The sequence below is a fragment of the Protomyctophum bolini genome (assembly GCF_963924005.1).
Source record: "Protomyctophum bolini genome assembly, chromosome: 16".
NCBI classification, from domain to species: domain Eukaryota; kingdom Metazoa; phylum Chordata; class Actinopteri; order Myctophiformes; family Myctophidae; genus Protomyctophum; species Protomyctophum bolini.
In genome coordinates this window covers 28644385-28932742 of record NC_137877.1, presented here as the reverse complement: position 1 = coordinate 28932742, position 288358 = coordinate 28644385, and the positions used below count along the sequence as shown (strand labels likewise).

Genomic DNA, 288358 nt, shown 5'->3' with positions numbered 1-288358 from the left:
CTTTAAATATTATCTTGAAGTACACAGAAATAAAATATACTTTTACATAACATTTTTATGGGAAATTTACAACAATTCTTGAGTGTACAACATGGCATTTAATAAAATGCCTTATAATAAAATCACAGCCCAAGAAGGTTGACATGAAGGCGCAATATAATTCAAGCTATTATAAATAATTATGTGAGCATCCACACTAATTTATGATGAGTTCTGTAATCATTGGCATTACTCCAAGAAGCTAAATGTGGAATAAAATCATCTTAACCACTTTATTCCTGGCGTCACTCCCTATTTCGGCCATGTCATTATAGGCAGAAATAGTCTTAGAACTTCACACAACAGATCATATGGTGACTATGAGCTTGTATATCAGCTATTTTTGCTATTCTATATGGCCAACAAGTATAAGTGATTAAACATCCCCAAAGGTAAACAAAAGAAGAAGAAGAAAAAAATACAGGGCATTTGGAAGTCATACGGCGGTTAGTTTTGCAAGTGGGTAAAACATAACAACAGAGAATTTCTTTTCTCTTGCTAATGTCCAGGAGAAGAAGACAAAATGCTTGCAGCTTTCCGGAGGATTTGTATTATTAAACACTCCGATAATCTTCATTTTGACAATACTGATTGACATCTGTTACTGTGAGGATATGAAGCTAGCAGATAAAAGAAAAGCTCAGGAGACTCTGAATTCAGTTTCTATAGAAGGTCCATTATTGACTCATGTATGCTCTAATGAATGTCTGATAGACATAAAGCAGTATCAAATAGACAGTTTCCGTAGAAGGTGAATTTGATGTTGCCCCTGCTTCACAAAAACAGTGTTCACATTGAATTTAAGATTGTTGCAAAAAATATTACCCATTTATAATTTATAAAAAGGGACAATTTCTAGTCCACACGTTGATTGTGTATGATGCACTCTTTGTCTGTTACATCTCAAATAAATGATCAGTTACTTTGTTTTAGACAAATTGAAGTCCAAGGAGTTGTTATCACCCCAGGAAATAAAGTCAGTGAGAGCAACATGATGCAACGGTCAAGCAGGTCAAGGACCGGAGGTCATCTCAAGCCCCTTAGGACCAGGAAGGTCATCTCAAGCCCCTTAGGACCAGGAAGGCACGCAGGAGATATCAGCCTTCAGGGCAGCCTGTCAGACATACAAGCCCCAACCCCTTGCATCCAGCAGCCCAACCCAGCAGTCAATTGAGGTGGCAGTCGGCGCTCCCACAACATGATTTACGATTCTGTGCCTATCGCTGAGTAGGCTCAAGCAAACTTCGCAACGTTCGGCACGGCGACTCGCTCACTTAAGCTCCGTCGCAGTCTAAAACTATACTTTATCGGTAAATAAAATTATCCGCAGTTGGGCGGAAAATAGTGTCATGGGAGGAAAGCCACTGAGGCCGGTCATGAGATGGGGTATTCGGTCTGTATTAGAATGTGACAACGCCCAACTCCTGTAAAACAAAAGATGTGTGTGTGTGTGTGTGTGTGTGTGTGTGTGTGTGTGTGTGTGTGTGTGTGTGTGTGTGTGTGTGTGTGTGCATGCGTGCACTGCTGCGTGAGCTCTAGCAGGATTAACTTGTCATTATGGAAGTGTCTTGAATTGTGACAGAGCAAGTTAATTAACATTAAGTCATTAGCTAACATTGTCATGTATGTTTTGCTAGATGTGAAAATCTAAATTAGGCTATTCATATTATGACCGTCTTGATTGGTATAAGCAACAATTTACTATGACCTCTCATGTATTATTGATTACTTAAGGGCTAATAAGCATAGACAAATCAAAAAGCCCAATACACTTCTAAACAGTGAGGGCTATTTAACAGGATGTACTTGAACCAATCAATTGTTTGGACAGAACAAATTCTTAAGAAAACAAACCAGACACCTCAAGGGTATAGCTCCAGTAATAGATACACAAAAAGGAAATCTTTGAACAAACAAATATATAACCACCAAGCAAGGTCATGCAGCAGAGCAAACCTCCCTCTCATCCGTTTGTAGCCTCATGCTAACTAGTCAGAGATCATCAAATTTGGTAAGGAAAGGTTTGTTGTTTTTACCAGCTGCTGTGTAAGCACAGCTGGTCAATGTTCTCTCTGCGTGCTTTCACGCCCACTTGCTGTAGTTAAGACCTATGTTTCTCATTGGCTGTACTGACAACCTATCGTCCTGATTGGTTGCCTCGTCTCTAGGCAACCACATGCACACTTTTTGCCTCTAGCCGACCTCTCAGCCATGGGATATAAGGCAGTAGCTGGTAAACAATTCTATTAATTGACATACATAAAACAAATTAGTCTAACTCTAAGGTCATGAATATGGGTTCCATTTAATAACTATGTGATATTTTTGTACTGCATGTTAGTCCCTATCCTATCCTACAGTATATCACCTCAAATGGTTTGTCATACCTTAGCAGGCCATATTCTTAAGCAATTTAGACCAGATGCAATATTTGTGTGGAGGGTGAAAGTGCAATAGACCACAGTGTACCATACAGCAAATGAGGGGGGGGGGGGGGGATTTCAGGAAAGGATTATGCTAAATGCAACACAGGGTAAAAAGCATGACCTTATGACCTGCTCTTCATCTTAGCCCTAATTCCAAATCTTATATGGCATCAACGGATTTGCTCGGCCTATGGCACTAACCCTTCACAGAATACAATTCCCTTGCAAACACTAGTGTAGACCTAATATTGCTATAGCCTACAACAAATCTCTGTGTGTGATTTTAAAATGCACGCACACACACACACACACACACACACACACACACACACACACACACACGCGCGCGCGCGCACACGCACATATGTCCTGAAGATTCACTCAATGCACAAGGAAACGTTCCCGGTGTGTAGATGTTGTACCAAGTAACAATAATTATGAAAGCAGGCTACCTCTAGATTATGAGTAACAAGGGGTGAATCAAAATTAATATGCTGGGTTACACATGCTTGCTCACATACAGATTATTTTTATTTGATGATTTAGTGAATACATTTTAAAGTGTCTCCTCTTAGGCTTTACCCTGTAAAAACAGAGAAAACAAAAGGAATGGCACTTTAAGTAAGTGAAAAGTTACTTGAGTTCTACTGAGCAGATGATCACATTTGACACAATTTCTGAATTTACCCTAGGGAATCACAGACAGTGAACAGTGTCATAGTCATTGTGTTGTAGTTTGACCCTTATGTTTTATCCATGTATACATGCTTACAATAATGTCATGACTGCTACGGGGGGGGGGGGGGGGGGGTTACTGAACGGATGGGAGCAGGGCTCTTGGGAACATATATACTGTATATATATGTGTATATATATATATATATGTGTACATATATATGTACATATATCATGTAAGGTATAAACACACATAATGGCAGAAAACAATGAGAACAATGTTGTTCGCATTGGATACAAAGCTCCACTGATGTGCCTCATCACCTTCATGTACTGCAGCCTGTTTGCTCTGTCTTTGGCCAGTCTTCTTGAAGGTCATAATTTCATTTTATATTCCTCCTCTTGCCAAATTTGCCGTGGCTGGTTCACTTCTGTCATAACCTCAAATGTGTAATTCCTCCCCCAGGACCAAAAACTCCACCTACCATTAACGGTGTATTATTTCTAAGGGTTTACAGAAAGAGAGGGCTTTGAGACTCAACTCGTCATTCAATATTAGAGTATTAGAAACAGAGCCCATTTTCAATAGTAATAAACTGTTACTCACATCATGTCCACAGAGCTTTTCCCATCATAAAGACATGAATTTCTTTATCTACAGCGGTAGCCAATACTAGCCATCCTGGAAACCACCCATTCTACATATTTTGCATTACTACAGGACTATATCAGCTACTGCTAACTATTCATTTTGAGTTGTATAGGCTTACAAGAGGCAAGGGATGAATTGTATTGCTAAACCTTTTCAATCACTGGTTCAAATTAAAAATACACAAATTCAATAAAAATGCAAACAATTTGCTGCACAGTAAGCCTTGCCGAGCCATGAGGCCCATAGGGATTTCTGTAGCGTGAGGCAGCTTGATGTACAAGTACAACACCAGGACATGATGTACAAGTACACATCCTGGACATGATGTACACACAGCCCCTGGACATGACGCTATATGTCGCAGGGACTTACCCCAATACAACCCTTGATGCTGAGTGCCAAGCAGGGAGGCACTGGGTCCCATTTTTCAGAGTCTTTGTTATGACTCGGCCGGGGATCGAACCCCAACATCCCAAGCCCCCAGTAAGGCTATCCAAGTATCCAACGTTGAAGCTGCTACTACCTACTGGTGAAAAGAGGAACTGCAGCACTTTCATGGAGGTGGACGGACGTTCATGGCTTAACTTCACTCAGGCCTGGGCCGTGGCTCAGCGGTCCAGGCACCTTGGCTGGTAGTCCGCGGTCTCGACTCCCGACTCCCGCATGTCACTCCCCCATCTCTCTCCCCATTACCTGTCAGCCTACTGTCTATCCCTCTATAAAAAATATAAAATAAAGGCCGCAAAACAAAAGGGAAAAAAAGAAAGAAAAAAAGAACTCGAGTGGATGCTCACTCGAGCCATTGAGTTATAATTGGACTTCCGGCAGTCTTCCAGGTGCTTCAAAAGCGTCCAAGCGATTCCCAAGCAGTTTCTGACATGAAGCCCCGCCCTCCGTCGCGCTCTGATTGGTCTGTGGAACACTGTCATGGCGGCCTGCTTGGCGCTCACATAACAAGCCTTTCTGCGATTAAATAGCAGTTTAATTAAGTTTTAATATACTTTTAGACTAACGTTTAAACATGTAATTATATAATATGTTGTTTAAAAAAAACATCACGTCTTTTAATACACGCGGAGACGGAGCAGCGTGATGTGTGTGTGTGTGTGTGTGTGTGAGTCTGTGTGTGAGTCTGTGTGTGACAGAGATTACACTGTATAAGTCTATAGGCCTACTACACTAATGTTAGGCTATTTATTGTTACTTTAATTGCAGCACCAACAGCAAATGATGATAATCATACAAATATAAAAGGCATGTAATAAATAAGACATGATTAATGTTATTTTTATTTCCCATAAAGTATGAGTATTTATACGGTTTTATAAATACACTATTAGTCTGGGGTGAAACCATGGGTGAAGATGGGGTCTATTGTTATTTGCCATAAAGTACGAGTATTTATAAGTTATTATATAATATAATTATACACTGTTATGTTAGATTAGATATGTTAGTCTGGGGTGAAACATGGTCTAACCATTTAGCCTAACGCTCTCTATCCTTTTATTACTCTATGCAACATCCCAGTCTCAGGGCTGACACTCTAACCACAAGGCCACTGAGCTGCTACAACAGTGCTACATTAAAAAAGGTGGGTCTGTTATGATGCTTAGCCCAAAGGCCTTTACAGGCCTTTTGATGTGGATGTACTCGTGACACAGAACAACAATTAAAACATGTACTGTATAAAAATAAAAATAAAAATAATGGAAGGGCCTTGAATCTTATTTCTTACAACTTTCACACCAATACAGTCATGGCCAACTGCTAGTTTGAGTTCTTTAGCTTATTGGTCAAAGGACACATCCAGAGAAACATTATTATAGAAGCAATGTAGTACGCTGTTCTGCACACATGTAGCTGAAGATATTCCAACACCAGTCTCTTGATGGGCATAGTTCAAGCAACCATTACAATTACATTACAGTTTAAAATCTTAAAGTGTTGTAACTGACATCGTTTTGTTAAAATAAGTGTTAAACAGCTCTATATTCCCCCATAGCAACCATATATTGTTATATCCAATCAGGACAGTGAAAGTGAAAGTAATGAAACAAAACAATTAGCAGATAAAATTGGAAGTGGAACACTGGAAATTGAAGCTATCATTTTTGTGGGGTTCTCTCTCCTGAATGAATACAATTGATAACCTGACAGGAAAATATATGTTCTTTTTACTAAACTGCTGGAGAGATGGTGAGATCCCTGTTAATGTACACCCTTGCCTTTAGTCTATAGAGTCTATAGCAATGATTACTATCAGCATTAATAGCTTTAAGTTAACAAAACAAACAAACAAAAAACTAATTCACTGAAATATCACTTACACCACCAAATGAGCGTATTACCGTAGTCAAGAACAACCACAACAACAATAACCCTACATAACACTGAAACAGTACAAACAACTATATGCATGCAACTAAACTCTGCAACTAAGGGCCCCACAGATCAATAATAGCTGATCAATGGCCGATGATGACAAGAGGAAGCGTTGTACTCACGGCTGACAGAGCTTGACCAGGTCATGGTCTGTGGTCGCCGGCGGCAGGCCTCGGATGTAGAGGTTGGTTTTGCTGAGCTGCTCCCAGCCTGCAGTGCTACTGCTGCTGCTGCTGTTGTTGGTACTACTGTTGGGACTGGGGCTGGGCGGAGCCATGGGGTGTTGTGAGGAGGGGGCAACAGGTGGCTGGAGGAGAAGGGAGGGAAACGTACAAAATGGTGTTACGTGTGCGACTGTGCGTAGTTCAAAGTCAAAACAACATGCTTTCCGTGAACCGTCCATAATCGTGCAAACAGGCATAGACAAAACGGTGCCAGATGAATGAATCCCACTCACACATTATAGGCTATATGCTGCTGTTCTTTTTTAGACATGACCTTTATTTCATTTTGTTAAGCAAATATCAGCAAATAAGACAGCTAACCGTTCTGCTCTTGAATTTCTCATAAAAGTTTAAATCCAATGCAGCACAAACCATCAGCCTAAGAAGATTGTTGTGTGGTTATACTGGCTAGCATACGGTATATCTCCCAGTCACTCTGACTCATGTCAAAAAAAGAAGGGGAAAAAAGGACTGTCCAGATACTCAATCATTTGTGTCAAGTTGGTGTCTGTTCAGCCCAAGGATTAATGTTTCACAGTGTAGTGACACATATCTGCAGAGCAATCTCCTTCACACCATAGCAGTCAGCACAATCACGGTCCACGGGGGCCTGTAGCTCTGACACCACTGTGACACCGAAAGCCAGCGTGTGTGAAAGGAACTGTTCCCAGCAGCCCCTGGGTGACTCTGAGCCAGATAGGTCAACATAAACAATCATATCCCCTAGCATGCCATTACGCTGCTTGACCTAAGCAGTAAGCACCTATTTTAGAATATAGCTTTGCAGAGATGCAAAGCAAAACACATATGCTGCCAAAACGGCTATCACATGATGCAACTTTGTTTCAGTTCATCATCTTCATATGGACATTGCTGACAATACTGTTCTGATCCCGTCCCTGTAAGAAACGACCGTCAGAGGTTGCGCAATGTTGCCATGTCCTGGTCAGCTTTCCCCCTTGCAGAGCTCTTCCTCTTCTCCAATGTCAGACACTGATTAACCCCCCCCCCCCCCCACACACACACACACACACACACACACACACAGGCAGGCACACACGCACGCACGCACACACACACACACACACACACACACACACACACACACACACACACACACACACACACTGGAATCTCGAGTAAGGAAGCTGATGGAATCCCAAGCATGAGGTGGTGACAGGATTGAGCAATCCCAGTCTGGACTGGAGCCGAAGCAGATCTTCTTTGACCGACCAACTGCCTCACATGCCTTCACCAAGGAAACTGTCTTGACCTGCAGTGTCCCTGGGATCAGCCTCTCTTCCTTCCGCCTCGTGTGTACATTTTAAATGCAAAACTACCACTGTGTTTTCAGTGTACTTATGGTTGTCTACAATAAAGCAACTTGCCTCAATTGCAGTTTACGTGTAGAAGTCTTGGACTTCCAGGCTAGTGTTGGACATTTTTGAATAGCCGATCTGCTAAACTCTATAAAACAGGATTTTTTTGTATTATTATTATTTGTAACTTATTTGTAAGTAAGTATACTAATAACTTACTTACTTACCATCCTCATAAGTTTCTCTTCCAGATAGTTACTTATTTAGTTTTTAGGAAACGGAAGGAACAGACCCTGAAGATAACACAGAACCCAGCACCAAGTATCCTATGGCAATTAATCCCACCCTTCTTGAATGTTGGGTTTAAGTTTCGATGAAGAAGAAGATATATTCCAAAACTAGTTCTTTAATCTTTAACACCGATGATTAAAACAAGGCTTGTATCCTAGTTCTGCCATGTTTTACTTGAACAGTCAAATTAACAAATGAAACAACAACAATCCACAACAATCTAGGTCAAATATGCAAACAAACACAATCATACAATAAAATGTTGAACCGGACAGTTGGAGATCTGTTGTATCTCAATACAAGACACAGTCATAAGCAACTTTTATGAATGGGTGAACATGCGAAAATTCCTGTCCTGTAATCAAGATAAGAAGGCTGTCTGCCCTCTCATCTTGATTACAGGACAGGAATTCCCGAACTGTCTACCTTTCTACTAGGAATTGGGAAAAGCTTCTGTTTCAACTTTGAAAAGCCATGTTCATGTCGGGTTCAGCAATGTGACGCATTTGAATGTACTAATCGAGGTAGTCGTCAAAGACTAAGCCATAAATTACCAAATACTTTTTTCATTCAGCAACAGGTATGACTTATTATTGTAAGTTTTTGTTCAGTAACCAAGAGAGGTATCAGGTATGCCATTGGCCGGGCCTATTAGGCCCTATATGGTATATTTTACTAGTATAATTACTACTAATTACAAAGGATGCACACACACACACACACACACACACACACACCCACACAGGGTGATGATCATCCCATGGGAGGGCAGCAGGATGTGTGCCACTACGACCTCCAGCTATAGGTTGACAAAGACAATCTTTAGAGAAGAATGCCAGCACCATGCCATGCAAAGTCTTCGCTAAATGTCAGCGTAAACTCCCCGTTCTGATGGCCTCTGCAGTGCATCGGTTTTCATACATCTGCCTGACTATGTGAGACACTGGGATGGGGACAAGAAGGCATCTTATCAGCTAGGCCCAGACCAGCGGTTTCTGTCATATCCGAGCTGGAAATACACAAGGCTTCCAGTAACTGGCCTCGCCCATGGAGAGCTTACCACGAGCTAAAAGTGTGTGCTGTTAGTATGACAGCGCAAGCATGACTCCAACATGGTCATTAAACACTTTAGGCTGAAGGGAATTAAAAAATATATATCAATATGTAACTAGGGCAAAATGAATGCATGAAGGAACCATTTTAAACTGTTTATTTGTGCACAGGCAAACAGAATACAGTATAGTTATACATACCACCAGGCATATATCTTTGCTCTGGTCCATAGCTTTAAATCTATGGCCCATAGTGGACCAGAGCTATCTTTCTCCCAAGAAAGAACATTATGAAAACACTATCTTACATAGGCCTACATAGTACATACACAGACATTACACTTATATAGAATAGAAGTTTATAGAAATCTACAGTGGTGCAGGCAAGAGTATAGCATGAACAAAAAAGCATTAATATTGTTAAGAAAGTTCTCTGAAGCTGCTGTTTGAAATGACATTTTCTGGGCAAATTAATTTGATATGTAACCCATAATAGTTACAGATCAAATATAACTATAGTTAACTACTGTATAGTTACAGCAAAGATACTAGCCTTGGGTCAAGACTGTTATATATGATATGTGATATGTGATTTTGACATGACATTTGTATATCAAGTAAAAGTCAAACTCGATAAAATACATAGATATCATAGATACGTAGATACCATCCAAGGTTATCAGAATGCAATAGGCTAGGTTTTGTTTTTCTAACATCAATCAACATTTAATTGGTCTGGGTTTACATTAGCAATTCACCAAAAACACCAAAGTAAATCTAACTCATATACGGTCATACAACTCTGCCTATATTTATCCGAAACATAGACGTGTAATTTAATCGACATTAAGGTTATCTCTCTCGCCTAGGCTATACAAAATATCTTACATTGAAGTCCTACGACATTGTCTTTAAAAAAAACATTTAATAACACGTAAAGAAAGCGATATAACCTGTTCGGGAGGTTATATTCATGGGTAAGTTTTTACAGATGAAGGTGACAGGCAGCAAGCTCTCTCAGACCTGTTTTGCGACTTCCCCAAGTCAGCTTTAGTGGGTATGTTGGACTTTGTAAATACAAGGTTATTTACCTGTTTGCGATACGGAGTCCTCAGGGGGTTGCCAGTATTAGCAAAAATCATCCTCGGTCCGATAGTAAAGATCGTTTTTTTCTTGTTACCTTGTTTCCCCCTAGCCTATAGTTAATTATTTCTAACTATTAACATATACAATTGACCACATAAATATCCGCCTTATTCGACTAAAACACACGCAAACAGAATTATATGCATAACTGTAGCATATTCAACTGGTAACTTACTACACGGTAATGTAAATCTCCGTGAATAGTACCAACTTCAATTGCCCAACCCCGTTTGTTTGACTAGGTTCATTGATTTGCAGTCAGTCCTACGCAGAACAGCCCCTGCTACGGTGGGAGAAACCATTTTGCCATCCGGTACAGGGATTCTCTTTTTTGTCCGTCGGAATAAAATACATTCAATTGCTTATATTTTTTCTATTCTAACAATATGTAATGGGGTCAACTTCACGTTAAAAGTAAATACCGATACTTGCGACTGCTTTCATTAAGCACGCTATCTAAATGATACAATCTTGTTACTAATGTTTCACCTTTCCTTAGCGTTAGTACAGTCGAGAATGCATACTTAACATTCCACAGTGCGGCCGGCCATCAGTGTGATATTTTGACCAGTTTAGTGTCAATCTGTTTTAAGTTCTTTACAAAAACGAAAGATTACACAAATGTAACTCCATATTGGATCACCTAGCTGTTTATATTGTTCACCGTATTCAACAAGACTAGCACCTCTATGATTCCGTTAAATGCCAGGATACCTGTTTATTACACAGGTTTACAGCTTTTTAAATATTGTCCCGTAGCCCTTTGTCGCCTGCCCTTTGATCAAGCAAATTGATTGTGTAACAAAAATGTTGCTTGTTCAAAATTATTCATTCATCATTAAACAAACTCAAAATAGCCTATGTACATTAATGGGAAATGTACAGATGTACATTTTACATCAATATTTACAAAATAGTAAATACAAATGTAAAACTTAATAAAAAATCAGATATCCTTGTATCAACCAATTCATACAAAAATAATCTCCAAACAGCCAATTTGGGATTTTATTAAATCCCAAATCCCTTTTGTTTCAATATATAGGCTTAATGTAGGCATTATTTTTCTAAGCTTGATTGAAAGAGGTGGCTTCCATGGTAGCAGGAACACCATAATAAGTCTACAACAGTATCTCTAAATGTGAGTGATAGGGGGGAGCTCTTTATTGAAGCTGGTATAGTGACTAGAGAATATACAGGGGTCAGGCTAAGCTATAAATCAAAAGCAATTCACCCACTGCTGTCAACTGCTGATTGGAAAACCAACACTGGTGGTGGAGAATGTGAATTAATGGTGACCTTCAGAAAGGCACGAGCACCACACAACCTCTTTCATTCTGCCTTTATAGTCTTTCGAACCAGATCAACCCACACATAACTCCACCTTCTCCTGATTTAAGTTTGGACAGAGGTTATCTTTGTCTTGTATTAATGCCAGCTGTATGACAAAAAATGAATGCCCACTTGCTGCCAGGGTAAATAGGTTTGTTTCTTCAATTATCAATCTATCACAACGTGAATCAAACATTGCCTTGTGTAAGACCAGTGTGCTCTGTCGGCCGGGAATTATTCAAGCTACAAGTGTATGAAAAGACATCCACCAATGCCCAGGTAGGCCTGCATACCAGTAGTAAGGATATGACAGGCCTACGCTAAATACAGATAACCTTGTGCTAATGCCCTAAAAGCACCCTGCAGTTTATCTAAGCACGACTAAACTTGGAGAGAAAGAAATGGGTAGAAAGCCAAAAAGATGTAACAATAATGAAACCTTGTTTGTTTGAGGCATGTGGGGACTACAGCACAGCTGTGCTTTTAACCAGGATGAAGTACCCACTCCTGTTGTTGCTCAATTAAAACGTCAATTAATTCCATAACTTAAATATACTAGAATTTCGCCCGCCTTCGGCGGGCTCATCCCAGTGTCGTTGCAGCGCAATATGGGAAGAAGGAAATTGCAGGAGTTGACAGACTCCACTTCATGTTTCAGCTGTGTTTTTAAACTCAGTAGTGTGCCCTGCACACAGCACACACTCGCAATTGCAGCTGGAGGGCGACGCGACACACACACACGCCCACACACACACACACACACACACACACACACACACACACACACACACACAGAGCGATGTGTGGATAAATCAGAGATTTGGGAAATGTGTTCTGAATGGGCCTGAATATATGTGTGTAGTGTCCTTTTGTGCACTTAAACCTCTCCAGCTGATCCAAAATGCCGCAGCTCGCTTGGTCTTCAACCAGCCAAAATTCTCACATGTCTCCCCCCTGCTCCGTTCCCTCCACTGGCTCCCGGTCGCTGCCCGCACAGAATACAAAACTCTGATGCTGGCATTCAAAGCAACCAAAGGTATGGCTCCCCCATATCTTGCAAGTATGATCGAACCCTACAAACCCTCCCGCTCACTCAGATCAGCCAACGCAGGGAAGCTGGAAGTACCCTCACTAAAAACGCCGGGACAACACTCCACACGTCCCAAACTCTTCTCCCTTCTGGCTCCAAAACTGTGGAATGCACTTCCCATTGCAGTCAGAACTGCAGCATCACTCCCAATCTTCCGCCGTAGTCTGAAAACCCACCTTTTCAGACTCCATCATGGCCCATAGCACTTAGCCCACCCCCTTAGATAGCAATTCTGTAGACTTAGATAGCATTTGATACAGTCTTATAGCATGTTATGTAGACAGCATAAGTGCATTGTATGTGCTATTGTCATAGCACGTCATAGTACATATGTATAGCATAGTAGTATAGATGTATAGCTTATATGTATAGTTTCATTATAGATATTCCACTGTTACTTTCTTAGCTTACGCATGTTTCATGATAAATGTTTTTATGTGATGTATACCCATGCTTTTTTGTTCTTGCTTAATGTAAGTCGCTCTGGATTAAGAGCGTCTGCTAAATGCCTAAATTGTAAATTGTAAATTGTAGGCTGCAACAATGATTTCATAAAGTGTAGTTTAGTTTTGAACAGGCAACTAATGTAGTGATAGATTAATTGAATGGGCCTGAATAGATAGATAGATAGATTTCTTTATTTTTGTGTCATGCACCAAAGGCGCCCAGCCCACATGGGCTAATTGGGCTTACAGGACACACCATATCATTGCATTGAATATTGCATTGTGTACAATAAACAGATATGTTTTGTTGATATTCCCTTTTTTGTTTTTACACAAACAAAACATTCTGCCTTATTTCCCACGCCCTGCATAAAAAGTCTGCCAAAGCGCACACTCGCAATTGCAGCTGGAGGGCGACGCGACACACACACACACACACACACACACACACACACACACACACACACACACACAGAGAGCGATGTGTGGATAAATGACTGAGATTTGGGAAATGCGCACGCAAGCATGCACAGAATGCACGGCGTGACAGGATTATATAGGTCACCCGTTTTGGTGTGACACACACGGCTTCCACATTTAGCTTCATACTGGTTGAAAGTGTCCTTCCAAAAATATTTTTTTTGCTCGAAATTCTTATTCACAATGACATTGAGTTGTGGTGTTGTTTTTAGGGTAATTGTTGCATAAGCGCTATTTCGCACTGGAGTCCCGTGAGGCGGGCCATCTCACTCCCCTCCCCTGTGTCTGAAGCAGCTAGCATGGAAGCTATATGGAACCTTTCCCTCCGAGTGCACACAACCATGCCGTTGTCCACGCGTCCATCCGATAGCTTTTAATGTAAATGTCCCATCCACTGAGCAAAAGCGATATAAGCGCCTTATTCATTAATTCGATTCATTTGGGTGTGGGGCTGTGCAGTGCTGTGGGCTTTAAATTGTGACGGAGGCGAGCTGCTGCTGCTGTTCGACTTCGAGTCGCTGTCTATGGAGCAGTATAGAGTAGGCGTGGCGCAGCATTAGAAGGGCGCAGCAAATACGACATTGAGGGGTAGAAACCATCCCGGTCGCGTGGTTGATCTAACGCGTGTGTCACTGTGAAGGACTGGCCCCATTAAGTGAACGTAGTTGGCGTAGTAGACGCCAACATGACGATTCTGACGTAGGCTGTAGAGGTTGAGCAAGAATAGCGTGTTTGAGAAAAGTAATATTTAAACAGTAAATAAGACATTTTTGGCGAATGCAATGTAGTCTATATGTTTTCTGGGAGTGTGGCGAATTTATTTAGCATATAGAGATGTCTGGTAAAAGTGTGGTTTGGTCGGAGAAAGCTGTTGGATAAACGGCCATGTGCTTATGTACCCCTGTCTATTAGGGTAGCAGGATGGGCCTGAATAGATAGATAGATAGATTTCTTTATTTTTGTGTCATGCACCAAAGGCGCCCAGCCCACATGGGCTTACAGGACACACCATATCATTGCATTCAATATTGCATTGTGTACAATAAACAGATATGTTTTGTTGATATTCCCTTTTTTTTTTACACAAACAAAAGATTCTGCCTTATTTCCCAGGCCCTGCATAAAAAGTCTAAACTCAGTAGTGTGCCCTGCACATGTAGTAACGGATGGGTTATAAATTATTATAATACTGTACTGCACTCCTTAGTATTGCACTGTACTGTAATGTTGTCCTCTGTACTGTACTTTACTGTACGTCTTTACTGTACTGTACTGTACTGTTGTTAGTGTTGTTATTGTTGTTTTTCTTATAATGATTATTATTATTATTGTTATTATTATTACATGCATTATTGTTCTGATGTGAGCTTGTTTGTAAATGAGTGAGTTTACAAAGAAGTTTATTGTTATTATTATTATTATTATGATTATTATTATTAGTATTGTTATTGTGATTATTACATGGATTATTGTTGTGATGTGAGCTTGTGGCTGACTGACTATCTAGAAAATGAAAACATGGCACTTCATTTAAAATAGGTTACAGACCCCTGTTATATGCGCTTGTTTTGGGATTATTTTTATAGACCTATTTACTTGTTTCTATGAGACATGGCAACAGCAGCGAAAGGCATCCACGTCTTTCTCTTGTGAAATGCTGAGATTAGAAACGACCATAATTATTTCATTTCTCAACCTTAAAAAATAAATAAAGACATCTCCATAATCCTTGGGAAGTGTGTGTAGCAAAAGTAGTCGGCATTGTCATGGTTGAAAGTATTCATGCAACACTGACGCTGTAAGCTGTGTGATGCTAACGCGCTAACACCGTTAGCATGGTCTGTGTTGGTGAAAGGGAAAAGGATAGATATGAAACTACTGGCCAAAATAAATGTCATAAAAAACACAACACCTAAAATCGGAATGTGATGGTGACCTATTGAGCACAAACAGACAATCATGATTTGCTTGCTGGACCTATAATTAATTTATGTGCATTACATTTCCACCTCGCACATCCTGCTATCCTGCTACCCTAATAGACAGGGGTGCATGAGCACCTGGCCGTTCATTCGTGCTCTATCTCCGACCAAGCCACACTTCCACCACACATCTCTCTATGCAAAATAAAACCTGCACACTCCCACAAAAGACATAGACTACATTGCATTCGCCAAAAATGTCTTCTTTACTGTTTAAATATTACTTTTCTGAAACACGCTATTCTTGCTCAACCTCAACAGCCTACGTCAGAATCGTCATGTTGGCGTCTACTACGCCAACTACGTTCACTTAATGGGGCCAGTCCTTCACAGTGACACACGCGTTACATCAACCACGCGACCGGGATGGTTTCTACCTCTCAATGTCGTGCCTACTCTACACTGCCATCCCAAGTCCCCTCCCCCTTTCACTGCTCCTGTGTGTGACCTGTGAACTACTCTCTGACTGCACTGTGGCTTGATTTATATGTGCGAGGTGGAAATGTAATGCACATAAATTAATTATAGGTCCAGCAAGCAAATCATGATTGTCTGTTTGTGCTCAATAGGTCACCATCACATTCCGATTTTAGGTGTTGTGTTTTTTATGACATTTATTTTGGCCAGTAGTTTCATATCTATCCTTTTCCCTTTCACCAACACAGACCATGCTAACGGTGTTAGCGCGTTAGCATCACACAGCTTACAGCGTCAGTGTTGCATGAATACTTTCAACCATGACAATGCCGACTACTTTTGCTACACACACTTCCCAAGGATTATGGAGATGTCTTTATTTATTTTTTAAGGTTGAGAAATGAAATAATTATGGTCGTTTCTAATCTCAGCATTTCACAAGAGAAAGACGTGGATGCCTTTCGCTGCTGTTGCCATGTCTCATAGAAACAAGTAAATAGGTCTATAAAAATAATCCCAAAACAAGCGCATATAACAGGGGTCTGTAACCTATTTTAAATGAAGTGCCATGTTTTCATTTTCTAGATAGTCAGTCAGCCACAAGCTCACATCACAACAATAATCCATGTAATAATCACAATAACAATACTAATAATAATAATCATAATAATAATAATAATAACAATAAACTTCTTTGTAAACTCACTCATTTACAAACAAGCTCACATCAGAACAATAATGTTGGCCAGTAGTTTCATATCTATCCTTTTCCCTTTCACCAACACAGACCATGCTAACGGTGTTAGCGCGTTAGCATCACACAGCTTACAGCGTCAGTGTTGCATGAATACTTTCAACCATGACAATGCCGACTACTTTTGCTACACACACTTCCCAAGGATTATGGAGATGTCTTTATTTATTTTTTAAGGTTGAGAAATGAAATAATTATGGTCGTTTCTAATCTCAGCATTTCACAAGAGAAAGACGTGGATGCCTTTCGCTGCTGTTGCCATGTCTCATAGAAACAAGTAAATAGGTCTATAAAAATAATCCCAAAACAAGCGCATATAACAGGGGTCTGTAACCTATTTTAAATGAAGTGCCATGTTTTCATTTTCTAGATAGTCAGTCAGCCACAAGCTCACATCACAACAATAATCCATGTAATAATCACAATAACAATACTAATAATAATAATCATAATAATAATAATAATAACAATAAACTTCTTTGTAAACTCACTCATTTACAAACAAGCTCACATCAGAACAATAATGCATGTAATAATAATAATAATAATCATTATAAGAAAAACAACAATAACAACACTAACAACAGTACAGTACAGTACAGTAAAGACGTACAGTAAAGTACAGTACAGAGGACAACATTACAGTACAGTGCAATACTAAGGAGTGCAGTACAGTATCCTGCTACCCTAATAGACAGGGGTACATGAGCACATGGCCGTTTATCCAACAGCTTTCTCCGACCGAACCACACTTTCACCACACATCTCTATATGCAAAATAAAACCTGCACACTCCCAGAAAACATATAGACTACATTGCATTCGCCACAAATGTCTTATTTACTGTTTAAATATTACTTTTGTCAAACACGCTATTATTGCTCAACCTCACCAGCCTACGTCAAAATCGTCATGTTGGCGTCTACTACGCCAACTACGTTCACTTAATGGGGCCAGTCTTTCACAGTGACACACATGTTACATGAACCACGCGCCCGGAATGGTTTCTACCCCTCAATGTCGTATTTGCTGCGCCCTTCTAATGCTGCGCCACGCCTACTCTACACTCACTGCTTGCAGCAGCAGCACTCGCCACTCGCTGGGAGCAGGGTCTGCAGGCGCCCGTGTGTGTGCGTGCGTGCATGTGTGTGTGTGTGTGTGTGTGTGTGTGTGTGTGTGTGTGTGTGAATGAATAAGGCGCTTATATCGCTTTTGCTCAGTGGATGGGACATTTACATTAAAAGCTATCGGATGGACGCGTGGATAACGGCATGGTTGTCTGCACTCGGAGGGAAATGTTACATATAGCTTCCATGCTAGCTGCTTCAGACACAGGGGAGGGGAGTGAGATTGCCCGCCTCACGGGACTCCAGTGCGAAATAGCGCTTATGCAACAATTACCCTAAAAAAACACCTCAACTCAATGTCATTGTGAATAACAATTTCGAGCGAAAAAATAATTTTTGGAAGGACACTTTCACCCAGTATGAAGCGAAATGTGGAAGCCGTGTGTGTCACACCAAAACGGGTGACCTATAGATTCCTGTAACGCCGTGCATTCTGTGCTTGCGTGCGCATTTCCCAAATCTCAGTGATTTATCCACACATCGCTCTGTCTGTGTGTGTGTAAGTAGTAAAGTAAATTTTATTTATAAAGCACTTTTCAAAACAACAGTTACAAAGTGCTGTACAACAAGGTAAAAACAAACAATCAATTAAAAGCGACAAATCATGTGTGTGTGTGTGTGTGTGTGTGTGTGTGTGTGTGTGTGTGTATCACTACATTAGTTGCCTGTTCAAAACTAAACTACACTTTATGAAATCATTGTTGCAGCCTACACACATATATTCAGGCCCATTCAGAACACATTTCCCAAATCTCTGATTTATCCACACATCGCTCTGTGTGTGTGTGTGTGTGTGTGTGTGGGCGTGTGTGTGTGTCGCGTCGCCCTCCAGCTGCAATAGAGCGCCGCAGTCCCCGCCCCCTTTCAGAAAGCGAGTGGCCCAGGAAGTGAAAGCCCCATGCATTCTGCCATCGGCACTTTTAATATAATTTATTTAAAGACGGTTACGCCGCGGACAAAGCCAATTCGGATCGTGACGAATCATAATAATAATAATAATATCTCAAACTTATATAGCGCTTTTCTGAGTACCCAAAGACGCTTTACATGGGGGGGCTTTACAGAGGTAACAACAAATTAAAAACAACTTTAATAGAAAGAAAAGGAAAAATAACACTAAAAGCTAAAGAACATTAAAAGACAGTGAAAAGGGTTAGCTAGGGAAGGCAATTTTGAAGAGGTGGGTTTTGAGGGTGGATTTGAAGGTTTGAAGGGTGGGGGCATCTCTGAGTGCCTTAGGGAGGGCATTCCACAGGGTTGGGGCAGCAAAGGCGAAAGCTCTGTCCCCCCACGTACGGAGTTTGGTTTTGGGGACATCGAGGAGGTTTGCATCACCAGACCTGAGGGAGCGAGAGGGGGCATGGCGTTTGAGGAGGTCACAGAGGTAAGGGGGAGCCAGGTTATTTAGAGCTTTGTAGGTGGTCAGGAGTGTTTTGAAGTGGATTCTTTGTTTAACCGGTAGCCAGTGAAGGTCACGGAGGACAGGTGTAATATGGTCTCTGGAACGGGTACTGGTGAGCAGGCGGGCAGCTGAATTCTGGACATATTGCAGTTTATTGAGGACTTTGGAGGTGGTGCCGTAGAGGATACTGTTGCAATAATCAAGGCGGGATGAGATGAAAGCATGGATGAGTGTTTCGGCTGCGGAAAATGACAGAGAGGGTCGGAGACGGGCAATGTTCTTGAGGTGAAAGAAGGCGGTTTTGGTGACTTGGTTAACATGGGGGAGGAATGAAAGGGTGGGGTCAAAAATGATACCAAGGTTGCGGATGCGGGTGGAGGGTGTAACAGTGGATCCATCAATGTTGAGTGAAAAACCTTGGGTGGAATCATGACAATGAACACAATATTTTGGGCCGATCAAATAATTTATAAGACGAAAAATAAAACAATAGTGTTGTCTCCTGACTTTCTTTTCTTCTTTCTAATGATTTGATCGTCCCAAAATATTGTGTTCATTGTCATGATTCGTCACGATCCGAATTGGCTTTGTCCGCGGCGTAACCGTCTTTAAATAAATTATATTAAAAGTGCCGATGGCAGAATGCATGGGGCTTTCACTTCCTGGGCCACTCGCTTTTCTGAAAGGGGGCGGGGACTGCGGCGCTCTATTGCAGGGCACACTACTGAGTTTAAAAACACAGCTGAAACATGAAGTGGACTCTGTCAACTCCGGCAATTTCCTTCTTCCCATATTGCGCTGCAACGACACTGGGATGAGCCCGCCGAAGGCGGGCGAAATTCTAGTATAAATCAAGCCACAGTGCAGTCAGAGAGTAGTTCACAGGTCACACACAGGAGCAGTGAAAGGGGGAGGGGACTTGGGATGGCAGTGTAGAGTAGGCACGACATTGAGAGGTAGAAACCATCCCGGTCGCGTGGTTGATGTAACGCGTGTGTCACTGTGAAGGACTGGCCCCATTAAGTGAACGTAGTTGGCGTAGTAGACGCCAACATGACGATTCTGACGTAGGCTGTTGAGGTTGAGCAAGAATAGCGTGTTTCAGAAAAGTAATATTTAAACAGTAAATAAGACATTTTTGGCGAATGCAATGTAGTCTATGTCTTTTGTGGGAGTGTGCAGGTTTTATTTTGCATAGAGAGATGTGTGGTGGAAGTGTGGCTTGGTCGGAGATAGAGCACGAATGAACGGCCAGGTGCTCATGCACCCCTTTCTATTAGGGTAGCAGGATGTCTGAAAGTGTCATCATGTGCATCGCAGTCTCAGAAGACCATAGACATGCATCTTGTGCCGGGAGTTAGGTCTTGGCGCAGTTTCTGCTGTGGCTGAGAAGAGTAAGACCAATATGTGAGAGGCAGACTCGGCCGCAGATGACATGACACACATGTAGGCCGGTCCTGGGATAGTTGATGGTGTGGCGGTGTCCAGTTATTTTTGCTTCATCTTTGTCCTCTTTGCTTCATGGTGTGTTGAGCCAGGGTGGTTTCATAATGTGAACAGCCCGCTGTGGAGTGCCTACTGCCACTGAAGGCGGTCCTGTGCTGCATCTTCCCACGTCACAGGGCTGATGTTAAATGTCTTGAGGTCTTGTTTACAGACATCCTTGTAGAGTAGCTGCATGGGGACGGACAATCTGTCTCTTGCCAGATGATAGTTCCGCATATAGAGGATGTCCTTGGGATGCGACCATCATCCATCCGCTGGACATGGCCCAGCCAGCAAAGACGTCGCTGCCTCAGGAGAGAGTACTGCGAAGATGTGCTCACTCCAGGACTGCTGTATTGGTGATCATATTCCTCCAGGTGATGCATACGCCTATAGGCAGGAAAGGTAGAAGCTGTTTAGCCGCCGCAGGTTTCACTATACCGACCATACAGGAGTGTGCTGATGACACAAGCTCTGTACACCTGTACCTTTGTGTGGACAGTGAAGCTTGCTATTGTCCCACACTCTCTCTGTGAGCTTCCCAAAAGTAGAGGCAGCTTTTCCGAAGCGGCCACTGAGTTCAGCATAGAATAGAGTACGGAAGTCTTAATGTCAAACTCACGCCCCCCGGTCACAGAAGTGTTTTTCCCATTCCAAATCCCCGTCTGTGTTGGGAGAAAATGTAACAAATTCTGAAGTAACATTAAAAATTACAGTAGGAAATCACATGCTTCACTTCACCAACCTGCACATCGGGAGAAATTAGGGGTTCAGTGTCTTGCTCAAGGACACTTCAACTCTGGGGGAGCCCGGGTTCGAATTGACAACATTACCAGGTTGGTTACCAATCTCGACACTCGGACAGTGGATCTGACTGAAACCATGATTTATACTTCATCGTATGGGAGTGTCACTCACAACACAATGCATCTTGATGCGACATGTGAGCTTGTAGATTGGCTCTTTCCAGCGAGTGATACCGTCGTATGACACACACACCATTGCTCATTGCTCACCCATCCCTATGCCGTGACATTGTCACCACAGCAAACAAATGCAGATAGGTAGACAGTGTCTGATTCTGAATACACAAATATAATCTGAGCACTTGCAAATTGCAATGTAGACAGTCAGTCCTAAAAAAACAAAATAAATATATCAGATTTGCCGGCCTGCAGCCTGAACAAAGACGTAGAGAGCAGAGTAGACCATCGACCAGTTAATTCTCTCTTTGTCCTTGAGGTATAATGGAACAGCAAAAAATGGGTATGGGTATCTACCTTAGCAAGCCCATGGTGCATTATATATAAACTTTACACAGGCTCGTGGCCCACAAGGTAAGACAGTACATCACAATACGAAAAAAAAATAAAAAAAATACGACATATACATATAAAAATACAGTACATTTACCCAGCCCCACAGGTTACTACTCTAGACCAGTGATGGTAGAAGTGTACCTTACAGAACTACGGCCTGGGTCTGTCAACTATACCAATGAGTCCATTCAGTGAGCGATCCAGCCTGCTCATGAATTTAAATGTCAAGTTCCTCAACAGATGAAAAGTAGTGAGTCCCAATGAACAGAAAAGCCCACTGGCTCTAGTGCTCCTTGGTTTTTTTAACAGGATACGAAGACAGTCATTATAGGCTACTTGCAGTTTGCGTAAGCTCTCCTTCTTGTACTTTACCCACAGTGGAGCTGTGTAGAGAGGGGTGCAATAAGCTCTAAAGAGGTTTACCTTAACATCCGTAGTACAATGGTGAAATTTACGGACCAACATGTTTGGCTTGTACATAAAGCATTCTCCTCTGTCTAAACATGTCCTCGTCATCCTCTAAGGTATCTGTTATGGTATGCCCAAGATATTTTGTAATCTTGGACACACCCATAATTTGACCAGACAGATGAAAGGCAGGAAACTTAAGTTCCATATCTTCTTTAGTTCTACATATGAGTATCATGCTCTTCTTATATGTTCTCTTGTATGTTATATGTTCTCAACATGCTGAACAGTTTGTGAAAAAGAACATCTAACATTTCTACAATTGCAAACAGGGAAATGTTGACATCAGCCAGAAACCAATACTTTACCACAAAAATGCTACGTTAACATAGTGAAATTCCAATTGTGTGCCCACTACAAAATCAACAACCTAGTGTCCTTATTTTGAACTTCCCCTACAGCCTACACTGCTGTTTTGCAGCATTTTAAAGATTGGCACAATGAAAATCCATAGGGGTGATATGTGATATGCTAATTGGTGTCATCCTAAATGACTCCAAAGGTCACCACAAGAGCATGTAGAGAGGTACAAGTTAGGCCACCACGTGAAGTCAATAGGTCACCAGAGGGAAGAGAGGTCTGATTCAGCACTCTATACTCAGGTCACTGTGTGTTAAAAGGGACCAGGGCAGACAGAGGGGTAACAGAACCAAACCCTTTTAAACAATAAAACCAAACCCTTTTAAAGGAAAAGCTGTCATCACTGATCACTGCAGTCTTGATATTAATAAGCCGTAATCTTCTTTGATTTGATAAACCATTCACAAACACCATGTAATCAAAGTGTTTCTCTGGATACAATCATATCTGGAGAAACACAGGTTCTGTGTTTTGAACATACGGTATCATACACATGACCCATAATGTATCACTTACTGAAACTGCAAGTGAACATCACGGGTATGGTATGTTTTATGGACTGATAAAGCATTAATATATTGCATCGCTATATGTGTTGACATAGAGTCTGCTGAGCTAACAAAAAGGCTAGTGAACACCCATCCTCTGCAGGATATACAGGTATACAGGTAAATGTGCATAGACATACTGAGAGCCACATACACACAAACACATGTGTGCAGTCTGTGCACAACCAAACATAGAATCTGTATTCTGTATGATAATTAATTACTAAATTACACTAAGAGATGAGAGCCACATACACAACACATGTGCAGTCTGTGTGTGCACACATAGCCAGGGCATTTCCAAAGGATATAAATCTTGTTTCTGATCAAGGTGATTTTACAGTGCTGTCAGTTCCAATATCTCTTACAAATTAAATCAGTCCATCACTCAATCCCTACCAGCATCTCCAAGATAAAGCTTTATCAAAGCAAATAAAATCTCAGAATGACTTCAGAGTCATTATAAACGAAGACTGTAATGCACAGAGCGAGACAGATATTCCCTGCTCAACACAACAATCCTCTCCAGCGTGGGACAGAGGATCTTCAGCAGCTCCAGGAAGCTTTTAGAAGCACGCAGCTCAGTGTTTACCTTCCTGCCATGATGGAAGGTGTGTGTCGGGGGTGGTGTGGGGGTGGAGGTTCAAAATACCTCTGTGACACACTGGTAGAGCATTTTCGTCAACTCACAAGCATTAGAACAGCGGCCTAGCCACAAAAGAAGAGCCACGGGTGCCTATGTGTATGCGTCACACAGGAAGGAAGGCCTCAAATTTACCATTCTGCCTTTAATCGAGGTGTGTACAGTACAACCGCTCAGCTCAGCTATGCATGACTAGTGGTCCAAACATGACTGTAGTAGCATGAGTCATATAGCTTGCTCTGATCAACAGTATTTTTCTGAATGAATGATTTCTGAATGAATTAATGAATTAATACGTGGCTTACATCTTTGAAGCGACTGGGGCAGAGTGGCTTAAAGTGTAACAGAAGACATGTATTTATTGTATTTATGTGATAGAAGACCGCATTCTACCCATCTGTCCCATGCTCTCACTTCTATCATGAAATACAAACAAGACTCTGCTCTTGTGATAGGTAATCTATAACTTCACTAGTATTAGGGGGTTTTGGGTATCAAACAAACACTGTAGATTTGCTGTCAGTTGCATGTTGGTTAAGGTTATACAGATCATACAGGTTGTGTTTGATTAATTTCATGATTTATAGTATATTCATCATATAAAATAAAATAATTGTTAATGACATGCATATACACTCAACTGCCCTGAAATTCTGTTGCATTCATATTTCAGATCTACATCCCTGGAAAATAAATTTAAAATACATGGTTATTGTACAGTCAGTCATGGCATATTCTCCCAACGTAACAAAAATAAGTGGTGAGCGCTTTCATGAAACATTCACGAAGGAGGAAATCGATCATCATTGGAGCCGCCTGATGTTAGAGATGTTTATCTGTAGATCTCATAAATAAGTTATTGCCTCATGACAAAATGAGCCAAGTGCGTTGGTGAGAACTGGAAATGTAATTTCATTCAACCGCAACAACATTCATATCCCCCAATAAAAGCAATTTAAGAAATAATATAGCCTTCTTTAAGAAATTATATTAAAAAGCATCATAGATCATCCTGACACATTTAAATTAATTATTTATGCGTATCTTTTTGGGAACTGATTTGATTTCACATACAGAAGACTGCAGACTAGTACTATGAATGCATTCAAATTGCTCAGACACCTTCACACAAATTAAGGCTGTTTGATCGCTTCCTCTATTGTAAAAGGAAACACTTGACATTGACTATTAGTGGCATTGAAGGTATTATTGTGAAGCTGGACCCTCATTTTGCCCGCATCAAAAGTCCTAAGAATGAGAATCATATGAGCACAAAGGGAGTTCTTTTAAGCCTGCCATGGACATAGAGAGCAGCACCACGGTGCTGTTTCATTGTGTACATTCCGCTGCCAGGCAACTCTCCAAACTTTATTGTAAACATTGTATAGGGCTTTTCAGCCTCAGCATAATGCCATTGTCCACAAGCTCGCTCACCATGTAAGTCCCATGGGAGTTAATACATTTACCTTGTCAATGATTAAAGGCTAATGTTGACAGGGAATCAAGCCAAGCAAAATATAACCATCACACATATCTCTAAATTGCACAGTTAGAGCTCAACAATCACTTCTGTTTCTGATATGGAATTGTGACCAAAGTAATTATCCTTAAAATGTAAGGCCTTTATACACAGTCTTTAAATGTTAACCACTTTAAATTCCCTAAAATCCAAAATGTAAGTTACTGTACGCTATTTTACATTCACATGTCTGTCATGTAAGGTAAAATAAGATATATATACTCAAAATAGGATTGATTTGTATGACCACTTGGCATAATGGGGATAATCATGAGCATTGAGTGATCCCAGTATGAGATGAACGCCACACAATGTGCCATCACATCACTTTTCCCAGTCTCTTTAAGAAGTGTTCTCTTCAGGTTTGAAAGCTACTTTTGTGTCAAAGCTATGCCACACACATCTAAGTCAAATGAATGACCTTGTCCCCGTATATTACATCCTCTTTAGTGGTCCATGAATGAATAGGTCCATTCTGCACATTAATTGACTACTGTTCAACTATAGTCTATTTTTGTGGCTCAACATCCACTATGCTGTGTAGACTATATGTTTTAATAATTTGATCAAATATATCAACATTACTTTGCTGTTGGTTGTTAGTACCAACCTAGGAACTTAATAGGCAGCCATGTTGATAAAACTTTCATGAGCTTTAGTAATGCAGACTGTTCTCGACTGCAGACTGCAGAACATAGGATCTGCTTTATGTTAGCTGATATGCCTGTAGGTCAGGGACTTTCCTCCAAACCTCATATTCCCATATCTGTTTCATTTTCTCACACTGGTGCTTTGTATTATAATATAGTGTAGATATAAAAGCCTTTGGTAAACCCCAAACTGAAGTGCATCAGCATAGCACACCATTAATCTGAAAATGTGCGCATGACTAGGCTATACTAAAATATAGGGACAAACGAGCGTACTTTTATTTACAATGTGAACTGTCTGAGGGCAATTCTGCAAGATTTCGTCAAAAGGTAAAACACAATTCGCTCTTGTACGTCAGCTCTCACAAACCGTAAACGCCAATCGCATGCTGAGGCAATTAAAAACATTGAGTTTAATAGTTTAGCTTTAGTTTGAAATAGAAGACGAGACACTCAGACAAGGCATAGCATTGTTCCTATAGTAGACAACACGATTAGCTTCATTATTATCTGGCAGTGGCATGGCATCCAGCAGGCATATTGTTCCAGTTCCAATCCGAACTCGAGACAGCGAATGCTACAGTACGAGTACCGTAGCCGAATACACACACACACACACACACACACACACACACACACACACACACAATCTAGCGGAGTAACCAGCCTACCTTCGTCTGCAGGTATTGAGGATAGTAGTAAGAGCACTGGGGGTACATCTGTTGATTCCACACTTTTCCCATGAAGATAGAAATGTGTTAACCTCTGGTGGGTATTAGTAGCTACTTAAATATTTCCAGCGATTACGTTTTTCAGTGTTGATTTCTGTGTCTTGGTGGAGTGTGGAGGTGGACCTCACCTAGCTCTTACTGCGGATATGCCTCTTTGAGTCTTTTCCAAGGGGATTCTTAATTTCTGCGTGGAGTGGACACATGACTTGTTTTAATTGTTGTATTTGTTTTGATGCTTACAAGTTTGAAATCATATCTGCGTTGAGAGGGAGAACTGGATTTCCCCCCCCCGACACGACCGTTTATAATAGCCTATTTAATAGTAGCCTAAACATGTTTTGCGTATATCATATAGTCTACCTGTTGCTTTGTTTGTTAGTTCAATATTTTTAGTATATTTATATTATTATTGATGTTTCAACATATAACCCAAGACAGCAGTTTATCGAGTCTCCAAACAAAGATTTCTAATAATACTCCCCGTTTGTTGTGAGCCTGTGACATGAATTAAAGGAACATGGAGAACTTCCTCTCTCAGAAACAGGAAACTCTCATACACCCAGCCAGGAAGGTCATTTTTGTTCATTTATTTTCTGCATTTATTTCAAAAACATCTGTAGTTAGTACTTAGTTATGCCCATGCAGTTCCCTAACCTAGTTGCAGTGTGTAGGCTAAATATGCTATGCATAACTTATTACATGATAAATAACATAGACATTTTCCATTAAAATGCATCATAAATGAGGACTTTCATTCACCTACCCTATTACAGCCTATATTTCGACCCTATACTATAATGTATGCATAATACAAATGTGAAGAGTATGCTACATTAATACGTTTTACTTTTCAGACACAACAGTATGGGTTCCCAAAGTGGGGTCCGGGGACCCCTAGGGGTACTTGAGGGAGTTCCAGGGGGTACCTAGCTCGAGATAGTTAGGAACCAAATGGACCCTTATGGTTATAACTCAGAGAGTGTACACGCTCAGAGTTAAATTAACAGTGGTTTTACAATATAAATTGGGGTACCAGAGATAGAAATGCCATTAAATCGGGGGTCCGTAGCTTAAATGCATGTAAAACTGGGGGTCCTTGAAATTAAACTGGTTGAGAATCACTGCTAGAGCCGTAAAAACTTCTCTTATGGGGGGTCCCTGGCATGTTTTTTCAAATGGGGGGTCTGTGGGATAATTAGTGTCAATTTGGGGGTCCTTGACATGGAAAAGTTTGGGAACTTGGTCCCCTGGTATAGGCTACACTAACAACAGTCAGGGCACACATGTGGAAAATTGGAAATCTCACTTAATTGAATATCACAATAATGGAAACAAGCTGTCTGTTAACTGTCTGTTAAGTATTTAATCAATAAAAAAACAAAACTACAATACCCCGTAGCAATGGTCACACATACCATACATTGAATTCTTGAGTGGAGAAATATTCTGGACTGCAAATGTGTTTCTAGTTCTACATTATTCCTCTCTTGACCACATCTTCCTCAAAGCCTACCTCTAAATGTCTGGGACCCCCCTGCGGCCAGAGCCTCAAACTAAAACAACAGTATTAAGTGCAGCTCTCCCCTCCATTACTGATTGAAACCAAACCACTAGCAATCTAGCATAGTACACTGTGGTGGAGGTTGATTTCCTGATGGCAGGCAGCCATATTTCATGCCTTGTTCATAAACAATGAAGTCCAAGTGTTTCATTTAACTCTGAAATTGTAAAAATATAAATGACACCTCTGACTTGTACTGTGCTTCTCCTCAAATGCACCCATAGAACAACAAGAATCGAGAGAGAGATGAAGAACACATTCTATACATTGTCGAATGAATGTTGTTGAGAATGATGTATAAGGGACCAGGAAATTGCATTATCAAACTTATAACTCATTTCAAACTTGGTTTCATTTCATTTACCCCAGGGTTTCTTGCTCTCATTCTCCTCAGCCACTCTTTCTTTGGGTTCCTGGAATCTGATCTGTGAGTCCCCCCCCCCCCCCTGCATTCCTCTTCTTCTCCTCCTCCGGGCATGCCAGAATCCTTAGCTCTGCCTTCTGTCTGATCTCACATTTCTGCAGACCTACAGCAGATTGTTTATTTTGCTGGACATGAGAGAAACATGGGAGGTGGGGGGCATTCAATGGACCAAGATTTACGGCTGAGCTCAAGCCAGGCTCCACTATGATATGCTTCCAGCCAGGACAGGAAGTTGACTGGCCTGTCACCAGACCACTGACAAACCGTAAGGAAGCACAATGATAAGCTGGTGTGTGCAGTAAATGCTAAAAGCCATTGCAATAGTTCAGCTGGTGTTGGAATGAATGAATGAACGAACGAACGAACGAAAGAATGAACGAACGAACGAATAAAATGTTCCATGCAAAATTACCTTGGACTCCAGGAGCGAGATTGGAGCACTGGCAAAAATAGCTGTTTGCTAAAGGGGTTTGATTACCCCACATTCAAGAGGAATGCCATCCTAGCAATACCCTGATATATGTCTTGATATACAAAGGGCAAAAATCAACCCCATCTGACCTCCTGGCCTCAGATGTCCTCTCCAAGCTGAGCTGACAGATGCTGGTAAAGAGTGGAACTGCTCCCCAGAGAACCTTTCCTGCTGAGATTTATGGGGTCTCTCTAGTCTAGTGACTATAGTCTATAGTCTACATCATTCTATCCATTTGGTCTCTCTAGTCTACATCATTCTATCCCTTTGTAAGTGTTGAGATCAGGAAAGAAAGAAAAGGCTCACATTTTTAAAGACCCTTCTATATATGAAAGCATATGGTCTGATCACTTTTATGATCCATATCGTGCAGATCCAGGCTATTGTAAGTGGCAACATAGAACAAAATTACTGATGATAATAATAGATGTTAAGGTAACAAAGTCCTGTTTTACTTTTAATTTATTTAAAATGTTTGTTATCAATATAACAAATTAAATGTCATTTTAATGTAGTGGTCTTGTATGTTTAAGTGTTGTTATTCTCACACTGCAAGAGACGGAAATTATGTTAATAGCAATGTCGAAATGTAAGCTTTTATTACAGGTGTTTCTCTAGTTGTGGAATCAATTACAGTATGTGTTATTGTGAGTCATAGAGGTCCATAGATGGTAGAAAAGGGGGATTTGAATTAGGTAGATTAAATTAGATTAGATTAGATGCCTTTATTATCCACAATGGAATAAATACACCACAATGAAACTTAAATTCTATAAAAGGTAAGCTAATTCTTTAAAAGAAACCAATGTCCTCTCTTCACTTGTGGAATCCCATAATGTGTTTGTGCATGATCTTGCGTGTGTGTGTGTGTGTGTGTGTGTGTGTGTGTGTGTGTGTGTGTGTGTGTGTGTGTGTGTGTGTGTGTGTGTGTGTGTGTGTGTGTGTGTGTGTGTGTGTGTGTGTGTGCGTGCGTGCGCGTGTGTGTGCCGCGTGCGTGTGTGTGTATAGGGGAAGCGAGTCTGAAAAGGTGGGTTTTGAGTGTGGTTTTAAACGTGGCGACGGTGAGGGCAGCTTTGATGTGAGCTGGAAGTGAGTTCCAGGGTGGGGGCAGTAACTGAGAAAGCCCTGTCACCACAGGTTTGTTTCTTTGCCTTGGGGATATTAAGTTAGCATAAGCATCACCTGACGGAGCGGGAGGGGGCATTGCATTTGAGTGGACAATCAAATTCCTGTAGTATACAGACAGTTGCAGACACAACATACAACTTCATCAGCGTGCTCTTTGTTTACTACAGCTTAATGGCTTAACCATCATACATCAAGCTGGTCAACAAATTCATGACTAGTCCAAGACTCCTCATCTTGGACTATAGTGACTAGTCCTCATCAACCGCCCCCAAACTGTCAAACTGGGCAAGCACACATCCTTCACCCTCACCCTGAGCACCGAGCACAGCAGTCTTCTGTGCAGTCTTCCTTTACGCAGTCTTCACACATGACTCAAACACTATTGTTAAGTTTGCAACGGCCAATGGTCTTAAATCAGACAAGGATGAAGCCGCATACAGGGAGGAGGCTCAGAACCTGACAACGTGGCGCACCAACAAAAACCTGGTCCCGGGACAGAAACAGACATTCATGACAGAATCAGTATCAGCTTTATTGTTTACAGAAGTGAAAAAATATCATATTAACATATTTACACAAAATACCTGAGATAAGATATAAAGGTGCGCGAGCATAGCAGCAGATGTATGATCAGACAGACAGACAAAAAACGCTATTGACAATGAAGGATGTTTAATGTTTGGCTTTAGTTCAATGTTTGTTTTAAAAACGCCATTGACAATGAAGGGAAAATGTACGTCATCTTGTCCCTAAATATGAACATTAAATGCCATTAAAAAGAGAATTTAATGTTGTTTTGTCACAGTTTGTTTTACATCACCATTACCTAATCAACATGAGTTAGACTTTAATATATTAGCGCCCCTCACTTCACACAGGTGTGATTTTTTACATGGGAAGAACTACAAGACAAAGTTGACCTCAGCCTGTCATAAATCATAAGGTCAAAGTGAACCAGACGTCCTTAGAACTTAAGATCTTAAGGCCTCTTGTCCCCTTCCTTTGAGAAACTTCCACAGCTTTTATCTGAATTGGGGATGTTTGAGACAATCTGGATGTTTAGGTCACCCCCAGCAGGGGAAGAGGTGGATGCTGGAATGTCTGTGAGGGTCATGGATGACAACCTCTGTGGGCACTGGGCACGACTCTCAGAAGAAGACTCCCTACTCCCTAGGGTCTGAGGAGCCAGACCACGGGAGCCCCACTGTTCCAGACCAGCAACACAATGACCTTCCTGACCACTAACAAAAGACTGAGACTGGAGACAGAAAATCAGCAATGGCTTATTTAGTTATCTTGCTTTGAGCTCTCTCTTTGTTTAGTGTGCTAGAGACAACTACCGGTATACAGATTTAGGGTTTGAGACAGCATGCTTCTAGGTCTTGTATCAGAGTTAAAATATAAACCTCGTCCCAGTGCAATATATTTTATCTTATCTTACCCTATAACTCAGTTCAGCTTAAGAAAAAACATGGTAAAAAGAGGGGAAAAAAGTGGGATGGGGATGGGATCCAGTACCATCATCTGTTTGAAAGAAAGGAAATGAATGTGTCAGTCAGGAGTTCCACCATCTCCCCCTTCTGGCCATGCAAAGGCAGCAAGAACAAATTTAAGGTACAGGCAGAGAATAATGCAAGGTATTTATAGGGAGGACAGTGTAGAGATGTAAGAACTGTTACATATAAGAACTGGGGTGTGAATGTGAGGGGCAGCATTCTTGAAGACTCATGCTCATGACTCAAGACTCATGTTGTATTGTTAACAGCAAAATCATTCAAGAAGGCAATAAGCAAATCTACTTTGAGTACCAACGCATAAGCACTCAAACAGACCTACAGGATTCGAATTCGGGCCTCCCGCATGAAAGCCTAACATCTTAACCACTAGACTAGACCAACAGGATATCCCTCTGGACCAGGGGAGATATTAGACTTTTGAGATCATCAGGCAGAGGCTCTGAGCCACTGCTACACTCCCCTCCCTTTTGACCTCCTCCCACTGGGAAACCTGATCAGGGTCACGGCACCAATGTAACACCCAGGATTCGAACTCGGGGCTCCCGCGTAAAAGTCCAATCTCTTAACCACTAGACCATGTGGTCTAAATGACATCATTCTATTGTTAACAGCAGAATCATTCAGTGTTTGTGATGACAATTATTTGGGTCCTGGTCCATTATTCATTATTACAGTGTATTTGCTGTTCATGTTTTTTGAGTGGTGCAACCACTCCAAGCAAAACTCAGTTCACACGGGTGTGATTTTTTATGGCTGGTTTCAGTTCTATTTGGCATGACCCTCTACCATACTGTAAAGTTGCAAAAGCATATGACGCTGCATGTATGTATTAGGGACAAAAGAAGAATTTTCACAAAACTGCAATTTTCATTGGCTCATAAAACCTTCATTCTTTCACTTAAAAAAACATACTATACTTTCCCATGTCCGTATAGGTGCGTATTCGTGCATTTTGATCAAATATCCTGGGAGGAGATGCATTTTAATTGATTTTCATATCATTCAAAATGGCGGGTGATCTAGAGGTCAGAGGTCAAAAGTAAGAGCAACAACACTTGTTCGGCATGAGGAGACGCATATGTGTGTCAAGGTTTCATTGCTGACGGCCAAACGGTTCATGAGCTATTCGTGGTCAAAGTTTGCATTTTCAATATAGCGCCACCCTTTGGCCAATGGTTGTGGGCTTCTCATCCTCACCGTTTGGCATGGCCCTCTACCATATCTCCAAATTTCGCGAAAACCGACTGCACGGTTCAGCCAGAACTGCTATTTTTGGCGGAAGAAGAAAAACTACAAAAACAATGAAGGACCAAGTCCTTTCAGGACTGCTTGGTCCTTTAATTAAATTAATTTAATTGACTTGCAGAAGAATGTAAACAGGATACTCACTGAGGAAGTTGCTTAGCTGCCATCTATTGGTCATCCATGTAGCCTAATGCATTTATAATTGATTTTTATTAGAATAATTATTCTTCAGCAATACGTTCATAAAATGGCACAGTTCTACTGTAGTAGAACACCATGATGTCATGCATTCATACATATTCATTCAGCATAAGTAGGCTACCTATATTTCTGAAAGCAGGTTGTACAATTTGGCACAAAGCATCATTTCTGGTATACCTTACACATACTACTACCTAAAGCTGCAATGCAGTGTAGTAGAATAGATGAATGCTGGTGCAATATGCATGTATAACAGGCAGGCTACTTTATCCTTTTGATTTAATAAAGTAGGATAAAACGACAAATATGCATAAAGATTAGGCTATAATATAAACTAATTATATTTGCCTTATTGATTATTTCTTTGCATGGGTATCTATACGTTGTTTTTTTTTTATAACTGCAATAACAAGCGAGCCTACAAAAGATATATCAGCACATCACCTCTAAAAAGGCCAGTTGCAGATCATGATGGCCCTTCATAGTTCTTTCTTCAGTTATTCTTCAGATGGTCATTATGGGAGATTGCAACTAAGAGGAAATATAGCAAGTAAAGATGTTTTGCAGATTAAACATAGATTAGGCCTAGTATTCATCTGTAACGTCAACTGCATAAGGGAGGCATATAATATGGCCCAGCCCCATATAGTATCTAGCAAGACAGTGCACTGCAAGATGATAAGATCTATCAAAACCGTGGCTTGCTGATCTCCCAGTGCCAGACCAGACTGCCAGTCCTGAAGAATAGGAAATGTAATTATTGAATACAGGGGGAAATGTCAATCATTTGAATATTCAATATTGCACAAGCAGAAGTGCAGCACAACCTAAGTCTAAAATATTGGAATTTGGAACTTGTTAATACTACAGACGTGTAGGCAGAAAGAAGAACCCTCAGCCACCCAATGCGAACTCTCAATCTAAAAGCTGATTGGTCAGATCGCATAAGGCGGAAGTCTACAGAACGGGGGGATTCCCCGAGGGAAGTTCCCAAACTCAACAGGACTGTAAAATGTACATTTGTACGAAACACACCATATCCTCCCCTGTGTTTCGTAACTTTGTTGGCAGTTTGAAGAATGAGAAGATGTCGTGCTATCAAGCAATATTTTGACGTTATTCGAATGAAGGTAAGGAGATACTCGCTTTGTATTGTTATAGAAGTATGCTCTTGAATGGGCTACCGTCACCTTTTTTAGTGTTCACACTTAAAAAAAATGACACGGAACTGTATCGAGTCGTTTTGGGTAAGTACTAGAAATGTGGGCATATACGTGGTTCGGTACATTGTTGAAAATAAACTTTTGCAGCCCATGTATAGCCTAAGTAGACTAGTCTACTGTCTAGCTACGGTTGTTGCAACATGGTGGCGCTGGCGCACTTGCATTGGCGTGTCTGAATCAGGTCTGAATAGCCTACCTGTGACAGCAATCCAACTGTACAGTAGTGAGTTGGGATGAAGCAATTATTCACGAACAACAGCAATGTATGTTTGTCATGTTTTGCCAACGTAGCACCTGAATATTCACATCAGTGTCCTGTCCTCCACAGCCGCTCCAAAGCACCTTTGAGAATACAGTGGCCCTTTTTCCACCGGTTGGTTCCCAATGGGAACCGGTTCAGTTCTTTTTGGTTTTTAGTCCATGAGCCAGAGCTCCAAAATTGAAACGTTAATTATGAATTGAGCAAAACCATACCTATATTAGATTGTTATCACCATGAAACTTCCCCAGTTGATTTATTGTATTACAAATTTTTACATTTTTAAATATGCAAATGAGGCATTATGTAGGGAAATCAAAAATATGAAAAAGCTACTACTGTGGAAGGGTTATCATGTATTAATTTACTTGTATTGATCATATAAACAATTTAATATAGGGTATAGTTTGCCCACCAGTCCATGAGCTCTGGCTCATGGACTAAAAAACAAAAAGAACTGAACCGGTTCTCATTGGGAACCAACCGGTGGAAAAGGGGTCAGTGTGACAAGTTTCCCATTTGGAACCTCTCCCTCTGTTCGGAACTGTACAGAGGAGGGAGAGGTTCCGATTGGAGCTACCATTCTCAAAGCTTAAAAATATATAGGTTAGACCACTTGAAATTAAATATATAGAATCACCTACATTGTTGTTACTTCTAAATGGACACACACTGTCAAACTTGTTTTTGTTGCTCCAGTCCACCTGTTACACCAGAGTGCAATAAGTTGTCTGTACAATAAGCCCCCCAAGAAAACGTGTATGGAACTTCACTTGCATTGTATTGTTTGGTTTTAAACCACTACTCTTGCTGTAACCTAATTGCCCTTCTGGGACATTAATAAAGACCTTGAACCTTGAACCTTGAACTTGAATGTTGCATCTAAAAACTCAGAATTACAGAGTCAATCACAATTTTGAACAAATACTATACTGTATATACAGTATTTAATTCTGCAATAACAATAATGCACAAGTAAAAATAACAGTTATTCAGCAGGCAGTAGAGAAGGTTAATTGAAGCCCTACAGTAACAAGTCAACTAAATATTTGAATGTCTGTATCACATACATGGTAGGCCTATATAAACGAAACAAAATAACAAAAATATTTTGAATTATAAAATAAGGAAAAACAACACTTATGTCATATAGTACAAAATCATAATATTAATATATATTTATTGCCAAGCCCTCCTTGAGGTAGTAACACTGGTAATAACACTGTTTTGTTTTGTCGTGTCACACGTACAGGGCTCATGTCTGCTGCATCAGTAATGATTGTGGAACACAAGGCATGGAGAGGAACATGGGTGATCAGCTCAATAAAGCTTTTGAAGCTTATCGCCAGGCCTCCATTGAGAAAGACAATGCCAAAAAGGAACTACAGCAAGTGGTAAAACAAATACATATTTGTATATATGTGTAGGCCTATATTAATTACATTAACACTGTGTTCCTTACTTCCTCCACAAAGCATTGTATCACAATGCATGTGTGTGAGCTTGTAGATTGATTGATTGATTCAATCAACGAAAGTACAGGTCAATACAAAGGATAAATATGAAAGGATAAAACCAGAAAAAGCACTAAGACTTGTTTACATCAGGGTCCTCCATTTTCAAATGTACAAATGTACTGTAGGCTACACTTCTATGCAAAAAAAGCAATCATCACATATATATACAGCTATTTTCAAAGCAACCAGACTCCAACCAGTAGAAATAGAGCCCCAGTTGCTCATTTCCCAATTTCATTGTTTTTGTCATCATCAGTCATATTTTCAGGAAATGTGTTTTTTTATGAACAGCAACAAACATAATCATTACCTGCCAGTGCCAGGGAATTATTATGTAAAATAAATATGACATTTGTACTTCCTGTTCCTAGACCTGGTAGCTATGGCCATGCTTAGATCCTGTAGTGTTTACACTGTGCATGAAATGTTACTGAAGTCTAATCTTTACAGACTGAATATTATGAGCGATACACTCAATTGCTTCAGAGGCAGATAGAGGAACAACAGGAGATGATTTCAAATCTTAAAACTCGTTTGATGTCGGCAACAAAGCAGCATTCAGGTTAGTGATACAGATGAACTGTTTCACAAAGTGAAATTGTCTGAATATGAATTTAGCTCTGAGGGTATAAACTGTCGGTGTACTGTACATATTGATCCATAATAGTGAGTGCATCCTGTCCTGACATAATATTCTTAAATGCAGTACATTGTGGGTTCTGGGTGATAAATGTTTATAGCATGTGTTGTCTTGGGACCTTATGTGATTGTTGGTTAATTTACACTCTCCTTGAATTCAAAGGAGAAATGAAATGTGAACCAGCTTCAAGAAAACGGGAAGAAGAGACTTTGTTCCCTTCCAACCATCTGCTTGATTGCCCTGCCCCTTTTAGGAAAGTACTGGTATGTTTAACTTTGTAGTATAATTATTAATTAGTGATGCACAAATATAATCTGTAGTGTAGTAGCATATCGAAATCGGCCATATTGGCCATAAAAATGCCATATTGGTATCGGATCGGTCTAAAATTAATCCAGATTATTTTCACAGATATTGATAATATGACGGTCACAATAATAATGTGACTGTCAATGGCTCTGTCGCTTTTGTTTCGTGTATTTCTAATGTTTGAAGGCAGCACAATCCGTGTAATATCGGAATCGGTCAGTATCGGTATTGGCAAATAATCGGATATTGGTCATAATTTCAAATTCTGATACCTTCTGCAACTGCTTGCATAGTGCATACATACATACATGCTTGTTCACGTACACACATGCACATTAAAGGAGAATTCCATACTAAAAGGCTTTCTTACCTTTCTTTGTAGTTGTTACGTCCCCATCAAAGAGGTCCAGGTGTTATTTTGTGCAAAAGCTCCTTATTGGCTATTTCCCCTACCATAAGCCCTAAATGAATTGCATTAAATTGAATGGGATGTATGGGGTGTTGTGCTAATTCGCTTATTTCCATCGAAATAAGTAGTAAAGTGTGCCGCTTGGGTTATTATTTACATTATGAAGAGAGGAAAAATTAATTTTGAGCTTTTGAAATAAGCAAATTAGCACAACACCCCATACATCCCATTCAATTCAATGCAATTCATTGACCATGGCTTATGGTAGGGGAAATGGCCAATAAGGAGCTTTTGCACAAAATAACACCTGGACCTCTTTGATGGGGACGTAACAACTACAAAGAAAGGTAAGAAAGCCTTTTAGTATGGAATTCTCCTTTAATTACCAAAATGTGATGTCCCACAAATAATTGTATCCTTGCCGACCGTGCAGCTATTCCTATGTTTAACAAAAACAGTACATTATTGAACACAGTAGCTATACTGCACTTTTTTCAGACATCATTCCTGCTTTATTTTTGATTAATCGCTGTTTAAGGTTGCATTATTAAAGGACCATACCAATCTAATTAAGACTTCTAGGCATTAGCAGAGATTTGGGCACATACGTGCAGTGTATATTTTTGAGGGGCGCTAGCCCCTGCTATATTCAGCTATTAGTGTAGATCTTCGTCTTACACAAACATTAAATTCCCATTGACAATGAATGGATAATTTACGTCATGTGGACAAGCAAATCGACATGTTACGCCATGATGATGTACGATGATAAGAGCGCTCCTCACTTCACAGTTCACACGGGTGTGCTTTTTGTAGATCACCGCATACATTTTTAAACATCATTCAATAGTCATCTATGTTGAAACATTGTAGACAAACACTCAAGACTTTAAAGTTGCTAGGTATGGGTAATTCAAAATTACTAAACTATCTGTTTATTTTATCTAAAATTATTGTATTACAGTCATTGATGTATCAATCCGCCTGAAATTGTTCCCTGCATTTTGATCTTGACATGTAGCTTGAATGATACAGTGAGTTACATTGACAAACATTTTCTGGTGCATTCTGTAACATTAGACCAAAATGCAACAACAAAAAAAGTATTTTTTTGTAAACTATGTTGCAGATGTTGACAATGGACAATGACATTTATTGACATTGGTACGGTTCTTTAACTTAAAAGTCTCTCAGATGCTTCAAAGTCAAACCTGCTCCTCCTTGTGTCTCTGATCTTAAACCTTATTCACAGTTGTCAAAGATTCAGTGCTGCATGTCACAAGGATCAATGTGTTTTTTTTCTTATTATTTTCTCACATTTGGCAGCAAAGCTCGACCACTATTAGATGATTATTTTATCATAATATTATATTATTTTAATGTATTACAACTATGGAAGAAAATGTTATATGGGTGCCCAGCCGCAATTATGAAATATTATAATGCTTGACCTTATAAGTAATTACAATATGCTTTATAATGTGTTATGAGTTCTTATAACTACAGTTATACTGTGATTATAATGCCTTATAAGTATATTTATAATGCATTTTAGACATGGGATGCATTGCAAGTGTTACAAAATGTTCCCTGTACACCTTCACTTGTCTAATGATTGAAGTGAACACATGATAACAGAAGGAAGATGCTTCTGTAATAGAACATTCTCACTAGAATTATTCAGTGGCCAAGAGTAAGTTCTGTGTTACATCAACAGATGGTGCTAGAGGATAATGCCACTGTAGGCGTCATGTTTCAACAGCTGAGTGTCAGCTTTATTGTATTGTAAAAATATTATTTTGTGGAAATCAGTCGTTTTGAATGAGTGTGCACTGCAGCCAACACTTTATTGCACTTGTGAGTAATCTGAATTTGAATGTAGTTTTAAGTCAGTCCTCTTTGAGTCTCTGAATGTAATATGTCTGTTTTTTCAGACGGAGAATACAGAAACTGCTGTGGTTGCTCCAAATAAATTACCAGTAAACAGCAGTATTGACAAGTATGTCACATTTAAGTGCAGCCTCCAGTCATGCTTATATATATTACAGCTTCTTTTTCCCCTCATTCTTCTTTCTTTGTTTCTCAGTAAAGATATGCTTGAGGTATTTGAAGCAATTCAAGGGAAATTCCAGCAGATACGGTCTTTAACAAGAAGACAAAAAGACCACTTGAAAAGAATTCATGGGGGAAACGATACATCAAATGGTAATGTTAAAGTTTATTTTTCTGCCAGTTGCACAAGACCTGAGTCCGAATCCAGTTATTTTTTAAATGTAATTATTCTAAGAGAAAATATGTTGAGTTAAGCACGGTGGCACAGTCTGTAGTGCTGTCGCCTCACAGCTAGAAGGTCCTGGGTTCGATTCAGGCGCTGGGGGGCATGTTCCCTCCTCCGCGTTAGCAGTGCCCATACCCTAGGTGGGGTTGGTGAAAGGGCCTTTCTGTGTGGAGTTTGCATGTTCTCTCCGTGTCCCCTAGAGTAGGTACCCTCACAAAAAACATGCAGTAATCCTGGTCTCTAAACTACCCCCCCCTTGCCAGCTGGGGTGCCTGATGGAGGGGAAAGGAACTTGTCGGAATAACGTGTTCCTTCCTTATATATATATACAGTATATACACACACACACATACACACTCTACCGATCTAAATAACACATTTTTCAATTTTTTGTTGAGTATAATAATGTCTCACTATAGCCTACTCATAGAACAAATACACATTTGGAGATGAACAATAAATCCAGAAATTGTTTTCTTTAAACTAAATGTAATTAAATGTTTTGACTCATCTACTCAGGTACTTTAGCCATCTTTTGCGCATTCAATATAACAGTATGTGCAGAAAGTTTTTCAGAAAGTTCTTCCCAGTACTGTAGCAGAAGTTCACACAAATTTGTTGCATTTCTAGGTTGCTTTGCTTTCACCAAACCAGCTTCATGGGGTTTCGCCTGAAGACTGCTATATAATAATATAATAGCCATTCCATGATTTGAGGCCTACTGACTTGTTCTTTTCTACCATGGACATTTCATCATAGCCTGGAGGTCTTTTTGGGGTCATTGCAGGTTAGGTTGAACCACTGACCAACTATTCCAGGGGTTTTCAACTGATTTTGACCCAGGGACCACCATCCTGACTAAGAGCAACCTGGGGACCACCACTATTGTGTTGGGTGTGCCCATCATATTCATAGACCCACCTGACACAATGGTCCTGGGGGTTCATGCACCATTCCATGGGTTAATGTTCTACCTTGTTACTCACTAATCACGCTATAACAGGCTACATTCATGAGCTGGACAAAATCAAATCTAGTTATTACCAGTAAAGAGCAGGGATATCATTTGGCAAGAAGCGCAACATTTCTGTTGGATACAGCCACATTTGAATTCATCAAAGTATTTTTTCCATGGATAAAACAGGACAGCCCAAATGCTCTCTCAAAATATTATAATTTTCATGTAAACAAGAAACAATAGAAAAATATATTTTCCGAATGCATGGCCAGGGACCACCTGCAATACCTCTGCAGACCACTAGGGGTCGGTGGATCACCGGTTGAAAACCTATAGACGTGGACCAAGGGGTATTTAATGGCGCTGCAAAACACTGTAGTTAAAAGCCACTTTGATTCAGGATGCCAGAGAGTCACTCTGTGCAAGTCGCCAACTATGGCTTCCAGACCATCATGCTTCCTCCTCCAAGTTTGAATGTTTATATTACACACTGAGAAACCATATTTTCACCTCCGCAATTGTATACAATCAACTGAAGATGAACTGAAGATGTCTAATACGTTTTGATTAATGGGTTCCTAAGACCTTCTAGTCTTCAGTAGTCTACTGGTAGGGCTTCCTGGACCAGGCAAGGCTCTTTTTCTTATTTTTCCATCATAGCAATGATGAAATGGACTTAGGATTTTTGGTTTACAGGCATTTCAAGAATGTATATCCAGTAATTAACATATTGAAAAAATAGCAAAAACATACAAACAAAACAAGAGACTTACAAAAAAGGAGACAAAACATAACCATAAAAGAAAAAGAAAAAATAACATGGCTGATGACCATACCGCACTATGAAGACGACATAAACAACATCACAATCAATTTTAACAAACATAGATCTGATATGGAATACAATCTTCTTCTTTCGTGTATCGTCGTCATATGTCCAGCTCAGTGTCAGAAAGCCACGCCATTGTCTCTGGTCCCAATACAATATATACATGTCATAAACATACATATACATACGTATACATAGTAATGGCGTTTTTACTGCCACTTGACCTGTTAAACATGGAATGAATATTTTACCAGTGAGATTTACCAGTGTTACACTGTGCTTGAATGTATCATACAAGCTGTGGAATCCAGAATATTGTCTTGTGAATCTGTTGTGGCTTTGGGTCTGCCAGACCTCTTCTTGTCAAAATTACCTCCAGTGATAACTCAGCGACAATTGGTTTTCTTTGCAATTTCTCTAAAGGAAATTCCTATACACCTTTTTAAAGGAGTAGTTCAACCCCAAAAGTCGTCTCCAGTACGAGACTTGCGGAGTCTCCTACCGGAGACATTAACATCTTTCCGCCGGTAATCAAATTATTATTGGCTTAGAAATGCGACAAAATCTCCATGAATTCAAGCCTTCATGGGGTGTGTAATTTGTATGTTTTAGGTGAACTACAACTTTAAGGGTTTTGCTGGTCTGTCTTAATTTATTAATTGCCTTCTTCTTGCCATTATGATAGCAACATATATTAAAGCAAACAAAGAAGGTAGGAGTGCACACCAATAGTAGGGAGGTGCTGACCACGGGAGACAAACTTGAAATAGGAAGGAGAGGTCGCACAGCTCGTAGTCACGATGCAAAACCTTTTATTAGGTTACCAACGTTTCAGCAAACAAAATGCCTTCTTCAGGGTATACCCATACCCTGAAGAAGCCAATTTGTTTGCCGAAACGTTGGTAACCTAATAAAAGGTTTTGCATTGTGACTATGAGCTGTGCGACTTCTCCTTCTTATTTCAAGCAACATATATATTGCCATATTTTGTTTCAGATATTGTAATAACACACTATAAAGAATTGTTTGCATCAGTTTCCAAGGCTTAATTTACTTTAATTGCTGCTGAATATTTTTAGTTGTTAATGTTAATTACTTGTTACCTGATTTTATTTTTGAAACTTTTAACCAGAACACTACATTTATGACTGATTGAACCAGTCTAATAAGCCAGACCGAACCAGCTCTTGAACCATTGGCAAAGCTACCTGTATGAAAATAGAATGAGCAGATAAATACCATTTAATTATTCCACTGATTAATGCAGGATATTCGCTCTGGTTACCAGTTGTATAATTAAGTGAAAATATATTCAAGTATTATGAGATTATGAGAAGTCCTCAATAAGTTGTGAAAAATACATTTAAAAGTGTGAATGCCCTCATGACAATTTTCCAAAGATCATGGAATGTCACTGTCAGTGTTCTTTTTATCTAATCACAAACACACCATGTTTTTTTCTCCCCCTGCCATTTGATAGACCAGCGTTTTTCCATGCCTATCCAGTGCACGGACGGTACAGTGGAGCAAGCGGAGAGGCCCTTTCCTTCTGCCCTGAGGTCAGCAGTGGACATCCCGCACCCACCCACATCCCTGGTGTCCCGGGGCGCCAGTCCTGAAGACAGGGACTTGGTTGACTCTCTTACAAAACTTAGTGTCAGGTTTCCCCCCTCCGCGGACAGTGAGTACGAGTTTCTAAATAGTGCTCCAGAAAAACACGTTGGTCTTTCCGTGCTCATGAAACGGCCTCTTGACGGGGTGCCTGCTGCCGCCACGGTGACTGAGGAAATGCCTGCAGACCTGGTTATGCCTTTCGCATACCCTGTGTCGCCCTCCTCCCGCTCCACTTCATCCCCCACCTCGCTTTCCCAAGAGAGTGTACGGGGACCCCAACAGGTGAGAATCGCAGGAGACGGTCTGAGAAATGTAGTAGCAAATTGTCCGTTTCTGAATGGTCTTCCCTAATGGATGAGAATGAGAGTGTGATAAAAATGGAAAGAAAAAGGAGTGTGCGTACGTGTTTTAGGGCTAATGTGTTTAAACATTTTTCTTACTAAAGTTGTTGTCTTCTACTTTTTTCTATGTTTATTTATTTAATTAAAAAAAAAAGTATAATAATATAATTGGTATTTAAAAAATCCCCAAATGTACAGTACCTTTCTTGGGTTATATAAACGTGCAATTATAGAAGTTACGTGTGTTAGAAGTTTCATAGGTTGGATGAACTCATTAGCCAGTCTCTAGAAAGTGATAAATGGTAAGATAATTAATCACTTGAGAATGAGTCTCTGTGCCTTCACTGTTGAATATTTCTGTGCATGAAGTGGGTTCACAGAGGACACATCTTGTACGTATTCCTTAAAGCAACAGATACTTCAATTTAAAGGCCAAGTGGTCCGGCATACTCTTCAGTAGGTGAGTGTAAGTATTGTTAAATGTATAAATGATAAAGCACATTGTGTGTTTTGCGTCCCATTCTACAGCCTCTCTGGAGCCCTGAGCTGTGTGAGGCTGGGGCGCATCCAGCTGACATGGGGACGGAGCTGGAGATAGCGCAGAGCAGCAGCCGTGACAAATGTGCTTTCTGCCACGCGGTGGTTCCTCAGGAGTCCATGAACAGCCATCTCTATTCCCATTTTTCTCAAAAGAGTGAAGCCAGCAATTGACACTGAAGGAGACACTCACTGGCTGGCCGATGCAACGGTGCCTCCTAATATTTACTGTATATTCATGGTTTATTCATGCCTTTGTTGTCCGCCATGAAGTACATGCGCTGTACTGGTTTTCAAACGACACTGCCTTTTTACAATAAGACTTGAAACCACTGTCAATCAATTTATTTAATTTCTGTTGAATGGTACACTTTCCCGACCTTTATTTTTTTATTTTGTTTTTACATATTTCTCTGAGATTGTACTCTAAAGTGATTATCCGCAGTATGTTAAATATGTAATAGTGTAATAAAAAAATCATTTATTCTTGTCATGAATGTACTTTTTTGTTATATTCACCCATGTCATATACAACAATAACGGTTTGTATGATAATTTTGTTTTAATCGAAGATTTTTTAATTCTAATTCTTAAGGACTCAAAATATATTAATGCATATGTTCCAGGGAGATCTTCAATCTGAGTTCTACAGGAGAATGAGCTCACTTTGGAAATGTAAGTTTTGTGATTTATATAATTTATATATTATTGTTGAAATGGGATATATACAGTATATTATATTACCTTCTCTTTTTTTTATTTATCTCAACATAATTCAGTAGATATATTTTACACACAGTACAAATGATTTTTTTATTTTTTAGAATAGAATTTAGAATTTTGGTGGCATTCTAACATGTTTTACACGTGCTGATTAGTAACAAATCACCAGAATTTGCACCGGTAGAATACCAAGCTGTAGACTATTTTTGTATTCTAATTTGGATCATCTGTATGGCATTCTTAGCACAGAGATGAAAATAATCCCATTTAATTAAATCAATTTAAAAGTTATTATGCCATATGTTCACATATTCACATGTTTCTGCACGTTTGTCCAGAAATTCTTTAAAAGCTGACTATAGTCTATGCGCTCAGTGTGTGATAGCGATATCCTGTAGCATCCGTCTCTTTTGTTTGTCCAAGCCTTAGTTTTCTGAGTATTAGCAACAGCTTTTGACTTCTGCAATATTTATTCACAGCTTTGCAAACAATTGCAATGATTTTCACTATCTTGTGTGATGATGTGTTAAGGACATAGGGACAATATGTGTATCGAAACACATTGCTGTGCAGAGAGGACCTTGCAGCCCCTTAGCTATGGGCTGGTAACACTTGTGCTGAGTAGATGAGCTGGTGTGAAGACTGCAAACAGTCTATGCTTTTTTTCTCCTCTGTTCTGTTTTGCACGCGTTGGGCATTATTGGGTATTTCCGATATTCAACTACAATTTATCAAATTTAAATTGCATTGATCTGTTCAACTGAGCAGTTAAATTGCATCGGTTTTACAAAAATAACTTTAAACTAAAAAAGAAAAAAGAGGAATTAGCAATTGTCTTTATTATTGCACCGAATCGTATCACAACATATGATGAGGATGGCAAAAGATTGGAAAAATAAAATAAAAAGAAACATCTTGTTCTCTGTGCCGACAAAGCTGAATATTAGTCTGTCAATTTCAATGTTAAGCATAATGCATGTTTATTTTGGATAAACAAATGCCAGAATTCCACATCTCATATGACATTGTGTACATTAAGGGGGAGAATTTATTCTGAATCTTGATAACACAAAACAAAAACTATCCCTAATGATTAATATGTGAAGTTGAACATTGTGCAGCCTGCATGCTTTTCTCTCTGGGATCACGAACAGCTGCTTGCACATAATTATGTTGTCATTCCTTGTTATTTGGAAAAGGAAAGTCGCACTGACAGCTAGGCCTGTGTTTTTTTCTCATTTTTTTTCTCATCAATTTTTAAGATAATTCTTTGCTCACTTCTTAGTAAAGAAATGCAAGCAGGCCAGGAAAAGGCCACTTTAACAACTTATACCTATTTTATACTTAAAAATAGCTGATCTACAAGCTTGCCTTATGAACTTGTATTGGGTGTTTTGAAAAATAGCGATGCCAGGTTGAATGTGGTTAGAGCTGAGGAGTTGTTGCCATCTTTTAGCTTGAAGCTGGGGACATCTTATTTCAGATTTTTGTTGGAAGTGGTAGGAATGTTACGAAATGGCTTGAGCAAAATAAAAAAATGAAAGATGGGGGGGGGGGGGGGGGGGGGGGGGGGGGTAGGATATGGATTGAAATGGAGCAGCAGCAGGGCTGATTACAAGGTGTCAAAATTGCCAGGAGCAAAAAGGTGAAAGCAATCAGGGGTGAGAAGAGTGCAGTATTCGTGTGGGGCAACTAATTATCCATCTCATTTGTGGAGAGCAGCATTTGAGGCAGCTCTAGTCCACTGAATGGTGACAGATTGCGGAGGAGAGGAGAGGGGAGGTGTTGGAACAATGGAGCCCGGCTCACCATCATTATTGCATGCTAATCAGCAGTAGTACTGCACCACCAGTCGGTGCTGCAGAGAGTTCAGAGGCAGTATGGGAAGTCGTTGGTTTCTGGAGACCACAGTCTTCTCTAAACAAGGGATGGAAACTGACATATTTGTGCTCTTATGCCTAATTTATATGCAGTCGTATGACGGAGTATAAATCAGGCTTTACAGTGCTTATTTGTCCCTATAGTCAAGAAGCTGATCTATGTGATGGCCAACATTAATGATTATGTCTTTTAAACAAAAGATAGATGGTGTGGTGATTGAGGCTTTTATTTTCCTTTAATTTACTTATTCAACTTTTTTGATTGCTATTGCAATAATGAAATGACAATACACTATGAAACAGCTGAAAAACAAAATTTGAGTAATGGATGTTATAAGGTTGCTAACAAATTTGCCAAAAAGTTGAATATGATAATTGGAACTCTGTCATTTGCCAAAAAGAAGAAGGAAAAGAGCACACACACTTTTTTTTAATAGATTTATTGCATTTTTATTTTTTTTGTACAAACAGCAAAGACAAATTCTATTTGCTTCAGAGAAATAGTGCCTTTGTGTACTTTCTCCTTTGTCAAGCTGGTCTCTAATCCGTCATAAACTATACTACTTGACACCGATTGGTATTCATCAAGCTGTTGCCTTCATTGTGACTTCTACTGGAAGAGCATTCAATTGAAAGTGACAAACACGTGTGGTCATAATAGTCCACCAGTTACAATGTTCTATATTACATGGCAGGTCTGTCGGACAATAATAATGTCTCAGGAAAGAAAATGCAGATGCATGTTTATTTTGATGATCAATACATAATATGCCATACAGTATATAGCCTTGATATTTATCACAAGCAGAGCTTATACATTTTGTTCAATAGGACTAGGAGATTGTATTTACACTGATCTGAATTAATTTGTCAACAGGATGTACTATTGCATCTTTTCAAAATACACCAACAATTGGTTTACTCTCAAGTGGCTGCTCTCAAGGAACAGAACATCGTTGTATTTTTTCTTTTTGATTTAACTTTGGGAGCAGTTAGACTCAACACCCTGTGTTGGCATTCTCAGTCAAATGCAACGTTCCTAATACTTAGGATGCGTTAAGTGCAGAGGATACATTTCACGTATCTGCAAATCTACAGTAACGTACAGTATACCCCAATAAAAAGAAACAATTTCATTGCTTAAGTTGTGATGATTACATTATAGTTAATCTTAAAACAAGATATTGTCTTTTACGGTATTATTATTTGATTATAATGCTACTTTAGACAATAGAAATGGAGGGAGACTCCACATAACTTTAAACAGCTTTTTCTTTAATCATACTGTTTCCACGGAAAAGTAACTACTTACGTATAGAAATTGCATTAAGGTCACCTGGCTATAATGTTCTCTTAACATCATGTCATGTACATAATTAACAACTTAGGGGCGAAACATATTCATCCATCTCTGCTGGTCACCGTGGCATAAGGGACTGCCAGCTCTCGCAGCACAGTGAGCTGAGAGTATCACCTCACAGTTGTCATGTCATGCGTTTGGATCCGCGTGCTCTCTGTGCAGAAGTGGCAGGACCGACTTTGTGTTCGATTAAATGTGTTGAAACCGTTGCTGCCTGTGCAAAGTCTCACAACAACCTCTTTCCATAGCATGTTTGTTTCAGTGCTGGTTTGAGAGCCCTGATTCCTGGAGCAGAGATTTGGCAGTCACAGCAAGTGATGACAGAGGCAGTAGTGAGATCGCACCCAGAACCCCAGAGGAGGCTCACATTTCAGGCAGACGAGAGGTGCTCGGTCGATAGCCTATGCAGAGCACAAGAGCTCTGGCGATCACTGTAATTTAAATAATGTTTTGGAACTCACTCACATTGTTCAGTTGCAATAATGTTGATTGATTGCAATATTTCCATTGGGAGATGAGAAACTTAGAAACTTCTGATGGTTTGTAAACTCCAGAACTTTCGGAAGACATTTAAGTACCAATGGCAAGCAAATTGATGGCTGACAGTCCTGTCTGATAAAATGCCCTCCGTATGAAGTCAGTGTTTCTCTGATGGATCAGTGTAGGTTGTTTTTTCGATCGTGATACATGTGGGGGTGGGGCAGAGCTTGGGGATGTTTGCGGGGGAAAAAATAAGATAACTTGTGCTTCAAGGGTTAAGGCGGCATGAGAGAATCCATTCTCGGTTTAATGACCTAGCCTCGCTAGGCGAGGACGACAGGGAACATGCTCTTGACTTGTACTGAATTTGCCAATTAACACCTCCAATAACAGGCTGCCTCTGAACATCACCGATGCAGGGAGAGGAGGAGCAACTTTCATGCACTTTATTTTTCAGCCTCTAATCCTATAATGATGAGGTCTAGGAATGCAGCACGTGTTGAAATTTGTTTTTGTTATATATGCCGCTCAGTTAATTTTGTTTCATGTAGAGATTGTAGTTATCGTGTTATGTCCTCCGTGGATAGGATATTTCAGCCATTGACTGATCAGATTGGCAGTGATGTTAGAAATTGTTGGATTTATTTCATGCGCTACAAGAATCCTTATATACTTCTTGGATATTCTATTTTTGCACTTGCCCATATGGTCATGTGTAGCTTCAATTAGACACAAGACTGGTATCTATCTGTAAGATGCACACAATGCTAGATTATGTGTGTCCCCCGCACCGTTTTATTCGTATTGTTTTACACATGCAAAATAACAACACTGTCCTTTCCTTGATGCTTATGTCAAGATCTACTCCTTCCAATAAGGCTCTCACTCCAGTCTACCCCTCTAGTTTCACACATGATTATCAGACTTCCAAACAACACCTTGTACGGGTGTGAATATCTTTGTCCCCGGTGAAAATCGCAGTGGGTCCAATGTTCTTGTCCTCAGAGTCCTCAAGTATTGCTGGTCTTGCACTGGGGCCGGGATGCTGGTGGCTATAACGGCAAATGCACGAACACCTTTGTCTATGTGCAAGGTGGACATCCTCACACCAGCCATGCTTAATGAATGAATGAAAAAAGAAAGGTCTCCTCAATCTAATTGAAAGGGATGCCTGCATGCTGCCATAAATGTACAGTAGCTGGTTATAGCCAGTCACAATCACACCATAACACATTGGTTTCACAATTCATTAGCAGGTGCTTTAACAATATATAATAATTGAAAGACTGCTAAATAATTGATAGCAGTTCACACCATCGGAAAGGTGGAGTGATCTGTCTAATGATGTTAATAAATTGTACTGGAGGAGGACATGGGAGATAACACTTTAGGTGTGAGCTATGTACAGTTATAACGACAAAGGCCTCATCCTAACACTTTGTCAACATAACAGCTATAGGAAATGTGAGCATGTTAGTCAACTTCACGTTAGCAACAAATCTCATTTGAGATTGAGGAAACACATGTCATGGTCGCTCAAGGTTACCCACGCTTATCCTTCTGCTGACCACCCTGTTTGTCCTGCATAGAGGAACATGAACCATGCTAGAGGTGCCATGTGCAAGTCCATTCATTTATTCAGTGTTAAGAAACCATCTGGTTCGGGTGGAACTGAAAGTCATCCTGGCAGGCCAGTTCCCTGACTGACACCTCATAGAATTAGTGGGAGGATGGCTTCATTACCACTCAGTCTTTTTGCTCATCTTCAATCTTAATTTATACTTTGTAACACAGGTTTTTCAAGCTAATTGTGCCACGCATCACTATTACTAACAATGTGATTATCTTTTTTAATTTAAGTGACACCTTTTAACAAATCATAATTTTGTTTTTTATCTATTATGTTCAGATATGAATTGAAAACATGATCTTGCCTTACCTGGAGTCTTTGTCGCAACATAAATCTCCAACACATTTGGCTCATTGTTTATTAGTCTTAGATGGTGAGATATAACACTTTTTTGCGTTCTCTTTGTGGAAGCTGTGAAAATGGCACACCATATGTAATGCTCTTGCTTGCTGTTAGCCTTGCCAATTCCCCAAAGATCAGTCATTCCTGTGCCAATGTTCACACTCTCTCTTTGTCCTTGTGATTTGATTGAGCTTGTTGGATTGGATAGATTTCTTTTTGATGCCTCGTCTAGTGTTCAGTTGTCGATTTCAGTGGTGGTGTGAGCTAAAATGAATAGGTTTTATTTCCTCAATATCATAGCAATAGTAACATTAACCATACAATAACTAGAATTAGTAAAAAGAAAAATCTTTGGGGGATATATGGAACGATATAACACCATAAAAAACTAAATGTCAAACCTGAATCCACCTTGGAAGTAAAGTAACTTAAAAAACAGATATGACAGAAATACATATAGATTAATTAAAAGCATATTCAGGTTGTTTTGTTCTCGTCATCTCATTGTACATGAGACATATTTTGTTCACACCTCATTCAACCTGGGGGATAGCAAACGCAATTCTCTCTCGTCATACCTGTGACAACAACCTGCAAAGTGCTCCCAGTGCCCTAATCTACAAGCTGGAGACCTGCTGCCACTGCATAAAGATGTTGTTGTTTTCTTTTCCCTGTGGTTTTTACATGTAGGCACCCCCAGGACAATCACTGCAAGATAAATGAAGACCACACAAGTTTAGTCACAAGTTAGCTTTTCAGTACGAATCTACAGCATGCAGTATAGGCTACAGATTGGTGGAATTTTCATTTAGAAATGGCAGTCGGACTGTGATTTTATTTATTTATTAATCAACAGATGGCCAATAGATTGGTCTAAATATGAGTAACATAACTGTCTGGTCTAGAGTTGGCTCAAATAGTGTTGTAGTGTACTACTGTCTCATCATATCTTCTGTTGTGAATGATGTCATCCTGATAGATGCTACTCAAGTGGGATCAAAGCTACTCAGTGATGTCTGTAGAGAGTGAGACTCATGCTGCATGGGAGATCCCTGTCTGGCTGCATTATTCAACGATACGCCTTACCTCTCCCAGGAAAAAGGGACCATTGAATATTTGAGAGAGATTTTATTTTTTATTGAAAGGGCTTATATTTTCAGTGGCAGAGGGGGGGGGGGGGGGGGGGGGGGACAGTGACAGTATGTCAGTATAGTGAAACAGGATTGTTTTCACTGCTTGGAGCTGTCTAGTTTTGTCCCGGGATGCTATATTCTTGAAACTCCAGCCATACTCTAGCTTGTGATCATACTATTAAATTGTAGCTAATCCAATATTAACATTATAATGCAGTGTTTTAATGCTCAGATGCTCTCTGTTGTAATTTTAATGAATTGAGCAAATATTTCAGGTGAAACATGAACACACATATAGGACTGCTTGGTTAGTTAGCTAATTGTCTAGTCTAATTTGTTGACTGAGCAACATGGCCTTTAACTTAGCTTTAGTCAAACAGCACTGCTAGCTCTCACCAAGAGACACAAACTAAAGTGGCCCAAAGACTCAAACAAGCAGAGTGCATCTCATTATCACCTCTAACTCTATTCTGAGCATGTGATGATAATAACTGAATTAACATTTAGAACATCATTTATTCATTTTTTGTCTTGATATCTTATTGTGGACTTGGTTATTGTGATATTATTGTAGGCCTATCGTGAGTTTTTGGAATTGTTACATCTCTGTTTAACAATAACCATTGTCCAAAATTAAGTAAACGTCACTGGCGATTTAATCAAAATAATAATAATTATTCAACAAGATTCAATACGTTTTTATTTGTCACTGACTTACACAGGTACAAGCAGCGAAATGATGTTGGGACTTGTCTTGCAGATTGAGTTACACATATATAACACATATATCGGTCGCGATAAAGAATATATTTTAAAGCAAGAAAAAATACAATGGGACAATAACAAATGACATAGCACACAAATATACAGTGATAGGGCTATACGCTAATACTTGACAGGCACGGTAACTTTTCATAATTAGCAGCGTTTCCATTACAGTCAATCTAATAAAATCTATGATGAAAAACAGCAATATTCAACCAAATGTGCAAAGTGACCATGTGCAGTCAACCCATGGGGAACTGGGGATCGAACCGGGAACCTTCTGATTTCCAAGCAGCTGCTCTACCACTGCTGTGCCAAGATTGGCTTCTCCAAATGGCAGAAAACACGGGGTGGAGTCGTACTGCTCAGATCCTGACGATCCGAGCGGAGTATCGATCCACCTGCCTCTCAAGACACTGTCATGTCACCTCTGCATTTAAGTGTTATCTTGTCAGGCTCAAATGATCTAGCTGTCAGATCTAAAAAAAAAAAAAAAAAAACATGTCTGTGACGTTCCATTGTCACATCTTAATTACTTAACCTGGTGTCCCTATTTTGGGCATGTAAGTAGCAAACATTTCCCAAGATTTCCTACAAATTCTACACATGACATGAATAATAATTGAACACAGTAACAACAATTGATAACAATAATAATTTAAAACAACATATGAATTTCCTCTAAACATGAAATATACAGCATGTACAGGTTGGGGCCGTTAATCGGAAGGGGATTATCAGGATAAAGAGGTGGGGGTGATCACCTCCTCTCCCTTTGACCTGCTGACAGGTGAATTTTTAGGCCTGTCTTGAAGGAAGCTGTGGGTGTTGCTCACTTTTTTTTAAGTAATTAGTCAAGTAAGTGGGTACTGAGGGCATGGAGGGTAAAGTTGCATTTACAATTTTGAATGTCAGGCCCATCTTCAATTGCTTGACTCTGTCTTCCACCCTGAGCCAGCCTATGCTGTCAAAATGCTCCGCATATACAGTAGGTGGGTCATGGGCCCTAGGTGAAGAAGAAGTAGGATTAGTTTGTTTATATGTGACCTCTTCTTTGCTAGAAATTGCTATGACCTTAAAATCATTTACATGTGTCCTACTCAGGATATTAATGCCATACAAGAGTGTAGCACAAAAGTAGTGAGAATTGCTGATCTACAAGCTCACAACATCGCAGTTGTGAGCTTGTATATTGGCTATTTTCACGATTAATACACAAATAATACTAAAAAAAAGGAAAAGGAATTGTTTCCATCCAACAGCGACAATATTCATTTTACAGAATTTACACCATTTCAATGCATAGTGTGCATATGAGAGTACATATAAGAGACACATAAGATATGAATGCGTAGATATGTACACATCTGTATGCATGTTGCTATCCACAAACGGCGCTTTAAGTGAACCCACATGATGTATTATGCTAGATTATGCATGAGACATTATGTATGACCAGAGATATAGCACTCTCTGGCCATGACTTCATTTCTACAGTTCTTATCAACTTCTTAGGATTTATTTTTGAGTGGTGCAACCACTCCTATAGACAGCTATGTGTGTCCCTGGCTGGCGGGCTGTGTCGCTGGCTCGCTGGCTGGCTGTGTCCAAGCACAAAAATAGCGTTTGGTTGGTTTTCACCACCAAGTGTCACTGTTGTGCAGCCTAACACACATGTGTGTGTGTGTTAGCATTTTTTAAATGTTTTTTTTTGTGGCTTTTGCCTTTATTTTATATTTTATAGAGGGACAGACAGTAGGCTGACAGGAAATGGGGGAGAGAGATGGGGGAGTGTCATGCAGCAAGGGCCGTCAGGATCGGGAGTTGAACCCGCGGCACACTGCCAGACTCGGACCACTGGCCAGGGCGCCTGGACCGCTGAGCCACGGCCCAGGCCACACATATTTACTGTTTATATGATAATTTTGGGTGTGACAGTACAGCACAATACAGTAGAGCGACCCCCACATGGTAACTCTGTCATTTCTCAACGCGGGGGAACCGGGCCGGCACCCTGGGCGCATTCCTACGGGCCTGGAAGTTCCATGGACCCTGTGGGGACCCCCACATGGAGTTGCACCATGCACTTTTTTTCCTATGACTGCTTTTTTTAATGGAAGTGAATAAAATCCAAGCAGCAGAGTAAGCCCTGCATAAATTGCTTCATGGTTGATTCTTTAGTCTCACCACAGATTTAATTGATACTTACAGGATGGGAATCCAGCTTTGTGTGCTGAAAGGGTACAAACTATCTCAGCCAAGGTGTGGTACTCGTAACAGGGTGAACATTTTAAAGCAAGTTCTCTCACTGCTAATGCACATCGCACCTGATGTAACACACCTACCACATTACACTTACAGCACTCATTTTCATATTTTCACATGTATATGTTGTAGATGAACTTTTCCCGAGTTTTTTTCTTTTTATTTCATTCATGAGTAGTAGTACTGCCTCTCCCTCTCTTAGTAAGTAATTTAAAAACATACACCCTATATTACTTGCTGACCGGGGTCCCCCCTCTACATATCTATTCACTGAAAATAGCCATTGTGAGCTATTTTCACCTATTATGACATGCCCAGATAGAATCTATATACTGTATATTTAAGTATATACATTATGTATATACATATAAGAGAAACAGTGACCTAGTCGTATAGACTGTAAGGTGCAAGAAATTGTGTGAGAGGAATATGTCTGTCTATGTCCTCTCCTTTTGTGTACATTTCTGTACTCATTGTTGTGGAAGTTACTTAAAAATCGAATATATTACTACTTTCAATTGAAATTAATCTATTATTACTTTTGTGTTTAATATTGGTATTATTATGATATTCTTATATATATACAGTATATATATATATATATATATATATATATATATATTCTTTTCAATGAGATGATGATGAAACACACAAGTCAGAAGCTGCAGCACCCTCCATCTGTGCAGGGTATATATTTAGAAAAATCTAACAAGTCTAAACAGTGGATGCAGACAAACTGCATTGATATTTGTGTGCATGAATTTGATAGAAGTAAAAAACTATACTCATTAACTTAATATCTGAATAATGTCGGTCAATAGTTAATTGACATAGTACAAGTAATGCATTGTAATTTGTAATACTTCCATGATTCTCTGATGAAGGCTCATACCGAAACGTGTAAGCGTCCGTTTATTGGTGTGTGCAAATAAAAAAGTGGAAATGTGATAATGTATACTTTGTTCTCCTTTTATTTGAATTTTTGGGTGTGCTGCTTTTTTTGTATTCCTATTTTTTATGACTCGAAAAGTAACATCACCTAATTTAATAGGCTATAGTTGCATTACCCCATACTCCACACAGTATTGTGTATATGTTAGCATCCCACTCCGTACGCCACACAGTATTCATATGTGCACTACATATTCAGGTTGTCAATAGACTTTTACTTTGGGGCACATTTCTCATGACATAGGATCAGTTTCTCTTCATCAGCCTTTCATATTTATATAGTTTGCCAGGAAGTCTTACGAAGGCACTGTCTGTTTCCATCTGTGTTTGTTTGTGACAGAGCGAGATGTACGTTTTGGAGACATAAATCACGTCACATTTATTTTTCCTCTCAACTTGGAACACGGTTTCCCTTCCCAGTAGAGTTCTGAACTCATCATTAACCTTTCCTTTGGTTCCTTCCCTTGCCTGGTCGCATCTCCTCTATTTGGTTCCTGGCCCCATATGCCACTTTCCTATTTCCTGCCTGAAGACAGCAGGGAGTAGCTCTATTATCACCTTCCTAGAGCTGTCTTTGAATGTGAGAGGCAATTCCATTTCACTCTGCCATGGGGAGGAAGAAAGAGGCACGCAGAAATTGGTTCAGGGCTACCTCTCAAACCTGAAATGAAGGCACACTTTATTCTTCTTATGCCTTAGAATGTGAATGTGGCCTTATCTGGTGTATTAGATATTGAGCGGTTGGAGATATTCATGAAGTTCCAAATATGGACAAAGGTTAAGTACTGAGTATTGTGTGGTTTTTGCACTCAATTGTTAAGTTCACTTAGAGATGCCCCCCTTAAATATTGATGAATCCAAAGCAGTGATATTATGCTACTGTGAAGTTGTGCTAAACATATTGAAGATGTCTGTAATGCTTTCACTCTCAAATGTTCAGTCAGCCATTTTGTGCAGTGACTTTACTCTTAGGGTTGTGCTATTTTGGGCTTGCCTTTCTGAGTCTTATTTCAGCTTTTATCAGCTAGTGTTTTGGAACAGTAGGGCTCTTGACAGTATTGCTCCTGGATAAATTAAACATGAGTTACGCAGAGTGATAATCTGTGGGCCTCTCTTTTCACACTGCATTCCCAATGAGCTGCGTGTTGGCCTGGTGTTGTTGCCTGCGATTTTAATGAAGATTATTCTTGTAACACGGCAATCGCCTGTTTGCTCCCATTCTCTTCCAATAGCTTCTCTCTTTCAAATGGAGAAACCTTTTTTTCCCTCTTTTTTTGGAAGGGGAAATTCGTCAGTCATGGTATCATATTTCAAGACCATTTCTCTATCACTTATTTCTCCTAGATTCATAAAAATGTTAAGTGCAGACTGACCTCATTCAAAAGGTCAATTAAACAATATAATGCAACTTATACAATATGCTAATATGTACGACAAGGCTTAGGTCACATGGCTAGGCAATATCGAATCGATGTTGTGATATGAGAATAGATATTGTCTGGGATTTTGGATATTATAATACTGTGATGTGATAAAATGGTCTTTTCCTGATTTTAAAGAGATTTAGAGAGATTACAGTAAAGTGATGTCATTCTTAACTGTTCTAGTTCTATTATTAGCCAGTTATTATACTGTATACATAAGTTACATACAAACGTACAAAAAGATAATAGTAAAATATCCCAGTCATCCCCACAAATCTCATCACAATGTTTAGTATTTAGTCAGAAATATTGTGATATATGATTTTGTCCATTTCATTCCTGAAGAGGGTAGCCTTTACTTTCATGAGTTTCGTATGATTTATACTTAGTTTCTCACCAGTGTCTTCCACAGACATCACACTGCAGCGCGTTGTTAGTTTGTAGATCTGCTAGCTTCTGTTTAAATCAAACTACTGTATAGAGTACAGTATAAATCAGGCTTTATTTATGAAGGTTTAGGCCTATAGTGCATGCAGGGGAATTCCAGAGGAATCTCAAAGGAGTATCATATGCACACGCATGGTATGGCTATACTCTTAAGATGGAAGTGATGTTTTATAAATTATTTCAAAGTCACAAACATCAAGCTCACAATCAGAGCGATTCAAAGATATCCAGTTGGCATAAGTCAGTTTCATTCGTGTGTGCTTTTTCATCAGATATGGCTCAAAAAGTAGAGTTAGCCTGAATTTTTCATGCCTTGGGCTTACTGGGGACAGTGGCCAATGTTCTTCACTTGCAGACATCTGACAGTTGGATTGCAGCAGAAATAACAAAATGGTCATGAACCCCAACTGCACTCCCTATGGGCCACACACCACCTTTAATATTTAAAGAGACGATGGCAACAAACAGTTGATAAGAGGTCAGCAGCAGGTGATAAAAGAAGTTTCGGTTGGGACATTAGCCCTTCTGTACACTTTCTGATTTCTCTGACATTATATCATGATTTGTGAAACCAAATGATCCACTTCACTGACTTTAGCTTAGCAAAGCAGTTGTAGTGTCGCTCTCTGGGGTTTTGCTAGTCAGGGGATTGCAATTCTGCACGTGTTACTTCCCTATGAAACTGGGATGTGTAAAAAATCACACATTTCACGTTTCACATTTTAATCCATGTAATCATCTGTTCACATTTTGTTGTTTGTTAGTGGTAGAGCTCAAATTACAATGTGTGTGACAGTTCATTTAACCTGGTTCATTCTAAAATTCTTCTTTCTATTTTACAATAATGTAATACGAGTCACTTAATTACCATGCTGTCATTGTCCTGTGAAGGTAGCATATTCAATTTGTGTCCATTTAATATCCATCTAACTTCTGGGCTACATGAATGTTATACGTATACGTTATACGTATATGTTTAATGTAATGGTATGATTGCATATACCGTTAAATGCAATATCCTTGAACCATAGCAGTACAGTGATGCGGGGGACCTTTTGTGCCTTGTTTCTTCTGTACACCTTAATGTCTGATGAATTTGGGCATTATGTGATAAACATAATCCAAATGTTTTAAAGGTGTATTTTACCACAACACAATTAGTGCAGCAATGTCAATTAACACAACCCAAAATGAATGGAATTATAAGTGAAGGTACAATTAACATGAACACAATGTGTCAATTACAGATCAACAACATACCTTTGTGTAGTACAATGTGCAGGTTGCAAATGGACAAAAAAAAACACATCCAACCTCATTTTAATTTTCCTCAGCTGTTTCTTGTGAGGTGCCATATAGATAGAGCATGAAAAAATATATATGTTTGTTTGTTTATATAATTATGAGGGTAGATGGTCATTAGCGGTTTCATTCAATTGTTAATAGGTGGAAAGTGAGGAAATGAACCAAGGGTCAATGGTGGTTGGTGATGCTGCAAGCCTGGACAGATTTACAGCTTGTTTTTCTCCTTTCTCTTTATGAGAGGATTTACATGTCGAGGGTCAACTCTTACTATCCCTATCTATAGTGGTTATTATTAAGTATTGACTGAGATGTGAATGCCCTCTGACTTGACTGTCTAGTAGCCTACTGTTCCTCATGATCACCTGTCCTGAGGTTAATTTGCTGTGAGCTTGTGGTCAGGAATCACAGTGAGCTCTGGCTAGGCGACCTAAAAGGACATCAATAATGAGCGGGTGCAGGAGTGCACTTCTGGGTAGACAGGGATGCGTGTCTCAGTGTGTCCAGGGAGGATGGCTAATAAGGGTTTAAAAGCCACAACTGTCCACGTGGCCCCTTAGCAGACCTCCAGCTGTCTTCTCTTTCAGAGAACACCCTGATTCCTTCTGACAGAGCAGAAGAGACCACAGGGGGTAATAGTTATGTTAGCATCTCACAAACAAAGCAGCACCACACGATAACAAATTAGCCCTGCTTGCTAATTAAAGTCTTATGATAATATTGGCCTCATCTTTTTTCTACCAAAAAGTCAATGATTAAAATAGGGCCAGAAATGTTTCAACTTGATTTATTGATGGAAATTGCAATGTGACGTCTAGCAAACAACATATAAATAACTTAAGGGCCATCTTAAATGCATTCCCATGAAAATTTTATTGCCACTGTAATATAAGCCACTACCTGTCATGAATCCCAAATAACCTTGGCTCTCTCCTCTTAGTTCAGCCCACTGTGCCTCATCCCTTATTACTGGCCTGACAGGGAAATGTTTACCCATCCGACAAGAGACAAGCCATTTCATAGTCAGAAAAAGCAATTTCATCTGACTGGGGCAGCACACATGTCCCCATATCCTTGCTGGTTATAATTTTGTTGTCATTTTGTGTGCTGTGATCACATCATTGAAGTGACAGTGCTGGGCATTAGGTAAAGTCCCTAGGCTTGTGCTCACTTTCAGGCGCTCTCTCTCCTTGTCATTCACATTGATTAGATTAGACCCAGGTGGCAAACAGATTTATTTGGCACAACAATGAAAGTGCATGTATACCTCTCCTAGAAATAATAATAATAATAATAATAATAATAAAAACAATAACAATAACAATAACAATAACAATAACAATAACAACAATAATAACAATAATAACAATAATAAAAAGGGGACTTTGATTTCTGCTTGATTGAACATAGCTATAACACTTTCAGAGTGTATGAGTTAAAGTAACATTTCTTTACTGGATCCACCCTCTGGCATTTCTTTGTTGTATATTCTCATATGCCTAACAATTCCAAGTTTTCAACATGCCTAAAATACTGAAGGGACAAATTAATAACAGATGCTTCTTGTCTGCGTAGTTCTTGTCTTGGTTAAAAATTTGTCAGAGTTGCCCTGGACCATGGCTCAATGGTCCAGGCACCTTGGCTGGTAATCCAGTCTGGCAGTGTGCCACGGGTTCGTAAATTTACTTAAGTACTGTACTTAAGTGCAATTTTGAGGTATTTCCAATTTCCAATACCTTTATTGGACAATTACTTCTACTCCACTATACATCTCGGATCCAATTATTGTACTTTTACTCCACTACATGTATTTGAAAACTTTAGTTAGGCCTACTAGTTTATACTTCGTAGATTTTGATTATTACAAAACCTAACATAACATTAAAGGTTTCATGACATTATTTTTCATTTTTCTTTTAGGTTTTATGACCTCAATTACACCCAAAAAACCTGAACTTTGAACATTCAGTGGATTTTCTGTGGTCTGGAGTTTTCTCTGGGGTTTGGAAGCCTTTTGAGCTGCAATGAAAACAGGCAAAAAAGTTGACAGTGACATCTGCTGGCAAATCCCATTGACATATATGGGATGTGCAGGCTGTGACATCACAAACAAAGATCAGAGCACTTGTTTGAGCCAGAAAACCCCAGTCCACAGAAAATCTATACTGAATGTTAAAAGTTCAGGTTTTTCGGGTGCAATTGAGCTCAGAAAACCTAGGAAAAATATTATGTCAAAATCCCTTTAACCACTTCAACCCTATACATTTGAAAAATGTAACGCATTGTGAGCTTGTAGATCTGGCATTTTCAAATTATTTTTATACATTTGAAAACTTTAAATGAGACCTTCTGCATAATGAATACTTTTACTTTTGGTACTTTAAGTACATTTTGATGCCAATACCTTTGCACTTTTATTCAAGTATACATTTTGAATTCTGGATTTTTACTTAACAAAGTAATTCTATATGGCAGTGTATTGATACATTTACTTATATTAGGTACAACATTTGAGTACTTTTTCCACCACTGCTGGTTACGTTGAGCTCAGCTGGTCAGTGAGGGTTTTGTGCCAGGCAGATGAAGGCAGTGTTCTTAACCTGCACAAGATCTCCCAAGGGACAAGGGACAGGCTGGCCGCAGGCATACCCAATTGGTTATGGCATAACCGCTGGGCCAATAAGAGCAAAGTACTTAGCCTAATAAACAACATGCACTAGGGGGAAACAAACTAGGATAGTGCACGGTTGATTCAACAATTGGTTTGTTCAGGGAAAAAGCAAGCCCAGTTTGCTTATTAAAGATCAGTGATGGAAGTGAACCATAATCCTGTAATGAGGAGTGGAGGGTGGCCTCTCCAGCTTGGGCATAGGCAAGCCTGTGCTTGCATGTTTCACAGGAATAGATTGCTGGACCCTGTAGCCCTGCTGTAATGACCTCTCTTGTTAGCCTCACAGATGCATGGCTCTTCATTAGAGAGACAAACCCCACTAGAAGTAGGCTATGGTTTGACTCCTTTAAATATACCAGTTTGTTGTTTTTGAGATTTATGGGGTGGTAAAAATCCCCCAAAGCTAACAAAAGAAAAACCAACAATCAGATTGTGGACTGATGATATTTTAGCAACATTGTTTTATATACAGGCCGGGTATCCTCTCAGCACTTTAAACTCTTAATCAACAATATACTGAGTTATAAGCATAAATATGTTTTGCGTGTATATTCCAGTCCATAGCTGCATGACCCAGTGTGGGGACTGATACTCACACAGCTAATTTTCCAGCTGTAACTCTATACAAATATAACACAATGGACCCTTATACTTGTACACTTTGAATTAAAACACTTGATTATGTGCAACTTCTACTAGTTTCCAATAAATTCCAAATTGATCAACTCAACATCATGTCACAATTCTTAATTTGAATTGGCTCATCTCCATCTTTGGTTCTCTTATATGAATTAAATTGCTGCCAAAGGGAGGAATCATTGAATGAATGAGACATGAATTGAATGTTTTGGATTAATTTAAGAGTTATATCTCAGTGAGACCCACAATGTATAATGATGCCAAATAAACTAAAAATAGACGTAATAGTTTTATACAGAACCATATACAGTCAGTAGCTATAATCTTCACTTATTTAGCACATTTCCCCTGCACATGATGGACATGACATGATTCATGTTGATATGTTGTGGAAAAACACGTTGATATGGTGTGGAAAAACACACCTTTGCTACCCTGTAGGTAATTTATCTTAATCTCCCTACACAATACATTTATTTTATACAGCATGCACTAATTCAACCATGCAGTCAAAGTTGTGCATCAGCTTTAGGGACAGCTTGAAGGGACATTTAAAGATAGGGACAGCTTGAAGGGACATTTAAAGATACAGTGAGGTTTATATAATGTTACATTCTGTAAATAAGCATGAAAACGCAAATAAACACGGTATCCTACAAATTAAGCAATTTGGGGAAAATTGAGTATATTATAGGCCTAAACAATGGCCGATGTTGACAATGGAGTGCATGACAATTATGACAACAATACTGAGGGTCCTTTAATGATTCACTGTATTAATGTAAGACACTTTGAATGCTTATTCAATATATAGGCGAAAATGAGGATTAACATTAATTATTTATTAAATATTTAAAAAAAATATATCCAAAACAAGTCCAACCTAAAAACATTGGTATAGCTTTACTTGTCTGCACTGAGATAGAGCATTTTCTATTGACAATGTGCACAGGGCAGGGGCATAACTTTAGGGCATGGTAATCAAATATTTACCAGGCCTGGGACTCAATAAACACATCTTCAGAGGAACGCCATGATTTCACGCTATATCACAAACATTTTAAAGCATCAAATTCACTGCCTGTCACTATAGGCTGTCATTTTTTGCGTGTTAATAATATATTTTCGTTCGGTAGACATACTTTGGCACTCATAGCGCATAAATAGGTAAATAACGCAGGAAACTAGGTAAATAACCAGCAGTCAGACGATGCCGTGACAATCGACTATACGACTGAAAATATATATTTACAGTTAAATGTATATCGCCTGTATGTTGTTGTAGTAGGCCTATATAGATATGGATAATATGGCTATAAAGCAATTTTATATCACACTGAAAATAAATCCGTTTTGCGCGTAGTCCTTCAGATTGCCCTAATTAAGAAGTGTCTAATTAAATTACCGTCGTGCGCTAACCAATGGCAGTACTTGTTTAATTAGCAATGCAGGAAGAGTGGTGTCGAGAAAATCCTTCCTGATTGCATGACGGTGTCAATTGGTTAATTTTCTGCCTTCCACAAAGTAGGCTACCTCGAACGAACCATATAGGAAGGCGTTTTCGTCGCCTTTAGACAGGCGTGTGCAAAAGCTCGTGATATATAGGTTGAGCTAATAACTAAACGGTACTTCGCCATTGAACTATGCAGGTCGAGAATTGCATCTCGCCGGCAGCGAGTGAACTCTCCAAGAAATTTATGAATGTGGGCATTGGCTACCCAAGCTCCGATGGATCATCTGAGCTCTCGTTGCAGGACCATCCTATTATATCTGAGAGCGACAACCTGGAGAGAAGTTCACCTCTGAAAAAAAACTCTAGGGAGATGACGAATCAGTCGGAGGCAGACCATTTCCCCGACTCCAAGGACGCGCCGGGGGACGTCCAGAAGGGAAAACTCTCTCCTGATCTTCACGGCGTCTCTGACATTCGTCATCATAATTTTGATGGATCTGCTGGAGAAAGGTATATCTTTTCTCAATCCAGCCAGCCGCAGTCAGTCTCCGCAGCTCCCAGTGCCATGTTCCCTTATCCGAGTCAACATGGACCAGCGCACCCGGCCTTTTCTATTGGAAGTCCCAGTCGTTACATGGCTCACCACCCGGTCATAACCAATGGAGCATACAACAGCCTTCTGACCAACAGTTCTCCGCAGGGCTACCCGGCGACCGGATACCCTTACGCGCAACAGTATGGGCACACTTATCAGGGAGCGGCATTCTACCAGTTCTCATCGGCGCAAGCTGGACTGGTCCCTGGGAAGGCGCAGGTGTATCTGTGCAACAGGGCCTTGTGGCTGAAGTTTCACAGACACCAAACAGAGATGATTATCACAAAACAAGGGCGGTAAGTAATGCACAACTATATGTTTCCTTTGACAAACGCGTGTTATAGGCCTATTTATATATTTGTCAACGGCAATGTCAAGTATATGGCCTATTAGTACATACAAATGTAAGGAAATATCATTTTACGAATTCTAACTTTTCCAAACGGAAAGAAAAAGGAAAAAAAGAGGAAGAAATAAACGCTAGTTGTCTTCTTTCGGTGAAATATCATCTTAGATTCGTGCGCGGCTTAAACGCGTAAAAGTTTATTATAAGTTGTTGCGATACAGATATTTATACATCAGTTTTCTTGTGCTCTCATTTATTCCCCTACAGACGAATGTTTCCCTTTTTAAGTTTCAACATTTCTGGCCTTGATCCGACTGCTCACTACAATATATTTGTGGATGTAATCCTCGCTGATCCCAACCACTGGCGATTTCAAGGAGGCAAGTGGGTGCCATGTGGGAAAGCTGACACAAATGTAACAGGTATAGAACATCACGCATTTCAAAATCGTATAAATTAAAAACCTATCTATTGTGTCTGTGGTGGTTATATTCGTTAACCACTTTAGCCCTATTTTATTTACTTTCATTTCGAGTTCGGCTTAATTGATGTGTGTACAACATGTGTCAGTGTGTGTGTGTGTGTGTGTGTGTGTGTGTGTGTGGGGGGGGGGGGGGTATTGAAATGTCCAGGGACAGTATATCCCTTTAAATGTAAACAATATTTTTTCTTTTTTTATTAAACTATTATGTATAGGGCGTCCTAATTACATATTTTATTTATTATGTGTCCTCAGGAAATAGGGTGTACATGCACCCGGACTCGCCAAATACGGGCGCGCACTGGATGCGTCAAGAAATATCATTTGGGAAACTGAAGCTAACGAACAACAAGGGTGGTACTAACAATACGGGCCAGGTATATACACTTTTTTAGAGATGGCCTACTTTATGTTATTGGTGCATGTGCAACAGTGCAATCTAAATTGGAAAATGCAGATCCGCATCCTTTGCCAATCTAGAGGCGACAATGACCTCTACATATAATAATTTGTAATAATTTCCCCCCATGAATCATGAGGGCTTTCAATTCAAATGTAATTGTGCTTGCTTGTTTTACACGTGTCCAAAACGAAAATACTTTTGATAACGGAAAAATTGACCGGTGATCAAATTAATTCAGTAATAGTCTTAAATTCAGCATCGCTGTGAGATTATTGAAGTATTTATTTTGTTCATGTCCCAGATGGTGGTTCTACAGTCCCTCCACAAGTACCAGCCCAGGCTGCATGTGGTGGAAGTGAACGAGGATGGAACAGAAGATAGCAGCCAGTCAGGAAGAGTGCAGACTTTCACCTTCACAGAAACACAGTTCATCGCTGTTACAGCTTATCAGAATACCGACGTAAGACAACGATTATTAAACACGAGCTCCAAGAACAATGTATTCGTTTCTAAACAAAGCACAAGCAGCTAATTTTTATTTTATTTTAATTTCGCAGATTACGCAGTTGAAAATCGACCATAATCCATTTGCCAAGGGATTTCGGGACAACTATGACACGTAAGTATATATAATGTATTGTATGCCCTACTCGTTGCTTTTGTACAGGCCTACTCGGTATATGTGCGAATTGGATCGGAATGATGTAGTCAAATTGCTATTATTATTATTATTATTTAGATTAACATTTTCGATTAAAAAAAACAATTTTCAAAATTGGAATAGCAATTTAATTAGTATTTTCTATTGGGTCAAATCACTGTCATATATATCCTCATTTAACAGGAGCATAGGCTAATATAAACCTAAGTGTTGTGCTTTTATAATCAAAGTAAGAGAAAGAAAAAAGTTTATTACACTTTATAATGGAACTACTTTCAATAGGCCTATATGATTTGGGTTTCGTTCCCATATTTGTTCTCAGTCGCTTCGTTTCGAGGTCAGTGAATTATAACATGCACTGCGGGTGGCTTATAGGCCTACGTTTGTAAATAGTTTTTGGCTTTCCATCTTTTCAGTGTCTACACAGGCTGCGACATCGACCGCCTAACTCCATCACCAGGTGATTCTCCGCGCTCACAGATCGTGCCTGGTGCGAGATATGCCATGACTAGCTCGTTCCTGCAGGACCAATTTGTCAGCTCGTATGCCAAGTCCCGCTTTCACCCTGGCGTGGGGAGCGCTGCTGGCACGGAGCGCTGCAGCGTCCCACTCAGCAACAGCTTGCTCTCTCAGCAACAAACCGAGGATCCCGCCGTCGCCTCCCCGCAGCGATGGTTTGTCACCCCTGCCAACAACCGACTGGACTTCGCAGCCTCGGCATACGACGCCGCTGATTTCGCCGGTAACGCGGCCACCTTGCTGTCGTACGCCGCGGCCGGAGTGAAGGCTCTCCCCCTGCCGACCGCAGCTTGCTCCAACAGACCTCTGGGTTATTACGCGGACCCGTCGGGCTGGGGCGCGCGCACGCCTCCCCAGTACTGTAGCAAGTCGACCTCGGTCCTTTCTTGCTGGCCCACGAATTCTGTCGGGAGCAGAACGGGCACAAACTACCTAGTGGAGGACGGATCGGACGCCATTCCAACGGAGAGGTCCCCGATTAATGGCTCGGAGGAGGCGAAAGCCAAAGACTTGTCCGAGTCTAGCTGGATAGAGACGCCATCTTCGATCAAATCAATTGACTCAAGTGATTCTGGCATCTTTGAGCAAGCAAAGCGGAGACGAATTTCACCGTCTGCCACACCAGTTACAGAAACCGTGTCTCCGTTGAAATCTGAAATGTTAGCGCCAAGAGAGTGTGAGAAAAATTGCACCAAGGACATTAGCTACTACAGTTTTTATCCTCATAGCTAAATATTCCGTTCGACGCGTCTATCTATCTATCTATCTATCTATCTATCTATCTATCTATCTATCTATCTATCTATCTATCTATCTATCTATCTATCTATCTATCTATCTATCTATCTATCTATCTATCTATCTATCTATCTATCTATTTCTACATCATGGAACATTGAACAAATCAAGGTGGCCAAATCACTACCGAAATGTACATTTTTCCATCACTGACCACCACCACCAGCTCTTTTATTGGGTGGGGGTGTTTTGTTGATTAAATATTTTTTAGTCAGAGGATCACTGTAATATATGAATATAATGTACATATTTATCAGTTGGTCATATAGTAAATTGATGTAGCCTACTGGATTAAAACTTGATCCCTGCAGGCCTTATGCCCTCTTAGTAGGCTAGTCGAACATGTTAAAATATATTACATTTATACATTATGTCCTTGTGTAGCATATAGCCTACTACTGGCATAATTTATTCTGCCAGTGGGGGGAAATATGTAGGCTATTTTGTATTCTATATAGGCTACCGAATGTTATTGATCTAACCATAATCAGATCAAATGTAACTTCATAATAGATGTGTAGATAATGTATCAATGTTGATGACGTAATCTTAGACATAATTTTCATTTGAAGGGTTTCTGGGACTTCATATTTTTCATAGTGTGCGAGTATACGATCCATGTTGTTTGTGATAAGCTTCCGTATCTGTTATGTGATTGAAACGCAATTCAATTGGAAAGATGCAACTGGGCATGTGGGCAGCTTGCCCTTAAGCGTCCTGTTAAGATTAGGCTTATTTGAATTGAATGAATAAAGTAATTGGCTAATGTTTACTTTGGCGATTCCTTCACGGTATTCCTTCCCTAAAACAGTGATTGTGATTTAGGCGAGAGGTCACCCACATTTTGCGCAGCTGCACCTATACCCCATTATTATACCGTTTAGGCCTAATGTGAGAATTCCAGGCCTATATAGGCTATGTTTTTTACTGATAGGCCACTACACCACTTACTATAATGAATTGTAGGCTATAGATTTATCTTTATTTATTTTCTTTCTTTTTCTCTTTTTCTTTTTATCCCTTTTTATTTATTTTAATCGGACAGAGTTAATTGCGGACCCTGGCCCGATCCTGTCTCCATGGGGTGCATAATTCATTTTTGGGGTGAACTATCTCTTTAAGATGTCAAAATGTCGAAGTCTCAGTGTGATAATATTTATATTGTTAGATATGTCACCTGCATATTTTTGGTATAGTATACATATTCAAGTGAATTTAATTAAATTCCTCATGCCTCCCACCCCCCCCCCCCCCTCCCTCAATCCTCCAAGAATTCCGGATCCACTTCGAAAACCTGCAACCATAGACAAAATATCGGCTAATCAAAATATAATATTGTATAGTCTATATTTATTTGTGCAAGTTTGAAGTTGAATATGTATGCAGGCACAATGGAATAAGTGAATGATTTTAAACACAGTGCGGCCACATTCTGCCATACAATAGCCTATTGTGGATTATATGCGAGTTATCTACTCTGAATGGTGACGTGGTCACGGCTATAATAATTACAGCACCCCGGCCTATGTCGGAAAGGGCTGTGTTTATAGCCTGTTGTGTTGTATTGTGCTGATGCTGCCGACTGCTCAATGTTTCTCTTGGACATACTAACTAGCCTACACCAGATGGCGCTAAATACTTTTCTCTATACAAGGGTTGATGTCGAGTAGGAGATACAAACAGAAAAACACATCGATTATGTTCTCCGGAAGATAAACATTTGATTTACATAGCCTAAGTAGACTATAAAAGACACCACGTGCGCGCGCACACGCACGCGCGCGCACACACACACACACACACACACACACACACACACACACACACCAGCAGCCACCATGCACCATCATTCAACACTATTGAAGACCATTTCCGTTGTAATCTGTCCTCTATTAATTTGAGGACACGTTTTAGCCTCCCTCATCATGTTTTTTGTTTCAGACTGCATGAGCATGCAAGTCAAGTCACACTAAACATCAACATGCGCCCTCTTTGCGCGCTAACAATGCTGACAGAGTATAGGTATAGGATACATACACTATTACGTTACATAAACGTGTGTCACGTGTTGATGTGTGTGACGACGTGTTCGCTCAATCTCTCGTCAGTGTCGCGCGTGCTATAGACCCGATAAACTCATCGTAGCCTTGCGCACTTTTGCACAGGCGTCAACTTTGTGAAGTGAAGATGGATAGGAATGACCAAAGTGCTCAAATGCGGAGCTCACTGCGGACGACGGTAAATATAGCTATAATTGCTTGGTGCATGTCATTCAGCTTTACTTATTAGTATTATTTACTTACTAGTATTTGAAACCAAACTGACCGGCGGTGACCGGTAAATGAGTAAATCACATCAGTCTGACTATATGAAACAGACAATATTCCCTGCAAAATCTTTTTGTAGTGTGGTTTTGTATTGTTTAGCATAATTTTAAGTGTGACTGTTGTGTCAAGTATGGACAAGTATACTCAACCTGCAGTCAAAGCTCAAAATATCTTGGTCAAATTTTATCCTAATAGTGAAAGTTGCTTTGTCAAATTTGTAGGCCTATACTCCAGTCAGACAGTATGGCTACAGGAGAGACTTGCTTTAAACATACTAGGCCTATTCAAAAGTACAATAATATAGTGAATAGCAGATACACCGCCCACATTGTGATCTTGTATGTGCGCTTTTCATATTTGAAATATGACTTAAGTGGTTCATTCATATAATAAATATCTGAAAATACAATACTACTAAATGATTTTACTTCATTACTCGAGTAATGTACTTTGTCCATCACTGGCAAAATAATATTACAAAAGTTTTCTAATACAAAAGTTTTCTTTTTGTTTTGGGTGACAGAGGGACGGTATATAGCTTTTCAATCCTCAAAGCTCCAACTGTCATAGTTCAATTAAGTTAATTGAGCTAAAGATGTAACTTATTGTAAAATGGTAGGCACTATATGACATGATATGATATTTATTTGTATTCTTACTACCTTACTTACAATTGGGGTGGTTGTATTTGGTCTCCCTGCTCTTCTATTGAGACATTTACAGATGTGTCTATTTTTGACACTAATTTTGGCCTAAAGTTCAAAATTACATTTCTCCCCTAAAGCAAGCAGGAAGGCAAGAAAAAATGTCCATACAGGTTAAAATTTGGGGTAGAACATGAACATTATATGCATCTTCATTTGAATTACTGCATATAAAGAAGGTAGGCCTATACTGAATGTTAAAATTGTATACATATTTTCCATGGCCTGGCAAGAATTCACCTTAAATGTCTGATCGGATTATTTATTGTATACTTATTCTGGAATTGGCAAAATTCTGCTGCTCACCAGTTTTATTAAAGTAATAAACTAATATATTTTTAGGTCAACATTCCGTTCTCCTCTGCTGAATGTCAAAGTTTGTTGAGTTGCATATTATTAACAAAACAAACAAAGAGATATACCGTAGCACACACCAATAGGGAGGTGCTGACCACGGGAGATAAACTTGAAAAAAAGGAAGGAGAGGTCGCACAGCTCGTATAGTCACGATGCAACAAACTTTTTTGACCAATGTTTCAGCAACAACATTTCTTCTACAGGGTATCAAATCAATATCCTGAAGAATGCCTTTTGTTGCCGAAAAGTTGGTCATTTTAATAAAATGTTTTTTTGCATCATGACTACAAGCTGAGCGACCGCTCCTTCCTTTTTTCGAGTTGCATATTATTACCTGTATTCCTAATAAAATAATTTAAACATTTGATGGATGTGATAGGATGACCAGTGCAGGATGACTTATGCCAGAGCAATCAAACCCTCACCCTCTCTGTGCTTTTATCACCCCATCAACTAGAGCAAATAATGGCTGGGATGTGATTGTATTACGGTATTACGGTTGTGTGAACAGGCTCAACAGTTTATTTCAACTCCTATAGCAGTGTTGATGCAAGCCAATGCTCTACTATAATGATACGTATATGTGCACATCCCTGTAGTGCAGCCATTCAATATAAGTCCGTCTTTTATAAGAATCTGGTCAGCAGCGGTGATGTCACTGTCATAATCTTATGTGGGATTGGCGGGTGACAAAATGCTCAAACAGAGCTTTGTTCAGCCAGCAGCTCTAGTGCATATATATCTTGGGGGTTACAGTAAAAGAGGGAAAAGGCTGCTTAATATCTATCCTGAGGACAGAGGCACCTACAGCTTAACATTCACCCTCCACCAGCAGCACTAATACACATAATATATATAAACAGAGGACACCCTGTGGAGCGGTTATGGCTTCTGGACACTTGGAGGTTCCACGTCTTTATCACCCACAGGCGATTCCATGTCTTTTTAACACTCAGGTAGGACTGAACTTTGGACATCATATGATGTTGGATTAATTGGTTCTGACTGCTATTGTGAATTGTCTGCTATATTAATAACCTCTTCAAAACGATGTGTGTGATTGAGGACAGATAGGTGTGGGATGTGGGTATGTAGGCTAGAATATGTGCACATCGTAAAAGTACGATTGACTTTGTATTTGACGGAATTGACGCTAACCTGTTAACAAACCATAAAAAATGTCTAAAAGGAAGCAGAGGTAGGCCCTAAGCTTGCATTTGAATCTTGACAGGATGGAGGATAAACATTTCACACTGCAAAAGACATATATTGCTAATTTAATGCATTTTAGCCATAGCCTACAAACCTACAGTACTTTATTCATGTTTTTTTTCATCAACACAGTTTGGATATAACTTCTATATTTCTTTGGACAGTGTTGAAAATGCAGCAGTTGTTCTGACTATACAAGTCTGGCCAGTCCTTTTATGATTGCCTGAAATGACCTGTGGTGTGTCATTGTTGTCATTGCCAATAAGTATGGCGTCAACTACAGAGTGGCAATGTACAGTGTTTCATCAGTGTAACATCTCTACACTTTCTTAACACAATATTATGTAAGCTTTCAAGAGTACTACAGACGAAAAACTGTTTAAGTCCACACTAATTATCCATAATGTATAAATGATGGATAAGACAACGAGGCCTTTTCGTGGAGGGGTCAGAATACAATTTCAACTGTTTTTCGTCTGTAGTAGGCCTACTCAGTGTGGTGCTTGTTGGCTGTGAGCGTAACTTACTTTGTGTGTTCAGTCAGCTTTTAATCAATTTGGCCCAGAGTGAGGAGTCATCAGATGTAGATCGCATGCTGCCTTCATAGCTGCTAGACCAAACCATAATGTTTGTAAACAAACAGATAGGGAGGTATTTCCGGTTGGAATGTCTATAGATATTTACACAATATAGATAGAAAGTGTCCAGTAGTTCAGTAGCCTACTACTTTATCTCTTGCTAAAAATAAATCCAGACTCCTTTGGTAGAACTGGCAGACTCTAGCCAACAATGTCTCTAACCCTCCTAATCTAAAAACAGGAATCTGGATTTAATCTGCCCTTTTCTTACAGGAAGTTTATCCTGGAAACATTTGAGGATTACTGTCCATTTCATGCAATAGTACATGAAAGCCTTAGCCTGTGCAGATAATGATATTTGTACCACTGATCCTGCCAAAATGACCATAGCCATCTGTAGGGATCAGACCCAAGTGTCTGTCACGTCAAGTTATATCACTTGGCCTGCTGTTACACGGATGCTTGACCTGGATATACTGTATAGATCTATCCAGGGTTAAATTATGTCTTATCCTGGAGTGGCTTCTCTTTTTGTCTCACTATTCTCATGTTGTGTGATCTTCATATATCTTAGATATCACACTGATTATGTTGTGGATAATATGTTCACAACATCTCTTTGATCTTTGATTAATCCACTTCATTAAAGCACTCATGTCTTCATAACAGTTTTGTGTACTATCTATGTTCATAAAGTTTACTAACTCTTAACATAGTCCCAAATTAGGATGGCAGTAGTTCTTTCATCCTTTGAGGAAAGGGCCCTTTTGTGATGCTGGTACGTACATATTTGTATTTAATTTGCAATCCAGAGTAGGTACAGTAATAGCCACTGCCTTATGATGATAGGTGGTCAAAGTAAGGGCAGAAGCCATATACACATATCACTTTTATATTGAGCTCAGAAGCTCATATTTTTAGTTTTCAGAAACAAGCACACGCAACATGAACACAGAACACATTTCATATTGGCTAATGTGGTTTATTTTAGTAACAAATAAACACATGGACAATTTAATCCGAGCAGGGACTGTGATGCCCTATGTAGTATCCAGATTATAAACATCAGTGCCACAGTCTTACCACCCTGATCTAGCCCACGTGGTGTGGCAGCTGTGCATCATTATGCTGGTTCAGCTTTGTATTTACTGTAAGTAGCCAAAACCTGAACTCGATTGTTCAAATAGTGACCCAGAGAGTATCATGGTGCTTTTACTTTACTTTCTTATACTATTATGTATTCTACTCATCACTCTTCCCTCTTCATTTTTGATGGATATTACATGAGTAGTTGCCTAACACACTCACTGCAGAATAGTGTCTATTTCTCTATTTCATTGTATTTAACACTTCAGTTTAAACACACTTAAGCATACTACACAGACTCATATTTTATCTCTCTGTGTTGAGCTGCCAAATAGATACAATAACATTTGGTAAATGCATTGTGAATTCATTTGGACGGGAATCAGGAAGTACTTCAAAATAAATGCATGTTGCAGGTCAGGAATAGCTATGTTAGATCTAGACCAGAGGTTCCCAACCACTGGTACTTGTACCTACCACTAGTGGTACTTGAGCCCCCCTCCGCTGGTACACAGAGGAGTCACCCAAAAAAGGACGATGAAATAATTATATTACTACAGGTATAGTTCTTCTGACCAAGTCATTGGTTGAAATAGGCTATCCAGTCGTGCTGAAATGGGCATGATAGCACACCTATAGCCGAATGGATTAATTACATTAGAAATATCATCAGTTGTGCTGATTAGTGTTTAGACTGAGTTTTGTCAGAGCAGCATCATTATTGGCTTAGGAATGGAACAAAAATGGCAGGTATACGCTCCTGTATTTGAACTAAATAAACAAATAATAAATGTTATTTATTATGGTGGTACATGGAGAGCCAAATATTTTCTTAGGTGCACTTCAGTAAAAAGGTTGGGAACCAATGATCTATAATAGATTCTAGACAGTACTGCTCAGATAGCCGTAGTAACGTTATCTGAGCCTGAGGTCATGCACTCTTGTAATCTCACAAAAGCCTTCTGCTAAGGATTATGTCTTTTTCATGTTTGCGGTCATGTCCTTGCTTGAATGTGTGGAACTGGAAACATGTTGCTATTACAGCATTGTACAATTGGGTACTTAGACAAGACTGCAGCACGTGCAGGTTGGTAGAGGAGAAATGTAATGGGTGCTCTAATCATGATAACAAAATGATATGCACAGTCACAGTCAAACAGTTTAGCTGTTGCTCTGTCCTTCCCTCAATTCTATCACTGTAACTGTCGAAGGTTGTGACAATGTTAACTTGTACCCAGGTTTTAAAGTCGTCCCCGTAGCACAGGTCTCCCCGCCAGGTCAGGTAAGGTTATTGTGGCCTCCTGGTGTTTTTTCCATGGCCTCTAGGGAGTGTACGTGCAAAGTTTCAGGTAAAAACACGAATTGGCCTGTTACAGCAACATTATGAGGCGGATTTGAGGTGTCATTTCTTCCTCGACCTAGTGGGAATGTGCTCGCAAAGTTTCATGAAAATTGCACGCGGTGTTCATGATTTCAGGCATTTCGTTCAAATTGGACCAATCCTGCCCTTTTTGGAAAGCAATGTTAGCCAATTAGGATGGAATATGAAACATTGGACAGATCCGTCTTGAACACATGACTATAGAGATACTGTGTACCAATTTGTGTCATGTTTGTTGGACAAAAGTAAAATTAAAAAATGTGTTTTGCTAAAATTGGCCTCCTGGTGGTTAGGTAATGTGTTAGACTACTGTGACTGTAATAACTGACTGATAATTGCACTAGATACATGTGTTCATCCTATTCCTTCCATTTCCTTTTCTTGTCCCTTTCTGGAAAACAACAAAAGATGGAGTGGTGGTCAGAGCTTCCAAGCGGTGGGCTTTGTATCCATCTTCGAAGGGTGTGTAGCAGCTAGTGGTCGAGATTATTGTCACCGCGTTTGATGCAGGTGATGTGATGGTGGAATTTAGGAAAGACCGTTTTTAGATAATTCCGTTTGCCCAAACATACAGGGATTAGCTGTGTGTGTGTGTGTGTCCTCTGCAGACCGCAGACAGACATGTAACCCAGCCAACATGGCAACCCGAAAATGGCAACCCATGTCAAACTGTCAATCACAGCAGTATAAAAATTACATCAGTTCCTACACTCCCCACTCGGGTTTCAGGCGGCTGGGGACTCTGGAGGGAGGAGCAATGGAGGAGGACGCCGACCCCGAGAGCGAAATTCAAACTGACAAGGATGCAAGAGGAAAGGAAAATAAAAGGAAAAGAGCTAGAAATGGAAATAGCTCAGAAAGTGAAGACGGCTCGGAAGGAAAGTTTGTCATTGGTATGAAAACTGTCTCAAAGGTTGATGGGATCTTCAGGGATCAGCGGGATGTGGGGAGTTAGAGTGCGAAGACGAGTCATGCGAAATGGAGAAGGAACCAGAATGCATACATTGCAAGGGGAAACATTATGCAGGGCATTAGAGTGTCCTAGAAGGAAAAAGGAAGCACATGAGCACAAAAGGGAATCTCGTATGCTGAGGCGGTGAGGAGAATGGAAGGAAGGAAAAATCAAATGGAAATGGGCAAAACATTTGGATGGACAAGAGGAAGTTCCTTGCGTTTATCGCGATGGTTATCAACTGTGTAAAATCAGAGAGGATAAAGATGGTACTGGATGCGACCAGGAATTTCCTGGACATCGAGGACATAACAGGAGAGGACCGTGATTATACCCTGAGGGAAGGGTTTGCTCCGCCTGAGATCTTTGGGTCTGGGCGGTAGAGTGGTTGAATATTTTTGCAAGGGGATATGGTGAAGGGCACTGTAAATAAGTTGCACTGTCTGTCTGAGAATCAAAAACTCTTGTACAGTAGGTGGCAGTATGCACCTTTGTGTTGGTGCGATCCGCCATAAAACGCACAGAAGAAGAAGAAGAACACTCCCCACTCCCACTTCCACCTCCATTCAAGATGGCTGAATTGTTTGGCATCGCAGCAGCAGGTTCCTAGTCTACACTACTGTGCTAGGGTTGGTGCTAATCCCTTGTTACTCATTGTTGAGTTTAGGTTTGGTGTCATTTTCATTTGGATCAATTGGTTAACTGTTTGAGTTATGAGTTTATATTGAAAGATTTATGTTTGAACTTTTGGTTGAATAATTAAGATTGATATTATAAAATACTTGAAAGCATGCATGTAATGATATATAAACTGTTAATAGAAAAATGATTAAAGAGGTCGATACTGATCACATCGAACTCTTTACTCATTAATAGTTTTATTTGATTTAAAGTTGTACAACAATGATTTTTGAACAAAAGACTGATTTAGACACCTGGCCTTGCAGGTCAGATTTTTGTGTCCTTGAAATGAATTTCCCTTTGGATGGTTCTGGTACCGGCTGGTACCTGGACCTGGCGAGCCGACCCGGATCTCGACGCCTCCCTTCCCTCCACAAATGTGGTAAACTTGTTCTCCACACTGGAGAGAGACTGAATCCCCCTTGAAACATAGGAACAGACTCACGTCATTTTGTGTTTTGTTTTTTTCTATAAATGTTCAAAGTAGTTTAAGTTCTGTTTTTCAATAATATTTCAGTTAACCTTTAACTCCAGTTTCTAATCATATAAATAAAATAAAGAACTCAGAAATACTAAAAGCCCTAAACCTACTAAACAAAATCTTAAACGATTTAACAAATAACAACAAAATGAGTAACTCAATCAATAACTCAAAGCTACTGTGGTTTAAAGTGCTGAGACGTTCAGGGGGAAAAGTAGCCCCTCTCGGAACCCTCCATAAAGCTTTTCTGAAATGTGGATATCGCTTTATGTAGGGTCCCTGTACGTATCTATATTTTCGTGTGGGAATGTTGGAACGCGGACATGAACATCCTCGGTAACATCGTATCTGCGGCGTTTGACGTCTTCCTTTAGTTTGCGTTATTCTGAATTTGTGAACTATAAGTACCTATACATACCGCTGCGAATATCTCCTGTGTCGCGGAAGCCGTTAAGTATTTTTAATCCAAGTTTGATTAAAAATGTCGCTTTGATTCTTCTTGTTTATTTACCGTTTATTGTACCGCCTCCCGATGTGCGGTTGGCTTGTGCCGGCTACGTCCCTGCCTCTGATCTGCTCCGTCATAGCTATAGCGCCACTAGCTAGCCAGATAGGCGGTACAATGAGGTGGCAATAAACAAGGTAGGAAGAGAAGAATCAAAGCGACATTTTTAATCAAACATAGATTAAAAATACTTAACGGCTTCCGCGACACAGGAGATATTCGCAGCGGTATGTATAGGTACTTATAGTTCACACATTCAGAAGCCCTCACATGAAAAAAAGGCCTCAAAGTGCGCAGATTGACTAATGCGAACGTGTTTACGTTTATTTATGTGTGCGTACCCGGTGGCAGGGTGGAGGTGGCATAGGACCCGATGGTAACTGGGTCTACAAAATGTCAGAAACTTCAGTACCATTGGGTTCTGCTTGTAGGGCTAGGGGAAAAGCAGCCTGGGGCTTCCGGGTGCTCTCATCTGCAATCACAAAGAATGGAAACCACAAATCTACAGCTAATGATAGGTCGGCGAAGTATTGCTTAGATCGATTACTTACAGACGAAGGCAGGTATAACCCTGCCTCCAATTCTGAACACGCCGCGCAGTACTCGCTCCTCTCTCCAGCTCTCCGTCCGGGTTCATCTCCCTCCACATTCCGGGTTCATTTGGTTCCATTCTCACTCTTAGTCATCTTTTCACCATGATCATGTAAATTGACCACTGAATTTTATTAGTTAGCCGATTTTCTACATATGATGTAAATTATCCTTTCATTGTCAATGGCAAATGTCAGACGTGAAAGGACGAAAAGATGTACAGTATATCCCCTCAAGAATCACTCATGTGAAGTGAGGTGCGCCCTAGATGCCACACAACGTCACTTCACACAAGTGTGATCTTTTTCTTCCCCCAAAAACTTTTTGAGTGGTGCAACCACTCCACTCCATGTCCCTCCCTATGTCCTAAGTCCTAACCTATGTCACAATGTTTAGAGTACCAGTAGGGGCAAAAGTGGAGAGAGAGAGAGAGAGAGACTGACTGACTGACAATGTGGGGGGCACCTACTATGTCATAGACTTGGTTGCCACATGACGTCACGACGAGGGGCACACACAAAGCCAGGCGTTGGAGAACCACTATTCACTAAATGTAACCGAGCCTTAATTTGTATAATCGGTAACACAGTAAAGAAGTAGGGAAGGGGCCCGGTAGTAGGAAGAGTTATTAGGAAGAGTTATTCTGTGTGCAAACTGTGCATATAGAGCCTATTTGTTCAATGGTACACGCTTGAAGATCAGTGAAGCTGATGGGTCATTAAAGTTAAAGTAATTGTCTGACTTTATATTTAAATTTCAATAAACAAAGAACATTATTTAGGAATAAAGGTCACTGCACCAGGAACAACGTGAACACGCAATATACACCATTGTTTATTTGTCACACTACCAGTGTGTATCATCCTTAAAGATGCAGTGCCACAATTTTTGTATTTTTCCAGTTTTTAAGTTCAGGTGGATCACCACCCATCACCCACTAGGCAAACCAGGCATCCTTAATGAACTGGTGGGGGTGCCCACATAAAAATGTCATTTTAACAAATGCTGTATACTTTTTTGAAAAAATTCTTCCTCCTTATATAACAACCTGATGATCGTGTTTTAGGGTGGAAAAATATCATGGCACTCCATCTTTAAGCCTGAAGGGGGGATTGAATTGAGGACCTTCCAGTTACCAGATAACGAGTTCTACCGAGTAACATGCTACCTCTTACTCTGTGTGTGTGTGTGTGTGTGTGTGTGTGTGTGTGTGTGTGTGTGTGTGTGTGTGTGTGTGTGTGTGTGTGTGTGTGTGTGTGTGTGTGTGTGTGTGTGTGTGCGTGCGTGTGTGTGTTCAACAGAGGAACGATGATGAAGCTGTTGTGGACAGAGGAAACCAACCGAACCACCCGAAAACCAACTTTGAGCAGGAAGAACTTGAAGGTAAAAATATAAAAGCAGACATTGATAATTTGAATACTACAAGGGCGTCTTTTTCAAATGTTCATTAATAGGGTTTTACTAAATGGAAAAATAAGTCCACTCACTTCTTGCTTTTACAAAATATACTGTATTTAAATATAATGAAACACAAAAGTACAAAACATTCTACAGAACATAACAAGAGAAAAGAAACACAATCCCCCATTGAAACCCCACAACTCCTCCCCCATGTTTCCTTGAGGGACCCCCATGTGTCCTTGAGGGAGAGGGTCATCAGCAAAATGAAAACAGTTATCAACATTAACAACATATCAACTTTATTTTTTTAGATGTGGGTCTGTGGCCAAATTCAATTTGAGGGTCCTATGTATTGCACAGCTTTGCAACTTATTGTATGAACTGATTTGACTATCTTGTATATTGCTGGTTGGCGGAGGCATACAACCGCGATATGGTATTTTTTTGATATTTTGTATTTCTTTCTGACTTTTTGCTTTACAATCATTTTGTATGGAACTGTATGTCTTGAATCTTCAAGCCATACTACTCAATGAGTCAAGACTGAGTCACTGAATCTGTGGAACGGGAGTTGAGTTTATGTCAATGCATCGGATCTGGTCAGCCACCATATTCAGTTTGGATTAATAATATATAACATTGTGTATATTAAAATAAATCTTTATTATTTCATCACAGTTAAAATGGCCGTGGGTATAGTATGTATAGCAGAAATCCATCAAATATAATGCAAAGCTTAATGGAATACATTAAGTGAATGCAGCCAGTGTTTGATTTAAAAGAAAATAATTTCCGATTGAATCCCAATAAACAGCTTACATACTGTAAAGCTCAACTATCATAATTATGCTCCAACAAGGTCAAATCCTCAGTGTTAATTTATCCATTTATAACTTTGAGTGTATAAATGGAACCAATTGGACAATTACGTTATGGGTCCATTTGGTTCCATTTATACTCTCTCAGAGTTAGATTAACACTCAGGATGTGACTGTCTCTGTGTGATGTCTCCCCAGGCCACCGGACCCTGTACATTGGTGTAAATGTCCCGCTGGGTAGCACCAGACGCCGTAGCCATCGCAGACATCGCCATGCACACAGGAGGAGGAGCAGAGAGGCGGAAGGGAGAGAGTCTCCTGTTTACGGTACTTACGGACTTCAAAGATTGTCTGATTTTCAACCGGGCGTCTATGTTTTGGCCATGTCATTATAAGAGAGCATTTTCAAAAAAATGAAAATGAAAAACAAAAAAGAATATTCATCATATACGGCTGTTCTTTATGAATATTCATTATTGCTTTTTATCCTCATTGTCATAAAGCTGCATTGTGCAATATTTTATCTACAATATCGTGTGCGCACGTGTGACGTGCGTGCGTGTGATGTGTGTGCGTGTGTTAGACCTAAACCTCTTCCGCTTCCCTATGCCCATAGACACACCCTCTCACAGAGTGCAGTTGTTGCTCGGAACAGATGATGATGATGAGGAGCACCTTCCTCATGACCTCTTCACTGAGCTGGACGAGATCTGCCTGAAGGAGGGAGAGGACTCTGAATGGAGGGAAAGTGCCAGGTATGCCAGTCAATTTAAAAAGCTGTGGAATAAGTCCAACTTTTCCCATTTGCTGAAAGCTTTTAGTTGGTGAATGGGGCTGCTGTAATCCCTCTCATTGTGATGAAAGATGTCAATTAAGCTAAGTGATGTCATCATTACAACTGATGGAATGTTAACTACACTGCCTGTACAAGGTACCTACTACCTACCTCTCTGTGACAACTGGGAATATCTATGCACAGCCACTGTTTCCTAAACAAATGTTGTTTTCCCAAAAATGATTGAACATAGTTACCCATCTTTACTTGACACGTGGTAAGTACTTTTTATAATGAGAGATAACCAAAAGTGTAAAAGGAGAGTAATGTAATGAGATAGAAAGAGAGACTTAAAGAGAAACACAGAAAGGCAATGAGAGAGAGTATGGAAGATCATACACTGTTCATGCATTTGTAGCTATTATCCATGTGAAACTGACATAAATATAAGTATAAATGTAACCAAATGGACCCTTGCTGTTGCAGGTCCATTTGGGTACATTTGCACACTCTCAGATTCAATGTAACACTCACGATTTTAAAGCTTAGTACAGATGGCAGCTCACTTGCCTGTCACTGAGACCCACTAACCAATGTGACATGAATGCTGGCTGCAGATGGTTGAAGTTTGAAGAGGATGTGGAGGATGGAGGAGAGAGGTGGAGTAAGCCATACGTGGCCACGTTGTCTCTACACAGCCTGTTTGAGCTGCGCAGCTGCATTATCCATGGCACCGTGTTGCTGGACATGAGGGCCAACAACCTAGAGGAGATCGCAGGTATGCAGCTATTTTACACTGAAAAATCCCCAGTGTTAATACCAAGCTCTTGCATCAGGATTAATATTGTACAGAGCAATTTTGCGTTGCAATTACTAAGCGATTAAATGAGGTGTAATTTTGTAACTGTAACTGAGACTGTCCTTCAGGCAAGCGGCCGGCTCGCCTGAATTTCACCCACTCTTTTTACATCTGTAATTGAGTGACATGAAAATAAAGTTAAGTCTGTACTGTATATGGTGGATGATCTAATGCTTGGATTTCTTGCTATTCTTTTGTATTGTTGGTGGTATATTAATTATGCCATGTTCTTCCCTCTCTGGATAAGAGGAGTCTAACTCCATATAAATCTGTGCATTTCCATAGATATACTTCTAGACCACCAGGAGCTGTACTCTCCACTAGGGGCTGGGATCAGGAAGAAGGTGCGTGCGACACTGCTGAAGCAGCACCATCACCAGAATCACAAGAAGCTGGCTAACCGCCTACCCATCGTGCGTACCATCGCTGACATGACCCAGCGGGCATCCGACCAGCACCTGGACAAGAACAGTGAGGCCTCTCATACAGCACTGCCTTAACATTCTTTCACAGAATTGAAAGCAATCGATTGAAGCGGAGACATGAGTTCAGCTAGTACACAAAATCTGAGCACTGCAGTATATGTTGCAACATCAGTGGGTTTTACTGTTAATAATGTAACACCATTTTATAGCACTTTTTCAGAAACACCCTGCACACAGTAAAGCCTGACTCATACTTAAATGTGTGTTGGTGTTGCACACATGCAAATTGATGATCTACTGTACAAGCTCACGACGTGTCACACTGCTTTTTTGAGCTTGTAGAGCTATTTCTGATTTGTTACACAAACACACAATCACACTTGGGAGATCCCAGTACAACCACAGTCTTATAGTATGTTTGATAATGAGATGTCTGTATAGTAGCAGCATTTCTGAAAGACATAAATACATATTTACACTTTGGATTCCCCTTTGTCATTGATGCCAGGTGTGTTCAGTGATAAGCTCCATGACATTAGAAAAATCCCTTTAATCCTGTCAGGCAGCTTGATTTTATTACCGTGTTTGCATCTGTCTGGGTTTTTAGACGTAGAAACATGGTGGTTATCCAAATGGGAAATCCTCATTTACTTTCACAATGTTCGTTCCTGTTTGCCAACTGCATGCGAAACATTCAGAAATGTATTCAACAATTTCTTGTCTGAATTTATCCTAGGTCCACTAGCCTCATCCCAGTCTCATTTAGCAGGACATGATGGGAAAAATGATGTCAGTCGAGAGAATAGTGCTGTGGACTTCAGCAAGGTACAGCAAAGTAAAAATATTATATTTTTAAATATACCCCAAATTTCGTGAAATAGAGATTTTGACAATCTGATAAAGGAGATCATATAATTTGGGTGTCAAATATAATTTCTTCAAAAAACAAAAATAATGCACATTTCTGCACAATTCAGGTCTTTGGTTGCTCTTTTTTCAAAATCATAATGAAGGGAAGGGCTCGCAACTCAGATTCAATGCTTTCAATGCTGTTACTTACGACTGCAGGTCGCATTTATTATATGAAAACATGCATTTCCCATCAGCCCGTTCGTCCACCCATCACCCCACGCTTCCATATATGGTCATGTGTGGGTGCATCCATATGTATCCATCCTTCCTCTTCGATGTCTCCCTTTTGACTGATGCCTGGCCATTCAGAATCTAGACAAATTAGTTATTAGTGCAGCCATGCCCGGGTCAGGGTTGGGTGAGAGTTCTCAACAGGCCCGGAAAATTCAGGCCCGGCCCTACCTGGGCCCTGATCAAGCCCTGTACACTCAAGACACTGCCCCCGGTAGTGTCTTGAATGCTGTCGCCTCACAGCTAGAAGGTCCTGGGTTCGATTCCCGGTGGGGACACTGTGGGCGCTGGGGGGCGTGTTCTCTCCTCCGCGTCATCAGTGCCCATATCTGAGGCGGGGTTGGTGAAAGGGCCTTTCTGTGTGGAGTTTGCATGTTCTCCCCGTGTCCCCTAGGGTAGGTACCTTCACAAAAAACATGCAGTAATCCTGGTCCTAAACTACCTCCCCCTGGCTAGCCTGGGCACCTGATGGAGGGGAAAGGAACTGGTCCTTACACCACCTATATCCGGCCGGGGAAACTCCCCCCTGTCAGGTGAAAAGAAGCACCTTAGACTCCTCATGCATAGAAGGAAGCATGAGGTCAGTCCACTGCCCCCCCCCCCCAGGTTGGCAGATGTAGCGCCCAGGATTACATTTGATAATTGACACTGGGTGAAAAAATGGGTTGCAAAATCGTGGGATACAAATTATTAAAAAAAAAAAAAGACACTGCCCCCCGTGCCACCCTTAGATCTCCATATATGGAGCTGACCTGTTCTGACATTCCATATGTTGATCTGACCTCATCAAACCCTGTACACTCAAGACACGCTCCATATATGGCCAGTACAGAATTCATTCCAGATGTTGATCTGGCCCCCCATGCCAAAGCGCCAGCACTCACCCAGCAGTCTGCCGTCACCCAGGCGGATGCGTGCACGTGACCTTGCTTCTCGCCCTGGGCTTCTTACTGGTAAACAGAAAAAAACCCTGAAAAAGACTGCAAGGTTGAAACGATGTTTTGCTGCCGTTTACACTTTGAAGCATTTAAAGCGAGTTGCAATCCCTTCCTTTTACTAAATATAATATATCTAACATATATTTTTGAAATGTTTTCTATAATTTGAAATATGAAGATATATATTTTTGTATGTGTTAACATGCTAATGTTGAAGCTTATTTTACATGTTCCCAAATAGTGATTCCATAATAGCAAATAGGAAAAAAGTATTAATCATTATTGTTTTGGGGAATAAAATAAACTCTGGTATTAGGTTTCTGACATAAATCAGTTTTATTGGTATGTTACTGCAAGCAAAAAATAATTCCTTGTATTTTCTTTTTTACAGTCATCTATCTATTAATGAGTTAGGATTAGACCCATGCTAAGTATAAAGAGCTGTGATGGGGCAGCAGTGGTTCAGGGCAGGGGTAGAGCAGCCGGATGGGAACCATCCCGGGCTCCCCCAGAGTTAGTGTTGAAGTGTCCTGAACTGAACCCCTAATTGCCAATGTGCAGGTTGGTGCCTTGCATGGTTTCCGCTGTGTGTGTGTGTGTGTGTGTGTGTGTGTGTGTGTGTGAGACACACACAATCTATGTAAAGCACTTGGATAAAAGCGCTATATAAATGTATCCAACTCCATTAACTCTGAAGAACATGGCTACATTTAAATCTAAAATCCTAGCAGGAAATCCTAGTTAAAAATAACTCCCAGTCCTATTATACTATGCATTTAATGTGTTTTGTTCAGTTCACTGATGCATTTATGAAATGTACAATGCACTCACTCACCCTATAAACAAAATGAAACCAGATGTATCTAGGAAAGAGGATTAATTCAGATTATTAAATTAAACTCAGATGGAACATATCAACCTGTGTACACATCCCAAATCTGTACACATTTGAAGATGTGTCAACATTTTCATTTAGCAGAAAAATTAAACAGGGCTTTAGTGTTTGATGTAGTTGGACCCCACTTTGAGAACCATGTATTATCTTTGAAAATATTCTATATTATGCCCTTTTTCTAGATAGACCTCCATTTCATGAAGAAGATCCCCCCTGGGGCAGAGGCATGTAACGTGTTGGTGGGGGAACTGGAGTTTCTAAATACGCCGGTGGTGGGATTTGTTCGTCTCTTACCTGCGGTCCAGCTCAACGGTTTGACTGAGGTCCCCATTGCCACAAGGTTCATTCAGATCACTTTTGGTTCAAGGACTATACCGGTGGTTTAGCATGCATGTTCTGCCCATCGACAACAACTCATACTGTATACTTGACATTATTGATGATCATTTTCTAAAGTATAGGTTTGTTTGATTTTTGAGGAAGCAATTGGATTCTATGCAATTCAGTATGGTATGAAAGTCAACTCGCAGAGACTTTAAACTTGCTACGGATTGGTATTCCAACACGCACGCACACACGCATGAACGTACACACACACACACACACACACACACACACACAAGAAAACAACTGGTTGTATGCTTTGGAATGGTTTGCAGTATATCCAAACTCATTATATTAACTCGGCCACATTTCCCTGTAACTAACTGCCTTTTTAAGTGGTGCAACCACTCCAAGGAACAGCTTTGTCCGTGTTCACATATGTATGTATGTGACGTTCACGTATGTATGAGCATGCACCACTCGGTTCACACAGGTGTGATTTTTATATAACATTAACACTTGACTTTTATGGGGCATGTCAAGCCGGATAGTGTGTTGACCACATACGTTCCAGGCTATAAACTGAAGTAATCTCGGCGACAACAATTACATATTCAATATTTCTGTTTACTCTTCTAGGTTTTTATTTATACTCTTGGGGCCTCTGGGAACAGCGCCTCAGTATCATGAGATTGGCAGATCCATCGCAACGCTTATGACAGATGAGGTAAGAATCCTCTCACTAATAAGCACTCTTAGCCAAAAAACTATTTATTAGCTAATCTTGGAATTGAGAAAAAGTGTTAAGGGGAGTACTTTGCTTTGACAATCCAAAACAACTTGTCATATTTGGTTTCTTCAAATATGGAACATCTTGGAGCCGAGACAGTAGAGCTCATCAAATTGAAGTGATGAAACACTTCCTACAGTATAGTCATCAGCATGATTTGTCAGCCCTCGCAACCCCACTTTTTCCCTCAGGCACTCCGACTTCACTGTGATAAAAACGTACTTTACAACTTTACAAATCCAAAATTGTTAACACTGCAAAAGCCAGCAGTTCTATGGGTAATCTACTAATGGTGTATGTTCATTCACTGTTCTATTCAAAGATATTTTTGGGGCCTTTTCTGCCTTTATTGATAGGTTGAAAGTAATCTGACAGGAGATGGGGCAAAGGCCAAAGGCCGTTGGGATCGGGAGTCGAACCCGCGGCATGCCGTCAGGCTGGATCAGCAGCCTAGGTTCCCAGACGGTTGAGCTAACCGTCCGGACCTTCATTCACTGTTCTGATTAATCACATGAACCCTAGCATCCCTATTCTGAGGGGAACAAGATTAATCTACAAGCTTGCAAAGCACTCCGACGTGTTGCAAGCTTGTATATATCAGCTATTATATGTGAAGAAATAAGTGTAGAGCATGAATATCAAATATCTAAATACTAAATCGAGCAACTTAAAAACGGTCTAGGGTGTTCACAAAAGCCTGAGTGGACAATAAAAGAGAGGGTTTCTGTCATTTCCAGATTTTCCACGATGTCGCTTACAAAGCTAAAGACAGGAATGACCTAGTAGCTGGGATTGATGAGTTCCTTGACCAGGTGACAGTCCTTCCTCCAGGTGAATGGGACCCATCCATACGGATAGAGCCACCAAAAAGCGTACCTTCTCAGGTACGTTTGGATACTACGACATTTTGGCAGTTTTTCAGATCACATGAATCACAGTTTTAACCATGAACTTTAGCTCTATTCTGGGGCAACATTCGGCTATTGTTGGCGAAGACATTTAGTGAAGAAGGAAAACGGGAAGGGGCCTAATATAGAGCTCTTGGGTATTCGGTCATCTAAGTCAGTGTCTAGGTGTGCCCCGAGATTTTTATGAAAAGTGTGCCCTGGGACAAAAAAGTTGGGAAACACTGAAGTTCCGGTCATCTAAGTTCAAGTGGTTAAACATTTATCTTGTCTGATGTGCATTTGTTTGTTTGTTTTGGACAGGACAAGAGGAAGAAATCAAACTCTTTACAAAACGGTTTAGCACATGGCATTGAGGAAGAGGGCCATGAAGGACACGGGGGGCCAGAGCTGCAGCGCACCGGAAGGTGGGCATTCGTTCAGGGAGAGAAGAACAGTGTATTGATTTCTGACTGCAGCAGTGGTCTGCTGTAACGGAACTATGATGCCTTTTAAGCAGCTGTGGGATGTGGATATATATTTTAGAGTTGTTTGTTGCACTACATGAAACGGTGTCATTGTTTTAGTTTGGTCTTACAACATGTTCTCCTTTTAAATTCTGCTCAACCTTGCGATATTTGACAATAAAACTACAGCGGATAGATACCCTGTAAATCTGCCGTGGGAAGAGGAAATGACAGGCTGGCTGTAGTTGTAATGATAAAGTAGTTTCCATAGCAACCCTCTGCCATGAGGTGTCTATTTGCAGCTAGATATTTTTTTTCATCAGAGTAACATATCATGCCAAGTCATAGAGAGTGAATGCAAAGTAAGTCAGCTAAATGAAAAGCAGAAAATGTTAATTTCCAATGCTGAATCCAGTACCTCTTATTCTCTATTCCCAGGCTGTTCGGTGGTCTCCTCCTAGATATCAAACGCAAGCTGCCTCACTACGTGTCCGACTACATTGATGCTATTAACTTGCAGTGTCTGGCCTCTATCCTGTTCCTGTACTGTGCCTGCATGTCCCCGGTCATCACCTTTGGGGGACTGCTGGGTGAAGCAACAGAAGGACGCATAGTAAGACACCAGCCTCACTGTAAAACACACTCATTTTGCTTCTGAGCTTTTCTTTTTTCCTTTTTTTAGCTAACCCTGCCTTAATCATTCTTTCCTCTGTCATCCTCCAGAGTGCAATTGAGTCACTGTTTGGAGCCTCAATGACAGGAGTAGCCTACTCTCTGTTTGCTGGACAGCCACTTACGATCCTGGGCAGCACAGGGCCAGTGCTCGTGTTTGAAAAGATATTGTACAAATTCTGCAAGTATGTTTCCCTTGAACTGTATTCTCACTGTATGCAATTCATAGCTTCACGAACACACATGCCATTTGAAAACAGTAATGTGATGATGATCTCAATGTAATACAGTTTGGTATAGCCGAGACTGCTGTGGTCATATGGTAAATTCAATTTGTATATTGCATATGTGTCTGATAATCTGTGATTAGATTGTCTGATACTGTATGCCTGACATTGTGAAAGTTCGGTGGAAATGTGTGGATCATCTTTACAACATCCAACGTCATATAATTTAATGCAGTACTCGCAAAAAAGGCTGTTGCATGTCTTTCTTACAGATGTGCAGCAGAAATTACACAATCCACAGAAACAGATTTTTTGTTTTTTCACTTTCAAACAGGGAGTATGGATTGTCCTATCTGTCGCTGAGAACCTGCATTGGATTGTGGACAGCGTTTCTTTGCATCTTGCTTGTGGCCACTGAAGCCAGCTCACTCGTTTGCTATATCACACGTTTTACAGAGGAGGCCTTCGCCTCACTCATCTGCATCATCTTCATCTACGAAGCCTTGGAGAAGCTTAGCAAACTGGGGGAGCAATATCCCTTCAACAAGAACAACAACCTGGACAAACTCTCCCTGTACTCGTATGTAGTTGATTCATATAATCCAATAAATGTCATACAAAAGAAAATGGCTAATTTTCAACTGATTAAAGGTTAGACACCTCAACTTGTCGTTCAGCACTTTTGTCATCTGATAATCCATCATTTCTAAGCAATTGATTTAATGTAAAAATTCAAAGAATAGGGAAACTTTCCGGTTGCGACTAATGAAAAGATGAATAATTGCTAAATACAAGTTCTTGGAAGTTGATCCTGACAGATTTGACTTTGACCCAGATATTGTCTTCCACAGATGTTCGTGTGTTGAGCCACCTGACCCCAGCAATGCCACCCGGAGATTCTGGGAAATCAATAACATCACTTCCTCTGAGATCTACTGGGAGGCTCTGGGGGTCAAGGTACCACAAGCATTCCATTTTATTGTATAAAAAGTTAAACAGGTTCAATCGGTCATGGAGGCTTTTGACTCTCATCTATGCGAAGGCCGACAGACAGAAAAGAGCAAATTCATGTTGGGCCCCTTGAAATGGCACATTAAATTATTCCAGATGGAGTAGGCCCAATGGAGGAGATTAAGGATATGCGGACTGGATTACATTGGATTACAAATGCCAAATCACGATAAAAGCGACGGGGGGGGGGAAAAGTTTTTTGTGTACACTACAGGGATGATCTTAAATCCTGTCTGTGATAACTTAATCTCTAAAAAGATGCTGCTAACACCATAATCTGTTGGCACCATGCACTGCCCTAAACCTGCAATGTTGTTGTTTAGTAGGAATACACACAAGCACCTGGGAGGAAGTGGACTAAGAAAGAGGAGGAGCCAAACCAAGTTACTAAACTTTCTAGCAAAAACGGGGGTTGAGGCCCCCATTTCTACCCAATGGGTTCCCAGATTGGTGATAATTTAACGTCTGTTGGCCTGTTGCACTGCTTAACTCACAGGTTGTCAAAGTGGGGGCTGTGGCCCCCGTGGGGACCACCAGGGAGTCGAAATCAATTCATAAGATTATTATTATTAAACTCTCTTACCATCTATTTTTAGCATTCTAAATATAAGCTATCAATGGAATACAGATCACAACACATTGCCATTGTGATCATATAGATCAGCTATTTTCTATATTTTCATTAAAGAAATTACAAAAAAAAGAAAAACAATGATCATCTGCCACAGTCAGTCATTGGCATGGGGAACTCCTGTTTTAGGTTATCCAAGGGTCACTTTTCTTAATCCAGCCATTCTGCCATATGTTTCAGGACTGCATTGGGAAGCGAGGGCAGTTTGAGGGCAACGCCTGCAGCCCTCGCGGACCATACGTACCAGACGTTCTGTTCTGGTGCGTTATTCTCTTCTTTTCCACTATCATCATGGCTGCATTCCTCAAGGACTTCAAGTTCAGCAGTTACTTTCCCACAAAGGTACATACTGTATCGCGCAGTGCAGTGCTTTTTCAATATTTTTAAGATTAGTTTTTGGCTTTTGTGCCTTTATTGATCGTTAGAGAGAGAGAGAGAGAGAGAGAGAGAGAGGCAGTAAAGGAACGCGCTGTCAGGCCAGAGCCTATATGTGCCTGGACCACTATAGGCCATGCTTTTTCATATTACATGCAGGTGTGCTAGCTCTGGTCCATAGCCTTAAGGACTTCTCCTTACATTCATTATTATTTAGGCTATGGTATCCATTTTCTGCAGAAAAAATACTTTTTTTACTCCACTGCGCCCTCTACAGATATTGCCAAGGGCAAATTAAGAGATACAAGAACAGGGGGGGGGGGGGGGGGGGCACAGAGTGCGTCCACTGTCCACTAGGGAAAGTAGGCATTCTTCATCACAAAACCGATTGGTGAGTAGCGAAATCATTTGTTTATTTTGGCAGGTCCAGGTGACCTAAGGAGAAGTCGTTAAGGCTATGGACCAGAGCTAACAATGTGCTATGATGATGGCCACCTGCATACAAAGTTACTGTTGTTCTGGAGTTCTATAAGACAGTGCTGTGGTGCTCTCTAGTGGTCATAGGCAGGTACTGTGGGGCATTATGGGGAAAAAGAACCCCTATTCATTTACATGTTTGTATGTTTATTAGGTCATATTTATGACAAATCTTTATATTTCAGAGATTCGTTTTTCATGCTTTTCTCTTCATCAGGTGAGATCTATCATCAGCGACTTTTCTGTTTTCATCACCATCTTCACCATGGTCGGTGTGGACTATGCTTTAGGCGTGCCCTCTCCAAAACTAAAGGTCCCCGCCGTGTTTAAGGTGAGAAGTCATCAAAAAACCCTCACAAAAGGTTTTAAAACAAATTATTGAACCGTTTTGAGCAAACTTCTACAAAATTGATCAATAATTTATTAATTCCCCTGAACAGCCAACCAGGGATGACCGTGGTTGGTTCATTAACCCCCTGGGCCCCAACCCCTGGTGGACAGCGGTGGTATCGGTGGTCCCCGCTCTGCTGTGCACCATCCTGATCTTCATGGACCAACAGATCACCGCTGTCATCATCAACAGGAAGGAACATAAGCTCAAGGTACTTTCCGGGCTCATGTTGGGACTGGTTTAGCATGTTTTGTGTTTCTAACATGAACCCAGGCTTTCGCGGCTTCGCCACTCTTCATCCCTTCACAAAATCATGCAGTTCGCATCAGAGTACAGTTTACAGTTTGACATGATACGATTGTATTGTTTTAACGTTGATTTAATTTGTGTACATTTTATTTCACAGATCAAATCTGTTCTTAAATGTACACAGTAAAATATTCAATGATAAATGATCTGCTTGTAACTATTGAGAGTGTACAAATGATCTGCTTGTAACTATTGAGAGTGTACAAATGATCTGCTTGTAACTATTGAGAGTGTACAAATGAACCAAACCTGTAATTACCACAGAGTGGCGTGATCTTTGTACTTTTTCGGATCTATGGAGTTAACATTACTCTAATAGAGTGTGGTTGTAATATTGAAATATGTCTTCCCTGTATATTTTTCTTCCTGAAAGCTGAAAGCCTTTGAGTCAAAAGGGGGACAAAAAACTCATGGCACTCCATCTTTAAAGTTACCGCTGGGTTGTCTTCCTTTCAGAAAGGCTGCGGGTATCACCTGGATCTGTTCATAGTGGGCGTGATGCTTGGCGTGTGCTCCCTGATGGGCCTGCCGTGGTTCGTGGCGGCCACTGTGCTCTCCATCTCGCACGTCAACAGCCTGAAGCTGGAGTCGGAGTGCTCGGCTCCGGGAGAGCAGCCCAAGTTCCTCGGCATCAGGGAGCAGCGTTTTACCGGCCTCATGATCTTCACCATGATGGGCTCCTCTGTCTTCATGACCTCTGCGCTCAAGGTCTGGGGCTGTTTAACCACTTTAATACCTTTTAGGTCCTGATTCTACAAATGTCTTCTAAATCCTAACGTTTTCGGAAAAACCCTTGTTTCTGTCATTGTCATGTCAAGGACCCCAGAATGATATGTAATTGGCCGCCGACCCCATTTGAAAATATGTTGTTCCAGGGACCCCCCAGAAGCAAATATTTGAGTTAAAAATGTTCACTGTGAAAGAATATGTATTCAAAGATTTGCACACATTTTCACGATTTTTCACAAATAGTAGATCTACAAGCTTGTGCCACGCTATGACCTTGCATATCTGTTATTCAACAGCTAAAGTTTTTTTTAAAATAATGGTTAAAGTGGTTAAAAGCTGAGGTGACATGGATGCATTCCAGGTCTTAATGGGTTAAACATGGTTTATCAGCAATTAGAAGAAAGATTCACCCACACTTTTAATCATACTTATGTTGCGGATTATTACAACAGAGAACATGCATTCAAATGGGAAGTTCCAATTCTACCGTTACACATTTCTTCCTCACACTTCTTCCTCCCTACTGGGAATGTGAGTGCAGTTTCATGACGATCGGTGCAGCGATGCTGAAGATGAGCTGTTCACAGAAAGACACACATACAGACACACGGATGGGCAGGGTCGAAAACATAATCTCCGGCCTTCGGGCTGGCGGAGATAATACTAAATTCATTACAAGAACAATTATGACAACAAAGTAGTCTTTGACTGAAACAAAGCTGTTGCTATGCATGTATCTATGTTTAGAATCTTCTTCAAGTCTGTCATTTTTGTTGGACAGTGTAGGTGAAATAGTATAGTTTCCAGACAAGCTGTATGCTGCAACCTGGCGCCTGCCGTCTCATGCCTGCAGCTGTGGCATGACATCAAATTGTACAAAGGCAGATGTCATGGTCATGATATGGTTCTTATTCCACACCTATCAACCAATCAGTGTGATTGGACTAACCTGTTTCATGAACAATGTTATGGCACAGTATGTGAGAGTGTATTCCAGTTGGATCATACAGTTCATTCTGTGCTAGCATATTATACATTCCCCTTGTTTGTTTTTTTACACAGAAGGTTACTCATCTTCCATTGCAACCTGTTCTACTGGTCTCCTTTGATTTCCCGAAATATATATAGTGTTATTGAATAACATCTGTTGTCATTTTTAGTTAATTCCAATGCCTGTTTTGTATGGAGTGTTCCTGTACATGGGAGCATCTTCTCTCAAAGGAATACAGGTAAATTGATTCAGTAAGATTTTTTATGAAGCCACAACTTTGGTTTTATAAATCCTAGGATATCATGTTTACGTCCTCATATTCCATCCTATAAGTCTCGTGCTGAAAATTGTCGATCTACTGTACAAGCTCACGATGCATTGTGATGCAACGAGTGAGCTTGTAGGTCAACTACTTTTGGTGCACAACAGTGTTTTAGTGTCGTATGTGGATGGAGCTCGTTAATTGTTATTGATAACGAGCACCTTATCGATCAGGCTTATCGATCCCGGGTTCTTATCGAGCCCACTAGCATTTTCTATTTTGTGGAAAGACGGGAGACAATAAATTCTGAAAAGAACCATCTTTTACTAGGGCCTGCAAATACAGTACTTTTCTAACGGATGGAAAGCAATTGACCTTTTATTTTACTAATAAACTAATATTAAAGAAACGGTTAATGTGTACCGTCACTTTAAAAGCGTATTTTTTTTTACCCGGACAGCGCTGGTTGGCAGTTATCAATACACTTTTAAACCGACATGTTTGTGCCAGCATGGATGATTATATGTATTTCTTGATCGCCTCTTGTCTTGATTGTTTAAACATGATGTTATGGGCTGCTATGCTCGATAACAGGCGTGATAAGCTCAAAGCTTATTGCTAATGGGTACTCAATAAGCTTATCTGATTTTTTCGGGTATTGGTTATCAAGCTCCATTCCTACGTATGACAAAGTGAAAATCTCATATTTAACCCTTTGGTATTTGCCATGTTGTTCAGAGGCAAATTTGAGGTTATTTTATCAATCCATATACATATATATTAACATTTTGCTATTTAGTTTTATAGAAATGTATTTAATTCAGCAAAACGTCAGTACCATTCTGGAAAAGGATATACCGTAGTCATGCACTAAAATGTATACAGTAGTTTTCACTATATAAATGTGTTATCCAAGGGCTTATGTTTCATTTTCACCATCACCAAATAGTACGTTCATCTTAGATTTGTGGAATTCACAGTTTTATATATTTCCTATAATATTATCAATTGTTTTCAGAATAAGATTTGGTTTTGCTGGATATCTCATGCAGTATGCCTTTGATTGCAGTTGTTCAAAAGTGTATTGCATTCATTTCATTCATTCTCTGCAGTTATTTGACCGTCTGAGGCTGTTTGGCATGCCAGGAAAGCACCAGCCAGACTTCATCTACCTGCGTTATGTCCCTCTGCGGAAGGTCCATCTCTTCACTATCATCCAGCTCACTTGTCTGATCATGCTGTGGGTCATTAAAACGTCCAAATATGCCATTGTCTTCCCCATGATGGTATGTCACTACTGTATACATCCCTATAATTCAGTGTTGTGATTCTGATGCTGATTTGGGACAGTTCCACAAAAGTAAAACAGAGTTTATAATCCTACATGAAAGTGTCTTCAAAATACCATTACAAAATTCAGTAAAAGTCATTACTGCTTAGTGCTTATTCTGGCACATCTTCTTCCCAAAAATAAGTCAAATAGCTTCCACTACAAATGTTGAACACGTGTAATCTTGTAAGCAGGCTTGAATCATACACTGATCGTTGAAGACACTGAAGGTTGGCTTAGAATAATTAATATTCAATCAATGATTAATTTAGACATTATAACGTGATAAATTTCACCTGACCCTGCCATATTCAACTTGACTAGAAGCAATTGCAGACTAGTTTGTCCATTAATCTTGAGACAGTAGCATAGTTCTTACACTGTATAGACCAATGTTTCCCAAACAGTGAGTTTTTTTGTGGGTCGCGAGTTAATATATTTAGTTTCCTAATTTTTTTCCTTTTTAAAAAAAACCAAAAACGAAAGGAAAAAAAGGACACAATTCATCGAGTTGAAAACTTTTTTAATTCGTTTTTTAATTTGATAAATATATTGAAAAAAATCTATGATATTCCATTAATTAGAAAACAAATGTTTAAGAAATTGTGAAAATAGCCAATCTGCAAGCTCAGAACACGGTGCGAAGTGTCAATTCCTGCTGGGGATGCTGTGGGCGTGTTCTCTCCAGTGTCCATAACTCATGTTCGACGCTCTCCCCAGGTTGGCAGAGGGAGAGTAGCGCCCATGGACTACAGTTTAGGCAATTGGCACCTGATGTTGCCACACACAGGAATTGCTATTATTCTAATGTCTTGTTGTGTCTGATTGCCCTGCAGGTGTTGGCTCTGGTCTTCATTAGGAAGCTGATGGACTGTTTCTTCACCAGTAGAGACCTGAGTTGGCTGGATGACCTCATGCCAGAAAGCAAGAAGAAGAAGAAGCTGGAGGATGCTGTTAAAGAGGTATCCTTGTTACAGTTCAAAATAGACATAATTGCCTATGAAACACTACACTGTTCTCTTTGCACTTTAATTACTATTTACCCTGTTTGTTTATTAGAGTTCATACTATTTACTCTGATCGCGCACTTTTAAATCATTCTTGTAAAATTATCTATTGGTTCACATTGGATTCATGCTGCCACTTGAAGTCGTCATAAAATTGCTAACGAGCTGCTGTTATGCTTTAGTAATACAAAGTCATTCATTCTTGCTATTTTACAATTAGCTTACAGTGGACACAGCCTCATACAAATGTTAACAACAAAGATTCATCAGTGTTCTCATTAGCTCTGACTGTGTTTGCTACATTCTTAAGGAGGAGACACAGAGCATTCTGGGAGAGGATGATGGCAGAGAGCAAATGCCACTCCAAGGGTACACGTAAGCTACTATCCGTCATACAAGTGAAATGTTTACAGTATGTTATGTCCTTTGCCCATTGGAGCAGTACACAAAACAGAATGTGCTATGGGCATAGAAGGAGGTTTCGATCCTTTCATTTTCTGTTTGTTAAAACCATTTAGTATGAATTAGATTTAGTTGTGCACCGGTGTCGCATGTCGAAATTAGCAGCTCTAGATGATGTCACTGGTAGGCAAGTCTCTGAACTGTCACAGTCCTCTGAGACAGAGTAGACGGAAATGGTATCTGATCTGGAATACCATTTGAATATTATTTTTGATGGACCAATATACTGTATGAAGATGGGTTGAAAATGGGGCTCCCTTTAAGGTGAAAGTGTACATAGAACTTCAGAACTTATTGTAAAATAACTTATCAATACTGAACTTAATGTAAAAACAACAAAATATAACATTACAATGAAATGTCACAGAAAGCTTGTGAAGATGCAGACAACAGGTGGTGTGTATGTTAAAGTTAACAGTATGTAATATATACATACAGTACATTATGAGAAACGATAATGTTCTCGATAATGAAAACATCTCCCCTCTACAGTCAAATATGTTCTTGTTCTGTTAACAGGGGTACAACCCCCATCATCAACATCACAGACGAAATGTCCAAAAGTGCTTTTGGGAGTGCTTGGTACAACACTAGCTATGAGTATGCCGTAAATCAACAAGACCCCTCAAAATTGTGGTAAGGATGTGAGATGAGATGAGATATACTTAATTGTCCCACAAGGGGAAATTTGTCTTGGGCAAAAGTGCAGTAGTACATCAACGTTTTTAAAACGCCCCCAGACAATACACAATAGCAGCATTGTACAAGGTATAGTATCACAAGAAAGAACAGCGCAAAATTGCAATCAGAAAAAGTATATGAATATAAAAAGTACAAGAGAGTATTCACAATGTATAGTATCACAAGAGTATCACATGATAAGAACAATAAGTAACAGACGAGAGGCCAATGTATCAATGTCAATGTATTCACATTCTATTCCGTATCTACGTATCTTGATTATTGAACCTCCCGACCTTTTATCCTTCTTTACATGAACCAGAGCCCATTGCTTAAAACGGATTAAGAGCAGACACTCTTAATCAAGAGCAATTTACAGTAAGCAAGAACAACACATGGTAATACATCAAATCGATTAAAAAAAATGTAGGCTAATAATAAGTACGCTATAAGAACGAGCTATAGTACACGTATGTCCATTGTCCACAGACAATCAGGGTGGATCATTGAAAACCCATTACTGTTGTCCAGTGATTGATCTGGGCATTCTTCATCATTATGTTGGCCTGTTATCTGAATTTCTGAACATGAAATATGCTATGCATTTTTCTGTTCTGTTCACAGTTATTGAATGGTATGAGGAGGCCATGGACAGTTTGAGATTGCCAGTGAGTCTTGGATGTTCTCCCTTCAGTGTGTTCTTCAAGGAACCAGTGTTGTGTGCTTCAATTCCACAATCCTTTGAGGTGTTTCTTTGTGTGTAAGGTCGCATTCTCACCTAATACTTCGGTAGACTCGAATGCGTATGGGCGGAGAAATGGGATTCTTGCATATTTAATTGGCTACGGTTTGCCTTCAAACTGTCATGATCCGCAGCAATTGGAAACGCAGCAGGGGGGGACCTTTATCAATGTGTTCCATTCATAAACTAGCCTACACAGTGAAATGATAAATCTATGGTGATAAAATTATACTCATAAAGTGCATAATTATGTGTCGTGCCGTCTGGGACTGCCCCCCCCCCCCCCCTCTCTCTCGCTCTCTCACTATAAGCACGCAGCCACGCACTGTTCTTTTGGGCATGGAGGCACAGCGCTGAGCGCACTGATATAACAGACAGCAGCGCAAAATGTTTACAAGTTTATCGAGATGAAAGTTCCTACTCCCCACTAGTCCCCACACATTGACAGCACTCCATGTTTACGGCACGCACAGACAGACAGAATATTCTGTAGGCTATAATACTATTACACTGCACTGCAGTGTTTGTGTTTTTTTAAGCAATTGATTAATGTACTCGTCCTCATTTCGATCAGGGCTTCAGTCTCCACTCTCCTCATTCGACCACGTCTATCCACGGTAACGGGACATCTTTGCGCTGCGTAAAATATGCCTTCTCCGTCTCCAACTGTGTTCAGCTCCTCACCCGCCACATTGTTTGCTTCATTTCCTTTATTTGCTGCGGATTGCATTCACACCTGCACCGAATCGTAGTCAAGCGCGATTGGAAGCGAAGCGAAACCCCCGTTTTTGCTCGGAGTAAAATGCGGTTCTTTGCTGCGCATTAGGATTCGAAAGAGCCTTCACACCTGCCAAACGAAGCGCACTTTCTGAAAATGCGCAGCAGGATTCGTTTTAATCGCAGGAAAGCTCTCTGGTGAGAATGCGACCTAAGTGAATAATCATACAGTATTTATTTGATCTGTGAATTATTGTTCTGCTCCTTCTTGTTTAATTCAGATGCCATATTTTCTTTCCTTGTGCTTTCAATGTTAAATCTGTAATAGTATACAAAACATTTGCTCTGTTCAATGTGTTAATTTATAAACGTGTTAGATTTACTGGCAGTCAAGCAATGAAACTATTTTTAAGGTATTTTGTTTTCAAATCTATTTATATGTATTGGCTTTTTCTGCCTTTATTGATAGGTTGAAAGTAGGCTGACAGGAAATGGGGAGAGGGATGGGGGGAAGACACGCGGCAAAGGCCGTCGGGATCGGGAGTCGAACCCGCGGCACGCCATCAGGCTGGATCAGCAGCCTGGTGCCCGGACGGTTGAGTTAACCGTCCGGCCGGGCCAATGATTGATTGATTGATTGACTGACACACAAACTGCATAGGCAACAGGCAGTGATTATTATGAGAAAGATCCTCATGTTATAAATAATACATTTAGACTCTGATACCAAATTAAAACTGGAACACTATCAAATTAAAGCTGATAAATGGGTACTCTCTCCTGATTGGATGAAATTGGTTAGACACCTGAAAAACTATTTTCTGTTGATTAAAGATCTGGAGAGACAGCTAGGAAGACATCTGCTACTGAATAAACACTAGTGTTAAACAATGATTACTAGAGTATAGAGCTTTAACCTTTTAACAATGAACTCTTTGTTTAAAAAAATTAATAAAATAAAAACACTTTGTGTAAGGCACCTTTAATATTCTGTTTCCAAGGAAATGTGTGAAATGAAAGCTCTAACCATGTTGTATGTTGTATGTTCATTCATCATCACATGTCCATAGAAATATTATTAATTAGATTTAACCACTTAAACCCTATATATACTTTGTTGACCAGGGTCTCAAGTTTTTGGACCCCCCCTTTCCCTCTGCACATACTGTATGTCTTTGCCAAATAGCCAATGTACATTACTTGCCCAGAATTGGGACACTAATCTCCTTTATTTTCGAAATGTCAAACAGATCTGGGTACCTACTATCACTACTTTTGGGAATGCAAGTGTATAGGTTCTGGGGTCAAGTCTGGGACTCCCGTCAAAATTAATTAATTTGACACCCTTACAATTCAAACTATTTGATAAACTTCTACTTTCAGCCCGGAAATGCATTCTGATAAACTGGATTAAGGATAAGCCTCCAACTGTACAAATGTGGTATAGACTATAGAGAGATCTTCGGTGTGCTACCCCATGAAAGACTCTATTTTCCTGATGAAATTTCTTGGATCCTTCTAAAGGCCCAATGCAATGCCCCATCGATTGGACAGACCTAGGATATGAAAAAGAAAAACAAAATGTATGTCTACATGTGAATGGGCTCGAGGCATGGGCAATACTGTGGCTGTCTTGGTTTGCTTTCCAATTGCTTGCTTTTCTTTTTGTTTTGCTTCTTACGGTATGGTGTGGAACTGTGGATGATGGCATAGATGAACTGGAGGACCCCCGTCCCAATGTTTATTTGTTTTGTCTGCCTGTCAGTTTGATAAAGTATGTCTTTTGTAAAGGTTTTTTAAAGTATCTAACTGTACGTGAGAAATTTAAAAACCAATAAAGAATATTAAAATTAACATTTTACGGAATACAAATATATTATGTTCTGAGTACTCTTATGTACCCCCTGTCATGATCATACTTTCAATAAAGCACACATCAGTGATTAAGTATGTTTTTACAGTGTCCATAAGGCCTATACATTTACTTAAGAACAATTCACAACTCTGAGGTGCCGATAAATTATTAGATGAATGTTCACAGTTCACACACACGCACACTGTTTAGTATGGGACTAAAGAGACAGGATTTGCTGAGGATAAATGCCCATCATATGACCCTCTGAGATTTAGCCTATAAATAGATTTGAGTGGGCAGGGTTTTTTGTAATCAACAGATGGTTTGATGCACTATGGATGACAGCTCGGAGAGGTACCGTGTCCCAAGGCATGTCAAGTAGCTGGCTCATGTGAATTATTGTTTTGTCTCTATGCCAGGAAGACCTGAACAGCGTTGACCTAATCAGTGATCCCAACACATCCATGTTGATTGACATGATTTCTTTCTCCCTCTCCGTTAACTAATGTCTCCTCAGCTGGGCTGTCAGTGCTGCTTCATTGGAAATCTTTCTGTAATAGCCTATACAGTTGACAGGTGAGACACACCATGCCGTTACCTGACTTAAATCCCAAACGTTTTATTTTATTTATTTTTTTGTCCCTGGAGAGTGACGTGGCCTCTTCAAACAGAGTTATTCTATTAAATCGTCATGTGGAGGTGGTCTGGTCTGTTGTTGAGGTAGCCTATATACGCTCTGTTGCAGCAGTTAACGGCGGTGATTAATTGGGCTGATTGTCTGTCATGACAGATGGGCTATCCCTGAAAATGACTTTCTTAAGACCTAACACTAATGGATTGAACCATCCAAGTGGTAATATGCCAGTTTAGTTTGATTCATTTGAAAGGACACTAATATCCTGTGTGTGGTGTAGGCTACTGCCAGCCCCTGGTCTTGAGTCACCCATTTTCAAGGTCTTAAGTTGCTATTACAGCTCATGTGGAAGCACCATATGGTGTACACAGTAAAATGTAGGCAGTGATTTTGCACACCGGTATTTAATTCTCATGTAGTAGGAATTTCAACTACACACCATAGTGTTTTGCAGCATAATGTATGCTATTTTAAACCCAACCATAAATGCAGCTACTGTATTTGCCGTCTATCCAGTATTCACATGCTTGCACAGATAGGTAAAAACATTACTAATGTGTATAGCATGTGTATAGCAAGTGTATAGCATGCAGCGATGAAGGTACTGCATTTATTTTAATTGTTGTATAACTGTTAAATAGCTCTATAGTAATCATTGCTATAGTGTTTCCTCCGTAACAGTGTCTCTCCAGCTCTTTGGTAAGAAAATACATTTTCAGGTCAGGATACCAATTTTATCCAATCATGGGAGAGGGCTCATACAGCACACTACAGGATACAGGATGAAATTGGAAGGGGAAAAAAGTCATTTGCCGACTAAATTGGGACTTAAACACTATAAAACTGAAGCTGATGAAGCTGATTGGAATAAATTGGCATCCCACCTGAAAATGTATTTTCTCTTCACTAAAAGAGATGAAAAGCCAAGGAGACCGGCTTTGCAAACAAAACACTATAGCAATGATTGCTATCAGCATAAGAAAATTTAAATTAAATATATACTTTGTATGAAGAATAAAATCATTTACACAATCCAGTAATGATGTAAGTTGGATTCTTATTCACACAGTGTCTGTTATACGATTTAAAGGATTCCATTTTAGTGGGCAATACTTCCTTCAGTGAGGACTAACAAAGACCTTATTATTATGAGAGTGGACTTTTAATAGCATGACCAGAGAAAAGGACATGTCATGATTGTGTGTGAGTGTATGGGACCCGAAGGGAAACATGGTCTTTCTTCTGTGAAATCCTTTTGGACAGGATGCTTGACTGTACAATGTGTTGTTTGCATTTATATGTTGTCTTATAAAATATTCAATCAAAGTACAGATTGTAAAACATAGAATGGCACAGACTGGGTGTAAAATGATTTGTTTTATTCTTTTGGACGTGTCAGGAAGGAGACAGTGAGTGGTTCATTGTTGAATCTCGTGGATTCTACTCTCGTCTGCCCCGGCCGGTCTTCAGCCAGGACACAAACTCCTTGGCTGCCTGATCCTGCAGGTAAGAGCTGACATCACTGGTGTAGGTGCCATCTGCGTGGCGTCTAGTGGGACCACTGTGAAAGCAGCCGAGACATAGATATATGTTTAAGGTACAATGTTACTCTTTATTCTATAACACACAAAAAACAAGAGAAACAAGTTATTAAGCAACGCAACAGTGTTAATGGTGTTACGTTCATAATATTGAAGATGCTTTACAGTGCAGCACAATCCTCATTGTCATTTTTTCTGCTGGAACCTTAACCATATTTTTTTACTTTAGTTTACTTTAGTTAAATGAACACTGAGGATTTTGTTTTGTAGAAGGCTAAGTCAAAAATAATAATGCACACCTACCCGTTTCTTTTTGAGTTTTTAAGCCACTGTACAAAGTCTTGTGCTCGCCTCGTCTCCAGGTATTTACTGTAATCGTTGGAGAACGTTCCTTCTGAATGTCTCTTCATGTTTGACGGGTCTCTGGGATCGCTGAACATAGAGTCATCTGTCAATAGGCTACAAATGAACACACACATGCACGTACGTACGCACGCAAGCACACACACACACACACACACACACACACACACACACACACACACACACACACACACACACACACACCAGTGAATAGGTGAACGTTTTAATGTAACATCCTTTTCACTTTGACTTATGTGCATTCTCTGTTTTATTCTCTCACAGAGACTTCAACCAATTGTTTTTTATTTCTTATGGACAAGCACTTATAATTTTTTTCTGTTACATTCTGATTAATTAAACAAATTAGATCATATGAAGTAACTCTGTGCTTGAGTTATCTTTTCACAAAATACTTTCTTACTCTTACTCAAGCAATTATTATATTCTACTTTTACAGTAAATCTATTTGATTTTGTATCATTTTACAGTAAGTAACCTCTGAGAATAAGACTTAAGTTCCAGAGTTCCAGGTCTACAGTGTGAATGTGAATGGCAGAAAGCGGACTGGAAGGTCTTACCTGGAGTTCTCGTCTGTGTCCTGGTCTGGGACTTGCCAGCTGCTCTGGATGATGATGAGCAGCAAGAGTCCGGCTAAAGAGTGAGCGCTGTTCATTGTCTGGGCTTCTGGAGAACCAACAAACGGAAGAGAGGGCAGGTGACAATCCAGGCATATTAACTGCTTGAACCCCAGCATCCATGTTCTGGGTGAGGAACACTATCCAAAAGTAGCAGATCTACAAGCTCACAACGCACCACGCATGTGTGCGACGTGTTGTGAGCTTTGTATATTGGCTATTTTGGAAGATTTGGTGTAGACAGAAAAAAGAGGTCCAAGTAACAGAGTTTAAAGTGTTTAAATTGTACCCAGATGCGGCTGAACGATGGTGAGGAAAAGGCGTTTGAAGATTCTCACCTGGGGCTCCGTTGTGGTAAAGCTTGCAGGAAAATGGGATGCCAAGGTGCGTATACGGAGATCTTGGTGCGCTTGTCGTCCCTGGCTTAATCATGGTCCCTTCTTGGTCTGGTGAGCCTTATATAGTTGAGCTGGGTGGCAGAATCCCAAGTGGTACCCCCCATCCTACCCCCCCACCTCCCCCCTTCCACTCTACATATCATCTGTTACTCTCAATCCATTAGTCAGCTTCCACCTCAGTCCACAAACTGCATTTGACTTTGTTAAAAAAAGGTCTGAAAGGTAAAAGCTGTTACTTGAGGTTGAAATCAAACATGACCTCTACCCTGACAAATAAATCCAAGTGATTTGCTTGTCTTCAGATTAACAGTCTCTCAGAGATAGAACATTTACTAGCTTGTACTTACCCAGTTACCTCTATTCACAATGTACTTGAAATTGGAAGATAATACTACTTTCTTCTCTCTAGGAGTGTCCTTACTTTATTTAAAACTCCAAATGACCACTTATATGTAGCCATGTATAATTACACTATAATTCATTATAAGTTATTATGCATTATAAAATTATTATCTATGAGAATTATATGCTGCATGCCATGAGGTAATAATATGATTATTTATTAACCACTCTCAATGCAACACATTCTATACTTGTAGATCTCCTATTTTACCTATTTTGACAAGAATAGTGACGCTAGTGTTCACTGTTCATTGTCATGAACAGATTCATATGGTTACTCCATACATTGCCACTAGTCTGCACTAGTACTGTATGTTTATGCAGTAAATAAGAGACAATTTCATTTGCATAAAAAACAATTTATTTTACTTGTAAAACACAACACCTTTTTGTGTTTATAGACACTTCTTTGTCTGTAAACGTTTTAATTATACATATATTTCCTTATACTGTAGTTTAATTTGACCACAATTGATATCCTCTAACATCTAATTCAGTGCCATATAATTTCACAAACAGTATGCTCAAACTAGATCACACAGGCCATGTTCACTTAAAATGTTTACAGACATAAATGTATTCAATGGTGTTGAATATACATACATACATACATACTGTACATGCATGCACGCACGCACGCACGCACGCACACACGCACGCACGCACACACACACACACACACACACACACACACACACACACACACACACACACACACACTTGATCGAACATTCCATATAAAGTACAAAATTAATGTTAACTTACAGACTAGTACAATCAATTTGAATATACATAACCTCTACAAGAAATGTACAGACTGAAGTCTAATGGACCCCTGCACTCAAAAAGATATATAAAAAAAGAACAAAACTAGTATAGAGGCAGTGCACAGTACGGTATAAATGCTATCGCTGTCTTCACATCTACTTGGGATTGACGAGGCATTTCTGCAGGAAGTGACTCATGTGGGTGTAGACGTGCTTTAAGGCTGATCCCCCAAGACCATGGTCCTTGTCAGCATACCACTGCAATGAGCCAAACATTTCTTTAGATTAGAGATTCTTACAAAATGCTGTACAGTACCTCACCCCTATACATTTAACCATGTTTTCTCTCACTGATTAACTGATAAACTGATTCACTGATTCGGAAAAGATTTGATTTGGGGCCTTTATTTATAGGACAGTAGACTAACAGGAAACGGGGAGAGAGATGTGGACTGACATGCAGCAAAGGATTCGAACCTGCGACACGCTGTCAGGCTGCATTTTCAGCCTAGGTGCCCAGACCGCTATGCCAGCAGCAGCCCGGGCCAATCTCATCTTATCTTATCTCTTAATGACTATAGAGTGTCGCAGTCCCGTCCCCTTTCATGACGACGACAGTCGCCATTCATTTTTCCCATAGACATTTCAAAAAGTATTTATTTAAAGACCTCGGACAAAGCCAACTCTTGTTGTGACAAATCATGACAATAAACACAATGTTTTGTGCCGATCAAATAATTATATAAATACTTTTTGAAACATCTATGGGGAAAATTAATGAGGAATTCTCTTCCGGGCCTGTCGTCGGGGACTGCGACGCACTATACCTGAAGTGACCTTTAAAAGGTCATCGATATTACACAGTGCACTGAGTGTGGAGTATTATGCACAGTAGATTCATTGCTGGAAGAGTGCTGTTTTGTCCATTTCACTGTTTTTCCAATCAACACCTTCAAGGCCAATATGAGTGCATCTCGCTGAGCCAATATTTACCATTGCCTCAAAGTCCACTTGCTGCTCAACCAGAGCTTTAGAGATTTGTGCTGCTTGCTGGAAATGCACATTGTCTACAGGAAATAAAGTGTTTTTCGATGATGTGGTTAGAACATGAAAGCTCATCCATTTGTCAAAATGTTAATGTTTCCAGGAACTAGGAAGGACTAGTACATCCACTATTTCAACATACCATCAGCAGTTCCATGAATCAACAGATAATCCACTGACTTGAAATTCTTTGCTCTGCTCGTCACTGTGGAGTTCTGTTGAATGAAAAATGACAAAGAAAAATGTAGCTGTGTTTCTAAAATAAACATTTAGTTTGTTATAAAATGGTTACTTTGACAGACTGAAATAACATTTCATGACATTTTACCATGTTATTTGTGATCAAGTACAGTGTTTCTCGTCTACCTTGTAAGCATCGGAATTCTCTGTGGGCGTACTCATGTATCGTTCGGTATAAACTGCATCTGCAAAAGAAAATACAGTTTGTCCTTTTTTTTTTACAATGATAACAGGACAATAAGCAAAAAGTAGTTCAACAGTTGAATTAAACCACAGTTTTTAAGCATTTATACTGTAGATGGTGACTTCCCACCTACCATAGTACTCCCACTTGGATACTGGAGCTACTGCTATCCCACACTTAAAAAGTCCAGTTCCTGCTCCCAAGGCCATGGACGCAACATAGCCACCATATGACTGGAAATCATATGATTCAATCAATTCATGCTTTAATCAACATTGTTAAACAAGAGTACTGTCGCTGTCATGCAATTTGTGTCTTTGTGTTTTTTAATAAATGCATACCCTATTATACTTCATTGTATGACAGTGTCGCACAAAGGTAGTGCGAATAGCTGTTCTACAACCTCACAATGTGTTGCTGACTTGTGCACCTACTATTCTATAAATAGTACTGAGGTACGTTTTTTAACAATTTAAAAAGGTTTTATAATTGATATGGCCAAATATCAATATATTAGTTATGAAAAATGTTAGTCGAGTCTGTCTGTGGATTTTATACATATTTAATGATCTCATAATTAAGTCTGCACACTAAATGTTTATTGGACAACATTTCCTGAAAAGTCATATTTTGGAGATAAAAGGTTTCTGCCAACAGCGACAATATATATTGAGGCTAAGTAATACAGAGCGCAATGGGACAGTATTGTGAGTATTCAACAGTGAGTATTCAACTTACCCAGCCCCATATAGCTATTCTGTTTTGGTCTATAAAACCCATATCGATGAATTTCCTAGTGGTGAAACAACACAGGAATATAATGAAATTACTGTAATAAACCTTTGTGACAACAACTATGCTTCCATCCTCTAATGTCTTATGACAAACAGGTGTTTGACATGGACGTTCAAATGCCTGTTACCTCACAGCTGTTATTTGATCCTCCACTTCGTACGTGCCAAGGCGTTGGTAGATAGAGTGCATGATCTTGTCACCTTGGTAACCGCTCCCTCTACCGTCAAAACTGGCAACAATGATGCCCTCTGTACTGGAGAGGTAGGAACCCCAATTCAGCCTATAACGAAAGTCCACCCTCTGACTACAAGGACCACCATACCTACACATGATGAAAGCAGTGCGTTATCCAGAATGCATGGTCAATGAATGGTCAATTGAATTGAATTGTGACATGGTGTTGAGAAGCGAGTAAAATGGTGTCTCTCAATATTATAAAGGTTTACTTACACATCAATCAGAAGGGGGTACTTTTTAGTTTTTTTGAAATTCGGAGGCAACATCATCTGATACCAAAGGTCTGTTGGGATGCAGGATAGGAATTGTTGAACAACAACCAGTTGGATATTTCCAGTAACTTAAAATTCATCTTGATTCAAACAGTAAAAAAAAAATTGTCTCACCGAAACCTGCAATCCTTAAGGTTCCGCGTTGCATAGTTGGCATATGAAACTGACTCAGAACACTTTCCAGCTCTTTGTTGTCTTGGAGAACTGTGAGATCTGAAATGTTAAACAAAAACACCTAAGTTACCTTGTATTTTATAATGGCTGCAGGCGTGGTGAGACACAACGCGCTGCGGAGTGTCTCCAACCCTCTCAGATATTATAAAATACAAGGTACCCATGGACCTCGTATGGCTTATTGCTTTTCTTAAGCGGTTACAAACAATTGGCAATACAATATTAAACTCATACAAATTCCTAATGGAGAAAGTAGTTACAATAAATGTTCAACCTCCAGAGGGGTTGAGAATCCCTGGATTAAATAATGTAATTATGGTAGAAGCTAGCAGTGCTTGCTTGTACTGTATATTTCTGTTATAGCATAAAGTATCAATAAAATGTAAAAGAAGGAGGAGGGGAAAAGAATAAAAGAGAAAAAAGACTGATCTATATGAGATAGCACAGATAGCAAGAAATCGAGTAGATTAGTGTTTCTCTACCGAGAAGTTTCGGGTGGAGCTGGAAGCAATATGTATTTATGAGGTGTCAGTGTCATGTCAGTACCATGTTTAGTATCATGGTCAGTGTCACGGTACTAAAGAGGAACAAACAGGCATATACTACTACACAGCTGCTTCCATAACAGCAAGCCGGCTTGGAGGACTGTGTGACTGGACATTAGTGTTGCATGTTATTCTTATTTTATTATTTGTAAAAACATGAATTATAAAAGGACACAAAGATGGTGCATGGGTTTTAACAGCATTTCTGTTGATTGGGAATTGTGTGGCACCTGGCTCCCCTGCAGTACTGCCTGCATGGTGATCCTCTTGATTGAGTGGGGGAAAGTACCAAGTGCTATAGAGCAGGAGGGGTGTCTGTCTTATGTTTCAAGAGCTCTTGTGTTATATGTTCTCTTATGGTAATGATCCGGTATGAAATGTATTTGGAATAGGTTTAGTAAAACTGTATATAATTGTGTAAATCAACTTATGGGCCATGGTTTGCCTTATTTGAGTTAAGTGGTTACCAATTCATTCTGTGTTCTTGGTATGGTCTCACCTAGTATAAAAAAGAGGCTGCAGGATGCTGAGGTTCAGTATGTGCTTGGGCAACAAGCAGGTAACACCCAGGGAGAGCTGCTAGGGGTCCTGTTTTGGTAGGGTTTTTGGCCTCATACAGTTTCTTAAGTTCTGGGTTTTTGTTTCCTAATTTGCTTTTTAAACTTAGCTTGTTTCATCTGTCTTTTTGTGAGTTTAGTCTTCAGTGTTTTTTTGTTAGGCCTTCCACTGTAAATACTACTGCAGCGGGGGAAAATAAAACTCTATTGCTGGAATCTGTCACTTTTTGGAGCCTTGGCCACTCGGCCAACTTTGCAGTCAGTATCATGGTAAGTATCATGGTTAGTTTCATGGTCAGTATCCTGTCAGAATCATGTTCAGTATCATGTTTAGTTGGGGGGGGGGGGACCTGGATATTGGATAGCCAGGGACACTGCACTGACCCAAAAAAGGTTAAGAAACATTTAGAGTAAATTATGTTTAATATGAAATGAAGGTCACATTTGTGTACCTGCACCTGATCCTCTGTTGTCACGGATGGTAAAAAGGGGCATTCCAGGTCCTATTGAGAACAGAAACCGAGAATACGCAAACAGTTGATCACAGATTAATGTATCTAGGCAGTGAGCAAAGAGACAAGTTTGGACAGGGGAGTTATCACTCATACCTCTCATTGCCCACCACACCGCTCTGCTTGTACACTGGCCATGGATGATTCAGTGTTTATGAGGAGATCTTTACTGGAGGGGTAACTTACCATAGCAGTCCATTCGGTAGTAGGAGGCATCATAGCTGAAATAAGCTGTGTAGAACTGACACCTGTCCTCATGCAGGTCACAGGTAAGGCACTGAGGGGTCGAAGGAATGTTTCCAATCATAACCCTGATAAGCAAACAAACAGCATGTCTTGTCAGTGTTTCTCATCACTAGGAAAATTCAGACCTGTCTAAAGTGAGTGGTGCTGGTGGTACTGTACTGTACTGTAACTTGTTGTACTGTACTGTTCTTCGTAGTACTGTACTGTAGCCTACTGTACTGTACTGTACTTGCACGGCAACACGTTGTGAGCTTGTAGATCTGAGAATAGTGTGTGTGTGTGTGTGTGTGTGTGTGTGTGTGTGTGTGTACCTTGACATCACACAGATATGGTTTCCTTACTTGTAAAGGTGTCTCTGTCCTGGTATTCCTTGGTACTCGTTGCTTACATAATATCTGTGAAGAGGTCAAGATGTCTTTAGAAGATATTAGTGTGACGTGTAACAAATAGGATTTGATACAATCACTGCATCTGTGTACTTACATGGAGTCTTCTGTTAGTTTGGATATGTAGATGACTTCCCATTTGCCTGAAGTGATGGGCATCGCTGTACCCTTTAAAAAACAGACACTCTGTGTAATAATGTATACAAATACCTGAAATTATGATACAAGCTACAGTATTTCTTGTTTGAGGCTGCTTGCTTGTACTCACATCCTTCACATAATGAATGTGTTTGTAGCCATGTGTGTCACTTATAACCTTGTAGAAGCTGAATTTATCCTCGGCAAAGAAAAGGGGCAGTGGAACGTACTGAAAACAACATACATTTTACGGATAACAAACGGGAACAATCTTGTACTTTAATAATGTCCATGTCTTATTGTAGTAGAACTTACATGGCCGACCCAGCCCGTCTTGCTTGTCTGCTCAAATTTCTGTAACAAATACATTAATTTGTGTTGACACTCATTTCCATTCCATCTACAGTATTGAGAATATTTTGGTTTCTAAAAACTTTCATCTCAGTTCAAATTATCTCTGCCTGAGGAACATCTGAGGTGACAAGTACCTGCATTTCTGTCCAGCTGTTGTCGGCAAAGTCATACATCTGTACAATCACATAATTCTGTTTCCTTGTGAGCCACTGCACAGCGAGGCGCTGGTCTGTCACCCAGGTCACTGAGCACAAATAATAATCACTGAGGAGAAAAAAACAACAAAGCGACATATCAGTGACTTATTTTTGTGTGTCCACTGGAGTATAATGTAAGTAAATGATGCCAGATAAATAAAACAATATACAGACCCAGCAGTAATGGACTTTGGTGCAAACACCTGTGTGCGTTGTGACGGTTTTGTTGTATCAACGACCAAGAGTTTCACCGTAGGAATAGTTGATCCAGCCTAGATCACACATAGTTTTATTTTACGGGAGAGCCAGAGCCAAATTTAACTTTTCATTGATTGTAATTATCTAATCAAAAACGAATCAAAAACAATATCTATGTAATCTATACTTTTATACAGATTAGGCTCTAAGAAATTCATATTGTAAAACATCACTTTGAAATTATATAAGTGATTTTTGCCCATTGCTCTCTGTTAAATTATATTAGCCTCAGAATATGGATGCAAGGGCTCCAGTGGTTAAACGATACCCTGTGAAGAACTAAACAATACATACATTTCAGGTCAATCAAAGATTGAATTATGTGGCACAGGTAATAAATTAACAAACGGACACACAATATTTCATGTGAATCCTGAGTATAATAAAGTAAAATAATGCACAGCACAATCCTGTGCATTTAATTTAAGATGAACGTTTGCATTTGATTTCATGTTCCTAAGTTATGGCTGATATACTGTACAGTACAATATTCTATGGATGAGACTGAAATAAGTGAAAGCACCTTTGGGTATGGAACAGCCTCTGTTGTAGGGTACTGCCCTGAACCATACAAGGAGTACTCTACAGTATGGACGTCTGTATCATTGAACTCTGCATAAGCCAAGAACGTCCCATTTGTTGACCACCATATTGCCTCAGATGATGCGAACACCTCCTCTGAAATTGGTTGAAGAAAAAAAAATACATTTTCAGAACCAATCCTTGGAATGGTCCTCTATGTAGCATTAAAGCAGGATGTTACTCACCCTCATATACCCAGTCAGGGATGCCATTTTGAATTTGATTTTGTTTTCCATTGTGGGTCAGTTGTATGGGTTCAGCAGTAACACTGGTTTTCAAATAAATGTTGAAATTCCAAATGTAAGCCTAGAAAAGACATTCCAGTTACGGACTGAATTTGATTATTCTTTTCACAATTGTTACATTAATATATTAAAATATGTATCCACTTTGCTACCATAGTATACACTATATAACTACAGTAATGTATATTACCAGATTATAGGGAATGTTCTTTATTTTGTGTCTGTAATGCGATGTTATCAATTATATTGTAACCTATTCGAATGTTTCAGTACCTGCATGTAATTGTTGCAACTGCTAAGAGTATCAAAGCCCTACTAGTAATGGTTCAGTACCAAAAGGCTAGATATGTTTGAAGAGATTATAAAGAATTTCACTCACAAATTTGCTTCCTGTTGATGCCCATGAAAAGTACTGTACAACTTCTGGAATGTTCAAAGGCGAAACAAATGTTCTAGGATAAAAAATAATAATTGGAAATGCGTCATGCCCATATACATAATACCCTACCAAACAAGAGTATCAACTTATCAGAGAGTACATTTTTTAAAGGCCTACTCACGAACGTTCCAGATCATAGATGGTGTAAGATGCTGTGTACGAATGTCTCCATTTCTGTTAGATTGCCACCAAATATTGTAATTCAGAAGTTCTATGCAATAATTGTACAAGCTGTTATTTTGCTTTTATATTTCATCAGATCAGAACTAATATAACATATACAGTTCATCCAATATGAAAACTTTCACTAATGTGAAAATCGGTATACTGGAATATGTTGTGTGGCTTTTTGGTCTGTCTCACCTTTGTGTAGTTGCTTTCTAAGCAGGCATACTTTTGATCATCTGAAAGGATATAGTCTGTGGCGTCCACTTGGTCCTAATGCAAACATTCATAAAATAACAGTAGCATACAGTTGTTTACCTGATTGGGCTTAAAGGACCATTTCACCACTTTTCAACCTATCTTCATATAATCGGTCCTCACTAATTTTTGCATGATTATTAGTGAGGACCAGTTGTATGAAGATAGGTTGAAAAGTGGTGAAGTGGTCCTTTAACAAGATGCAACATTTAGGAACCATCCCAAGAGCGGAGCGATAAGCAGTTGAGACGAATAACCATCCAAGTCATCATTTATTCTGACCACTCCCCGAAAAGGCATATCTGTCCTGACCCCTTATCTAAAATGTATACATTATGGATAATGACTATGGACTTAAGATGGTTCTTCGTTGTTCTGCTTGATTAAATGTACTTTGACGTGAGTGTTCGTGACTATAATGTTTATATTTGAAAAATATCTTACAAATGTAGTGTTGCTCAAAAATAAGGCCTCTTCCTTAGTTTCAACATTGTAGCGGATTAAGGATCCTTCTTCATTTTTATGCAGGTATTCATTATCTGTGGAGACAAAGACCAATAGTTAAATTATCGTTCAGGTTTTTGTCATCCAGGAGGAAGACAGCGGAATATGGCTGGCAGTATAATATGGCCTGACAGACAGCCCTGTCTGTCACAGGCTGTCATGGTAACATTGTAATGCTACCTTGTTAACACAGTGATAGGACTATCAGACTCCTCTCGAAAAGCACGTACTGTGTGACAATATCATGGTCAGCATCATGTTAGAACTTGATGAAGCCCTACATGGGCAAAACCTGGTTCAAATTTTAAAAAAGACGGTAGAGCAGTTCACTGTTTGCAGACATTCCTTTTTTCTTAACGGCATCATGTCGGTATCATTTGTTGCATGTTTGAGCCTGGCGATAGGGTTGCAATGTGACATGATACTGACCACAATATACTGACATGACCTTGCCCATGATATTGACCATGATACTGAAATGATACCCAGCTGCACAGGAAATGGAGTGCTGAGGGCGCTTCAGCACCCCCGTGTGTGTGTGTGTGTGTGTGTGTGTGTGTGTGTGTGTGTGTGTGTGTGTGTGTGTGTGTGTGTGTGTGTGTGTGTGTGTGTGTGTGTGTGTGTGTGTGTGTGTGTGTGTGTGTGTGTGTGTGTGTGTGTGTGTGTGTGTGTGTGTGTGTGTGCGTGCGTGCGCGCTGTCGGGAAGAAACCTGTTAACTCCAAATTGTTAATTTTTCAGGAAATAAAAATTATACATTTTTCAGAAAATTAAGAAAACCTTATTTTAAAAACAAAGAAAACTGCCTCATCAAAGTTGGTGTTGTGAGTTTATATATGGTCAATTACTTGCATGACAGGGGAAGAGGTGGTGGCGTTAGTTGCTTTAGCAGACAGTTTGAGGGTCCAATGGAGTTAAGAGGTTTTGTCCAAAGCGTTTTTGAAACAACACACAGACAGGGTGTTCAATAGCACTGATTTATGCAGCAAAAAAAATCAAAAACCTCAAATTGAGTTAGGAGGTTTCCTCCCAACAGCAACGAATATTACAATAATGTGTTTAACTTTGGGGAATGAAATAGATGTTGAAAAAGCTACTAATATAGATTTAAGTAATTAAAGCAGGTCATGTTTGCATTGTTTGGAATTATAACAAATCAATAATACTGTAGGCCTACAGTATTTTTCGATATTAACCTTCGGGCTGCATTAAGTGAAGGTGAGGGCCGCATGTGCCCATATATGGCCTATATCATAATAGGCTATATTAGAAATGTTTGAGAACCACTAGACAGATAATTGATTCGATTGAAAATGTACCTGATATCCATCGCAAGTTGTAGGCTCTCCACCTAATGGTGTAGTTGAAATAATCTGTAAGGTTGAAAGACCTTTTGTCTGCACCAGCTCCTGAAATATAAACATAATGCAGCATGTGTTGTTTTACTTCATACCACTTTTCACAAGCATAGTTAGGTTTATTATTACATCTATTTTTAATACTTTCAAATTTAGAGAAAGTGCAAATGGAATAGACCATGATGAGATAATGCTGTCCCACATATAATCACATGGTGGCGCCACTTGAATAATCTACCTATTGAAGTTTATCGTAACATACTGAAATGCATTACATCTAGATTAAAATAATAACAATAGGCTAATATTGTGACCATGGCCAACTTCTTTATTTCTACTTGTAGGTTAGCTATTGATAAAACATGAAAAGTGGCCTATATCATGCCTAGGCTAGATATAAAGACATTTAGACTTGCAAACTCAACAAAGTATAGGTAATTGTACAGGAAAATAGCCTTATACGACGGATTAATCTAACTCCATCCAAAATAACACATGGTGTCCTATTAAAAGTGCGAAGATTAAAACTAATAATTAGTGTAAAACTTACTGTTGAGATGAACTGCTATTGGAACAGCTATTAACGTGATGACGACAGCCACCCCGACCACCCCCCAAAGCACCTTGCCGCCCTGTGAAAGGTGAGGGGGACACATCAATAGCCTAAGATAATTAGACCGGACCAGCCAAGACACAGTGGCCTATATTAGACTATAGGCTATGAATTAAAATTCCTTTCCAAATTGCATTTAGCATATTGCAAGGTATAAGTTTTCTTTTCTCCCCCCTCCCCCCATTACATAACTTATTTGTGGTTTTAGTTATAACATAACTTAACACATTTCGGACTGTTAGTTTGATTACTGACCATAATTCTTATGAAGTGACCGACATTCAACGTCGATGGATGTGAAGGTCGCAGTCTTTTAAAATCCTTTACGATCGCTGACGGTAGTTGTAATCTTGAGCAAACAGCCTAATTTACATAGCCTACTCGTATACTATAAATCTATAACTAAATTATGCAAATTTAAGAGCCATCAAACTGAACTCCAAGTTGAAACGGACTTCTCACGAGTCACGACATGATTGCAAAATGCAAGATGCATGCAGGAACTGAACTTCTTTATACCAGTCCGAGATGCGTGCCTCCTCGGAGTTGAGTCAGCCGCCCGCATGCAACTTTCCAGGGAGCTGAACTTGCTATGATTTAGGAAGTGGCTTTCCCCACTGGCAACCTATACAGTAGGCTAAAGTCCGAGGAATTCCAGTCCGAGGAATGCCTATGGACCAGAGGCTGAGCTACCTGGGGACCACTGATGTGCTGGGTGGGGTTATGGCTCAAATTAGTGCTTTTGTAACACTTTATACACTATGCATCCCATGTGTATACCACTGTTTCTCAACCAATGGTCTATTGACTACTAATAATTTCCTAATAATAAAGTTTCTTTATCTTTATAATGACTCAACCAGGCAATCACTTCCCCCTCTTGAGATTCTAACTCCCTTTTTCTGTTGAATTGCTTGACCTCCAACTTGTCAGTACATGGACAGTCATCAGGTCATTCAGTTCATTGTTTCTCAACTAGTGGAAAGATTTTTGTTTTTTAAAACATGCAATACTTCCACAGACCACCTGTTGAAAACCCCTGATATAGTAGTGGTCATAATGTAATGTTATAAGCTCAGTGACTATACAGTAGCGAGTAGCCTATCTATGTGTATGGACTGTAAAAAATAAAATAAAAAGCTATGCACAGAAGCCACCCCAAATTAAACATATATCATATAGTGGTAGTCTGGCATTGTATTCTGACAGGTGGCTATTTCTGGATTTCTGAGTCAAACGCAAATTAGAAAATATAATTAATAATCACGACCAATTCCCAAATACATTTGCTTTTAATGGAAAACTACCAGCAGCCGTTTGTCAGCATGCTGACGGGTGCACTCTGGCGAACAGCAACACCAGACTCAGAGGTACCTCTCATCAGATGAGTGACACAGGGGAGTGGTGCGATGTCATTTATGATCAAAGTCATTTTCATGTATAGCTTTATTCTTACCAGTGTATTTCCTAATTGTTATTGTTATCCATTAAATCAGCACGTAGCATTTGACACATGTAATTTTGTTGACAGGTTCCCAAAGACACAAAAAAATAATAAATGAAACCTCCAGTTCAAACCGCATCAATCTATAAACACCACTTTTTGCTCACCACAGAGGATGCATTGTCTTTATTATTCTATATACTGGTATCCGGTAACTAAATTATTCTCACTCACAATATAAGACCTCTTTTCTTAACCTGTACTATATTTGATAGTGTTCGTGTGTGTGTGTGTGTGTATATGAAATCCAGTATTATCTTGTTTCATTTCTATTAGCAACAAAGTCTGCAGTGCATGCTACATCAACATTTCACTGTTTGTACTTGACAAATAAACACTCTTGAATATCTTGAAACGGTTCATATTGCAGAAAGTAAGAGAATAAAAATGTGGATAATGCACTTCATTCCTAGAGAATAAATGGCAAAGAGACAATTTTTACAGTTAAATTAACACTCAGGATATTGCAACGTATACTATAATAAGTCACAGCCTTCTGATTCAGCATTAGTGATCTGAAAGACCCAAAGAAAAAAACAATGTCATGTGCTAGCGCTACATAACTGAACCTCTGCAAACCATCTGTAATCCTACTCTGTTTCATCGTCTGAGCTTTGCACCATTTGGCTGGCATGTGTAATGTAGTCGAAGGCAGGAAACTGGATGGCAAGTTCACTCCACTTGGTACATTTGCTTGGTACATTTGCTTTCTTCTTGCCATTGTATGTCACCACAAAATTCTTGACATGGAGACTCGGACACTTGAGCGAACGGTACAGTTGCATTGACCCCCACCTCTGCAACATAAGATTTGAGATTAGTCACGAATGGACACATCACTTTGCAAATACAGTGAGCAGACCACTCCTTAACAGCTGGCACGTTCTAGTTCAATATCATATCATATACATACCAAAATATGAACTTAATTTAAATTGTGCTATCTATATAGTGCGTGGAAGGAACACGTTATTCCAACTAGTACTTTCCCCTCCATCAGGCGCCCGGCTGGCCAGGGGGAGGCAGTTTATGTTTTTTGTGAGGCCAGGCTACCTACCCTAGGGGACACGGGGAGAACATGCAAACTTCACACAGAAAGGCCCTTTTGCCAACCCCAACCAGGGGAATTGGCACTGACCACAGCGTCCCCCGCGGGAATCGAACCCAGGACCTTCTAGCTGTGAGCCGACAGTGCTACTGACTGCGCCACCATGACCCCATGAAAGAAACATTTCCTAATGAGGAGCAACCGTGTGTGTGTGTGTGTGTGTGCGTGCATGTGGACTTAGCCATGAGGTCAAAACAGTTATGCTGAAATCTGATTGTCTAGCATACTATATATATATATATATATATATATATATAAAAATCATAGTACCTGTCCACAGTCCTTGCATGCTATGAATTCATTGGCTTCGTAGTCCAGACATCTCTCTTGAAGGGTTGTGTTTTCTCTTTGAATGAAGAGTTCACTGTAAAAGAATGATTGTTATTATGCCATTTGATTTGGTGATTGCTGTCATCGGTTTTTTTTCTTTTCAAATGTTAAATATTACATTAAACTAGACTGGATCCTGACATGTTATCAGGGTCTAACCATGATATTGGCATGATACTGGTAAGATACCAACCATGATAGTGACATGATACTAACCATGATATTAAATAATCATGATAGGCTTTTTGTTCAAAACGGGGCAGTCCTGCAAACTTTGAAAGCCAATGTTAGCCAATTAGGATGGAATATGAAATATCGGACAGATCTTTCTTGAGCACATATACTGTGTAACAATTTGCGGGATTTTTGGACAAAATATGGAGGAGTAATAGCAAAAAAAAAGTGTTTTACAAAAGTCAGCCCCCTGGTGGCGCTATAACAGGCCGTTCTGGAAAATTTGGGGCAGAGGTTCATCGTTGGCATCTAGGGAGTGTGTGCACAGTTTGGCATGGATCGGGCCATCGGTGCCGGAGATTAGCTTTTAACGGCCTGGTGGAGAATCAGCTGAGAATTGCAATTTGTACCGAAACTGTGACGTAACATTGACTCTATGCATGTTGTCAATGATCTCAATGTCTTCTCCAGTGCAGACATGTTTGTTGCAGCCTCTGCAACTAAACGCCACTTTAGATGGACTCTCCTTCTTCATATGCTTCTTCGTCTTCACCTGAGCTTGCAGTGTTTTCTCCATTATAGCCTGAATCTGAAAGTTCATGATCTAACAAAATAAACAAACATTTAAAAATCATTTTTAACTTAAAAATAATTGAAATGATGAAAGCATAACCGACAGAAGAACATACCCGTTTGTCATAATCTACTTGATTCAAGTTCTTGATTTTGTCAATGGCTTTTAACATCATTTTCTCACGATACTCATTGACACTCTCCTTTTCAGCAACCCCAGAGCCCTCCACCTCAACCACAGTATAACTGCTGTCCTCCGCTCTTGCTCGACCTTGGGCCTACAAAGATTTACATTGTAAATGGTAAGATAATTGTGTAATATTTTAATACAGTTTATTATATATTGGAGAAGTATATTTTAAGATAGGCCAACAATCATCACAGACCTGAATCATAGCTATCTCATTGGTCACTAGGCCATATCGGATAACAAAGTTGCACTGTGGAATGTCCAAGCCTTCCTCTGCCACTGTGGTAGCAATCAACAAGTTGATTTCCCCACTCCCGAATTTGTTCAAAACATCCTTTTGTTCTGCCTAATTAAAACAAACATTAAGGAGAGAAGCACCGCACAATTAAGCATGTTGCACATGGTGCAAGACACAAAAGGAATGTTTAATCAGAGTGGCTTTCACAGAGGCACACTCACAGAAGTCATTGGTTTGACAACACTTTGGTCCCCTCCTCCGATGACATAGCCGGCTTTGACATCAATCTCCTCAAATTTGGGGTTTTCCTGAATCCACTGACTTAATGCAATGGCACTACGACGTGTCTTGGTGAAAATGATCCCTCTGGCCTTCTCTCTGCTGGTAAACTCGTGCAAAATCTTGCTTTTCAGTTCCGACAGGCTTTTATTCTCATAAGCTGGAATCTTTGCCAGAGCCTGCATCTCCTCCTTGTTCTCTGCAGGACACAAGAGACAAGTTAAAATGCCCCATCTTACCATATTGAGAACAACCAACATAACCATTTTATTTGTAACTTACTGGTATAGAAATATCTATTGGGATAGGGGCAATATTCCAGTACCTCTGAATAAATTAAAGAGGAATCTCTCAGTGTCTGTGATGTGTATGGGAACCTCTTCCTCTGGTGCCACTTTTCTCTTCATCTCCCCCTCCTGATATTTGTTCAGGAAACTGAGTGCATCACACATGCGTATGGTGTTGTGCAGTTGAAGGCTCTCGTTGTACTGCCGAAGATGCTCAGCACAAACACGCACTTTCTGTTTTTTTTCTTTTGCGGCTGTAAAAGGAAGATTATATATTGAAATTAGGGATGTCCCGATCACGTTTTTTTTTGCTCCCAATCCGATTCCGATCATTTGATTTTGAGACATACCAATACCGATCTTTCCGATCCGATCTTTATGTTTTTGACACTTATGACATATCACAATAGCAAATATCCTAATGTATGTCATGTCTAGTCTGTTGTGTGTGTGTGACTATACTTTTATTAGAATGACTGTCATTGTGGGTTTTTTTCTTGAAAGCATGAAATCATAGCAAAATAATGATGTATTGGTTAATTAGAGCAGGGGTTTTCAACTGATTGTGAACCATGGGGACCACCACCCTGACTTAGATGCTATGCTATGCATCCCATGTGTATACATCCCACTGTTTCTCAACCGTTGACTACTACTGGTAAAATATCCTAATAATAATGATTCAACCAGACAATCCGGTACACACTCCTTCTTGAGATTCTAATTCCCTTTTTCTGTTGAACTTTGTCTTGAACTCCAACTTGTCAGTAAATGACTACATGGATGGACTCATCATAGGTCACCAGGTCATTCAGTTCACGGTTTCTCAACTAATGGAAAGAACATTTAAAACGATCAACAAATCCTACATTACCAAATGCATGGTCAGGGACCACATGCAATACCTCCACGGACCACCAGTGGTCCACGGACCACCTGTTGAAAACCCATGAATTAGAGTGAATACAGTTTTACAGCTTATAGAACTGAAGTCAAGTTAAAACTCTTAAAGAGTATCTCTCTCATTCAGAGAGAGTACAACAGACACCTATGCCATCATGCATTTGTTTTCATAATGGGTGTCTTGAAAACCGATCTAGCTCTAGTCTACAGCCTAGGAGCGCCTGTTGCGCAATCCTCAATGTTGCACAACAGTGGGACATCATCGAAAATGTTCCCCCCGTTTAGCCGACGACAACGAAAATCTTATAACATTAATAACTCTACATTTAGCTGCTCCAGCCACATCCGGTATAACTTCCGGTCCGTCGGTAAAAGTGTTCCGTTGCTATAAATCGCTTGGGCGCTATGATTTAATGGATTAAATAACCCCGGTCAATCGGCGCGTTAACCTATGTTAGTAGTATTGATTATACATAATGTAACAACAAGTATCCTCAAAATAGTTTTTTATGAAGTACTGGAACGTTTTAGCAACTAACGGCCACAACTATCCAGTATCTGTTGACCTTGGCCTTCATTATACACCTGTGTGTCAAAGTCTCTCTAGACATAAACACCACACACTCAGACTCACTATTTGAAAACAACACAAGCCACACTGTCACGGCTGGTATCAAGATGTGAAGCTAATCTAAACTAATCCCAGCTGAGACTCGCATGTTCCAAGTTGCCGCTTACCATTTTGTTCTTTTTGGACCACCCACTGCTCATACATCTGAGAGCCAAGGTCACAGGTAGGCTGTAGTTCTGCATGTGTGTGAATGGCATGCATCATTCTTTTGATTACATCCCCAAAAGGATCCTAAACAAAACAAAACAACATTGTCAACATTGTAATTTGTAAATCTGAGTAGAAAAGCTCCTTGATGATGCTCATGTAACAGTTACTGTAAATTAGTGTACCTGTTTTCTCTCTTCCACAGTTGCAATCTTCTTAAATGGTTTATTTGTGTTCTCTGCATGAGTCCTTGTCATGATTTTACAGGCATCCAAGTTTGCACAAATCTACCAAAAGAGACAAAGAGAGACACATTCCTATTGGGGAGATTGCTATTTGTACACTAACTTCATTGTGTCAGGCTGAGAGTTGAACCTAAAAGCTGTTTTCAATTTTTCCCTTTGTGGTAAGAGTATGACAGGCATAGTAAGCTTTATGGCTGCCCAGTGTGCAGGGGCCATGTGGAACATTGGAAACAGCTTGGCAGGGCAATCGGGGTGCCAAACGAATAAGGCAAGGAGGGCGTGGCAGAGCTTCAGAAGCAAGGCATTCAAATGACTTCAAATGAAGGCATGAGATTGGGGATGCTTGTCGTGGTAAAGAGAATTTACACGCAGAATGTGCTCCTCAGCTTTCTCCAGTTTGGTGGCCCCTCCAACGCCTGGTGAAGCAGTCAGACCCAGGATCTGAGGGATGGGCACGGGCTCCTTCTGAACCTTCTTCAGCTTGGAATTCTTGTGCTTCTGCTTCAGGTAGCGCATCATTATGTGGTTGTAGACTTCTCCTTTCGTAGTGTGGTGACACTCATCTATCACAAGCAGCGTCAAATCTGCAGGAGAGAAACGTTACACTCTGATGGGGTAACACAATTTTTTCCACAAAAACCCTCTAAGATTGCATAAGATGCTTTATAAATCAAAGCAGAACAGAGGCACCACAATACTTATGATGAATACAGACTATAGAGTATACAGTAGTTAAGAATAGTACTGTGTGTACAGTGGCACTCTGGTAGTTTATTTACCTGCACCCAGAAACCCCTTTCTTCTCTTTAATGTTTTTAAAGTAAATATAGAGGTGGTTCATTTTCACTCACAAATTACAGCATCCCAATGCCTGAGAGATCCTCCCACACAAACCGCCTCTTTTCTAGGAACTAAACGCTGCACTTTAAGCCACACTACCACATTTACCAGAGACCGTTCCTTCAAAAATAACTCAGAAACAGATTTCACAATGCAGTGCAAGGTGACGAAGTGTACAAATTTGTGACTACGACTTTAACCAGAATGGTACAAATGCATCCCCAGAGAGGTAGAATGTTGGGTTTGGAATGCGTCCGTGTGATGCGGTGATCGAGGCTCTCATGTGAATATGATCAGACGTACACTGATGGCTTGAACAGACATGTGGTCTGGAAGCTAGCAGATAGGAAAAAAAGAGGGGGAAAAAAAGCCTTCAGGCGTTTCAACAAACAGCATATGTTCCACTGAGATGGCTATTCCACCTCGGACTGTTGAGTGCCAGCGAGAACGACCAGAAGATGCCGGAAGAGTTTGACAAGAGCCTGTCAGATTTATTGTCAGGGGAGATGTTGTGAGTCCTCCTGTTTGTCTCCTACTCCAAAACCTGGCAATGCCTCTGGCAAAGGCCCGATAGGCTTCAACGCCACTGAAGAATGTCCTCTACACGCCACAGAGGATTCAAATAATATATTTACCATGGCATCCCTCTTGGGAATGAAATAGATATGCCAAAAAATATGTTTAAAATAATATATTTGGTATTACCTGATTTATTAATGCTAATCAAAAATGAAAGATGAATATGTAATGTAGGCTATAGAACACTTAATACATGAGAATTCCAGCCTATTTTTTCCTCTCTCTCATGTGTATAGTGCATATTGTGTGATTAACTAAATTCAAGCCACACGGAAATATCCCACCTGCAACGTATAAGTGTTAATGTAAGCTTGAATGTGTACAAATGGAACCAAATGGAGCCTTGTGGGTCCATTTGTACACTCTGAGAGTTGAATGAACCAACAGTATTTGATAGTGTAGCGTGAATGGATAAGCTGTGTCATATCATTCCATGCTGTGCTTGACGCTCGTCGTATCATGATGCAAACTGAAAGGAAGAAATCATAGTGCAACGTCTCACCGCTTAACCGAACCCCTTCGTCCTCCCCACTATTGGCTCTCTCCAAGTAGTTCTCTAGGATCTGGGCCGTGCATATGATGACATCATGCTTCTTCACGATCTCTGTGAAAGAGATTTTGCGTGGGGAGTCTCCACTGACTCTCTCCACCTTGTAGCTGTGCTTCAGAAAGGGCCAGAATTCTGCGTTATAATGCTGGTCAACAAGGGGCACCTGTGGGACATCAAAATCCTCAGTGTTCGTGTAGTGTATCCACATTAACCCTGGCATGCCCCCCCAAAAACGAATTGTTATATATTATGTAATAATAATAATTAAAACAAATCTATTTTCAATATTTGTCGTACATATATAGAGGCTTAAGTAGTTTAACTAACACAAAAGTGGCAAAAAACCCAAAATTGCAGTATTACAGCGATGTGAGTTAACTCGCATTGCAAAATAACAGCTGTATATAAAGTCTAAAGTTCATTGATGCCTGAAAACAGTCCATGATCATAATAAATAATGAATTGTTTAGACTCTACTGAAACATTGCAGCACAGATGTGTATCTAATGAGACATTTTGTTTGAGGCAGGAATTCAAATTGGCCGTACAATAATTTGGAATATTTACAATTTCAGGAGGTTCAGCGGGAGAGCACTCCCGTTTCTGCCAAAAACAATACTACAAATGTGTTCTTTTCTAATGTTTCCAGCAAGCAATAAGCTATAAATCCACATTTTTTTAAGGATTTTTGTCAAGTTGGTCCCTACAAAGCAGTATTTTAGGGCACAGTCACACATTACAGTGCAGTGCCTGGGGAAACTATTTAATATGAATTGGGATAAGTAATGACAGTGATTTTCCAAAGCTGAACAAAAGGGAACAGGATACAGTATCTAAACCTTAAGGCATGTAATTTGTGGTTAGCCGGACCACTGGTTTAAATTCACTGAGAAGCACAGAAATGGCTTGGGATCTTCAAAGGAACATAAATAGGGCAGGCCAGTATCCAGTGTAGTATAGTGTATAAAGAGAGACATTATTTTGTACCTTGTTCACCAGGACAACCACTTTCCCTGATTGTCCTGCCCTTCTCCTGCCATCAAGATGTTCTTTGGTAATATAGACGGCAACTCTGGTTTTACCACTTCCTGTAGGCAGGCATACGATGATGTTTTTTCCCTCCAAGGCAGGTGTAGCAACGTCCATCTGATAATCTCGAAGAACAATGTCTGCTTTTTTGGGGCTTCCAGCAATGGCTGCGGTGCTGGTTTCTCCTTCAAGAAAGCAAGGCAAAGCAGAGGTTTCAGACCAATGTCCACGTCGGCAACCAGCAATTACTTTATAGGCTACAACATTTTACAAGCACAGGAAAAGCTGTTTGAGGTTTTGATCTTTCAGTAAAATACATCTTCAATGCTATGTTTAAGATTACATTAGGTACATACAAATACGAGAAGAAAAAGAAGAAAAAACTAAAATCATTATTATAAACACGGTTGTGTCTCAGTAGAAAACCTTGGAAGCTGTGCTGTTTGGCAGAATATGGTTGAGGATGCTCTCAGTTCGGAACTCACCAAAATCCAAACATGGCTTACCGATAACAAACTCTCACTACATCTCGGAAAAACAGAACATTCTTTTTGGGCGCAAACATTAAAATAAATGTAAATGATTTCAAGGTCAGAGTTGACGACATTGTAATCTTCAGCAAATAAGAGATTAAATATCTTGGTTGTATTCTTGACAACAAACTGACAGGTGACAGCATGGCAACAAGGGTTATCAAAAAAGTAAACCAAATTACAAGATTTCTGGGCAGAATTTCTTCGTTTGTCAACAAAAGTGCTCTCAAGACACTAGCTGGAGCCACTTTGACTGTCACTAAAGACCAAGCTACAAACCTCCCAAAACAAACTAATTTGATTACTCCTCGGTCTGGGGCCCATGACCCATCTTTTTGCAACCCAGTTTGATACCCTAGGGTGGCTCCGGATAGAAAGTTAGAGCTTAGAGTTAAGCAATTTAAATTGGGACTGACATTTAAAATGCAGCTTTTCCCTCTATGCCAAACATGGGCAAATTCTACAACACTGCCTGGAATGTCCTAACTCCCTCCCTCAAATAATTCTAATCCCTAGCGTCCTTTAAAACAGGCCTGAAAATCCACCTTTCAGCATGCCGAAGGGAGAGGAAATGATCCCCCCCCTACCCCCCCTTGTTCCCCAACCTGTACACATTTTTGTTATTTTTACCTTTTTGTTGTAGTTACTTTTCATGTCATGATTATGAATTGAATATCCAGGACCTGAATGGAAACAACTTTTTTCGGTGATCCCTTTGGAAGTGTGTTTGACTATACCCTGTACTGATGCTGATTACATTTCTGTGCCATTGCGCTCCAATACTTTGCATCGCGCCTCCATTTCCCAGAAGCCCTGAGAAGCCAGTGTGACTGATTCTTCAAGTGTGATCCAAACGTGTGACATATCCTATGTTCTCTGGAAACCCCGTAAGTCTTAAAAGTAATCAAAAAAACTGCGAATTAAACAATGAAAACGTAACACGGAAAGTGTTATGGAGGAAATTCAACTATTAGCCATATACATAATAAGCCAGAAAACCCACAGGGCCTGCTTGATTGAGAACTTTGAAATCTTGGCCTGGGCCGCCGGCGTGGTGGTCCTAAGCTGTAATGCCAGCCTGACAGTGTGTTGCGGGTTCGAATCGCGATCCCGATGACCTTTGTTGCGTGTCAATCCCCATCTCTCTCCCACATTTCATTTCATTCCTATCATTGAAGGCATAATAAAGCTAAAAATAAATAAAAAGAGAATGTTGAAACTCAAAAAGAGACCAACAAACATTGCAGAACACACATGCAACCACTTTTTTGGAAATGTAGGGCAAACTGAATTCACAGCACAGCCACTCGCAGATTTATCATATTATAAAAAATAGTTTGAGGCTAATTGTATTTTTGTATGTACAACATTAAATGTGATATGTGAGAGCATGACAGACACGTGCATGCAGCATGACACACACACACACACACACACACACACACACACACACACACACACACACACACACACACACAGTGAATGTAGATTTCCTGAGCTTTCCCTGGCTGTCTCCTGTTTGTTTTCATATCCCTGGTGTCATTAACCTACTTGTAAGTGAAACTTACAAGGTCATCTTAACAATGGAATCTTAACAATGGAAGAGTTTGGCAGCAGGACGTTAACTATGAAACAAAAGATATTTGCATGAATTAGTTCTTACAAGCTGTACTGTTAAAGTGCATTATAAAGTACACGCTTATTGAAACACTTGTGTAAACGAGGCACTCTATTCATTTGTCGTCAGAGTTCAATGCAAAATGTTGCTGTGAAGCACATAATTGTCTATATTGGCATTAAACATTCTGTGTAGATTAGTTTACAACCCAGCGCCATGGAGTTACTGTAGCATATGTTTGCAATTGAAAGGCCTGGCTATGCTCCGTACTCTTTAACCTCTAGTCTGTGGCTGTCATGTTACACACATGGAACATATTCAGGAGATTAACACGGCAGACTGGAGGAACGCTCCTATTGAAAACCCATTCTCATGTGACGTTTTCTAACACTGTACACTTCTCTGAGGTCTAAATCAAAATCTATGCACCCAAAATACAGTGAGAAAACTAGGTCGAATGAAACATTATTGTTATACGGTATACAATGTTTGTTACAAGCTGATGAATATGATGCTTTTTATGCCAACATAAGTTTAAATGAGTAAATAATATATTTCTTTATATGAAATAAATAGACATAGACAGACAAGATAATGCTCAAAACAATGAGAAAGACATCCAAACAAGAGTACAACTAGGAGTGTGCTAGTGGCCCCTAGAGGCTGTGCTGCTCCTTACACCCAACTGGACCAATGGTCTCACTATTAGGCAGAATGGTGGTGGTCGGGGCACATTTTAAATTCTCTGAATGAGGTGCTAGAGCTGGGGTCTTTAAGATTGACCATCTGCATACTCCAGAACAGGGGTGGGCCTTTTTTTTTTACATTACTGGATAAAGGCAATTGTCAGCACACAGCTAAATCAATGTGCACAAGAAGAAAGTCTACGTCATAATGACACAGTGAACTGAGTGAAGCCATGGCAGCCATCTACCCATAGAGGACATACCCCAAGCCCCCAGGATGGCTGGGCAACGTTGAAGTAGTCTCCCTACTGGTCAAAACCTGGTACTGCTGGCTGGCTGGGCCCAGGTTAAATGTATGAATGAATCATGACGTAGGACGTGACGTAGATGTACCACAAGAAAAGTGCGAGGGGTACTATGATAGGAGCCAACCAATCATATCAATACTAGAGGGGTACTACCCGGGAGACTTTGTCAGTGTGCTTCAAACACCACTGAGCAACTTCCATTGAAGTGAATAGCGGGGGGTGGGGCTGTCGCTCCTCAATTAATTCTCTATATATATTATAGCTCTATGACATACCCTGTTTTCCCTTCTTACACATCCTTTTCGCCTTTCTTTTGTGTGTGTATGTGTGTCTATTAGTCGGTACTAGCAGCACGGTTATGGTGGTTACTGCATCTATACATCATCATGATAAAAGGAACCGTTCACGTCAGTGTTTATTGGTTTGCATATTGAATATTATTGAGCAGTGAATATTTTAAATTAATCACAGTCCCACCTGTTTCTGAAAGATGCAAGCCATTTACCAGTTGCCTGCTTTCAACAAATTCTTCATTGTATAGGTCTGAAAAGAGATGAGAGATATAACTATACTACACCATTATACAAAATATTTACATCCTGATACCATAGAGCATCGCCCCATTTCATGATGACGAGCAGCCCGGAAGAGAATTCCCCATTTATTTTCCCATAGACGTTTCAGAAAGTATTTATTTAAAGACCTGTAAGCCTTGAACAAAGCCAACTCGGATGGTGACAAATCATGACAATAAACACATTTTTTGGGCCGAACAAATAATTAGAAAGAAGGAAAAACAACAACAAAAAATTATTGTCATGAGTTGTCACCATCCAAGTTGGCAAGAGCGATGCTCTATTGTTGACTGGATGCGTAAAAGATTTAAAACATCTGTTAATAAACAATGATCTTCTAAGTCGATTCCATGACATTCAGTTCATGTAAGATTGAAGAAGAAGGTTGACTCAAATGCACCATCCTCTGGTTTCTTTTACACATCGATATTGATTTTAAGTAATAAATATTAATGCCGCTGCCATTTACTACTTACTAGCGCTAGAATCTTGCTTTACTGTTGTCAGGGAGTCACAATTACATTTGACATATTATTCAAATGTAGCCTACAGAATACTGTGTTGTCCTTGTTGTGGCTGTTGGGCAGAAGGAGAAACCTTTTATCTCCATATTTTAACATTTCATTGTTTTTATAAATGCCCTACTTTGTCATACTACAGACTGTGTCACAAAAAATTGGCAAAAATAGCTGATCTACAAGCTTACGTGTCACGATGATGTGACAAGTGAGCTTCTATATTCTACTTTTGAAAATATGTCGGGTGAAAGTGAAAGTGTTAAGTCTGTCTGTGGATTTGTATACATATGAGGTTAATTTTTCCATTTTCTGAAATGTAAGAGTGCAGGTGGATGTCCCAACACCGCCACGATATGTAACAACAGTGAGCCTCTTCCCTCAGAGCCCACCCTCACCCACCCTCAAGACCCCTGCCTTCCCTCATATTGCATAGGGAAGGCAGGGCCATTCAGGCAACTGCCACTCTAGTTGACCTACTTTATAAACATCTGGAAGGAAATAAAAATCATGCCAGGCTGCTTTTTATTGATTTTTCATGAGCGTTCAATACGATCCAGCCCCACGTTCTGGTAGAGAAACTAACTAACACCTTCGTTCTAGAGTCTAGACATGCTGTGCAAAAAGGGCCAGCAATGCCTGTCTATGAAAATTGTCTAGATTTAATGTTGACAAAAGCCTGATGAAACTGTTCTATATAGTGCCTACATACATTCCGTCATTTCTTTCTCCTGTATCTGTTGGTACGGTAACCTCGTCATCAAGGATAAAACTTCCCTTGGTAGAATTGTGAAAACTGCTTCTAAAATTACTGGCATCCAATTGGAGAGCCTTGATTTATTTTATAATAGACAGCTGCTCAAAAAAGCCCTGTCCATCCGCTCAAATAGTGACCACCCACTCAGTTCGGAGTATATGCTGCTGCCATCTGGCCTTCGCTTGTGTGTCCCTAGGACCACAGGTACAAATACTCCTTTGTCCCTGCCTCGATCTGAGCAGTCAATGCTGCCGGAAGAAGGTAAAAACTGTGATGATGATGACAATGAAGATGATATTTAGTAGGCTACCTAGCACTTATCACTTGGCTCTTGGCACATTATGATGATGTCACTTCATGATGATGACACTGCTGCTATGATGCCTCACTTTGTACTGAACTTGGTTGGCTACTCTTGCATGAGCACAGATGACAACATGGCTCATGCCATGTTGTCCTATTCTATGTTGTCTGTTGCTGTTCTGTACTGTCTTTATGTTACAAACCTCTATGAACTGCTGCAAATCAAATTGCCCTCCGGGGACATTAATAAAGAACTTGAACTCAACAGTACCTTCTGTAGTGTTACTGACACTGTCCAGTGACTCCTCCTGTGGGATAGAACAGCCTTCTCCGCCCTCTGTTGCAGCATCACTTCTTGCAAGTTCACCCTCATCTGTCAGTGGAGACAGGCTATCAGTCTCACCTGAGACATGCAAGCACGAACACACACACACACACACACACACACACACACACACACACACACACACACACACACACACACACACACACACACACACACACACACACACACACACACACACACACACACATACATCAAATCCTCTTATTTATATATAATTTATTGTATTCGTATGCCCTATTTAAAACAGCTTGGTCGATGGCTGTGTTCAATGTATAGTGAATTGAAGGAAAAATTATGTGCAAACTACAATACTGTACTGTGTGTGAAATCAAATTGAATACATTTAAAGTTTACAATTTTAACGATTCGTATGCATAAATAAAATATGAACTTTTATGGATAGCATTCCTCATGGTGATTATGATCTCTACTTATACCTTGTATGTCATTGGAAGGACTCCCTCCTGTTAGTTCCTGATATAGGATTAGGTGCTCTGTTTCACGCAGAACATTCAGGAATTTGGAGAACCATCCTGGCCGACATCTCACAATTCTTCTCAGAAGTTCACGAGCTCCATTCATATTTCCATTGTTCGTTGTTATAGCAAGTATCTAGAACATGAACATATAAGTTAGTTTGAGTATACATGCATGTAGCTGTCCCAGCAATGGGTATTTTGTAATATTCTATTTTATTGCTCACCTTTCTGAAAATGTATAATATGTGAACATTATGTATGTTTATTTGGGTACATATTGTATTTGTATGCTGTGTGTGGTGCCTGGTTTTCATAGTTTTAGAAATATAGTGCTTTCAAATTTGAGACATTTATAGGCAGATAGTGGCACTTCAAAAAATCACTTTCACCTAGAAACTCCATTCACACTTTGTAAAATTCAGTTTACTGTGGAGACACATGCTGGAACTTTTTACTTTGAAATGTTTTGTAGTTTCTGAGTTATTTAACTTAAAGGCCCAATGCATTCTCAATGGCAATAGCACAAACTTTGGCATGCTACATGAACCCATGACCCTCACCAGTCTGGCCCCTGTCTGGACAACAACCCCCTTCCCCAAAGGTAGCTCCCTCAGAGGAGGGAGTTATGGCCAAATATCACAATGCGACAATATCATTATGCTTACAATATTAATAATTCTGTTTTAAGTTAATAGTAGTGGTAAAATGTAAACTATATTTTTGGGGTAGTTAATCATTCAGTCTATCCACTATTGAGAGTATGTTCTCTCTTTAATTACAGCAGCAGTATTTATTTTAGAAGCTTAAGTCCTTGTATCAGTAAGTCTTGAATAGATTAGTAAAGATAATGAGATATACAGAAGGGGGCTGTAATGCAACTATTAAGGATGCAAACTGCCTTGATACCCCATGAAGAAGAAGGATCAGTAAATCTGTGATCCACATAATGGGTCTAGATCTGATCCCGGCTCGTTTCGTGAAACAGGCCCCCTGAACTCAGTCAGAACAATTAAAGCTTGAGTTTCAGTGGTGCAAGGAACTCTTCCCACGTCTAAAAAGAGTGTCCTTAAATAAAGAATATAAGAGAAGATAAAGAATATAAGAGAAGATAACGTAGCTCTCCTAAAATAATCTGCAGAAGGCGCACACGGTATGTTACATGTTGTTTTCTTTGTTTGTAAACAGTGTTGTACTTCTGTCGATCGTTTAATTGTTTGTGTACATCGCATTGTGTTTGTTTATATAATAGGCTACGAACATCATGATTGACTGACAACAAGGACATTCATATTTCATGTTTTATTGTGTTTAAAAGGATAGGCTATTGTTATGTTTTGTGTTTTTCACGTTGTCTTGGGGAAATAAACAACCTTGAGATATCAGTTGGAGCGTTTGTAATTCTGCTGGATAGGAGTGGTTATAATGCAATCAGATTCAGTACAGAGCAAAGTTGCTCATTCTAAACACGAGTGCAATGTTAGGCTGCCATCTTCTGGTCAATGCCTGCAAAGACGAATGACCCATGCAACTATCCATTTGAGCCAATTTAAGCAAAGCCAAAATCAGCCAGATGTTTCTGCATGTAGAAAGACATTTTCACATTGAATCACATTTGTTTTGTTTTTTAGATATTAAAAGCATGAAACGATTTATTTATTCATTGGTATCAACGCTTTTTGGAAGATTGATACATAATGGATATCCTATAGCTACTATACTATATAATATCCAGATCACTGATCTCGTTCAAACCAGATTCGGCAGTTCTGCCTACTTCCGGGTCCAGGACCTATTTGTTGTCCCCGTGGTGGAAAGCCTGGTGAGGCGAGGTTAGTATATTAGAAGAAGGGTTGGAAGGGTGAACGGAGTTTTCGTAACTGTCTTACTACGGTATATGGCTCTGCAGTGCTTGACCCAGACTTGATAAAAGCTGCTGCTGACAAAGCGATATAAGGCCCAAGGCAAGTTCTCACAACTTACAATTTCGCTGTCCTCTTGGGTGAGAATTTCTTCAGAAAGGCAGGCGATGCATACATCATTCGTTTTCATGTCCAAAAGATTTGTACAGAGAAGTTCAATAAGTCGAACGCAGTAATCATTATTTGCCTCTACTTTGGGGCTTGAAAGGTTTGCCTCCACATAATCAGCTGCATATTGACAACCTCCGGCAGACAGAGCGTCAACAAATTCCCTGAACCAGCCGTCTCCATGTGGCTCCTTTATGACAATATTTATGAGGGAATCCGCGGCATTTATGTTGCACTCAGCTCTTGCCTGGTTCCTAATGCGCTCCTTCTGCTCGCTGTCAATAGAATGCATAAGATCCAAAACAGGGTCGACTTGGATGAGTCTTCGTAACCTTGGTCTGACGCTTTCAATGAGATTTATTAATCTCACTGTGTTAACATCATCCGATTCCATCGTGAATTAATTTATAATTCACAACATGTACACTAGGACAGGATTTACAGAGTAGACTACGAATACCGTACCGACCCCCGGACCTGTACGCAATACACCGCTGACCGCTCTTCGCTGTGGGGCTGGGACCGACCGAGGCTATTAAATACACCGTGACTCGAGAGTTTTCGATTAGTTTCGTTTCTCTCATAGCCTTAGATATAGACATGGGCATGGCTCCTCTAAAGTACACACCTCTACAAATAGAATAGTTAAATAGCCTACTCGGACACTAGATGTCAGCAGAGCCTGGCTCTGGAATTTGTCCGGTTTGCGATTTGACAAACTCTGAGTTTACCCATTACATTATAATTCACATACCGGTCCGGTATAGACCTAAATAAAAAAGCTTAAATATTAGTTCTATACAAGGAAGGTTAACTCTGAATCAATTCAGAGATTATTATTTTTTCAGTAGGACAGAGATTAAAAACAGATTTAACAGACTTTAATTTACCCTACTGCAGTAGGCTGTACTATAGGCTCGCCCTTTCCCTAGCATGGGGGCAGGTTTATTAAAGGGACATTTCACCGCTGGAAGATGTAATAGTATTATAGTATTTGTAGTACATATTAGATAACACTCATAACAGTATCACAATTTGAAATGTGCACCTTATGCTGGCCAGGAAAAAGAATGAAGTCTGTGTGTTCGACTAGGGTTTGACTGGATTGCTGAAATGCCCATAATGCTTTAGTGCACTTCTTGTGGAGAGGGGGAGGCTGCATGGAGGTTTGACTTTGTGGTCCAGGAAGGACGTAAGACCATATTTTCATGTTTTTGGTCATGAACATGGCGTCATGACTAAAATTTAAACCAAAAAAACCCCAGGAGTGTTTCTTGTGTCGTAAACATCATTCAAATAAGCTCTTGTTGCAAAAGGGGTGAAGTGGTCCTTTAATATATAAAACTGCACAATTTCTTCATTTCTCCCTATAGACAGAGATAGGCTACTGACCAGTGACCATAATATACTGCTGCATGACCATGATACTTATAGCCTGGCTAATTAGCCAGACTCAGGCAATTTATTTTTTGCCAACGGCTGATTTGGTCTGACTTATTAGCCAGGTAAGTCTCATGGTCGGGGGGGTAGGACCAAGGGATTTGGGATTTGTTTATAAACATTTTGGTATTTGTTTATAAACATTTGTGATTTGTTTATAAACATTTGTGATTTGTTTATAAACATTTGTGATTTGTTTATAAACATTTTGGGATTTGTTTATAAACATTTGGAATTTGTTTACAAACATTTGGGATTTGTTTATAAACATTTGGGATTTGTAAGTCTCATGGGGGGGGTAGGACCACTACCAGTTGTCCTGTAGTAAGTCTCATGGTCGGGGGGGTAGGACCAAGTCTCATGGGTTTTGGGATTTGTTTATAAACATTTTGGTATTTGTTTATAAACATTTGGGATTTGTTTATAAACATTTGGGATTTGTTTATAAACATTTGTGATTTGTTTATAAACATTTTGGGATTTGTTTATAAACATTTGGGATTTGTTTATAAACATTTGGGATTTGTAAGTCTCATGGGGGGGGTAGGACCACTACCAGTTGGCCTGTAGTAAGTCTCATGGTCGGGGGGGTAGGACCAAGTCTCATGGGTTTTGGGATTTGTTTATAAACATTTTGGTATTTGTTTATAAACATTTGTTATTTGTTTATAAACATTTGTGGTTTGTTTATAAACATTTTGGGATTTGTTTATAAACATTTGGGATTTGTTTACAAACATTTGGGATTTGTTTATAAACATTTGGGATTTGTAAGTCTCATGGGGGGGGTAGGACCACTACCAGTTTGATCTCAAAGTGCACCAGATTGAAGCATTTTCATGACAAATTTACAATTTTTATCCGGCGTGGCAAAGCAGGAGGGGGGGGGGCCTCTGTATAATATGTTGCCTAGGGCCTCAAAAGGCCTAGAACCGGCACTGTAGCCAGGATAGGATGTCAGGCCCTCACACCAGGCTCCTCTCACAGCACTGTGGAGCACAGGGATGTCAGGCACATAGCCTGAAATGCCATATGACATCCGAAATGTATATGGATATATGCTGTATTTATAACCACTCCCTGGGAAGTAGGCTAATACTATCATAATAATCATATTGTAACAGTCCAGTTTAATGTCAAATTTGATATTTGGAAATGTATAAGGTGTTTTCTAAATTATATAATTTACTGTATATTCTATAATAGGCTATACATTAAAAGTAAAGATTACATTTTAATTGGTGTTGGGGGCGGATATAGGATAGGGTGCACTGGCCAATTTCTTTTGTTGAGAAACACTAATCTATCTAGATGCCACGGAAGCAACTACTGTATACACTTGTCATCATATAAATATCAAATCTTAATAATACAGGTAAAATCGTGTTTTATTTTTATTGTTCCCACGGCTACAGAACCAACTTATGTGCTATGTTGCATGACACACCCATGTTCTAATATAATTCATGATAAAAAACAACAACAACACATTTACAACTTTTTACACCTGGCTATATTACAAGATTGTAATCTAACAATGTGTATCTTGAATGAAAACATTAGAGGAAAACAACATGTTCATGTTATGGTTACCTCTATCTGGACATATGACATGGTTATAGGCACAAGACCCATGGGTCGGTCTGCTCATGTGCTAATGTTAAGTTTCCATGTGGTGAATTATAATACCCCTCTAACGAATGCATCCTATAACGAAAAAAGGATTGGGCAAAACAAATTCATTTATTTGAATGTTTCTACATTTTGGGCCCAGCAAGCAGTGCAAAATAGAAACTTTCAAATATAAAACTACTGCCTTAGAAAGGCCATCATCAGACTTGCTTGCCAGAGGCCTATAACACAGGGATAACATGCAAGAGAAAATGCTCAAACATGCATGTTAGCCTATATGCCCTGACAAGGAGGTATGATGTCCTGTTGGCTGTAACATCAAGGGTGCATGAATAATGCATATGCTTGCAATTATTAATGCACATAGTTTAAGGAATAAACTACAGTAATATATGTATGTATTGCAGTGCAATAGTCCATAACCCCTGAGTCATACGTCAGAGAAGACAGGCAAAAAATCAGCAAATTGTTCACGTCTGCATAATAATGCTGTTGTTACATCGATACCTGCAGACAACAGTCCTTATTCCATATGTCATGAAAAAAAATACTTAAATCTATTATCAAGCAAATCATCAATAATTATGTCTGTGAGCATGCTGATAAAATAATGCAGCTACACAGTAAAATCCTCAGTGTTCATTTAACTATTTTGGACAAAAGATGTCAAAACAATTTCAAAAGCAGCAAACATAGCTAATCTACGAACACATGGATTGGCTATTTTTGAATTGATCTTTTTCATATGACAAAGCATAGGGCTTAAATGTTAAATGAATCCTGAGGATTTTACTGTGCACCGTAATTACAGCAAGACAACACAGATATAAGAACACTTCAACATGTGCACGCTGAGGGATTTATGGCCTTGGTGGTCCCGGATCTGAGACAGGTCTATGGAGACCCATGGTGTTAGCGTTGGAGTCTGATGGGGAAGAGGGAGAGACTGACGATGATTCAACTGGAAGAAGGATCAATTCAGAATGTGGATGTTGTTGTTGTTGTTGCAGATGTTGTCTCTGTACAAGCAGTGTTGTAAGGCTATCATCTACGGCTGCATTCATGGGAGGTTGAGAGTCTTTGGATTCCTGATGGATCTGGGTCCTCCTCTCCGGTTTAAGGTCAGGACCCTGAGACCGGGACATAAGGTAAGAAGCCATCAGTAACTTAAACAAACGTTTAAAGACGTTATACAAAATAGCAGAACTACAAGCTCATAATTGCATTGAACCGCTATGCATTCATGATTACTGCTGAGCTTCATTATAAAGTTAGACATATGATCCATAATGTTAACCATTTTAAGTAAGAATACATAATACAGATGAGATACTTTGCTTCATTAGTATTAAAGAAAAAAATGATCAAGGCACTTTCCAATGTACCTTTTCGATGAACATAAAAGGAAATTCTTAATGTTTTTATTACTGCATGGTGTAACGGACACCATGAGAACAATAATTAGGTTGTCTGCCATAGAAGAGTAAATCACGGTGCCCTGAATCTGTCTTTTTCAAAATGTGATTTTTCTTTTGTGATCAGCTGAGGTTCATCTCTGCTAAAAGGAGTGAGTGAGCAATCAGTCTGTGGTAACCAACCTTTTCAAGCCCAAGAGCCCATTTTATTCCCAATTGTAAGCCAAGATCTACCACTAAAACGTGTTAGAAAAAACACTTGTTTTTTTTGCTATTTCTGACAGGCTCAATGCATGTGCACACATCCACACAAAGACTAAAGCTTAAATTAGAATAAATACTTATAGTAAGTTATATTATCAATGTCAAATAATATTAACAAATTAGAAATAATTAGTATTAGAAATATTTTGTTTCTCATTTCAATGAATATTCACATTGGCAGATGTTCAAATGACATAGGCATAACATGACCATATATATTTGCACAGATATGGTGACATACTCTCAGGGTCAGCCCACCTTTAATGAGACTGCTGTGACTGCACTTTATCTGCAAGCGTTTTGAAATCTGGTTCATATTTAGTGATTGCCAGTCTGAGGGTGTCATTAAGATGTGAGTCAGTCATAGTTCTAAACTTGGATTTTATTATTTTCATTTGTGAAAAGGCCATTTCACATAAGTACGTGGAACCAAAGTAGGCATGCAGCTTGAGTGCACACGACACAATCAGGGGATACTTCTCTGCTCACAAGAGACCAAAATTCCTTCTCTTTAGCTCTGACCTGCAGGTGACAGTCACTTACTAATCCAATAATCTCCATTTAAATATCTGAAGTTAATGCAAACACATCCTGCATTTTATCGGACAGCAGTTCAATGACAGTAGGCTCAGTAAAGAGGAAAGGGTTTGATACAAAAGCAGCTACTTGACTCATGCGTTGTACTTCAACAAGTTTTCACATTTCATATTTATCATATTTTTTGTGCACATGTGTGCGTGAGTACAGAATTCAAACTGTAGCATTGATTATTGTCACGGACAGAAGTCATTCTTTCCCTTTGCATATGCCCTGGAGTGCACTCGCCTATTAGTTTGCATTGCAGACTGAGTATATTCAGAACGCGCCCTTAATTAAAAACCAAATGCAGCTGTGTATGTGGCTCTCAGCGTGCGGTGTCCCACTATTGACTGGCTGAAGTCTGTTTGAACTGCGCTGTGTCAGAGAAGTAACAGATAGAAGCCGCAAACGTTACCCCCAAACGATACCCCCCCTCACGTCTGTGCTGGAAATATAACGTCTGGGTTTCCGAGGCTACATCCATGCTGACGCAATGACTGTCCTGTTTCTGGCTAAGCTTTACGCGCAGGGCACATGAACCTCTCCGTCTCCAGTCAGTGCTGGTTGTTGTTTATTTGCATGGCTCAGAAAATGAGTAACAAACTAAAATGAGAACGTTATCGAGTTGTTGGAGGAGGAGGAGGAGGAGGAGAATAATAATGTTATATTTCTTATTGTGTTCTCGGGCCGCTGTGCTGCGCTGCTGCTGCGCTGTGTGCCAACCACATCATCATCTTTTCATTTTGACATGATTCACATGAAATAATAATCCTGCACCGCGTGTAGCGTTTGGTTTCATTAACGCGATCGTGACAAAATAGCCTACAGCTGCTGCTGCCAAAGATACCAAAGATTGGACAGTGCTACGCAACATGGAAGTGGGAACATAGGGCTGAGGGAACATAGGTACGATCCCACTCAAAGCCGTTTATAAATCAGTCAGTGAAGTCAACTTTTCACCGCCGTTTGGTCCCCGTCATCCGTCCGTCCACAATCACAATCAGAAGCGTTTTCAAAGAGACGAGTAGGATATAAAGGCAGCCTGAAAGGCAAGCATTTGCATTCCAATGCGTCTGACACTTCGCGATCGACTTGAAAGGTTCCCGCGAGCTACTGGTAGCTCGCGAACCCCTGGTTGGTTACCCCTGGTCCGACTCTAGGTCGATGTCTCAATTTCCTATCCATGCTTTACTTCCTGTAGAATGCCACAAGGGAGTTGCCTCCGACCTTAAAGACGTAGGGAAATTTAAAATAAGCTTTTGACACTTTTAGAGCATATCCGTGGTCATCATATGGGCATTCCTTTTTTTCATATGGGCATTCCTAACAGTCCATGCCAAAACATGGGAAAATGTCCATCTTTGCATATTTTTATATCAAAAGTCCATAAAAAATCCAATTTTAATTACTTCCTTTGAACGAAATTACGTGATGACGTGTCGAGGCCCGCATGAATAAATTGAATGAAAATGTCATTCACCTGGTTGATTCCCATCATTCCTCCAACACAGCTGTTTTTTATTACAGAACTACTCCGTTTTTAATATCATTCAAGATGACATCTAGACAGTGTATTACTCGTTATAAAGTTAATCATCACGCTAAAATATGTATCTGAAAACATTATAGGTTTGCAATAAGCTACAAGCTTTGCTGCCCGTCTCTCTGTAACAAACTCAACGCACATGCATGTAGCGGAGCTACGTCCCATACCCTTGAAGGGATAAAACGTTCTGATTCAATGGTTTGAAAAGACACAGCTTTCTGTTTCAGAGTGAAAGTTCAAACTATTTTTATACTTTGGCTATTTTTTATCAAATGCAAATATGTTTGCTGATGACACAATAACTAATTTATAAACTCATACTACGATCTTTCTAAAAGGAGTGATCAAAATGGTTGGAATGGTTGGGGAAATTGCAGGGCTTCTATCTAAACACACTCTTATGGTAATATCTCATAGTCTAATGATTAGACTCTAATCTAGACAGTCATATTGCTGTGCAGTGTAGGGTAATGCTAGCCTGGCATGGCCAGACTCACAGCATAGATATTAGTCTGGAACGTCGGTGTGGAAGATTTACTTTCAGTTTGCAGTTACAAACAGATTCAAACGTTACAGCAAAAAGTCTCACTTTGGATAGTGGGCTCTGATTGGTCACCCACAACTCTGGGGTGAGTGAAATGTAATTCAAACTGACAAGTTCCAGACCAATCTCCCCAGGTGGTGGCAGTGCTGTAGAAGGAACATTTTCAATTTACCCATGTTTGTTTTTTGTTCTGCACCAGCTAATAGGGATCCTAATAAACTCAATAAACAGGGACGCCTCTCCCGGGACGTCCGTTAATTGATTCCTTTGAAACTGTCTTGATTGATTGGGCCAAAAGTATCAACTACAAACTAGTTCTGTGCTTGTTGTGGTCTCTCGTGGTCTAATCAATTGATTGATGTCTGTCAGAGGGGGCGAGGGGGGTGTAACAACATACCCTCCCTGTTTTGTCATCAACACACACTTGCATAGTCTACCTTTAAAATTGATTTATTGATTTTGTTTATTAATTAATTTAGTTTATATAGGCCTACATATTTGTATATAGCACTTGCTATTTGTATAACACTTGCTACTAGTTTTGAACCTTTTAACTGTAAAGTGACTTTTTCACGTTTGGCTGTGGTTCTTATGCCAGGCATTTTGTGAAACAGAACATAGAGCTCCATGATTTTATTGAAAAATATCACCAAACAGCCTTTGTTTCCCCCTGGGGTGTAATAGAATGGTGCTTTTGTTCAAACCACTCAGCTAGTAGTTATTAATGAAACTTTCAAATTATTACGCAAAAGAAACAAACATGTCCAAAATGGAGCAATGATAATTACATTTATAAGCGCTCATAAAGAATCATAATACTTTATAACCTTAATCATAACACATTATAAACTTTATTATAATGACATAATATCAAATATTATAATATTTAATAACTTGTTATGTATTCCATAATTATATATATGAGTACTTATATTCATAACCTTTATCATAACACATAATCAAGCTTATTATACTGACTTATTAATGTCAAGTATTATATTACCTAAAACACTTTGAAATAGTGCTTTCTAGGGTATGTTTTGGGTCCATAAAGATAAATACAAAATTAATATCAACATCTTAATACTTTCCAATACTATGATACGGAGGGGGTGAAATTATAACAGGCCTACTGCCGTCAAAATATGACTACCAGGCAGGGCCGGTTCTAGGCATAGGCGAACTAGGCGGTCGCCTAGGGCCTCAACCACTGAGGGGGCCTCGTCACAGGGAGAAGATTTTTTTTTTTTCATGTATCCCTTACATGGGCTACTGGCCACATGTGGCCCCCACCTAGCTTCTTAATTTTGATCTCAAAGTGCACCAGATTGAAGCATTTTCATGGCAAATTTACAATTTTTATCCGGCGTGGCAAAGCAGGAGGGGGGGGGGCCTCTGTATAATATGTTGCCTAGGGCCTCAAAAGGCCTAGAACCGGCACTGATGGTCGGGGGGGTAGGACCAAGGGATTTGTTTATAAACATTTTGGTATTTGTTTATAAACATTTTTGATTTGTTTATAAACATTTGTGATTTGTTTATAAACATTTGTGATTTATTTATAAACATTTTGGGATTTGTTTATAAACATTTGGGATTTGTTTACAAACATTTGGGATTTGTTTATAAACATTTGGGATTTGTAAGTCTCATGGGGGGGGGTAGGACCACTACCAGTTGACCTGTAGTAAGTCTCATGGTCGGGGGGGTAGGACCAAGGGATTTGGGATTTGTTTATAAAAAATTTGGTATTTGTTTATAAACATTTGTGATTTGTTTATAAACATTTGTGATTTGTTTATAAACATTTTGGGATTTGTTTATAAACATTTGGGATTTGTTTATAAACATTTGGGATTTGTTTACAAACATTTGGGATTTGTTTATAAACATTTGGGATTTGTAAGTCTCATGGGGGGGGTAGGACCACTACCAGTTTACCTGTAGTAAGTCTCATGGTCGGGGGGGTAGGACCAAGGGTTTTGGGATTTGTTTATAAACATTTTGGTATTTGTTTATAAACATTTGTGATTTGTTTATAAACATTTGTGATTTGTTTATAAACATTTTGGGCTCTGTATAATATGTTGCCTAGGGCCTCAAAAGGCCAGGTAAAGACAATCGCGCTTCCTAAGGTGTGATTTGGGGCCCTAAAGATTAATACAAATTTAGGTAAAACTTACTATGCATCACAAATAATGCTATGAAGTATTGTAAGTAGTATAATTATTAAATAGTATTATAAGTCATTATAATAAAGTTTATAATGTGTTAAAGTATTATGATTATTTATGAGCCCTTATAAATATAATTATGAATGTTTATGAGAAGATTATAATGTCTTATAAGTGTGTTCATAATGCGTTATAAACATGTGATGCATAATTAGCAAAGTGTTACCGTTACGTCTTTAATGTGGACTTAGCCAAGATTAGCCAATGGGCTAAAAGGGATCAAAATAAAAATCTAATCAAACCTCTTACTTGTGTTGCTGTATGGCTGAAGAAATGGCTGGGTGTCAGAGCAGTGACAGGCTGCACCTTCACGGCAGGCCTCTGGTAGTCTGGACTGGAAGTCACAGTGCTGTAGGCCGGAGGGCCCACGGTCAACTGTCTCTGCAACAGCTGGAGAATAGACTGAATGTCTGACGTCATCTGAGATTCCAGCCTAGACAGAGAGAGAGAGAGAGAGAGAGAGAAAGACAAAGACAGAGAGAACGGAAATAGATGAGTGGAAGAATGGAAAACCTAGAAAAAGTGCTCCTCAGAACACAGGTCTCCACCACTATAATAGGCCAATGTGAAAAGGGTGCCATTTCTTCTTACGCCTTTGATGACGTTCTAAAAATGTGTTTAGCGAAAATCTACCTGTTGGTGGTGCTATAACAGCCAATGTGAAAAGGGTGGGATTTATTCCTCAGCCTAGTAGGAAAGTGCGTGAAAAGTGTCACGTAAATTGCAGACTGCGTTTATGATTGAGGCTTTTTGTTCAAAACGGGCCAATCCTGCAAACTTTGGAGGCCAATGTTAGCCAATTAGGTTGGAATATGACAAATCGGACAGATCAGTCTTGATCACATGACTATAAAGATAGTGTTCCGATTTGCGGTATGTTTGGACAGAATCTTGAGGAGTAATATAAAAGTATGTGTTTTACAAAAGTCGGCCTCCTGACGGTGCTATAAAAGGCAGATGTGTAAAATGCAGGTCAAAGGTTTTTCCTTGGCCTCTAGGGAGTGTGCATGCAAAGTTTCACGCAGATCAGTGCAGTTATAGGTAAAAATGTGAAAATCTGCCTCATGGTGGGCGCTATAACAGGCCATTCTGGAAAAGTTGAGGCAGAGCTTGTAGATTGGCTATTTTTGAATAGCCAAAGTATAAAACGGAGTGGTTAAACTGTACCTGATTTAGCTGGGGACCCCATGGAACCCCCACAAGGACCCATGGGGTTCCCTGGACCTCAGTTTGAGAACCACTTACATAGTCATCTTTACGGAGCGTAACAATGACTATTTGGTGACTATAACACAACATTTAATTATTTTCTGCATCCTTTGCTTTCTGTATCCATTCTTTTTTTTAATATGTGTGTGCTCTATTGAGCACTAGGTGGAGCTTATGTTCCTTATCATACAACTGAAGATGTATAAGCCCCGCTATGGGAAGACTATTGCTACTGCTCTTGCAAGGAGCAATAATGAACAGTGGGTGGTGTGAATTCAGCATTTATTGTGGCGTGTTTCTCATTCTAATTATGGCTAGATTTCCTCCAAATACTATATTTAGGGCATCAGGCAGAGTGTGTTAATCAAAAATAATCTTTGAATTACCCTGCCTGCAATGTTTGCTTATTGAGTCATGATTATTGACCCACACAGCACATTTAGACATTATAGTAGGCATTGAGTGCAGGTAGCAGACAATTTCTCAAACTGGCAAGTGGACAGAACCACGCTGTAAATACATTCGGAGATAAATTAACGGCCAATGCTCTTCATTTGGCTGGAGTGGCAGAGAATCGCTGCTGATCCTCTAGTCTACACAAGTAGCCAGCTTCTGATAGTGTGAACAACCAAGGTCAGGTGAGTGCAGTGGATACAGTGGGCACCCTATTTTTCATCCAAGTCGCGTTACCCACTATTTTGGGATTCAGCATGGTGCAAGGGGTGTTCCCGTGGCCAAGTTTCTATCTTCCGACACCAGCCTTATCAGTAAGGCGTCTATGTATCTATATAGGCGTTGGCCATCTTCCCAATTGGGTGTATTGTGAGCACCTGGCCAGTGCCTAAATAGATCTGTGGGGGGAAAGACATAGACAGGGGAGTACCGGTACACTAGAGATAGACACAGACAACACAGACCCTGCAGGTCAGGCTAAAGGGGATGTGACAAACCAATCAGCGTGCCAGATGCCATTGCCTTTAAGAGAAGGCTGCGCAAGCCATTATCCCCAGTGCAATCTCCCTCGTCTCTCTGCACATGGAAGATCAACGTTGCCTTGGGATACATTTATAATTGATACACAGAATTATTACACACATTGCTTGTTATGGAGAACTCACTTAATTAATTAACAAAATGGTCTGGTATGGTTATAGCAAACGCAGATCAAACAACATTTTATTTGTCTCTGAACTAGAACTGCTGATTGACGTGATGTTGTTTAGTTCTGCAGCCGCTCTTTGATTGGCTTTCAAAGAAAAAAACCCAAAAAACATATTTGATAGACGTATCACCTACATAATATGTTACTCATTATAGAGAATGTTATATTTATTTCCTGGATGATTAAATGATTCATGTATTTTGGAGTGAATGGCATAAATCATGGTCTTTGGCCTACAAACAATTGACACAATTGACACTCCCACTTCTGCTGATAATAGGAACATTTGAATCACAGTGACCTTTCCATTGAAGGCTTGCTCTACCAAACAGATTTGAGTGGGCAAGATAGATAGACATATTAGGGATAGCGCAACAACACGCCCATGGCCACACCTCTACAAGTCACCTCCACACCTATTTGCATTTTGTGATTGGACCGCATTTAGCCAGAATGTGTGATAGGTTGTTGTTTCTTTTGTGGACTTAATTGCACCCTGGGTATGTTTCAGAGACAATGTGCATGCATTGGTGACTTTAATAGTGATACAGGACAGGTCTTTACCCTAATAGTTTGACAGCTCCATATTATACTGTATAGTGTATACTGTACCAGTAAGATGCCTGAGGGCGAGAAGCAACCTCGCCCAAATCCGCCTGGGTGACAGCAGACTGCTGGGCGAGCTCTGGCACTTTGGAATGGGGGGTCAGATCAACATATCCGCATGGGTGACAGCACACTGCTGGGCGAGTGCTAGTTCTTTGGCATGGGGGGTAAGATCTTAATTGTCGGGCCTGTTGAGAACTCTAGTTTTCGCCGGGTGCGGCTGCATTAATAACTTTTGGGCAGGCCCGTCTACAGTTTGAATGGACAGCTAACTAAGGGTTTGAGGTCAGATGTAGAGTTGCTGGCCAATATTGATGACATCAGGGATCTCCATATATGGGCTTAATATTGATGACATCAGAGATCTCCATCCCTGATGATGCCACGACGTGATGTCATGTGCTTCATCCCTGATGATGCCACGTGATATCACATCCTCGACCAACCAACCAACCAACCAACCAACCAACACACACTGAAGGGAAATGCACGATTCCATAGTTAACTGCGACCTTCGGTCTATTATAAGTGGCCCCTACTTTACAGGGACTGATCCCAATATACATAGACGTTTCGCTTTTAAGTTGTCTACAGATAACGAATAAGAAAAATCCATGTGCTCCTATGCAGAGTTTATATTTAGGATCTATCAAGGATGAAGTTGTTTATGACAATGAATTGAGCATTAAATCTGCTCGTTCAAAAGGAAGTTGACACATGCTGTGGAAACAGCCCCTTGAATCCATACAGCTTCCATCCATACAGTAAATAACATCACTGGGGAGAAGCAGGAGAAAAAGATTTGTACCTGTTCAAGTGCTCTTGGAGTTGATCTAATCGCTGTTCCACCTCTCCATATGTGAGTTCACTTGCAGAATTGTCCTCCCCTCCCAGGTCCTGCAACTGTGCTGACTCATCCAGGTAGTCTGCAGGCTTTTCACAAGCCCATTTATCACCGCAGAGATCTGGTGAGCGAAGCAAACATACGTTCTTTACAACCTCACATGTGGGTCATAGCAAGGTAATCACTAAACCAACCAACGACTGAAATAGAATGCAATTAATCTTTACAGGAAAGCTGTGTGTTGGTTATTTGTTTGTAATTTATCAACCCCTTGTTGCAGGAGAATTGTTAACAGTGTTTTTTCTGTCAGGCTAGCAAGCTAGCTCTGCTGTTATCTCTACTGGGCACCTGTTAGTAGTCATGCTCCCTGTCCACTGATTGGTATTGAGTCTTTTGTGATTTTCACCAGAGTGATAATTACCAGTGTGTGATTACATTATCTGCCACAGCAGTATGTGCAGGTGGTTTTGTATAACTCGGCAAGGCTGCTGTGACGTCCTGTGCAGATGTGGGGATCTTTGACTGTGTAGTGCGTGTGGCATCTCATTCACATGTTTACTATTACCCTCATGAAGCATAACCTCTCTACTACCAAAGGACACCAACAAGGGGTATGCTGGTATACCATGCCTATCAGCAAACATGTCCACACCCCTGATGGTCAATCAGGGGTGTGGAATCAGTTATTATTATAAGAATGAATTACTGATGCAGTTACCAAATACAGCATCCTGAGATGACCAGGTATCTAGGGTAGGTTATTCTGAATTTATATAGGATCTGATGTAAAATGTAATGGCAGATTATTTTCCTCCAATCTGACTCTGCTCCATGGTAGACGCTTATACAGTTTTTTATCAGGGTTCACTCACTGTGAAATTGATTTGATTGATAATTACTGATTTTTGTCCTCAGCTGTACCTCCCCAGCTGGAGGTACAGCTGTCTGTCTGAGTTCTCTGCCAAGAGGTTGTGTTGGTTGTGAGATGAATATGATGCTGGCATAATTGGATGATATTCGCCATGATCCTCTTATGGGACGGCATTTCCAGCAGCGGCCTTTTTTCATGTTCTATTTTGACGGTAGAGTTGAGGGATTCAAGGCTATACCCAGTCTGTTAGCAACAGGATAACAACCTGTCCAGACAGACAGGTCTGAAAGTGAGGATTAGTTTGGGCCGTGAATGTGATTTAACTGGACGAGCAATAGCTTTTAAGAGCTTCTGTCCAAGCGGTTAACGATTATATACATGTTTCAGAATAGAATAACAAAGCATGCTACCGTAGTACCTTCAAAAGATGGGCTCCTCTCCAAGCTGTCACCGACCTGGATGTGTCCTGTGGGATTCGAGTCAATACCCATGGTTGGGGCCGGGGCGTCAATGGTGGAATAACCAAGGACTGTTGAGCCAAGAGACCTTAGCTCATCTTTTCCTGAGTTCTTGTCTTCTGAACCTCTTTTTAGGCACAAGTAGGAATCTCTCTTCCTCTCTGAGTCATTATCCACTTCCTTGTTGCTTTCCCCTGTAGGATGGTAATGAACAGAAGTCAGTGGAACTCATTGTGGCCTTAAGGGATTGACATACGGGACTTTGTTTGTAGCTTGTACAGTAGATCTACCATTTTCGTTATGTGTCGCTGGCACGTGATTTGGGAACACACCGAAATGGTGGGCAAGCCACGCCGCCCAACAAGCTGCTAGAGTGTAAACCGTGCCCGACTGTCTCCATTGCTGTTTCCAGAATATATAATAATAATATGCAATATCCGTTAAAACTGCTTTATAAATAAGAGTTTATAAATGGCTCGATAGATGTGTTTGAGTTTAGCGTCTTGTGACATTATTACATTTTCTTACACGAATGGGGAAGTTCATTCACGTGTCTAACTCACTGTTCTCTATCTCCCTCTCCCTCTCTCTCGCTTTAATATCTTGCTGGTAATTTTTTTAAAGTACGTTCTCCTCTCTGAAAGGGAGGGAGAGAGAGAAGAAAGGTGAGAGAAAAAAAATAACTTCTCCATTTGTGTAAAAAACTTAAATAGTGCCACAAGACGGCCATCTATCCAGCTATTTATAAACTCTTATTTATAAAGCAGTTTTAACGGATGCACGTTATTATTATACATTCTGGAAACAAACGGTTGGGGCATGGTTCACATGCATCAGGGGGCGTAGCTTGCCAACCATTCCCGTGCGCTCCCAAATCGTGTGTTACTGGCGTGCAATTAAGAATAAATCAGGTTTTATTCCTTAGTGAGTAGTCTTCCTTGGGGAGTGCTACTCAGTTAACAATAACGAATAATAACGAAAGAACAATTTTGTATCTGCAAAATATGAAAGAAGACGATGTACTGAACTTGGACTCATTTCTATTTACCTTTAGATAGATGTGGTGTGAAGGAAATCCTTCTCTTGACCTTAGTGCCCTCACCATCTGAATCACAGCCTTGAGAATTGGCCTGCACCTCCGAGGTGTTACAATGAATAATTAATTAAATTGAAATGTTGGCAAATGCTTGTAAAAAGCATTTTTTCAGTAATGTGAGAAGCATTTGAAAGGGGGAAAACAATCAGAAATGTGAACATTGTGAAACAATAATCGTGTACAGAGGCTCAATAACACTTGTGATCTACCTTGATGTTATCATCTCTGAGGTTGAAGGTAAGCTCCAGGTTTTTGAAGAAGTAGTCATTAAACTCTGGGTACATGTCCAAGACTTCCAACAACTCTTCCCGCGTAATGGTATGCAGGTCACAGTAACTCAGAGCTCGCACATCAGCATTGGATTTGCCAGGTTTGGCACTTAGATGTATCATCTCTCCAAAGATGTCATTTTTCCCTGGCGAGGACACACAGGTACATCTCATTAGCTTATCATTCACTGACAAGTTGAAGAACAGCCACATTTTAATTGCAAGTCGAGTCTTTCACAACCTGGGGACAATGTGCCCTGCCTGCTACAGTATGTAGACAAATGTTACAGTCAGAGATCTACACTGAAGCCATGCCATTCCAGAGATCCACATGATTCAATTATTTTGTGTATTAGTTTGTGTATTTGAAAAATAGATATTTCTATAGATAAATCATACAATTTAAGCAAGATCTTCACGAAACTACCTTTCAGAAAAGGATACAATCTATTCCTTTGAGAATCCTGTTCTTGTTGTTATGGGAGTCCATTTAGCAAGGAGTATAATTTAAAGGGCATCATGAAAAAGCATTTTGTTTGAGGCAGGGTTCACTAAATGCCAACGCTGCCACCAGGGTTCCGTGTGACCCATGACTTGTGACCTGAAGCCGCACTGTTCACTGCGACCTCGGCGGGTGCTGGACACCTGTCTAGTACGCAAGACAGGATCAGACAGAGTGGCGCACCATGTCCCCCACATATAAGTCTGACTACAAGGACTCGGAAGGTCATTTGCTCAGATGGTGGCCTGACTAATTCCACACCTCTGAAACCATACATACTGTGCCCTTTCTGGCACAGGATGGTAGCCTGCCAGGCCCATCTCTCCTGTATGGTATCACCTCTGAAATTAGTAATAGACATCCTGAGTTTTGAATCAGGAAAACCACAATGAACTGACCATTCACTTCTTGACATACTGTAGACACTGTAGACTCAAACCATTCTTGAGCTCTGTACCAGTAGTATATTTCAAATCCTCAAAGGCCACCCCACCTCCCCACAATATACTGTATATATTTAATATAAGACACACGTTTATTTATTGATCTATGAAAAATAGACGATCTACAAGTTCACAATGTGTCGCAGATGCAGAGCAACACGTCATGAGCTTGTGGATTGGCTATTTCCAGTGCAACAAACACATTTCAAACTTTATTCCCAAAAAATGGAACTATTAGTTCAAAAAAGCTCATGTGATATATTGTTTAAACATATTTTTGAAAAGTATTTTCCCACGGCCCACCTGTAATTATGCCATCACTGCTTAAGAACCAGTGACCTAAAACAATTGTTTGCTAAATGGTTCTGATGGAAAGAGCTGGTCTTCGAGATCAGTGACGTTTGCAGTATATTTGCTATTAATGGATTTTGTGCAATGCTGCGGTTTTGCTAAGCTCAGACCCCATTCTGTCAGGTGTGGGTTTGGAGAGCATCCATTGCTTGAATAATGACCAGTTTAATCCAGGCTTGGCCTGTAACACCTGTTAGCGGTTTACCAGTGAGGGAAAACATTATCACTAATAAGACTAATGGGTTTTCAGTGTGAGTATATTACTGACATCACCAACATTATAGCCAAATTAGAATGTTATTATCCTTTCCCCCCATCCACTTTAACTCATCTGCTTTTCGTATTAACCAAGTGGCACTGTGGCAGAGCTCAGCACTCAGCACAAAACAAAAAGGCAAACAAACAAAAAAAAGTTAAACAAAGCCACTTAATACAAATGTCTACCTGTCACATGAACAGCTATACTGCTTAAAATAGAGGGGGTGGCATTTAAACAACAAAGAGCTTTTTGTTTATGAAAAAAACCCCACTAAATCACTTGTGTAGCTCAGTAATCTTCCAAACCAAGTAGAGGTAAAAGAGGTATTTGTTGTAATGGTTGCATCCCTGATGTCCCACTCAATTTATTTGCCATTGTTTAAACAGTGAAGGTTAATTTATACTTTGTCAAATGACCGACCCCCAAAATTCAAAGTGATCAGTGTCGTTTGAGCATAAATAAGCCATGTCTCTCCAGTGGGAAATTGTTCTGCCAATCCTTCCCTGAGCTATACAATTAATAACATATTATAAAGAAAACAACTGAGTAGTTGAAATGAAAACGAAAACATTCAATCCAATGGTTAAAATAATGTTCACCTAACTGAACCGTTCTACTTTAATTCATTAGCCTGCTACAGAGACAAAAGGTTTGCCTGGTCATACCTTTAAATGTTTTTCAAGGTAGTACGTTACCTCAACACAATCCAGGTCGTGGGCATGTATTAGTATTAGTATTATAATACTACAGTACACACAGTCAATTCCTCAGTGTTCATTTATCCATTTCTAACTATTCAAATGTATTGGTCCAATGAAATGAACACTGACATTTGTACTGTGTATAGCCAGGGGTTGTATATTTACCAAGGATTGCCACCACGATGTCATCTTTCAGGATCTCAATAGAACCACGGGACAGGAAGTAGAGCGCAGTGATGACATCGCCACTGTGTACCAGGGTGTCACCTGGAGGGGCGTGGGTGGACTGAAAGCGCATGGCCAAGGCCCTCAGACAGCCCTTGGTAGCTCCGTGGAAAGCTGTGCAGCTCTCCAGAAGATTCTTATTGAGGTGGAGGCAAATATCTGCCTGGAGACACTCAGGAAATCCTTTCAACACCTGAGGTGTAGAGAGACAGTTTATGAGTAAGATACACAAATATTATACACAGTACAATACTCAGTGTTCATTTAGCCATTTCTAACTCTCAAGAGTTTTAACACTGAGCATTTTACTGTGTACAAAGGAGTTCCTTTATCACAACTCGGGATGGGAAGCACTATACTGTACAGGTATATGCCAAAACGCTCGTTGAAAACTACCAGTATGCCACTGGCCCCAAGCTGAGAGCACTGCCACAATGAGATGGCATAATGTAATGCACAGTATAACAGAATGGTACACAGAAATGAAACACAGTTACAATCCGGAGTTAAATTAATATTCTGGACTTTGCTTGGAAATGCTTCACCCAATAGGATATTTTCCACTACGAAGAGAGTTAGTCAGTATAAAGTTAATTACATTATATTACTTCACAGGACATGAGTGTCTGCCCTGAGACTGGGAGGTCGGGGTCCGATCCCCGGTCATACCAAAGACTCTAAAAATGTGACCCAGTGCCTCCCTGCTTGACACTCAGCATCAAGGGTTGGATTGGGGGTAAGTCCCTGCGACATACTAGCGTCATGTCCAGGGGGTGTACTTGTACATCAAGCTGCCTCACGCTACAGAAACAGGAGATAGGTTCCTGCCCTATGGGCCTCATGGCTCGGCAAGGCTACTTACTACTTCACTTTCCACATAAAAATTACTTATTTTATTTTTTCACAAAATGAGTGTTACCAGGGTATCTCAAGAACCGCCCAACCAATTGACTTGAAACTATTAGGTCTATAAGGTCAGCATTATATGCAGCCTGCCAAGTGTTTACCCTGTTGTAGATTTTAACTTGAACAAGGGAGCTTATTACAATTCCTGAGTAACTTGCATGAAACTTTTTTGAGAATCTGCCGATAACGATTTTTCCCGATCCGATATTTATATTTTATAGAACACGTTTATGCCATATCACAATAGATCAATATCACAGACAATTTCCAGTTTAATATCATGATATGGATATAATATTGATACTAGCGATGTCCCGATCAGGTTTTTTGCTCCCAATCCGATTTTAAAATGACGTGATCAGCCCGATTTCCGATGAGGACAACCCTAGCAAATACATATATATATATACACACACACACACACACACACACACACACACACACACACACACACACACACACACACACACACACACACACACACACCTCATCAATTCAATAGTATACTAGTCTGTTAAAAAGCATGCCATAAACAATTCATGAATTATGTACACTTGTTAAAATCTCATGTATACAGTAAATAGTTACAGCATGCCATAAACAATTCATAAATTATGTCAACTTGTTCGAACCTCTTATGTATACAGTAATTAGTTGTAGCATGACATAAACAATTCATCATTTATGCCCCTGGGAGTAACAGTCCCTAGGTGGATTTTCCTTTTAATCCAACGGTCGACCTGTATCTCCTCATTGCTTTAATATATCATCACATCAAAGCGTGTGCATAGTATAAATTACATAGATCACGTCTCTGGCTTGTGGAATGCCTGCTTAGAGATTTTTTCTCTACAGTTTCATATAGAATATGCATTGTAAGCTCTTTGACCTGAATGTATTTTGCAAGAAGAACAATTACAGATCTACTATCCGGCATTGTGTGCCATTCTACTATACTTTACGTAAGAGCATGAAGTCCCTCCTGATCACAGAATAAATGTTCATATAGCTTACATAGAATTACTAATGATAATTTTATACCATATGTTGAAGGACGCACTAAAATACCTGAAACAAGTTTGCAATAAAAAACAAATGCAATTTTCATGCAAATTAATTTGTACAGTACCAGCATAGTCATATACAACTTTAAAATGCACTGTGCCAACACAAATGTGGTTCATAACTGAATCAGAATCTGCTCAATATAATACTAAAATACATTTCTCATATTGATATACTGCAAGGATAATGATGGGGATGGCACTGGAAAAGAAATGACATGTTAAAACACAAAAATGGCTATGAATTAAAATATGTACCTCCTGCTCTTACCAATATCAAGATGTTAATCCGGGCGAAAAGCAGACAAGAGAAGAAAAACAAAATAGTTCTTTTCAGCATTTCGCTAAACACTGCAATGTTAAGCTTTAGCCAGCTAAAAATGAACTTGGCTGCAGTATAACCTTTTTCACAGCAGCCATATTGACATAAGTAGTTGCGTAGTGTTATTTACTTCACAGGTGTTATCAAGGATGCTAATTAAGGCTCTGTTAGTCAATGACAATTGGATTTCCTGTATCTATGTGAGGTGGATGTCTTCCCCTTTTGTGGGCCAGAAGCACAGATAATATCGGCTAGAGCTCATCATGGGGTGCGTGGATAGAGAAATGAGGTGATGGGGCCGGGAGAGATAACCACAGCCACTTAGGAGAACAATTGTGTACCACCAATTTCGTACCTTGTGGCGAGACGAGGAATATTATGGCTTATCCATCAACCTGTATAAATTTCATGAAATCTCTGTGTCCGCCTGTCCCCGGCACAACTTGGGTACGCCGTCCGACAGATTGACCTCAAACTGGGCTTGTGTGTCCCAGATGACCCGGGGGTGTGAGCGGAAAACCATGAATGTCTGCATCTGTCTGTTGGCAGTCTGTCGGACACATTTAGCCATGTGTTTGAGGGGTCAAGGCAACAGCTTCCCTGATTGGCCAACCTGACCCGTCAGCTTCACGGATAGCTGGAGTTTTGTGTCATGTTTGTGCAGCAAAGCCGTATTAACGCCATTTGCATATCACCATGTACAGTATGTCATCAACACGACATCAGCAGTTTATGCCGACATCAGGGATCCCTGTAGCAAGGCCCGTCACAATCATTACATAATCGCCTAATTGCAATAATTTGAGATAATCACAATCATTTTTGCATAATCGTCAATCATTTCCATGTTGAGAAATGTCCATTTTCAAATATTTTTCAAAAATAGCAGATCTACAAGCTTACGTGTTGGATCAACTATTTCCACTATTTTGGATTTTTTTTTGTACAAATTGCCAGTGATTTCTTTGTATACTTAAGTTATTTGTCATATCTGCCCTGTGCAATTTGTGAAGTTTAATAAACAGAAGTTTATTTGTGTGACAATCGTCAAGCTAAATTTCCTAATGGTGACAGCTCTATGGCTACCTGTAGCTTCATTTTAGTCGATCGGTTGTATGTTACTGGTTACCGCATACTCTAAGAAAGAATTCCTGTTTCTGGCTCACTAACCCAAGGCAAAAACTGGCAACAAGCCGGCACTAACCACAACCTGTCCTGCAAGACCACATGGGAAATTGATCTGTCCGACGTTGCAGCATGTGCTGCTGGCCACAACACTTCTGAAGTGCATGCATGTGTGACTATGCTTTTACAGAACTATTTGTGTAAATATGGCTGTGAAAAAGGCCTGTTACAGTGACAGTCATGCTTAATATATACTCCATCGTACTGTTGCGTGACTAACGGTGTTAATTTTGACAGAAAATTCAGATTTAGTCTTAGTCTTTTGAATAACCAGCATTTACTTTTAGTCCTATTTTAGTCATCTGAAATGGTTTAGTCTTAGCGTGGCCGGTTAATATACATGTGTGGCTGGTTAATACACATGCGTGGCTGGTTAATACACATGAGTGGCCGGTTAATACACATGCGTGGCCGGTTAATACACATGCGTGGCCGGTTAATACACATGCGTGGCCGGTTAATACACATGCGTGGCCGGTTAATACACATGCGTGGAAGGTTAATACACATGCGTGGAAGGTTAATACACATGCGTGGCCGGTTAATACACATGCGTGGAAGGTTAATACACATGCGTGGAAGGTTAATACACATGCGTGGAAGGTTAATACACATGCGTGGCCGGTTAATACACATGCGTGGCCGTTAAGACTCACCCTTGGCTCCCGACATGCACGGCCTGTAAAGACGCATGCGTGGCCGGTGAGTACTCATCCGTGGGGTTAGGGTTAGGTTAGGGTTTGGGGTAGGGTGTCGGACTATATCGTGTGTTGGACTGTTAGTACGTCGGACCAAAGATATGCACGCGTCTAAAATAGCCAAACTACAAGCAACAAAGTATGAATCATGCTTTAAGTTCTGCTGACCGTGTTCATGTCAATGCCATTGGTGTAGGTCCATGAATGTTGGAAGTACTCCTCCAGCCTCTGTCTCAGTGGGTTGGGGATCTGATGGAAGCGGATGAACTCCTTGACCCGAAGCATTTGAGCGTGATACCGGGCCGTACCCGAGTACAACCTCTGGATGATGGCAGAGACGTTGCCAAAGATACTGGCATACATGAGGGCTGAAATGCAGACATGAGCCACAATTTACTAGTAGTACTCACATTTGTTACTTAAGTAAAAGTATCAATACTGCAATGTAGAACTACTCCATTGCAAGTAAAAGTATTGGTATCAAAAGGTACCAGAAGTTTAGTTTGAAAGTTTTCAAACAGCAGATCTACAAACTCACAATGCAACACATTGTGAGGTTGTAGATCGGTGGTTAATGTATGTTTTGTAATAATAATCCAAATCTTCAAAGTATAATATTTGTCTCTGAGATGAGTAGAAGTAAAAGTATTTTGGAATTGGAATGACTCAAGTAAAGTACAAATACCTTAAAATTGTAACTAAGTACAGTACTTAAGTAAATGTACTTAGTTGCTTTACACCACTGCAACTTTATAGCACTGCACTACTGACGACTTTATTTCCCAATGGACCCCACTGCCAAGGACGACTTTTAACCACTTTTGGTCTTTTGTATTGAATCATTGAGATTGCCGTCCAGACCATCGTCTGAATAGGTCTCAGTTGCTAGGCAATCGATAAACAAGGAATGGTCCGCCCGTCAGTGAAAAGGTTCCCCTATGTCTGCTTCAACGTTAACAGAAAATTAAAAATCCTTTTATATCGGATTATTTTCCCCAGATTGATTTTTTGATTAAAACGGCGATGTTCAACGCTTATAGTTAAGAACAGTTTGACGGCCGCTAATGGTTTAATCCAGGTTTCGATGGCGCTTACTATGACATTCCCGCCTTTTGTTTTATGTGTTTGATCCGCTGTATTGTAATAATTAAAAAGAAACTCCGTCTTTGCCGTGGAGCTGGAGACGAGACCTTCATGTTAAAATGACGAAACCGGAAATCAACACATGCGTGTTTGAGGCCAATGCAAATGAACGGGGTACAACGCCTCATGGAGCAGGGTCTTGTGGGGCAGTCTTGTGGGGCGGTCTTGCGGCGCACCAAGATGGCGGGTGGTGCGATCGTTCATAACAAACGGAGGAACCTTTTTTCGCCGGATTTTCACGGATCAAAAGCCCAAATAATTCAGCGTATGCTCTAAAGGTAATAAAACAATCTCGGCAGCGTAGAATATTTGATTAAAATGCGGGTTACGCGTTTTATGGAGTCAAACTGTTAAAGCATTTGTCGCAGTTACAAAATTGACGTTTCGGGTGACTTATTAAAAGATTGCGGCTAACTCTACAAAGCCGTTGCTAACTTTCGGTTCACGCCCCGGGAGTTAAAACACCCTGAGGGCCCGGGCCTATTTAATCCATTAATAAAATGTGCCCATCGTCAGCAAGCGCCTCTAGGCTTGCTGACGTTTTCATAGCACTAATTTGACGTCTCGGGCACATGGCCGCGCACTTGAACTTGACAGTGATTTACGTCATGGGCCCCGATTTAATGGTCTTAGCTCGGGAGGGAAGTGACACAATTCTGGCAGTAGATGAGTTCATATAAGCGTTTAGCATGTTTTACACAGTAGGCCTAAACTCCCCAGTGTTAAGTTAAAACACTGTGGAGGACAATACCTTTTATAATTATGCTATGTATGTATGTATACTGAAGCATTTACAGTGTAAATGTACTGTACACAAGTGTAAACGGCATGATATTAAATGCCGAAAGTAAATTGGTGAAAGGTGTACTGTAGCACAAAACACCATGTCCGTGACATACTCACAGCCTATCAGCATGACACAGATGGAAAAGATCTTCTCTGAGTTGGTGTTGGGGGAGACATTTCCAAAGCCTACGCTGGTCAAACTGCTGAAGGTGAAGTAAAGTGCTGTGACGTACTTGTCCTTGATGGAGGGTCCAGAGTTCGGATCACTGTAGTTGTACCTCTTCCCAATGGACACGCCCAGATTGTCCAGCCAGCCAATCTTGTGGTCCAAGTAAGGTTTCTCCACATTGCCTATGGCATACCATATACAGGCCAGCCAGTGTGCGATGAGCGCAAAGATGCACATAAGCAACATGAGGACTGCAGCTCCATACTCAGAGTACCGGTCCAACTTCCTTGCTACGCGCACCAATCGCAGGAGTCTAGCTGTCTTCAACAGGCCAATCAGAGTGGTGGTCTAGGCAAAATGTACAGTAAGGAATTTTATTAGTGATAAAATACTACATTCCAACATGCACAAAACATGCACAAAATCAAATTCTTAGGTTGAAGCTGCTCTAAAACATAAAATGCATGTTCCTTCTTCTAAGCATTAGTCAAATCCAGTGTTTTCATTTAACTCTGAAAGTGTACAAATATCACCAAATGGACCCATAATGGATTTTACTGTGTAGTACTTTATCCACAATACATGTCCTTTCAAGAAACAATCAATATGTTTTTCCAAAGTCATACTTCATACTAACATGGCTTTGTTATCTCGCTCCTGTATGCATGAATGACAAAACAGGAGGTCATCATTCTATAAGCCAAGGTAATGACCTTTTCTGCAGCCGTAAGCTAAACTCGCTAAGGTCTATATCCAGGCAACTCCCCATGGCTTTTTGTTCAAGGCCAAATTAACGTGGAACTGAAGACGCTAGGGGCCTACAGATAAATCCTCATTTATTGAAAACCTAACAGGCGGTAACAAACACTGAATGAATCCCAGGGAGTTCACTGCTTGTTCTTTCTCAGAGAATGGCTTCAGCAGAACCTACCAGTGTCCCCCTTAATGACATCATTTGTTTACCTGACAATTATAGTAGGGAATGGCTTTGGAATGTGGCATTGAGAAACAAGCAAAGAAAAGCCCCTCTGAAAATATGTTTTAAAAATCTTGTTTCCAGTGTTCTCTTTTCATTTAAATAAAGCCATTTTTCTATTAAGATTAAAACATTAATTTGAGCGCTGTTTAACCTTTTTATCTTAAAGTATTGAAATACTGCATCTCTGGTTCACGATACTGTCACATGTGGTAAAATATTCAAATTGTACAGAAGCACACAAATGTGATTCTATTTCACTATCATAAAGATATTTGTACACTTTCCATGATTGACGAGATTATGCAACATTCAAATTCCTTGTTAAGATGGACATTATTTTTTTAGTTCTAGTTTGATATTCTTAGAAGCAACCTACCCTACTAGAGAAAGTGAACATTAATTTGCGTGCATGGACCATAGATTTCATGCATAGAGGATGATGACTTGCTAGATGACCAGGCTCCAGTGAGGCATGCTCTTTATGTGAAACTATGAGTTAATGGAATGAGACATCTAGTGGATTTTTTCTCTCTCCCTAGAATTTATATTTAGCACATGGCTCCAGATCTGTGTTGTATATGTCATCATCTGCAAACTCAACAAAATCTAAAACTAAATGTACATGTAGGCTACTATGCAGTCTACAAGCCTAAACACACCATGTACCTGCTGTCTCTATAGTTTGAGCATGCCATTTTATTTATTTTCAAACATTTTCAAGAATTGTATGTTTTAATTTAGATTGGATATTTTAGCTATTTGTCATACGATGAAGTATACAATATAGATAACTCTTTATGGGGTGCATGTGAGAACAAAACACTCAATGTCTTTCCCACTGTATATCCACTGAGATTGTGCATTAATGCATTCCAACACAACCTTCAAGTATTTGCTGCTTTGAAAGCAACTAGACAATGATTAAAATATAAGACGACGATTAAAATATATTGCTTACTCTAATCAAAAGCTCTTGTAGGGTAAAGCCTCATTATCACACCTGTGACTCAAATGAGCCTTGAGAATACCATTGCCATTAATTGGCTCGGTTGCCTTTACTTCCTATAACAGAACGCAACTAAGAGGGGACCTGTCTGGTCAACCCAGAAATTATTATGTGAGCAGGAAAACCTTGATTTTCAGATACTGTACACCACCTGTATCAGCATATGTTGTCCTGGTTTTTTTAAAAATATGTAATTTTGTACTAAAGAAAAGTGTATAGTAATTGAGGTATAGCTTCAAGTGTAATTCAGCCAAGATTTTGTAAGGAAAGGGAAATTACCGTACTTTTTTTCTCCTATTTTTGCGGTCACTGCACTGACTCGGAAACGAAAAAAGATTATTATGAATTATAAGCTTTTATGGTGTAATGGAGCGCCTATAAAGCATGATAAAGAACCAGAGTGGATCCAGTGCCCGCAGGCACATACTTTATACTGAACAAACAAGCCAACGAGCCTGGCGGCCAGCCAGTACCAATGGCCATCTCACATCTGCATGTGCTATAAGCTGCACGCACAGTCCCTTTCACTTGCTCCTCACATAAATGCATCATTGATTGCCATTTGGTAAGCCATTAATCCGCGTAAATGGATTCTAGAATGAGGACCATTCAGAAAAAAAGAGAGAGAAAAAAAATCATACAGGAAACGCAACATTATGCAATTTAAAGTAATCCTTTCAGAGCAGAGACAGAAAGACTCAGGCTTTAAGCAGTGGCCCAGGGGTACAAGTCTGGGCTTAGCAGACATAGGTTATACTTAGTTGTGCGCCGTTGTTGCATAACGAAAGTAGCTGATCTAAACTCTCAACATGTATTTTTGGTAAATGACAACAGCGTGCAATTATATATCGGGTATAGGGCTGTCACGATTACAAATTTAAGTCGACGATGAATTATTACACAAATAATTGCGATTAAGGATTTAATTGTCTTTGGCATTGACATTGTAACGTTACAATTTGTATTTCTGTTTGCCTTTTAGGCTTTTTAATCACAAATTGCACAGGACAGATATGACAAATAACTTAAATATACAAAGAAATCACTGACACATTCATCATTTTAATACTTTTTTCTTTCCAAAGAATTTACAAAATGTGTTGTATAAGGTTGTAGATCTGCTATTTTTGATTATTTATTTTGTTTAAATGTATGATTTTTTAACAACGATTATCCAATTTTGCGATTAGGCGATTATGTAAGTGTGACAGGCCTAATCAGGTACGGTATAGGCATGGCATGAGTGGTATGCATCAAATATCCCTGGGAGAGGGGAAAAAAAACAAAAAAACAAGACTGGTTGGAGATAAACAATACCTCATCTGATCCAGAGCCAAAGATGAGGAGGTCGAAAGGGATGGCCGCCACCATGTCTATAAGGAACCAGCCTTTGAAATAGTGAATTGCTATCTTCGCTGGGAGACTGACCACCTCCTCGTTCTGGTTGACGTAGGTGGTCCTGAAGTTTATGAGGATATCGATGATGAACATGATGTCCACCATTAGGTCCACCACATTCAGTGGGCTGCATGAGTATCCGCATTCGCGCCGCTTCTGCTCCTCGCGGTCGTTGAGAAGGAAGGCCGCAGAGTACGGCGTGAGGATGGCTGTGTAGATGACCAGCAGGAGAATCAGCCAGTCCCACACGGCTTTGAATGGGCTGTAGTGGAGGATGGTGAACTTGTCAATACCGGGCGTCTGGAGTTTATACTCTGGTAGGACATCAGCCCCAAGCGACAGCACCTGGAGAACGGCACAGCACGTCATTCACAAACTGCACCACAATGCATCACATTAAACTGAGCTAATGCCCACAGATTATGTCAGTGTTTCACTGCAATTAACCTTCAGTCCCAAGGAGCCATTGACAATGCTTATTACCTTGATGAGATTTATTACCAGTTAATTAATTTATTTGATTCGGTTGGGTTTTTTTTTATCTGAATGAGAAGTTTGATCAGAGACAGCTTCAATTTAACTCTGAGCTGAGCTGCAGGTTATTGCTGAAGCCCTCTCCAGGTTATGTAGTTGGTTCAAGGAGCTGACTGTGGAGCTGACTTCCCAAACCTGAGTGTCAGGCATGCCTGCAGGGCAGTGGCCCGGTCCAGAGCCCGGCCCTTTTTGGGGCGGTTCTGGACAACCGTGGGTCCGAACGACACAGGGCACTGCACTCCCTGTGGTGATGTGGAACGCATGTGTCGAATTTGAAGTTGGTGGGGCGAACGGTTCTCGAGTTATGTGGATTACAACAGTACATGCACACACACAGACAGATCTTTTAGTGTTGTCCCTGCAGTGTGATATGTCTTGTTGCACGTTGACCCTAGTGATTCAACACATAGAATTCAATGGCCCAAACCACACCAAAGGGTCGAGACGGTTTTAGCTTTAACTCCTTGCAACCGTTTGGACCCAAGGAGTTGCATGGTGACCCTTTGGTGTGGTTATAGGGATTTATGGAGTTCTGTGTCAGGCATGCCCATATGGAGTGTTGTGAGGTCAGAACAGGCCATACATGGACCATGGGAAGGGGCCCTGTCCAAAGCCCGGCAGAGGCCTTTTGGGGCGGTTCTGGATAACCGTGGGTCTGACCGACTCGACATCGGCCACTGCACCCCCTGCGGTAGTGTGGAATGCGTGTGTTGAATTTGGGGCGAACGGTTCTCGAGTTACGTGAATTACACACAGACAGACAGACTGCATTTTTTTAGGGTACTCTATAGCGCTATATAAGTTTGAGATATTATTATTATTATTATTATTATAGATAGATATCATTTAATCATTTTAACATAACATTTATTAGGCTTTGGAATTCAATCAAAAATACGTTTCTACGCCTTCATTTTGAATTATTGGTAACTTATCATTCCCAGGAAGTTGAAGCATTGGTATTTTTTGGTTTAATAACTCATGATATGGGCTGAGAAGAAAGAAATAGCACAGCGGGGGGCGGGGTGAAGAGGGCAGAGGGTATTTATTTTGTGTTATTTCAGCATTCCTGTGGACCTGCACTATATGAATTATAGATGCCATCATGCTAGCAGTAAGGTAGTAGATGCAACTCACGTCTCAGCGGTGTCTCCGATCTACCGACAGCCAGTGGGGAGGCAGTACATTTAATTATGATGATGGTGGGTCTTCATTTATGAATGAGAGCTTTATCTTTCATTTGCATTGCTAATGTCAAGATGACATGTCACGCTGAAAGATTTTTTGAGTAGGCCTATAAGCTTTCCCACAGGCTGCTTCGTAGCACTTGTTTTGTTGCTGACATCGCCTAGAGAGGGTACGGACTCCACTGTTTCACTGGTGAGATGAGACCCACTCACCCGCACACATGCAGAACTTTCAGAATGGCAGCTCAGGCAGGGTCATATCCATTCACTGAACCCAATTCACACTGTGAGGCACAAATTATTTGGATAAATGTGTACTTTTTCAGTTGATACTTCGAAACAATATTAGTTAAATCTTTGGAGCACAGCGTGTCACGAGGCGTGATGGACTGACAGCCATATATGGTGGTGTGACGTATCACAAGGCATGATGTCACGAGGCGTAATGGACTGACAACCATATATGGAGGTGCGTGATGTCACCAGGCGTAATGGACTGACAACCATATATGGAGGTGCGTGATGTCACCAGGCGTAATGGACTGACAACCATATATGGAGGTGTGACGGACGGACAGGTTTTGCAGGTTTTCATAGTAATCTTCGACCTACAGTCGCAATTAATTAAATCATAAATCAGCCAACCGTCTTAATAACAACCACATAGACATGAAACGTTCTATTAACCACAACAACCTTGTTTCAATTCAGTCACATCATCATCGCCAAAACTCCCACTAGGTTTGGGGCAGCTGAATGTCACATTCCTAAATAATAAATCCTTCACGTATTGTGAGTTAATCAAAGATGATCACTTTGATTAAATGATTAAATTTGATTAAATTATTTTTTTATCTTGGTCTTGGTTAAACAGCTCAAGCCCGACACACACCGGCTGCGTCCCCTGCGCGGCGCCGCGCGGCGCACACAGCCGCCTCCATTATTTTCAATGAACCTAACGCACACCGGCTCCGTCCGCCGCGCGGAGCCGCGCCACGCCGCCCGGCGCGCCGATAGAACACAGTTCTTTTTTCCAGGCGGCGCCGCGCAGCAACGCGCCGCAGACGGTCGCAGCCGGTGTGTGGTGGGCTTTAGACACCGTACTCCTAGTTCAGACCACCCCTCCAAATTATATTTTTTTCCATCAACCTCATTCGTCAAGAGATTTATTCTTTCTAACGTTTCAAGGACTGGGCAATCTGTATTTTAATATTTTCCATTTTGGAAAATTGCCAATGCACACACTGAGGAACTTAAGGACACACTTATAGGACTTGCCTGAAATGTGGCATCTCGTGTATTATAATTGGAGACTAGACTATTTGACATTCAATGTTCTTTTTCCACAAATGAGTCTTGAAAAATGTCGTCTTATAATCAGAGTCATCTTATATTCGGCTCAATACGGTACTTCTTTAATGATTCAGCACCATGTTTTAATCGTGAGTTGAGTGCATTGTATATTACTTTCACCATTGTCCATTAGCAATCTCACTATAGATCTATAGTAGAAACACAGCCACACAGGAGGGTGCACTCCAGAACAGATGCTGCAATATCAGTTCAATGGGAGGGCATTGGCATACCTGTGTAACCTTCTCTGTGACGTTGTGAGTTCTGTCTTTAACCTTTGGCGCGATGATGGTTTTCTCTGACGTCGGCGGAGAATGGCTCTTTTTCTCTGCCTCTGAGAAGTTGAGCGCGATCAGAGGGATCTTATGGATGGTGCTGTATCTGTTGATGTGTGAGTCAGAGGTAGAGCCAAGTAAACTGGACTTCAGGTGATTAAAAGGGCCTGGTGAAGAAGAAAATATCAGTCACTGGCAGGATCAATGCACCTTCAGTAAGTAAGAACAGTAATGACTGATTTGTACTAGGTTATGAATTACAGTCAGAAATACAGTAGCAGATATACAAGCTCACATCCATTTGCAGTACTTAATTCTGTTATTGATCATGCACGGTACAGGTGCAGCCAAAGCTGTATTAGCACTACAGTACTAAATATTATATAAATACTTTAATGAAGTATACAAAGCAAGTTAGTGAGTATGGATTATGATATAAGAGTATACAATCATAAAAAAATATTATGTGATAAACTTCATCATGTTATCTAATTTCATTATAAAGAATACTAGAAACTTTATTCTGCAGTAGGCCTCCATAAAAAGAACAGAACAGCATAACATAAACCGGCATATGCTTAAAAGTAATATGCCCATCCCTCATGCGCTACAACAATGATGACGGTGTTTATTGCATTATTCATTCAAATGCATTCTGTTTCTATTCATTGAAACGCATTCCGTTTCTTTCGGAATTCTTTCAAATAGAAACATTTAATTCATGCAGGAAAGCAATATTGATGAACACAAGCAATAAGCTTTAATTTAGGGATGTTATTGTCCACACACTCATCTTTTCTGAACACTACAAATCCACCTATGTAAAGTACATAGGTCATTGACACAGTATTTTAGGTGCAGGCTCAGTTATCCTACTCTGCCAAAAGTAGATCTCTGGTGAGCATTTTGTGCGGATTGCCCTGCTTGAAAGACATGCTTCAAAGCAGTTGCTGAGCACTGAAACCACTGACCGAGAACACATGGTTACCTCTGATATGACGACCATTGTCTAACAGCAGCATTTTGTGGCCAGAGCAAAAAAAAGACAAAAATGAAACACTGCGTGCAGAGACTGTAGATTGCCTCAACAACATGAGCCCTAGCATCCCTAATCTGAGCAGATGATGATCTACAAGCTGTGAAACCTTGTGGGCTTGTTGATTTTCTGCAAAGATACACTTTCATTAAGCTAAAGCCCCTCTAGGTGAGAAGGCCTTGATTCTACAAATGCTGAGTTAACAGCTAAGCAACCAATTAATCTAAGTTTCCCCCGCGGTTCGGGCGGCGAGGCGTGTCGTCAGGGGCAAAGGCTTGCTAATGTGTTAAGGGAGACAGTAAGGGTCACGTCACTGCATAAGAAAACAATGCGCAGGTAGAAGTAACGGCTGAGTAGAGCAGTGAGGGTGGCGATCGTGGTTGTAAGGGGGAGGCCCTTTTTAGTAAGTTCTTGAAGAATGAGGTCCAAAAAAGGACCAAAGTACCAACTATAGACCCCAGGGGGATCCAGTCAAAAGGGTTTAAGTGGTTAAATGTGCAATACATCAGCAATCATAGAGACAGTACAGTACATTACACAGAAATGCTCTGGCATTGCAAAATGTAAAGTTCAATAAACATACAGTACATACTTTCTGTTAAGATCATTAGGACACTAACACCCATACCATTTTGTACACTCTCAGCCGTACCTTCACTTGCATGGCGGTCCCTGAACATGCTCTTGGAGTTGAAGCTGCTCTCCATGTCGTGCACGGAGGAGGCTCGCCTCATGCTGCAGTTGCTGCCTCTGGGGAAGGCGTCGGACAGGGAGTTGGTGGAGGCCGGGTGCTGCTCCGTCTGGTACAGCTTATCCCACTGGTGCCCGGGGGACAAGCGGTCCTCCGGTTCTGGGCAAACGCTGGCCTGGGAAGAGTGCCGGCTGGAGCCGATGAGGGCGCGTGTGTCGTTGGCATCGGTGGGAGTAGGGGTGGGGGTCGGACTGCAGCCGCAGCCGCCCTTGGTGGGTGAGGGGAAGCTCCGCAGGGGAACGGAGTCCTCGTTGTCGTTGTCTTTGGGCGAGTCCACCATCACGGCGTCTGGGTCCTCTTGTGGAAGCGACTGCTTGCTGGTACCCATGAGGCTGAGCGCGGCCTGGCGGAAGCGGAAGAATCTGCTCCTCCCTGAACCACAGCATTGAAAACATTATTGTCATTAGTCAGCATGCTGTGCTGTATAGACCGACAGACAGATAGTAATTTATTTGATTGATTGATTGATTGAATACTTTATTAGTCATAAACGTAAACAGCACATGGTATAGTAAGACATTAAGGCTAACATGATAACTTCCGTGCAGGCTGTGGGTGTCACTCAGGTTGGAGAAGTATTGAGACAGGTATGAAGGTATGAGCCGGTGAGGGTATTGAGGTCACTGTCATCTTAAATACCAATCCCATTAATATTTGCTTAACCCTGTCTTCTACCCTGACTACCCAAACTACTGTAGCAAAGTGTGTTGGATTTAGGTGGATCATGGGCTTAAGGCCGAGAAGTAGTAGTATCAGTTACTTTTAGGAGGTCGGACGCTTAGTTTTTGGTAACATTGAAATGTTGAAGAACAAAGGGGTGCAAGCATAATCAAAATGATATTGTTAACTAAAGAGCCTTTAGCCTGCCCTGTTCTTTGATTGACAGACATTAATGAAAAGGTCATCGCTATCCAGCTGGTGGAAAGGCCTTACTCTCATCTGCCTGATTATCATGAGAAATTCTATTATTGGATTTCCTCATACTATACATGCTTGTGATCAAATAGAGCGAGAAGAATCGAGCACCTCTGGTCGGTGGAATGAAAGTGTCACAAATCATCTTCACTTGAGAAGTATAGTAATATTGAACCCCAGTGCATTTGATTGAAATGAGGACATTGTACGTACGTTGTTCTGTAGTGTTCATGAATTGATTTTCATTTTCAAGATCGATGCACATACCGGTACTTTGCTAAGTGTGTGACAGGGTGCCTATGATGACATTCTATCTTGACAGCGGATAATGGTGGCTATTTATTCCCTCAATTGAATTTGGACAGGAGCCTTATTTGTGCTCACAGTTACATCTCCAGACTAGACATTTGTTTATGTGAATGGCCCCTTGGGACAACACGATAGTTTTGGCTCATTAACAATAGAAAGCGAGTGAAACTGAGCCCAGACTCACTCATAAATACGAGTCAGCCATCCTTCTGCACCCTCCTTACATCATGTCATTGCCATCTGTTTCCATTCCCCTGGCCATGTGTGCTGATGTTACAACAACAACAACAACCACCATATAGGTTCGGCACATCCTTCAATATATCACAGCCATCACTCTCAGCAGGACTCCTGGACAGGCACATAATGATATCCTGGACTGGCAGGTGGTCTGTGAGCTACCCTAGGTCAGTGTTTCCCAACCTTTTTAAAGGACAGAGACAGAGCCTCAGTTTCAAAAACATTGCTCATATGCAATGTGAAATGCCACCTAATCCTTTTCCTTATCTTTATTATGGGCCAACTTGTGAAAGCTGCATGCTTTTATTGTGAAGGGTCTCAGTTCTCACAGCCTGCTTATTTCCACGTGCTGAAAATAGCTGATCGACAAGCTCACAACGCGTTGCGTCCGCAACGCGTTGTGAGCTTGTAGATCAGCCATTTTCAGCATGCAAGCATAACACGTGTACGACGAAGAATAAATCAGGCATCACTGCACTTCTGTGAAAGGAGGGAGATATATTTTGTTGGCCGAACGAGGCGATCATGTTTGGACATCTATGGACAGCTATTTTTCGTGGCACATTATGTTTAATCACAACAACGTCACGTTTACTTTACCTCCTCAGTGTTTGGGTCGGGACTGTATGGGCTGTATTTTGCGTGTCTTAAGTACCAGGTCTTATTCCCTAACTTGAGTAAACTAAAGACCTGGAGGTGTGTTCAATGCCATTTGGCTATTCTGAGTGGCCAAAGAGCATTGATCACGCCTCCAGGTCTTTAGTTTACTCAAGTTAGGGAATAAGACCTGGTACTTAAGACACGCAAAATACAGCCCATATGTGTCTGCTGTCATATGCGCTCTGCGCGCTCCAGTCTTTCTGGAGGGAGCGAAATGTAGTATCTTCTGCATGCATCTAAGCATTAACATTTCAATGGCCGAGGGTCGTTAGAGTCTGTTGTTCCGTGTTGTTGTTATCGCACGTCTAATGGTTAGACGTGTGACAACAACGACGCAACAATAGGAAGCCTGCAGCCCAGTAGCTATAATATTGCTTTCGGGGGAGATTTAGTGTGCCGCCTGATTTGACAGAAAGTAACACTATGGGCTGTATTTTGCGTGTCAAGTCTTATTCCCTAACTTGAGTAAACTAAAGACCTGGAGGCGTGATCAATGCCATTTGGCTATTCTGAGTGGCCAAAGAGCATTGATCACGCCTCCAGGTCTTTATTTTACTCAAGTTAGGGAATAAGACCTGGTACTTAAGACACGCAAAATACAGCCCTATAACTTCATTTCGGTCAAATTACGCGGAGCACTTGGACACATCAAACGGAGCACCAAAGATCCGCGACACACAGGTTGGGAAACACTGCCCTAGGTGTCCACTCTGCAGAGAGACATACAGAAGTTCTATACTGTCTGTACATGTATATGTCTTTGGTTCTCAGCTTGCCTGTACAGTATTGAAGAGATATTTTACTGTGGGAAGTTCTGGCTCCTACTGTATATCGAATCCATATTCCAGTATATATATTTTTTACAGACCTACCAGAGGGCCAGAAGATAGATCATCCCGTACGTGTGGAAAAGGAAGCGATTATTAATGCAATGGATCAGCCGGATAAAACTTCTCATCTATAATAAGATACAAAATCACACCTTACCTGAATTTCAAATATGCACAATACAGACATTCTTAGAAAACACAAGCTTAGAAGCTCCTGGGATCATACTGTCAACCATTTGATGCTAAGGATTTAATATCCTCAAAGTCTTTGACAGTACAGTATAACCCCATGAGCTTCTAAGCCTATGTTTTTCTTTACTGAAGTTCTACAGTACAGTAAATTGCCAAGTTGAGACTAAACAATAGCCAGAATATTTTTCAGTGCACAGAAAGTGAATCTTTCTATATATACACTCAAGGTACTGTAGTTAATGCAGGTATTCTGCACTAGGTGTGCTGAATATTTCAGTGCTGAAGAGTTTAACTTTTAGTGCTAAGAAAAGAGCTGACCATAGATTTTAAAACATTTTCAGGACAACCATAGTTTTCTATATTTGCTCTGCAGCTGTGCCATGTTTCTGGGGAAAAAAAAGAAAAAGCTGCTGGGCCATGCCTGATTCATACCATTAAGCCCTCCGGGGGTCATTGACTCTAAACACATTCATTTTCCATCCCATGCAGCAGCTATTAATCCGTTGGAATAACTCTGTATGAAATTGGAATTAAATGGTTCAAAGAGAGGAAACATAATGAGAAGGAAGCCGTTTGGCTACACACTGTTAATATAGCTGACAACAGAAGCCATGAATTAAAGTAATTGATTGTAATGTCCCGACCCATGCCTGACTATGATACACGTTCAATTCAGTATAAATAAACTAGCAAGGAGATCCTGGTACAGAACAGTACATCTCCCTGCCTGGTCATTTTTAACTGTTACCATCTGTTTTCGTCCTCGTGGCATGTTAAAGTTGCTGAATACTGTGTTCTGTTCTGGGCGCTACTGCTGGCTGAGAGAAAGAGGGATTATTCTCTCCAGACTCCCTCTATTGTGCTAGTTGCTATGATACCTGTGTAGGCTTATGCCCTACTGTCAGCATGGGATTATAATTAGTCTCCCATTGCCCCCAAAAATCACATTGCAATGGAATCACATTGTACATGCAGCCAGTGCAGAGGAGGAACTACACATTTGTACCCCATGTCATTATTGTTGTCCATGAGCTATATGTGTCTCACGTGTAAAACACGATGATGGTCATATTCTACAGAATCTACAGTATGAGTGATGCGTGCATGAGGTCACGTGTCTGTTTCTCTGTCACATCATGTGTGTATCTGCTTCACCCACAGGTCCCCTCTCTGAGACATGGACCAAAGCAAAACAGCTTATAGTAATGTGGCAACAAACACGCGGATACATTTGCGTTGCATGTATGCTAATCTCACAAATGTGAAGTAACTTAAATTTTTTAGAAAATGCGGATGCACCCTTTACTCTGTTTTTCAGAGACCAAGACCAGGGAGGCATTGAACCCACATTTCAATATTGTTACTCTGGTACCCGACCTGGCTTGGGACCAGTAACACATGCACATATGTATGTGGGCACGCACGCACACACGCACACACACACACACACACACACACACACACACACACACACACACACACACACACACACACACACACACACACACACACACACACGCGCGCCACACACACACAGACACACAGTGCAATATAAACAAAGCCTCCGGCTCCTTGAGTGCCGAGGAGGAATTCATGCTGAGTGGAGTGGAAAGCTGTGCTTTGCTCTGTACTTCCACTCCAGAACAGAGCAGGGATGTGTCATTGACATTTATAATATCGCACATCCTGACTCGAACTGGGAGTAAGCTCACACAAATAAAGGATGCTATAAAAGGAACATCATGATGGTGACCCAGTGTTGATTCGGTTATTTTGAATGGAAAGAATGTCAGGTGAATAGCAAATACGATATATCCCAATTATGCACACAGAGAGTTTTTCTGTTGTTTACACATGTAGGACAGTGATTACATACAGTAGGAAGGTTAGACCAGGCAGCAGGCGAGGAGATAAAGCACAGGTCCTGAGGTGCCAAACGACATACTTATGTGGTTGGTGCGGCCAGCATCCGATGTGCTGGCATGCAGGGGTGCACACACTGTATACAACATGCCTCTGCTTTTGATACCACCACCCATTCTTTTTTTTATAGCCGGTGGAGATGTTTTGTCTCTTCTGGTTTGTCTGATATGTTGCTATAATGCTATTATTTATGTTTGATAGTATCACATTTGAACAATATCTCAGTGTGTCAGTCACCAGGGATTTGTTTTAATACTATACTAGCTATTTATTTATTTATTTATTTATTTATTTATTTATTTGACAGGGACAATGCTCATTAATCAACATGTCAGTTTTCACATCCATGTAAATGAGCCAGAGTTAGCCATAAGCTAATTTACATCTGTAGTCCCTGAGCATGGGCTCTTAAAAAGGATAGTAAAACTATACATACAAAAACACATACAGTACAATACAATACAATACAATACAATACAATACAATACAAGCCATACGCACACCATTGTGCCATCCCTCCAAATAATTAGATTTTTGTGGAGAAATCACAATCTGGCCTGTGTGGAAATCACACCTGGTTCATTAGAGGGATTAGATCTGAATCTCTTGCGCTTTCTTAATTAACTATCTCCACTAGATGTAGACGAGAATGTGCTTGAAAAAAGCTGCCAACCACTTATGTAATTGCCCTTATTTTGAGGAGGTGGTTCTCTTTAAGAAGCGTTTGCCATTTCCATTATCTACATCTCACACCCTACCAAAAAAGAAAACATGGACAAGGAACTAAGATGAATCTAATCTATATACACAACAACAGATGCAAGCTTGAGGCTGTCATTTCCCTGGTGATGGAGGCTCTACCCCAGATAATTATTCTCCTTGCCTTTATTACGCATGTTAAGCATCTTTGAGTACTTAAAAAGTACTCTAAATTAGGGTCTATGCTGCTTCTTACACCCAACTGGAAATTGGCCAGTGGGTGATGCCAAAATCAGTAGGGTTCATCCTGGTATTTGCCTATTAGACTTGGCTGAGATATCTGTAAAAAGTTGATAATTTGGGTCATGGGGTCACTTCTTGTTCATCTTCTAGTGTGCATGGATGCAGTCAGAAAGTTTCATGTCAATCTTTGCATTATATTGTGACTGTGAGATATCTTTTAGGCAACGTTTGGCCTAAGATTGGCACTAAACGGAAGGCCATGGGGTCACCAATCAGTTGGGTGCATGATGCATCCTTGCCAAGCACATTAGTTTCATGTTAATCTAGCCATTATTATTTTTAGATAACTTGTGTGCAACTGGAAAATTTGGCGTAATGGTGGTGGCGCTAGAAGAATGCAATGAGGCCACTAAAATCAGTTGGGGCTCTGGTTTTCCTGAATGTGCAGAAAATACAGCCATTAGTTTCCGAAATATATTTATTTGGAAATTGCCGATCGGTCCAGAACATTAGCTATACACAGACACACACGGACGGACAGGGGGCCAGAATATTATCACTGGCATTTGGCCTTTGGTTATCCGACCTGGCGGAGATAATACAAATAAAATAAAATGCAATAAATGGAGTCAGTGTAATGAGGAGTGAATGATGTAATTGTAAGGTAACACCAACAATACATAAAAAAAATGAAAACAGACAGATTGATATTAAATGTATACAGGTCCTGCACTCACTTTGGTCAGACTTTGTAGGGGAGGTGTGGTTGATCTTCTCTGTGGAGTCGTCGCTTCCTTCGTCAAGGACGTAATCAAAGTTTAAGATGAACATCATTACTATGCCCTCCTCATTCTTTACTGGGATGACGTGAATGGTGCACTGGAAGTCTGAGCCTGAAACAGAAACAAGGGTATTACTTTATATTATGGTCAGGTCTATAATGTGTTATATAACCACATTTTTAACAAGGCATTATAATACACTATAAGGCATTATAACACTTGCTATAAATCTTCTTCTTATCTAATAATTCTAGAGATTGTGTCCTCAAAATGTGTCCTAACATTTACCGATAATTGTTGCTGCCTCACTGAAAGCTGTATATGAACCAGCTGGCCTATTTGGGAAAAATAACCACTTAACATTAAATGAAACAACCAGCCCTATAATCAAGCTAGTTTTAATTATACATGGTTTCCAGTTCCACTATATTGAACCATCTATTGAAGATGTAACCGACACCCCCCCCTGACTTGGGATTGCTCCCATATGGATGTGTGGAGGTGAGAAATGAAGTTGATGCGTTTTGTTGGCCAGTGCCTGGAATCTGTGAAGTGGTCACCACTTACTGATAAAAGGCATGTGGCCAGAGGTTAAGCCTAAAAACTAGTGTGTGTGTATGTGTGCGTGCACTCGCGCAAATGCACGTGCGTGTGAGTCTGTACAGTACAGTGACAGTGTGCGACATACGTGCGTGTATGTACATGTGCGTCTGCACACGACATGTTTGTCTAAGTGCACAAACGAGTGAAAAATACAGAAATAGCTCACACAGGTTGGGTGGATAGACCTTGCAGGACAGATAACAGCAAACTTGCATAGAAGTATCACTGGAACCGAGCTGCCTATGAAGCAATGGAGCCGCAAAGAAATCCATGACGTAAACTTTATCTGGAGTTCATAATATAGCAATATCCGGAGTGCACAGCTAAACTGGTTTAAGGAAGGCCTAGTATGCCTTAAGCCTTAAGGCACAACTGGCCAACAATAAAACGGTCTAATGCCCAGAGACTCCCTTGGAAAGGAAACCTTATCGAGGCATATCAACAGATAATTTCAGATGTACAGTGACATTTCACAATAACTGTACCAGGGAAAGTAATGGTAGATGCTTGCATCAGCATATTCTAAAGATAAGTGAACTTCACAGTGCTGTTACCTTTGAATATAACCCAAAGTCTGGCCGTATTACAGACTACTATCTAATCAAAAGCAAGACTCCATTATTAAAAACAACAGCAACTAGAACTGCACTCTGTCGAGTGCATACAGTACTTGCTTGTTGCACACTAGTAGGCCATAAATGGCCAATTAGTGCGCAAGCAGCAGAGCGCGCAAGTACTTTCGACCGCTACAAACTGTCAACCAATTACATATACATATACTATGTATATATGTACTGTATGTAATTTGTCCGTCCCAGCCAACCCGACACTTTTTATGAGTATGCACCGTCCCAGCAAATTGTGCCTGATACGGCAGTGGTGCCAGATTACATACATGTATACACAGGAGCATTACCTTTAATCCTCCCAACACTAAAACATATCGTCATTACGTCACAATCGAAGACCAATTACACTCTGGCATTGGGTCATTTAATACACATATTTCTTACGTCATCATTGAGAGCTATAGTTATACATATACTATATATGTAATTTGTAAGTTGATTAGCGGTATACTGTGGTTACTTTGCGCCAAAAACCGTCCCAGCCAACCCGCCACTTTTTATGCGTATGAAAATAAAACAGCAAATTGTGCCTGATTTGCTGGGACCAGATTACATACATGTATACACAGGAGCATTACCTTTAATCATCCCAACACTAAAACATATCGTCATTACGTCACCATCGAAGACCAATTACACTCTGGCATTGGGTCCTTTAATACACATATTTCTTACTTCTTTCTTACTTAGTAAACAGAAAATACATTCTCAGGTCGGGAATTTATCCAATCAGGGCAGAGAGAAAACTCATACAGGATAAACACGTTCAATTGGAAGCGATGAAGGGCGCTCTGTAGTGCAGTGGTAAAATACTCCCCCCCCACCTCAGAGTCTGTGTTTAAATTGGAACAATATCAAATTTAAGCTGTCAATGATCTGCATATTGTTCTTTCTGCTGATTGGATGAAATTGGTATCCCACCTGAAAACATCTATAGCAATGATTACTCCAGTTTGATCGTGTTTGACTGGTTTCTGTACAGTGTTTTTCAATGCTTTGTTGCTTGCTTGCTATGGTAGCTCGTTTTTAATGAATACAGAAAAGAATGGAGTCTGCGTGCCTGCCTGCCTGCCTGACTGCCTGCCTGCCTGTCTGGTTTGCTGCATTCACAGAGGACACATATGACCAGTATTCACAGTAATCTCCTCAGGGCTCACTGACACCCTGCCAGCAGCATTCATTAGCAGTAGGCTTGCTGTCTTCTGACTAAATATAACAATCCCCACTCGGTCTAGCTCAACATGCCAGGATTTTATTTGGGAGATATTTGTGTCAAAACTTGATCTGGACTTTTTATTTATTTATTTTTAACTGCAGAAAATAAAAGGGAATTTTTCAGGAGAATAAAGAATGAACTGGAGCAATTAATACTTTGTGTGGTGGTGTCAAACAGTCAATGTCAGTCAAATACAAAAAGCAGTGATACAATTGCTATCTACATGTTACAGCTGTTTTACATCAGCTTCCATAAAGGGGAGACATATCTAATTAAGTCTAATTAAAAAAGGGAGGTGGGGGACGGGGGTTCAGATCAAAAACCAGATATACTGGCTAGCTCATACCATTCCTGGACATTTCACAGGAAGGTCCACAGTGCTGATTAAATAAGGGTTTTCAATTATTTGACCACTACCATAGGAAGTGTGATATGAAAAAGAAAAAAAAAACTTGAACTGTCCATTTAAATTCAACTACTGTCACGTTCCAGACGTTGTAGACCCATGTCTGGGGAGGTTTAAAATTGTTATTTTAGTAACTTCTGTTTACCTTTACCTGAAAGGTCAGTTTAGGTGGCTTCCAACGATCACTGCTGTATAGTGACCATTCATAGATTAGAAGAACATGGGATCCCTCAACAAATGCCATGTATGTGCTCTACAAGTCAGCTGGCAGCTTTTTTCTTCTACAAAATATCTTGCTGATGATTGATTCAATGGTATATATTTAATATTTAATTATACCAGTAAGACACCTGAGCGACCTCGTGTGCACGCATCCGCCTCGTTGGCGGCAGACTGCTGGGCGAGCGCTGGCGCTTTGGCATGGGGGGGTCAGATCAACAGTGTAATGTATAGCGGGGACATTCTCTTGAGTGTACAGGGTTTGATGAGGGCCCAGGTAGGGCCGGGGCTTAACTTAAACAGTGTACAGGGTTTGATGAGGGCCCAGGTAAGGCCGGGGCTTAACTTAAACAGTGTACAGGGTTTGATGAGGGCTTAACTTAAACAGGTATAAGTCAAAAGGGAGACATCGAAGAGGAAGGATGGATGGAGAAGGATCAAATTATGGAATGTCAGAACAGGTTCTGACATAATCCATATACTGTATGGAGATCTAAGGGTTTGAGTTTGAGGTCAGATGTAGAGTTGCTGGCCAATATTGATCAAATCAAATCAAACTTTATTTATACAGCGCATTTACATCGACCAAGGTCGAACCAAAGCGCTTCACATCAGGGATCTCCATATGGGCTTGACTGAGACAGCAGGTCGCAGTTACTATGACATCAGGGTCTCCACATCTCCATCCCTGATGATGTCACATGATGTCGAAATGCACGATACAATGACTGTGACCTTCAGTTGCAATTATATACTACATTTAATAATTAAATACCCTTTGTTTTGTGTGTTTCAATTTATTTATTTATTTTACACAGCATCAAATGTTTAAAGGTCATGATTCTGGATGTAAATATGGACGGCTCTATGGGAAAAATCAATGGGGTCTGGAACGATGGAACCAGAAAATGGCCACCACTGCTATGCCCTTTGTTGACTGGAGTCACCAGATCAGTCTTTACTTGGCCCTCTCAAAATACTACAAGGTTGTACATCTACATTAGATCTGCTATTCTCTGGGAATGATAGCCACAGAATAAGGGTTGATGTGGGTAACTGAACTAAGAAATGTGCACGCAAGGGGAATCATTTAAAATGTGCGTCACCCCTTTCTGAATGAGCCATGCATTTGTTTTGGTGTGTGATGTCATGAGACGTTATAACCACTTATTTCCGGTAATAATAATTTGAATAAATTGTCACTGTACAGTATATTGGCACAGTATACACTATGTGAAATTTGTCCTCTGCATTTAACCATCCCAACTCTAAGGAGCTAACTAATTTATTAATACAGCACTGCAGTTAGGGGTCTTGCTCAGGGACACATAAACCAGGTGTGGGGCGTGAACAGAGGACCTTAGCTACAGCATGGCTGTAGCACCAGTTATATATTGTTGAATAACAACGAGATACAAATGGAAACAGAAGATATACTGATAGAACATGATGGCAGTAACTGATGTCGTCATTAAAATGCTATGTCTTGCCTTGCACATGTAACTTCCAGGTCAGCTAGCATGACATGACATGTCATCTCTCTGAATCATTGCTTTCACTTGAGGGGAGTAGAAGTGAAAGTGGTCCGTATGCAGAAATGAAAAGTGGGGGGTGTGTGAAAATACAACTTGTAACTTGTCTTTGATTATTAGTACTGTACATGGGACAAACTTTGCACCACATCTCAGGCATGCATGTTTGGTATATCAGTTGTCCTTGCTGTCAGGGCTTTTTTGAATAAAGCAATAAGTATCTGCATTAAATATTTACTGTCTTTTTTTTCAAGGGCATTGGGGTTCTCCACTATTACATGGAGAAACTATCTCTATTCATCTCTTTTTCACCTCTGAATTATTCAGCGGATTCAAGGATACGGTGTCTTCTAACCACATTATGTACAGGGAGTTACAATGATTAATGTAATTGAATCATGTAATTGAAATCAAGCGACACCGAACTACAGTAGAATGTTTGGGATGAATGGAAGCAGAACGCATTTTCACATAGCCGGGTAGTATACCATAGAGAAGAAACGGCCCCTCATTTCCATCCAAAACAGTCATTTCAGCAGAAATGTCTTTGGGCTGGAGTTCACCTTACCAGATGGAAAAACAATACCATGCTTAAAGGGTGAGCCATGGGTCCCCACTCATCCTGTCCCCTGCTGAATGTCACCCCTACCAAAATGGATCAAGAAAACACTCCTCAAGTCTCCTCGCTAATTCAGCAGAATTTGGATCGTTAAGAAGTTGATTAGCTCATATCTGACCTCAGTGTTCCTCATTAGCTTGTAAGCCAATTTGGCCCTCAATGTTGTTTACTTGTCCTTGCAAAAAAATAACTGTAAGACAAGAGAATATAAAATCACCTAGAACAGCGATTCCCAATCTGTGCACGGAACATTAATATCAAAATACTAATTAAAAGAAAATGTCATGGTATTTTTTCCTTTAAAACCTTGAAAAATATGTTTTAATCGTGATACCGATAAATAGGAACTTAAAGTATAGGCTATAGTTATAGTTCCATTAATACAAGCCGGAACACAATCGATTGATTGACCATTGAAATAAACATGATCTGAAAATGCACGTAGCCCAACATATGACCACTTAACACGGTTGCTGTGTGAAGTGGTCAGATGGGTGTGCCAAGAACGCCTTTGTGATTTGCAAGTATAGGCCCTGATCCAGAAAATGTTGCTTTGACCTAGAATCAGCAGCAAGGTGTGATCAGCAGAACTATTCACTGCCCCGTCTGCCCGCCGTGGTGATTAGAAGGGCTTGCTGCAAAAGACAGCCCTGTGACGTTGATTGAGTACAGCTGTGAAGTTCATTTCCTGCCTGACTTCCAAGGAGAGCCAAGTCGTCTGCTTAAGGTACAGTGCCGGTGGGTTATGAATGACAAGTTTTTTTTTTGCTCACTGTAGATATGTTTGGGACTTTAGAAGCGTGGATTTTGGTATACTGTATGTACATCAAATCATGATGTTACATAAATTATATGTTTCATGACAGATGCAAAAAAATTATGGCGTCTCAGTGAGTATTTTTATATCACAGCACAGCTGTGGCTGAAAACTTGTGTGATGTGTACTTTGCACCATCATTTGTTTCCATTTTTGTACTTTTAACGCTTCTGTATTTATGTGTAATTTGTATATTTGGTTCGTTATTTCAGTTTTCAGCCATTTCCCTATACAGTATGTGTCAATCCACCCACTGTTGGCCTGGTGTAGACTACATGTGTCTCCTTCCTTTTTAAATATACTTTATTTAAATTATTCATGGTACATTCATATTACATTGAATTTGGCATTTTGGAAACAAGTACGCACATGGCATTGCCAGCTGCTGCTTTTCACCTGACAGCAAGGGGTTTCACCGGGGCAGCAAAACTCCACGAGTTTCTACTAGATCCCTTGACACCCCGGCCAGCCAGCAGGAGTTGCTAGTGCCACGGCGAGGACATGATCCTTTCCTACAGTACCTTCCTTGCCTTGAAAAATGGCAATTGTGTTCATTTGAGCGAACGCTCAAGCCGGAGGCACAGCTGCTGGGAACTGTACGGGTCTCCGCTTCTTTCCGGTGGTGGCCGGGTGAGCGTTTTTACCTCTGCACTACCCGCCCCTCCACCCTGCCATTAAAACATACTCTGCCTATTGACTCACGCCTCAACCCTGTTTTGTTGTGGTTGGCATGTTATTTGCTCCATGTAGAAAGGAGACAGGGTGGACATGTGAGCCATGACAGGAGCTGGATTCAAACTCGGGTCCTCGTGAGTTCAGTTCATGGTCAGTGCACTAACTGGCAGAACCACAAGGCACCCCATGCATCTCTCCATCATAGCTGCCAGACTGTTGGGCTCATTGTACTGTATGTCTGTACTGTACAATAGAGCTGTATCAAGTAAAGCAACATATATGTCATGGTTACAATAAAAAGAAAAATCCATTGTCAAGGACAACCCTTCATAATTACATTTAACACGATTGCAATCTTTTAAAGTTGCCAAATGTAAATTGTTAATATGGCAAAATTAGGCAATATGAATAGCTTTCAATTTGTCTGATGGCTTCACTTAGCATTCTGTTGTTTATTTACTTGTTCTCTCTTAAATGCCTGCAAATATATGTTGTCAAATACACAAAAAACCTATTCATATAATTATGAACACAACACATCTCTCTGCACTCATCTAGGCATATGCATAAACAGTATATGCTTTCATAATGATTCAACAACACATAAGGGTCTCCTCTTTACAGCTATACTTATTGTGTTGGTGCTATTTGGTTTCCCATGAATTTCCCTAAGGTCCACCTCAGCTCCTCTTCTGTACTACTGTATGAGCATAGTATTACCGCAGCATATCACAACTGTCAGGAGGAATCATGCAGAGAGGAGAATAATACGCCACTACTGCTTTTATGTGTGTTGTAATAGCCCTCCATACATATGAGTTTCACTGTTCTCTGTCATCATTTCAGGGTCTGCTCTTTCTGTCCGCACCCCTCTTTATAGGATAGATTTAGACCCTGTGTGTGTGTGTGTGTGTGTGTGTGTGTGTGTGTGTGCGCGTGTGCGTGCGTGCGTGTTTGCACGCACTCGCACACAGCCTCACCTCATTTTTCTCTATATCCAGCAAAATGAATATTGTTGCTGTCAGGCAGAAACCTTGTATCTCCATATTTAAACATTTCGTTTATTTCGTAAATTAATGGACTATACTTCCTCATACTACTGTACGTCACCTAAAAGAAGAACTGCCGATGTAGAAGCACACGGCGTGTCACAATGCGACTGCTATTTGTTTTTAAAAACATTTACATTTTAGTACTTGAAAGTCCATCTGGTGGTTTTATAGATGTTGAACCTCTATAAAAGTATTAACAAGAGCTTGTGACTAAATTATAACTACATTGGATCCATCGGAACACACGGTCCTTTATCCATTTACTGAAAATTAGTAACCGTTTTGGACATACAAGGTTTCCGTGCAACAGCGACAATAGCTATTAGGCTCTGGCAAACACAAGTGAAATGTAGTAAGCCATGTGCAGGAGAATGCCAGCCTTTCTAAGCTGAGGATGTTTATTCATACATTTTCTTCACCTCCCACACCCCATTATGTTATTTCGGTACGCCATAATACATAGCAGCCACAGCCACAGCTCATGATTATCAGTTCATGATCATTATCATCATCATTGACTGATCATATTTACCAATAGGACTACATAATGTACACAATATTTATACAGTACCTGTTAATACTACTGTTAATAGTGTTGATATACTGTTAGTGCACCTTGACTACATTTTTGACTAACCTGTTGCCAAAGGCAAGGGATAACATTTTCGCTTCTGTCTATCCACCAGTCAGTTCCTATCAGTATCTGTCAGGTTTTTCATATTCCATTCCGATTGGTAAAAATTGGCCTCCACAATTTACGGGAGTGGTCCGTTTTGAACAAAATGCCAAAAATCATGAATGCTGCCGTGAAACCTTGTACACACATCCCCACCAGCCGGCCAAGGAAGAATCTGCTTTTCTTTTTTATCTGAATGTCTGAATCTGTCCTGTGTTTCATAATTGTGGTACTGCCAGTGCCATGTCAACATCTATACAAAAGTCGTAGCAAACTGTAGTGTGGTATTTCGCTCAGAAAACACCGCCCAACAGGTAAGTTCCACCCTCGAGAGCAGATGAGGCAGAAAGATCACCTGCTACATCAACTTGAACTTGCAGCACCTGTGTGGGAATGCACTGGCGGAGCAGACGATATCAAAGCAAGCTCTCTCTGCCTCATTGCGAGACGTCTCGGGAGGAGGAACGTGTGAGCGACGTAGGGCGGTGAGGGAAACCAAACCACTAAACAGAGCAAATGGAATAAACAAAGGATTGGAAAGGAGGAACGACAACTTACCGAGTACATGTATACGGAAAAGGAGTGAAACACCTACGCTACCCTTCGAGTACAAATACTCTACTCGAATATCAGGCTGAGTAGAAATACTTACCAAGGAGAACTCCTATATCCTATTCACTTGAATTAACTGACAGTTTCACTTACCTCGTTTGAACTGCTTTGTCTGAAGACCTAGAAGCAAGCCTAAGTTATCGTTTACTTACCTATGGATTATTTTCAGTTACTTACCTCTGAAGATTCTGTTGACAATTTCCATTTCCGCAATTTCCTCAATTTCCATTTCCACCATTTCCGCAATTTCCGCAATTACCATTTCCTCAATTTCCATTTCCGCAATTTCCATTTCCACCATTTCTACAATTTCCGCAATTTCCGCAATTTCCATTTCCATTTCCAACTATTAATGGCAGCTGGGTTTCATCATTCAAATAAAATAGAATTCTGTCCGTTTAGCTATAAAATTATGTCAGGGAATAGGGATACACAGTATAATGTCTTTCATTTGCATTGCATCTCCCCCCCCCAAGCTTTTATTTTCGTTCGAGTAATAGTACAACTCTAATAGTATTACTTATAATAATGTAATTAAAGATAACTTCATTCAGATTTATTTATTTTTATTTCATTTTCCAGATTTTTTTTTTCTTCTTTTTTTTAGATTTTCATTGGTGGGCCAGTCATAATGGTCCCGCGGGCCTGATGTGGCCCGCGGGCCTGAGGTTGAGTATCACTGATCTACCGCAATGACTCCATCCAGTGACGACTCCTGCCCAGTCCTCGATCCCTGTAAAAAGAACTTACCTTTGAACTGCTTTTCCCCTAAAAAAAGAAAGAGAAGGACTGTCTGTATTTAAATTTCTGTAATAAATTGCCCTGGTTTAACACCTTGTGAACGTGACTGAGTTTTGGTGTATCAGTCCCCATAGTATGGTTATGCATGCTATGCAGTGAAATCCATTCTGTAAAATGATTAATGAATCATTCTGAGAGTGTACGGATGGAACAAAATTGACCTACAAGGTCCGGCCATCCTCTCTACTGTATTTCACGTCTTTCCAGTGGTTGGCGCAGGCAACTGAGTGCAGCGGCATTTGGTTCGGCCAGGGCATATCTCCAGTACATTGTGGAGCAGAGATACATCTCATGATGTGGTCCATTGTTTGTGGTTCACCGCACACACATGCACCAGAGATATAAGACAAAGAAACACAGCTCACTATCCGTCTCTCTCTCTCATTCCAATTATTTGTATCCTACAAGGTAAGACTAGCTATAAATCTCACAACTCAGTCAAGAAAGAGTAGGTATATTAGAGTCCTAAACAGAAGCAGATGTGCTATTTGTCTTCATTATATTGTCCAATTTATCCTGCTGCTGCAGAAATGGGGAGCTGTGATCGAAGTCAGTCCAATGTTGACTCTAAATGGTCTGTCAAATGTTCTCATGCTTGCACCGGTATAGTAGATGATCTAGCACTGAGGCTGATGGCAGCAGGAATGCAGATTAATTCTTAAAACATGCCGTATATGCCCAACACACTGATAAGCTGAGAGGCTTAACTGTGGGCAGCGAGGGGAAAAAATGCATGACATGACTATAGCATCCCCCCACTGTGCAGTAGTTTATGTCAATGAAAGAGGGATGCCTCCATTCATTCCCTCACATCAAGAGACCACAAGCGAATGCTTCCCCGTGCTGGCCGAGCTGCGCCTTTTGCACCTGTGGTGGGAATGAATAGTCATTGTGTGCAGATCAGCACGCTGTTCATGATGGAAATTTCATTACAGTAGATTCTATTTCCATCATGAATTATTAATAAAAAACCCTGCCACTTAATCATGGAATCTTTTATACTCTGTGCTCTAATGAGGATTCAAAGATCAAACGTCATGTTCAGACAAGTCTGTAATTTATCCTAAAAATGTATGCAGCATATACAGTAAGTAACTACTATGCACTTTAATTTAGCAGTATTTAAAAAGAGGCAATACTCAAAACAACAGAAGCTTCACATTAATCTGAATCGGCTGCAGTGGAAAGAAACAAGCTTATTGTTTTGCATTTTGTTACAAATGCATCCAGCAGTAGGCTACAGCTTTTAAAAATGAGCCTACAGCCCCAGACTATTTCCTGGTAGGACTCGCTTCTAATGAATACTGACATGTTTATTGTTTAGGGCTATTTTTGCTTAAGCCAATACTCAACTTCACTGGGGCATAGTCAATCGGGACTGGGGCATGTTGAGAGAGGGCATGCAAGCTAACCCTTTGTTTACTCTTTTTTGCCTTAAGTGGCAATATCTCGCCTCAGTGATACTGCTGTAAGCCACACAGCCTGGCCTAATTTCATCTTCAATCAGTGTCTTCCAAGCCATCAAGGCAACTAGCAACTCTAGATGTAAGTGCGTAGCATTTGTGTCTGCAGTTCTCAGTTCTATTCTGTGCACCATGGATTTTCACCTCAGTTCAGCATGAACACTGTCAGAAACTCTAAATGCAATGGATGTTAAAATGTGTCATTATGTTAAAGTAACTGATTAAGAGGGAAAAACCCAGATGGATTTGGCACGACTATTAGATTACTTCCTACGACCGACGGTATCAGCATCCCGTGAGATGAAAATATGAATTCGTATCGTGAGGCTTGTTCCGTGGTGACGTTCAAAGCTCCATCTGCTCCCCCTCATAACTAATACACTTTGTTTCACATCCTAATTAGGGACATCCATGCTTGCAAATCACCCCTTTGTAGAATAAATTATGCACATCTTGCTATAATTAACATCATAATTATCAGCACTCTGTTTTCTCTTTATGACAAGGTAAAGTTACACTGTGTAATCTTTACATTTCCATGCCGAAAAGATGGAATGATTTAACTCTGCTGTGACCTCATTCCCTATTAAATCTGATCTTTTAATATTATCTTTTACATTTTTTACATCTTCTCATCATAACTTGGATGGATTGACTTCAACTCCAATAAACGTCCCTGAACATGATAAAGGAAAGCTTCTGGATGTGTTTCAGCATGTGCAGTGAGAAACCAAAGAGGACCGAGAATGATGAAAAATGCATGTGCTTTCTTTTTGAGAGCAGCCATCCAAGTCTCTCTGAGGCCACTCCTCGTGCTCAATGGGCACCCAGTGTCCCCTGGACCCTCCGCTTGCACCGCTACCGGACCCCCCTCAGCAGGGGCAGGGGGTCCGTCACTGCGCTGGGAGGGGAGTCTCCTATGAAACCCTGCCTGCACCCACGTGTAGCACATGGCCCTGATCATTCAGCGTGGTTAAGCTGCGGCTGTTATGTTAGCCATTATCCATTTAACTTCCCTGCGCCGTGTGGTGTCAGCTTCCTTTCATTCAGTTACAAAGTATTATTACACCCGGAGGAATAGGATAGTTTTACAAAGGCAGTAAGGGAAAGCATTTATCTCATTGATTATGCATAGTCTTTTGGGGAGGTTGAGAGGAGGCACGTCTTCTCTTGCCTTTCCAGACGTTCCAGTATTAGGCAGGCCACTAAATTAGTGTTGAATTTGCTGGGGGATGGAGAGGGAAATCTATGCGTCTGTTTTTGATATGATCCCACACATCCTATCCAATATATATAAAAATTGCACCCATCCATCCCTTACGGTTGAGTGGGTCAGTCAGTCAGTCAGTGGACCCTTGGACCATTGTGGGGCCCAACAGGGCCATAATATAGAGTCATGGGGCATATATGGAGTCAGTTACATGTGCATATATTATGGAGTCAAATACACATAAAACCCATCAAATGCATAAATATGGAGTCAAATGCACATAATAAATTATGGATATCAACATGCACTGATGTAAAAAAATAAAGGGTATGGCAGGACATACCAGCCCCCAGCGTCCACAGCGTCGCCAGTAGGAATTGAACCCGTGAGGCACAATAGAACGCATCCCTGACATCCCTATTCTCCCATGTCTCCTAGCGGCTCTCTGCTTTTTCTTCTTACAAATAAAACCCCAACAACAACAATTAAGTGGAAATGCCCTGACTTTCTGTGCCAGCACTGTTTATGTGCTCCGCATTGTGCTGCTAATTATATATAGTGGATATAGTGCCCTGCACAATTTTTGCTAAATGTTGTTTACATTTTGAGAACCCTGCTACAGATGTGTTACATTTATATTCCTGTTAAATCTACCGGTATATTGGTGCCTGTTCATGGCAGAATTGTTATTGGGAGACTGGGGTTTTAGCCAACTTATGGACCACTTCACAACTTTTCAACCTATCTTCATAATAATAGGTCCTCACTAATAATCATGATAAAATGGCACGATTTTGTTCTACTCAGTCTGTGTCTCATATGAGCTGTGGGCAGTTTAGAAACCGTCTTCCAGTGACATCATCATTAGGCAGATTATTTTTTAAACAAGATCTTTTTACAAAAATGTTTAGATTTTCATTATCGTGAGAACGATGACTTCCATTTTCACATTGCAACTTTTCAGGACTAGAAAGCCTGCAGTTTTTATTAGCTTGTATTCCCCATCGATGATGTCACTGGAAGATGGTTTCTGAACTGCCCACAGCCCTCCTATGAGACACAGACCGAGTAGAAAAAGAATTGCGCCATTTTTTTCATGATTATTAGTGAGGACCTATTATATGAAGATTGGTTGAAAAGTGGTGAAGTGGTCCTTTAAGAGGGGGTGGGACGAAATGAGGAAACCAAGAGAGAGAGCTGGAGGTTTTTTGAGAGAAAGGAGGTGTGGACAAACAGGGACAATAAGTGTTTAAATAAGTTCTGCAAATTGTAAAGTTCTGTTTGCATCTCAGTTGGGAGCCACAGGCTTTGTGTTCAGTGTGGTTTTATATTAGTTTAGCCCTGTGAGGAAAAACGGGAGAGTTTGTATGTTTCAGTAAGCTGTCCATCACCAGCAGTGTAACCAAATGAACACTAGGCTAACGCTAAAAACAATCCTCAATCACTGGTGACTACAGGAGGACAAGTGTGTGGAGGATGTTTTTGCACCAATTTTCAAGTGAGTATGATCACTACAGTACTATGTATGTCAGAACTGAAAAAAACCAAAACCAAAACAAACTTTGTTGTAAAGGATAGAAAGTTCATTAGTGTTTCCTTTGAATATAGTGTGCTTGAGGACATTGCTGCACCATTGCTGACAAATAGAAGTGCTCTACAGCACACTATTCACCTGGAACTAGAAGTTTGGGACACTGCAACTAATGCACAGGTTTGCTAACTAAGTGTGAGTACAGACCATCCATCTAACTGTGAGAATTTTCCTATGAGCTCCAACAGCGCGCCAACATTTGGTACCACAAACCACAGGGTATTTTTCTTTATTTAGTTTGGGAATTTATTGTAGTTAAATTTTGTATTTATTTTTATTTTATCAGGGTCAGACGGATTTTGAGGCAGGGTCAGTTACGCTGTTCACATGCTGTGAAATACATAGTAAATAGTAAGAAACATTCTTTCTATATTATAACATTCAATTGTTGTGTTGGGTATTTCAAGAGTAATTTATATATATATATTTAAGTTATTTGGTGAACAATAAGCTAACCAGGCCTCTTTGCACCTGATTTAAGTTCTATGTAACAGTCGACTAATCGCAGTGCACACATCCCGATGTGTGTGTGTGTGTGTGTGTGTGTGTGTGTTGTATTTTGTGGCCATTACCAATTTAGTGAGTGGGCTACAGATATTTCCCTTAAAAAAAAACGTAATTACTGGTAATTTCATCGTCTAATCTGGCTTTTGTGAACACCCCAGACAGTTTTTAAGTTGCTTGATTCAGTCTTTAGATATTAGATATTCATTTTAGCTACAACATAAAGGTGCTACATTGCCAGCAGATATGGCAGATTTTACTCTGAAAAGCCCCTCCCTTCCGATCTCCCCCAAAACCGGGAGGCATAATCTTCCGTTCTTACCTCATGCTGGTCACGCTAAAGTCTCCCTAGAAGCGTTAATATTCCAAACGAGATGCATGCTGAAGTCAGAAATGAAGACAGAACATTGTCCCTTTGGTCAAAACCATGGAGAATAGATTATGAGTTAATTATGAGCTATTCTTTCGGAGCCATAAACAAAGAAGTGAACGGCAGTGTGCATGTGCGAAACACAAGGAGTATGGTGCAGTTTATATATTGTTCAATAACAAATGCCCTAAAGACGTCCAAGGCCACCTGCGGTTTGATTAGAAAGGATGTGTATACACATCCAAGGCTTAATTAGTGTTAAGAGGCGGCTATTCATAGCTACTGTGGAGTCAGTACTGCTACTACAGAGCTCAAGAACCTGAAATTGTGGAGGGTAGGGATCCAGGAATCCCAAGTTGGTGTTGGCTAGACCTCACTCTCACAACAATCTGGGAACCCATCTGCAAAGAAAAACCCAGAACCCTCTGCTGTTTGTTTCCTTTGAATTTGCCTCTGGGGGCAGGCCCCAGTAGAATGTGAATAACAGGATTTTGGCCTGTTTGGCCCGGCCTCAGCCCTCCACTTCCTGTGGTGTGCCTGTGTTTTCATTACCACTATCAACAATTGTATACACATTCTGAATGGTCTTGCTGACAGATTCGGTAGCACAGCACATAATCTGTTCTTGAGACATTACTCTCGTAATAACCAACTACTTAGCTGCCCCGGCCCCTTTATATACAAACCCATTGTAACTTCAAACTCTGTTTGGGGTGTTCACAAAAGCCTGAGTAGATGAAAGAATTACCAAAAGTTAAGTGAAATATCCCTTTAATGTAAGTATTTGTTGTATGGGTAAAGCTTAGCATTTTTTTTTACCAAAACTTTATTGTCCCTGATGTCAGTCACAAACCCTGACTACTATAATAGGACGGTGGGGTGTGTGTATGTGTGTGCATGAATTTGTGCGTGCATGTGTGTTTGTGTGTAAAAGTGAAAAAGTGTGGAGTGGAGTGCAATCGAGAACACACTTATTAGGCTGAGTCATACTTGATGTAATGCTAGTTAATATCATCACCTTTCAAAGTTAATTCTCTCTCTCTGAAAATCCTCCCCATGTTGATTCATTTACTGTTCTCTTTTCAACATGAATGCTATGTGCTTTGTGACTTGTAGGTGCATGGAATATAGAGGCTTTAGTTAAATGACCTGTTAATATGACGGATTAACTGATTTGTATGGGCACTGATAGCTTAGAATGGGGTCAAGAGAGGAGACATGATGGCATACAGCTACTTTCCGCCCCATCAGCTTCAGTTTGTAGAGAATCCAACTTGAATCAATAGCACTATGGCTCTAAAGGATGCCATGAATGTTTCATTTGCATTCCCCTATAGCTGTGGGAGCATGTGGATTGTGTCCTCTGTACGCATTTAATGCATTTACTCTGTAAGCTGCTCATTCTCAGTCACCACACTGTCAGCACTGACATCTTTATTCATGAGCACAGCCGCTCACTGTAGCTTCCTCTGAGGAGTATTAAGAGTCATGTCCTGAAGCCTCGATGCACACCAGGGAGGATTGGGAAGAGAAGGGAGTAAGGATTATGTCGGAATGCTTCTGTGGATCCTTGCGCTGCCACGCATTACAGACAGATGAAGTGCAGACGGCGTAGCGTTCAGTGTACGGGAGGCTAAAGCCTGATTTGCACTTTTGGGGACATGCTGTCACACGACGGCATGAAAAAAAAAAAGGTGAAAGAAGTTGACATATTTTTTGCCAAGCAACATGTCATGTGATCGGTGAAGCATAAAGGCTTAACTGAAGTTGCCTTGAAATCCTACTTGTCAAGAGCTGAGCGGGTAGAGTCGTCGCCGGCGGTCCCTGGAGTACTTTGTGTAATTGTCTCGCAGGTTCCTGAAACCATCTATTCAAGCGTAGTAGCAGCATCTGGCTCAGGTTTTTCCCCCTGATTAGGTAGCCCGAAACAATGCTTGGACCGATGGCTGCTGATGCTAGATTAAACATGCATCTACCGGTATAGCCTAGAATTTCATTTCATCTAGCTCACGATGAAAATTACATTTCTTTCCCATTTTTGTTCATGATTAAATTAAATCAAATGCAGAAAATATGCCCATGATTCCAACTATAAAAACCTTTTATCTTGTTTCATCCTGAGAGAGTGGTGATTTTGCAGGGCTATAATCATAGCCCTGTCATAGCCTCAGTGGTGACTTTAAAGGGCTATAATCATGATGACCACAAAGAACCCTGCTCAAGGATAGGAGGAGGACAGCAGGTTTGCTGCCTCTGCAGTTCACCATTTATGCAAGGGCTAGGATTTTGTCTGAAAATTAATGACAACCCCGTTACAAACAGCAAGGGTGTCCAGGTGCAACACCAAAGACCAAAATAGTTATACCCTACAGTATAACATGGGGAACTTTTGGTTTTGCAAATCTGCTATGAGTATGAAACATATATCCCATCTGAATGTTGACCTGTATGACGGAGCGTTGTACAGTTAAATATTATTTGCATATAGTTATACCTATCTTATAGTTATACCTACCTGCATGGGAGCTAAATGCACAATGACGTGACATGAGCACATACTGAACTCATTCTACATACTGGACAAGTGGCAAGCAAATCTATTCAAGTATTTCTTCATTAACGCAGTCTGGAATTTACAGGGAAACAGGTGCACGTTGGACTCAAATGAACTTGCCGTCTTTCTCGTTCACTCTCACTCCTCCTCCGCCTCTCTAACTTGCTCCTTCGCTGCCTGCCTGTCACTGTTTTGGCCTGTCACAGCAGACAAAACGGCACCATGTCATCATCATGGCACTTCACCAAGCCCCTCCTGATCGTGTCAGCTGTTATCTGGTCCCTGCTGTACGCGTCTTAGCCACGATGCTAACTGGAGCTACACTCCTGTGTGGTCTTAATATAATACACTGTTGAGACCAGTTGTGTTAATGGTGTGTTACCTTCCATGCTAATTATTACAGTAGACCTCTTTCATAATGTGGTGGGTATTTCATTCTCACTCGCCCTCTTTGCATTACCATATAGTAAAACAAACGTGCACACACAGCACCACACCAGTCAATAAACCTAAAGTTGAGCACTACATGAGTAACGTTATTATCCGAATAAATACAGCAATGTGAAACATTGTTAAAGACAAAGCCACACAGGTTTTTTAACCATTTGTAAGTCAGAGAGTGTACAAACATTTGTACACTCTCTTTTACTGTGTAGCAGAATATCCTTGCTGTTTTTGCCGGTCAAGGGCAATGTCTTCTTCCGCTCCTGTAATGCTGTGTGCACACGGGCAGACGCAAAGATGCAAAGCTACACAGTGTATTTGTAGCTGTTGTAGCTTTTACAGCAGCTACAAGCGTTGGATTTGCTTTGTAGCTTCACATTGCTGGCTTCCATTGACAATGAATGGTAGACTGCGTGGTTGCGTCTGTCCGTGTGAAGGCATCATGACAGACCAGGGCCAGTGCTCAGAATGCCAGGTTACATTATGGGATGCAGAAAATATGCCCATGATGGCATGATTCCAACTATAAAAACCTCTCATCTTGTTTCATCCTGAAAGAGTGGTAGTAGAGTATTGAGGAGGTGCACTCATCATCATTTTTGGAAGAAGATACAGTATATATGAACACAAATACTTGTAGTCATTAACCTGTTTCAAAGGAGTGTTGTTAAGTGTTTTGATAACGTGGTTATTGTTGTATTTGCATATATTTACGCATTCAGTTTTTGTTTAGTTGAGATAAAGACCAACACAGTTGGAGGCCTGCTCAGGAGGTCAACTTTCAGGGGCAACACAGACATGTCCCCATGTCAGAGTACACACTGTCAAATCTGGAGCATTAATTTAACATGTATAAAAAAGTGACCCATAGCAGGGTAGTACAGTACCATACTTAAGTACAATTTTGCTTTATACTTTACATGAGTATTTCCAATTTCCAATACGTTTACTTCTACTCAGATCCAAATATTGTACTTTTACTTCACTACAATTATTTGAAAGCTTGAGTTATTAGTTACTTTGTAGATTTTGATTATTATTACAAAACAAGAAAACATACATTAACCACTTTTAGCCCTATACATTTTGGGCCATTTGAAAATAGCCGATCTACAAGCTCGCATTGCGACGCATTGTGAGCTTGTAGATCTGCTATTTTCAAAATATTTGTATACATTTGAAAAACCTGAAATGGTACATTCTCCATATTGAACACTTTCTACTTTTGGAACTTTAAGTGCATTTTGATGCCAAAACCTTTGTACTTTTACTCAAGTACATTTGGAATTCCGGACATTTACCTGTAACGGAGTAGTTCTACTATGCAGTATTGATACTTTTGAGTACTAACTTTGAGTACACAGCCACCCTGCAGCAGCGAGTTACTGACTCACCGTCCTTGCGGTGGTAGGTGATCTCCACCTTGTTACTGACTCACCATCCTTGCGGTGGTAGGTGATCTCCACCTTGCGCTCATCGGATCCGAGCAGAGCCTGGGCGACCTCGCTGATGGCATGGCTGTCGGTCAGCTGGCCATGGAGGAAGTCACAGGTGCACGGCCTCTGCATGATGTCCGGCCTGGAGAAGCCGGTCATCTCAACGAATCCGTCGTTGCAGTAGATGATCGCACAGTTCTCCACCCTGGCATTGGCTATCACAAATTTACGATCTGCAGGAGGAACAAAATGGCAATTGTCTGTGAAGGTGCTGTATAGGCTGCTGTGGAACATATCATACATATACATAACCTCTTAACCTTCATTGGTGTTATATCATCAAGTACAAATATTAAATGAATGTTTAATCACATCCACATTCAATGCAAGTATGTAGAGCAATAGCTTTACTTACAACAATAACCATTGACACTTTCTGACACTATATAAACCTCACTTTAATTGCTGTGGAACTGGAAATGTTCTTACAATTTCTCCAAAGCACACACTAAGCATTAATTGCCCATTCAGTCGAGAGTATAAGGCATTCAACCAGAATATTTGGTATAAAGATAAATAAAGACATGTATATACTGTACAATTAAACTTTGTTACATTGGCCTATCTATGGCCATAAAATATAATATTTATCAAATACTTACTTTGTCCTTCGAATTTCCGTATTATTATTCCAAGAAATGTGTTTTGTGGCGCAACGTGACCTCTTCGCACAGGCATGTTTGGACACGGAATATCCCAAGATCGTTGAGTAAAAGTTATAGTTGCTGGCTGATATTGCCTTTTCCACGAGTCATACTCGGAACAAGTAGGCTACTCTACGTCCAATTACCTTTCCTAGTATTCATCGAAGAGTTCCTCAGCCTGCATGCGTACCAGAGCATTTAAATGCCTCCTCACCGAAACGCACGGAATCGGGGAGGATAGCTTGGGTCAGATCCAGTTCGCAAACCATTTCTCGTTGGATGCGATCTTCACGTCCTCTGTAGCGGTGTGTTGGACGAATGCAGCGGACAAGGCTTCATAATATGCCAAGGGGTGTGACGTTGCTCCCTGGGGGCTTAGTTTCCTCCACCATCCAGTAAGGTTAATTCCCAGCGTTGTGTAGCGAGACATAATCGGAAACGTAGCCTACCGTGTTTTGCTAGTATAGTTGCCATTACTGGCACTGCACATTTGGGTGAAATAATTGTTTCCCCCTTGTTATTTCAGTAGCATTAGAATTGTTTAACTGCATGTTTACGAGGTCTCGTCTGTGAGCTGTGAATGAAATTAACAACGATTCTGTGACTGCTGCGCTGTCCAGGGTGCTGAAGTTTCCGTGTAACACAGCAACATTTCCCATTGGGAATTGAAAAGCAATACTGTATTTTACTGATACGTTTGTTGCGCAATATTTTCCTGTCTTGGATCATTTTGCTTTAGGCTTCAGCCATGCAGTATTACTATTATTATTTTTAATAATGTCTGCATTCATACCAGATAAATACTTTCAAGTTCAGCCAATCTCTGCAAGCTATAGTAACCCAAAGCCAGGCAGGGTAAAAAAGAAAAAAAGAAAAAAAGGAAATGTGTGCATAATGCAAAGCCCCTCTCACAGTGCTGAAACATCTGTCCCAGTATTTCAGCAGGACTCCATATTCCATCTGGCCCATTGAGAAAACAGGCTGAATGGAAGGAAAAGACACCAATACATCATATCAGGAGAGCATGTATTTGCTATGTATTGGCCATCACTGAACACTGTGCTTCAGTAAAACTGCTGCAGTAGCTTATGCAGTGGTGAAAGAAGTACTCAGATTATCTTACTTTTACTTGTAATGTACAACTAAGTCCTGCATTCAAAACTATACTTTCATTTCAAAAGGTTTTGGCATCAAAATATGCTTTACTTTAAAGATGCTGATAACTAATATATCGATCCTAATTTTTCAGTTAATGTATGTTTTGTATTTATGTTCTAAATCTGCAAAATAACTGTAACTGTTGATGCTTAGCTATTCTATTATGCTGCTGTACTGAGAAAAGTGTATTCAGATAAATAATGTTCCCAGCATTTAAAGTGGTGACGGTATCTTGGTTGCAATATTTCAACAATATACTGACACTCTTATTTTCCCTGGTGGAATGCACATCTTCAGACTCGCCGCGGTTTAGTGCATTTTAGTTTTACTTCACCTTCATTGAATTGATAGAGAGAGAGGATAGTTGTTTAGAGTTTACACTAGATGAAGTGGGAATGCTAAAGTTTAAACACCAAAGTAGGGGAGAGCCGCCTTGGATGTAACGCGTCACGGTTGTAACATGGACGTTATCTCTTGATTGGTCAACGCCACCATGACGCCATCGCGTCAGTATGTGTACAGCAACGTACTCTACGTGCCCAGGAAGTTTGAAGTGTTTACCTTCATCCTGCGGGGAGCTATTGGCGAAAAACTGACTTTTTTCAAAATGCGTATAATTTTACACCTGGAGTATTTGTGTGCTACAAGTTTTTTCTTTGGTGTTGGTGAATAAAAATCCAAATGGATGTCTTCATGCTTATGTTCTTCATTAGTTTGCATCGTGTTTAGACGGAATTCACGTTCATTCTGGTCTGTAAGCAACGGCAAAGAAAACTTCGGAGGGAGGGTCAATTGTAACATGTGTTACAAATGGTCCGCTTCCATTCAATGCCATTATAAGTAATATTTACATATTTGACATATTGGCCAATATTATATGTTCTAAAATTGTATTGTATTGTGTAGTGTATTCTAAAATTAGTTTAGGGTTGTATAACATTGTACAACTCAATCAATCAAACGTTTGTTTAATCAATGTATTTCCCCATTGAACTGAAAAAAAAAGCCCAAACTGCACACCCGATACTATTTAATATTTCCCAATATGTTTGATACATTTTCTTATCACATCCATGGTATGAAAACAATGCTAAGGAGTTGCTTCAATGAAATATAATTGCTTTAAGCTGAAAACGATATGTTTAATGGTGTTTTTTAGCGTTGTTACATTTATACTCCATGCTGTTACAATTAATCCGATATGCGCAGCAAATGTAACACTGAAACAGCGTCCACGTTCGGTTTAATAACTCCCGACCTGTTTTATCAAAAAAATAACTTGAAGTGGTTTATGGTAGCTGACATGTGTAGGTCCGTTGCCTGAAAATATTACATGTGTAGCTAAACGGATCTCCGAGTAAAAAAATGAAACGTGCAAAATGTTACATCCAAGGCGGCTCTCCCCTACCGAAACAATGTAATTCATTAGTAAACAATATCCTGACTTGGTATAGGCCTACTATCATTGGTATTCACATACTCAACCTTTTATCATTGAATAGCTGACCATTTAATTGCACAAAATAATTTGATCACTTTGGAAATGAACTATAACATCTGTGGGTTTGATGCTACATTGATAAAGACAACATTTTAGCATAACGATGAAGACATTGATGAAGAATTTTTGCTGCAGCGAGTTGGTGAACTGGCAAGTTCTCCAGATACTGTTTTGTTGTGCTATACATTTATAATTATTCATTTAGACATGTTGCCACACATCTCTCAAATCTCAATATAACTTTAAGGCTGGCGGCAACAATGTATTATTAGCATGGTTTGGCCCTCAGCTGGTGTGATATTTGCAGCCTCTGAGTTTGTGCTGAATCGCTAGTGAAAACACAGGATTTATTGCCAAGAACTTGAGCTAAATATAGGAATTACGGGTGAAAAGTTCCTTTTAAAAGATCTTTTTGTCAATTCTCTCATCTTCCAGGAGAAAATGTTTTCTTCAGAAGCCAGTCGGGATGGCGAATTTGGTGCTTAAAAGGAAATATGCAAGAAATTGTGTTTTTCCTCCTCCTGTACTCATGAACACAAACCTCCCCAGGCCATGGTGCTTTGTCTGCTGGATTTTATTAAATCACTGTTGCATTAAGCCAATCTAGAACCCCCATCCATTACTCACAACACAGCTACAGTAGAACCCTCTCAGAGGACAGCCATTACTCACTAACAATCCAGTTAGAGGGAAAATCATGACATGTGTTCTCTTTTTGTCTGTCTCGTTTTGTGCCGTCCAATGGAAATCAGTGGATTAATTGTGGACAGTGGATTCAAGTGAAAAGAATATCATACAGTATGGTGGCTGGGGTGGGAGTGAAAAATATTAACACTGGACACACGCTGTGTGTATAAAGTAGAGAGGCATTGGAAGGGTGAGGGGTGATATTTACTGACCCCATTCAAGAGCTCTGCACAAGGAAGGAAACAGTCACCTTTGGAGGCCTACTGTATGTGCCCCTGGGGTAGACATATATCCACCCTAGCATGTTTGTTCATCTCAAAAAGCATCTGCCACCCCAGTGTGATATGTACTTAAGTATTAGTAGTAAAGTATATGGCTCTGTACGGCAACCTCTGTGGCCGTGTCTGCTTCCTTTAACAAGCGAAGGAATTTATTCTCTCAATGCATTGCTGCATTGAAAATGCAGGGAGACCCCTGATACTGAACAAACACTCCAATGATTAATATCAGATATAGAGCTTCAACATTTTAACAACAAAACATTTTGTTTACTTTTAACCCACCAATCATTCCAATATGGTGCATACACATGGCATCATTTGCATTAATAAAGCAATAAGCAACAAGAGGTCTCATCCATTTTATAATGGCTAGTGAGACCCGACGCGTAGCGGAGGGTCTCCAACCCTGTCAGCTGGGACCTTGCGTGTCGTCTTGCTTTTCTAGAACGGTACATCAAGATATAGCAATTAATATAAACCTAATAAAACTATTACATTCACAAAAGTAGCTATGCTTTGTGCCCACCAGAGCGAGCCACATGCACTTCCTTGTTTTTACTCCGCCAAATCTGGGGAAATAGGAGGCGCTGTAGGCAAATCAAGTGCTCCTCTTCTCCAGTTCAGCTACAGAGTTGTGGGATCAGCTGGGAATGATCTAAAATGATTGAAGGTGTGGATTATCGTGAGATTTACAACAGAAACCAGCCAATCAGAATCAAGTATTGGGACTAACCGTTTTAGAATACCCCATCTATGGGGTATTCTAATTCTAACGGCTTGCAGTGTATTGCAAAGTATAAATTGAAAATATAAACTGATCCAGGAATACATATATCTTCTCAATGCAACATGTATTATTGATTTACAGTGCAATGCACAGTGAGTTAAGGACTATGCAATGCCGGGTTCAAGGTCTAAACAGAACATAACACAGTCTACATTTTTAAACATTGTTCTCTTATTGCATGGCAGTTCTGAAAATCATGTTAATGTTCATTCACTTCCCTTAATCTCTGAGAATTTAGAGCCAGTGTCCAGTGGCCTAATCCAGGTCTCACGGCAGTAGCTACATTTCTGACCACACACACACACACACACACACACACACACACACACACACACACACACACACACACACGGTTACGATTATGGCCATCCTTGGGAAATAGTCGTAGGGCTTATTCATTGTCCGTATAAATGTACTGGTCTCCCTGTCGAGTAGGTAATCCACTAGTCGAAAACGCTAAATAAAAGTGGCTGTTTCATCTATTGTGCTCTGAGGCTCTCCCCACATGCCACAGCGTGCTGCTCAGACCATCTGCCCTTAATGACACAAAGGGAGAAACAGAACAAACTTAAGGAGCTGACTGAACACCTTTGACCTGTTTTGTGTGACTTAAATAACAACCTAATAATTATGTTACAATTTACAATTTACAATTTAGGCATTTAGCAGACGCTCTTAATCCAGAGCGACTTACATTAAGCAAGAACAAAAAAGCATGGGAATACATCACATAAAAACATTTATCATGAAACATGCGTAAGCTAAGAAAGTAACAGTGGAATATCTATAATGAAACTATACATATAAGCTATACATCTATACTACTATGCTATACATATGTACTATGACGTGCTATGACAATAGCACATACAATGCACTTATGCTGTCTACATAACATGCTATAAGTCTGTATCAAATGCTATATGTTGGAGATAAGGGCCACATCCTCCACCTCTGTTACAGATGTAAGCTCACATTAGTGTGAAAATTCATTTCCAGAAAGCCAGGGGGAAGCCCAAACTAATCAATGGCTGTGGCAGTGATATTTCTGAAGGTACTGTGGCTGATAGATTACAATATTGTATTACGTACTGTACTGAAGACAAACTCTTCCAATCATTTCCCACGGCTTGGTCTAAACAGCTTGTTTTGAAGCCTTCCCAATTCCCCTTTTTCCATTAATTTGAAAGGTGATAAATAATGCACTGACTGTCCCCCGTGTCACCATTTTCACAGAGGTTGTTAGGTCCTGGGTGAATACACTAAACATGAGCGCCAGATGTTGCCACCCACAAATACAGTAAGCTAGAAAGTATATTAAGTCTCAAATATGCTCTCTGGCTTTTGTTGTCATCTGCCATTTTCAAAGTTGTAATTGCAGATTCATCAAAAAGAGTCTTCAACACTACATGAGATTTTCATTGTTGCCTGCAGGCTAGCTAATATTTTATTTGTACAGTAAGCTCTTATTGCTCTCTAAAACTATGTTTTTCAGTTTGAAAGCAGTGAGCCACACGGTTGTACAACAAAGTAAAGTTCAAACCATAATTTTCTAATGCTGGGAGAAAGATTGTTTCACAGTAAAATTGTTTATCATCATCATTATTATCACTTGGATTTCATCAATTGCTTCTGTGAAATCAGGGCACCGCTAAAAATCTGGAACTGACATTCACTTTAGGCATGAGGAGACAGATCTGTCTGATATTTCATATTCCATCCTAATTGGCTAACATTGGCTTTCAAAGTTTGCAGGATTGGCCCGTTTTGAACAAAAAGCCTCAAATCATGAATGCAGCGTGCAATTTACGTGAAATCTTTCACAGACTTTCCTACTAGGCTGAGGAATATATCCCACCCTTTTCACATTGGCCTGTTATAGCGCCACCAACAGGTGGATTTTTGCAAAACACATTTTTGAAACAAAATCACTCATTTGATTTCTGGGGGTCAACATTTCTGTAACTCTGACACAAACAGCTGATATCATTTTTGACCCATTTAGACCTGAGGCCGATTCTAAAAATAAATAAAAATAAAGTCTTCTAAATCCTGACAGTTTTCTGAAAAACCCATGTTTCTATGTCAGTGGTGCTCAACCCTTTTCATGTCCAGGACCCCCAGAATTACCTCTATTTGGCTTTGGACCCCCATCTGAAAATATGTTGTTCCAGGCACCCCCCAGTTTTCAAAAACAGCATATACAAGCTCGTAGCGCGGCACTATGAGCTTGTAGATCTGCTATTTTTCTTGCTTAAAACACCAGAATGGGTTAAATGAGCATTTGTATAGCAACATAAATTGACATTAATATAACATTACCCTCAGTTAAGTATTGAATTAAAGCTGCAATGAATACACAGGCCATTCAGAAAAAGTTACATCCAACCAACTATGTTCAGAGAAAGTTTTTAAATGAGATGGACATGTATATGATAGAAAACATTAAAAGTGGGTTTCAGGTGGGGTAATGTAAACACAACATCTTAACACTGGTGAAATAGTGAATTTCATATTTAATGTAAACATACAACAGGACTAAGGTGAGGCAGTCGGCAGGTTACAGCGCTGTAGGGCTTCGAACCCTATAAGGCAGAAGCTCGGATAGTACTGTACCAGCGCTGCTTTCTTTTGCTTTGCAACACCGTTTCTTTACTTGCATGTCAATTCAGAAATATAAGATAGCCGATCTACAATATGCTCACTATGGAACAACTCTCACATCCTAATAATTAACCCTATAACCTTAACCCAATTTAGCTATTTGGAAACATTGTGATCTGCTATTTTCAAATATAGCTGAGGTATATAGCCTATGGTTTAAAGTGGCTAGCTATTTTTTATGCTATATTACAAAAAACTAAACAAACATATGTTGCTATTGGACCCAATCTGAGAATAACTGTGCTATTGTACATGGTCATTACAGGTCAATCAGTAAACAATGAAGGAAAGCTGTGTTGGTGCTTGATCAAGGCAGGCTATTCTTATAATATTTTATACCTTTTCACCCACAGCGCCTGGAGCATCCACTTGGACTCAAGTCGTGTCTCATCAGCCGTGGTCGGGTAGCCTGGAGGACGGTGTCTGTTGCGAGACGCAGAAACATCCAATGATTCAAGATTACAACATTGACAGTCCAGGTTTATGCATCAGCAGATGTTTTATTTTATCATGCAAGTAAGGACATGTTAGCATGGCCAAAACAATCACCGGTAGAAGGTACTTTCAGGTTTCTGAAATGGGGTTCAAGGCCTAATGTTTTACAGCATGTCCTGCTTGTGTGTTTATTACATGAAATGTTATCATAAATCATAATAGTACCCGAATGCACAAACTATTTGTAATTACAACATGTAATACTTGGTTCACGGAGTTATCTTTCACAGTACGCTTTGCACAAACCCAGGCGAGAACACTGGACCCTTTGACCATGTCAGATTTTCTCTCACAGTAGGCTTTGCACAATCCCAGGCGCGAACCCTGGACCTCTCGGGGATGTCAGATTAAATTATATGTAAATTGGAACACAGGTATGCACCTCTGGCGACCTTGGACACTCCCATATGCTAATCTGGACAACGGAGACCGAGCGGAGGACGTTGGCGAATCGCTGGGCAGGGAAAAAGCACTACTGTACTGCTCATCGTCCTCATCGTCGCTCGCAGGGCAAGTAGGGTTATCCTTTACCCAGGGGCAAGGCACTGCCATTTCAGATGTAATGTTGAGGGCATCATCTCTGAACTTTTTCTTTAGTAACAAGTTTCCTTGTGAATTATTTAGCTGTTTCCTAATTTAAATCTTGTGCTGACTAAAAAGCATTACAGCAGCACACCAGTGCAAATAGCTTTGAGTGAAAATGGTCCACGGTCACAGATTCTCCCATTATATGGAAAACAACAACTGGAACTAAGAACAAATAACTTAAACTGCTCATAATATAGCATTACAATCAGTTTAAACCCTTTCAACCTTATTTATACTCCAGCTATTCATAAATAGACCTCACCATTGCACCGCAACACGTTGTGAGATTGTACAGTAGATCTGCTATTTTTTCATGTAGAATTGCAAATCTTGAAAAGTTTTCAGAAATGTTTAATCATTTTGAAAACATTTAACACAAATCTTCTCTTATGGGGGTCCCTGGCACAAAATAATTTCAATTGGAGTCCTTGACATGAACATGTTTGAGAACCACTGCTGACCTACAGTATGAGCTGCATTTATTCATAGTGTAGCTATTAATAGCTCTCTGCTTGTGCATATGCAAGGCCCGACATAGCATGATTCATGAGTCAGCTCCACTCATCAACTGTAGTGAATTACACAGGAATGACACGGAGATGTCTCTTCTCACCATGTATACAGTGCACTGAGATGTGTACTCAGACTACTCACTGGCCCATATAGTGAGTAGTGAGTAGTGGCCCATATAATAGTAGTCACTGTCACATATCAAAGAGAATAATAACCTTGGATCTAACCTGATGGTAACACAGAAAGCTATGGTTCTGTGCTATCCCTCTCAGCCTTAAATTCCATGACAAATGTTTGTCAGAATGTCCATAGAGTTTGAACAAGTAGCCTGTCGTGTAGAATAGCCCTATAACTGGTTCTTGAGAAGTTTTGGGAGGAAAGTCATTACCACCATTATCAAACTCCTGCACAGTCAGGCTCAGTGGAGTGATGACCTCATTCCAGCTATCTTGTCTGTGTGGCCAGAGGTTACCATGGAAACTGATGTGCCCCAGTGGATCCTTTACTGCCCCCCCCCCCCCACAAGATTCTAATGAACACTGTCATATAAAACATTATTGACCTGTTAACCATAAATAAAATATTTCCAGTGTCGTTTTACACAAGGCCGTCATCACGCACTGTTAGAAATGAACACTGACGCAATTTCAGACCCATTACATTTTTGTGAAGAGAACATTAATTGTTTTTTGTATATTTTGGGGTGAATTATTAATTTTGTGCGTGTGTGCGTGTCTCCAGTGGTGGAAAGTACATCTACTTAAGTACTGTACTTGCAATTTCCAATACTTTTACTTACTCCAAAACACCAATACAATATATCACGATGCGAAACATTGTGAGCTTGTAGATCTGTGCAAATTTGTATACTGTACATTTGAAAACTTGAAATGAGACATTAATGCATAGTACTTTCTACCTTTGATGCTTAAAGTACATTTTGATAGTGATACCAATGCTTTTGTACTTTTACTCAAGTACATTTTGAATTCCTGAATTTTACTTGTAACAGAGTATTTCTATATTGCAGTATTGATACTTTTACTTAAGTAAAACCTTAAACCACGACTGATAGTTTTCCAGGCTTTCACAGCCGACACAGGGGACTCTCGCTGTGGGTTATCTGACTGCACAGCTCTGGAGGACAGCCAACAGAGAATGTCCTTACACACACACACACACACGCACACGCACACGCACACGCACACGCACACGCACACGCACACGCACACACACACACACACACCCCTTTCACAAACATCAGTGGTTTAGGAACATGAAACTTCATTATCCTCCGGATCAAGGGCTATCTGTTGAACACTGGAATTATAGCATATAGCATTTGTATAAAAATGTGTACTGGGGACGATGACTGGTGACCGGTACATCATATGATGTGTCATATTATGTATTGTTCTATTGGTGACCATTGGAAGCATGGTGTTGCCTCTGCATTCTATCTATCTTGCTGATTAAGGGCAAAGGTTCGTAATTGTACAGTAATACTGACTGCCTAAGCATCTTTCATTGAATACCCTGTTGGAAATATGAGTACACTGTACTGTATTTCTTGTTAACCTTTATCCACAGCCAGTGTTCCATCAGTTACACAAAGGTCATCTGTAATGATCTGAAATCTACGGTCCCTGATTTCATATGCTGTAGGAATGATGGGGGAACTACATGATAATTTGACAATCGCACGCGCTAGTTACCCTTTATTAAAACATTAGGATCTTAAAAATGAATGAGGTAATCATGTCTTAAAATAAGACACAATACTTAGTTCATTAGTTGCACTGAGGCCTGTAAAAGACGAACAAGGTCAATTGAAGAAAGAAGCTGCCTTTTAAATTCTGGATGCAGAAGTGTCTTATCATATATGACTTGTGATAAAATCTTATTATTAACAGAGTCACTCACTCAGACCTACTGCACAAGTGGCACAAGTGATTCACGTTAAATGGCTCCATGCTGACACCAAGTGGTGTGTAAGCCAATGTACATCAAATAGGGTTGCTTAGGGCAGGGATACTCAAATAGATTTACCTGTGGGCCACATTACAAAAATGGCAAGGGGCCAGGGGCCAGTAGATAAAATTACGACATTAATGATACTTGATAACTTCTCTCTTTCAATTGCTTTATTTTCGCAAAATGTATCAAAGTACAATGTGCATGCACACAATATGTAAATAAATAAATGTGTTACATTTTCTTGCATAAACACAAAGAGCTGTTTTCATAACTGCACAAATTATTGCACATAACATGAGTAGCTGTTATAATAACATAACATGAGTAGCTCTTTGCCTGCCTGCCTGCCTGCCTGTCTGTCTGTCTGTCCATGAGTAGTTATTTGTCTGTCTGTCAATGAGTAGCTGTCTTACTGTCTGCCTGTCTATGAGTAGCTGTCTGCCTGCCTGTCTATGAGTAGCTGTCTGTCTGCCTGCCTGCCTGTCCAATTGTCCATGAGTAGCTGTCTGTCTGCCTGTCTGAGTAGCTGTCTGCCTGCCTGCCTAATTGTCCATGAGTAGCTGTCTGTCTGCCTGTCTATGAGTAGCTGTCTTCCTGCCTGCCTAATTGTCCATGAGTATCTGTCTGTCTGCCTGTCTATGAGTAGCTGTCTGCCTTCCTGCCTGTCCAATTGTCCATGAGTAGCTGTCTGTCTGTCTATGAGTAGCTGTCTGCCTGCCTGCCCAATTGTCTATGAGTAGCTGTCTGTCTGTCTATGAGTAGCTGTCTGCCTTCCTGCCTGTCCAATTGTCCATGAGTAGCTGTCTGTCTGTCTATGAGTAGCTGTCTGCCTTCCTGCCTGTCCAATTGTCCATGAGTAGCTGTCTGCCTGCCTGTCCAATTCTCCATGAGTAGCTGTCTGTCTGCCTGTCTATGAGTAGCTGTCTGACTGCCTGCCTGTCCAATTCTCCATGAGTAGCTGTCTGTCTGTCTGCCTGTCTATGAGTAGCTGTCTGCCTGCCTGCCAGCCAGCAAGTTGGTTAACAGAAAATAAATTGTTATGGCTGAGTAAAATAAAATACAATAAACACAATTTGCCTGAAAATAGATTACCCAGCTATGACCCCCCCCCCCCCAAGCTTTTATTTTCGTTCGAGTAATAGTACAACTCTAATAGTATTACTTATAATAATGTAATTAAAGATAACTTCATTCAGATTTTTTTATTTTTATTTCATTTTCCAGATTTTTTTCCCTTTTTTTTAGATTTTCATTGGTGGGCCAGTCATAATGGTCCCGCGGGCCTGATGTGGCCCGCGGGCCTGAGGTTGAGTATCACTGGCTTAGGGCATTGAAATGTTTGGAAATCTAATACAAAGGCCCGACTCACACCTTTCGATCTAGCATACAACATTGATGCATGCTAGATGTATATGTCAGCAGGCAGAAAACTTACTTTTCCTTTCTTATTGTTTATTTCCTTTGGTTGCTGTGTATTTTGCTGTGTTATATTTGCTGTGTTATATTTGAGTGATTTTGCTACAATGTTTTGAGTTGATTATTTTTGCGCATGATTTGTTTACTTTTTTATACTTTTGTGTTTCTATAGCAATTGTTTTCTGCCACTGCACCCAGGACTGTTTAATGATGGACAGCGGCTATATAATTTAGGCAGCAATCAACTGGGACGGTATGAGAGCTCTCGGCCAATGAGGAGCCGAGTACAGTCAGGGGAGGGTCCCTTGGCAGACGGCGGAACAAACAAATGTTTGTGTGGAGCCTGGTTTCATATGGACTGTCTGGGAGTTTCACGACACTGTCTAGTGAGCTAATCTAGTGAGCTAATTTAAGACTTGCGGTGGACGATCTCTTCAAAATAAGAGTACCCTCTAGAGCATTGAAAAAAAGTTTAATTTGCACATTAGAACTACAAATTAAGCATTTCAATGATGCTATAAGACACACATTATGTTTCTGTGTAAAAACAAGTAATTAAATAATAATAATAATAATAATAAAGTTATCTAAATGGATAAATGCTATTCACTGGAGTGCATGGACTTTATAAAGTGGACACTGGACAAAAGACGGCTCCGCGAGGCAACTATCTGGACATACCCACGTGTTCAGGGAGATGTCCTCTACCACACCCCACTCTCCGCTAAGCGGGAGAGGTGTAAAATTCAGAGCAGCAGACCTTCTATTGGGGTCAACACTCAAAAAAGTGCCGTTTCCAGACCCAGAATGGACACTGGACAAAGAGGCCTCCGCGAGGCAACTATCTGGACATACCCACGCGTCCGGGGAGATGTCCTCTACCACACCCCGCTCTCCGCTAAGCGGGAGAGGTGTAAAATTCACAGCAGCAGAGCTTCTACTGGGGTCAATGCAAAAAAAAATACCGTTTCCGGACCCAGACTGGACACTGGACAAAAGACGGCTCCGCGAGGCAACTATCTGGACATACCCACGCGTCCGGGGAGATGTCCTCTACCACACCCCACTCTCCGCTAAGCGGGAGAGGTGTAAAATTCACAGCAGCAGAGCTTCTACTGGGGTCAATGCAAAAAAAATTACCGTTTCCGGACCCAGACTGGACACTGGACAAAAGATCTCAGGTCAGAATGGGTTAATCAGACCAGTGTGTGTCCAGTGGAAACCTCGTATGAATCTGATCTCGGGTCAGAATGGGTTAACAATGTGAAAAGATTTTCCGTCCGTTGAAAAAAGTAAATAAATGACGTAACTTTAAATTACCTCACGTGGGTGGATCAAATTGATCAGCTGTTTGGTGTTAGGGAGTTGATCAATACAAATGCTGCTTCTGTGAACAGAAGTTTCAACCTTTCAACTCTTACAGCAATCAGTTTAAAAGTGTCCCAATCACGTTTTTGTTTTGCTCTCGATCCGATTCCGATCATTTGATTTTGAGAAATGCCGATACCGATTTTTCACGATCCGATATTTATCATTTTATACACTTATGACATATCACAATAGTATATTATCCTAAATCACAGACTATATAATATTGATGCACTGCCCATGCACCAAAAGCCCTGAAGTTATTACAATAATAATAATTTAAAAAAAATACAGATACTACAGTACGAATATAACATTTTTGTACCATTTCTGTCATGTCATGTCATAGAGCTGCATGATTATGGCAAAACATGGGGTCCATATTGAGACCAGTTATTAAAAGTATTAAAGGATGTTGTTTTTTTAAGCTCCCATGTGTATTTTTATATGTAATTGGCTGCCGACAGCCATCTGAAAGTATAGTTTCTTTTTTAGACACATTTTCACGATCTTTCAAAAAATAGCAGATCTACAAGCTTGTAGCGCGGCATTCGGTGCCACGCTATGAGCTTGTAGATCTGCTATTTTTCAATAACTAAAGTATATAACATAATGCTTAAATCACCAAATGCGGTTCCCGTCCAGAATGGGTTTGGTCGCGAGCTATAGAGGTGGGTGATATGGTGATACATACATATCGTTGAGATGATACAATGTCTCCACGATGGACCATTTCAGAGATGTCACATCTATCGCGATACAGACGAGGCTCTGGATAGAGCAAGTGCACATCTATTAGTCGCACGTCTATACCTTTAATTTATATTTCTGTGGTATGGTGGTGTCGTACCCCCAGTTTGACATGATTAGGACTCGGACAAACATTTAATGGTATTTCTATTCTGACCCCAATTTATATTGTAATATCAATGTTAATGTACCTGAGAACGGATCCATTTGGTTCCTATCATTTGACTAGAACTCATTGTTTTTTCTCTACTGTCTTGGGAGGCATGTGGACAGTTCAGAAAATAATAGTTGTTTGACCTGTTTTCCAAAATAAATTCTAATAATACCATGTGTTGTCATTTTTAAGTTTGTTTTCACACATTTGGGGTAATGATGAAAAACGGCGCGCTATAGTATGCCGTATGATATGGGCTATAGCCCATGGTCCAAAATGATGAGAAACGAGGATAACTTTTTTTTCCAAAATTTCAAAAAACATGGGCTATAACCCATCGTTTTTGTCAAATTGCGGAAATTGCGGAAATCGTAATTGTGGAAATTGCGGATTTATTTTTTCATTTTTTCATTTTTTTCAAATCCTCAAAAATGATGAAAAACGGCGTGACATAGTATGCCGTACGATATGGGCTATAGCCCATGGTCCAAAATGATGAGAAACGAGGCTAACTTTGTTTTTCAAAATTTCAAAAAACATGGGCTATAACCCATCGTTTTTGTCATTTCGTCATTTTTTTCAAATCCTCAAAAATGATGAAAAACGGCGTGCCATAGTATGCCGTACGATATGGGCTATAGCCCATGGTACAAAATGATGAGAAACGAGGCTAACTTTTTTTTTCAAAATTTCAAAAAACATGGGCTATAACCCATCGTTTTTTTAAATTTTTAAATTTTTTTCAAATCCTCAAAAATGATGAAAAACGGCGTGCCATAGTATGCCGTACGATATGGGCATATTTCACACACACACACGCACACGCGCACGCACACACACACACACACACACACACACACACACACACACACACACACACACACACACACACACACACACACACACACACACAGTGTAATTAGTGTTAAGCCAGTTCAGTTGTCGTAGATCAGCTCAATTGATGTCCAGCACACATGTGAAACTGATCAGTTTGGTAGAGTGATCTCATCTCCTCTGCCCTTTTCCTCCTCCATTTGCATATACGTTTTCACGCTTTAAAAAACATTTCATGATGCAGTGGTTAAAATAATCCTATTAAAGCAAAGTTGAAACCCATGTTTTTTTTTATTTTGAAAAAAAAGTTATCCTCGTTTCTCATCAACCAAATGGACCCTTACAGGTCCAACACTGGTTATCGAAGCGTGCACACACACACACACACACACACACACACACTGTTGAAATGTAAAATTTACATTTCAACGAAAGGACCTGTAAATGACAACACAAAAACTAAGGCACTGGTGTCGTACTTCTGGTTTACCGGAACGGGGTGCAACTCCCTGCAGTGCCCTGCTCAATTTGTTGTATTTACATGGTTCATTGGTCCATTGCTTTGCACACTGACTTTCAGAAGGACAACTTTAAAGCAGCACAGAAATTCCCCATGATTGTGTGCCTCAGTGGACCAACGGATAAGTCAAATGATATCCGTAGTATACCTAGTAGAAGTGTGCCGGTTCGAACCCCGACATACTCAAATCTTTACTGACACTTTGCATTCCACACTAACATCAACTAGCACAGAAAAGCTGTGTTGTAGTAACCAGCAGTTAGCTCAGTGTGATGAGTGGCTGTGTTTGTGATCCACAGGTCCAGGGTTCAAATCCCACATTAGTCATGTGGCTCTGTGACAATTTGCTTTGCACACTGACTTTCTTGAATAAAAAATAAAAACTCAAAAGCACCAGGAGACATCTGCTGAATGCCCCAAGGTGCCTTGGCTCAATGGTGTGGAGCGCTTGACCCGTTGCCTCTGCTTCAGACAGTTGGCCGGTTCAAGTCCCATGTCATGACATCAAGGTGCTGGGAAGGACCATCGGGAGACGGTGCTCTCTCCCCCTGTTTCCTGCGCGCAGGGTCCGGCCCATTCCTCTCTGTTATGTCATATGACGAGCATTTAACTTTTAATATCACAATTATTGTAGCTAATCTTTAACTGAATCTGGAAGTATTCCTTTATTAAATGATTCTTCATAGTCTGGAATTGTAACTGATCAATTTTCTTTTGTGACTTTCGCCTTTATTTTATATGGAGGGACAGTCAGTGGTGTAAACTTTATTTATATAGCACATTTCATACATAAAATGCAACTCTGTCACATTCTGTCTCTCCCTCAGTCTCCACACTGGCCTCCCATATCCCATTCCAGCACACCCAGTTCCATTTACACACCTGTCAACTACCTAATCAGCCCAGCAGTGAACACTTCTCCAATCAACCTGCTCACTATAAAACTGGACTCAGTACAAACACTCATTGTCAGTTCATAACCTGTGTCACAGATGTCCTGCCTGTTCATGTGTTGACTTTGATGTCATTCTGATTCATGCCTGATTCCTACCTGCATTCCCCTGTGTAAGATATCTCGTAATTCTTTATTAAATACTTTATTATTATACTCTAGTTTGTTGTGACTTTGCTCCTGGGTTCAACTCTGTCTGCATCCTTGACAACTAAAGTACTTCACATATTAAACTTTATTTATATAGCACATGTCATACATAAAATGCAACTCAAAGTACTTCACATGAAAATAAAATAAAAAATAACAAGCAGCGGAATGCCAGAAACAAAAAGTAGGTCAATCTACAATTGGCAAATAAAAATAGCAATACAAAACTAAAACATTAAAAATGGTAAGGAAATTTGTATTGGATAATACATTTTAAATTGATATTATTAGATATTCAACTTTATTGACATTTATAATTAAATTGGTGTCTTTACACTGTAGAATCCATTGTTGTTTGTTTCTGTTGCTTAACTCTGTTGCTTTAACTACATATAAGTGTCTATTTGTTTGTCTCTAAATGTTTTGATGAATTGAACAATGCCCTTTGTTCAATTCATGCCATACTATAGCACGCCGTTTTTCAATTTTTGAAAAATCGTTTTTTGAATTTTTGAAAAAAATGTTATCCTCATTTTTCATCATTTTTGAACATGGGCTATAGCCCCTACCGTACGGCATACTATAGCACGCCGTTTTTCATCATTTTTGAGGATTTGAAGAAAATTCAAAATTTCAAAAAACATGGGTTATAGCCCATCGTTTTTTGAATTTTTGAAAAAAATGTTATCCTCATTTTTCATCATTTTTGAACATGGGCTATAGCCCCTACCGTACGGCATACTATAGCACGCCGTTTTTCATCAATTTTGAGGATTTGAAGAAAATTCAAAATTTAAAAAAACATGGGTTATAGCCCATCGTTTTTTGAATTTTTGAAAAAATGTTATCCTCATTTTTCATCATTTTTGAACATGGGCTATAGCCCCTACCGTACGGCATACTATAGCACGCCGTTTTTCATCATTTTTGAGGATTTGAAGAAAATTCAAAATTTCAAAAAACATGGGTTATAGCCCATCGTTTTTTGAATTTTTGAAAAAAATGTTATCCTCATTTTTCATCATTTTTGAACATGGGCTATAGCCCCTACCGTACGGCATACTATAGCACGCCGTTTTTCATCATTTTTGAGGATTTGAAGAAAATTCAAAATTTCAAAAAACATGGGTTATAGCCCATCGTTTTTTGATTTTTTGAAAAAAATGTTATCCTCATTTTTCATCATTTTTGAACATGGGCTATAGCCCCTACCGTACGGCATACTATAGCACGCCGTTTTTCATCAATTTTGAGGATTTGAAGAAAATTCAAAATTTAAAAAAACATGGGTTATAGCCCATCGTTTTTTGAATTTTTGAAAAAATGTTATCCTCATTTTTCATCATTTTTGAACATGGGCTATAGCCCCTACCGTACGGCATACTATAGCACGCCGTTTTTCATCATTTTTGAGGATTTGAAGAAAATTCAAAATTTCAAAAAACATGGGTTATAGCCCATCGTTTTTTGAATTTTTGAAAAAAAAATTATCCTCATTTTTCATCATTTTTGAACATGGGCTATAGCCCCTACCGTACGGCATACTATAGCACGCCGTTTTTCATCATTTTTGAGGATTTGAAGAAAATTCAAAATTTCAAAAAACATGGGTTATAGCCCATTGTTTTTTGATTTTTTGAAAAAAATGTTATCCTCATTTTTCATCATTTTTGAACATGGGCTATAGCCCCTACCGTACGGCATACTATAGCACGCCGTTTTTCATCATTTTTGAGGATTTGAAGAAAATTCAAAATTTCAAAAAACATGGGTTATAGCCCATCGTTTTTTGAATTTTTGAAAAAAATGTTATCCTCATTTTTCATCATTTTTGAACATGGGCTATAGCCCCTACCGTACGGCATACTATAGCACGCCGTTTTTCATCAATTTTGAGGATTTGAAGAAAATTAAAAATTAAAAAAAACATGGGTTATAGCCCATCGTTTTTTGAATTTTTGAAAAAATGTTATCCTCATTTTTCATCATTTTTGAACATGGGCTATAGCCCCTACCGTACGGCATACTATAGCACGCCGTTTTTCATCAATTTTGAGGATTTGAAGAAAATTAAAAATTAAAAAAAACATGGGTTATAGCCCATCGTTTTTTGAATTTTTGAAAAAATGTTATCCTCATTTTTCATCATTTTTGAACATGGGCGATAGCCCCTACCGTACGGCATACTATAGCACGCCGTTTTTCATCATCTTTGAGGATTTGAAGAAAATTCAAAATTTCAAAAAACATGGGTTATAGCCCATTGTTTTTTAATTTTTGAAAAAAATGTTATCCTCATTTTTCATCATTTTTGAACATGGGCTATAGCCCCTACCGTACGGCATACTATAGCACGCCGTTTTTCATCATTTTTGAGGATTTGAAGAAAATTCAAAATTTCAAAAAACATGGGTTATAGCCCATCGTTTTTTGATTTTTTGAAAAAAATGTTATCCTCATTTTTCATCATTTTTGAACATGGGCTATAGCCCCTACCGTATGGCATACTATAGCACGCCGTTTTTCATCATTTTTGAGGATTTGAAGAAAATTCAAAATTTCAAAAAACATGGGTTATAGCCCATCGTTTTTTGAATTTTTGAAAAAAATGTTATCCTCATTTTTCATCATTTTTGAACATGGGCTATAGCCCCTACCGTACGGCATACTATAGCACGCCGTTTTTCATCATTTTTGAGGATTTGAAGAAAATTCAAAATTTCAAAAAACATGGGTTATAGCCCATTGTTTTTTGATTTTTTGAAAAAAATGTTATCCTCATTTTTCCTCATTTTTGAACATGGGCTATAGCCCCTACCGTACGGCATACTATAGCACGCCGTTTTTCATCATTTTTGAGGATTTGAAGAAAATTCAAAATTTCAAAAAACATGGGTTATAGCCCATCGTTTTTTGAATTTTTGAAAAAAATGTTATCCTCATTTTTCATCATTTTTGAACATGGGCTATAGCCCCTACCGTACGGCATACTATAGCACGCCGTTTTTCATCATTTTTGAGGATTTGAAGAAAATTCAAAATTTCAAAAAACATGGGTTATAGCCCATCGTTTTTTGATTTTTTGAAAAAAATGTTATCCTCATTTTTCATCATTTTTGAACATGGGCTATAGCCCCTACCGTATGGCATACTATAGCACGCCGTTTTTCATCATTTTTGAGGATTTGAAGAAAATTCAAAATTTCAAAAAACATGGGTTATAGCCCATCGTTTTTTGAATTTTTGAAAAAAATGTTATCCTCATTTTTCATCATTTTTGAACATGGGCTATAGCCCCTACCGTACGGCATACTATAGCACGCCGTTTTTCATCATTTTTGAGGATTTGAAGAAAATTCAAAATTTCAAAAAACATGGGTTATAGCCCATTGTTTTTTGATTTTTTGAAAAAAATGTTATCCTCATTTTTCATCATTTTTGAACATGGGCTATAGCCCCTACCGTACGGCATACTATAGCACGCCATGTTTCAAAAAACATGGGTTATAGCCCATCGTTTTTTGAATTTTTGAAAAAAATGTTATCCTCATTTTTCATCATTTTTGAACATGGGCTATAGCCCCTACCGTATGGCATACTATAGCACGCCGTTTTTCATCATTTTTGAGGATTTGAAGAAAATTCAAAATTTCAAAAAACATGGGTTATAGCCCATCGTTTTTTGAATTTTTGAAAAAAATGTTATCCTCATTTTTCATCATTTTTGAACATGGGCTATAGCCCCTACCGTACGGCATACTATAGCACGCCGTTTTTCATCATTTTTGAGGATTTGAAGAAAATTCAAAATTTCAAAAAACATGGGTTATAGCCCATTGTTTTTTGATTTTTTGAAAAAAATGTTATCCTCATTTTTCCTCATTTTTGAACATGGGCTATAGCCCCTACCGTACGGCATACTATAGCACGCCGTTTTTCATCATTTTTGAGGATTTGAAGAAAATTCAAAATTTCAAAAAACATGGGTTATAGCCCATCGTTTTTTGAATTTTTGAAAAAAATGTTATCCTCATTTTTCATCATTTTTGAACATGGGCTATAGCCCCTACCGTACGGCATACTATAGCACGCCGTTTTTCATCATTTTTGAGGATTTCAAGAAAATTCAAAATTTCAAAAAACATGGGTTATAGCCCATCGTTTTTTGATTTTTTGAAAAAAATGTTATCCTCATTTTTCATCATTTTTGAACATGGGCTATAGCCCCTACCGTATGGCATACTATAGCACGCCGTTTTTCATCATTTTTGAGGATTTGAAGAAAATTCAAAATTTCAAAAAACATGGGTTATAGCCCATCGTTTTTTGAATTTTTGAAAAAAATGTTATCCTCATTTTTCATCATTTTTGAACATGGGCTATAGCCCCTACCGTACGGCATACTATAGCACGCCGTTTTTCATCATTTTTGAGGATTTGAAGAAAATTCAAAATTTCAAAAAACATGGGTTATAGCCCATTGTTTTTTGATTTTTTGAAAAAAATGTTATCCTCATTTTTCATCATTTTTGAACATGGGCTATAGCCCCTACCGTACGGCATACTATAGCACGCCATGTTTCAAAAAACATGGGTTATAGCCCATCGTTTTTTGAATTTTTGAAAAAAATGTTATCCTCATTTTTCATCATTTTTGAACATGGGCTATAGCCCCTACCGTATGGCATACTATAGCACGCCGTTTTTCATCATTTTTGAGGATTTGAAGAAAATTCAAAATTTCAAAAAACATGGGTTATAGCCCATCGTTTTTTGAATTTTTGAAAAAAATGTTATCCTCATTTTTCATCATTTTTGAACATGGGCTATAGCCCCTACCGTACGGCATACTATAGCACGCCGTTTTTCATCATTTTTGAGGATTTGAAGAAAATTCAAAATTTCAAAAAACATGGGTTATAGCCCATTGTTTTTTGATTTTTTGAAAAAAATGTTATCCTCATTTTTCATCATTTTTGAACATGGGCTATAGCCCCTACCGTACGGCATACTATAGCACGCCGTTTTTCATCATTTTTGAGGATTTGAAGAAAATTCAAAATTTCAAAAAACATGGGTTATAGCCCATCGTTTTTTGAATTTTTGAAAAAAATGTTATCCTCATTTTTCATCATTTTTGAACATGGGCTATAGCCCCTACCGTACGGCATACTATAGCACGCCGTTTTTCATCAATTTTGAGGATTTGAAGAAAATTCAAAATTTCAAAAAACATGGGTTATAGCCCATCGTTTTTTGAATTTTTGAAAAAAATGTTATCCTCATTTTTCATCATTTTTGAACATGGGCTATAGCCCCTACCGTACGGCATACTATAGCACGCCGTTTTTCATCATTTTTGAGGATTTGAAGAAAATTCAAAATTTCAAAAAACATGGGTTATAGCCCATCGTTTTTTGAATTTTTGAAAAAAATGTTATCCTCATTTTTCATCATTTTTGAACATGGGCTATAGCCCCTACCGTACGGCATACTATAGCACGCCGTTTTTCATCATTTTTGAGGATTTGAAGAAAATTCAAAATTTCAAAAACATGGGTTATAGCCCATCGTTTTTTGAATTTTTGAAAAAAATGTTATCCTCATTTTTCCTCATTTTTGAACATGGGCTATAGCCCCTACCGTACGGCATACTATAGCACGCCGTTTTTCATCATTTTTGAGGATTTGAAGAAAATTCAAAATTTCAAAAAACATGGGTTATAGCCCATCGTTTTTTGAATTTTTGAAAAAAATGTTATCCTCATTTTTCATCATTTTTGAACATGGGCTATAGCCCCTACCGTACGGCATACTATAGCACGCCGTTTTTCATCAATTTTGAGGATTTGAAGAAAATTCAAAATTTCAAAAAACATGGGTTATAGCCCATCGTTTTTTGAATTTTTGAAAAAAATGTTATCCTCATTTTTCATCATTTTTGAACATGGGCTATAGCCCCTACCGTACGGCATACTATAGCACGCCGTTTTTCATCATTTTTGAGGATTTGAAGAAAATTCAAAATTTCAAAAAACATGGGTTATAGCCCATCGTTTTTTGAATTTTTGAAAAAAATGTTATCCTCATTTTTCATCATTTTTGAACATGGGCTATAGCCCCTACCGTACGGCATACTATAGCACGCCGTTTTTCATCAATTTTGAGGATTTGAAGAAAATTCAAAATTTCAAAAAACATGGGTTATAGCCCATCGTTTTTTGAATTTTTGAAAAAAATGTTATCCTCATTTTTCATCATTTTTGAACATGGGCTATAGCCCCTACCGTACGGCATACTATAGCACGCCGTTTTTCATCATTTTAGGATTTGAAGAAAATTCAAAATTTCAAAAAACATGGGTTATAGCCCATCGTTTTTTGAATTTTTGAAAAAAATGTTATCCTCATTTTTCATCATTTTTGAACATGGGCTATAGCCCCTACCATACGGCATACTATAGCACGCCGTTTTTCATCATTTTTGAGGATTTGAAGAAAATTCAAAATTCAAAAAACATGGGTTATAGCCCATCGTTTTTGAATTTTTGAAAAAAATGTTATCCTCATTTTTCCTCATTTTTGAACATGGGCTATAGCCCCTACCGTACGGCATACTATAGCACGCCGTTTTTCATCATTTTGAGGATTTGAAGAAAATTCAAAATTTCAAAAAACATGGGTTATAGCCCATCGTTTTTTGAATTTTTGAAAAAAATGTTATCCTCATTTTTCATTTTTGAACATGGGCTATAGCCCCTACCGTACGGCATACTATAGCACGCCGTTTTTCATCAATTTTGAGGATTTGAAGAAAATTCAAAATTTCAAAAAACATGGGTTATAGCCCATCGTTTTTGAATTTTTGAAAAAAATGTTATCCTCATTTTTCATCATTTTTGAACATGGGCTATAGCCCCTACCGTACGGCATACTATAGCACGCCGTTTTTCATCATTTTTGAGGATTTGAAGAAAATTCAAAATTTCAAAAAACATGGGTTATAGCCCATCGTTTTTTGAATTTTTGAAAAAAATGTTATCCTCATTTTTCATCATTTTTGAACATGGGCTATAGCCCCTACCGTACGGCATACTATAGCACGCCGTTTTTCATCATTTTTGAGGATTTGAAGAAAATTCAAAATTTCAAAAACATGGGTTATAGCCCATCGTTTTTTGAATTTTTGAAAAAAATGTTATCCTCATTTTTCATCATTTTTGAACATGGGCTATAGCCCCTACCATACGGCATACTATAGCACGCCGTTTTTCATCATTTTTGAGGATTTGAAGAAAATTCAAAATTTCAAAAAACATGGGTTATAGCCCATCGTTTTTGAATTTTTGAAAAAAATGTTATCCTCATTTTTCCTCATTTTTGAACATGGGCTATAGCCCCTACCGTACGGCATACTATAGCACGCCGTTTTTCATCAATTTTGAGGATTTGAAGAAAATTCAAAATTTCAAAAAACATGGGTTATAGCCCATCGTTTTTTGAATTTTTGAAAAAAATGTTATCCTCATTTTTCATTTTTGAACATGGGCTATAGCCCCTACCGTACGGCATACTATAGCACGCCGTTTTTCATCAATTTTGAGGATTTGAAGAAAATTCAAAATTTCAAAAAACATGGGTTATAGCCCATCGTTTTTTGAATTTTTGAAAAAAATGTTATCCTCATTTTTCATCATTTTTGAACATGGGCTATAGCCCCTACCGTACGGCATACTATAGCACGCCGTTTTTCATCATTTTTGAGGATTTGAAGAAAATTCAAAATTTCAAAAAACATGGGTTATAGCCCATCGTTTTTTTAATTTTTGAAAAAAATGTTATCCTCATTTTTCATCATTTTTGAACATGGGCTATAGCCCCTACCGTACGGCATACTATAGCACGCCGTTTTTCATCATTTTTGAGGATTTGAAGAAAATTCAAAATTTCAAAAAACATGGGTTATAGCCCATTGTTTTTTGATTTTTTGAAAAAAATGTTATCCTCATTTTTCATCATTTTTGAACATGGGCTATAGCCCCTACCGTACGGCATACTATAGCACGCCGTTTTTCATCATTTTTGAGGATTTGAAGAAAATTCAAAATTTCAAAAAACATGGGTTATAGCCCATCGTTTTTGAATTTTTGAAAAAAATGTTATCCTCATTTTTCATCATTTTTGAACATGGGCTATAGCCCCTACCGTACGGCATACTATAGCACGCCGTTTTTCATCATTTTTGAGGATTTGAAGAAAATTCAAAATTTTCAAAAAACATGGGTTATAGCCCATCGTTTTTTGAATTTTTGAAAAAAATGTTATCCTCATTTTTCATCATTTTTGAACATGGGCTATAGCCCCTACCGTACGGCATACTATAGCACGCCGTTTTTCATCAATTTTGAGGATTTGAAGAAAATTCAAAATTTCAAAAACATGGGTTATAGCCCATCGTTTTTTGAATTTTGAAAAAAATGTTATCCTCATTTTTCATCATTTTTGAACATGGGCTATAGCCCCTACCGTACGGCATACTATAGCACGCCGTTTTTCATCATTTTTGAGGATTTGAAGAAAATTCAAAATTTCAAAAAACATGGGTTATAGCCCATCGTTTTTTGAATTTTTGAAAAAAATGTTATCCTCATTTTTCATCATTTTTGAACATGGGCTATAGCCCCTACCGTACGGCATACTATAGCACGCCGTTTTTCATCATTTTTGAGGATTTGAAGAAAATTCAAAATTTCAAAAAACATGGGTTATAGCCCATCGTTTTTTGAATTTTTGAAAAAAATGTTATCCTCATTTTTCCTCATTTTTGAACATGGGCTATAGCCCCTACCGTACGGCATACTATAGCACGCCGTTTTTCATCATTTTTGAGGATTTGAAGAAAATTCAAAATTTCAAAAAACATGGGTTATAGCCCATCGTTTTTTGAATTTTTGAAAAAAATGTTATCCTCATTTTTCATTTTTGAACATGGGCTATAGCCCCTACCGTACGGCATACTATAGCACGCCGTTTTTCATCAATTTTGAGGATTTGAAGAAAATTCAAAATTTCAAAAAACATGGGTTATAGCCCATCGTTTTTTGAATTTTTGAAAAAAATGTTATCCTCATTTTTCATCATTTTTGAACATGGGCTATAGCCCCTACCGTACGGCATACTATAGCACGCCGTTTTTCATCATTTTTGAGGATTTGAAGAAAATTCAAAATTTCAAAAAACATGGGTTATAGCCCATCGTTTTTTTAATTTTTGAAAAAAATGTTATCCTCATTTTTCATCATTTTTGAACATGGGCTATAGCCCCTACCGTACGGCATACTATAGCACGCCGTTTTTCATCATTTTTGAGGATTTGAAGAAAATTCAAAATTTCAAAAAACATGGGTTATAGCCCATTGTTTTTTGATTTTTTGAAAAAAATGTTATCCTCATTTTTCATCATTTTTGAACATGGGCTATAGCCCCTACCGTACGGCATACTATAGCACGCCGTTTTTCATCATTTTTGAGGATTTGAAGAAAATTCAAAATTTCAAAAAACATGGGTTATAGCCCATCGTTTTTTGAATTTTTGAAAAAAATGTTATCCTCATTTTTCATCATTTTTGAACATGGGCTATAGCCCCTACCGTACGGCATACTATAGCACGCCGTTTTTCATCATTTTTGAGGATTTGAAGAAAATTCAAAATTTAAAAAAACATGGGTTATAGCCCATTGTTTTTTGAATTTTTGAAAAAAATGTTATCCTCATTTTTCATCATTTTTGAACATGGGCTATAGCCCCTACCGTACGGCATACTATAGCACGCCGTTTTTCATCATTTTTGAGGATTTGAAGAAAATTCAAAATTTCAAAAAACATGGGTTATAGCCCATCGTTTTTTGAATTTTTGAAAAAAATGTTATCCTCATTTTTCATCATTTTTGAACATGGGCTATAGCCCCTACCGTACGGCATACTATAGCACGCCGTTTTTCATCAATTTTGAGGATTTGAAGAAAATTCAAAATTTCAAAAAACATGGGTTATAGCCCATCGTTTTTTGAATTTTTGAAAAAAATGTTATCCTCATTTTTCATCATTTTTGAACATGGGCTATAGCCCCTACCGTACGGCATACTATAGCACGCCGTTTTTCATCATTTTTGAGGATTTGAAGAAAATTCAAAATTTCAAAAAACATGGGTTATAGCCCATCGTTTTTTGAATTTTTGAAAAAAATGTTATCCTCATTTTTCATCATTTTTGAACATGGGCTATAGCCCCTACCGTACGGCATACTATAGCACGCCGTTTTTCATCATTTTGAGGATTTGAAGAAAATTCAAAATTTCAAAAAACATGGGTTATAGCCCATTGTTTTTTGATTTTTTGAAAAAAATGTTATCCTCATTTTTCATCATTTTTGAACATGGGCTATAGCCCCTACCGTACGGCATACTATAGCACGCCGTTTTTCATCATTTTTGAGGATTTGAAGAAAATTCAAAATTTCAAAAAACATGGGTTATAGCCCATCGTTTTTTGAATTTTTGAAAAAAATGTTATCCTCATTTTAATCATTTTTGAACATGGGCTATAGCCCCTACCGTACGGCATACTATAGCACGCCGTTTTTCATCATTTTTGAGGATTTGAAGAAAATTCAAAATTTCAAAAAACATGGGTTATAGCCCATCGTTTTTTTAATTTTTGAAAAAAATGTTATCCTCATTTTTCATCATTTTTGAACATGGGCTATAGCCCCTACCGTACGGCATACTATAGCACGCCGTTTTTCATCATTTTTGAGGATTTGAAGAAAATTCAAAATTTCAAAAAACATGGGTTATAGCCCATCGTTTTTTGAATTTTTGAAAAAAATGTTATCCTCATTTTTCATCATTTTTGAACATGGGCTATAGCCCCTACCGTACGGCATACTATAGCACGCCGTTTTTCATCATTTTGAGGATTTGAAGAAAATTCAAAATTTCAAAAAACATGGGTTATAGCCCATTGTTTTTTGATTTTTTGAAAAAAATGTTATCCTCATTTTTCATCATTTTTGAACATGGGCTATAGCCCCTACCGTACGGCATACTATAGCACGCCGTTTTTCATCATTTTTGAGGATTTGAAGAAAATTCAAAATTTCAAAAAACATGGGTTATAGCCCATCGTTTTTTGAATTTTTGAAAAAAATGTTATCCTCATTTTAATCATTTTTGAACATGGGCTATAGCCCCTACCGTACGGCATACTATAGCACGCCGTTTTTCATCATTTTTGAGGATTTGAAGAAAATTCAAAATTTCAAAAAACATGGGTTATAGCCCATCGTTTTTTTAATTTTTGAAAAAAATGTTATCCTCATTTTTCATCATTTTTGAACATGGGCTATAGCCCCTACCGTACGGCATACTATAGCACGCCGTTTTTCATCATTTTTGAGGATTTGAAGAAAATTCAAAATTTCAAAAAACATGGGTTATAGCCCATTGTTTTTTGATTTTTTGAAAAAAATGTTATCCTCATTTTTCATCATTTTTGAACATGGGCTATAGCCCCTACCGTACGGCATACTATAGCACGCCGTTTTTCATAATTTTTGAGGATTTGAAGAAAATTCAAAATTTCAAAAAACATGGGTTATAGCCCATTGTTTTTTGAATTTTTGAAAAAAAAATTATCCTCATTTTTCATCATTTTTGAACATGGGCTATAGCCCCTACCGTACGGCATACTATAGCACGCCGTTTTTCATCATTTTTGAGGATTTGAAGAAAATTCAAAATTTCAAAAAACATGGGTTATAGCCCATCGTTTTTTGAATTTTTGAAAAAAATGTTATCCTCATGTTATCCTTCATTTTTGAACATGGGCTATAGCCCCTACCGTACGGCATACTATAGCACGCCGTTTTTCATCAATTTTGAGGATTTGAAGAAAATTCAAAATTTCAAAAAACATGGGTTATAGCCCATCGTTTTTTGAATTTTTGAAAAAAATGTTATCCTCATTTTTCATCATTTTTGAACATGGGCTATAGCCCCTACCGTACGGCATACTATAGCACGCCGTTTTTCATCATTTTTGAGGATTTGAAGAAAATTCAAAATTTCAAAAAACATGGGTTATAGCCCATCGTTTTTTTAATTTTTGAAAAAAATTATCCTCATTTTTCATCATTTTTGAACATGGGCTATAGCCCCTACCGTATGGCATACTATAGCACGCCGTTTTTCATCATTTTTGAGGATTTGAAGAAAATTCAAAATTTCAAAAAACATGGGTTATAGCCCATTGTTTTTTGAATTTTTGAAAAAAATGTTATCCTCATTTTTCATCATTTTTGAACATGGGCTATAGCCCCTACCGTACGGCATACTATAGCACGCCGTTTTTCATCATTTTTGAGGATTTGAAGAAAATTCAAAATTTCAAAAAACATGGGTTATAGCCCATCGTTTTTTGAATTTTTGAAAAAAATGTTATCCTCATTTTTCATCATTTTTGAACATGGGCTATAGCCCCTACCGTACGGCATACTATAGCACGCCGTTTTTCATCAATTTTGAGGATTTGAAGAAAATTCAAAATTTCAAAAAACATGGGTTATAGCCCATCGTTTTTTGAATTTTTGAAAAAAATGTTATCCTCATTTTTCATCATTTTTGAACATGGGCTATAGCCCCTACCGTACGGCATACTATAGCACGCCGTTTTTCATCATTTTTGAGGATTTGAAGAAAATTCAAAATTTCAAAAAACATGGGTTATAGCCCATCGTTTTTTTAATTTTTGAAAAAAATGTTATCCTCATTTTTCATCATTTTTGAACATGGGCTATAGCCCCTACCGTACGGCATACTATAGCACGCCGTTTTTCATCATTTTGAGGATTTGAAGAAAATTCAAAATTTCAAAAAACATGGGTTATAGCCCATTGTTTTTTGATTTTTTGAAAAAAATGTTATCCTCATTTTTCATCATTTTTGAACATGGGCTATAGCCCCTACCGTACGGCATACTATAGCACGCCGTTTTTCATCATTTTTGAGGATTTGAAGAAAATTCAAAATTTCAAAAAACATGGGTTATAGCCCATCGTTTTTTTAATTTTTGAAAAAAATGTTATCCTCATTTTTCATCATTTTTGAACATGGGCTATAGCCCCTACCGTACGGCATACTATAGCACGCCGTTTTTCATCATTTTTGAGGATTTGAAGAAAATTCAAAATTTCAAAAAACATGGGTTATAGCCCATCGTTTTTTTAATTTTTGAAAAAAATGTTATCCTCATTTTTCATCATTTTTGAACATGGGCTATAGCCCCTACCGTACGGCATACTATAGCACGCCGTTTTTCATCATTTTTGAGGATTTGAAGAAAATTCAAAATTTCAAAAAACATGGGTTATAGCCCATTGTTTTTTGATTTTTTGAAAATAATGTTATCCTCATTTTTCATCATTTTTGAACATGGGCTATAGCCCCTACCGTACGGCATACTATAGCACGCCGTTTTTCATCATTTTTGAGGATTTGAAGAAAATTCAAAATTTAAAAAAACATGGGTTATAGCCCATTGTTTTTTGAATTTTTGAAAAAAAAATTATCCTCATTTTTCATCATTTTTGAACATGGGCTATAGCCCCTACCGTACGGCATACTATAGCACGCCGTTTTTCATCATTTTTGAGGATTTGAAGAAAATTCAAAATTTCAAAAAACATGGGTTATAGCCCATCGTTTTTTGAATTTTTGAAAAAAATGTTATCCTCATTTTTCATCATTTTTGAACATGGGCTATAGCCCCTACCATACGGCATACTATAGCACGCCGTTTTTCATCAATTTTGAGGATTTGAAGAAAATTCAAAATTTCAAAAAACATGGGTTATAGCCCATCGTTTTTTGAATTTTTGAAAAAAATGTTATCCTCATTTTTCATCATTTTTGAACATGGGCTATAGCCCCTACCGTACGGCATACTATAGCACGCCGTTTTTCATCATTTTTGAGGATTTGAAGAAAATTCAAAATTTCAAAAAACATGGGTTATAGCCCATTGTTTTTTGATTTTTTTAAAAAAATGTTATCCTCATTTTTCATCATTTTTGAACATGGGCTATAGCCCCTACCGTACGGCATACTATAGCACGCCGTTTTTTTATCATTTTTGAGGATTTGAAGAAAATTCAAAATTTCAAAAAACATGGGTTATAGCCCATTGTTTTTTGAAATTTTGAAAAAAAAATTATCCTCATTTTTCATCATTTTTGAACATGGGCTATAGCCCCTACCGTACGGCATACTATAGCACGCCGTTTTTCATCATTTTTGAGGATTTGAAGAAAATTCAAAATTTCAAAAAACATGGGTTATAGCCCATTGTTTTTTGAATTTTTGAAAAAAAAATGTTATCCTCATTTTTCATCATTTTTGAACATGGGCTATAGCCCCTACCGTACGGCATACTATAGCACGCCGTTTTTCATCATTTTTGAGGATCTGAAGAAAATTCAAAATTTCAAAAAACATGGGTTATAGCCCATCGTTTTTTGAATTTTTGAAAAAAATGTTATCCTCATTTTTCATCATTTTTGAACATGGGCTATAGCCCCTACCGTACGGCATACTATAGCACGCCGTTTTTCATCAATTTTGAGGATTTGAAGAAAATTCAAAATTTCAAAAAACATGGGTTATAGCCCATCGTTTTTTGAATTTTTGAAAAAAATGTTATCCTCATTTTTCATCATTTTTGAACATGGGCTATAGCCCCTACCGTACGGCATACTATAGCACGCCGTTTTTCATCATTTTTGAGGATTTGAAGAAAATTCAAAATTTCAAAAAACATGGGTTATAGCCCATCGTTTTTTGAATTTTTGAAAAAAATGTTATCCTCATTTTTCATCATTTTTGAACATGGGCTATAGCCCCTACCGTACGGCATACTATAGCACGCCGTTTTTCATCAATTTTGAGGATTTGAAGAAAATTCAAAATTTCAAAAAACATGGGTTATAGCCCATCGTTTTTTGAATTTTTGAAAAAAATGTTATCCTCATTTTTCATCATTTTTGAACATGGGCTATAGCCCCTACCGTACGGCATACTATAGCACGACGTTTTTCATCATTTTTGAGGATTTGAAGAAAATTCAAAATTTCAAAAAACATGGGTTATAGCCCATCGTTTTTTTAATTTTTGAAAAAAATGTTATCCTCATTTTTCATCATTTTTGAACATGGGCTATAGCCCCTACCGTACGACATACTATAGCACGCCGTTTTTCATCATTTTTGAGGATTTGAAGAAAATTCAAAATTTCAAAAAACATGGGTTATAGCCCATTGTTTTTTGATTTTTTGAAAAAAATGTTATCCTCATTTTTCATCATTTTTGAACATGGGCTATAGCCCCTACCGTACGGCATTCTATAGCACGCCGTTTTTCATCATTTTTGAGGATTTGAAGAAAATTCAAAATTTCAAAAAACATGGGTTATAGCCCATTGTTTTTTGAATTTTTGAAAATGTTATCCTCATTTTTCATCATTTTTGAACATGGGCTATAGCTCCTACCGTACGGCATACTATAGCACGCCATTTTTCATCATTTTTGAGGATTTGAAGAAAATTCAAAATTTCAAAAAACATGGGTTATAGCCCATCGTTTTTTGAATTTTTGAAAAAAATGTTATCCTCATTTTTCATCATTTTTGAACATGGGCTATAGCCCCTACCGTACGGCATACTATAGCACGCCGTTTTTCATCATTTTTGAGGATTTGAAGAAAATTCAAAATTTCAAAAAACATGGGTTATAGCCCATCGTTATTTGAATTTTTGAAAAAAATGTTATCCTCATTTTTCATCATTTTTGAACATGGGCTATAGCCCCTACCGTACGGCATACTATAGCACGCCGTTTTTCATCAATTTTGAGGATTTGAAGAAAATTCAAAATTTCAAAAAACATGGGTTATAGCCCATTGTTTTTTGAATTTTTGAAAAAAAAATGATCCTCATTTTTCATCATTTTTGAACATGGGCTATAGCCCCTACCGTACGGCATACTATAGCACGCCGTTTTTCATCATTTTTGAGGATTTGAAGAAAATTCAAAATTTCAAAAAACATGGGTTATAGCCCATCGTTTTTTGATTTTTTGAAAAAAATGTTATCCTCATTTTTCATCATTTTTGAACATGGGCTATAGCCCCTACCGTACGGCATACTATAGCACGCCGTTTTTCATCATTTTTGAGGATTTGAAGAAAATTCAAAATTTCAAAAAACATGGGTTATAGCCCATTGTTTTTTGAATTTTTGAAAAAAATGTTATCCTCATTTTTCATCATTTTTGAACATGGGCTATAGCCCCTACCGTACGGCATACTATAGCACGCCGTTTTTCATCATTTTTGAGGATTTGAAGAAAATTCAAAATTTCAAAAAACATGGGTTATAGCCCATCGTTTTTTGAATTTTTGAAAAAAATGTTATCCTCATTTTTCATCATTTTTGAACATGGGCTATAGCCCCTACCGTACGGCATACTATAGCACGCCGTTTTTCATCATTTTTGAGGATTTGAAGAAAATTCAAAATTTCAAAAAACATGGGTTATAGCCCATCGTTTTTTGAATTTTTGAAAAAAATGTTATCCTCATTTTTCATCATTTTTGAACATGGGCTATAGCTCCTACCGTACGGCATACTATAGCACGCCATTTTTCATCATTTTTGAGGATTTGAAGAAAATTCAAAATTTCAAAAAACATGGGTTATAGCCCATCGTTTTTTGAATTTTTGAAAAAAATGTTATCCTCATTTTTCATCATTTTTGAACATAGGCTATAGCCCCTACCATACGGCATACTATAGCACGCCGTTTTTCATCATTTTTGAGGATTTGAAGAAAATTCAAAATTTCAAAAAACATGGGTTATAGCCCATCGTTTTTTGAATTTTTGAAAAAAATGTTATCCTCATTTTTCATCATTTTTGAACATGGGCTATATCCCCTACCGTACGGCATTTGTAAGTGTAAGGCTTAATTGGGTCGTCCACTCACAGTTAACAGTCTTTGTATTGAGTTTGTGCTTGAAATGTAGGCCTACTGTAATTCTGCAAACTGTTAATAAATATTTCAATCAATCAATCAATCAAAATTGACATTTCAACTATTGATCAGACGCTGTGCATTGACGACACCTAGTGGTCATTCATTTTAATTGCATGCATGCAGAGAAATCACAACATTGTGAGACGCACTGGGTCGTTGCCATGTTTTGCCACGGAAACCAGCGACCTGCCTTGTGTAAGTAAGTAAGTCAATTTTATTTATAAAGCACCTTTCTTAACAATGTTACAAAGTGCTGTACAGTGACACAATAAAATCAATCATAATTAAAACAGGACAGTACAACAAGCAAATAAGAACAACATAATCAAGTCAAATAAAATCAGAAAAATGTTCCCGAAATAAAAACGTTTTCAGTGGACGAAGCCAGGCTTGATACGAGCAGACGTGGCAACGCGATCGAAACACAGGGGCAATCTCCCGTTGGCCGAGAGGTTGGAACTCACGGGCCAATGGGAGCCTGTGTCGTGTAATTTCTCCCTTTACACTGACTATAATTCTATCTATTTGAGACAGAAACGGCTAAGCAATACGGCAGGCTGTAGGCTGTAGTCAAAAGCACCGGACGAATGAAGGCAGGCAGAGAGTGTTCTGAAGTGTAGTGTAGAGTCGATCATTTTATTGCAACCGAGACCAAGACAGACCTTGACTTTAAATATCAAAGACAGGCCTCTGCAGACACAGTGACTGCAGATAGTGACAGTTGACTTATTTAGCATACCCTTAGCACAGTGACCAAATGTATAAGTCGGACATTTTAACATGGCTTATATATGAATATCATGAAATATAGATACCACACCTGCATGCTTTTGGGCGGCCAATAAGGGCAGGGGTAAAACAGAGAGAATTGTTCCGGATCCTTAACATCAACTAGCACAGAAAAGCTGTGTTGTAGTAACCAGCAGTTAGCTCAGTGTGATGAGTGTCTGTGTTTGTGATCCACAGGTCCAGGGTTCAAATCCCACATTATTCATGTGTCTCTGTGATGCTTTGCTTTGCACACTGACTTTCAGAAGGACAACTTTAAAGCAGCACAGAAATTCCCAATGATTGTGTGCCTCAGTGGACCAACGGATAAGTCAAATGATATCCGTAGTATACCTAGTAGAAGTGTGCCGGTTCGAACCCCGACATACTCAAATCTTTACTGACACTTTGCATTCCACACTAACATCAACTAGCACAGAAAAGCTGTGTTGTAGTAACCAGCAGTTAGCTCAGTGTGATGAGTGGCTGTACTTAGTTGTGATCCACAGGTCCACGGTTCAAATCCCACATTATTAATGTGTCTCTGTGATGCTTTGCTTTGCACACTGACTTTCTTGAATAAAAAATAAAAACTCAAAAGCACCAGGAGACATCTGCTGAATGCCCCAAGGTGCCTTGGCTCAATGGTGTGGAGCGCTTGACCCAGTTGCCAGCTTCAGACAGTTGGCCGGTTCAAGTCCCATGTCATGACATCAAGGTGCTGGGAAAGACCTGCTTTGCTTTGCACACTGACTTTCTTGAATAAAAAATAAAAACTCAAAAGCACCAGGAGACATCTGCTGAATGCCCCAAGGTGCCTTGGCTCAATGGTGTGGAGCGCTTGACCCAGTTGCCAGCTTCAGACAGTTGGCCGGTTCAAGTCCAATGTCATGACATCAAGGTGCTGGGAAGGACCTGCTTTGCTTTGCACACTGACTTTCTTGAATAAAAAATAAAAACTCAAAAGCACCAGGAGACATCTGCTGAATGCCCCAAGGTGCCTTGGCTCAATGGTGTGGAGCGCTTGACCCAGTTGCCAGCTTCAGACAGTTGGCCGGTTCAAGTCCCATGTCATGACATCAAGGTGCTGGGAAGGACCTGCTTTGCTTTGCACACTGACTTTCTTGAATAAAAAATAAAAACTCAAAAGCACCAGGAGACATCTGCTGAATGCCTCAAGGTGCCTTGGCTCAATGGTGTGGAGCGCTTGACCCAGTTGCCAGCTTCAGACAGTTGGCCGGTTCAAGTCCCATGTCATGACATCAAGGTGCTGGGAAGGACCTGCTTTGCTTTGCACACTGACTTTCTTGAATAAAAAATAAAAACTCAAAAGCACCAGGAGACATCTGCTGAATGCCCCAAGGTGCCTTGGCTCAATGGTGTGGAGCGCTTGACCCAGTTGCCAGCTTCAGACAGTTGGCCGGTTCAAGTCCCATGTCATGACATCAAGGTGCTGGGAAGGACCTGCTTTGCTTTGCACACTGACTTTCTTGAATAAAAAATAAAAACTCAAAAGCACCAGGAGACATCTGCTGAATGCCCCAAGGTGCCTTGGCTCAATGGTGTGGAGCGCTTGACCCAGTTGCCAGCTTCAGACAGTTGGCCGGTTCAAGTCCCATGTCATGACATCAAGGTGCTGGGAAGGACCTGCTTTGCTTTGCACACTGACTTTCTTGAATAAAAAATAAAAACTCAAAAGCACCAGGAGACATCTGCTGAATGCCCCAAGGTGCCTTGGCTCAATGGTGTGGAGCGCTTGACCCAGTTGCCAGCTTCAGACAGTTGGCCGGTTCAAGTCCCATGTCATGACATCAAGGTGCTGGGAAGGACCTGCTTTGCTTTGCACACTGACTTTCTTGAATAAAAAATAAAAACTCAAAAGCACCAGGAGACATCTGCTGAATGCCCCAAGGTGCCTTGGCTCAATGGTGTGGAGCGCTTGACCCAGTTGCCAGCTTCAGACAGTTGGCCGGTTCAAGTCCCATGTCATGACATCAAGGTGCTGGGAAGGACCATCGGGAGACGGTGCTCTCTCCCCCTGTTTCCTGAAAAGTAACGGTTGGGGGTTATGCCGTACGATATAGGCTATAGCCCACGGTCCAAAATGATGAGAAGCGAGGATAATTTTTTTTTTCAAAATTTCAAAAAACATGGGCTATAACCCATCGTTTTTTTTTTCATTTATTCCGCAATTTCCGCAAATTGCGGAAATTGCGGAAATGGAAATTGCGGAAATTGCAAAATTGCGGAAATTGTAATTGCGGAAATTGCGGAAATGGTAATTGCGGAAATTGCGGAAATGGAAATTGCGGAAGTTGCGGAAATGGAAATGGAAATTGCGGAAATTGCGGAAATTGCGGAATTGCGTAATTGCGAAATTGCGAAATTGCGGAAATGGAAATTGCGGAAATGGAAATTGCGGAAATTGCAGAAATGGAAAAAATAACGATGGGTTAAAGCCCATGTTTTATGAAATTTTGAAAAAAAAAGTTATCCTCATTTCTCATCATTTTGGACCGTGGGCTATAGCCTATATCGTACGGCATAACCCCCAACCGTTACTTTTCAGGAAACAGGGGGAGAGAGCACCGTCTCCCGATGGTCCTTCCCAGCACCTTGATGTCATGACATGGGACTTGAACCGGCCAACTGTCTGAAGCTGGCAACTGGGTCAAGCGCTCCACACCATTGAGCCAAGGCACCTTGGGGCATTCAGCAGATGTCTCCTGGTGCTTTTGAGTTTTTATTTTTTATTCAAGAAAGTCAGTGTGCAAAGCAAAGCAGGTCCTTCCCAGCACCTTGATGTCATGACATGGGACTTGAACCGGCCAACTGTCTGAAGCTGGCAACTGGGTCAAGCGCTCCACACCATTGAGCCAAGGCACCTTGGGGCATTCAGCAGATGTCTCCTGGTGCTTTTGAGTTTTTATTTTTTATTCAAGAAAGTCAGTGTGCAAAGCAAAGCAGGTCCTTCCCAGCACCTTGATGTCATGACATGGGACTTGAACCGGCCAACTGTCTGAAGCTGGCAACTGGGTCAAGCGCTCCACACCATTGAGCCAAGGCACCTTGGGGCATTCAGCAGATGTCTCCTGGTGCTTTTGAGTTTTTATTTTTTATTCAAGAAAGTCAGTGTGCAAAGCAAAGCAGGTCCTTCCCAGCACCTTGATGTCATGACATGGGACTTGAACCGGCCAACTGTCTGAAGCTGGCAACTGGGTCAAGCGCTCCACACCATTGAGCCAAGGCACCTTGGGGCATTCAGCAGATGTCTCCTGGTGCTTTTGAGTTTTTATTTTTTATTCAAGAAAGTCAGTGTGCAAAGCAAAGCAGGTCCTTCCCAGCACCTTGATGTCATGACATGGGACTTGAACCGGCCAACTGTCTGAAGCTGGCAACTGGGTCAAGCGCTCCACACCATTGAGCCAAGGCACCTTGGGGCATTCAGCAGATGTCTCCTGGTGCTTTTGAGTTTTTATTTTTTATTCAAGAAAGTCAGTGTGCAAAGCAAAGCAGGTCCTTCCCAGCACCTTGATGTCATGACATGGGACTTGAACCTGCCAACTGTCTGAAGCTGGCAACTGGGTCAAGCGCTCCACACCATTGAGCCAAGGCACCTTGGGGCATTCAGCAGATGTCTCCTGGTGCTTTTGAGTTTTTATTTTTTATTCAAGAAAGTCAGTGTGCAAAGCAAAGCATCACAGAGACACATGAATAATGTGGGATTTGAACCGTGGACCTGTGGATCACAACTAAGTACAGCCACTCATCACACTGAGCTAACTGCTGGTTACTACAACACAGCTTTTCTGTGCTAGTTGATGTTAGTGTGGAATGCAAAGTGTCAGTAAAGATTTGAGTATGTCGGGGTTCGAACCGGCACACTTCTACTAGGTATACTACGGATATCATTTGACTTATCCGTTGGTCCACTGAGGCACACAATCATTGGGAATTTCTGTGCTGCTTTAAAGTTGTCCTTCTGAAAGTCAGTGTGCAAAGCAAAGCATCACAGAGACACATGAATAATGTGGGATTTGAACCCTCGACCTGTGGATCACAAACAAAGACACTCATCACACTGAGCTAACTGCAGGTCGCTGGTTTCCGTGGCAAAACATGGCAACGACCCAGTGCGTCTCACAATGTTGTGATTTCTCTGCATGCATGCAATTAAAATGAATGACCACTAGGTGTCGTCAATGCACAGCGTCTGATCAATAGTTGAAATGTCAATTTTGATTGATTGATTGATTGAAATATTTATGAACAGTTTGCAGAATTACAGTAGGCCTACATTTCAAGCACAAACTCAATACAAAGACTGTTAACTGTGAGTGGACGACCCAATTAAGCCTTACACTTACAAATGCCGTACGGTAGGGGCTATAGCCCATGTTCAAAAATGATGAAAAATGAGGATAACATTTTTTTCAAAAAATCAAAAAACGATGGGCTATAACCCATGTTTTTTGAAATTTTGAATTTTCTTCAAATCCTCAAAAATGATGAAAAACAGCGTGCTATAGTATGCCGTACGGTAGGAGCTATAGCCCATGTTAAAAAATGATGAAAAATGAGGATAACATTTTTTTCAAAAATTCAAAAAACGATGGGCTATAACCCATGTTTTTTGAAATTTTGAATTTTCTTCAAATCCTCAAAAATGATGAAAAACGGCGTGCTATAGTATGCCGTACGGTAGGAGCTATAGCCCATGTTCAAAAATGATGAAAAATGAGGATAACATTTTTTTCAAAAATTCAAAAAACGATGGGCTATAACCCATGTTTTTTGAAATTTAGAATTTTCTTCAAATCCTCAAAAATGATGAAAAACGGCGTGCTATAGTATGCCGTACAGTAGGGGCTATAGCCCATGTTCAAAAATGCTGAAAAATGAGGATAACATTTTTTTCAAAAATTCAAAAAACGATGGGCTATAACCCATGTTTTTTGAAATTTAGAATTTTCTTCAAATCCTCAAAAATGATGAAAAACGGCGTGCTATAGTATGCCGTACGGTAGGAGCTATAGCCCATGTTCAAAAATGATGAAAAATGAGGATAACATTTTTTTCAAAAATTCAAAAAACGATGAGCTATAACCCATGTTTTTTGAAATTTTGAATTTTCTTCAAATCCTCAAAAATGATGAAAAACGGCGTGCTATAGTATGCCGTACGGTAGGGGCTATAGCCCATGTTCAAAAATGCTGAAAAATGAGGCTAACATTTTTTTCAAAAATTCAAAAAACGATGGGCTATAACCCATGTTTTTTGAAATTTTGAATTTTCTTCAAATCCTCAAAAATGATGAAAAACGGCGTGCTATAGTATGCCGTACGGTAGGGGCTATAGCCCATGTTCAAAAATGATGAAAAATGAGGATAACATTTTTTTCAAAAATTCAAAAAACGATGGGCTATAACCCATGTTTTTTGAAATTTTGAATTTTCTTCAAATCCTCAAAAATGATGAAATACGGCGTGCTATAGTATGCCGTACGGTAGGGGCTATAGCCCATGTTAAAAAATGATGAAAAATGAGGATAACATTTTTTTCAAAAATTCAAAAAACGATGGGCTATAACCCATGTTTTTTGAAATTTTGAATTTTCTTCAAATCCTCAAAAATGATGAAAAACGGCGTGCTATAGTATGCCGTACGGTAGGAGCTATAGCCCATGTTCAAAAATGATGAAAAATGAGGATAACATTTTTTTCAAAAATTTAAAAAACGATGGGCTATAACCCATGTTTTTTGAAATTTTGAATTTTCTTCAAATCCTCAAAAATGATGAAAAACGGCGTGCTATAGTATGCCGTACGGTAGGGGCTATAGCCCATGTTCAAAAATGATGAAAAATGAGGATAACATTTTTTCAAAAATTCAAAAAACGATGGGCTATAACCCATGTTTTTTGAAATTTTGAATTTTCTTCAAATCCTCAAAAATGATGAAAAACGGCGTGCTATAGTATGCCGTACGGTAGGGGCTATAGCCCATGTTCAAAAATGATGAAAAATGAGGATAACATTTTTTCAAAAATTCAAAAAACGATGGGCTATAACCCATGTTTTTTTAAATTTTGAATTTTCTTCAAATCCTCAAAATTGATGAAAAACGGCGTGCTATAGTATGCCGTACGGTAGGAGCTATAGCCCATGTTAAAAAATGATGAAAAATGAGGATAACATTTTTTCCAAAAATTCAAAAAACGATGGGCTATAACCCATGTTTTTTGAAATTTTGAATTTTCTTCAAATCCTCAAAAATGATGAAAAACGGCGTGCTATAGTATGCCGTACGGTAGGAGCTATAGCCCATGTTCAAAAATGATGAAAAATGAGGATAACATTTTTTTCAAAAATTTAAAAAACGATGGGCTATAACCCATGTTTTTTGAAATTTTGAATTTTCTTCAAATCCTCAAAAATGATGAAAAACGGCGTGCTATAGTATGCCGTACGGTAGGGGCTATAGCCCATGTTCAAAAATGATGAAAAATGAGGATAACATTTTTTCAAAAATTCAAAAAACGATGGGCTATAACCCATGTTTTTTTAAATTTTGAATTTTCTTCAAATCCTCAAAATTGATGAAAAACGGCGTGCTATAGTATGCCGTACGGTAGGGGCTATAGCCCATGTTCAAAAATGATGAAAAATGAGGATAACATTTTTTTCAAAAATTCAAAAAACGATGGGCTATAACCCATGTTTTTTGAAATTTTGAATTTTCTTCAAATCCTCAAAAATGATGAAAAACGGCGTGCTATAGTATGCCGTACGGTAGGGGCTATAGCCCATGTTCAAAAATGATGAAAAATGAGGATAACATTTTTTCAAAAATTCAAAAAACGATGGGCTATAACCCATGTTTTTTGAAATTTTGAATTTTCTTCAAATCCTCAAAATTGATGAAAAACGGCGTGCTATAGTATGCCGTATGGTAGGGGCTATAGCCCATGTTCAAAAATGATGAAAAATGAGGATAACATTTTTTTCAAAAAATCAAAAAACGATGGGCTATAACCCATGTTTTTTGAAATTTTGAATTTTCTTCAAATCCTCAAAAATGATGAAAAACAGCGTGCTATAGTATGCCGTACGGTAGGAGCTATAGCCCATGTTAAAAAATGATGAAAAATGAGGATAACATTTTTTTCAAAAATTCAAAAAACGATGGGCTATAACCCATGTTTTTTGAAATTTTGAATTTTCTTCAAATCCTCAAAAATGATGAAAAACGGCGTGCTATAGTATGCCGTACGGTAGGAGCTATAGCCCATGTTCAAAAATGATGAAAAATGAGGATAACATTTTTTTCAAAAATTCAAAAAACGATGGGCTATAACCCATGTTTTTTGAAATTTAGAATTTTCTTCAAATCCTCAAAAATGATGAAAAACGGCGTGCTATAGTATGCCGTACAGTAGGGGCTATAGCCCATGTTCAAAAATGCTGAAAAATGAGGATAACATTTTTTTCAAAAATTCAAAAAACGATGGGCTATAACCCATGTTTTTTGAAATTTAGAATTTTCTTCAAATCCTCAAAAATGATGAAAAACGGCGTGCTATAGTATGCCGTACGGTAGGAGCTATAGCCCATGTTCAAAAATGATGAAAAATGAGGATAACATTTTTTTCAAAAATTCAAAAAACGATGGGCTATAACCCATGTTTTTTGAAATTTTGAATTTTCTTCAAATCCTCAAAAATGATGAAAAACGGCGTGCTATAGTATGCCGTACGGTAGGGGCTATAGCCCATGTTCAAAAATGCTGAAAAATGAGGCTAACATTTTTTTCAAAAATTCAAAAAACGATGGGCTATAACCCATGTTTTTTGAAATTTTGAATTTTCTTCAAATCCTCAAAAATGATGAAAAACGGCGTGCTATAGTATGCCGTACGGTAGGGGCTATAGCCCATGTTCAAAAATGATGAAAAATGAGGATAACATTTTTTTCAAAAATTCAAAAAACGATGGGCTATAACCCATGTTTTTTGAAATTTTGAATTTTCTTCAAATCCTCAAAAATGATGAAATACGGCGTGCTATAGTATGCCGTACGGTAGGGGCTATAGCCCATGTTAAAAAATGATGAAAAATGAGGATAACATTTTTTTCAAAAATTCAAAAAACGATGGGCTATAACCCATGTTTTTTGAAATTTTGAATTTTCTTCAAATCCTCAAAAATGATGAAAAACGGCGTGCTATAGTATGCCGTACGGTAGGAGCTATAGCCCATGTTCAAAAATGATGAAAAATGAGGATAACATTTTTTTCAAAAATTTAAAAAACGATGGGCTATAACCCATGTTTTTTGAAATTTTGAATTTTCTTCAAATCCTCAAAAATGATGAAAAACGGCGTGCTATAGTATGCCGTACGGTAGGGGCTATAGCCCATGTTCAAAAATGATGAAAAATGAGGATAACATTTTTTTCAAAAATTCAAAAAACGATGGGCTATAACCCATGTTTTTTGAAATTTTGAATTTTCTTCAAATCCTCAAAAATGATGAAAAACGGCGTGCTATAGTATGCCGTACGGTAGGGGCTATAGCCCATGTTCAAAAATGATGAAAAATGAGGATAACATTTTTTCAAAAATTCAAAAAACGATGGGCTATAACCCATGTTTTTTTAAATTTTGAATTTTCTTCAAATCCTCAAAATTGATGAAAAACGGCGTGCTATAGTATGCCGTACGGTAGGGGCTATAGCCCATGTTCAAAAATGATGAAAAATGAGGATAACATTTTTTTCAAAAATTCAAAAAACGATGGGCTATAACCCATGTTTTTTGAAATTTTGAATTTTCTTCAAATCCTCAAAAATGATGAAAAACGGCGTGCTATAGTATGCCGTACGGTAGGGGCTATAGCCCATGTTCAAAAATGATGAAAAATGAGGATAACATTTTTTCAAAAATTCAAAAAACGATGGGCTATAACCCATGTTTTTTGAAATTTTGAATTTTCTTCAAATCCTCAAAATTGATGAAAAACGGCGTGCTATAGTATGCCGTATGGTAGGGGCTATAGCCCATGTTCAAAAATGATGAAAAATGAGGATAACATTTTTTTCAAAAATTCAAAAAACGATGGGCTATAACCCATGTTTTTTGAAATTTTGAATTTTCTTCAAATCCTCAGAAATGATGAAAAACGGCGTGCTATAGTATGCCGTACGGTAGGGGCTATAGCCCATGTTCAAAAATGATGAAAAATGAGGATAACATTTTTTCAAAAATTCAAAAAACGATGGGCTATAACCCATGTTTTTTGAAATTTTGAATTTTCTTCAAATCCTCAAAAATGATGAAAAACGGCGTGCTATAGTATGCCGTACGGTAGGGGCTATAGCCCATGTTCAAAAATGATGAAAAATGAGGATAACATTTTTTCAAAAATTCAAAAAACGATGGGCTATAACCCATGTTTTTTGAAATTTTGAATTTTCTTCAAATCCTCAAAATTGATGAAAAACGGCGTGCTATAGTATGCCGTATGGTAGGGGCTATAGCCCATGTTCAAAAATGATGAAAAATGAGGATAACATTTTTTTCAAAAATTCAAAAAACGATGGGCTATAACCCATGTTTTTTGAAATTTTTAATTTTCTTCAAATCCTCAAAAATGATGAAAAACGGCGTGCTATAGTATGCCGTACGGTAGGGGCTATAGCCCATGTTCAAAAATGATGAAAAATGAGGATAACATTTTTTCAAAAATTCAAAAAACGATGGGCTATAACCCATGTTTTTTGAAATTTTGAATTTTCTTAAAATCCTCAAAATTGATGAAAAACGGCGTGCTATAGTATGCCGTACGGTAGGGGCTATAGCCCATGTTCAAAAATGATGAAAAATGAGGATAACATTTTTTTCAAAAATTCAAAAAACGATGGGCTATAACCCATGTTTTTTGAAATTTTGAATTTTCTTCAAATCCTCAAAAATGATGAAAAACGGCGTGCTATAGTATGCCGTACGGTAGGGGCTATAGCCCATGTTCAAAAATGATGAAAAATGAGGATAACATTTTTTCAAAAATTCAAAAAACGATGGGCTATAACCCATGTTTTTTGAAATTTTGAATTTTCTTCAAATCCTCAAAATTGATGAAAAACGGCGTGCTATAGTATGCCGTATGGTAGGGGCTATAGCCCATGTTCAAAAATGATGAAAAATGAGGATAACATTTTTTTCAAAAATTCAAAAAACGATGGGCTATAACCCATGTTTTTTGAAATTTTGAATTTTCTTCAAATCCTCAGAAATGATGAAAAACGGCGTGCTATAGTATGCCGTACGGTAGGGGCTATAGCCCATGTTCAAAAATGATGAAAAATGAGGATAACATTTTTTCAAAAATTCAAAAAACGATGGGCTATAACCCATGTTTTTTGAAATTTTGAATTTTCTTCAAATCCTCAAAAATGATGAAAAACGGCGTGCTATAGTATGCCGTACGGTAGGGGCTATAGCCCATGTTCAAAAATGATGAAAAATGAGGATAACATTTTTTCAAAAATTCAAAAAACGATGGGCTATAACCCATGTTTTTTGAAATTTTGAATTTTCTTCAAATCCTCAAAATTGATGAAAAACGGCGTGCTATAGTATGCCGTATGGTAGGGGCTATAGCCCATGTTCAAAAATGATGAAAAATGAGGATAACATTTTTTTCAAAAATTCAAAAAACGATGGGCTATAACCCATGTTTTTTGAAATTTTTAATTTTCTTCAAATCCTCAAAAATGATGAAAAACGGCGTGCTATAGTATGCCGTACGGTAGGGGCTATAGCCCATGTTCAAAAATGATGAAAAATGAGGATAACATTTTTTCAAAAATTCAAAAAACGATGGGCTATAACCCATGTTTTTTGAAATTTTGAATTTTCTTAAAATCCTCAAAATTGATGAAAAACGGCGTGCTATAGTATGCCGTACGGTAGGGGCTATAGCCCATGTTCAAAAATGATGAAAAATGAGGATAACATTTTTTTCAAAAATTCAAAAAACGATGGGCTATAACCCATGTTTTTTGAAATTTTGAATTTTCTTCAAATCCTCAAAAATGATGAAAAACGGCGTGCTATAGTATGCCGTACGGTAGGGGCTATAGCCCATGTTCAAAAATGATGAAAAATGAGGATAACATTTTTTTCAAAAATTCAAAAAACAATGGGCTATAACCCATGTTTTTTGAAATTTTGAATTTTCTTCAAATCCTCAAAAATGATGAAAAACGGCGTGCTATAGTATGCCGTACGGTAGGGGCTATAGCCCATGTTCAAAAATGATGAAAAATGAGGATAACATTTTTTTCAAAAATTCAAAAAACGATGGGCTATAACCCATGTTTTTTGAAATTTTGAATTTTCTTCAAATCCTCAAAAATGATGAAAAACGGCGTGCTATAGTATGCCGTACGGTAGGGGCTATAGCCCATGTTCAAAAATGATGAAAAATGAGGATAACATTTTTTTCAAAAATTCAAAAAACGATGGGCTATAACCCATGTTTTTTGAAATTTTGAATTTTCTTCAAATCCTCAAAAATGATGAAAAACGGCGTGCTATAGTATGCCGTACGGTAGGGGCTATAGCCCATGTTCAAAAATGATGAAAAATGAGGATAACATTTTTTCAAAAATTCAAAAAACGATGGGCTATAACCCATGTTTTTTGAAATTTTGAATTTTCTTCAAATCCTCAAAATTGATGAAAAACGGCGTGCTATAGTATGCCGTACGGTAGGGGCTATAGCCCATGTTCAAAAATGATGAAAAATGAGGATAACATTTTTTTCAAAAATTCAAAAAACGATGGGCTATAACCCATGTTTTTTGAAATTTTGAATTTTCTTCAAATCCTCAAAAATGATGAAAAACGGCGTGCTATAGTATGCCGTACGGTAGGGGCTATAGCCCATGTTCAAAAATGATGAAAAATGAGGATAACATTTTTTTCAAAAATTCAAAAAACAATGGGCTATAACCCATGTTTTTTGAAATTTTGAATTTTCTTCAAATCCTCAAAAATGATGAAAAACGGCGTGCTATAGTATGCCGTACGGTAGGGGCTATAGCCCATGTTCAAAAATGATGAAAAATGAGGATAACATTTTTTTCAAAAATTCAAAAAACGATGGGCTATAACCCATGTTTTTTGAAATTTTGAATTTTCTTCAAATCCTCAAAAATGATGAAAAACGGCGTGCTATAGTATGCCGTACGGTAGGGGCTATAGCCCATGTTCAAAAATGATGAAAAATGAGGATAACATTTTTTTCAAAAATTCAAAAAACGATGGGCTATAACCCATGTTTTTTGAAATTTTGAATTTTCTTCAAATCCTCAAAAATGATGAAAAACGGCGTGCTATAGTATGCCGTACGGTAGGGGCTATAGCCCATGTTCAAAAATGATGAAAAATGAGGATAACATTTTTTTCAAAAATTCAAAAAACGATGGGCTATAACCCATGTTTTTTGAAATTTTGAATTTTCTTCAAATCCTCAAAAATGATGAAAAACGGCGTGCTATAGTATGCCGTACGGTAGGGGCTATAGCCCATGTTCAAAAATGATGAAAAATGAGGATAACATTTTTTCAAAAATTCAAAAAACGATGGGCTATAACCCATGTTTTTTGAAATTTTGAATTTTCTTCAAATCCTCAAAATTGATGAAAAACGGCGTGCTATAGTATGCCGTACGGTAGGGGCTATAGCCCATGTTCAAAAATGATGAAAAATGAGGATAACATTTTTTTCAAAAATTCAAAAAACGATGGGCTATAACCCATGTTTTTTGAAATTTTGAATTTTCTTCAAATCCTCAAAAATGATGAAAAACGGCGTGCTATAGTATGCCGTACGGTAGGGGCTATAGCCCATGTTCAAAAATGATGAAAAATGAGGATAACATTTTTTTCAAAAATTCAAAAAACAATGGGCTATAACCCATGTTTTTTGAAATTTTGAATTTTCTTCAAATCCTCAAAAATGATGAAAAACGGCGTGCTATAGTATGCCGTACTGTAGGGGCTATAGCCCATGTTCAAAAATGATGAAAAATGAGGATAACATTTTTTTCAAAAATTCAAAAAACGATGGGCTATAACCCATGTTTTTTGAAATTTTGAATTTTCTTCAAATCCTCAAAAATGATGAAAAACGGCGTGCTATAGTATGCCGTACGGTAGGGGCTATAGCCCATGTTCAAAAATGATGAAAAATGAGGATAACATTTTTTTCAAAAATTCAAAAAACGATGGGCTATAACCCATGTTTTTTGAAATTTTGAATTTTCTTCAAATCCTCAAAAATGATGAAAAACGGCGTGCTATAGTATGCCGTACGGTAGGGGCTATAGCCCATGTTCAAAAATGATGAAAAATGAGGATAACATTTTTTTCAAAAATTCAAAAAACGATGGGCTATAACCCATGTTTTTTGAAATTTTGAATTTTCTTCAAATCCTCAAAAATGATGAAAAACGGCGTGCTATAGTATGCCGTACGGTAGGGGCTATAGCCCATGTTCAAAAATGATGAAAAATGAGGATAACATTTTTTTCAAAAATTCAAAAAACGATGGGCTATAACCCATGTTTTTTGAAATTTTGAATTTTCTTCAAATCCTCAAAAATGATGAAAAACGGCGTGCTATAGTATGCCGTACGGTAGGGGCTATAGCCCATGTTCAAAAATGATGAAAAATGAGGATAACATTTTTTTCAAAAATTCAAAAAACGATGGGCTATAACCCATGTTTTTTGAAATTTTGAATTTTCTTCAAATCCTCAAAAATGATGAAAAACGGCGTGCTATAGTATGCCGTACGGTAGGGGCTATAGCCCATGTTCAAAAATGATGAAAAATGAGGATAACATTTTTTTCAAAAATTCAAAAAACGATTTTTCAAAAATTGAAAAACGGCGTGCTATAGTATGGCATGAATTGAACAAAGGGCATTGTTCAATTCATCAAAACATTTAGAGACAAACAAATAGACACTTATATGTAGTTAAAGCAACAGAGTTAAGCAACAGAAACAAACAACAATGGATTCTACAGTGTAAAGACACCAATTTAATTATAAATGTCAATAAAGTTGAATATCTAATAATATCAATTTAAAATGTATTATCCAATACAAATTTCCTTACCATTTTTAATGTTTTAGTTTTGTATTGCTATTTTTATTTGCCAATTGTAGATTGACCTACTTTTTGTTTCTGGCATTCCGCTGCTTGTTATTTTTTATTTTATTTTCATGTGAAGTACTTTGAGTTGCATTTTATGTATGACATGTGCTATATAAATAAAGTTTAATATGTGAAGTACTTTAGTTGTCAAGGATGCAGACAGAGTTGAACCCAGGAGCAAAGTCACAACAAACTAGAGTATAATAATAAAGTATTTAATAAAGAATTACGAGATATCTTACACAGGGGAATGCAGGTAGGAATCAGGCATGAATCAGAATGACATCAAAGTCAACACATGAACAGGCAGGACATCTGTGACACAGGTTATGAACTGACAATGAGTGTTTGTACTGAGTCCAGTTTTATAGTGAGCAGGTTGATTGGAGAAGTGTTCACTGCTGGGCTGATTAGGTAGTTGACAGGTGTGTAAATGGAACTGGGTGTGCTGGAATGGGATATGGGAGGCCAGTGTGGAGACTGAGGGAGAGACAGAATGTGACAGAGTTGCATTTTATGTATGAAATGTGCTATATAAATAAAGTTTACACCACTGACTGTCCCTCCATATAAAATAAAGGCGAAAGTCACAAAAGAAAATTGATCAGTTACAATTCCAGACTATGAAGAATCATTTAATAAAGGAATACTTCCAGATTCAGTTAAAGATTAGCTACAATAATTGTGATATTAAAAGTTAAATGCTCGTCATATGACATAACAGAGAGGAATGGGCCGGACCCTGCGCGCAGGAAACAGGGGGAGAGAGCACCGTCTCCCGATGGTCCTTCCCAGCACCTTGATGTCATGACATGGGACTTGAACCGGCCAACTGTCTGAAGCAGAGGCAACGGGTCAAGGACTCCACACCATTGAGCCAAGGCACCTTGGGGCATTCAGCAGATGTCTCCTGGTGCTTTTGAGTTTTTATTTTTTATTCAAGAAAGTCAGTGTGCAAAGCAAAGTGTCACAGAGCCACATGACTAATGTGGGATTTGAACCCTGGACCTGTGGATCACAAACACAGCCACTCATCACACTGAGCTAACTGCTGGTTACTACAACACAGCTTTTCTGTGCTAGTTGATGTTAGTGTGGAATGCAAAGTGTCAGTAAAGATTTGAGTATGTCGGGTTCGAACCGGCACACTTCTACTAGGTATACTACGGATATCATTTGACTTATCCGTTGGTCCACTGAGGCACACAATCATGGGGAATTTCTGTGCTGCTTTAAAGTTGTCCTTCTGAAAGTCAGTGTGCAAAGCAATGGACCAATGAACCATGTAAATACAACAAATTGAGCAGGGCACTGCAGGGAGTTGCACCCCGTTCCGGTAAACCAGAAGTACGACACCAGTGCCTTAGTTTTTGTGTTGTCATTTACAGGTCCTTTCGTTGAAATGTAAATTTTACATTTCAACAGTGTGTGTGTGTGTGTGTGTGTGTGTGTGCACGCTTCGATAACCAGTGTTGGACCTGTAAGGGTCCATTTGGTTGATGAGAAACGAGGATAACTTTTTTTTCAAAATTAAAAAAAACATGGGTTTCAACTTTGCTTTAATAGGATTATTTTAACCACTGCATCATGAAATGTTTTTTAAAGCGTGAAAACGTATATGCAAATGGAGGAGGAAAAGGGCAGAGGAGATGAGATCACTCTACCAAACTGATCAGTTTCACATGTGTGCTGGACATCAATTGAGCTGATCTACGACAACTGAACTGGCTTAACACTAATTACACTGTGTGTGTGTGTGTGTGTGTTCGTGCGTGTGCGTGTGCGTGTGTGTGTGTGTGTGTGTGTGTGTGAAATATGCCCATATCGTACGGCATACTATGGCACGCCGTTTTTCATCATTTTTGAGGATTTGAAAAAAATTAAAAAATTAAAAAAACGATGGGTTATAGCCCATGTTTTTTGAAATTTTGAAAAAAAAAGTTAGCCTCGTTTCTCATCATTTTGTACCATGGGCTATAGCCCATATCGTACGGCATACTATGGGACGCCGTTTTTCATCATTTTTGAGGATTTGAAAAAAATTACGAAATGACAAAAACGATGGGTTATAGCCCATGTTTTTTGAAATTTTGAAAAAAAAAGTTAGCCTCGTTTCTCATCATTTTGGACCATGGGCTATAGCCCATCGTACGGCATACTATGTCACGCCGTTTTTCATCATTTTTGAGGATTTGAAAAAAATGAAAAAATGAAAAAATAAATCCGCAATTTCCACAATTACGATTTCCGCAATTTGACAAAAACGATGGGTTATAGCCCATGTTTTTTGAAATTTTGAAAAAAAAAGTTATCCTCGTTTCTCATCATTTTGGACCATGGGCTATAGCCCATATCATACGGCATACTATAGCGCGCCGTTTTTCATCATTACCCCAAATGTGTGAAAACAAACTTAAAAATTACAACACATGGTATTATTAGAATTTATTTTGGAAAACAGGTCAAACAACTATTATTTTCTGAACTGTCCACATGCCTCCCAAGACAGTAGAGAAAAAACAATGAGTTCTAGTCAAATGATAGGAACCAAATGGATCCGTTCTCAGGTACATTAACATTGATATTACAATATAAATTGGGGTCAGAATAGAAATACCATTAAATGTTTGTCCGAGTCCTAATCATGTCAAACTGGGGGTACGACACCACCATACCACAGAAATATAAATTAAAGGTATAGACGTGCGACTAATAGATGTGCACTTGCTCTATCCAGAGCCTCGTCTGTATCGCGATAGATGTGACATCTCTGAAATGGTCCATCGTGGAGACATTGTATCATCTCAACGATATGTATGTATCACCATATCACCCACCCCTATAGCTCGCGACCAAACCCATTCTGGACGGGAACCGCATTTGGTGATTTAAGCATTATGTTATATACTTTAGTTATTGAAAAATAGCAGATCTACAAGCTCATAGCGTGGCACCGAATGCCGCGCTACAAGCTTGTAGATCTGCTATTTTTTGAAAGATCGTGAAAATGTGTCTAAAAAAGAAACTATACTTTCAGATGGCCGTCGGCAGCCAATTACATATAAAAATACACATGGGAGCTTAAAAAAACAACATCCTTTAATACTTTTAATAACTGGTCTCAATATGGACCCCATGTTTTGCCATAATCATGCAGCTCTATGACATGACATGACAGAAATGGTACAAAAATGTTATATTCGTACTGTAGTATCTGTATTTTTTTTAAATTATTATTATTGTAATAACTTCAGGGCTTTTGGTGCATGGGCAGTGCATCAATATTATATAGTCTGTGATTTAGGATAATATACTATTGTGATATGTCATAAGTGTATAAAATGATAAATATCGGATCGTGAAAAATCGGTATCGGCATTTCTCAAAATCAAATGATCGGAATCGGATCGAGAGCAAAACAAAAACGTGATTGGGACACTTTTAAACTGATTGCTGTAAGAGTTGAAAGGTTGAAACTTCTGTTCACAGAAGCAGAATTTGTATTGATCAACTCCCTAACACCAAACAGCTGATCAATTTGATCCACCCACGTGAGGTAATTTAAAGTTACGTCATTTATTTACTTTTTTCAACGGACGGAAAATCTTTTCACATTGTTAACCCATTCTGACCCGAGATCAGATTCATACGAGGTTTCCACTGGACACACACTGGTCTGATTAACCCATTCTGACCTGAGATCTTTTGTCCAGTGTCCAGTCTGGGTCCGGAAACGGTATTTTTTTTTGCATTGACCCCAGTAGAAGCTCTGCTGCTGTGAATTTTACACCTCTCCCGCTTAGCGGAGAGTGGGGTGTGGTAGAGGACATCTCCCCGGACGCGTGGGTATGTCCAGATAGTTGCCTCGCGGAGCCGTCTTTTGTCCAGTGTCCAGTCTGGGTCCAGGAACGGTATTTTTTTTTGCATTGACCCCAGTAGAAGCTCTGCTGCTGTGAATTTTACACCTCTCCCGCTTAGCGGAGAGCGGGGTGTGGTAGAGGACATCTCCCCGGACGCGTGGGTATGTCCAGATAGTTGCCTCGCGGAGGCCTCTTTGTCCAGTGTCCATTCTGGGTCTGGAAACGGCACTTTTTTGAGTGTTGACCCCAATAGAAGGTCTGCTGCTGTGAATTTTACACCTCTCCCGCTTAGCGGAGAGTGGGGTGTGGTAGAGGACATCTCCCCGAACGCGTGGGTATGTCCAGATAGTTGCCTCGCGGAGCCGTCTTTTGTCCAGTGTCCACTTTATAAAGTCCATGCACTCCAGTGAATAGCATTTATCCATTTAGATAACTTTATTATTATTATTTAATTACTTGTTTTTACACAGAAACATAATGTGTGTCTTATAGCATCATTTAAATGCTTAATTTGTAGTTCTAATGTGCAAATTAAACTTTTTTTCAGTGCTCTAGAGGGTACTCTTATTTTGAAGAGATCGTCCACCGCAAGTCTTAAATTAGCTCACTAGATTAGCTCACTAGACAGTGCCGTCAACTGCTAGGTTGCAGACTGCTTCCTCCTGAATCACTTGGGCATGTGCATCATTGACAACATCCATTGTAACTTGTACACACTTGTCCAACCTGCGACATAGGTCCTTTGATGGAATTGCCACTCTATGATAAGCATCATAAATCTTATTTAATTCTTGTAGATCTCTAAAAGCATTAGCATATCCCTTTAAATTATCAAGTGGTGCTCTGTCAATGACCTCTTTGTTGGGCTTTCCAGTGTGCATAAACACAATCAAAACGGTATAACAAACCCTTCTCTTCTTTGGTTTGCATACTTTCTTTAAACTTTTCACTTGGTGCTGTGTGTTGGACTGGCTCCTTAAGTTGTGCAGGTTTAAATGTCCATTCACTTGTTGACATTTTTACTTGTAACCTACACACTTTAACCATACACCTTAAACAATTTTAAACCACCAACACTACAGTCTCATTGAATGTGTTAAATTACGTGGCATTTAATTAAACACTTAAGGCATATAAATGCACACTGAAAGACCACAACAAAACATGTCCTATAGTCCTTTAACGACTCATTTGCATAATAACAATGCGCGATCATTTGCATAACGATGCGCCATTTCTTCTTCTTTAACGTGTCATTAATGTCCCTTTAAGTGTCTCGATCTTGACGTTAGCAGCACCAAAGTCATTATTGTTCCCTTTTGGAAACCTTCAAAGTGTCGTTTGTGCAACTAACCTGACGTAGCCGACTTGGAACAAACAAACGTCAAAACGTGTCCTTGTAACAGCAAGCATGAGTTCTTTCTGCAACTTCAGTGGGTCCCGTCCCTGCAAGGTGGTTCACCAAGCAGCTGGAGTGGAACGGCGATCGCGTCGATAGCCGCGACGGTGCTACTGCTTTGGTTGTTTGATTGATTGATTGAAATCTTTATTAACAGTTTGCAGAATTACAGTACATTTCAAGCACAAACTCAATACAAAGACTGTTAACTGTGAGTGGACGACCCAATTAAGCCTTACACTTGTTTACAACAGGGTCCACATTGTTCAATTCATCAAAACATTTAGAGACAAACAAATAGACACTTCTATGTAGTTAAAGAACAGAACAGGAATTCATCATATAGGAAGCGAAAAGGGAAAAAAAGTATATATACAGTGAGGGGAACAGGGGGATAAAAGAAAAGAAAACGAAAGACAGAGTGTAGGGCGCCTGCACACAACACCATGCGTTGATGCCATGTGTGCATATGTGCAGGCACCCAACACCACGTCCATACAAAAACATAGTACAATCCATAGTACAAAGACAGAGTGTAGGGCGCCTGCACACAACACCATGCGTTGATGCCATGTGTGCATATGTGCAGGCACCCAACACCACGTCCATACAAAAACATAGTACAATCCAGATACAAATTCAGCTTTTACAGAGGCCAGTTTCGAATTGCAGCCATCCGTAGGTGCCCTTTGAGAGCAGTTTTGAAGGAGCCAAGGGATTCACATGTCTTAATGACTGTTGGTAGGGCGTTCCACATTTTGGTCGCATAGGAGCGAAAAGAATTTAGTCCCTTGTTTGTGCCGAATCTGGGTTGTACATGGTTTGTTGCACTCCCTCTGGTGTTGTGGGTGTGGACTTCGTTTACATTAAGGAAGTATTTAGACAGGTACATGGGTATCTTGGTGGTGTATCTAATCTTGTGGACCAGACTCATTGCAAGATGCTGTACTCTGTCGTCGACCCTAAGCCATCCCAGCCTGTCAAAGTGGGCAGGGGTGAGGTGGGTTCGGGGGGTGAGGCCAAGTAGGAGCCTGACCAGTTTGTTTTGGGAGGTCTGGAGCCTTGTTTTAAGGGCCTTTGAGGTGCTGTGGTACCAGGAGGTGGATGCATAGTCAAAGAAACCTTGTACAAGGGCTCCTGTTAAGGTCTTCAAGGTGTTTTTGTCGACCAGTGAGGAGATCCTGTAGAGGAATCTTGTTCTTTGATTGACTTTTTTGGGTTCGCCGTTTCGGTTCGGCAGGGCTGCCGTCTGGTAGACCTCAAACTGGGCGACCCAGACTGCCGTAGGTCGGGTCGTCTGCAGTTGAGTTTTGACTGTCACTCCCTCCATGAACGAGTCAGTCGTTTCTGTTTACTGATGATTTTATTGAGCTCTCACTCTCTCAATAGACCAACGTCAAAACTGATGAACACACAATGAATAAACAACGATCAGTACATGAACAAACTTAAGCACATAAACATAACGAACATGACAATATAATGCATACATGAACACATGGATTTACCTCACTGGCTGCATAAGGGGAATGAAGGGAATGGAATGACAGGAAACCCATATGAACAACAACAAACGTCAAACTGTAACAAAAACAAATCGCATCAATTAAACTCATATACAAATCAAACATACACCTTAAATGTTGACAAAGAACGTAAAACATTGGTTCAGAAACAAACAAACAAACCTTGGTTAATGACACTGAATCCATTCTCTTCGGATCAAATAGTAATCTCAAAAAGGCAGATGGCTTCTTGGTTAGAGTTGGTGATGATATTATCACACGGAAGGATCAAATTACCTACCTAGGTTCCATCCTGGAGGCCAATCTTTCCGGTGATAAGATGGCCACCAACGTAATCAAAAAAGTCAATCAAAGAACAAGATTCCTCTACAGGATCTCCTCACTGGTCGACAAAAACACCTTGAAGACCTTAACAGGAGCCCTCGTACAAGGTTTCTTTGACTATGCATCCACCTCCTGGTACCACAGCACCTCAAAGGCCCTTAAAACAAGGCTCCAGACCTCCCAAAACAAACTGGTCAGGCTCCTACTTGGCCTCACCCCCCGAACCCACCTCACCCCTGCCCACTTTGACAGGCTGGGATGGCTTAGGGTCGACGACAGAGTACAGCATCTTGCAATGGGTCTGGTCCACAAGATTAGATACACCACCAAGATACCCATGTACCTGTCTAAATACTTCCTTAATGTAAACGAAGTCCACACCCACAACACCAGAGGGAGTGCAACAAACCATGTACAACCCAGATTCGGCACAAACAAGGGGCTAAATTATTTTCGCTCCTATGCGACCAAAATGTGGAACGCCCTACCAACAGTCATTAAGACATGTGAATCCCTTGGCTCCTTCAAAACTGCTCTGAAAGGGCACCTACGGATGGCTGCAATTCGAAACTGGCCTCTGTAAAAGCTGAATTTTTATCTGGATTGTACTATGTTTTTGTATGGACGTGGTGTTGGGTGCCTGCACATATGCACACATGGCATAAACGCATGGTGTTGTGTGCAGGCGCCCTACACTCTGTCTTTGTACTATGGATTGTACTATGTTTTTGTATGGACGTGGTGTTGGGTGCCTGCACATATGCACACATGGCATCAACGCATGGTGCTGTGTGCAGGCGCCCTACACTCTGTCTTTCGTTTTCTTTTATCCCCCTGTTCCCCTCACTGTATATATTTTTTTTTCCCTTTTCGCTTCCTATAATATTATGATGAATTCCTGTTCTGTTCTTAACTACATAGAAGTGTCTATTTGTTTGTCTCTAAATGTTTTGATGAATTGAACAATGTGGACCCTGTTGTAAACAAGTGTAAGGCTTAATTGGGTCGTCCACTCACAGTTAACAGTCTTTGTATTGAGTTTGTGCTTGAAATGTACTGTAATTCTGCAAACTGTTAATAAAGATTTCAATCAATCAATCAAAACACGCTTCTCTCAAACAATTCATGTCCTTCCGTCTACACGGAGGCTTGACAAACAATGTTGTGAGCCATCGCTGGTTCAACACCAAATAAGGACATGGCACCGGACGTGACGCAATTCCAAATTACCTTTCCCAATATAATGTGAAATAAAACAAAATAATGACAGAAACATATTTCTGGCAGCCAAACATGTAATAGGGTATCTACACAGAGCTTGTACTGTAGATCTGTTCAAGCTGTTACTTTGGGCTTGTTTATCTGTAAAGACAATCAGACCGATTAATTCATCGGTCCGGACCGATGCCGATTAATCAAAAAACAACTAGAATCGGCCAATACCGATGTGTTTGCCGATTAATCTCCCACACATGATGTACTGCATATTTGCTAATGTTCCATCCCAAACCTACAGTTTTGGGACCTACAAACCTACAAAATAATTGCTGTACCACATTTGTAGAAAATTTAAGACACAGGGATGCAGCCTCGGTACTTACTACCGAGGCTACTATGACTCAGCCATAGCTAAAAAACATTTGTGTGACACTGCAGTACGATGACGTAGGCAGTAGGGCATTAACTTACAAAAAATGAATAAAACATAACGTTGAAATATGGAGATACAAGGTTTCTGCCCGACAGCAAACCAGAATCCGTATCAGAATCAAAACGATAGTAAAACAAAGACAGTTGAGTTACATACTGGATGATTTGGAGTGGTGCCTTTTATACAGAAGAGGGCAGTGTTGGCCGTGACATAAGAAAAATGCTCAGACACTAACCTCGAAAGAATCTAAGTCATGTCAAATTGCTGTTGTCTGCTGAAGTACTAGTAGGAGATACTAATTGTAATGGTTGAATCAAGAGTAATAGCATTCATGAATTACAGTTTTTATTCCATAGATAAAAAGTTTTAGGATCCCTAGATTATGTGAGTGTACCAAAACCTTCAATAGCTGCATCAGCATTAAAATTGAATCTGAACATGCATACAACACAGGCTTGCTTAATCCTTATGTGCATGGGAAGGGACATGTGAATGATTATCACATTAATTACACACATTCGGCTGTACCTCATACTTGATGCCCAGGGCCATTACTCAGCAGAAGACTTAATGGCATCAGACTCCAGACAGATGCACCTGGAGTGTTGTGTCTGATTGGTTGATTGATTGATTTATTGATTTATTGATTGATTGATTGATTTATTGATTGAAAATGTTCTACAGTTTGTAGAGTAAGTACAGTTCGAGGAAAGCACAGGTCAATACAAGGTCTGCTAAGAGGATTGAAATTCCCATAAAAGCACAATCATGGCTTGGGGTCCTCCATTTTCAATTCATCAGAAGATTTAATTATTACAAATATACAGTACTATGTAAAATAAATAAAAAACATCATATCATGGGGGACTTTGACTTTGTCTGGGATGGACCAAACTGGGACTTGAATGGTTACATTGCAGGATATTGTCAGATTGCCATACTGTGAGAAAAGAGAACAGGGCAGTATGTTTAGTTAAAGGTGGAAGCGGAAGACAGGTAATAGGAATAGATCAGTACCACATACAGTGCATTCATCTAGACTTTTTCAGAGAACGAGAGAGAGAGAAAGAAAAAGTGAGAGACTAGACTTTTCTTTTTGAATATTTTCAGTTGTGAATAGGTAAAATACATATACAGTACCACATACAGTGCATTCATCTATACTTTATTATTTACAGGTTTTAATTGTTATATATCTTGTCCCTCTCTTTCAATTCTTCAGGAGAATCGGGTAAAATGGTCTTACGCTATATACATTTGCTATTCAGTTTGATTGATCATAAAGATGGTCTATTAGCAGAGAAAGTAATAAGTATACTTTGATGTTCTCTCCCCGGCGAGGACAGAGGCCAATGTGTTAAAAGTCATTCAGAGGTGTGGCAGTGATGACAGTAAGTTGTTCTCAAGTAGGAGGAAATTGTGCGATATCTATGTAACATTCATATCATTTGAATTATAAATCACAGTAAGGAGTAAGGAGTTGATGAATATTTAAAGGATTGAGTATACAGATCATCATGTTGACAAAGGGAGAATACTAATGTCCTCCTCTCTTAGTCTGATTAGAGGTTAAGCAGAATGCCAACTGCATAATTTTTGGCTTTTCTTTGCAGGTTTGAAAACTTCTTTGTGTAGAATTCTTCCTTGTTTTTTCAGGAGAATATATATACAGACAGGCACTGCATGCTAATAAGAGAGGGCAGTGGTGTCATCTGTGCTTTGCATGTCAAAAAATACAAATAATGATGATTTATTTCACCTTTTATCATGCAAACAGTTAGCTATTAAAACTATTCCTTCTCCTTTGGTGTAATAGACGTACATTGGGGCAGCAGATGATAAGTATGCACCTTTATATTGAAGGCCTTGTTCCACACCAATTGACACTCACAGTGTGTCCATTGTCCCGACTGACACACACATTGTCCACAGTCTGTTAAATTGAATGTTATATTTAACTAGTTTGAAACTGGGGCAGAGTTACATGCTTTTTCTTTTGTATGATTCTAACTCCTTCCTCTGGTGGAATGGGCTTATTTCACAGAGAGAGAGAGAGAGAGAGAGAGAGAGAGAGAGTGGGAGTGAAAGGCCTATGCAGCTGAGAGTGTCTAACAGTGAGGAAATCAATATGATGTAAATTATTAAGAGCTCAGGAATGCGTCTGACCCCTACTGTCTTGCAGCAGGCTGGGCTCTGAAGGCTGCCAGGTGGACGCGGGCCTGGACTCTCCCTCTAACACTCATTAGTGGCTGGGAGCCGGGGCTCCTTGTGAGTGGGAAGGCAGGGATCACAGCGGGGAAGTGATGGCCCAGGCCTCTCACATCCCGGCTCAGCCTCTGCTCCAGCTCCGCCAGCCTCTCCCTGGAAGCTCATTAGTAAGTGCACTGATGCATAAGAGCTAGTCATTAGCTGTTTCCCCCCCCCCCCCCCCTCGTCTTCCCCCCCACCCCCCGTTAGCCCCCCCAACACCATGTCTGATCCTGAAGACCAGTGGCAGCAGCAGTTTAAAAGACAGGAGAGGTCCACTTTACCGCAGGTACTATAACCAGATGAGCTGTGAGATTCTCTGACAGACAGTGGTAGCCAGAACGCTTTCTTTATTTCTTTCTTTGTTTCTTCCTGTATTTTTCTTTTCTTTTTGTGTAGTCAATTTGGAGTGGGCTCTTCAAATGGAGTCCATCCATAGCCCTTCAAACCGAAGAGTAAACATTAGCACTTGACCAGGACTTTGGCTGAACGCCCCTTTCTTCCTCCATGGTTGGTTTTGATCTGGGGTATTTGCTTTGCTGCTGGCCAGATCCCCATAGCACCTGACGGCTACCCAGGCTCTGAGTAAATAAGATCTGCAGCCCAGGTCTCTTCAGGGCTGCTGGGTAAATAAGGTCTCTGGTGTGTATAGCGTGCCTGGCAGCAGGGTGAGCATTGGTCCAGAGGCCTCCAGAGGCACGCCATCCCCCTTTTCCTATATCTAGCTGTTTAATTCTCTCATCCTCTCTCTCCTCTAACTTACTATGTCTTCCATCCCTTGCTCTCCGTCCCCCTCCTGCCTCCCCTCTGCCTTTGTACGCACGCACGCACACACACACACACACACACGCACACACACACACACGCACATGCTAGTACTGTATGCATACAGGGCTCCTTCTCAGCAGGCGTGCTGATTAATGTTAGGCAGTTGTACTCATGAACATTTATGGCTTCTAAAGCCCTTATAACAGGACCCATGTGTGTCTAACATCACAGAATTGATTTGATCACTTATTCATAATATTATCGGCAGATTGGTGAAATAGAAAGGAGCAAAATAAACCTATTTAGACTTGTGCCATGCTAAATTGCCCCTAATCTTTCTGTCAATACCCTACCAGAGATTATTCCCTTGCTTTATTCTTTTCTTTTTTTTTTCATAAGCTGCGCTCGGATACGCCTGAAGTATGTGGCTGGACATTAACCGCCATTACAATTTAAGAACCGTTAATTAAAAGTGTTTGAACATCAAGCTCCTCTCTCAGAGGAACAGTTTGGCATTTAGTGAGACATAAAATGTCATAAAGATAAATGATGATGATAGCACCTGCAATAATGTAATTACTTTCACAATGGTAATCTTCCAAGCCACAAACAAATGGATTTCATATACCACAAAAAGATTAAACAATTTAACACGTTGTGTCTTTGAGACTTATTAAAAAAAAAGTCATGGGGGACCTGCAAAATGCTGAACTCTGGATCTCATTGAACTTTCCTCATGTGTAGTGTAGCTTCATGCTTTCATTTGGTCTTAACAATCGGTCATAGTGCTTGTGATTAGTAGTGGGCTGTGCTGTCTTTGCCCTCAGTTTAATAGCAGTCCTTGTTCGGTAGCAACAATAATAGTAGAATAGTAGAGCAGAGTAAGAGATAACTACAGTAGGTAAGTTTATGTGCTATGTTATGGTGTCATTCAGTCAGCATAACGAGGAATTCGCCTTTGTGGAAGTTTACTGAGTCAAATCTCATCAGCTTAATGTGATCTGGCGCTGGCCATGCTGGATCCCCTTATGCCAATTAATCCAGGTTGTAACTCGCATAGACTCCTGCTGACCAATTCACATCCATTGTTGATCGTTTTTGGCTGCAGGAGCCCCACAACCTTCTTGTTAGAGCCAAAAACCACAAGAAGCCCACCACCTCTTTCAGCCACATCATATTGTGTGTTGATTGCCAGCAATTACTAAAGCCAGGCGGGCTGAGAAATGACAGGATGGGGCATGGCGATTGCAATGCATGGATGGTGCTGGCTCACACACACCAGCTGAAAGGCTCTACAATGTTTGTTAACCCTTGGGGTCACGACTGATTCACTGGCACAGCTAGACAACAAGATTTATGTAACACAAATCAATACCCAGTCAGACTTCTACCATTGTGGGCCGCCAATCCAGGCACCCCTCTCTATCAGTCGTACATGACTCTAATGTGTTTTTATTCCTGTTTAACCCAGCCTGTGATGAATCTCTTGGCAGGGTGAGACGGAGACGGTGAGTAGCATGCTGCCCTTGATTAGTAAGGGGATGCACAAGGCAACATGCAGGGGTTGATGCAGTGGTGTGTCACGGAGGCAATAGACTATCCGTTTTTTTGCATCCTGGTCAAGGCTCCTTTGTCACATCTGCCATTGTGAGGAAAATCTGCAATTTACATCCCCGAGTCTGATAGTGTATCAAAAGGACTAATGATAGTGTGTTTGGGTGTTGATCCCACTCAGCGCTGTCTGAAGTAAATTAGAATGAATGCCATATCTACTGCTACTCCACACAGGGAGTGTTCACTGGCCAATCTCACGGGCCCTCTTTATTCTCAAAGCCATCAGGCCTGATTTCATTAACGCTGCTTGTCAGCCACGCACAATGGGAGACACACCTGGCATGACATTCAAGAAAACACACACATGCATACACATGTACGTACGCTCACACACACACACACACACACACACACACGCACACACACACACACACACACACACACACACACACACACACACACACACACACACACACACACACACACACACACACACACACACACACACACACACACACACACACACACACACACACACACACACACACACACACACACACACACACACTTGCTGTACTATAGATTATTGTACAGTAGTAGGAATACCTTTCTCACAAGCTGGCAGTCCAATAATGTACAATTTGCTTAATGTCCTCTCTGCTTATGCCATTTAAGTGGTAAATTGGAAAGGGCCATTGAGTGACGTGTGCTATTCTCTGAGCATTGAGCAGTGGGCACAATAGGGGGATGCAGCAGGGTGCCAAGTTCTATTCCAGGGGCCGCATTCCAATTGATTACGAGGCTTGTGAAACAAACGCCGGTGACAGAAGAGAGCACAGCCCTGGGAACAGTTTGGCATCACGCCAGGCTTACAGTCGGATCTATACTTCGTCGCACTACGGTGTCGCTTGCCGAAATTTTCAAGCCAACAACTTGTTTGCTTGAAAATCTGTCATTTCTATCAAGAGACACCGTTCATGTGACAACGTATAATTTGCGCTTTATGGTTGAGTCCCTGAAACTTTGCCCTGTGTCTATCTTTCCCCCTCTATCTATCTCCCGCTCACACAGATGACACCCACAATTTGAGCATTGGGCCAACTGTCTCTGTGCCTGTGATGATAATAAACAATAAACATGTAAGATAATTATGTTATAAGATATGTATAGGCTATATATTTTGCCTGTTTCCTTGAATTCTATTGATATGATGTAATGGATATGAGCTAGCTATCTTCACTGTTTTAAGACTTTGGGGAAATAAAGCCATCATATTCTACTTTATGATGTCAATTCTAAAGAGGAATAAAAGGATAAATTATCAGGTTTGTTTATCCTGCACCAGTATTAAACCTTATTCTTCACTTTACACTTATTGCGACCATAGTCGTTTGGACGGTCACACCTCTATATAGTCACGCCTCGTCACATCACGCCTGCATATATAGTCATGCCTCGTGACATCACGCCTCCATATATGGTCACGCCCTGTGACATCACGCCTCCATATATGGTCACGCCAAGTGGCATCACGCCTTGTGAAGTCACGCCACCATATATGGCCGTCTCCATATACTGTAATAAGATCACGACACTGACCTCATCAAACCCTGGCTAGCCATACATGGAGAAGACTCACCTAGATCTGCATATATGGAGCCAGCCAGCAACTCTACATCTGACCTCAAACCTCAAACCCTTAGATCTCCATATATGGAGCTGACCTGTCCTTCCTCTTCGATGTCTCCCTTTTGACTGATACCTGTCCATTCAAACTCTAGGCGGGCCCGCACCAAAGTTATTAGTGCAGCCGTGCCCAGCAGCCGGCAAAAACTAAGAGTTCTCAACAGGCCTGAAAATTAAGGCCCGGCCCTACCTGGGCCCTCATCAAACCCTGTACACTCAAGACACTGGCCCCACTGCCACCCTTAGATCACCCTTAGATCTCCATATATGGAACTGACCTGTTCTGACATTCCATATGTTGATCTGACCTCATCAAACCCTGTACACTCAATACACGCTCCATATACGGCCAGCAGTCTGCCGTCACCCAGGCGGATGCGTGCACGGCTGCACGCAACCTTGCTTCTCGCCCTTAGGGCGTCTTACTGGTATAAATTTGAAATAGAGCAAGAGGTTTGTGCACAGTAAAATCATTAGTGTTAAATTAACTCTTTTGAGTGTGTAAAAAATCAACCAAACAGACCCTTAAAGTTAAATTAACAATGAGGATTTTACTATGTACGTGCGTGCATGTGCGTGTGTGCATGCGTGTGTGGTCTTAGCAGCAGGACCCTGTAAACACCCCATTCTCTTTGTTGTTAAAGAGAGTGAAGTTGATGATTGGATAAACTGGGACCGGATTATTGCACTGGAAAATGAAAGCATATGCACAATTTGCATTTTAATGAGCTAGTGAGCATTATAAAACAAATTGTCCTGGCAACGGCAACACTTGTGGAAGCTGTGGCTCAAATAAACATTTATTAACGTATATATATTCCACTTTATTTGTTAGATCACTTATCTGTGTAATAACAATGTAGAAAAGTGTGTTCAGGGTGCATTTAGTGTTGATTCAAGCATCACCAGAATTTTTTTTATTTTCGTTTTAACATTGTTCAGACTGTCGTTCATACACAAGTGTGTGTCATATCATGTGTTGCATCTTGCTCCTTCCAAATCCACTTTGATTGTGACAAGAATGAGGAAGCCATGCATGAAATTTATGCATGGCAGATGAGAAGTTCAGTAGGCCTGTGCCTAACAAAACGCTGTTCAATTAAAAGCGAAGTAATGGCATCCTATATAATAAGGAATATCTGTGCATACATAAACTGACAGAAAAGCATGATGGCTCATTCGCTTCATGCTATGTAATTTAGCTAATGCATTTCTCCTTGCTCTTTAAAACACTTGCACATTCAAATTTGCCATCATAATCTCTATGACAGAGGACATTAATTATGGTCGTCGGCTGATCGTTGTTTCTTCACAACATCTCTGATTAAAATTTCACACATTGTAATGATGTGCTTCAGTGCTAGAAGCTGTGAAATTTACTAAGCAGTCAATGAGTTTGAATTCTTATTCTTGGGAGATTTGTTCAGCATAAAAAAAAGATGACTTATAATCCATGGCAGCCAAATCAAAGCTGTTAAGTGCTTGAGGAAAAGCTTTATTTACACGCAAATGGTAATATATCTTAGCAACTTGTTCATTAGAATATTGTGCAAATGAGGGAACAACAAAGCAGTAACTTCTCTCCTGATATGTGGGTTCAAATTTCATATTTGGGAAGTTTAATTAAGCAATAGATTATGTTTTGAAGGGAATGTTCAGTTTAATGAATCCCCAGAGACCAGAGATAAACACTGCAATGGTATCAAAGCATTCATCTCTTTAATGGATGCAAAAATTAGGAATGTAAATGGTCTTGAGCCTTTATTTTCAGTGCTCGTGGGAATGTTTACCGGATAAAGATGACACTTACATAACCCACATTATACATATACTTTCTCTTTTGGAAACCGTATGAATACTACATTCTCTTAATGTTTTCAAGGACACATACCAAGGCTTTTTTAAAGCTGTGCTTTCCAAATTATTTGTAGGGAAGGTTTCTTCTACGAGCTATATTGCAGGGCAGCGATTTTCAGGTCATTGACCCCCAAATTCATTTTCATTAGGCCAGTGTTTCTCAAACTTTTTCATGTCAACGACCCCTAAATTCATATTTATATTTGGAGCCCCATCAGAAAATATTTTGTGCTAGGGAATAAACATCTTTACCTTTCACATCAACATACAGACACTGCAGAGTATACCCACAATGAATCCTCACTTCTCTTGTTTTCGCGCGTGGAGAGAATCTGGAGAGAACCACTGGTCATTTTAGCCGTTGCTTTTTCAATAAGCTGTTTGCCTCTGTGAGGCTCTATATGCTGCAATCCCCGAAACAGTGCAGAGTCAGTGAACCCTGGTACATTGTGTGATGGAGGAGTGCTACGTGCCCAACATTCACCTCTGCGAGGCTGGCTGTTGTTTATCCCTGTAATGTCCATTTTATTGGGAATCTCAGCGAGCCTTCACACTGCCTGCTGTGCTCAGCAGTGTGGAGAAGCCGGGGCCAGTTGAGTGGTGGTCAGTGGCTGTCAATCACTATCACAGGGATCAGTTAGCAGCCATCAGTCTGAGGAAACATACCTAGGTGTTGCCTGTGTCCCTTCTCCTCATATACTGTACCACAGTGAAATCCTCAGTGTTCATCTTTTAACTCTTAACCAAAATGACGTGTAAGTGGCCTGGTTACATTTGTATTACTCTCAGAATTACAAATGGATAAATTAATGTTTAGATTAAGTTATTGGAGCAAGAATAGACAGACGTCTGCAATTATCGCATTTGATTTTTCATTGGTTTCATCTGTATCACCCAGAAATACTAGAAAAAGTATTATTTTGGTTTAACCAGAGGCAAAACAAAAATGGTTGTTCTCAAGCATAGAGGAGGATGTTGTTTGTTTCTTTATTTGGAGCAGGGTAGAGGGAGATGGTTAGAAGTTGGAGAAGTGAGCAGTCAAAGGTGATGCGAAGGAAACACTGTTGTGTCCCCCAGCTACTGCTAAACAAACACAAAACATTGATTATATCATCTTTACAGACACCCAAAGCTCCCTTTGTCTGCTGTTTACCTGACATGGAGTAAACACCACGCTGGTTCCGTAGACTTCCACTCTGCATTCTCATTTGCCGCCGTGGCCCTGTACATCTCCGACCGTGACCTGTTCCTGCCCCTAATTTCCCCCATCACATTCAGAGCAGACCTGCCAGCGGTCAGCTTCATTACAGCCAATATCTTAAATCACCTCTTGTGTGTTCCTCGCCAGTTTGGAGCAGAGTCTCTTCTGAATCACAGTCATTTAAATGTTCCTTGCGCTGATTTGAGGGTGCAGGTGGTAATACATTAAGGGACTGAGACAGCCAGCGGCACGGCACTGGAAGACCTTTATCCATTTACGCTAAGTTTCCACACACATTCTGAGGCATGTCGTTCTAATTAGGGCAATGGTTTTGACTGTGGACACATTCATATGGGACAGCTCATTTTAAGTTGTACAACAAGGTGATTCTAGATTTTTATATATACTGTCGGGCCAATAGATTATGTCGCGGTCTGGGGAATTTCAAGTAGAAATTGTACATTAATGAAAGCAGAGAATGACTGCAGAGAATAATCAGAACAGGGTTATTGCTCATTTCATCTTACATGTAGACCTCAGCCTTGGGCCTCTTAAAATATGTATTTTTGTTACAGATTTTAAGTTTGATTTAAAAATGTGTGCCCATGCACTATAATAGATAAACGGGCATTGGACAATGCTCTATCTATCCCAAATCAAAGTGATAGGTTCAATGCTATATATATATTTATACAGCTTAGTTCTACGTTTGAACCGGAGAGAATTCCCACTGTGTCTCCTCTCAGTGATGAGCTCTCCTAGCAGGTAGAAGCTTCAGAAAGCCCTCGGTCCATTTCCATTCTAGCTTCCAGCAGTGTGAGTGGTGTGACAGCCTCTTGGGGCAGGAGGATTATTGAGATCAGGCCTCCCCTAGCTCGATGCCTCTGGCCCGGCCAGCCCAGCCAGCTCTCCTAGCCCCCCAGTGCCTCACAGAGCAGCCCACCAGGCGCACAGAGAGCAAAGAGGCACCAGGGACCCCTCTAATTGTCCATGCTTTGGGCGGCTCTCTGGCAAGCTAGCATGAAGAAGGCCCTTGGTCCCAAGGCTGTCCCACTGCTCGCCACTCAGCTCTTTACTCAGAGATTCTGAGGACTCCGCTTTGAGCATCTAAAATTCTCAGGCTGTCCTATAGTACACTGAAAAGAGAAGTGAGAATTTCTCCAAAGAAATATACTTTCAATACTCTGGTCTGCCAGTGTCAGATTATAACAGGTTCACATTCGTTACTCTAACAAGAATAACTGGTATCAATGTGTTTTTGCCAGGATAGATGGTGATTAAATCTGACCCTTTGGATTTTCAAGGATTTTCATTTTACACCTGCTGGATATTTCACTTCAAGTGTAATCATCAGTGGTGGGAAAAGTACTCAATTTCTTTACTTAGGTAAAAGTATAAATACTGCACTGTAGAACTACTACGTTTCAAGTAAGAATCCGGAATTCAAAATTTACTTGAGTAAAAGTACAAAAGTATTTGCATCAATATGTATTTAAAGTACCAAAAGTAGAAAGGACTCACTATGCAGTGTATAAAAGTATTTTGAAAATAGCAGATCTTGTAGATTGGCTATTTTCAAATGGCCGAAATGTATATAGGGCTGAAGTGGATAATGTATGTTTTATAATAATAATCAAAATCTACAGAGTAACTACAGTAGTAACAAAATGTTCTAATAAATGTATTGGAGTAAAAGTACAATATTTAGATCTGAGATGTAGTGTAGTAGAAGTAAAAGTATTGTAAATTACAAATACCTCAAAATTGTACTTAAGTACAGTACTTAAGTAAATGTAGTTAGTTACTTTCCACCACTGGTAATCATGTTGTTATTTTTGCAGCCATATTCACTAGAAGTGTGGTTAGAAGAAAAGATAGGGCATTCTACAGAGACACCCATACACGGCCAGCCTTGATGGCAGATTTACTGATAGCTACAAAATATTTGGAGGAAAAAAACATTATTGTGTGTGTGTGTGTGTGTGTGTGTGTGTGTGTGTGTGTGTGTGTGTGTGTGTGTGCGTGCGTGCGTGCGTGCGTGCGTGCGTGCGTGCGTGTCAATGAATATTGAATGAATCTGAACCCAAGGTGGTTTGAAGCACATTGTTCTGTGAGCGGCATGTTGCTCTAATATGCAAAACAGGGCCTTGATTACATCCAATGCTTAGTCATGCTAGTATATACAGTACCCACGTATTCCCTGCTGTTACAAACAGAAGGCTAAGCCAGTGCATTTTAGTGTTGTGCCTAGGAGGTATACACTTCTTCAAAAGATCCTACAGGAGCTGTTGTTAACTATAGACTGGTGAGAGCCTGAGGAACTGAGAGGAGGCCATGGCTGCTGGGAATTCAATGAGGACTGACAAGGCCACCCGCACAAAGACAGGGGCAGAATCATCCAGTGGGGGGAAGGGAGGCAAATAAATTCATGCATGTGCAATTGTAAACACACACGCATGCATGCACGCACGCATGCAGCCAGGCACGCACGCACGCACTCACTCACACACACACACACACACTGTTTTGTGTGTATGTACAGTAGTGTAGACATGCTTGTGCACAAGCGTGCACATATATCCGCATTGACTAACAACTTCTTTGATGCTTCCTGTTTGTTACATCCCCTTCATACTGTGCTCCACAGAGATGTATGAATCTTTGATACCTGTGACCCGACCCTATATCTTTTTTTTCTCATCTGGCTGCATTTTTACAGGACACAATGATGTGACTGTATATCGTAGTGGTGGGGTGTGGTGGTGGTGGGGGGGGGAGGGGGCGTTGGTGCACCATGTCCAAAGTGTACATTTGAGAGATATTATTAGTTTACACAGTCAAATCCTGAGAGTTAATTTAACTCGTTAACTCTGAGAGAGTTAGAAATGGTTAAATTAACACAGAGTTAATTTAATGTGTAGTTGAAGCAAGCTGCCTTTTCAGAAAAGGGAATCACAGAGTGATCATGGATCATGGAACAGTGGCCGTGACAGTGACAAGGCAGCAATCAAAATATGTTGAAATCAGTTATAGGTTATATCAATTATTTGCACGCCTTCTAATTGCATGATCAACCAAATGGAACTAAAATTAATTATGAACCACACAATAACATTTAGGTATGCATGCCATTTTGAAGAGTGACAAATCTGCACAATTAATCTATGTTTATTAGCAACATACATATTGCACAATTTCCTTGGCCACATAATTAATGTGATTTAATCTTGTTCATTCTAATCTCCCAGCTTTTTTTTTAATGAACAGAAAATGACCTGGTAAATTAACTGAAAAACTCTCCATCATAAAGTGTGTGTGTGTGTGTGTGTGTGTGTGTGTGTGTGTGTGTGTGTGTGTGTGTGTGTGTGTGTGTGTGTGTGTGTGTGTGTGTGTGTGTGTGTGTGTGTGTGTGCACGCGCGCGTGCATCTGTCTGTGTGTGCGTGTGTGCGCATCTGTCTGTGTGTGTGTGTGTGTGTGTGTGTGTGTGTGTGTGTGTGTGTGTGTGTGTGTGTGTGTGTGGTGTGTGTAAAAACCATTGCCATTGTCGACAGTATACCACTGATAATCACCATTTAATTCTATTTTTATCAACCATTACCTCAGAAATGTTTCATTAGACAAAAATAATATGCCAATTGCATTGTCTATAAAATAATAGGGCTTCAGTTTGGATTTTATTCTCCTCTCCTGAATAGCTGGCACAAAACAAAACCGTCTAAACGTGCTTGTACTCTGCATATTGTGCAACTATAGGAAAAAGTTACGAGCTCAATAAATAAGCAGTTAGGAATGCTGGTCATGCCAGTAATGGCTATGAAAGGGATAGCTAGACAATAGTCCCTAACTGGACTGTGACAGGCTAATTATTGTGTGTGCGTAATAAAATTCTCTTTACATAGGTCAATCGGAAAGTGTAATTAAAAATGCGTTATAGATTATTTTTATTGAAGCAATTAAACCAAAAAAGCAAGAAAAGTAATTAAGTGTGGAGGTAATAATAACGTTCGTCAACAGCATTTGTTTTAGAAAAAAATATTAGATTTATAAAACTGGCATTTACTGTGAAACAATTCAGTTTATAATGCCAAATCCTATATGCAGAATTTAACTAAATTATTATCATGAGTGATGATTTCCAACAAATGCTAGATCTGAATTACCATCTTCCTCCATGTATTGAATGTCTGAAGATCCCTACCATTCATGCTACTGGTTTATAATTATGTTAAATTGGCTGTCTTATCAGCCCTTAAAGACTTGGGATTATCAACGTCTTTACTGTGTGGACTGTTCCAAATTCCTTGTGGATGTATGCCTGTTCCCCACACAAAGAGGAAAAAGGACAGATAATATTGGGAGGTTAAACTCCACAATTTCCTCTTAAAAGAGGTAAGGGGAGCCATTGCACAAATGTGCTCCCGCTTTATGAGGGAAATCAGACTCAGGGGTCTGTGGGGCATTAACATCCACTTGACTTTGAGTGCAGCAGATTTTCCAAGCCAACACATACATGCAGCTGACACATCAACTGTGTTGATCTCTGCAATTGTGTCAGGTAACTGAATTCAGATGATATGTTAATGTGAAGGGGAGATATGTTGCCCTAGTTAGCATATGGAGCAATTGCATTCCAGGAGCTTATTATCATTCCGCTTGCACATTTCTGAACAGCACAATAATAATCTAATTGTCAGGTAGGAAAATTTGCATCATTTTATAAGGTCAAAGATAGTGTGGTGAAAAAGCGAGGAGGGGAAAAAATACTTCAGCCAAAGGTGTCAGTTCTCAAAAGAAGCATGAATTAAGTTGTTCAGGTTCTTTGTAATCTAAAATGTTCAGTTGATGTTTGGTCTGCATTTAAATGTTGAAAAATCATAGAGGAAAGAAATAGAAAATATTATAATATTATCTTGTATTAAGGAATACAAGATAAGATAAAGGGGAAAAAAATAAGTATTTTAAAACAAATTTGAGACATAATTTACAATACACACAATGTTGCAAATTGCTACAAAATCATGCAACAAACATTACAGACAGCCTCCTTGATGTCACTTCATGCAAGAACATATTTTGATCATATTCCTTGAATAACCCTAATATTGAGTTGATACATGTGTAATTGGATTTGTCACATGTACTCTATCATATTCCCAGCAGTAATAGAAGATAATACATTAATGTAAGCAGCAACAACTTAGGAAAAACAAATGCAGATAACCCTGCTCATAGTGATGATGCTAACAATCATCATTAATTGGTAGCAAATAAAGAAAATCTGTCAAATAACTAATTTATCTTTGAATACTTTGGTCAGCATTGCCACATGGTGTTAAATGCTACCACAACAGTGTAGCCTCCCCCTTGTCTTGTCATTGAGATGGTGAACAGCAGAGGGCAGCTTGAATGCATAAATACAAATAGACTGGAGCATCTCACAGTCATCCAATGGCTAATTTTACACTTAATATTATGGTTAATTTACACTCTGTCTTACGATAAAGTATGCATCTGGTTTAAATCAGGCTAGTTGTATGACCATGTCCCTCACCTGAAAATCACCAAGTTTCAAATGAAGATGAAAAATCTGCCATTTCGGCTAGTGTGACAAGACAAAGTAGCCTATCAATGATTCTAAGGCAAGGCAGCCCACATCTCAGCTCACGTCTGACAGTAGCTGGACCACAGAGAGACACATGAACACTATCACATCCTCACTAGGCATGCCGCGGTTTACCGAATTTCGGTAATACCGCAGGAACAGCCACGGTGTTGATACCGTGAGATTTCCGAGCATACGGTATTTTAATACAGCGTCGGTGGGCAGCGCATGCTGCGCATATGCAAAGCAACTCCACTCGCACACTAAGGCAAAACATTTATTTTCACCACACAGCTGCAGTAGATTGAAAAGTTGCTTCCTACCTTTGAGTTAGTGTTGCTGAAAGACACCCAGCTCCAATTGTATATTCCATATTTCCATATGTAGGGGAGAGCCGCCTTGGATGTAACATTTTGCACGTTTCATTTTTTTACTCGGAGATCCGTTTAGCTAAACATGTAATATTTTCAGGCAACGGACCTACACATGTCAGCTACCATAAACCACTTCAAGTTATTTTTTTGATAAAACAGGTCGGGAGTTATTAAACCGAACGTGGACGCTGTTTCAGTGTTACATTTGCTGCGCATATCGGATTAATTGTAACAGCATGGAGTATAAATGTAACAACGCTAAAAAACACCATTAAACATATCGTTTTCAGCTTAAAGCAATTATATTTCATTGAAGCAACTCCTTAGCATTGTTTTCATACCATGGATGTGATAAGAAAATGTATCAAACATATTGGGAAATATTAAATAGTATCGGGTGTGCAGTTTGGGCTTTTTTTTCAGTTCAATGGGGAAATACATTGATTAAACAAACGTTTGATTGATTGAGTTGTACAATGTTATACAACCCTAAACTAATTTTAGAATACACTACACAATACAATACAATTTTAGAACATATAATATTGGCCAATATGTCAAATATGTAAATATTACTTATAATGGCATTGAATGGAAGCGGACCATTTGTAACACATGTTACAATTGACCCTCCCTCCGAAGTTTTCTTTGCCGTTGCTTACAGACCAGAATGAACGTGAATTCCGTCTAAACACGATGCAAACTAATGAAGAACATAAGCATGAAGACATCCATGTGGATTTTTATTCACCAACACCAAAGAAAAAACTTGTAGCACACAAATACTCCAGGTGTAAAATTATACGCATTTTGAAAAAAGTCAGTTTTTCGCCAATAGCTCCCCGCAGGATGAAGGTAAACACTTCAAACTTCCTGGGCACGTAGAGTACGTTGCTGTACACATACTGACGCGATGGCGTCATGGTGGCGTTGACCAATCAAGAGATAACGTCCATGTTACAACCGTGACGCGTTACATCCAAGGCGGCTCTCCCCTACTATAAGAGTGAACTAGTGTCAACAAACACGGAGGCACACAGTGACAGTTGTGAGCATGCGCAGATTGCACTACCAGCTGCTACAGCGTACAGGGTACGCCATTAAAACGGCCATTAGGGGGAGCCATAGTACAGTGAAATACAGTGGGGAATATCTATTGATTCATTGATTGAATACTTTATTGGCAGAAATGTAATCAGTATAGGGTACAAATACAAAGGGATCACTGAAAAAAGTCCTTGCTGTCTTGTTCCATTCGTCCCTGGCCCAGGACCGAATGGAAACAAGACAGCAAGGACTTTCAATCAATTCATAATCATGACAAATAACAAAATTAAAATTATCATAAAAGGTAAAAATAAAAAAATAAGATATGTAGGCCTGCAGGTTGGGGAACAAAGAAGGGCTTATAAGGAGGTGGGAGGTGGGGGTAGTAGTCTAGACATAGGTGGGGGGGGGGGGTTTATATAAATACCGTGGAATACCGAGGTATAGATTATCAATGCCGGCACCGTACCGTACTGTAAAATCTCATACCGTGGCATGCCTAATCCTCACACAGGGAGTGTTTGTTTGTGTGTGTGTGGGGGGGGGGGGGGGGGGCACAGTGGTGGAAGGAACACTGTGACAGGTAGGCTAACTGACCGATGCTAGGCAAAATACTGTGCTATGTTTTGATAACCCTGTCTTTTTGTAACTCCTATAACGTATCTCTCTCTGTCACCATTGTTGTGTGCAAAGACAGTTGTGGCACTGTGCTGTTGAGTGTTTATTTTCTTTTTCTTTATTTTTGAACGTGTGTTCAGTCACTGACTTCCCTGCCTCCTGAGCCACATCTCTCTCTCTCTCTCTCTCTCTCTCTCTCTCTGTGGCTCAAGATGAATTTGCCAGCATGTGCCCGTGCTCTTCATCACTGTCAGGTGCCCCGTGGTGGTCCTCCTCCTCTTTCTCAAACTGGGTACCAACCGCTGGTTGGGATTATTCCTCACCTCCAAAACTCTCCCCACTGTTACTAAATAAATGTGGCTGTAGCAACCAAGGAGGGTTGCTCATCCATCTTTACTGTGCGGTGTGGTGGCGGAGTGCGCACGGTGCATGCGCTGAACTCCGCTCCACCGCTGTGCCTAACAAGCCACGCGCAGCCGCTGTGGAGGAGACACCATGGTTGGGACTTTCAACAGGGTTTGTGTGTTTCCAACCTGGCGCCCCGTAAAGACTGCATGTGCCATGTGGTACCGTATTCCATTTCCATTAGATGATTGACCCCCCGACATGCACACGCACACGCCCGCTCTCCCGCCCTCCGCACCGTGCAACGCACACGCACACACACACACACACACACACATACACAGACACACACACACACACACAAACAGTATCGGATTTATAGGAGTTGGGGCCCTGGGCTAGAGTAGTGTTTAACGGCCATGCGGCAGGTTGCGCGGGCGTTCGTTTTGGCCGAAATTTTCTGGGGGGAGCGTCAAAATCACCCTAATAAAACTAAATATACAATAACTAAACACAAATCTCACTTGAATTGTATTGTATTGCAATACTTTCTTTTTCGGGGAAGGCGAGGGGCAGGGGGGGGCAGTCAGGGCCCTTGGGATGCAGCCCACCCTAGCCCAGTGGTAATTCCGGCCCCACACACACACACGCACACGCCCACACACACACACGCGCGCGCGTGCGCGCGCGCACACACACACACACACACACACACACACGCACACGCACACACACACACACACACACACACACACACACGCACACGCACACGCCCACACACGCACACACGCGCACACACACACACACACACACACACACACACGCACACGCACGCACGCACGCACGAGCGTGCGATGCTAGTCTACGGGTTCTTTGTTCCACGCTTCACTTTGAAAGAGGGTGGGAATAATTCCGTTTTTTTGTTAGTCATGTGTTAATTAGATAGATCTACTTCATTCATAATTATCTTAACAACACTTAAAACGAGATCAACCCTTTACATTGGCAGTAAGGGTTATTCCATGTGGATACATTTTTTTTATCCGATTTTCTATGAGCTGTGATGAGGTGCATATTGCATTGCATTATTATTATTATTATTACCCTTATTATTATTAGGCTATTATTATTTTACATTACAAAAAGTATGTAGAAATTGGGATGTTGGTACTAGGCCTCTGAAAAGGTAAGCAATTGTTTTTGTTTCAGTCGATGTGGCAATAATTACTGATATTTAACTCTTTAGTCTTGGCACAAATACTAGTACAACTGAGGGCGTTGAGGGAGTTGAGAAGCAGGAGTTAAACTGTTAATTAATCTGGTGTCAGTGAGGTCAGATGTAGAGTTGCATGGCCGGCTCCATATGCAGATCTAGGGTGTCAAACCATGTTCAGTATGGCTATCCAGAGTTTGATGAGGTCAGTATCATAGAGATGATAGTCAGCTCCTATGGAGATCCATGTGTTGTACCAAATTAGGTAAGTTGCAAGTCTGACTTGCGTCGCGGCAAACACACTGTTTATCATGAGTCACAATATGGCCATATAGTATATTGACATTCCCATATATGGGCTTAATATTGATGACAGGGAATCTCCATGGGCATAACAGGGATTGTATTAATTATAGGGAATCGTCTGGGAATGCCCATATATGGACCATTATTTTCTTTTTTTAATTGACGTTTTCAGGCCTGAAACAACAGAGCTTCTTAATACGGCACAGTTGAGAAGCACAAGTTAAACTATTAATTTGGTGTCAGTGAGGTCAGATGTAGATTTGCGGGCCGGACCCATATATGCATAATTATGTAGGTGATGATGCAGTCTCCTCGTGATGTCACGAGGCGACAACCATATATGGAGGCGTGACCGACCGACCGACAGATGGACGGGTTTTGCAGGTTTTCATAGTAATCTGCGACCGACAGTCGCAACTATATGGGCCCATTGGTGACTTCTGTGTCTGTGTGTCAGATCTCTGTGGGATGCTAACATCTTGCTGAGGGAAATGGCTCAGTATTTGGAGGCAGGACAGCGGTAGCAGCATGTCGGGCAGAAACCTTTGTATATTTTTGGTTAATTAATGCTCTACTTTGTCATACAACAGTGTCATGTACTGTACAAGAGCGTCATCCCGTACAAGAGTGCTGCGATGTGAAACGTTTTGAGCTTGTAGATCTGCTATTTTGCCTATTTTGGAAAACCTTTGGAAATTGACGTCTGTGGGCTTGATAAATATTAACCAATGTAAAGTATTAACAAGAGCTTGTGATTAAATAATAATTGGATCCATTGGAACGCATGCTTTTTTTTGCCATTTCCTGAAAAGGACATAGAGAATAAGGGGACCAGTTTAGGAGTTAGAAGGCATGACTGACACACGTGTGCTTGCTGAAGATGCAACACCACACTGTATCACGAAATTATGTTTAAGTAAAAGGCGCTCACATAGATCACACACACATTATCAGGCTGTATCTCACTTGCGTGTGTGTTGTGATTTCTTCTTCAACTTTGGTTATCAGCACACAATTAAAGAGGATGCAATCATTTGTTTTTCTTTGAGGTAATTGAGGTCTCTTGCATGAGTGATGTTGTCCTTGTTGCCCCTCCGCTCCATGCGAATGTTATTCCCTGAAAATCCTTTGTTCAATTTACTGAAATGCCTTTAGTGCATGTTTTATTTAAATGGTAAGAAATAATACAATGTAACTTGAATAGTTTTATTTTGTTTTTACTGAAGTGCCAGCAAAAAAGTTGTCCCAAGGAGGATCCTACCTGGAATACAACTTGATTAGGGTTAAATACAATGACCCGCAATTCGGGACCTTTAGTCCATCTCATGTGAAAAGTATCAGCCAGGTTACTTTACTTTTTCAGATCAAGTCTCATAACTCAACCCAAATATGCACTTATTAAGTTCCCCAAGTTCAATTCGAAATGATTTGGTAATTAACAAGTAAGCCAAGCTTTGAAATGTCACATTTATTGTATTTTCCTATCTCTGAAATTCAGTGCTGAAATAGAATGATGTGTGTTTTATAGCAGTTATGATAAGAGGCTTACACAGTAAAAATCTCAATATAGATCATTTGACAAACGTCTTTGGTGGCCACTCGTTAAATTGGTTTCACTCTCATATTTGGGCCTTATTTAAAAGATATCTTTGAATAATGGTAAGCAGTTTAGCTCCTCTGAAAAGGGGAGGTTGATGCAAATGAACTCCATTTCACTCTGTTTTGTTTAATCTACAATGTTGTAGGTTCTCTACAATCTTTTGAGCGAGTTTAAAACTTCCATATTCTGGCGTAGTAGATTATTGCAGCTTAAGCATACCTATCTCTACTTTAAGTCAGTCTAATACCCCTCATTGCATATCAAGGACACAAGAACATATTATCTGATCATTCCCTGCATTCATTACATTAATGAATCAAATATGAATAAGTGTTCCCCATCAAAAAATGTTCATTACCATAAACATTAATATTAATATCATTACATACCGATGTTATAAGGTAAACTATGTTTCAGCAGTGCTTGCAAAAATAGACGAAAAAATAAACAGGCAGGCAGGCAGACAGACAGGCACGCACACAAGCATGCACGCACGCACACACACACACACACACACACACACACACACACACACACACACACACACACACACACACACACACACACACACACACACACACACACACACACACACACATTTCTGTATGCAATGGAAAACGTCAGAGCGACATTGTCTTTCCCATTGTTTTTCTAACATGGCTGCTACACTAATCATAATTCGTTTACATAAGGTGTGAGTGTTGTGCTTGTGTGCCACTGAGTTACAGACAGGTAAGATCACTGCTGTTTGCTTCCCATCATTTAGTTTGTCTCCGAGACACCTGTTCTGAATACTAATATACAGCTGCTCAAAATCACTGCATGATTAGGATGCAGGCAGCTGCTATTGGGACTGAAATCTGACATTTTACAGCAGTAAGTAAGTAAGTAAGTAAGTAAGTAAGTAAGTAAGTAAGTAAAAATCACACTTGTGTGAAGTGAAACATGGCCATAGTGAGATTGTTCACATACCCTTAACACTCCTGTACGGTATATATACTGTATAATTGGACTGTGTGTGGTCAAGGTGAACTGTGTACTTAACCACCTGAATCCTACCATCCCTATTCTGGGGAGAACATTCAGTGAAAATATCAGATCTATCAGATCTCGGTGAACATATTTGGCATAGAGTGGAAAAAAGGAGGGGGCCTATAGTATAGACCCCTGGGGGACTACGGTCAACTAAGTTTACTGTAGGACGTAAGTGTTTAAATAATAACACAGCAATGCAGTTAATCATAACACATACTGTATGGTACACGTCTCAAACATAATGAAACGAGGCCCTTGTGCTGTTTCTTCTACTTATTATTTGTCATTATGCACAGTGCTGTGTGTATCAAAACAAACTGGTGGTATTTTAGCCCTACTGAAATGTTGCCTGTCAACTGCGCTCCCATCAAAGGCAGCGGTACCATCCAGTGCCTTGAGCGCCTGGCTCTGTCCTCTGTTTCAGCCAGCAGACCGGTCTCTGGCAGCCGCACGCCTGCACACCCCGGCTGAGGTCAAAGCTGTCACTTCAGAGGGCACTGTCAAATCTCAGCCAGCTCGGTATGATGTGGGGGTGCTCCCTGCAATCGCCCAGATGTTTCCAATCAGCTGGGCTTCTCTCCTCTATCCCCCTCACCCACTTTCTGTAACGTCCACATTTGGAGTGCCACCAACACCGGTTAGAGACCTTTTATCAAAGTAAATTGGGTAATATGACTCTGTGATGCTCTCGGTCCACACTAGTAGGGCATGTGCAAAAAGGACAAAAATCTAATATTACAATATTTTTGACCAAATACCTCTATATCGATATCGACTATTGGTGTTTTGCACGCAATATGAGATGCTCATAGCATGATAATGAGATGCTAGAACAGTCAGTGTAGTTCTTATCCTTATCACAATATATTACAATATTACAATTAATATCAGATGATATCGATGGCTGTATTTTGCGTGTCTTAAGTACCAGGTCTTATTCCCTAACTTGAGTAAACTAAAGACCTGGAGGCGTGATCAATGCCATTTGGCTATTCTGAGTGGCCAAAGAGCATTGACCACGCCTCCAGGTCTTTAGTTTTCTCAAGTTAGGGAATAAGACCTGGTACTTAAGACACGCAAAATGCAGCCCTAGTCTCATATCACATCATCAATATAATAATATTGCCATTATCATATTGCATTGTGTTGACTTGGTAACACTTGTTACCCAAGTCAACACCAAATTTGCTCGTCGAAAATAGCCGATCTACAAGCTCCCAATGCTGTCACGATGTGGTTCTGGAGATTCTGCAGAAGGAACCATAGGAAGGCAGGCAGATGAAGTTCAAATTATATTTATTGACTAACACAGGACATACACGGACGGGCTTTACACACCATAACATAAACTGACAAGTGAACACTGAATACACAGAAGCTTAAATAGACACAAAGACTAACTAGACACAGGTGCAACATAACTACAAACAACACATGATTGGCTGACACTAAACAGGACACAGGTGAAATACAATTACAAAGCAGACTGGTGAGACAAGGCAGGAGACACAAAACAAGGCAGACAGGAAATCACAGAACACTACTACAAAATAAGGTACAGAACACAAACACAAGTAATAAGTCCTAAAACACAGACAAAGTCCAAGGGCAGAGGAGCGTACCATGACAAATGCATCACAATGTGCCAAGTTGTAAACTTGTGGATCGGCTATTGTCGATGGCTTATTTTTGCCAACTATTCGCCTATTATGAAATGTTATTTTGAACAGACACAAATTGCAAAATTGAACAGGGTAGAACTAAGTGATAGACTTTTTAATTCTCATGGAGAGTATTTTAAAACATGGCTGATCGGTGGTGGGGAGTGAGAGGGCTACCTTATGCAGCTTAATTTATAACATCACAGATACAGTACTTTGACAGTGTTTACACATGCGCTACATGGACAAGTAAATAATATAGTATATTGTACATAACTTTGTTAGAAGAAAAAGGCACCTAAGAGAAATACCAGCTTCGGACAAGGAAGATTATGACCATGTGCAAAAGGCAAGGTCACAATGCAGATCTGCTATTTTCAAACAATTTATATACTAAATTATTTGAAAACTTGAAATGAGACATACATGCATAGTGACTATAGTGAGGCCAACAACTGATTTATATTTGTCATGAATAAACACAGTTTTGGCCAAAGTTGTATAGTAAGGAGTTTTGACAACAGTTATGACTGTCACTTATTGACATTTACCTGTCACACAATCTACCAAACAGAACTCGTGAAATCAATATAGGACCCTGATCTACTTCAATTAATGTCATGTTCCATGGAGATGTAGGATATATCTTGGTGATTGATGTCCTATTTGTTAAAGAACTAAAAATCATTGTCCCACAAATATAACATGCATTAAATGTGACGGTTGGCATTACTCAATTCCGAACACTTGTACCGCAAGGAGCAAAAATGAATCATCCTTGACATCACAATGGCACAACAGTGAGACAAGGCGTGCCTCAACCATCTAATGCAAATTACTGCAATTTAGAATCTTGTATTCAGCGGGAGACCATTGCTAAATGGTCAGGCAAGCTAGTCACAGATATTAAAATAAATTATGTCTAATTTGAATTTTAGTCACGGTACATTAACTAATAGAAAGTTATTAACATTTCAAGAGGGAGAAAAAAGCTTTTGCCGGCAAAATTAACAGTGGCTGGTCTGACCTGTAAGCCATGCAGTCTGATCACTGTAATGACAGCGTAATGGCATATTTACATTAAAATCTGGGCAGCTAATATGGGATTCAGAGAGGGATGCTCAGTCAAGGATTATTTAGTCTGGCCTGCTGCCCTCTCCCTGAGTCTCTCTTTCTTAACTTAAATACGAAGAAGAAACTTCTCGTTCCATGACTATTTATGTGGTTGGGCTCTGTGGCTTGCCTTCTCTTTCCACATCCTAATGTTCTCTTTAGTTCTATAACCTTTTATCTTTCATCTCCTCTCTCTTTTGAGTCTTTTCCCTCCTTGGTCTTTAAAGGCAATTATCATTTCACTTCAGAGATGTCAGAATCCAGCACTTCCGTATCTTGAGAAGTCTTGTTGGGGATGAATGAAATTCTTCACCGACAGAGATGAGTCGCCCTCTCCCACCCAGACCCAACCTCTTCTGATATAGGAGTCTTTGAAACAAGACAGGATTTTTGCATTTTAAGTACTCTTAATTCATTTCTCTGTGCTTTGATTTTCCGCAAGAGCACTGCTATGTTACTTCACGATATAGGATGAGAATATCGAAATGAGCTGATGTTGCTTAACGAGAGGTTGTCGGTTTAAGGTCCATTTGGTATAATATAGCAATCATGGGATAAAACTGCTCTGATGTAGAATGCATTCTAAACGTTATGTGCCCAACTGCTTTGAGGAATGAAACTGTACAATTATAAATATGATGATTGGCAGTATTGATATAATATGAACTGTGATAGGCTGTTTGATAGACAAAGTTCTAGTGTTGATCTATTCTGCAGTACTCCTATACTCCTATTACTGTATGTCAGTGGTTTTCAACCAGTGGTCCGGGGACCACCAATGGTCCTTGAGGGGGTTCCAGGTGGTCCCCAGCTAAATGATGGAGAGTTGGTAACCAAATGGACCCTTATACTGTAGATCATTAACTCTTGAGAGCTTTAAGAGTATAATTATTGTTAAACATAAGCATTACTTAATTTACAAGAAGTCTACACAATTTGAGAATGTAGAAGAATTGTTATTTTGATCAACGCTTGCCTGTTATCTCTCCTAATGGTACCTACAGTACCAACATCAATACAGTATGGAATTGTGGACAACATCGTATCCAACGACAACAAAATATTCTTCAGCCTTGGGTCTGAGAGGCTAAATCTCATCAAACGATGGTCCGTGGCTCAAATGCTGAATAAATAATGGACCTTGATATGAAAAGGGTTGAAAACCACTGCTGTATGTTATTAGAGTATTAAGACGCAATTAGAAAACTATAATTAGAAAGCTGCTCAGCATCAGATGCCGTGAACTAGCAGCCATGATATGCAGCATAATTTTTCTTTTCTTTCGCAGGGAAAAATCGCTTCTATTTGACAAAAAATGTAAATGCACCTTTTTGTTTCGGATTGTTCATCATGCCAAATGAATTAGCCCAAATAGTATGCAACAGTCATCTCATATTCATCGAACCATTCAAAGCAATTTGACTCTTTTGTTCTCATTTCACTTTTCACTGTACTTTATGCTATTTTTTCCAAATGGCATTTGGAAGCAAATACATTATCGAGGCATGCACTCTAGATGACTCTTGGCTGTGAGGATCGGACTCTGACATCCTGCAGGTGGGAGGATGATGTGTATTTAAAAATGCAAAATGACATCTAATGTTTGCGTGGCTGCTTGTTTCCCAGACCCCGGGGTGGACCTGGCCATCTGCTCTCCCGGTCAGATGGAGCTACGCTTTTTGGCAGTGCTCAGAGCTGCACCATTGGCCTCAAAGGAGACCTGGTATTATCAGATTTCTGCACTCTTGGAGAGAGGGGGGGAGAGAGAGAGAGAGAGAGAGAGAGAGAGAGACACTGGAAGAATAACAATATGCTTAGTGGAGGAAAGGAAGGGGTGAGATGGAATGGGTGACAGAGGGGTGGTGGGGTAAGGGGAATACAATAACAACAAGTTGTCTTGCTTGCAGGCAGATTCTGTCATTTTACAGATGAAATCACTTCAGAAAAGCGGAGAATTAATATCCTAATGAAGCACTGAGTGGTCATTAAGTGTGTGTAATGTGGCTCCAGAGGGCTGGGATAGATAGATATCCAGCAGCTTTGGTCCCTTCTTTACACGCAGTCACCTCAGCGGCAGCCTTTATTAGGGGGACATTAGAGGAAGAGGGAGGCGAGAGAACGCCACAGAAAGATGGGGTTTTATTGCTCTGGTTCCCAGGGAGCCATGCTCTACCTGTCACTAGCGTGCAGAGCATGCTGTTTTAGTTCGTCTCACAGCTAAATATCTCCGTTACAAATGTATCTGTCTAGAGAACAACATTCGAGCCATTATCACCATGAAAGTATTCCGGTGCTGTGACTGCTGTCTGGAGATGAGTTATTTGGGCCAATGCTTTACACTGTGTGAAAGAAGATTTCTGTACCGATAGGCCCTGCTTATAAATTTCATTCACATTTTCCTACATTAATGTACTCCCGTTCTCTGTACCCCCCACCCCCGCCACACACACGCGCACGCACACACACACACACACACACACACACACACACACACACACACACACACACACACAACCCTTCCCTCTCCCCTTGACAGGACTATTGCATGCCTCTGCTTTTTATCTCCTCACATTTTCGGAGAATGAATTGCTCTCCACTGTCACTGGGCTCTCGCCAAGAATTCATTTTAGTGGGTCAAGTGTTTCAGAATGTCATCTTTGACAGGAACCATCCAGCACAATGAATACAAGGACAGACCTGGCCTGCTGATTTTTTTTCTTTTCTCTGTTTTCCCCCCCCATCCCCGCATATACCATGCATGGTAACCATACAGAGTAGACCAGGCACAGCATGGAGTGTGTATGTAGGAATCAATATTGAATTAAAATACCCCAAGCTCATGAATAAAAATAAAAATAAAAAAGTGGGGGAAAAAGCTCCAGGTTTTGGGTAAGGGGGCTATTGCGGAGCTACAGGACACTACAGTCAGCTAATGAAGGTTATGTTGCATGGCAGAATCCTGTAATTGCGAGGCACAAGTGAGGTATTAGACAGGATGTAGCTAATGGAAAACAATCACATTTAACATGGCTCCTTGGTTCTAGCTGTTCAATAAGTGAGCAGCAGCAGGCTGGCTCACAGCAAACAGGAGGCAGGGGGGTTTCGCCTCGCCGCGACGCGGGGTTTTAATGTGATCGGACTATAACAGACAATCTATTTACAGTGTGCTCTGGGGAGCTAATAAACAAATGTTGAGTAATTTCAGCCAGCAGTAATTACCCTTGCAGCTGACAAGGAGAGTGTGATCCTCTCTCCTTCACCTCCGGCTCGGTCCAGGAGGCAGCGGAGCTCTTCAGAGTGGTCCTACCCTGCTCATATACTGTAGATGTGGCTGCTGGCCAGCAGTCAAACCCACAGGATCACTTTACAGTACTACACCCCCCCCCCCCCACCCCCATCGAGCACGGGGGCCATTGTTCTGCTTTGTTTTGGCAATAGCCGTGGCAGATATGACCAGTGGTGTAAAGTAACTAAGTACATTTACTTTAGTACTGTACTTAAGGTATTTGTAATTTACTTGAGTATTTCCAATTTCCAATACTTTTACTCCTACTCCACTACATCTCGAAGGCAAATATTGTACTTTTACTCCACTAAATTGAATTGAAAACTTTGACCTTACTAGTTACTAGTTACTTTGATTATTATTACAAAACATACATTAAACACTTACGCCATTTGAAAATAGCCGATCTACAAGGTCACAATGCAGATCTGCTATTTTCAAACAATTTATATACTAAATTATTTGAAAACTTGAAATGAGACATACATGCATAGTGACTATAGTGAGTACGTTCTACTTTTAGTATGTGAAGTACATTTTGATGCCAATACTTTTGTACTATTACTCAAGTACATTTTGAATTATGGACATTTACTTGTAACGGTCCCGGAGTAGTTCTACATTGCAGTATTGATACTTTTAATAAGTAAAACAATTGAGTAGGACTTATTTTTCCACCACTGGATATGAGACATGATGATAAAATGTGATCAAGTAATCTGACGTGGTGGTACAGTATAGTGCAGAGATTCACCATCCTTAACAGTTTGGGGAGTGCAATTTCAAACAGCCACGTTTAAAGCCGTTTAGCGTCCGCAAATAATCTAATTAAAGAGAAAAGACGAAGCAGCAGGCTACCATCTTTTGAGTGGTAATTAACATTTGTACATGATTTCTGTGAGACACCTCCCTCTCTCTCTCTAACCACATTTTATTGCACTCTAACCCAAAGTATAAATCACTGGAGGAGGAACACGAATGTTGAGTTTTGAAAGCAAACAAATTACTTTGCAGGTCAGACGGGCAACCGGGCCAAAGGCATCTTTATCCAGGGAGCTCAATCTAGATCCTTCAGTTGCGGTGAAATAGATTTTTATGCAAATATGTCAGTATCGATCGCAGTGTCTTTCTTCGACATAACGTGTTAGGGAAATCTGCATGTAATTAGGTGGAGATAATCATTACAGAATAAACATGGATAGGGAGCAGTGCTTGTTTACTGTATATCAGCCAGTCACATACTTTACAACTGATAATTTGCAACATTCATAATAACTATGTTATTTAATGGTTGTTTCAAGGAAGGAATCACAATATTACACATTACAATTATCACTGTTAATTCAACACCAGAAGTGTATAAATGGAAGCAAATGTACCCTTGCAGGTCCATTTGGTTTCATTTGTAGCCTAAGTGAGTGAAATGAACACTGGTATGGTAATGTATCCTAAAATTACCCATTCAATTCTGCCATGAATGTAATGTGTTGTAAACAATTTGTTCCAAACAGGGATGCCTGTTATTCGTACAGTACATCACCCTCAGTGTCGTCCGCCTTGCCTGGCCAGTGTGGCACAAACAATGCCACATCTCAGATCCCCCCGCGTTCTCCCCAGAATAACAAGAAGGGAGAGAGAAGCGATGACGTGAGAGCCGCAGCAGTGTGAGGGAGCTGACAGACGGATAGTAGAGGCAGCCTGTCCCTTATCCTCAGACAGGCAGATGTCCCCTCTCTCCCCGCGTGGCCGGCTGCTGACCAGGGGAGAGCCAGGCGGCTGCTGAAATGAAGAAACTTGAGAGCTCCTCGGGGGGTGAGCTGGTCATTTGATGTCCAGCACAAGGGCAGGGTGTGATGCAGAATGAGCTGTGGGAGAGAGGCAGCCTCTGCAGTCTGTTACAAAAGGCCTGGCCTGGCGGGCAGGGAAGGGAAGGAGGGGGAAAAATATATATACCCAGCACAGACAGACCATTACTGTATTTCATCTATTTTGTCAGAAAAGGAGACGATCGTGAAAATGCATGTAGGGATTCTGCCATGGACTGCAACAAGGCTGAAGATGATAGTGGATTTGGACTGCGCTAGGGAATACAGTACTTTCATTTTGCACACTTTCTATATACACAAAGGCAACTCCAGAATTAATTGTTGTAATCACAATGTTTGACATTAATAATAAAAAAGGCCTTTATTGCCATATTTATTTCAATTTTTTATTAGAAGAGAAACCCCCTGAGATTCATCATCTACTTTTCACGGGGGCCCCTTTATTGTATAAAATCGAATCATGTGGACCTCGGGATGCACATGGGAACAGCGTGGCTCCAATATGGATCTCAGACTTCATGTGGCCAGCTTGTGATGTTAGTCATCCATTACGTCAGTCATGTATTTCTAGCTACCATTCAGTAGCTAGAATATATATAAACACATATGAAAATACATAGTAGCCACAAATTCTTGCACTTCAGTGCAAATACTTCTGTGACCTACTGGCCGTGTCCACAATTTGCTGTTGATCGGTCCAGCGGTTTGCGCGATTAGCTCTGGGCACAGACACACAGACAGACTCTCTTCTAATCAAGATAGATGGCTAGCTTCTGAGGAACCACGCTGTACAAATTCAGTCTTAATGGATCTTGGAATTCCTATTTAAGAGAACAGCATGCCTCCAATGTGGATCTCGACATCATGTGATCAGCCTTTGAGGTCAGTCATCTATGACATATCTATCAGAGCCATAGAGTAAGACAGAGTTACGACATTGAGGGGGCAGAAAACATGCCTATAGACTGCATTCCGTAAACTTCCGGTTCAGGCCTTTGTCAGTATTCGCCAATAGAAGTCTATGTAGAAGAGCCACCATTGGACTGGCCCCATGAAGTTAACGGAGTTGTGTAACTCTGTCTTACTCTATGGTTCTGATATCTATGAATTAGGACTCCACATTTGGGCAAGGTTTCAGCCCGAACCAAGGCCAATTGACTTCCATTATAAAATAAAAGTTTTATACCGGTATTTCAAAAAGTATAAAACATCCATAATATGTGAAAAGAAATTAGTGGAGGTACCAGCTAAATTAGCCAACTAGTTAGTCATGGTGCACATAATCTGTGCACTGATCGGTCTAGCTTTGGCTTCAGAATCACAGACAGACCTACGTAGGGCTAGCCTCCTGCCACAGTGCCACCCTGTAAAAAACATAGAAATTGAACACAAACACTGAGATCCTTTTTTCATAGGTTCATCATCAGTATAGCTACAGTACATTCACCATTAATGGCTGAGTTTGGCTGTAAGTGAGAGACTATTTGTTACCAAATGAAGGGGGAGTGCCAACAAGGTGTCTGCAAATGAAGTCCTGTTGAAATACTCCAGGTGCCATCACAATGGAGTCATGGCATCTTCCTTAGCCTGGCCTGGGTTCATTCAGTCTCGCAGGCAGTGGAGGGCTCTTTGATGGCTACAGAGAGGCTGAGATGAGAGGAAGGCCTGCCTGTAGAGGGATCAGCCATGCCGTTGTGCCAGTAGCGCAGTGCTGTAATTAATCGCCAGTGATAGCAGCCTCCAGTACTGCAGCCCAGCTCCACTTCTCCCTCACGACAGAACCTGCGGTCAGGAGATGTTAGGCAACATTAACTGCCTGTGCCATTTCCATTTTCTGAGGGGGTGGGTAGGGGTGGAGTGGGCTGGGGTGTGGGTGGGTTACAGGCTGGGTCTGTAGACACTGGACTTCCATGGGGGCGCAGGGCGAGCAGAGCAACGGTGCATAAGCCGCGGCTATGTACCTTTCATCTTCCAGGAGATTTGGAGAGGTTTCAGACCACAGAGACTTCTTAATTCTCACTAATTCATTTGCGTTCCAGATTCGCCGGGCCTGGGATAACCTGAGAATGATAATGAACTCGCAAGGGGAGTGCATGGTCCCTTGCCTTTGAATGTGCTCAGAATAGATTCCTAATCTTTCCCTGCAAATCTTTCTGGAGGAGTCTTATTAAGACTGATTGTGTGTCATGAGATGTCCTCTAAGTTGGGTGCGTTTTAACATGTCAGACACATTCGCCATGTCATTCGGGGGTTCTTCTTCTCCTTTACGAGATATAGAAAATACATACTACGTAGATGTTAACCACGAAGAAATAGATTCGTCCAGAGCTTCGATTTTAAAATCATATCATCCGCAATGAATATTTATTTGCAGTCTGCATGAATCCTCAATCAATAAATTCTACCCACCACATTTTTTTAAAGTGTATGTGTGTGTGTGTGTGTGTGTGTGTGTGTGTGTGTGTGTGTGTGTGTGTGTGTGTGTGTGTGTGTGTGTGTGTGTTTGTGCGTGCGTGCGTGGTTCCCCCCCTCGATCTGAACAATACATTATCATTACAAATGAGGGAGATATTTGCATTTATGGATTGAAATGCCACATCATTTTCCATACTCACACACAAGCAAGTCGGCCTACACATAGCCCCCTCACACACATCAAGGATTTTTCAAAGCAAAGTTAACAGACACAGCTGAGGGTGTTCATTATAGGAACTATCAAATGCAAGTTACAGTTAAGTCTTTATAATAAATACATAGTTAAACCTAATGAACTCACTAAACCCATTCTTGTCAGTAGGCCTATACATATACAATGTTTGACATTCAGCAACTCTGCTTTGTCATTTCCATTTTTGTGTTTAAGTATCCATGAAATAGATATAGCAAATATACTAAAATCCTAAATACTAATACTACTAATACTAAATACTAATACTAATGTACGGGTCCATTTGGTTACATTTGTGCACTCACAGAGTTAAGTTAACACAGAGGATTTTACTGTGTATACTTCTTTATAGTAGGCTGACAATGAACAGTGAGATTGTACAGATTTATAGGTCTGCCAAGTTCTGAGGGATGGATTCCAAACTCTTCAGAGGGAAGGCAAGAAAAGCCGCCTCACTTCTGGGCTGGTCTCATCTTTGGTCAAACAGAAGTGAGCTTAATTTGTGGGTCTGCCTGGAGAATTTCAAAAGAAGCAGCTTTGATTGACACCAAGCCTGAGCCCCCTGATGTCAGTGAGATGAATTAAAGCAGGGTCCACAGGCTACAAGTCTTCTCACACTCCCCCGTTAACACAGGTCTTTCAAGTTCTCATCATGATAATTGTATAGGATGCCTGTTGAAACACGACGTGTCACATACAGTGTTTTAACCCATTTAGGCCTGACGTCGAAAGTTTTAAAAAGATCTTCTTAATCCTCCAGTTTTCTGAAATAAATATTTTCACGATTTTTCTATAAAATAGCAGACCTACGATCTCATAGCTGTTTTTCAATAGCTAAATGATAACATAATGTTTAAAACACCAAAAGGGGTTCCCACCTGCAGAATGGGTTAAAGGGGCCAGGCTGTGCTTGTCATCATTCAGAATAAGAAAATGTATGTTGTGAAATAGCACATGCCTGTTTCAAGTTATGTCATTGCAAAGCCATGATAAATATGATAGGAATGAAGATTGGCCATGACCAGGCTCGTTGTTGTAAAGTAACCAGGTAGCGCCCCAAACACTACTATTGAATAGTTTTGAATTCAGATTCATTCTATGTTCATGTGTTGGTCTTAATTAACAGAATGGCATTTGGGATAGTCTACAAATATCTTGCATCAAATGAAAAAAATCTGGTGCTATAGTCACATGGTTACAATCAACAGGTGATTATAATCATAGTCATGGTTTACTTAACTTTACTGCCACGCATTTTCCAATGCAAAGCAAAGCTTGTTGGATTTTATTTTATTTTTGAGGATTTTTTATGCCATACTTTAAGGTGCAGATTTATTTGGAAAGTATAGTCGAACATAATCCCTGGACAGAAGACACATTTACGAACAAGTTTGGATGACTATGGAGAGAGAGAGGGAAAAACATGCACTATTTTGTTTGAATTTATTGATACCGGTATGGTCCTTTAAAAACGTAAGCCCTATAAATCAATGGGGGGAAATAGCTAAACTACTTACAAGCTCACAACCAACACTCTGCATTGCAGTAATCTATTATTTGAATAATTGTTTTTGAGGACAATAATTGATTATTAATATATACTGTATATTATTATTATACAATATTCTTTGAAGGGCCCTAGCCCCTCCTATGCCCAGCTTTGGGTGTTTGTGTGTACAACATAGCGATGAATTGATTGGCTGAGCAATGTATACGTATTGAGGATAAAAATCACACCTGTGTGAAGTGAGGGGCGCTCTAATCATCGTACATCATCATGACGTAACATGTCAGACACATTATGACGTAAATTCTTTCTTCTTCTTTGTGTAGGACAAAAATATCCGATTTGCTCATCCACACTGTGTAAGACGAAAATCTACAATAGCTGAATATAGAAGGGGATAGTGGCGCCCCTCAAAAAGTGAGGACAGAAGATTGAGGATGCCACAAGTGATTAGCCGGATTGGACTTGAGGATAAAAAGTGAGGACGCCAATTGTGATTGAATGTGATGATGTATGATGATAAGCGCACCTCTCACTTCACACAGGTGGGATTCCTTTCCTATACTGTAATCCAAAGCCTACCCATATTGTATAAAATTGTGCTGCAGATTAAACATTTTCATAGATTTCATAGATAGCTTCATAGACTTGTTTGACAGCACAATCATCAGTGTATGTATTATCTTCTCTATTATGTTATAATATCCATGCTATTGTACTATGTGTACATTAATTTAAACTCGCTCAATACTTGGCTGACTTTCCTGTGGCTCTGTATATGGTCTGCCCTTTTTTCCCTCTATACCAAACCTCTATGCCAAAAATCACACATCAACATCATCATACATCACATTCCGTGCTCAGCCAATCAAATCATCTCAAATTTGGAACACACAAACACACAAACAGCCATCAAATCTTCTCACATTAGCTGGGCATAGGAGGAGCTAGCGCCTGTCAAAGATATCTGATCTACAAGCTTATATGATCTGCAATTCTCTTCAAATGTTCTCTTCAGAATAGGGATGTTACTATAAAACAAAGTTCCAATCCTATCACAGAGATTTGACGGCCCCACCCCTAGGAGTACTTTTACAATTTGTTCACAGGCTACATCTTCCATACAAAATAGGTCAGATACTTTGTAGTGGACCATCTTTTGAAAATATCAGACTATAATATCTAGTGTACCAAATAAGGGGCACTCATTTCCTGACAGGTTCCCATTGCACAAAATCAAAGAATGCATTATCTGGCGCCTTGGCGCTTTTCGACAGAAGACTTACTGTGCTATTGTGTGGCTCCGGCTGGCCTTGATGGAATGCCCTAACATTTTGACAGGACAAAATATAAAGCTGCTCTTTATTCTGCGGACAATTCACCAGACGCAGGCGTGGGAAATGACTTTAATCAATAGAAATGTGGGTGCTTTGAGTGATTTATACGCAGCTATGCTTTATGTACAAAGAAATCTCAGACATCGGTGCGAGCGTGAGCCATAATGGGAGTCGTTCAATCTTCCCATAGAGCTGGTGTTGTGGTGGATGTTGCCACAGAGTATTCACAAGTGCTATCTGATCAGCCCCGGAGGTACCACAACGAGACAGATGATTAGGTATGGCAAACAAGCCTCATCACCAGTTTAAATTGATGACTCAATACTGGATGGACAGACAACTCCATTTGTATCAAGATAAGGTGTTGACAGTTCCGTATCAATCATAATTGAGTTATTATTGAGCATGAAGAAAGGCATTTGTAATATCATTAAATCCAGATATGTCTCTCTTCACATCTGGCAGTCAACCATGCGTGTACAAGAGAGCAAGGGAGGGCGTCGACGGGACAGTGAGAGAGAGGGAGAAAGAGAGGGAGTGGGAGAGAGAGGGAGGGAGAAAGAGAGGGAGTGGGAGAGAGAGGGAGAAAGAGAGGGAGTGGGAGAGAGAGGGAGAAAGAGAGGGAGTGGGAGAGAGAGGGAGAAAGAGAGGGAGTGGGAGAGAGAGGGAGAAAGAGAGGGAGTGGGAGAGAGAGGGAGAAAGAGAGGGAGTGGGAGAGAGAGGGAGAAAGAGAGGGAATGGGAGAGAGGCAATGCAGGAGGAAAAAACACTCGGGGCAATAATTTCTGGCAGTGCGCTGGCAGCTGCAGTGTTTTTTGTAATTTCAATATGTTTCTCCACACCTCAAGCTTAGGTGCAATAACAGCTTACAGATTGCTTATGTCATCAAATTTTGACAAACTTCTCAATTGGATTTGACCTTCATCTTTTAGCCATCTGCTTTCCACTACCAGCCCGCCCACCCTCATCTATGCCTTATTTTAACACCAGCTCACTGCAATGGATACAAATCAATTTTCACATGACAATAAAGCCAAATTTATACTCCATCACACACCAATGTGCACTTGCATTGCGTGTAATAATAATGATGCGTTGACATTTTTGCTTGAATATCAGTTATTTTCTGTGAGAAACGCCATCATGCGACAGACAAAATTAGGCATAATTGTGTGGTCTAATAGCAGTTTTCCTTACAGCTTTTATATATTTGGCATTTTATTCTTTATTTAAGATCAAGTCAGTGTAGAGAGACCAATGGTAGAGTGAAATGGATGGGGTTTAAAGGGCCTTTTGGTTACTAGATGAGTCATTTTCAATGTGTATTCATTAACAAGAATCCATTAAAATTGTGTGGCTTCCCTGTCCAACCTGTAGCTATGTATGGAGCGTTACCCGGTGTACAGTTTGTGAATGAAGCACGCATGTTGTGCTAATATGTGAGTTTAGCATGGTGAAGTGAGCTGTGATTGGGGAAGCTGTGTAGTTCTTTGGATTGGTCTTCTACTTTT

At 39.8% G+C, this 288358-nt stretch overlaps 8 protein-coding genes across 21 annotated transcripts in view; 3 read left to right on the top strand and 5 right to left on the bottom strand.

Annotated features, from left to right (window-relative positions):
* The window catches only part of rbms1b (RNA binding motif, single stranded interacting protein 1b), a 55990-nt gene extending 28927 nt beyond the window's left edge, over positions 1-27063 (bottom strand). For 4 of the 11 annotated variants that reach the window (XM_080785031.1, XM_080785033.1, XM_080785035.1 and 1 more), the window contains exons 1-2: positions 10155-10444; positions 6300-6484 (exon numbers count right to left, since the gene is read on the bottom strand). In XM_080785031.1, the coding sequence (XP_080641157.1) occupies positions 6300-6484; positions 10155-10205 (236 nt within the window). In that variant the 5' untranslated portion in view covers positions 10206-10444. Of the gene's footprint in view, positions 1-6299; positions 6485-10154; positions 10445-26902 lie in introns of those variants that run through there. The other 7 variants (XM_080785034.1, XM_080785026.1, XM_080785028.1 and 4 more) reach the window with 4 other exon arrangements.
* A 7420-nt stretch (positions 27064-34483) lies between these two features.
* On the top strand, positions 34484-44917 carry tank (TRAF family member-associated NFKB activator). Its single transcript, XM_080786425.1, has 8 exons — positions 34484-34640; positions 36245-36386; positions 36960-37071; positions 37312-37412; positions 39802-39866; positions 39954-40072; positions 43413-43828; positions 44416-44917. The coding sequence occupies exons 2-8, from the start codon at positions 36288-36290 to the stop codon at positions 44596-44598; spliced, it is 1095 nt and encodes a 364-aa protein (XP_080642551.1). The 5' UTR covers positions 34484-34640; positions 36245-36287; the 3' UTR covers positions 44599-44917.
* A 19162-nt stretch (positions 44918-64079) lies between these two features.
* On the top strand, positions 64080-67626 carry tbr1b (T-box brain transcription factor 1b; the record flags this gene model as incomplete). Its single annotated transcript, XM_080786695.1, has 6 exons — positions 64080-64780; positions 65098-65252; positions 65567-65688; positions 66016-66174; positions 66272-66333; positions 66792-67626. 6 exons carry the CDS (start codon positions 64080-64082, stop codon positions 67624-67626), a joined length of 2034 nt encoding a protein of 677 aa, XP_080642821.1.
* A 2166-nt stretch (positions 67627-69792) lies between these two features.
* Positions 69793-99635, top strand: slc4a10b (solute carrier family 4 member 10b). The gene is made up of 26 exons (XM_080784987.1): positions 69793-69930; positions 79849-79930; positions 80965-81093; positions 81383-81521; positions 82159-82319; positions 82686-82871; positions 83562-83650; positions 85984-86141; positions 86765-86852; positions 87653-87799; positions 88124-88227; positions 88705-88879; positions 88990-89123; positions 89500-89745; positions 90017-90122; positions 90988-91149; positions 91877-91990; positions 92100-92261; positions 92816-93067; positions 94249-94317; positions 95454-95627; positions 96508-96633; positions 96989-97053; positions 97660-97776; positions 98446-98586; positions 99497-99635. The coding sequence occupies exons 1-25, from the start codon at positions 69880-69882 to the stop codon at positions 98450-98452; spliced, it is 3243 nt and encodes a 1080-aa protein (XP_080641113.1). The 5' UTR covers positions 69793-69879; the 3' UTR covers positions 98453-98586; positions 99497-99635.
* A 3539-nt stretch (positions 99636-103174) lies between these two features.
* On the bottom strand, positions 103175-104368 carry gcgb (glucagon b). Its single transcript, XM_080784988.1, has 3 exons — positions 104252-104368; positions 103614-103769; positions 103175-103330 (listed from the first exon to the last, which is right to left on the bottom strand). The coding sequence occupies exons 1-3, from the start codon at positions 104344-104346 to the stop codon at positions 103210-103212; spliced, it is 372 nt and encodes a 123-aa protein (XP_080641114.1). The 5' UTR covers positions 104347-104368; the 3' UTR covers positions 103175-103209.
* A 1329-nt stretch (positions 104369-105697) lies between these two features.
* On the bottom strand, positions 105698-116877 carry fap (fibroblast activation protein, alpha). The gene is made up of 26 exons (XM_080785853.1): positions 116432-116877; positions 116114-116195; positions 115525-115614; positions 114148-114242; positions 113644-113718; positions 113402-113454; positions 113221-113293; positions 112782-112902; positions 112538-112692; positions 111931-112028; positions 111694-111823; positions 111521-111559; positions 111336-111434; positions 111165-111235; positions 111023-111076; positions 110622-110746; positions 110376-110426; positions 108762-108860; positions 108589-108658; positions 108266-108460; positions 108082-108136; positions 107477-107576; positions 107286-107344; positions 107062-107134; positions 106869-106942; positions 105698-106133 (listed from the first exon to the last, which is right to left on the bottom strand). The coding sequence occupies exons 1-26, from the start codon at positions 116432-116434 to the stop codon at positions 106032-106034; spliced, it is 2241 nt and encodes a 746-aa protein (XP_080641979.1). The 5' UTR covers positions 116435-116877; the 3' UTR covers positions 105698-106031.
* A 572-nt stretch (positions 116878-117449) lies between these two features.
* On the bottom strand, positions 117450-134464 carry ifih1 (interferon induced with helicase C domain 1). Of its 4 annotated transcripts, none has more exons than XM_080786517.1 (16): positions 133884-134464; positions 131862-132036; positions 131350-131481; positions 129406-129471; positions 125742-125968; positions 124707-124917; positions 123152-123369; positions 122726-122827; positions 122501-122624; positions 120898-121113; positions 120515-120771; positions 120252-120401; positions 119982-120143; positions 119703-119896; positions 119059-119152; positions 117450-118477 (listed from the first exon to the last, which is right to left on the bottom strand). In XM_080786517.1, exons 1-16 carry the CDS (start codon positions 134322-134324, stop codon positions 118271-118273), a joined length of 2976 nt encoding a protein of 991 aa, XP_080642643.1. In that variant the 5' UTR covers positions 134325-134464; the 3' UTR covers positions 117450-118270. The 4 variants fall into 4 exon arrangements, with proteins under 4 accessions (XP_080642643.1, XP_080642644.1, XP_080642645.1 ...); XM_080786518.1 differs by having other exon boundaries at positions 131350-131451; XM_080786519.1 differs by lacking the exon at positions 129406-129471.
* Positions 134465-137862: 3398 nt separating this feature from the next.
* LOC308330896 (potassium voltage-gated channel subfamily H member 7) lies at positions 137863-194375 on the bottom strand (the record flags this gene model as incomplete). Its single annotated transcript, XM_080785969.1, has 18 exons — positions 194257-194375; positions 193597-193827; positions 174121-174276; positions 167274-167744; positions 166574-166594; positions 165544-165752; positions 162156-162581; positions 158802-159201; positions 156924-157123; positions 152521-152773; positions 150040-150245; positions 149783-149864; positions 148695-148928; positions 148327-148402; positions 147971-148059; positions 147370-147526; positions 143834-144017; positions 137863-138132 (listed from the first exon to the last, which is right to left on the bottom strand). Exons 1-18 carry the CDS (start codon positions 194330-194332, stop codon positions 137863-137865), a joined length of 3741 nt encoding a protein of 1246 aa, XP_080642095.1. The 5' UTR covers positions 194333-194375.
* Positions 194376-288358: the final 93983 nt, after the last annotated feature.

What these genes read in the sequence shown, in the direction of transcription:
- slc4a10b (XM_080784987.1), top strand. Translation starts at nt 69,880, where the DNA reads ATGGATAGGAATGACCAAAGTGCTCAAATGCGGAGCTCACTGCGGACG. An exon ending in GAATGGAGGGAAAGTGCCAG is followed by an intron (nt 81,522 to 82,158) that starts GTATGCCAGTCA and finishes TGCTGGCTGCAG; the next exon opens with ATGGTTGAAGTTTGAAGAGG. An exon ending in AGGTCCCCGCCGTGTTTAAG is followed by an intron (nt 91,991 to 92,099) that starts GTGAGAAGTCAT and finishes TCCCCTGAACAG; the next exon opens with CCAACCAGGGATGACCGTGG.
- fap (XM_080785853.1), bottom strand. An exon ending in ACAGCTGGACAGAAATGCAG is followed by an intron (nt 111,560 to 111,693) that starts GTACTTGTCACC and finishes TATTTGTTACAG; the next exon opens with AAATTTGAGCAGACAAGCAA. An exon ending in ACATTCATTATGTGAAGGAT is followed by an intron (nt 111,236 to 111,335) that starts GTGAGTACAAGC and finishes TGTTTTTTAAAG; the next exon opens with GGTACAGCGATGCCCATCAC.
- gcgb (XM_080784988.1), bottom strand. Translation starts at nt 104,346, where the DNA reads ATGAACAGCGCTCACTCTTTAGCCGGACTCTTGCTGCTCATCATCATC. An exon ending in GACACAGACGAGAACTCCAG is followed by an intron (nt 103,770 to 104,251) that starts GTAAGACCTTCC and finishes GTTCATTTGTAG; the next exon opens with CCTATTGACAGATGACTCTA. An exon ending in AAAAACTCAAAAAGAAACGG is followed by an intron (nt 103,331 to 103,613) that starts GTAGGTGTGCAT and finishes CTGCTTTCACAG; the next exon opens with TGGTCCCACTAGACGCCACG.
- tank (XM_080786425.1), top strand. Translation starts at nt 36,288, where the DNA reads ATGGAGAGGAACATGGGTGATCAGCTCAATAAAGCTTTTGAAGCTTAT. An exon ending in CCCCTTTTAGGAAAGTACTG is followed by an intron (nt 37,413 to 39,801) that starts GTATGTTTAACT and finishes CTGTTTTTTCAG; the next exon opens with ACGGAGAATACAGAAACTGC. An exon ending in GTAAACAGCAGTATTGACAA is followed by an intron (nt 39,867 to 39,953) that starts GTATGTCACATT and finishes TTTGTTTCTCAG; the next exon opens with TAAAGATATGCTTGAGGTAT.
- ifih1 (XM_080786517.1), bottom strand. Translation starts at nt 134,324, where the DNA reads ATGGAATCGGATGATGTTAACACAGTGAGATTAATAAATCTCATTGAA. An exon ending in CCCAAGAGGACAGCGAAATT is followed by an intron (nt 132,037 to 133,883) that starts GTAAGTTGTGAG and finishes TTCATGTTCTAG; the next exon opens with ATACTTGCTATAACAACGAA. An exon ending in CTGTGGAAGAGAGAAAACAG is followed by an intron (nt 122,625 to 122,725) that starts GTACACTAATTT and finishes TGTTTTGTTTAG; the next exon opens with GATCCTTTTGGGGATGTAAT.